We start from the raw sequence: 209,999 nt of genomic DNA on the forward strand, positions 1-209,999 counted from the left end.
AGGACACACTCTTGGGTCACAATGATAAAACAAATACAATGTCCATGACGGCCTTCTTATGCTGAAGGTGTTCAGAGGAGAAATAAAAAATACTTTAAGGATGATGCGGAAGAGAAGGGAAATATGGTAGTGGGAATTTTGTGAAATAGTGACAACTGTGCAGAAGTAGATGAAAGACCATAGTCTCATAGCCATGCTTGGAAAACGCCTGAGAGATCAACTTCAGATTGCACTAATATTTAATCCTGTGTCCTGGGTCAAGCCTTGGGGTAGAGGGTTTCACATACCTTAGTTGATTCAATCACCATTGATTAAATATCAGGTTTCTATTTTAGGCAGGTGTTTCCCCTTTCTTTATCAAACTTTTATCAGTTATCAATGCATGTCAACAGTTTACCTTTTTTTATCACCACTCTTCTCTCGAAGTGTGAATAAAAAGTGAAGGTAGTCTGAAGCAAATCCAGAGAAGCCTGGCTGTGTTAGGCAGAATAATGGAACTCCAAACATAGCTATATTCTCACCCTGAAACCTCTTAGTTTACGTGGCAAAGGGAAATTAAAGTAGCAGATGGAATTAAGGTTGCTAATCAGCTGACTTTAAGAGAGGTAGATTAGCCCCTCCAGGTGGACCCAGTATAATCACAAATCCTTAAATGTGGAAGAGTGATACAATGAGGTAAATACTCAGCCGGATGCTGTTAGCTTTGAAGATAGAATGGGACCCGTTCCAAGGGATGTGGGTGGCCTCTGGGAGCTGGAAAGAGCGGGGAAAACAGGCTTTCCCCTCCATCCCCCAGGAGGGAGTGCAGCCCTGGCAACATCTTGACCCACTTCAGACTCCTGGCCCCCAGAACTGTAAGATAATAAATGTGAGTTGTTTTAGGCCACCAAGTTTGCACTAAAATATTATAGCAACGATAGCAATACATCTGTTTATGGCCACAAATTGAAAAAAATCACTCTACAGATGATCCTCCCAATTGGGTGCCTCAAGTATGTGATGACAGTGGAGTTCAGAGCAGTCAGCTTGATGGTTGCTTTGTTGTCACTGAACCTAAAATGTTTTGAAGATGGAACGGTTCACTGGCTGACAACGGCATTCATTGGCAGGGGGCCATTCTTTGCATAGACCCGCCACATGACCCTGCAATTCCACTTCTGGGTGTACACCTGAGAGGATTGGAAGCATATGTCTCCATAAATGTTTGTAGCGTTATTCATAATAGCCAACAGGTGGGAACAACTCAAATATCTATCAATGGATGAGTGGACAAAATGTGATTAATTCATACAATGGACTATTATCCAGCCTTAAAAGAAATGAAGTACTTAAATGTGCTACAATGTTTACTAATCTTGAAATCATTATACTAAGTGAAATAGGATGGTCGCAAAAAAATCAAATATTGTATGATCCCACTTAGATGAAATATTTAGCAGACACACCCATAGAGAGAAATTCAGAATGATTAATGGTTGCCAGAGTCTTGGGAGGAAAGGAGAAAGGAGAGGGAATATTAATGGGTATAGGTTTCCTTTGGAGTAGAAAATATTCCAATGTTGCGTGGTCATAATGGTTTCATAACTATGAATATACTAAAAATTTGAATTGTACACTGTAAAGGGGTGAATTATATCTCAATAAAGCTGTTATTAAAAATAATTTTGTCCTTGTTTTTGAGATGTCAGTATTTCATTTAACTGTCCTACTTAATAGAAAACTAGTAATTAGCAAGAATCAGCAAACTAGCATAATAACCAGCAGCAACAACATTTACCTCCTAGTGGAGAATGTGGCAGATGAAAGGCTGAAAGTGTAAAAAGGAACCTTACAAAACAAAACGAAGCAACTGTAGAAGGTGCGGGGGACTGTCAGATGTCTCTGCCTGGCGTGGCCTGGCTCAGGAAGGAGGCTCCCCACACCAGGGCCTGCTCCAGCGCCTCTGCACCTATTTCACTGCCCGAGGACACCAGGGTGCTACCACAGGGAATAAGGGCCAAGATTAATCTGTTCTCTGTCCCCAAAGCCATGTGCCTTGGTTCACCTTATGGTGCATCTCCCCAGAAACGGCCCTTTTTCTAATTGGCACTAAGGTGGCACATAGCCTAGTGATAGCCCTTATCATAAAATAAATCATCATAAGAGAGCAAGAAGTAAGTGGTGACAAATATCAAAGAAATATTGTCACTAAGGGGTGGGGCCATTAAGTCTTCCTGAAAAAAAATTTAAGACTGGAATTGAGCCTTGAAGAAAGGGTTCAATCTGGACACGTAAGTAGATACAGGGGAAGTGAGGGGTACATTTGAGATACTGAGAGGTCAGGACACTGGAATGCATGGGGGTGTATTTAGGGGAAAGCAGGTGGCCCAGTTCTTCCATTTAGCAAGTGTTCATCCTGAGCAACTATTGGGGGCCAGGCCCTGAGCTAAGCCCTGGGGCTAAAACCTCACCATGATACAGACTCCAGCCAAAGGGGCCAAAAATCTAACAGGAGAAAGAAACCAGTGGTCACACCACAGTGAGATAAACGCTGGTGGTGGAGTGTTTAAAAGCCTCTAGGTTCTCTCTAAGAGAAAAAGGCACCATTTTTCACTCTCCAGAGGGTTAAGAGGTAGTCCTGGCTGGTGAGCACAGCAGGGAAAAAATGTGACTGGAAGTATTTTCCTATATAAATAAAACAGATTTGGGAATTCTGTGCTGGGGAAACTTTGGGCATTAGACCTGGAAAACTCTCTGAAGCTCATTTATTTTATGGCTACTCGTCTCCAAGCTATTGTCTCAAATCAATCTGAATATGAAAACCCTATACATGGCATAACTTGTATTTTATTTTTGCTTTAATTTTGTATCCTTGAAGTAAAATATCAGGGAATTTCTTCTCGCTATTTCAATGAAAGACTAGAGAGGGCAACTGATTTCACAATTACTTGGTATAGAGCAGCTGAACAGGACTTAAATTCACTCTGGGAGACTCATTGGTTAGTAGAAATGAGGAGAAATGAATGGAACTTTCATACAATTTAACTGTGGAGATGTGTGGAGACGTGGCTGCTCAGACACCAATATAATTGAAGTATCACATACATTGCCAACCTGGACCAACGCTAAATATTTTTCAGAAATAGTAGCTTTATAACATCGAGTAATAATTTAATGGCTCCAAGAAACAAATCAACCCAGTAATTATGGGATCCATTTCAAAATCATGAATCCCGCCCGCACTAGATGATCAGATGAAGTATATTTGAGGTCAAAATTTAATCTCTAAATCAACTTCATCCAACTCTAGGTTATATCTTACATCTCAAATCCAGCTTGAAATACCAACTTCATATTACTATAAGGGAGTTAATATCACAGGGTAGTGTAAACAAACAAACAAACAAAGGCTCTCCAATAAAGCTGACAAGTTCAATGTTGGACTATAACCTTACAGGGTGATCTGAGCATAAATTCCTCACTGGGCAGGTCATATCACAGTGAGCAGTCACATCCCAGGCCTATACAAAGTTTATCTTTGCTTTAAGCAAGCTCTGTCGATTGTTCTTGTGCATTTGGTTAACACACCTTTTTTTCAGACCTTTCAGAGGGGCTGCCACATAATCCTGACTCTCCTGTAATCCAGGCATAGAGACTTCCCTGCCTTGCTTTATCCCACCTTCCTGTAGACTTCCTTAGTTTCAAATGTGTAAAAAGTGTTCCCAGAGCATCGGAGGTCTTGCTTCCTGACAAGTCAGTTTGGCTCAAATAAACTCTTACGACAATTCTCTACATGTTTAGATGCTTCTGATGACAACAGAGGCCTCTCTAGGTGGCATTCTCAACTAGTTTGTAGAATTCTGGAAGCTCTAGTATTACCTGGTTCTCACCTTATGGGAAATGAGAGAGCCTGAAATGAAAGGACCCGAAATTGCCAGAACCATGTTGTAATTACAAGAAGGGAAGACTTCAGTGCACTGAAGCAGGAGGGCTTGCCCTAACCCTGCTTTACCCCATCAGCCCCACTAAAACCAGAGTGTTTGCCCTGGACCCCTGATACCCCCATGGCCTAGACAAAGCCATGGGCATTTTCAGGCCACAGGGGGATGCCCCTTGAGTGCCTGGCTTTGATGGGGTGGCGGGGGCGGGGGTTGAATGTGTTGCTGGACCCAATGGGACTGAAACAATCTGAGAGGCAGTTCTGGGTAGGCTACCACCCCCAAGGCATACTTCAGACAGCAGACTGAAACATACCCCCAGTCTTCCTGGGAAAAAAAGGGCCTATTTACTTGCCAGGGAACATCAGCCTAAGGGGCAGGTTTCAGGTTTACCTCACATCTTGGGGCTCCTCTGTAGAGGAGCTCTCAGGGAATGTAAGCAGGGGGGGCACCATCTCTGCACCCTCCCTTGGCCTCACTACAGCTTGTTGGCTCCTCCCAGAAGGAATTGTAAACACTCATCTGGACCCCCGATTTTTCAAACCTTCACCAAGGGGACATTACCACATTGCCAGGTTAGGAGTCCAGCACAGTCATGACTGTGGTTCCACAGGGATGTATATGCAGGGTGCGGCACAAATATTGCCACTTTTTTATTACAAAATCTTTTATTACAAATTCATAAGCACATAATTCTGTAACATAGCAATATCACACTCAAGCACACCATATTCCATTTTAGGGGAAGTGTTTAAATTACAACGATAAACTCTTACACCCATGTTATTACCTACCATCTGCGCTCAAGTGGGCCTTCTGCAGGACCTTGTATTTGCGTAACTGAAAAGCAGCTGCCCGCGGGTCTGGCTTCCAATCAGCTTGAAACTAGGTGTTGACTGAGAGTCCACTCTTTGGAACACTGGCAGGGCTTGGCACAACCTCAACTATTGGGACCTATCAGAATTAGCAGCAGTCACAAAGGTTCCATTAACAACAAAGGACTAAGGCAAGTTTGAAGGATAAGGCCACTCCTTCAAGACTGGGAGAGGTAGCTGTTTGGCCTAATATAAAAAAGTAAACACAGAGAGATGAGCAAAATGAGGAAATAGAGGAATATGTTCCAAAGGAAAGAACAAGATAAAATCCTAGGAAAAGAACTTTAATGAAATAGAGATGAGTAATTTACCTGACAAAGAGTTCAATGTAATGGTCACCCCCACACTCACCAAACTCGTGAAAAGAATGGAGGAACACAGTTCTTTTTTTCTTTTAACATGTTCCCAGATGTGTTTAGGTTCACCTGGCCTGTTAGGCAGCCCCTTGGATGGCACCAGCTCCCTCAATCACTCTTCAGTAATGAAGAGGCTTGTTGGAGTGCACCCTGGGTAACTCCTGGTTTCCAGGCCTCTGAGTAATTAGCTCCCCTTAAGTGTGCACCTAGACCTAGTGACATGCCTCTCAAAAGAAGATGGCAGAAATAATGAGATGTCCCTTCTGAGATTATGTTATAAAAAGACGGCGTCCTCAGTGTCTCTCTCCCCTCCCGTCCTCTCCCCTCCCCTCCCCTCCTCCTCTCCTCTCCTCTTCGCTCCTCTTCCTCCTCCTCCTCCTCCTTCTTCTCTCCTCTCTCTCTCTCCCTCAGATTTCTCACTCTGGGGAAAGCCAGCTGCTGTATTTTGTGCAGCCCTGTGAACAGGCCCACATGGAAAGAACTAGTATCTCCAGCCAGCAGCCAATAAGAACCTGAGGCTCGCCATCAAGCACATGAGTGAGCTTAGAAATAGAGCTCGCCACAGTTGAGCATTGAGATAACTGCAGCTATAGCAGACGCCTGTGAGAGAACCTAAGCCAAAAGCATGCAGATTCCTGACCCACAGAAGTAGTGAGAAAACAAAAGGTCTTTAAGTTACTAAGGTTTGGAATCAAGCGTTATGTGGAATAGATATCTAACACAGCTAGCAAAAAGGTGAACGGATCCATAAGAAGTCCTGACAGTCAAAGAGGTTGTAGGGTACTGAGGGTTCTGCAAGAACCACATCCTTCTATAGACATAAATCTAAGGTTCACAGATGTTAAACAGCTTGTGAAACCAAAGCTCACAGATGTTAAGCCCCAAGACTTCTCACATTGACACCATGTGTGACTCTGGTAGAAAACAGTGTCAAAAAAACTCAAATTGCATGGATTTCTATTGGAAGCAATGGATTCATTTTGCGATTTGTTTTTTCCAAGAAGTATCTGGTGGCCCAGACACTGAGCTGGAAAATGAGTAGCATCTCTGTGCAGTGCTAGGGAATGCTAAAGTCAGGATGTTGAAAAGTCAGGGGAGTGATGGATCTAGCAAGGCAGCGAATGCTTGTTTTTTGTTGTCATTATTTATATCCTGGAAGTTTTCAAAAATAGATTTTAACACATTATATAAATATGTGAGCATTTAATTCAGCATGGAAATGAAGAGAAGTGATGTAAAAATATGGGTGATGAATAGGAAAGCTGAATTGGTTCCATGTGGTAAAAACTCATCAAATCTAACTTTAGCCAAAAGGGTGATTTATTGCCTAAAGTAAAGAAGAAGTCCCGAAATGCACCTGGCTTCAGGCAAGGCTGAATACAGGGGCTCAGACGATGTCATCATCGTGGCTAAGTCTTTTCTTCTTTTGGCTCTTCCCCCCCTTTCTTCTCATCTTATCCTGCCTTGTATTATATCGACTGCATTTTCTCTTTTTCCACATTTTCCTCCTCTGCTGTTTTATGAGTATGTGTATAAGTGGTTAATTTTGAATACTTAAACACATAATTATATTTAGACTTTCTTGAAAGTTTAAATTTAATTAGTCTCTATGTTTTCCAAATAAAAAGGTAAGACACTTAGCTTACTACTTCAACTTCTTTCTGCCCTCTTTCTTCCAACTCCCATGTAATTACTCTCTGAAATTTTGGTTCCAGCTTGTTTTTAAACACATAATTTTTTTAAATTATTCATTTTGATTGACTACTATATTTTTAAATGTTTTATTGATTAGGCTATTACAGTTGTCACTATTTCCCCCCTTTGCCCCCCTCCACTGGTACCCCCATTCCCTCCAGCAGTCCCCTTCCTTGGTTCATTTCCATGGGTCATGCATATAAGTTCTTTGGCTTCCATTTTCTATACTGTTCTTAACATCCCCATGTCTATTTTGTACCTACAAATTTGTGCTTCTTAATCCCTGAACATTTTCCCTCATTCTTCCTCTTTCCCCTCCCTCTGATAACCCTCCAAATGATCTCCATATCTATGATTCTGTTCCTGTTCTGGTTGTTTGCTTAGTTTGTTTTTTAGATTCAGTTGTTGATAATTGTATATCTGTTGCCATTTTAATGTTCATAGTTTTGATCTTCTTTTTCTCATATATTTCCCCTTAATACTTCATATAATAATAGTTTGATGATGAACTCCTTTAGCTTTACCTGGTCTGGGAAGTACTTTATCTGCCCTTCATTTCTAAATAATAGCTTTGCTGGAGAGAGTAATCTAAGTTGCAGGACCTTGCTTTTTATCACTTTGCATATGTCTTGCCAGTCTCTTCTAGCCCGCAAAGTTTCTTTTGAGAAATCACCTGACAATCTTATGGGAGCTCTTTTGTAGGTAACTCTCCGCTTTTTTCTTGCTGCTTTTAAGATTCCCTCTTTATCTTTAACCTTTGGCATTTTAATTATGATGTGTCTTGGTGTGGTCCTCTTTGTGTCCATCTTGTTTGGGATTCTCTGTGCTTCCTAGACTTGCATGTCTATTTCCTTCACCAAAGTAGGTAAGTTTTCTTTCATTATTTTTTTCAAATAAGTTTTCAATTTCTTGCTCTACCTCTTTTCCTTCTGGCATCTCTATGATTCAGATGTTGGTACATTTGGAGATGTCCCAGACGCTCTTTATTCTATTCTCATTTTTTCGAATTCTTTTTTCTTCTTGCTGTCCTGAATGCTTTTTTTCTTCCTTATGTTTCAAATCATTGATTTGAATCTCAGTGTCATCCCCTCCACTGCTGGTTCTCTGTGAAGTTTTTTTTTTAATTTCACTTAATGCAACCTTCATTTTTGCCTGGGATTTTTTATGCTGTTTGCAGTACCCAGTGAGTTCCTTGAGCATTCTAATAACTAGTGTTTTGAACTGTGCATCCGATAGGTTGCTGATCTCCATTTCATTTAGTTCTTTTCCTGGAGTTTTGTTCTATTCTTTTATTTGGGCCATATTTCTTGATCTCCTCAATTTGGCAACCGCCCTGTGTTTGTTTCTGTGTATTAGGTACAGCTGTTTTGACTCTCTGTCTTAGTAGTGTGGCCTAGTATAGAAAAGGCACCCATCTGGATGAAGGTGGCTTCTTTAAATCCTTGGTTTTTGGACATCCATACATCTTAGTTTTCTGACCAATCTGGGTATTATCTGTTTTATAGTCTAGTTGTAATTTTTGTTATACTTGTGCACAGAGGCAAAGTGTGTTTACCTATGCTTCCATCTAGGCCAAAAGGCTTTACTACTGCATTTTTAATGATTTATTTGCTCATTGTGACTCTTTGTACCCTTTCTTTGGATTCACTTTTTTTTCTACTAGAGTATATGTTAGTGTAGTTCTTTCAGAGTAACTGGCTAGTAAACTTTCAAAATACTTGTATGTCTGAAAATATCTTTATTTTACCTTTATACTAGGATGATAATGTGGCTAGATATAGAATTCTGAGTCCAAAACTACTATCCTTTATTTGTTTATTTATTTATCAAAATTACTTTCCTTTAGCACATTGACTCAGGCCTTTGGTAATCTGATCATAACCTCAGTATCATGCCTCGTAGATATTTTGTTTTTTCCCCTCTGACAGCTTTTAGAATATTCGCTTCTTCTCTGATGTTCTACAATTTTACATGATCTATCTAAGAGTGTGTTCTCAATTTATTCTGCTATAGACTTAATGGAACTTTCCATTTTAAGACTCATTTTTCCCCTTCAGTTTTGGGACATTCTTGCTTGTACCACTTCAGTATCACTTCTCCACTATTCCTTCGATCCTCTGCTCCTGACACTCTAGTAAAAATATATTGAGGGGTCTGGGTAAGTCCTCCTTAAACTTTACCTTAATATTTCCATTCTCTTTATCTCTATAAGCTGCATTCTCATACATAAACTTTGTTGAATATTCCAAGTGACTCATTCACTCTTTAGCAGTAAAAAAAGTTGCTACAAAGCTCATCAATTAGATTCTTTGAAAATTTAACATCTGTGTTTTTCATTTTAACATTTCTAGTAGCTTCTAGTTTTAACACATTCTAGTTTGAAACTTTATTTTGTTTCATGGCTTTTATTCCTACCTAAATTTATTTCTTTGAGGATTTTGAGAATATCGCCACTGGGGAGCTCACCTGCCACCCCAGTATTCCCAGGTGCTGAACAATAAAAGTTTGTTTATAAATGGATTAAATTGAAATCAATGTCCCAAGAATTAGAAGATTGTAAGGGAAGCAGAATCAGGAATACCCTCCTCCTCTCTTTCTATTTTCTGTCTTCTGAAAGGATAACACAAGAGGATGAAATAAGGAGGTTTCTAAACATTCGACCCACTTAGAAGTAGTTACAAGAAATTTTATTTCTCCAGAGAAGAACTAGATAGTTATTTTCCTTTTTCTCCCTATCAAACCTTGAGACAAAGGCCAAAGACAAATAAAACAAGGACTGCTTGTTATGATAAAATAGATGGAATATTACGACAAGGCAAACGAAGACAACAAACATACAAAATCCCAAGAGCCAGGACTCTTGGCATCCACAAATTTATGATCTGAAGCTTAAACAGCTGCACAAAACCAGTCACAAGAAGTGAGAGTAAACTGTGTCTTTAACATTTGAAATCTGAGACTGATAATCAGGTAAAGTTGTAATTTGGATTTGGAAGAGATTTCACTTTTTCCTCCTTCAATAATTCTTTGAAACCTGAGCTCTGCTGGGAGGCTAAAGAATTTGAGTTTCTTAAGGCAACTTTGAGAAGCCTCTAGTTTTGCTCATTGTTGCTCAGTATGGAACAAAAAACATGAGCGAACTGGTTTTGATCAGGAGCAGTGGTCCTCTAGCCCGGCTAACATAGAAGCATCCTATTACTGGGCGACTTCACAGAAGTAAAATGAACTGTTGCTTTGATAAGTTCATCATTGCTCATTATATTTCCCTTTTGTTTTGTTTTTTCCCTTTTGTTTCTTATTCTCCCAAATGGTATTTTACTCTGTAAAGTTTGTTTTTCTTATCATTTGATATGTTCCTTCTGTCAGAGATAGGACATTTTGAAATAATCATTGACAAATTAGAATTTTGTCTGACAAATTGGAAATACTGTGGAGCAAGATGGAAACCACTGAACTGTTTATTTTCCTATGAGTGTTTTAGATTATATGCTGTCTGAGTAACTTATCTCCTGCATCATTTAAAAAAAAAAGAGTAATGCATTTTGCTAACAATAAATTGGCGGTGTTAAATGACAGCTTTAAGTAGTTTTGGTTTTCCTATGTGCCTTTCAGAAGAATGGTTCCGTCAAGACATCGTAACAGAAAAAATAAATTTATTAGGAATCTCGGAGCTTGCTTTACATTATAACCAGAGCCACCAGAGTCAAAATGTGTTTGTTCACTGGAAAACCTGTTTTACAAGTGGATTTTCACTGTATGTTAGAGAAACATTTTGTGCCAAATGAATCAGCAAAAACATCTTATAGATTCTTTTGGAACCAAAAATTAAAGTTACTAATGGTATTTCAGGATTACATTTTGTTAGAGAAATTTTGTGCAGTAAATATGATGGATATGTATTTTAAAATATGCTTATAAAAAGGGAACCACTATTTAAGGGAACCACTATGCTATACAAACCCCTGGCCTTATGCACCAGGTTAAAATACAGCTTTTCAAAAGTTTATTTTGAAGTCTGAGAAAATTAAACATACCCGTTACCCAAATCTCTCTTGCCAGTCTGTGAAATGAATTGCTTCATTGAAACTCAGTCACTTGTAACAAGTTCCCTTTTCTGTACGTTGGCTCTAAATGGTTTGCCTGTTTCCAAATTTTCCGAAAGTGACCATAGAACTGACTCAAGCTTTTTGAGCCCATTGGGTTCGGGCGTTTTGTGGTTTGGCTCACAAACATGAGGTTACTCCAGTTTTGACTAGAACCAACAGGTTTGCCCTGGCAGATTTAAATACTCAATGGGAATATTCAGACCTATGCCCAGCACTGTGCCAGAGGGAAATGGGGGGTAGAGGTTGTGCAAATGGTCCCTGCTCAGAGTCCATAATAGCTTGTCACCACACCTTGCTTAAAAAAGTGTCCTCTTGATTGTGGCAATGTGATGGACCAGGCTAATGCCAGTAAAAAGGAAATATTCTGGTACAAAATAAAATGTGCAATTACCATTTACACAGTATAGTCATATGAAGCTTCACCTTAAATATGCAGGTGGAGAGGGGCCACATTTTCAAAACAAATACACAAATAAATAACCTGTGGGATGGCCATAAGAATCTCAATAAGCAGTCATGTATGAGTATTGTGGGAGGCATTCATTAAGCACAGAACAATAATTTGTTGAAAACCTGCCCAGTGCCTTGTGCTTTACAGCACAGGTGGCAAACACCAGACCTGCAGTCCAAATCCGGCCTCCAGCTTGTTTTGTCTGGCCTGGCACCTGTTTCTACCAGCAGCAGCGCCAAGCTCTCACTTAACTGTTAAGGAGAAGTTACGTTTATACAGTCCTAAAATTATATTCAACCCTTGGAAGGCAACCACAAGACTGATGTGGCCCCTGGTCAAAATGAGTTTGACACCCCTGCTTTATGGGCTATGTCAATTAACTATGGCTGGAAAACAAGTATCCAAAAACTCAGTGGGTTAAAACAATGACCATTAAATTCTTGTTCACAAGTCTATTAATCATCTGAATGGTTCTTCTGGTTGTGGCTGAACTCACTCCTACATTTGTAGGCAGCTATGCTACCTTTGTAGGCAGCTCTTCTGAGTTTTGGCTGGGCTCCCTCTTAGGATCAGGGATCAGCAGTGTGCTGGCCTAGGATGGTACTGGCTGGACTGAATTCAGCTCTGCTTCGTGTGGTCCATCCTTCAGCAGGTTAGCTTGGGCTTGTTCATATGGAAGTCACAGGATTCCAGGAAATAGACTAGAAGCAGGCAGACCCTCTTGAGGCCTAGACTTCAAAAAGATGCATCAGTGCTTTTATCACTTTCTGTTGTCCAGAGCACATCACAAGGCCAGCCCACATTTAAGAGATTGGTGGGAAATAAACTTCAACTCTTGTTGTGAGGACCTATGATGTAAAGTTACATTGCAAAGGGCATGGATAGGTGGAAGAAAGAATAATTGAGTTTTACAATCAAGTTACTACATAGGCCCTCAGTTAGTGGGAGAGAATACATGAAGTAAAGAATTTTGTTTACAAGCAGCTGAATAATGATGTGTGTTTTGGGGGTGTCCATTTCCTTTCAGTTTTAGGTTTGAAGTGTGGGTTCATTGATTCATGCAGTAGAAATAGTGGCTTATAGGCTGTGTGTGTGTGTGTGTGTGCGCATATCAAAGTTCTGTCTAGGAAGTACCCAGACATGTACTACGAAAAATAGAGACACATATTAAAGAAGATACAACATACAAGAAGCATTGTACATGGGACAATGACACCTCAGTCCCCTTCCAAGTAGGCACATTGGGACCTTGCACAATCCTCCCAGTTGCTATCAGCTGCCCCATCGTATTTTCCTGAATATCATTAATGGTCTGAAATCTTTTCCCTTTCAAAGATGATTTTAGTTTGGGAGAAAGCCAGACGTCACAGGGCACCCAATCTGGGCTGTGGGGGGTTGGGGCGCTGAGTCACCTGGATGATTTGATGTTTCCCAAAAAAACCCTACACAAGACGTGATGCACGTGTTGTGAGCGTGTTGTCATGATGAAGCTGCCAAGCACCAGTCACCCATAGCTGTGGTCTTCTGAATCATCCAAATAATTTCTTTGGAGGAATGTTCAAGCTCAACGCAAAATTTGATGCAGATTTTTTGCTCTACTCACTCAGTCATTTTGAATGCCACAGCCACACAGCACACATGCTCACTCAATGGCATCTAGGTCTCCCACTGACTAGTGCAGTGAAGTCTTCATTGTTCACGCATGTGCATTCCAGTCCACTCTCCTTGGCTGCCAGGTTACACCAATATCGGGTGAAATGTCCTCGCTATAATAACAATGGCTGGACTTTTTCCGGACAGACCATGTATACTTGCTTTAATGCTATTCTCTTGCTGTCTTGAAATTCTTAATAATTTCTTTAAAACAGAGAACCCTATCCTTTTATTTTTCATTAGGTCCTGAAAATTAACTAGCTGGGGTAGGCAGTTTCACATAGACCTTTTTCTTAAAGGCTTAATTCACTTTATTTTTCTTGTATAAAATTATGTGGTGGCCACAGCTGGAGCCTGGGTCCTCTGCACAGAAACCCTGGGGCGGGTCTTCACGAGATGGTCCGTGAACCTCTGACAGAGAGACTTGGTGCACACGGTCTCTTTCCGGAGGTGGAGATGAGATAGCTGTAGGTCTCAGAGACGGCATCGAAGGTGGCCTTGGTGAGGTTGCCAGGATGGCAGGGCAGCCCCTGGCCTAGGTGTGGCAGTCACTGATACCAGCCATTATCAGCAGCTTCTTGGGCACCGGGGCAGGGATGAGGCATACCAGCACAGAATTACAGTGCCCAGTCACCCCACAAGGGAGAATATGGGGTTTGCTGATCTTGTTCTCCCAGTACCCTCGCCACACAGGGACAAGAGAGAGCTTGGCCAGCATGATGGCCCCATGGATGGCAGTGACTACTTCATTTGAGCACTTAACACCCAAACCACCATGTCCCTTGTAGTCCCCAGTGGTGACAAATGGGTTAAGCTGTGTCCTCTGGCCAGTGTTTGTCTGCTTTTACACGGGCATAATCTTCAAAACCTCGTCCTTCAGGGAAACCACCAGGAAAAAGTCAATGATCTCAGATGCCCTGATGGGCTGGGAGAAAGATAGACCTCCTCCAGGGCCTTGATCTCCATGTCCTTTACCAGGCAGCCCAGCTTGGCAGCAGCTATTCACTCCTTGTCCTGGGCCTTGCCTCTGTGAGCTCCATGACCCTGGCTGCAACTTTGGCCAGGGATTCCACTGCCAAATCCTCCACAGAAGGTGCCATGGCCTCCTATTCCATGGGCCCCAGGCCGCGGAAGTGTCTAGGCCCTCTCGCAGCACCGGAGTCATCCACCATTTGGCATTCCCCCAGAAAAGTCTGTATAGACCTTGACTCAGTTCTTCCTGAGAGCTTCTTGCTTCAAGTATACAATCTTGCTTTCTCCCCTGGGCTGCTCCAAAACTGCAGGTAATGATCATGGGTTCAGTTAGCTGGTGGACTTGGATAGCTTGAAAGTGTAGGGGGTTAACACCCCCAGTCTTTAACGAGTGCAGGATGGAACTTGGTCTCTGACCTTTGTTAATTGTGTCCCATCAATAGTGGGGAAATGCTCCTGCATCTTGTCCTTTGAGGGGCATTCTGCATGCTTCTCAGAAGGTCCTGATGGAATCAACTCCACTGTTCACAGCAGTGTCCTTTCAATGGGATATTTTTCCTTCTCTGCCCTACTTCCCAAGACCCTCATGACCAATCCCCTGGAAGACCTGCACACCAGTCTTGTCTCAGGCTCTGTCCTCAGGAGAAGCCAAACTCAAATATCATGCAAATAAAATCAGTGTTTCCTACCAAGAGGAAGGGTGTATGGCTATTTGCTGGGTTAGCAACACCAACGGTGTCAGCCAGAGTACTTTTGGGATCATAAAGAGGGGCCACCCTAGATCCTGTACCCCTGACTCAAAGAAAGAAATCTAATAGTCGCCAAGTGCCTGTTTTTAGATCTTTTCTGAAGATCTATTGTTGTGAGGCTTGCACAAAGCCTCACAACAGCCATGTGCAATACTTACTAACTCCATTTGGCAGAAGAGAACACTGAGGATCAGACAAGTCGAGAGACTCCCCCAAGGCCAGCAATTGGAAGACCAGGAAATCAGTCACAGTAATCCAGGTGTCACCCTACGGTAAGGACGAATGTTTGGTCAATAGGCTCACTAGCTGGCACTCTGGGGAGGTGGCTGCACCCTCGGGGCTTTGTGACCACTTGTTAAATATAAAGCACTTCCTGAAGAACAGCTAGTGGGCGGTACGCCAGCCAAGGGGTTGGCTGTTCTCTTAGTTTTTGCTTCTTTTATAGAAGTGTTCGCAGCAGGGTTTCAGGAACAGGGGGTTGTGGCCAGCACATTGCTCATGTGTTTTCATTAAACCAATAGCAACCTGGCAACTGTATAATCCTGGCCTGGCTAGACAGAGCATTCAATGTTGCTTTGTCACTTCTAAGGGAGTCTCCGGCTCCTTCACAAACTCAGTGCTGTGAAGGAGTGTTTTTGGAGTATTCTGGATAATGAGGTCAGGCAAGCATCTGAAGAGACAGATGACAGACTACAGAAACACCACTGTCTTTTTCCAGGGCAAGCTGGGAAAAGAAATTGGATGCTGGACCAGACGTCGTCTGTGGTACGAGCTACATTGGTAAAGTGTGCCGACGCCAGGCTAGCAGACAAGGACGTGACTGAAGGAAGAACTGTAATGTTCCTGTTTTCAAAGAATGTATTTTTAGTACAGTGTGTATAAAGTGGGACCCTCTTCTGTGAAGCAACACAGAATGAAAATTTGCTTAGCACCAAATTGCCATCACATCATGAAGACTTTAAGTTAGCTAAAATTAATAAATTATGTATATAACTTCAGAGAATTTGCCAGTAGAGACCCTCAGATCTGAGGTAATCATATATAGAAATTACCTCAGTATTCTTAATATAAACAAAAATTTCCTATGTCAGTACCTCTTGCTGATTTTCTTATGTCAGTTTTCCTGAGTTTTTTTTCCTAACTGTCTTCTCACAAGATACCAAAGCAACATTCTCTAACTTATGTTGATTGTGTCCCATCAGTGAAAACTCTTATGCATTAATCCCCAGTGTACGTATAGGAGGTCTGTCTGGAAAAAGCCAAATCATTGTTAATATAATGAGAATGGTTTGCACAACATCAGTGTAACCTGGCAGCCAAGGAACATGGACTGAAATGCACGTGTGTGAACAATGATGACTTCACTGTACTAGTCATTGGGGGTGGTAGATGCCATTCAGTGAGCTTGTGTATTGTGTGGCCGTGGCATTCAAAATGACTAAGCAAGTAGAGCACTATATCTGCATCAAATTGTGCATTAAGCTTAAACATTCCTCCACAGAAATTATTTGGATAATTCAGGAGGCCGCAGCTATGGGTGACTGATGATTGGCAGCTTCATCACATCAACGTGCCCATTGATGCATCACATCTGGTGCAGAGTTTTTAGGTGAAACATCAAATCACCCAGGTGACTCAGCCCCACTAAAGCCCGGATTTGGTGCCCTGCGACTTCTGGCTTTTCCCAACACTAAAATCACCTTTGAAAGGGAACAGATTTCAGGGCATTGATAAGATTCAGGAAACTCTCAGGGGGCAGCTGATGGCATTTTCAGAAAAGGATTTTGCAGGGTTTTGAACAGTGGAAGAGACGCTGGGAGAACTGTGTGAGGTCCCAAGGTGCCTACATTGAAGGGGACTGAGGCGTCATTGTTCTATGTAAATGTTTCTTGTCTCTTGTACCTACTTCAATAAATGTCTCTATTTTTCCTATTACATGCCTGGATACATTCTAGACAGACCTGCCATATTTATTCAGCTAGAAAAAATATAGACTAATTTAAACTTAGTTTCTATTCTACATAAGGGGACCTTAAGTTCTATTATGTTTGTTAGAATATATTTGTCATATATTGTAATCACTTCTTCTATATTAAAGGATAATTATTTTTTAGTCTTTTAGGTATTTAGAAGGTACTGATCAAATACTCCACGCCTAACTACATATTCAGTTTGAGACATTATTGCTAACACATTTGATTCTTAAATATGTGCAAAAGCAATAGCATACGGTTTCACTCTCACACAGCGCTGCCTAAAGAGAGTTCAGTGCGCATGCTGCCACGTAGGTAGAAAAACTCCCAGGGAGAACTTCTGTCATGTAAGTGTCTGACATTAAGGTTTTCATTGCCAGGGCATTCATTTCAAAGATATCTATCTTGAATAATCATGTTGCAAGTGTTACGACACAGTTACTAGAAAAACAGCTAGGTGAGGAACCAACCAGGTCACCCCCACCCCCCCACCCCCGCCGCGAGGTATGAAGCTCCCCTTTTAGAAAGTTCTGGATAACTGATGCTTGAGTGACTCTGCTTCCCTAGTTTCACGCCCTAATTTCCACTCTTATGCTTTAAATTTGCCAATAAAAAGCACATTCATGATACCTTAGCACCCCACACTCAAACCCTAACAAAGGCAGAGCCCCGAGGGCACACTTCCTCCCCTCGTCTCTCTCTACCACAACCTTACTGTGCGGTACCTGGGCGCGCCATGCCTCATACACATTCCCGTACTTATGAGTAATAAATCTTGTTCTTCAAGTTTCCCTGATGGTTTTGTGCCGGGCCAGTCCAGGTACAACATTGGCCCTGGTGGAGGGAGGGGTATTGTCTGTGGGGTTCAGTAAGAGTCAGTCTCTCCTGGGTGAATGCCTCAGGCATTCCTGAGCAGAAGAACATCACTATCTGGCTGAGAAGGACACAACTTCAATGACTCTGGACTTTCCCAGGTGCCCAGAGGAAGCAAATAAAAATGTTTTCCTAGAGAATGTGACCACAGGTCAAGCCTCAGGCAACTCACAGAAAACACAACACATTTAGGCTCATAATAATAAAAAATAAATCAGCCCTGGCTGGTGTAGCTCAGTGGATTGAGCGCGGAGCTGCGAACCACACGATCACGGTTCGATTCCCAGTCAGGGCACATGTCTGGGTTGCAGGCCAGTCCCCAGCGGGGGACTCACGAGAGGCAACCATACATTGATGTTTCTCTCCTTCCCTTCCCCTCTAAAGATAAATAAATAAAATATTAAAAAAAATAAATCAAGGAACATTCTAGAAAATAAGATACCATGAGTGAGAGACGACAGAAGCAACCGATGATACAAGTAGCCTCTTAATGACTTCACATACTGGAATCATTGGGTAAATGATTTAATGATTAATATGCTAACAGAAAAAAGCAGAGAGACAGACAGACAGATAGCGAAAGAACAAGAAGATATAAAAATGACCAGGCAGTTTTGAAAAAGAATTAAAGGGAATTTCTAAAACCCAAAATTATAAAAACTGCAATTAAAAAAAAAAGTGGGTAGCCTTATTTGGTAGCCAAAGGAAAACCTGCTTTTTCTTCAGAATTTGCTCATAGCCGGGGAGTCAGTCACCATTGCTTGAGTTTGGCAGGGACTCAAAGGCAGGCAGGAATGGATAAGCTTTATAGTGACAGAAAGGAACGGATTCAGGTGTCTTCTGATGAGAGGCTATTGGCTGGCGCAGGGAACCTGGAGGCAGGCTAACTAGAAGTGGTCGGTTCATATGACTGGTTTGGAGAGGCTGCTTTGGCAATGTAGCCTGGTCTGTGTGTGGTGGGCAAGGCCTGCCTGCGTTCAGAATCGGGAATACCAAGTTCTCCCTTCAGCTCTGCGGCCATCTGCCCCTGGACAAGTGACGTAACCTGTCGTTAGGGAATTGAACAAGGGCCTGGGTGTGCTGCGTCCAGCGTGGGCTGGCATAGGAAGCAACTGATAAATGGAGCCATCTCTGTTATCGTGATTCCTATGCAGTGCATGAGGGGCGGGCAAAAGTAGGTCTACAGTGGTAGTGCAAATAAATAATGCAATAATGAGTAAATAAAAATACCAGAGTAAACTCTGTCTTTTGACTACTCACAACTGTAAACCTACTTATGCCCACCCTGGTATATGCTCCAAACTGATAGGGCAGAAAAATGGAATGAGAAAAACTTTAATTAATCCAAAATAAGCAAGAAAATAGAAGGCAAACATGAAAAAAAGCAAGGCAAACAGCCTATAACATGTGAAAATAATTTGAGGGAAAGCATAAATCAGTAATCACAAAAGTCAGTGGCATGAGCTTTTTAGTTACACTCTTGGACTCGTAGTCTTTAAGATATGAGAAAACAACATATGTTGTTTTCAAAGATATAACAAAACCAGCAGAACAGAGAAAGGTAGAAAGTAAAAGAACGGATGAAAAACAAGCAGACAAATACTCACAAGAAGCAGGTGTAGCTTTGTAAATGGCAGTCAAAATGGGGTCAAATTTTTAAACATTCCTTAGCATCTTATGTCATCATTTTATAATAAAAAGTTTATTTGCCAAATAAAGGCTGCTTCAGTCTTCGTAATGTTAATAATTTAGCCACTTGGTTAAGATGATTTCATTTTATATTGTCTGTATCTTCACTCTTTCTCAGATCTAATTATCTTTTGGGTTTATCTCTTCAGCTGTGACAGATATTAAAAACCAAGTATGGACAGGCGTAGGACAATGGAGTAGAACTGAGAATCAAAAAACATAAATGAAAACAACACCTTTTCGGCCAGGTGATTTTTGCAAGGATGCCGTGACAATTCAACAGGGGCAGGAATAGTATTTTCAGTAAAGGTGGCACAACTGGCTATCCACATTCAAAGAAAGAAGTTGACTCCTACCGCCTAGCATACACAAAATTAAATAAAAATGGATGAAAGACCTCAAGGAAAGAGCTAGAATTATTAAATATAAAGCTTCCTGACCATGGGTTAGGCGATGGTTTTTTAGATATGACACCAAGAGTGTTGCACAAGCAACCCAGGCAAGGGCTTTGGAATCAGATCCAACTTTGAATCCTGTGCCGCTGTTGGACTCACAACCTTAAACATGTTGCCTTCTCTCTTCAACTCAGTTTTGCCCTCTGTAAAATGAAGATAATGACTTCCTGGCAGCGTATTATGAGAATTAATTGAAGTAGTGTTTTAAAACTTGGTGTATGTACTGCCTGCTTAGCAGTCACTCAGTTATAATCGTCATCATCATTCCTTGGAGATATTATGTTCTTTTCCCTCTGACAGCTTTTAGAATGTTCACTTTTTCTCTGATGCTTTGCAGTTTTACATAATCTATCCAAGAGTGTGTTCTCAATTTCTCCTGCTGTAGACTTAATGGAACTTTCCATTTGAAGACTGGTTTTTTTTCCCCATCAGTGTTGGGACATTTTTGCTTGTACCGTTTCAATATCACATCTCCACTATTACTTCTATCCCCTGCTCCTGGCACTCTAGTAAAAATATACTGAAGTTTTACCGACTTTAATTTGTAGATAACTGATTGCAGGACACCATAATTCTTGCCTCTATTTGTACATTCATTTCAATATGATCTATAGGCAAGAATCCTTCTGAAATATGTCAGGCAAATACTTTTTGGGTAAACTGTTATACACTTTAAGTGGGTGAACTATATTGTGTGTGAATTACATCTTAATAAAACCATTAAAAAAATTTTTAGCCACCCACATCTGTTTGGGTGGTCATAGGTCCTGTCCAGGGTGATCCCATGAAAGACCCCACATTGGAACAATTTGGATCATCCTCCTGGAACCAGAGCCAGGCCACACAGGCCCCTGGGAGGATCCTGGAGACTTTAGTTCCAGACCTCCTATGGGGCATCTGGTTGTCATCGAAGGCGTGAGGCAGACGGTCAGAGAACACTACACAGAGGAAAAGACAGAATTAGAACCAAGTGGGTCCCCGTCCAGTTTCTAGACCAAAAAAGATAGAAAATTTCAAGGAAGGTGATTCAAAATGTGAGGCCCTGAAGGTCAGGGCCGAGGTAGAGGCCTTCCTTTGCCCCAGCCTAAGAGCAAGTACTACTACCAAGAAAACGTTTCCTCTAAAAACACCTTTACTGTTCTTTGAGCACATTCCTTCCCCTTGGATCTCTGAGCTATAAAATCCTCATCATCTCTAACCTTTTGAGCTGTTAACCCATACACAGCTTTCAGACTTTCAGTTGTATGCTCTCGGGCTTTTCACATCTGCAAATCCACTTTCCAGATTCTTTTACACATTAAGCAGATCAAATTTTTCTAGAAGGTAGCCTTCCTTGCCTACGTTCTTTCTATTTCTAGGCTGTTTTTTACAACTGTGTTGTAAAAAAGCAGTCATGCCTCCTTTTTAATTATCAGCCTGGGGCAAATGTTATTTTCCTGACAAGCAGTTTTGTTGCCTTCTAAACTTTTTTTTTACAACCCCCAAAGCTCTGTGCATCAGTGTCTGAGCAAATATTTTTTCTGCCAGACAAAAGCTTTTTTCAGCCCAAGTGGATTTTGCGCTCCTTTTGCACTAACTCACACCGCCTCCCCGCACTACTCCCTCTCTCCAACTCTTTGAGCAAGGAGGTTGAGTAAATTCATTTCTGCCCTGCCACACTCACCTTCTCCCCCACCCATGCTGGATTCATATTTCTCCCCTCTCCCCGTTTCCATGCCTTTGATCATGCTCTTGCCTGTACCTGGAATTTCCTCTTCATCACTCCCTTTCCCCTCATGTCACCTCAAAGAAAGAGGGGCATCCGTTTAATCACAAGGCAGAGTTAAAAATACCACCTTTTGAAAGTGTGATTGTAACCATTTGCCCTTCCGAAGCTGCTCAGAAAAAAAATAGCAAGTTACTCCCAGACTCTTTTGTTTTCTGTAACCCAAAGCAGGTATCCATTTTTCTCATCCATGCTCTGAGTGTTCCAGCTTCAGTCAGTGCCAGTGGCTCAGGCTGTCAGGTCGAAGTGGATGGAACACAGCTTTTGTAACCAGTCACCAGTTGAATTTGGTGGCAGGTCATTATTAGAAGTCAGAAATTATACATGGAAGGATGTGGGGAAAACAGGGGGGAAATGCTCCCTTTTTAAAGAAATGCATTTTGAAAATTTGGAACAGGTGGAACTGGCAGGACTACCTACTGATGTTCATGGGACTTCTCCCACCAAAATGGGGGGAAACATTTCTTCAACCCTACATTCATCTTTTCTTCTTCTGATTTTGAAAGAAATTAAACGTTTGGTGGACCTCTGAAGGTATCCTTGGGATTTGGGAATTGTGCCTAATAGGTAGTCAGCCCTGAGCCTATATCTTATAATGTGGCGTAAAGAGGTAGTGTGGAAGAATGGCTAAGAGGAGCAACCCTGGAAACAGGCTGTCTGGCTGTGAGTCCTGGCTCTGCCCTTTGCTAGCTGTGTGACCTCAGGGAGGCACATGATGTCTTCGTGACTCAGTTTCCTCCTCTAAAAAGTAGGGGCAATGCCATCACAGAGTTACTGGGTTGTGGCTAAGGTTAAAAGAGCTAATCTGTGCTAAAATCAATGACTCATAGCACAGTTCTGTATGTGTTAGCTATTATCTTTATTCAATATTTTAATAATAGGTGCATAATTAAGATATTGACTAAAATTATGCATACTCTTCTTATGACAAAATGTTATTTTTAGCAGCGTCAAACCACCGGAAAAGAAGGATGTAAAATCTGGACACAATTATTCCATTCTTGAGAGTCAACAAAAACTAAATCTTTGGAGAGATGAAGCAAACTTATGATAATATATGAATGCATCTTTGTCAATATGAATGCATATTGTCAAAATCACGAACCCTTTTCAGGCAAAGCGTGTCACCTAGCCCAGCCTTCCACACGATGAACAGAACCCTCTCTGTGACACCGCTCCTTGGATACTTGGAGGAACACGGAGCTAATCTTCCATCAGGCCTCTCATTCCACTGTTAACCAGATCAAGTCTGAGAACATTCCGTGTATGCTAAAATATCTCCCCCCCCCAACTTTCCATCCATTGATCCTCCTTCTGCCTCTTTGAAGCTACTTAGAACAAGGTCCTTCCTCTTTCAGACAAGCTCCCAAGTACCTTTAGATGGAGGTCAAATATTCTTTGTCTTCTGTAACCCAAGGCAGTATCCATTTTTTCCATCCATGCTCTATGGGCTGTTCCTTACAAACTCTTTGCCAGCCTGATCTTTCTCCACAGGGCACAATCAATGCCACCCTTAACGCTCAGCTCCCCAGTGTGAACAGGGCCTCCTTGCTCTGCTCTGTCCAGGCAGGGAAACTGCAGCTGTAACCTTTATTCTCTGTGCCTTTCTCTATGAGTAGAAATAGAGATTTAAATGGCTTATGAAATGTTTTGATAGTTGCATTGTATTGTTGGTTTATATTAAATTAGTGATGAGCTAAAACTTCTAGGTTCTTTGTATATAAAAAATTATCAAGACAGGCTTTATCCACCCTTTATAATCCATTGTATAAACCTGATTGTAGGACTTAATCTTACTATTCTTTGAGCTCACTGTCTTAGCCTAGTAAATCTTGATTTTCTTTTAGTAATCACACTAGTTCTCCCGCCCAGCCTTTTACCACCTAGAACAGGTAAGTATACTTTTCCTGATTTTTTGTAAGTCACTTAAATGTATCTTGCCTAGGGCAAGCTCAGTCCACTCAACCTCTGGGTTGATATATTTTTTGGATATAGTTACGTAACCATTTTCAGTGTTCTAATCACCAGCCTTTAACTCAAATGTCTGGATCTTAGCTACGATGAGATCAGGGATTGTAACAGGCCAACTCACATCAACAAGCAGTTTGTCTAGACCAGTAATTTGCAAATTGGGATACCCTTCAGAATCACCTCCCTTAAAATACAGATTCTGAAGCCCCACTCTAGAAACTCTGAGTCAACAGGTGCTAAGTGCGTGCTGAGTGTCAGTAATTTTAAAAAGTACCCCACGTCACTCCGCTATGGCTGGGACCTGGGAACCAACCAACCCCTTGGTTCCCCCATCGAGGGAACCAAGTGCTCTCTGTGTTGCGGTCTGTACTCCTCAGCAGCAGGAGCGCCCAGGAGCTGGTCGGAAGGGCAGAATCACCTCTCCTTCCTTAGACCATTGAATCCAGCATCTACATGTGCACAAGATCATCAGGTGGTCTGTAGGCATATTACAGTTTGGGAGTGCTATCTAAGCCATTCCCACAATTAGCTCTCCCATTACTCAAGGGAAAGTTGAAGGAAAGAGAGAGAGAGGGATGGGGAAAAGGGAAAGGAAAAGGAAAAGGCTTGTCTCCTGAATTTATTTGAAATTTGGACTGGGGCAAATTATTTTACCTCTCTCTACCTCAATTCCTTTGTCTATCCAGTAAGTATGGTTATCATGCCCACCTCACAAGTGTGTGTAAGGATTAAATGAGTTAATACATGTGAAACACTGAGAGCAGTCCTGCACACAATAAACTCTCAGTGCATCTGTTTTGGGTTAAATTGGGTCCCCCAAAAAGCTGTATTGAAGTCCTGATCTTTGGTACCTGAGAACGTGACCTTGTTTATAAACAGGTTCTTTGCAGTTGTGAACCAGCTAAGATGAGGTCTTTAAGGGTGGGCCCTAACCCCATATGACTGGTGTCCTTCTAAGAGCAGGAAAATGCCATATGAAGACACATGTGAAGACACTGGAAAATGTTAGGTGACTGGAGAGGCAGAGACTGCAGTTACACAGCTGCAAGCCGAGGAGCACCAGGAATGGACAGTCACCACCAAAACCTATGAAGAGACCATGAAGGACTCCCCTGCAGGTTTCAGAGGGGACATGGCTACCCTGACACCTTGATTTCAGACTTTTAACCTCCAGAACTGTGAGGATAAATTTACGTTGTTTTAAGCCACCAGTTTGTGGGACTTCATTACAACAGCCTTAGGAAACTAATACAGTACAGGCATACCTTACAGATATTGTGGTTTTGGTTCTAGACCACCACAGGAAAGCGAGTATCCCAATAAAGCAATTATAATCATTTTCTGATAGAAACTTGCCTTGTCATTTGTAAAAAAAAAATTGCAACATCTGTGAAGTGCAGTCAAGTGAAGAGTGATGAAATGAGGTGTGCCTGTGTATTAGGTATAATTATCATGGTTGGTACTGTTATTTCTACCATGTGCTAGCACTGGGCTGAGCACTAGGGAGAGTGACAAACAAGACCTTGTCTCTGCCCTCAGGAAGATTATAGCCTGAACTCAGCTGTGCCTGGAGGGCCCTGATGAATGGCATTGTAATAGTGGGGAACTGTAACCCACCTCACTGTTCTTTTGACATTGTTTCTATAAATGCTGTCTCTGACTAATATGGAGCTTGTAGATAAACTGCATGTTTGTATAAGAATCCTAGGAACTAACTTCAAAGGATACAGACGCTAACTTTCAGTCATCACAGCTTTGGGAGATTTGCTGACCTTCAACCATAAAACCGGGATGATGTAAAACCAGGATGACACACACCAGGCCAGCTTTGAGGTCCTCACTAGAACTGACCCTGCCAGCCTGTACGTAGAGAACTTCCCACCCTCCTCTCCTTGTTGCTCCCCCTCTCCTTCCTTATGACAACCTCAGCCTACCTGAGTCGTTAAGATGGTTTTTGAGGCATGAGCCTGCCATCTTCTCAGGTTGCCAGCACCTGAAATGAAACCACTTTTGTTTTCACCTGCACCTGTCTCATGAATTGGGCTTTTGTGGAGACAGGCAGTGGAGCCTGCAGGGCTGTTTTCCCAGGTTTCAGCATGATTCCCCTTAGGAGGCCATTCAGAGAAGGACCACATGGGAGAGCAGGTGGGAAGGCATTAAGCAGCCTTGAGGACTCAGAAAGACTTCCCAGGAGAGGTCTGATCCTGCTGAGGGCCTGGTAAGGTCAGGGGGGCAGCAAGGCCCATTTGCTGTTCCAGGCAGAGAGGCAGTGTTTGAAGACCCCTGAGGTGAAATAGGTGACCAGTAACGTCTCGGAAATCCCATCTGCCACTTCTTTGAGCCTTGGTCTGGAGGTTCTCTGGAGATGAGAGAATGAGTTTCTTTAACCACTTTAGCCAGTGGCCTCTGTTTTTCTGCCCACCCGGAGCATCATTCATCTCTTTATAGTGAGTACCCTGCAGGTGCCACTTGAAGACTTGTTCAAAAGAGAACTGCAAATGGCGCTTGGGTGATTTTGTCACCACCACCCCAGCCTTTGCCCTCCTTGTTCCCTCTCTTGTTCCAGTGTTGTGCTGACAGGGTCCTTCTGTCCGTGTTAGTGTTTCCACGCAGTCTGGGTTGTATAGCCTGCCTGGTACATTTCACAGAAGGGGATGTCGGTCTGGGATTTGTCCTTAACTAAGCAACACATCTTGCTTCTTCTAGGTTTCTGTTGTTTGTGTTCTCTCAAATATGTTTCTTCATTCAGAAAGCTACCTATGTAGCTACATTTTTTCCTTCAGACCTATCAAGAAAGTTGCTTTTATTCTTATTAAATTCATTTGCGGTTTTATTTTCTAAATTTTCATTTTTAGAACACACTATCCCTGTTAAACATATTATTCTCCTTAGGGGCTTCTAGCCAAGGATTCACATATGTCTTCTCTATGAACTTCTAAGGATTGTTTTCCTAAAGTTGAAGATCTATTTGTTCATTCATTCAATAAATATTTACTGAGCATCTACTATGTAACAGACACATAGATCACTGAACAAAACAATGATTCACACCCTGTAGGGCTTACAGTCCACTGAAGATTTGTGTCTGATTGGCTCATGCATTGTTTTCTTTTCTTTTTTTTAGATTATGAACCCTCTGATGACAAGAGTCACTGTCAGAATCCTGACAGCAAAGAAATAGGATAATGAAGTGGTATCGTTGAGGAGACTCTAATGAAGGGACTATTTACAAAGTTGTGGACAGGCTTAAGAGAATTGAGGGTTGGCTGTGACAGGATGCTGGTACTACTTTTGTGTCTAAAGGTCAAGGAGACAACTGTAGCTGCAGGTCAGTGCCAGCCAACAGGAAGGATGGTGGCCAGGACCAACTCACAGCCTGGCAGTGAGGGAGTGAAGTCAGTAAGTACCTGTAACGGTCAATTTTATACATCAACTTGTCTAGGCCATAGTGCCCAGTTTTTGGTCAAACAGCAATCTCAATGTTGCTATGGAGGTATTTTTTAGATGTCACGAACTTCAGTACACTTCAAGTGAAGCAGGTTACCCTCCATAATGCGGGAAGGCCTTATCCAATCAGCTGAAGGCATTAATAGGAAAAAAGACTGAGGGATCCTGAGGAGGAAGGAATTCTGCCTCGGGACTGCCTTTGGTCTCAAGATCGCAACCAGTCTCCCTTGGTCTCCAGCCCCCCTGCCTGTCCTGCAGATTTTGAATTTGTCAGCCCCATAGTTAAATACTGCTATTCCTTAAAATTTCTCTCTTTCTCATACATATATACATATATGTACATATGTAGAACTATATACATATATAATTAGATACATGCGTTCACATATGTGTATATAACCACATAAATGCACTCTCCCATTGGTGCTGTCTCCCTGGAGAACCCCGAATAATACAGCACCTAACTGCTCCTCCTGCCCTTTGGTTTCCTGCCAGAGTCTGCCAAGTACAAGCTAGCTGGGGGGAAGGAAGTCCATGGATGCTGTCGGCCGAGGTCAGCCTCCTGGGCACAGAGCAAGGAGTAAGTGGATCTGCAAGATGAACTCAAAACTATCCAATAGCAATGGTTACTTTCTCACACAGAAGCATTTTAAAGTTCAAGTCTGGCTGGGCTGCTAATGGCTCCAGACCTTGCACTGGCTCCCCATCACAGCTGGAGCAGAGCTGAAGCTTCTGGCCTTCACCTCGAGCCACATTTTTTGTAACCTCAGTCCTTCCTTTCCCACTAGCCTCACCCCGCCTCTCCCCTGCCACCCACTTTATGTTTCCGTGGTGATCCCTGAAGCACTTGTAATTCCCTACACCCAGCATGTTTTTTCATGCTGCTGTGCCTCTGCACATACCTCTCCATCTGCCTGGGCTGCCATTTGTCCCCTGTCCACTTTCAAGGTCCTGTTTATCCTCCCAAATCCAGCTCACATGTCACATGCCTTGTGAAGTCTGTGAAGTCTATTCTATTTGCTCAGCCCCAGCATCCCTGCAGCCTTCTTTTCTGTTTTCTCCATGTGATACGCAGAATTCACTGATTACACAGAATTAAGGTGTTTATTTTAGAGGTGTGTCTTTTCCACAGCACTGTCAGCGCTGCTAGGACAGTGACAGGTGTAGTCCTTCTCTGTATCCCAGCGTCCAGCTCAAAGTCTGACCAGCAGAAGGTGGTGAGCACAGTGACCCATGAAAGAGGTTCTTGGGCTTGTCTTTGAGATGCAGATGGACACTCCTTAGAACGATTTTAAATGACAGCTCTCATTTCTTAAAAAAACCCATACGGTCTAAATATTCCTGTATTTCTTCACATTAAACATGGTGAGACAGGCTGGGAAATATAGTGGAGTTTTTTTATTTTTGTTTTTGTTATTTTGTAGTGGAGGTTTATTTATTGGCAAGTATTGGATGTTGACCTCATACCAAGTACCCACGGTGTGTAAAGAAACACACTGAGAGACATGCTTCAGCTGTCTCCGGCAGAGTGAAGGGCATAAAAAGCAGTTTAACAGTTGGACAAGGCTCTCTTGGTTCATCTCGCCCTGAGGTTTCAGCACCAAGTCAAGCTGCTCTAAAGCTCCTTTCAAAATTGTTTTGCCAATTGTACACTAGAGACTCATTTCATGGAGTTTGGGTAAGGAAAGGATCGCACTCGACACACAGATTTCTGTGTGTGCTGAGGGAGCATGAGGGGAAACCATAAACACATGTACATAGTCCAGTTTTTTTTTAGGATAACCCTTATTCATGTTTCCGTGAAATAAACTATAATGTTCGATTTCAAATCAGTTTGCAGAATTTCTCTAAACATAGTGTGGAATTCCGCACCAACAAAAAAATACTGAAAGGCTGTATTTCAAACTGAAGTTGACTGCAGATGCCATCCGACTCCCCAAGACCCTCTTTGTGATTGCCGAGGAAGGCTGGGATCAAGGACAGAATGGCTAATGCAGTAGTCCCCCCCTTTTCCACAGCCCCCCCAGGGGATGCCTGAAATCTGGAATAGTACCAAACCCATCATTCAATACTATGGTTTTCCCTATACACACACACCTATGTTAATGTTCACCTCATGAATTACACAGTAAGAGGTTAACAACAATAACTATTAACAAAAAAGATCAGATGGTACATTGTGTGTGTGATGAGATGAATGAGATAAATGAGACATTATTAAGAAAAATAAAAGTCATTTGAACACAAGCACTGCCACACCATGATAGTCCGTGCAGCGATGGAGACGGCAGCTAGGCGACGGTCAGGCAGGTAGCGTGTGCCGCATGGATACGCTGGGCAAAGGGATGACTCACATCCCAGGCAAGATGCAGCAGGATGGTTTGAGATTTCATCATACTCCTCCAAACAGTGTGTAATTTAAAACATATGAATTGTTTATTTCTGGAATTTTCCACTTAATATCTTTGCACTGCTGCTGACCATGGGTAATGGGAACTGCAGAAAGTGAGATTACAAATAAGGGAGGACTTCTGTATAGTAACATAATGAGGGACGCTGACTCAGTTAAACACAGTCCAGCTAGATGAGTAAACTATAAGTTTAATGCATGAAAAATGCTATCACACAAATATTTAATTGGTGACGTACATGTGCGAGGCCCAGCGGGGCTGATGAGAGGACGCTCGGTGACACATGCCTCTGCTTCAGGGATTGTGTGTTACCCTTGCACAGAGCCCATGCTCATTTTCTCCGTGTTGTTCCAGTTTTAGTGTGTGTGCTGCTGAAGTGAGCACGAGACGTGTTTCTGTCTTCAAGGAGCCCACAGGGGCATCTGACACCTCACAGCCAACTACAACCTAAACCAGAGAGATTCGCTGGGATAAGCTTGGAAGGTTTTGTGGAGGGACTGGGAGTTGAGCCTTAAGAAGTGGTGTCAACGGGTAGAGATGGGGAAGAATGTCATTCTTGAAAATGGGAACAGTATAGTGAAGGCATAGAATGACTCAGGAGAGGGTCCCCTCAGTGAAGGGTAGCCAGATCTACAGCATTAGATGCATTGGAACTGATGAGTAGGAGGAGATAGCTTTTGAAATATGGCTTAGGAGTCATATCTTAAGGTATGTGAATACCTGCCTGAAGAACTGTAGTCAGGAAGCAGTCGGGAGCCATGAAAAAGTTTGCGCAAGGACATGGCATGATCTGATTAGTGTTTTGATGAGTGAACATTATGGAGGACTCTTATTTTATTCTTTGACCTTTCTTCTACAAGCAGAGACCTCCCAAAACAAAATTATCTACTGGAGGTGGGCTCCTTATAGTACAGGCTTTCCTCACTCGATGAGTGTTCTAGAAGCCCATCTGTGTCTAGATGGTGTTGTGAGAGGCTGAGTGTGGCTTAAGTGAATTTTCTTTGACCATTTCATGATGGGTGATTTATGAGCGCCTCTGTCGACACTGCTGAGTGTTCAGCAGTTTTTGGCAGAACAACATGATCCTCGTGCCCTACAAAACAACAACATGATCCTCGTGCCCTACCCTCCCTGCTCACCCGAGCAACACTTTTTTGTTTGTTTCCCTGGATGAAAAAAAGTCCTCAAAGGGAAATGTTTTTGCTGATGTAGAAGAGGTGAAACAAAAAAAATGGCAGAAGCACTAAAAGGCATCAAAATCAACAAATTCAAAAACAGTTTTGAGCAGTGGGAAAAAATGTTGCATCAAATGGAGAGTACTTTGAAGGTGACTCAAGTTTAAACATATAGAAATAAATACACAATTTTTTATAAATAAATTCCATTTGGGGCATCCCCTCTCTTTTCTAAATTTGGCCTTTCTTATATTTTCTAAATTTTCTATAATTAATATGTATCATCTTTGTTAGAAGAAAAGAATTTTAAAATGCTTTCACACTAGAAGGGTAGTCCAGAAGCATTCTTAGTCACTTTGCATCTCTTGGATAAGTCTGGGATTTGGATCGAGGGGATTAGTTCAGATAAACTAAAATTCTTTACAACTCTAAGATGTCTCAGCACATTATCTGCACCTTTCTTATTCCCACCACACCAGGTACACACCTTGTCATAGCACCCATGGTAAGGTCACTAATTCTCAGTTCTGTGTCTGCCTCTCCCCAAAGGACTGCAGGGCCTTAGAGGAAAGAATAATCTTTTATCTCATCTATTTGTCAGGAGCATCCTGGTTTCAAGTGACAAACACATTACTCAAACTGACTTAAGCTAAAAAAGAAAAAGAAATTATTATTAGTTCCCAGCACTTAAAGAGTCCAAGGGTAGGTCTAGGTCCAATTAGCTGGATCTAGCATTCAAATAATGGCACCCGGAATCTGTCCCTCTTGACCCTGCTTTGTTTCTGTGTGTTTCTGTGGGCCTCCTTGTCAGATCACTGATGGTCTCACATTCTGACAGCTTCAGCCTCCATTTAGGGAGATGTTCATCTTCTTGATGTTTCCACGGAAGTCCCAGGTGGCTTTCCTTTTCCTCCCATGTGCCACACTGTGACCAGGAGCTTAGGATATTCCAAGTATGCCTCCAGTACCTGTGCTTGGTGGTGGCCCTGGGTGACAGGGTGCAAGGTTAGTCTCTCCTGAAGGAACCGAATGAACTCAGAATAGAGAGTGTGTGCCTTCCCAAAGGAGAATCGGGATGTCACCGGCAAAGGGGGAAATGGCCCCAGGCCCCTTTGCACCTCTGAACCTTGCACTGCGCCTACCGTCACCTGAGTAGGGCTCACTAAAGCTGGTAGAGTGAATGAGGACCTGCCCACAATAAACTTTTTTCCTCCACAGTAGAACTTAAATCTCACCCAATTCTGATCACCCAGGTATAATCCTGACTCCTGTTTTCTCTGACTACAAATTTAGGATCCCACAGTTTTTCAAATAATTGGCTTAACCTTAGCTACTCATAGAAATCTCACACTGTTTTTGTAAAGTTATTTTCCTCTTTGGTCTTTATTACACATTCATTTTCTTAGAGTCAAGTGGAAATTTCTATTGGATTACTATAAAATGAGCACGGTCACTGTAACTCTAAGTTCCAGTCTAGGCACTGTCATGAACTGATTTATACTCTGTCTTTGAAAGACTGTTGAAAAAACATTTCTTTCACTAGTATGTGGGAAATAGTACAACTCAAATATGGACTACTTTACCTAATGACTGCAAAACTCTGGCCAGAAAAGAGGGGAGGGAAGGGGAAGGGAGGGAAGGGGAGGGGAGGACAGACAAATAGCAAGGAATTCTATTACTGTTTTGCTTTAATACAGGTAAGATTCTTGTGAGGGGTTTTTGTTTCTTCATTTTTTAGTTTCCTAGTGATTGGAATTTCATATTCTTTTTAAGTTTAACACAAACGTGTAAAAAATTCAAACTACAAAGGAACATGGAGTGAAAAGCAAGTGTTCCTTCTATTCCTAATCCCCCTTCACAGAGGCAACCACTGCTAATAGATACACAACACAAATACAAACACAAGCCTGTCTATATGTACTTATCTCCATGGCTCCTTTTCCCCCCTTTTACATATGGTAAGATTCATGTTCTTGTTCTGCTCCTTGATTGTTTCTTTTTCACTTAATATGCTACAGGAGTTTTGTATTAGGACCAATACTGCCCCTGCTCATTTTATTGGCTGTGTGGTATTATAATATAGGGATATACCATAATTTTCTTAGCCACTCCATTACTGATGGGTTTTATAGTTTTTTGCTACTGCACCATTAAGGGATTTCTGCTTCAGCTGATGCAAAGTTTCTGCCTTTTATTAAGAAGCATCACTGGGAAACATTTTAAAGAGTAAATAAAAATAAAAATAACAAAAAAAACCCAAAGTCATGGCATTGGCAATGTACCATGGCATTTGCAAAGTTCTGAATACCTTACGTTTTCCCAGCATATGGTACCTCTGTCCTCACACTCTATTCCTAGCTATTTCTGTTAAAGGATAAGGGGAGGGGTATAAGGTTCTTGCCTTAAGTCATTAAAAACCTTAATTTCTGGAACCCTGCTGTTCCCCAGAGCAGACCTTACACTTCACATCCAATCAGATTGAACTGAAGTGCTCTCTCAGCCACGCCGCTGACCTCTGGCATGCAGATTGTGATTCATGCATGAAATGATAGGCCTGGTGAGGCAGACCTGGGCAGTGTTCCGGAACAGTGGCTGTGGATGTTTGTAAAAGAGTCACCAAAATGAAATCACTTCTGAGTTCTGAACCAGGCTCCACACTCTCAACTCACTGTCGTTCTCTTGGGAGGGGAAACTTGGGAGCTGCCTCCTCAAACACAAAAGGATTTTGGGGGCTTTGACATCTTCACAGTGGAGTCACATCATGCACATGTTTACCTTGCAAGAATTCTATCATGTATCCTTAGAAAAAGAGAATTCAAATAATGCAAAGAATGGCCCACTAGTCTACTGGATAAGCATGCCCCCAGAAGTGCCTGAAGGCACAGTAGCACCTGAAACCAGCAGCCCATGCCAGTTGAAAACTTTGGAAAAACTATGAGTGACTGTAAGGGTTTGATTCAAAGAGTGAAATCATTATTTCTGGTGGAGTGTATAAGAGAGGTAATAGAAGAAAGTGAGCAATTCAATAAGAATAACTGATGAAGAATTAAAGAACATGATAAAATTACTTTCAATGCAAATCATGATGAATCATGTGCTGGAATTGTACTTGTTTTTTTTAATTTTATTTAATCTTCAGAGGGGAAGGGAAGGAGAGAGGGAGAGAAATATCAATGTATGGTTGCCTCTTGTGCATCCCCTGCTGGGAACTGGCCTGCAACCCAGGCATGTGCCCTGACTGGGAATCGAACCGCGATCGTGTGGTTCACAGGTCCGCACTCAATCCACTGAGCTACACCAGCCAGGCCTTGGTTTTGTATTTGAAGGATTTTCAAGGTTACTGTTGACTAGATATGAACTACACCCTTAATGTGGTTGAATTTAAACCATGTTGGATATGACCCCTCTGTATCTCATTTGAACTTCCCAGAGGCTCACAGAGGTAAAAGAGTATGCCAAAACTCCCAAGCCAATCAATAAGTGGCAAGGCCAGAATTCAAAACTATGTGGCCAGCAAGGCCTAAAGATGTCAGCTCTGCTCTTTAGTGTGTCCTCATTTAAAATTCCATTGCCTACATAACTGGGGGAATGAGAATGGCTTCAGGGTGACTAACCTACTGGACTTATCCAGAACTAAAGAGTTTCCCTGGACTTCCACTTTTAGAATTAGGACTTCCTCTGATATTCTCTGACTGGACTTTGTTTTGAGCAATAGGCTCAAAAATAATCCCTTGAAGGTTATAATGGAGACTTTGGCTAAGATAAGTGTATTAGACCTAAGAGAAGTGCATTGGTGATGGATTTTGAGCTCTCTACTTAGTACTGAAGTCTTGAGCTCTATTAAAATCAATACTTTGAGAGGGATTGGAGGTGAGGATCAGTCCTGGGGATGCCTGGGGATGCTGGCTTGTGCACTGTCTTTGCCTCCCCTCCTTTTACCACCACCACCGCCCCGGGCATGTCATCCAACTGCACCAGGACCATGGTGGTGGCAGTGGTGCCGCTCAGCACCAGCAAGACCAACACCAAGAAGAAGCATTTCGTGCACCAGAAAGTGAAACTATTCCAGGCCAGTGAGCCGATCCTCAGTGTCTTGATGTGGGGGGTGAACCACACGATCAATAAGTTGAGCAATGTCCCTGTCTCCAACACGCTAATGCCAGATGACTTCAAAGCATACAGCAAGATCAAGGTGGACTATCACCTCTTCAACAAGGAGAACCTCTCCAGATGCTTTAAGGTTAAGCAATTCTGCCCCATGGTGTTTCAAAATCTCAGGAAAGGTTTAGGGTTGATGATCCGGACTCCCAGAATTCAGTGACACACAGCACCCCTATCAATAGTGACAGCCAGGGCTGATGTGGCCCATGTTTCCTCACCACCTCTGACTGGCGCTTTGTCATCAAGGCTGTGTCAAGCGAGGATGTGGCTGAGATGCACAACATCTTAAAGAAATACCACCAGGTATGTTCACTGTGGGGTACCACAGCAACACCCTTCTGCCACAGTTTCTAGGCATGTACCGTCTGAGCGTGGATGGTGTGGAAACCTACATGGTGGTCACCAGGAACATGTTCAGCCATCGGCTCCCTGTACACCCAAATATGACCGCAAGGGTTCTACTGTTGCCAGAGAAGTGAGTGACAAGGAAAAGGCCAAGGACTTACCGACATTTAAAGACAATGACTTCCTCAACGAAGGGCAGAAGTCACTCATGGGAGAGAAGAGTAAAAGGAGCTTTCTGGGAAAACTGAAATGGGATGTAGAGTTTCTGGCCCAGCTGAAGGTCATGGACTGCAGGCTGTTGGTGGGCAGCCACAGTGTAGACCTGGCCGAGCAGGAGGACACAGAGGTGGAGGAGCACACAGAGGACGAGTGGGAGTATGATGGGGTGGGTGGCAGCCTGCCCTGCTCCCAGGGCACACCGCCGATGGCCCTGTAACCCCCCTGTGGCTTTCCTCGGCTCTTTGTTCCCGTGAATTTGATCCTTCTGTTGATGTTTACGCCATGAAAAGCCATGAAAGTGCCGCCAAAAAGGAGGTCTACTGCATGAACATCATTGGTGTCCTTATACCGCATAATACGAAGAAGAAAGCCACACGTACTGCCAAAACAGTGAAACACAGGCAGAGGCTGAGATCTTTCCTGTGAACCCTGAGCAGTACTCCAAATGCTTCAATGAATTCATGTCCAACATCCTGGTGTAGTGACCTTCAGCCAGAGCCAGAGAATGAGATACAGGGTCGGGGACTAGAATGAGGCAAGGGTGTATTGGGGCTAGATGGGAGGGGTGGGAGCAGAGTGAGGCAGGGAGGGCGTTAGCAGTGTGACTGCACCCATGACCCTGGGAGAGGCTCTGAGGGAGGGGATGTGCTGAGTGTGCATGCGCTCACAGGATGTAGCCTCACCTCTTGCTACCTCTGATTTTTCCTCCATTTGACCAAGGGCTTCCTTTTTGGTTCCTTGTAGCCTTTTAAAATACCTTGGGGCTAGAGGTGACTGTGGGTTTATCTGGGTTTTTCCAAGTTGCTCCAGGTCTGCTATTTATAATGGTGTATGTCATACCCTACCCACCTTTCCATCCCTGCCCCGAGTTCCCTTGGTCACAGAGACACCCTGCAAACCCAACCAAGTGTCCTCTCAGAGCCGAGTGCTCTGACACCAGGAGAGAGGAGGTCAGACACCTCAGTCCTGTTGGGTTAACTTTTTAATTTCATGAAGCATTGTGCACAACTCCCTTCACCTTTCCTCCTCAGGTCCCAGGGATTCCTTCCTCTGAATGCTGCCCTCCTGCGGGGACACTCCAGTTCAACATCAGTCATCTCAGAGCAGAGTCACAGAGCTCAGAGGGGAGCATGCTCCTCCTCACCAGATGGTGAGGGGTGGAAGTTGCTGCCGGGCTCTGGGTGGTGGGTTCTCAGAGAACACCCCCACCCCCCACCCGTGATCACTGCTCAAGCCCCTGCACTCTCTTGGCCCCTGAAGTTCCAATGTCTTCTCTTTAAGGCCTGCCTCCCGCTTTGTCAAGAAGAACTAGAAAGGACTCTTGTGCTTGGATGGTTTTGTTCCCTTGGAGAGACCCCAGAAGTTGAAGCTGATGAGTATCGAATGAGGGCTTGTGCCCTCCATCCATTTACTTCCTTCTGACCTTCTCCCAGGCACCCTCACTTGTAGGTGCACTTTCAGCTGGGGGCACATCTCCAGGCACCTGGGGTGCTCCTTGCAGAGATTCCTCTTCAAGCCACCATGGCCACCATCACCCAGGTGACAAAGGGCAGGGCGTTATAGCCAGTAGGGAGTGATGCCTCCTGCCTTGGAGTATGGTGCCCAAGCCTGAGATTATTTCTGAATCATATGAGGGTGTGACCCAGGAAGTCCACTTTGGGGGTCTGGGGTGGGATTGGACCTGAGCCCAGCCTTGGGGCTGTTTTTCCTTGATGCCCCTCCTAGACTTTTAGCACATCCGCCACCCACAGGCTTCCTCAGGAGTGGCTTCCTGCAGCTTCCTTCAGGAGCTCCACCCACCTTCTGAGCCTGGCTGTCCCTGCCTCAGAATTGAACCGAGTGTCACTCTGCGGTGACGTCTGAGCAGTCTGGTCTGGGTAGGAGAGAAAACAGCCTTGTGTTGGGGGAGATACATTCCTGTATCTCCTCAACCCCTCACCAGGGACTGGGGATTTAGGATGAGATGCAATAAAACCCCACAGGTGCAAAGAGAGTTTGTGGGAGCATTTTGAATGAACAGATTGGTTTCCTATGGCTCCCTCCAAACCCAGCCAAGCTCAGCTTCTGGAGCAAGAACCAGCATGGGTGTCTGTGCCTGACTTGTAGCCTTTTGGTCCAGAAGGAAAGGAGGCACTATTTGCAAACTGGTGGGGTTGCTAGGACCCTTCTGGAAGAGGCAGATGGTTCAGAAAACTGCCCTTGCCCCAAGAAGGGGCCATAGGTAGCCCAGAACATCAGCAGTAAGACCATGAGGTGACTTGGGGAAGGACCTGAAACTGAGTGGCTCATGGAGAAAACAAAATTCACCTAGGAAGGGATTACATAGGAATAATGTTTGGACTTGATTTCCCCACCGTCTAATCAAGAATGACAGCTTGGATCTTCTCATAGGCCCAGCATCTTCAAAGGTTGGCAGGTGTCCTCTGGCAATACATGGCCCCCCTGGCCCTGTGGCTCCCACCAGCTTCCTGCATTTGGTCTGCTGATCATGTTGTCATAACATGTATGAGTAACCCAGCCCTGTCAGCTAAAGACGAGCTACCCGGTATCTGACTTCTTTAACACTGAGTTTTGTGTTTCTGTGGGTTTTTTTTTTTACATTGTTTGCATTTTTGAGAGGTAGCATCTTGTTTCAAACGCTGTTTTGTGTTTCTGATGGAGTTGTTGATTGGGTCAGAATGTTTGAGCTGAGGTTTGGTGAATTTTCAATTTTTTTTAAAGGTCTTTCTTTGTGCTATTTTCAAAACCTGGGGTTTGGCCCTCTAACCCCAGTTTTGGCATTCAGATGTTTAAAAGCTATTTACCTTGGCTTATACATGTTTTCTTTCTCTTTTTATTATTTTTGGTTTGCAGTCTGAATGTAGAGAAAATGAACTAACCCCCAAGCTTTTGTCTGCCTCCACCTTTTTTCCGAATCTCACCGTTCCCTTTCTGAGCAGTAGAAGGCACCTGAGGGGAAGGTACTACCCTCCACCTCACTCTTTGCAGCCATGAAACCCAACAGCCTTACGGTATGCTGGCATAATTCTGGGTCTCCCAAAAACAAAGGTATAAGAACAGGACATGGCTGCCTGGGTGAGGTCTGGAAGGGGATGAAGGTAAGATTTGCCTCCCAGTCCCTCTGCTACTACCTGACCAGTCACAGCTTCTCCTGTCCTGCCCTTGTTCTGAGTCTACAGCTAGGAAACTGGCTTCCCAGCCAAAGCAAAGGGTTGTCTGGAAACACCACTGAGGCCACTAGATGAAGGCCTCTGGCCCTTGCTCCTGCTCACGAGCCACTGGTCTCATCCTCCCAGTCTGAGCTCCTTCCCTGAGCCCCCACAGTGGGGGGTTCGGGTGGAGCTGGGAAGCCAGTAGCTCCAGGAGCAGGGACTGAAGTTCTCCATCTCTCCTTATCTTGCTCAGGGGTTACTGGTCTGTGGCAGGTGCCACAAGTTGCCCTGTGGCTCTTCTCAGTGGTACTCCCTAAATTCCCACCACAGGCAGGTCATCCTACTTCACTTGTTTCTCTTGCCTGTGCTCTAGGTGGTACTCAGGGCCTGGGACTGCAGGCCTCTGCCCTAGAGACTTACCCCTCTTCGCAGTCTGCCAGCGCCTGCCCTGGGGAGGTGGACCAAAAACCCAGGACTTTGCTCAATAGCCAGTCCCACCCCCACAACTCTCTTTATCAGTTCAAGCTGGGAGAAAAAACTTCAGCACTCCACAGCATTTGAGCTACTCGTGTGTTAAGGGGCAAAGTGTTTAAACAACCCTTAGGGCCCTGGCCTTAGTCCAGTGGCTCCAAGTCCAGAAATTTTACCTCCTTCTGGCAGAAATATGTGGAGGAAGTATCCACTCTGAGCACAGGAATCAGAGGGAAAACATTCAAATACGTGCCCCCAAATGTACCAGCCTTCTGCAGGAGGCAGTGACAGGGCCCCAGCCCTCCTCTGAGATGTGCCACTTGTGAAGCCCGCCTCTGAAGGCTGCGGAGATCCTTCAGGGCAGAAGAGGAATCTTCCAGAGGAGCCCCTTCCCCTTACTCAGAGCCATTTTGTGAAGAGGTAGGAACCAGCCACCTTTGGGGGGTGGCCCGGTGCCACTCTGCACCCCCAAGCGCCAGGTCAGGGCATGATGATCAAAAAATGTCAATGAAGTACAGATTCCATTTGGAGGGGGCAGGATAAACTATCACCCCGCCATACGTGTGTGACCTCCCCACTTCCCACTGCGATTTCCATGTTTTAAAATAGGAATTTTCAGCCCCCTACCCCGTGCTTGTCTAAAGCCTCCTCAGAACAGTGTGAGACCCTGTTACTGTTTTAAAATGCACGTGTGCTAAGATGAATCTTCAACCCGAGGAAAATAAAACTCAAAAATCTTTGTGTGCAATACATAAATACATACATACATACAATCAATACTTTGATAGTGCAAATAATCACTGGCTGACGTTTCCATGATTTGCTAGGGGTTGTGTATGGTAAGAAGGTGAGCGCAGTCAGAGATAGAGTGTCTTGTTGCAATACCATACCTTTCCCCCATGAAAGGGGAAACTGAAGCAGATAAGAAATGTGATGGATAAGAAATTCTCTGAAGGAGTTACACAAATGGCCAATAAGCACATAAAAAGTTGTTCGACATCATCGGCCATCAGGGAAATGCAAAGCAGAACCATAATGAGAGACCACTTCATACCCACTAGGATGACTGTAATTAAAAACCTGGATAATAACAAGTGTTGACAAGGATGTGGACAAATTGGAACCTTCATACATTGCTGATGGGAATGTAAAACAAGGCAGCCACTTCAGGAAATAGTCAGACAATCCTCAAATTGTCAAACATAGAGTTAGCATAGGAACCAGCACTTCTCCTTCTAGTATACACCGAAGAAGAGAAGTGGAAACTTGTCTATCCCAAAACTCGCACGTGAATGTTCTGAGCAACACTATGTGCATCAGCCAAAAGGTGGAGACAACCCAAATGTCCACCAAAACTGGATAAAGAAAATGTGATCTATCCATACAACAGAATATCATTGTCCATAAAAAGAAATAAAGTACTGATGCATGGTACAACTTGGATAAACCTTGAAATATTAAGCTAATTGAAAGAAGCCAGGCACAAAAGACCCATATTACAATAGTCCATTCATATGAAATATCCAGAATAGGCAAGTCTGTAGAAGCAGGAAGTAGATTAGTGGTTGCTAGGGGCTGAAGGATGGGGGTGGTGGCCAAGGAGTGTGGGCTTTTGGGGGGGTAATGAAAATATTCTAAATTTGATTTTGGTGCAAGATATACAGCACAACTTTGTGAATACAGTAAAACCCATTGAACTGTATATGTTGAATGGGTGAACTTTATGATATGTGAATTATACTTCAATAAAGACTTTTATTTTAAAAAAATACATAAAGAAAGGAGAGATTGTGCTAAGCCTTGTTTCTGTCTCGCAGCACTGTCAAAACCACATTGCAAACCTCCTGACTCCACAAGGTTGCATCAGACTGGGGCTCAGCAAATCCCCATCTCATCTGCCCCTCCCTCCACGTCAGCTAGGGAAGTCACCAAGGTTCGATGTTCTTTTTACCGTGGAGCAAAAGTAAGTGACAGGGTCACTTCTCCTAGCCCAGGCAATGGCAAGCCAAAAAAAAACTTGGGTTGCTGAGGCTTTACCATTTTTCAGAATTTGGGCTGGATATAAGAATCTATTTAAAGAACTCTGTCCCATTCAGTAAGAAGGAGAGTTTATTTATCATTTTAAAATAATGTTTATTCCATTTCCTATGCCCTGGAAGCTAGCAAGGAAAGAAGTCTGGTCAATAAAATGCTCTGATGCCTGTTTGTCGTTTGTTTTTAATAGAATTCAAGCTCCTTCCTCTGGACTCAACTGACAGGAAATTTCAGGCAGGACTCCAAATACACCTGCAAAAACACTATGTCCAATAAAGGGTCTGCTAAGCACCTTGACATTATGAACACATCTTCATGGATTCATTAAACCTACTTAAGAGAAAAAGTTGATTTTAGAGTTCACCAGACACACGAGTATGAACAGAGCTAGTAAACACAACTGCCCTTTCATGGCAAGGTCTTGTCTGGACACATAGTTCATAGCTGGAAGTTAGTTCTTGTTGTTGGAAGTATTGGAAAAAATATAAAACGATTTGGTTAAAAGGATTAAAATTTTAAACATTGATATAGTCTCTAAGACCACTTAAGCTCCTCTTTTCACTTATGGAGAATGACTTTTCTATTAAAAACTCCAGGTGAATGAACATTGTTCTGTTTACTACATTTTTCTAAACAAATATTGCACCCACAGGCATGGGAAGGGTTACATGCATAGCTGTTAGAAGCATGGGCCGTGGAACAGACTTACTGGGTTTGAATCCTGGCTTTGCCATTTACTTAGACCTTAAACTGTTTAATGCCTCATTTCCTCCTCTATGTAATGAGTGTGCAATAGTAACTGCTTTATAAGTTATTGTGAAGGTTAAGTTGATATATGTAAGGCAGTTAGAACAGTGTTAAGTGTGACGTGCATTAGCTTTATTGTCATGACTTAGCCAACTAGGCATTGGGCCTAAAACAACAAATTAATCTTAACAACTCAACCTCACTTTGTTGCACTACTGGAAATTTGTATTTGTAAAAGAACACAATTGTTAAGCCATGGATGGATTAAGCTTAATGCTTTCTCAGCCGAATTCTAATATGGAGGAAGTTGTCCGTCGCCATGTGGATTGAAGAATGGAATAGGTAGTCAGGACTGAGTTTTAGAATAGTTTTTTTAGGCAGGGAAATGTTTACAGAATCCCACAGATGATTTTTCCCCAAACTTACTTTAAAAAAGTACCTAGTATCAGCTTTGAGAGACCCTCATGTCTCCACCATTTTTGAGGAAGTTTGTATCATGTGTGAATCTACTACGTATGCATAAGTCAAAATTGCCAGGCACGTAACGTGACACATGGATTAAAATAATTGCTTCCTGTTAGAAGAGCTTTTTAAGGTTTTACATATTGTATAATTTCACAATTCCTATTAGACCCAAGTGCTCTTTTTATGATGCAAGTACAAACAGGTTCAACTTATTAGGATTTTATTTTCAGTTTTCCTGAACCATTCCCAACTTGGCTGACTCATTTTAATAGAAGCAAAAATTTCACACACCAGCATGAACAGAGAAGTGAGTAGTGAGTCTAGAAGGAAAGCATTTAGTAATTGATTGAGCCAGGAGTTCCGGGATCACACTTTGTTAAAGCCCTCTTCGCACTTCATAGTACAGTCATGTTTCAGGATGGAAGGAATGTTGTCAATCTCACGGCTCCTACACGTGCTCACTCTCCTGCTTATTCTGTAAGGTTTGCTCAGACTGAATATGGGGTGAGCCAGTAGTTCATGCTGTGAGTTTGAAATACTCCCATTGAAAAAAAAGAGGTTGGTTACCTGATTGAGAGCAACTGTTACCTAAAAAATTAGAAATTTGTTGTGCGAATTTGGCAGTGCTATTCTGTGTCTGTATCTGCAATAAATTACTATAATTGTCTGAGAAAAAATAAATAAAAATATGAAAATATCTTTGGTTCATAATAACCCTGGCTGGGTTCCTTCAAAATTCTGTTTATGCATACCAAAATTTGACTTTCATATTTCATATAGCATATGAGATATACTATTATTCTTCTTTTGAATATTTTTAACCATTTGAAAATGTAAAAACCATTCTTAGCCCTAGCCAGTGTAGCTCAGTTGGTTGGAGCATTGTCCCATAAACAGAAGGGTTGAGGGTTCAATTCCCGGTCAGGGCATGTACCTGGGTTGGGGGTTTGGTCCCCTGTCAGGGCACATTCGAGAAACAATCGATGTTTCCCTCTCACAGTGATGTTTCTCTCCCTCTCTCTCTCCCTCCCTTCCTCTCTCTCTCTCTAAAATCAATAAGCATGTCCTTGGGTGAGGATAAAAAAATTAAATAAACAAGCCATTCCCAGATTGGGCTAGGCCATATTTTGTCGACCTTTGGTCTAGATTTAAGATAGTAAATGTTAATAATGAAGATTAAACTTTGAAATGAGTCGTGTCTGTAGTTGCTACATTGTGAATAGCACTGAGAGAGGCAGAGAGAGAGAGAGAGAGGAAATATTCTTCTGCTCAGCAAAGAAGCCGCTCACGTTATTGATAAACAAGTGAAGTTCCAGCACCTGTGGTGCCGAAGCTGAAAGGGTTTTACTTTATATGTCTAATTTGAATAATTCCACATGTCAGATCTAATGATAATAAATTTATTGGGAAAAAATGAACAGATTAAAATGTGATCCCAGTTGGCCATGAATCCAAGAATTTGGCAAAAATCAAGCAAACATTCTGTGAGAATCAATTGCCTCTATGGAATTTACCAGAGAAAGTGTGGGTATTTGATATTGCTTATAAATTGTGACCTCCTGCTTGAAGGCATAGGCCTCAGTTTACCCCCATTTGTTCTCAAGTCTATCCAGGACACGGTAGGAAGCTAAAGGCAACAATAATTGGTGAAAACGCCTAAGCGCTAGTGAGGAAAGTACTGAAGTCTTAGTGGTGCTGAAAGCCTGGGCAGAGAGGTTCTGGGACGCTCAGTCCACTGCTGACAAGCACCAGCCCTCAGAGAGATGAGCTACTGCACAAACTTCTTCACGTCTCCAAGCGGAATTTGGTGAGTTCCACAGTCAAAGGTTTATTTCCCATGCTGCCCCCACCGAGAGCCTAAGGGAAACCTGAACCAAGCCGTCTCCCTGTGCAGTGCCACAGAAACGACAATGACATTGGGCAGACAGCTCCCCAAGGTGTTTGTTGTGTTTTGCAGGGCTGACGTGAAAGGGCGTCTTCCTGGCAAACCAGAGTTTCTGATCTGAGGGGCGTCCTCTCTAATCCAATGGGAACATTCTTGGATTCCTTTGAGGGGCACACTGGTAGCACTTTGTGTCCCAGCAGCTCTACTGGTCCAGCACCAGGGGCCCTTTGCTCCCTGCTCCCACAAATCTAACTTAACCCTGACTCAGCTTTTGCAGGTCTCTCTGCTTCTGCAGCGCCTCTGCGTCTCCTCTCTCCCTCGAAGCTCTGCTTACTTACTCCTGGATGCCATTGCCTCATGGCAGCTGACAAATAGCGTTTCTGGATTCGTCACTTTTCAGCTTCTGCTGCCAATACCGAGTTCCTTTCTGCCTCGCATTTAAATTGCTGCCTTCTCCAGATGTGGAGCAGTTGCCCGGCCCTCTTCACAGCAATCTGTGCTGAGCTGGGGAAAAGATCTGGTTCTGGATGTGCAGGCACAGCAGCCCTGAAGCTTCCAAGTTCTTTGCCGCTGCCCTCAGGTGTGGGCAGACAAAGCTCAGGGTGGTCCTTAGGCTCTCTCATGGCTCACAGCACAATTAACTCCGACTTGTAATATCTTCTTGTCAAAAAATGGACACATGCTTTTTAGTCATCCCCTTTCCCCTTCTTTTGTCTCTTTCTACGTCTTATTTTCCTCTCAGACTCCAACTAAAATAAAATGGGGCACTTCCGAAGACTATGATAGCATGGAATATTGCTAGTGACACAGTTTATTATTTTTTTATTTTGAAATAAATGTAGAGTTACAGAAAAATTAAAGAACTAGTACAGGGAGTTCCTGCATTCTTCGTACCCACCCTCCCTTAGGTTACTATCTTATGTAACTATGATACATCTATCAGAACTAAGAAACTATTGACTTCATTAGGATTCCATTCGTTTTTAGACCGATGTCTTTTTTGTGTCACATGCTCCAATCAAAGATCCCACAATTCATTCAGTTGACATGGCTGTATTCGTGTCCTGTGCTGCATACAAATAACCACACACTTAGAGGCTCAAAACAACACAGGTTTATTGTCTCACTGGAGTCTCGTCAGAGTCACGAAGCTGGGTCCTCTGCTTCGGGTCTCACAGGCTGCAATGAAGGTGGCCCCTGGGTCCCCATCTGGAGGTTCAGCTGGGAAAGGATCTTCTTCTAAGCTCCCTCAGGTTGTTAGCAGAATTAATTGATCTCTTTGAGGTTGTGGTATTCACGACATCTTACATCTTCAAAGCCAAAAAAGGAGAGAGACTCTATTGCAAGACAGAGACTACATTCTTATGTCATCACATGGACACAGTCAGAATCCCAGGCCTCCCACCATTTTGACCACATATTGTTGGTTAGAACCAAGTCACAGGCCCACACTCCTGTGGAGGGGATTACACAAAGGCGTGTATATCAGAAGGAGGAACCATGAGGGCCACCTTAAAGTCTGTCTTTCTCCTTAGTCACCTTCAGTCTGTGACAATTCCTCAGATGGTCCTTGTCTTTCATGACCTTGACTCTTTCAAAAAGTACTGATCAGTTATTTTGTAGAATAGTCTCAATTGTGTATATCAGATGTTTCCTCATTTTTAGAGTAAGGTATGCATTTTGGGGGATTGGAATAAAGAACGACCAACTTTGAAAATCCTTCAAAATGCATGAGAAGTCCTCCAGACTTATTGCAGCTCACCAACTACTTCGTCTTCTCTAGTTAATCCTCTTTTCTGCAAACCTCAGCATTTGAATTAAGAAAAAATAGTGGTTTCTAAGTTGAAGGGTATTTTTAATACTTATGCATTTTATACAAATATTTTATTGTTTTAAAATTGTATATATACCAAATTAGGTATAATTGTACCTAATTGTACCTAGTACCTAGGCCTAATTAAAAACCCTCCACCATTTCTGGTGTTTTATTGATGGAATAGATTTTCTCTTGAGGGGTAATGAGAGAAGGCCTAGCCTGTGGACCCTGACACAATATATAACACTGTGTTTGTTCCAAACTATTCAAAGTTCTAAACACCTGAATAATAAATAAAACATGGCATGGAATATGTTAGTAGATTGGAAACCTTCTAAGGCGAGTCTTTGAGTGGGAAAACAACCCTGAGGATTATTCCTGAAAGCACCACAGCAGATGCTGTGCCTTTGACCATGAAAATAAAGAATTACTTAGGTGAAGTGATACTTCGAGCCCACTACTCCACTATTGATCTCATTTTGGTGGCACAGTGGGGGAGCCAATCCTTGACTTCCCATTGGGCCGCACCCCTGAACTTTACAAACCAGAGTTGGAGCTTGGAGCTAAAAGGGGACGTTGAACATACGTCCCTCAGACTGGAGTTAATTAAAGGTCAGGCCTATATTAACTTTAGAGTTATGGCTGTAGATTAAATACACATGATACCCCTGTTTGCTAGATCTATTTTGGGGGAAGGCATGATGACTAAAAATCAGAATTTCATTAGCAATTAATATTGACTCTGTTGGCTGAATGAACAAATTTTGGATATTATGCAGAACCAAGAGCTCTATGTTCAGTGTTTTTTGTAGATAAAGAAAACACGTTCTTTTTGAAGGCTAAAATAAAACAAAAACAAAATAATCTGATGTATTGACATTATTTTGCAGAATAAACAACTCTATAGAAGTCATCATTAGCAATCCCTTGACAACCTAATTAAATAATTGGATGCAAATTATCATGATGACAGGTGGAGCATGAGTAAAATAAGCAGATGTTATTTGTCATAAAATAACGTAAAAAAATAAAATAAGCAAAATTGAAACACAGTTGGAAGAAGCAGAAACATTTCACATGGAAAATTATTAAAACCATATATTAAGGGAAACATAGCTCTACAATAAACTGCTGTTTAATATAAACTGCAGTAAATAATACAGGCTACAACAACTGGTAACCCTGAAGCTAGCTAAAAGTTACTTTCATGATAAACTGGAAATTTCACCCATTTTCATACCTTGGAGCATCTTTAAATTTGGAGGAATTCAAGTTAGTTCTGTTTTATACCTTTAAAAGTGCGAAATAAAGCTAGAGGTTATAACAAAAATTTCCATCACTCTTAAAGTCCTGAATTATAATAAATGTAAAAGTAATTCTAAATTATCACACTCAATTCAACTGAGTTCGGTAGATCCATTGATCATTGCTTGGTACCATGTGGGAATTTCATACATATTCCTTCATGCAATTTTCACAGTGGTCCAAAAGAGTGATTATTCAATAAGTCACGCCCATTTTGGTCCCAACAGAGGCTACTCAACTCAAATTATCTTAATCAAAATAAGCAGGTATATTTGTTGGAAGGCTGTTGGAATAACTCACAGAAACACAAGACAAGCCTTAAGAAGCAGGGTAGTTCTGGGAAATTTGACGCAGAGACTAAGAATTTGACAACACTAGGTCTCCTCCCCAACTCTTTGTCACTCTCTAAATCTTCTCCACATGGGAGAAGTGGTCTCTAGTATCTCTGGGTTTATATACAGTGCTGGCACTTCCTAACTGAGAAGGGAAAGGTCCTGGGGCTGCTCTGGGGCTGTGCTCAGCCCAGGTCCCCTGCCTACCCTTAAGGTACAGAAGAAGGGAACTGCTAGACAAATAAAGAGATATAAGCCTATGTCTTCTGACCCCAAGCCCAGGATTTTTTTGGTGTGTCCTGTACACAGCTCTTTCATGGAGTTGGCCTACCATTGTATCATAGCCCAGAAAGCTGGTAAAAGGCTATTTCAAGTAAAATCCCCGTGCTGGCTGACACTCTTGGAAGCAGCTTGGCCCCCCTCAGAAGGACCACTCAACCAGCCTCTGGTTCCACAGCCTCTCCAGGTCACTGTCCTCATGGTGTCATCTGAATTGCATCTGGGGCTAGGGAGAAGAGATGTGATTTTATTACCTTGAATAAATACCTAAGTTTTTTAAACTAAATACATTAATCCATAGCATTCTTCTAAAACAAGAATGACATAAGGGAAGAAGGGTAGGAAATTTGATTTATATTTTCATAGGAGTTACTTTACTGCTGAAAGGGTAGTAAAGATAACATTCTAGAGAAGAAACTTAATAGTTATATCCACTATTCTCCAATTAATGTATAATTTATTTCTTAGCAATTTAATAGAAAACTTACACAATTTTATGGGGCAAGGCAGGGCTTAATAAAGTAATTCAGTAATTAGTCTGGAAGAGCAAATGGGCATGAAAGTTCCAAGTTATAATCTGTAATTAAACTGCTTCTTATAGGAGCTCATTGGTGGGAGTCGTCACAAGGATTTATTATGATTTATTTACTAATAATTACTAGGGGAGACCCCAGGCAGCTAAGATTGTGCACACGGAGGAAGCATCACAAACCAATAGAAAAATGGATCAATTATTCAATAAATAATGTTAGAAAAATGGTATGTACAACAATATTTTTAAAGTATTGACTGTTTTTCATAACTAGTATTTTCCCCTCCTGGCCCTCTACTATTCAAGCAAGACCATTCTGGGCACAGGATACAAAGTAGAAAATATAACTAGAGTCTTCTGGATTTAAAGCCTAAAGCCCATATAAAAAAGAAAGAACTCTGAATAAACGAAACATTGGAGAAGAAAAGTACCTAGGCCTAATTAAAAACCCTCCACCAGAGTTAGAACTAAGTTGGTCTCACAGAATTTCAAGGGTGGGATTCAGGAACGTGTGTTTTAACCAGCAACCCCCGCCTCCCCCCCCCCCCCCTGGGGAATTTGTGCACAGAGAAATGGGAGAAACCGTGGGCTAGAACAGGATCCCTGCCTGGCTGCAAAGTAGAATCACTCCCAGCTTGAGAGGCAGGGTGGGAAGGTGGGAAGCCCAGGCAGCTGAATTTTCTTTTCAGGGTTCCAATTGTGATTTTAATGATTAGTCAGAGTTGGGAACTTCTGATGAAATCTATTTCCTTGCCCATTAACCATGTAAAACATTTTATTCATGATGTGGGCGATTTTAAAAATATTTTATTTATTTACTTTTAGAGAGAGGGGAAGGGAAGGAGAAAGAGAGGGAGAGAAACATCAATGTGTGGTTGCCTCTTGTGAGCCCCGCATTGGGGTCCTGGCCCACAACCCAGGCACGTGCTATGACTGGGAACCAAATGGGAAACCCTTTGGTTCACAGGCTTGCGCTCAATCCACTGAGCTACACCAGCCAGGGCATGATTTTTAAGAATACGATCCAGAGGTGATTGCCTCCCCAGTACACCTAATTTCCTATAAAAAATTAAAAGGTTGGGTGAGTTTGAAGGTCTGTACCTAAGGCAGTGATTGGCAGAATGTGGTCCCTGGACTAGCAGCCTCAACATCACCTGGGAACTTGTTAGAAATGTGAATTCAGCGTCCTACCCTCTGTCTGCATGAGGAATTCCGGGTGTGGAGGACGGTTAGCCATTTGCGTTTAACAGGTCGTCTTGATGATAATGAATCTCTTCAACAGAAACTTTAAAAACTACTGATACCTGGGACACATCCCCAGATTTTGACTTAACTAGCCAGGTGTGTGGTTCTTAAGTTGTTAATATCATGTACAGCAAAGTCTGAGACCTTTGAGAACCTCCCATCCGGAGCAGGATTGTCTTTCTTAACTAAAAGTGAAGAAGAGAAAAACAAGTGTGGAGGGTTTTAAATATAGAAAAGATGGTATTCTAAAAATAGGTGGATTTCAAGGTTCAAATGCAAGTTTGTTTTAGCAGTGCGAATAACAATTTTGGACAATATTATGATTTTTATTATAATGGGACTATTTTCTCATTTATCTTTAGGACACTAAGATTACCCCTTTGATTGCCATTGTATTTCTAGTATTTGATGGTTGAAAAAGTAATATAAGATTAGAAAATTAATTTGATTAACATTTTAAATGCGTATACATTTCATTCTTAACTGATGGATCTAAATACATTTGAAAAATAGTAATATGCATGTAGAAATATTACTTTTCCAGAAAATGCTTAGTTTCCATGAAAACTCTCTTACAATACTTTCAGGATGCCTCAGGCCCATTAAGGATTTTACACTTTTATCTAAAAGAGATGGAGAGAGAGAGAGAGCAAGATTACACTGATTTTTTTTAGTGCTTATCATTTTATGATGTGACTGCCCAAATTTATTTATAAAGTGCTTTCAGAAGGTTTGGGACCCACTAATAAATTAAATTATGCCCAACATATTATATTTAACTTTTTTGCTAATTTGCCGTCAATTTATGGTACTATGATATTCTCTAATAATTATAATATTAATTTATTATGTCACCAGATATCTCAGTCATGCTGAAAAGCAGGCACCAACATTTCAACCTCATATAAATTATTCCTAGATGGAATATTTTTGTCCTGCATTAAAGACAAATTTCCCCAATTGTAACTCTAGTTTCTCTGAAAATATCATGTCTTGTGTTCTTTTCCCAGCTTTAGGCCAGATAGCACAATGTCTCCTTCCTTCTTTTCTTCTTTATTCCTTTTCTTCTTCCTTCTTTACTTCCTATAAAATGTCTTAAAATCTACCTTAGTTTAGTTCGGTATTTTTCTAATAATTTAAAGCCCCTCGGTGACTTGGTTTAAATTATCTTCCACTTTACTAGACATCTGTTAAAAGAACCTGTTGAAGGCTGAAAACTCAGGCAACTAATTGACTGAAGTAAATGATTTGCCTGACACTAAGCAAATGTAACTTGTTTTCACTGAAGTTTGTTGAATTTTGGAGTGAATTTCCCTAAATATCCTAATTGCTTCTACTTTGAAAAATGTGATGTATACTAATAATTGCACTTCTTTTTAAACTAATACAAAGAGTAGACCAAAACTTTGGGCTGGCTTCACCCAAGAAGAGGGAAGCGAGCATCATTCACTTTTGCCTGGAGTGTGGGCTTTTCCTCTGGCTGCCTGAGCTCCGAGGCAGCCTCGTGCTGATCAGCCCGTGTTGCTATGCAGTCTGGCGGTCAGCAGCTTTTCTCTGTTCTGCTTGAGTCTCTCCAGACAGGCCGGGGCAATTCTGGAAGGTGGCACGAGGAATGGCAGGGTAGGAAATGAATGCTTCATAAACCAAGAACAACAGCCCAGACAGCCTGAGCCATCAGTGTGGTGATGGTCACCCTCTTATCTTTTATCATTGAAATTCAGGTTCAGTTATCACCACCCACTGGAATCTCTTCATAGTCCAGCAGCCATTGCCTTGGTGAGTATGTGCTTTCCCTATTACTTCAAGTATCTCTTTACTCAGGCACTTACCACATTCACCTTGGCATTATTTGTGCGCATGTTTACCTGTCTCAGCAGACATGGACCCCTTGGACATGGGAGGTGTCCTGTAATGACTAATGAACAAATGGAAGGTCAGTCACAATGGCGGATGCACTCTGATGAGCACGAGGAAAAGAGCATACAAAATCACATAGCTTCCTGATTGTAGACAACACGTCCTGTATTACAACCTCCCCCGCTTCTGTTCTATCTCCTAAACTCAGCGATACAGACACTTATAATTTTCTGAACATACCAGCTTATTTCATGCAGTTCTCTGTCTTTACATTTTCAGATTCACATATACCCCACTTAAGGGAGGGTAGGGCTGGCAAAACATATCCTTTCAAGTCTCAGTCCATGTATCATCCTCTTCCCCAAGAAAGACTGACATCCTGTTACAGAACAGAGGTCCACGGGAGGGGGGCAATGTTTGGCCCACCCAGTGGTGCCAAAAACTGTTACTGAACAGAGGGGGCCAAGGACAGTATACTAATACTGAAAGGACCCCCCAGGTTCGTTACATCCGCCGCCCTATAGGAAAGACACATTTCAATGCCAGAGATTTGTGAAAAGGAAAGGAAATGTTTATTTAATGCTCTACAGACTTAAAATAGTGACCCAACATCCTAATCAAAATATCAAAGTCCTTTAGGATACCCATAGATGCCCACAGTGCTTCCTTCTCCCCCTGCCCCTCATTCAGGGTACCGTAACTCAGGAAAAGAAGCACACATCTGTGTTTCAGGCCGCTGGAGAAACCAAGTTGTGTCGCCGTCCAGGCAGGATTTCTAATTAATCTAAAGCCATACAGCACCTTCTCATGGCCTACTGGCAAGAGTTCTTTGTACCCACTTTCCAGGCAAAGTCTTTCCTGCTCCCGAGGCCATGTGGCCAAAGGGAGCACCCCAAAGCAGCATGGTCCTCTTTTACCAAAGCTGTAAGGCTCTGCACTCTGGCCAAACTGTGTGGATCTCTCCTCTCCTCCAGAGCTTCGGGGATGGGGGTCACCACTCTGCCAAAGCCGAGTGGCGGTTCTCTGCTAAAGCCACATGGTGATTCTCGCTACCCCCAGCTGTGGGGGTCCCCACTCTGCCAGAAGCAAGGCTCTCTCTCTTCTTACATGGCTGTGAGGGTCCCCACTCTGACAAAGCCACATGGCTCTCCCCAGTGGCTGCCAAGTCTCTGTTTAAATCCCCACACCAATCTTCCTCTGCAGCCCCATTTCTGACTCCTCCCACAATCGGCTACATTTGCCAGCACTCCCATATCCTTCGAGCTTTACTGGACTGCCATAGTGAGTCTGGGCAGGTGTGGCCCAATGTTGTGGAGCCAATCATCTCCAAGCTCTCATGCAGGCACTGTAACTCAGGGGACCTGTCCCCAGTTACATCTTGGGTGGAAGTCATTTTCATCCCCCTGGCTCAGAGCATGGCCATAGCTATTTAACATATCTATGCAACCAGTTAAAGTTTATAGATATGTTGTTAAATGACCATGCCAGGGGTTGGCTGCACAAAATAGCTCTCAATGGCCCTGCTCCATTTTTCCCTTCCCCAACTCACAACTGTCGGAGGAAGGGGTGAAGACATCTTAATATTTCCTGGGCACCTTGAGTTCTGGACCCCATTCCAAATCCCTTTTTTGGGGCTGCCCTCTTGGCCGTACCCTGTTACGATCCCTCTCCATTCTCCCTCCTTCCAAAGTTCAAGTGATTACACTGGTTGACTAAATATGCCTCCACTGTGCTCCCACAATACCATTTCTTTGAACTGACCAGTTTAACCTATGCTCTCTATTTCTTCTGGAAAATGTAATGACCAATGCTCATATCAAACTGAATGTTCTTTGACATTAGGACACACTGGAATGCCCACATACTTCTGCAACCCTCACTCCCCAAACTGGATGGTTACCCAGACTCATTGTGTTTGTTCCCAAACCTGTGTATGCCAGTTGTACCTGTTAGTGGTACTAAGTCATTCAGTAGATGTGACTTAAGTAAACAGCACATGAGTGGGGGGTGGAAATAAGAGTTGTGTTTTCTATGGAGACAGATGGATCTTCTGGAACTATTAGCTCCTAAAAACTGTGCTGTTGAATAAGGTATAGGCAAGAGAATGGATGGAGATGGGGCAGGGGTGTGTAAAAATCTTGAATCTTCTCTCAGATTATTTAAGTGCTCTTAATCTTTAACTCCACTTTATAAAATCCCAAACTGGAAATCATTTAAAATGCCTTACCAAGGTGGTTTTGGGAACTCCCACCAGCATATCCGTACTACAATAGAAGCCCTTAGCCCTACATCAAAGATTAGTGATGTGCACGTGTTTTACATCAAAATAAAATGGCATTTTTCCCTGTCCAAGTCATGTACTGTATTCAAGTAATTGGGGTGAGGGTAGGGAGACAGTCTGTCTCCGTTACTAGATCATGAGTTCCTCAAAAACAGGGACCACATCTTGCTAATGTTGGTAGTCCTGTGCCTGGAAAGAGTGTTTGGATCCTAGCAGACTTTCTTTAAGGGGTCCCTGACCCAAGAGAACTGAATGAACTTGTTTTCATACAGGGGGTTTCAACCATTAAGTAAGTCTCTATGCATCATAGCCACTAGAGGGTAATATAGCTTTCATTTCTTTGAAATGGTCATCCAGGGGCAGTGCTTCTAAGTGAGGTCCCCTAAAATGGGATGACCTCCCCCAACCCAAATGGGTGGGAGAACCTGTGGCATAAACATCACACCAACACTCTCATTCTTTGCATATTAATTTCCCTTGTTTATTTGAGTAAGGTGACTGATTCCATCTTTTCTAAACAGTAAAAGGACCACATTATAATCACTACCTCATTAAGTTCATTATTAAAGCCCAGTCAGTTTCTGGAAATAAGAAAGCAAAAATTAAAAAGAGAAAACCTCGTGCAAATGTTGTCAGTAGTCTCAAGGATTATGAGTTGATACAATTAGTGCAGGCCACAGGGTTTTACAGGGGAGTCTTGGAGGGAACACTAGTGCGGAAAACACAGAGAGTGTGTCCCTGTGAAAGGCCGATCAGTCCTCAGCCCTCCCTCCTTTCCCCCAGTTGAGTTTTCCCCCACTTCTGTTGGGCTGGAATGGTAAACTCCAGAAATCAAACTGCTAGTTGCTCATATCTTTTCAGAAGGAATGCTCTCTCTTAGGGTCGTGAGATGAAAAAGAATGTGAAACATTCCCTTTAAGAGAAAAACCCTGGGTGAGTAAAAAAGAATGATTGTTTTACTTTTCAGCGAGTTGCCACGCTGCATTACAACTAGACTGATGATGTGTGACGCTAAGGGATCTTAAACAACCCGCAGCGTGGGTCCCAGGGAGCGCAGGCCTTTTATTTCACAAGCCTTTGGAAGGAGTAAAAGAAGATCTGTTCCAAAGTACTATTTGAGCATTAATCAGATCTAAAACAAGATAAACAGTCTAATTTACAATTATGATGGGGTCTTGAAACAGTTGACCTAGCGGCTGAGTGATGCCAGGCCCAGAGCATTTGAGGGGTCCGAGGGCCTGGGCCTGAGTCTCAGCTTTGCTCAACCAGTGATGAGGTTCCGATTACCTCCCTCTCTCAGCACCCATGTCCCACAGCCCACCTAGAACATTCAGGGAAGCAGCCCTAGGGGTTTGCCTCTGACTTCCTTCTGTTTCAAGAACATGACGTTTTTTTAAAGGCAATATGAAAAAAATACAATTATGCAAATTGCTCTTTCTCCATCTGCACTTTTCTCTTAGGCAGGATCTGGCAGGGTCCAAGATATGGTTGAAACTGATACAAAAGAGTTTTTTATTTCCGATGAAATTAGAATGGGATATTACTGTTTGAACCACATAGATTCAAAATGTACTAGTTCCTGTGCAGTACAGAAATTCAAACCCAGTATTTGCCCTCTAGCTGCTCATTGTTGATAGGAGCAGCGGCAGCTTATTCAAAATGAGTAAGAAAAATAAATATACCGACATTTCAACACTGCAAAAACATGTAGGCTCCCTTTTAAGATTTTGCCTCCTGATTTCTTTTTCTTTCCCATCTTTCCATGGAGAAGAGCAGTCAATGAATACTCAGATCTCCTTGTGTCTATCTCTAAAGCTGGCAGTCGTCCAGAAACACAATTAGGGAAGAAAGAAAAGTTCCATCCCTCACCCCTTCGGAGTACAACTGCTCAGCCCTTTCACAGAAGACTGAAGTTGGAACGAGCAATGTGGTAGCTCTCGTGCACCTTCACGGTGCTTTTCCTCCCCCTGCCCTATTGCTCTCCTATGTTGTGGCATCATGCGAGGCATGAAGCTACCAGAGCGGTGTGAGATTGTTATTGCTCTCAGAGTGCCTGTCACTAATCTCTGTTTCTCTCTTCCAAACTAATCACAGCTTGTCCCTGACCTCTGGGTTTTTTAAGAGAGTTGTCTCAAGCTGTACTCTGAGCCCTGGGTCTAGCCTTAAGACTTCTCACCTCGGGCCTTTTTTTTACTTTCCCACAGATCCCCTTCTGTTGCCAATTGCCCACCACAGAGAAACACTGCAGGACTACTTTGGGGGATGGACAGACACAAGTCGCCGGGCTAGCACTGGCCACCTTCTGGGCCTGGCCTTGCTTACTTGACTTCATGAAAAGGAGCAGTGCCTCAGCTGGCCCATCTGTAACACAGGAAAATACTGTGAGCTCCAAACGAGTGAATACATATAAACCCCTTAGCACCATGCCTGGCCCACACATAATACACGGGCAAGCAACGAGACTACCGATTTTATCATCATCCTCTGTGATGCTGCTGCCATATGAAACCTGGACTGTTCAGGCCGGCAGCTTGGCTTCGACTCCCCTCACTTGGAATGTCGCCTTGAGAAAGTCTGAAAGCCTCGATTGCTTCATTTGTAAAATGAGAATGTAGGACTTGGTGCCTGGAGCGCCAGCACAAGAGACTTAAAGCAAAGCTCAGGAGAGTGCAGCGTGAGGATCAGTTAAGGTTGACCGTAGCACTGCAAATGAAGGCAAGCCGGGCACTGGTGCCCGCTGGGGACCATGCCAACAAGTTTGGCGGTTTCGAGCTTCCTTGTCCTTAACCAAATAACTTCTCAGGTCCCAGAGTCAGGAGTCTTCCTTGATGAGACTCGGGGGGTGCAGTGGGAGGTGGGGGATGCTCTGGGAACAGCTGGAAGTCCGCCAGGAGAGGCCGAATTTGACCCCGGGCTGCGCGCGGGGGCTGCGGGTGTGCCCCGGGGGCTTGCGGGGTCCTGCCTCCGACCCCAGCGGGCCGAGCCGCTCCCACGAACAAGAGCCCCGCCGGACCCCGCCCAGGCCGCGGCAGGGTCCCCTGGGCTGGGCGCCGCTGGCGGAGCGGACTGGGCGGAGAGGAGCGCTGCGGGAGGAGGCGTAGGAGGAGGGGGTTGGTCAAGGGAAGTGCGACGTGTCTGCGGAGCCCTTTTATACCTCCTCCCCGGGAGTCCGGCAGCCGTCGCCGCCACCGCGCGCCCCAGCGTCCGACTCCGGGAGCCGCTCCGAGTTCCAGCGCGCCGGGCGCCGCCGCCAGCATGTCGGGCGTCAAGAAGCAGAAGACGGTAGGCTTCTAGTCGCCTGCCCTCCTCCTCCCCGCCAACCGGGTGGCGCCGAACGTCCCGGGGCACGGGGATCCCGCCGGTCCCGGGCGGAGGCGAGCAGCCGCGGCTCCGAGGCTCGGGCGCCGGGGGAGGAGGAGGGCGAGCGGGGGGCGCAGCTCCGCGGGGGGGATTCCTCCTCCACCTCGCGCTTCTAGGAACCTGCCCTCTTTGCCGTGGTCATCCGAGGCTAGACCTCCAGAGCTCTCGGAGTAGTTCCCAAGAGAAAGAAAGGACCACAAAGAGGAAATTTCCTTTCTTCCCCGAGAGCTTTTCCAGACCCGCCTTTTCTTCTGTTCGATACCCGAGTGGGTGGTGGGCTCAGCTGACTCTGGTTCTGCCAGGTCTGGTCGCCGGGTACACGTCAGCGACAGTCATTGGAATTTTGTCTGTTGAACCTCCTCATAGTGGACTTTAATGACAGACTTTCATAGAGGAAACTGCAATTATCAGGACTTACTGGAGGAAATTGCTTTTCTACCCTGGCAGGATTTAACCCTTAGCTCAATTCAGTTCCCTCTTGGCATCTGGTGGCCCCTCAACTTCAGTCTTGGGAGACTCCTCGCTGGGGAGTAAGATGAGGGGATTGTTTTTGAGGAGGTTTGGTTTTATGCAGAATTAATCTAAGACATCCCCTTTATGGGAAATCTAAGACTCCCCTTTACATCCCCTTTAAAAGTGGGCTTTTCTTTTTTAAGATTTTATTTATTTATGTATCTTTAGAAGGGAAGGAGAGAGGGAGAGAAACATCAATGTATGGTTGCCTTTCCTTCGTCCCCTGCTGGGAGTTGGCCTGCAGGGAACCGGCCTGCAACCCAGGCATGTGCCCTGACTGGGAATTGAACCTCGATCCACTGGTTCACAGGCCTATGCTCAATCCACTGAGCTACACCAGCCAGGGCTAAAATTGGGCTTTTCAAAGACAAAAGTTCCTTATCCACTTAGCAATAGAGGCTTCTGTAAATTTCACATCCTTAAATATGCTAGCACTGATCAGAGAGTCTTAACAGTTGGAAGGAGCCTTGTAGACGGCATCTGGACCACAGAGCAAGCCTTGTTACCGCCCAACCAGCAGACCTGACTGCTCAGCACTCACCTTTACTGCACTGCAAGTCTCAGGTGTTTATAGTGTTTAATCAATGCATGCACCTCTCTTAAATAGCTAAACTTGGGCTTGGCGCATAGTAGGTGATCAGTACATGTTTATTAGTATACGTAGTAGTAATGTGTTATTAATGCAATATATTAGTAATGTAATCATTATTATTATTATATAATGCTTATTACTGAAATATCTCTAAGGTGTATTTGTGGTGGGCCGGGGAGAGATGAAAAGCAAGAACTGGAGGAGAGTGAAGGGGCCATGCAGGGGCTAGAAGCGTGGGCTTCAGCAGCAAGGGAAAGGGCGTGGGGGCTCTGGTTTCCCGGGACCACACGGGACCAACAAGGGAAAGTGGGGGGAGGAGCTAGTATCAGTTTGCAAAGGGAGCTTGGTCAGGATTTACCTGCCTTTTGTAGGAATGATTTTAAAGTGGGGAGACTCTCAGTATTGCAATATATTGTCAAGTGAAAATCACTTGCACTTTATGTGTATTTAATTTGATTAATTTCTGTAAAATTCTAAAGAGTATCTTCTAAATAAAAACCTCTTATGGCATTTAGTGGATTTTTATGTCAGCGGAGTTTTAATACTTCCTCACGGCTTGCGTCAAGAATTCCTTCCTAGGCCTAGTTAAAGAACAAGTATAAATGGCCCATGAACATCAACCAGAGGATGCGAATAGACTGTGGGAGCAGGGCGTGGGGTGGGGGCAGGGGAGAACAATGGGGGGAAATTGGGACAACTCTAATAGAACAACAATGTTTAAAAATTTAAAAGAAATGAATTCTTTCCCGGTTTGGGGGGCGGGGGGTGCTTTTTACAAGCATCAGTATTGAAAGGGCAGGTGGCCTTTCCCCTTTGTGCCCTTAGTTAACAAGAACTGGGAAGAGGATGGTTTGTGAAAGGGCTTTAAGAGCTGATCGTGGGACCTGCACAGTCAGTTCTCCGAGAGGGAGAAATTTGAGGGCCAGAGGCTTTGGGTTTTGTATTTACACATTTTAAACCTTCTAGGTTTTTGCGGGGGGGGGGGGAGTGTTTGGGGATATGTTTGTTATAGGACTAAATTAACACATTCTTTGTAGGAATAAATTAACACCTGATATAGCTAACAGGACTTCTGAACTTTTGTTTAGCCTGCACAGTTATAATCCAGGCATCAGTACAAGTTCCCAAAAGGGCCAGAGAGATACTAGTGGATAGAGCAAGCCAGCCATGAATGTGTATGAAATATCTGGAGCTTTAAATGTTCATTCAAAATGAACCAGGTATTTTAAAACCTTGTAGGACAAAACAAAAGCTATCCACCTGCAGGGCCTCTCAACTATTTGACGAGTATATCTTGCTGAGCTAGGAAACTACCCCAGAAGGGAGGACAATGCACTAGTCTTTTCCTGCATGGGCAAGAGAGGACACACCACAGTCACTGCAATAGCTTCGAATATTTGTTGAGTCCCTACTGTGTGCCAGGGGGTATACTGGGGCTAATACATCTTTCCCAGGATTTTTTGCCACACGGATGAATCCTTTTAATCCAGACCATGGTAAGAAGAGTAAGTATGGTAGTTTGGGTTTGGTTTTGGTTTAAAGAGAAAGAAGGATGATTATCTCAAAAGCCTGAGGGAGAATAAATGAAATGTCCTTTTGTGAAAGAAGGTAGTACATTCCTTCTATGTTAGGCATCTTTATCACGGAAAACCAGGACACCTAGGTGTCACATCCTTCCCTTGAGTTACCTCCAACACTAGCCACGCCCCACACCCCTGACACACACACAGAGACACCTAGGAGAAGGGAGGCATTGCCTTAAGAGGACTGGAAAGAAAGGCAAAGCCCTGGTCCTTTTTCTTGCGTAACTTCCTGGATTAGCATTTTTCAAGGCTGACGGTTATATTATGTCCTGAAGACAACAAATCTAAAACGTCAACTAAGGTATTAAAGTCTTTTCCAGAGGATCAAACAGCCAATGGTTGCGAAGGAGAGAAGGGGTATTGAAAGCGTTAAACTTCATAAATTAAGAGATTGTCTACCTATTTGGAGATGCTGCCTGCAGCAAGACGTGAATTTCATGATGAGTAACCGTTTCAAGAAAGAAGAAACAAGTACTTCCCAGAGGCCAGCTCCCTGCCACACTGCATTTCATTTCATCCACAGCAGCCTCCACCCAGAACGCTGAGCCCGTCTCTGAGGGAGAAGGAACAAAAGCAGGGCAGGATTTGAGTCCAGGTCTGTCCAACTTCAAGCACAAAGTCGAGTTAACAATGATCAGTACATGCACTGATTACCCCTTACAGCTGTGAGGTGTAAAGTGTTTTTGCACAGTTCCAGGCCCAGAGTAAGGAGCTATTGTTAGCATTAGTGCACTGGACTGCTGTGGTTTGGCAAACATGGAGAAGAAAGACCAAGTCATACCGTTCTGCAGGCTCAGTAAGTGACAACCACCATAATATTTACATAACATACCGTAACAGCAACAAAGGCAGATGTGGATAGGTTGACTATTTGAATCCTTATTCTGAACAGTTAGAGAATAAAGGTTGATCATTAGTGTAAATGCACCAGAGTAACCCAAATTTCAGCAAGGGTTTGCCAAACACCTTGGCCATGAAAGGGGATTGACATGTCAGTAAATTTCGGACTAAACTCTTTCCACTCTTCCTGTGGCTTCAGGTGTTTCCGTATCTGCCTTCAAATTAATGCTCAATTCATGCAATTCTTCTAAGATCATCTGTTTGGACTTTTACAGTTCAAGATAAATGTATTTAACTCTGAGTTTTATGTTTCTGATGCAGTTCTCTTTACCTGTCATCACTGTTCTGTTAATGCACGTGGCTCTGCAGTTTGCTTAGGGGATAATTAGGCTTAAATGTGGAACCTTTAAGTCTGGTAAAGGAATCAATGGTGTCAACCTCTGTCCTTGGAGATTATTGTTTATTTCAAAATCTGTCACTAAATAGTAATGGACAGTCATCGGTCCTTGTGTTTGAAAGTCTTAGGAAACACACAGAAACTAAAGGTAAATAAGCATAAATATAATGGCAGTTCAACGAACCTTTCTTTCATCCCTGGGTGATTTGTTCACGTGACAGCTGACATGGCACATGTGCCCACAACCTGGCATAGAGCCTGGCACAGGGTAGATGCTCAATAAATATTTGCCGCATAAATAGCTACAGAATTCATTAGCAATCAAATTTGCTTTTAGGATCTAGAATTTTCTTTGATTCCTCCCTCTCCCCTCTTATCTGTCTATTCTTGTGGGCTTACTTATTTTTGCCGGGGTCTTTGTCATCACCCCTGAAAAATTACTCTCAGGGATTCTTTGAAGCTTAGGTTGAATGGCCTTCCCCCCACTAAAGATTTGCTTTTGTTTCTGCCAGGTGCCTGGCGGCATTACCAGTCTAGGACCACTTTAACCTAAATGTACCACTCGAAGTTTTTTTGGACCACCCAGGTGATGTAAATTTGAGTTGCAATTTTGCACACAAGGGTCGGCCTGTGAGTACAACATCTCAGGGGCCCCAACTCCCTACGTATACTTTCGATGCCAAGGCAACTGTCCTTGAAGCCTCTCAGAGTGGGAGGTGGGGTCATTCTGGCTCACTCTTGTTTTTCAGGTGTGACTCTTCAGAGCCTCAGCTTAGTGTAAGGAAGGCCTTTTTATTCACCCCACTTGAATGGGTTCTGGGCCCTAATTTGTTTCCCCTCCCTGGTAAGGCCGTTAAAAATTAGTTCAGATCTGCCCCTATTAGGATAGAAGCGACTCTCTGTTTGCTTGCCTCTTAGGGTCTAGCTTTCCTGTAGATTTTGGTCTGGCAGTTTCTTGTTTACCGTCTTGTCAGCTTTTTGACTTTTGAATGAGATGGTACTATATTATAACTAGCCATTTTTTTGTTGTTTTCATGGAAGGGTGGGCTTGTATAACCTAGACCTTCATTGCTGGAAACAAAAATTCCTGCCTCCTCTCGATTCCTATGTGCCATTAATATTTCGTATCACATCTATATCATTCTTATTAAGGGAGTGCTTTAAGAACAAGTAACGTTAAGTCACATATATTTAATTATGTAATTTAGTCCTTTCCCGCACCCAAAGTTGCTGAGGCCTAGAGTGAAGGATGCTCACCTTGTCCCGGTGGCCTCTGCAGGCACCCTCAGAGATGTTTCCTGTCCTGTCTTGTCTTTAGTGTTGGTCCAGGATGAGCACAATCCTGTCTGAAAGTCCCCTCCAGTTTCAGCACCTCTTCTTGCTTCTTCCATGCTTTCCTTGAAGTTCCCAAGGTCATTGTGCTGCTCCAGTATGACACTTGGGAGGAACCCAGTGAGGCTTGACACTTCCTCCACACTCCCAGCATACTGCTGACCTCTGAAACCGTGCTGGGACTTTTAGGGGCTGTTTGGGCCGTGGGGGATCTAATGCCTCCTCTCCTCTGGGGTTTATTTGAGATCAAAAACACACCCAGTGCCCCCAGCTTTCAGAGTCTCTGAAGCTCTTAGCCCCTCTCTCCACAAGCCCAGCAGCAGATGCAGGCGCAGTCCCTTTCTCAGATTCATACTGGCATCTAAGCTCCCTTTGCTTCTCTTCTGATAAAGGTTAAATAAAGCTTTTCATGGAGGTTAATTGGCTGATCATAAAACATGGTGTTCGTTAAAATTTTGGTCTTTATTTTCTTCTCTTCTGCCTTTTTGATCACCAAGGATTATTTTAAATTTAGAATAAATTGGTGCACAAGATGGAAATTTTTTCTCTCTGCAAAAGAGCCACTATATTAAAACTTGAAATGTAACTTGCCTCTGATAGCACATGGTGTATAAAATGACTTCCATCAGTTGGCTGGTGTGACTTCCTTTAAAATCTTGTCAGCAACTCATTCTGCATTTGAGATTTACTCCTCCAGTTGATTTTGCTACAACTGGCACCATGGAAGCATGACTGTAACATACACACTACAAGCTCAGTCTTTTGAGCACCAAATATTAAATTTTTGGCAATAAAAAAGTGTAGATAGCCTATGCCTATTATAAAGCTTTACTAAGGTATTTGCATATCAAAACCTGCATTATTAAAGATTATTTCTATGCTAGGTTAATATTTGCTTTAATGTCTGGTTAATATTTGCTTTATATGTCTTGTTATAAAAACAGTTTTTGATCTGTTAAGCTTCTACATCCACTCTAATATTACTACATTAATATTACTACAATTACTTTTTTCTTTTTAGTTTATGCCCCATGTGTGCTTTACAAATCATTTGCAGACTTTGTAGCAAGTTAAACTGCCTCAGTGAAGTCTGAAATGTATCCCCATTACCTCATTCATCTACACCTTTCCCCAGTCCCTGTTAATGTATGGGTGATTCATGCCTTCCTCACTTCTAGCAAAATCAGCCATGCAAGACATTGGTGATGATTTTTATTTGCATGTTTTTTCTTCTGCTAAAATCCTGTGTAAACCTTTTGGTCCCCTGCTGGTGTTCCCACTGCATATTACTTTGTTTTCCTAAAGTCTCTAAAATCCTTTCCCTTTTTAGTTCCTGTCACATCTCACTCCTCTGTTTGTTCGCTGCACCTACTCATGTCTATTTACTGTATGACCCAATCAGGAACTCTGCTTGCCATCATCAACTATAGCTACTGAAGCCTTATAATTTTTAATTATAGTTTTTTAGTTCTTTCAAACTCTGCCTTTAAGTCTATTCTAAACAAAGCATTTACTTTTTCTAATTGTAACACCCCACCCAAAACCTTGATATTCTTTGAATCTTCTGCCCAGTCAGTCTTACAGTGCCCTTGGGCCCAGCAATAAAATTTCCAACTGACTTATGCATTTTTAATCCACTAAGTTTAAATTTTTAAATTACTTACTTGGTATTCAGGCTGTTCCCACTTTAAAGATGTATTTTTAGCATTTAATATGTGAAAGGAAAATTAAGAGCTCATTTTCAACCTCTTCATATTACAATTGATACCCATCATTTAAGAGCTTTGCTAAAGTTCATGGCCACCTTTGTGGCCACGAGTTGGTGATACAACCACTGAGCTAGAACTCCCATCAGCTAACTGCTCTCTCAGCACTTTCCTCTTTATCACACTTTCCTCTTTATCACATGCCCTCGGAAAGAGGCCCTGTCTGTTTTACTATATCTGCTACGGCTTTGTTTCCTCTTTTTCTTTTCTTTTTTTTTTAACTGGGAAATATTTCCAATACCAAAAAAAAAGCCTCCCTAAAAACACCCACTTCCAGGTTGGTTGGCAGTGAGTCACGATTACACCCTGACTCAGCTTTAGCATTTGTTTCGATGTCCTGGAGATAGAATATACAGGTCAAAGAACAGTGTTTGGAAAATGTAGCCTATTTCTCTTTAGAAAGTTCAAATCCTGTCCCCAATTTCATTCCTTCTTCCTTAAGCCTTCTGGAAGTGTTTAATCATTTTATCCAAAAAAAAAAAAAAGATGCCAGTGATTACAGAATGTGCAGTACAGATAGCACAGATAAAACTGTATTAGGTGAATGTTAGACCAAGTCCAGTTACACACCAAAGCCTCTCAGTCCTGCCCTGCCTGATGTGGCTTTAGTGGGTTGGGTGTTGTCACGCAAACTGAAAGGTGGCCAGTTCCCTTCCTCCCCAGGGCACGTGCCTGGGCTGTGGGCCGGGCCCCTGCTTGGGAGCAACTGGTCGTTGTCACTTTCCCACATCAGTTTCTCTTTTTCTCCCTCCCATCGCCTCTTTCTAAAAATTAATACATACAATTTAAAAACTTTATTTAAATACCTTATTTTAAAAATAAAAATAAAATAAGAAAATAAATAAATAAAGCCTCTCAATCTTTGTTGTAGGTCTCAGAATTCTCAGTTTTATCTCTAAATTCATCCATTTCCATTGTTTCCTAAGTTCATGAAGTACCATAAAGTCAATGACAGTAACCATGTGATCTTGCCAGGTAAATCTGCTGAAATCACTGAGTCCCAATAGACAGTGTTTTCCTAAATTATATGAGTAATTACTGTTCTTGGCCCATCAGGTCACTAATATAATGTTTTGGGTAGTTATTAAAAAATTTTAAAATGTGCATTCTTCCATTGTGTTTAAGTTAGCCATATGAGTAAGAAGAGAACTAATAAAACCTGTACACTAATATTGCAACTATGGAGACTTCCAGCTGAGATGGAGGCATAGGTAGATACACTGTGCCTCCTTGCCCAACCAAAATGAAGGACAACAAAAATTTAGGAACAAAAAAAACAACCAGAACTGATAGAAAATTGAACTGTACAGAAGTCCGGCAAGCATTCGTTCAGACTGGTAAGAGGGGAGGAGTCGGCGGCTGGCAGAGTGGGGTCGTGGCAGGAAAAAGCTGTGGCTGGCGGATCTGGGCGCGCAGCCAGCAGTTGGCAGACCCCAGGTGCGGGGTGGTAACAAGCAGACCCAGTGAGGGCGCAAGGCCACTGGCTGACCTCAGACACACATTTGAGTGCAGATAAATCAGGTGAAAACAGGCAACAAGACAGACTGTGCAACCCAGGGCCCCGGTACCAGGAAACATTCCAACATCTGAATTATAGGGGTACCAGAAGGGGAAGGGGAATAGCAACAAGTGGAAAACGTATTTGAACAAATAATAAAGGAGAACTTCCCCAGTCTGGCAAAGGAAATAGACTTCCAGGAAGTCCAGGAAGCTCAGAGAGTCCCAAAGAAGTTGGACCCAAGAGGGAACACACCAAGGCACATCATAATTACATTAGCCAAGACTAAAATGAAGGAGAGAATCCTAGAAGCATCAAGGGATAAGGACGCAGTTACCTACAAAGGAATTCCCATAAGACTGTCAGCTGATTTATCAAAAGAGACCTTACAGGCAAGAAGGGGCTGGAAAGTCATGAAATGACTTTCCAAGTCATGGAATCCAAAGACCTACATTCAACATTGGTCTATCCAGCAAAGCTTCATTTAGAATGGAAGGGCAGTTAAAGTGCTTCTCAGATAAAGTCAAGTTCAAGGAGTTCATCATCACCAGAACTTTATTATATGAAATGTTAAAGGGACTTATCTAAAAAAAGAAGATAAAAAAATTTGAACAGTAAAAAGACAGCAAACTCACAGTTATTAACCACACCTAAAACATAAGCAAACTAAGCAAACAACTAGAACAGGAACAGGACCACAGAAATAGAGATCATATGGAGGGTTAGCAACAGGGAAATGGGAGGAGGAGAAGTGGGGAGAAGGTACAGAGAATAAGTAGCATAGACGGTGGGGAGAAAATAGACAGGGGGAGGGCAAGAGTACTGTGGGAAATATAGAAGCTTATGATGCATGGACATGAACTAAAGTGCGGGAATGTACAGGGAAGGGGTATGCAGGATGGAGGGGGATGGAGGGGGGAAATGGGACAACTATAATGGCATAATCAATAAAATATATTTTTAAATATTGCAACTATGGAATTTGTGTATTTCTACGAGTTTTGGTTTTGAGAGTATGTGGAGTTAGAAAATTCCTACTCTGTTGTGACTTGTTTATCACCAGCACTGAGTGCTTATGATGCGGCAGGTGTGTTCCAGGGATCCCGCGCATTCTCTCATTTAGTCCTCACCCTCTCATGAAGCAGTTTATGAGCTGCAAGGAAACTCATTTAACTGAAATGTCTTTAGAGAGTTACTCACAGGAGAAGCTAAAATCTTATCAGCTCCTCTGTAGTTAATAAGTTGTTTATTTCATAGAGGGAGTGAGATTTAATGCCAAGTAGCAAACAGCTGGATTAGGTAACTAGTAAAGTATTACTGCTTCATTTGTAAAATATTTTGGCAGCTGCCTACTGGTAATATATCTCGAGATAATAATAATGAATTCTATTTAGAGACATTCCCCAGCACTTTTTTAAAAGAGTGAATGGTATACACTGGGAAACGCATATTACCCTCATCATCACACACATTTCATTCCTTATGGTGACATAAAGCATGTAATTGGAAAATAAATACTTTTTGTTCTCAGACTCAAAAAGTATGAGTAATAGTTTTTATTGCTTAGCCTTACAACCGTGTCAGTGATTGCAATAATTCGTTTCCACCAAAGCTGCTAATACTAGAGCCAAGTGTAACTGTGATTTGTCGGTGATAAAAGGAAACTGGGCCACCCATGTATGTTTCATATAATAAAAATTTGACCCAATTGGAAGGCAAGACTTAAGGATGTTGGCCACCAAATAATGCTTCTCTTTCATTAGCGACCAATGAGGCGTTCCTAGAAAATGTGCGATTTCAAGAGGCACCTTCCGTGCAGTTTGGAAGAAACATCGTGGTGAATCATCTGCTGCTGCCATCGTAGATCAGACCCTCTGCCTAGTCAGCCTCCCTGGGCCACGGCCTCGGTGTGCGGCACCCGGAAGGCCTGGATTCCCGTTCTGAGGAGACCACGGTGTAAGAGGCAGGAGCACAGGCTGGGTGTAAATGTAGGGCAGGAGATTGAAGTCCTCTCCTGGAGAGGGGGTTACATTATTTAAATGAAGAGAGGACTGGTGTCAACATAGAGATCAAATCACAGATTCCATGTGCACAGGTGTGTTCACAGTGCAAGATACCTTGGAAACAAAATCATGTCAAAAGGAAATGTTGTCTCGGCAGTCGGCCACATTTATTGAATGGAAAAAATCTGGGTCGTCCTAAATACCTCGTTTCTTCTGTTTTCTTTTCAGTGTTGAGGCTGTTATTTAATAAACCTTTTAAACATCTCACTGTGATATTCTTGTGGTTCACAGGCCCGCGCTCAATCCACTGAGCTACACCAGCCAGGGCTTCACTGTGTGATATTCTTGATGACATTATAAGTCTGCGTTGGCACTCAGGAAGGTACCTTGCTGATCCAGCTGGGTTCCCTAAACAGGGGAAAGGAACAAGCATTTATTCAGGGACTTCCCATACATTATCTAATCTCATCCTCATAATAACCTACAAAGTAGTTGATGTTCTTATCCCCATTTTATATTTGGGGACTGTAAGGTTTATGAGGATTAGATAACTTGCCTTAGGATGCAAAACCATTAGTGGCAGATTTGGAAGTAACTACCTCTTAAGTATGAATGCCATGTTTTCAGTCCTTCTTTTTCTCCTCCTAATGTAAGGGCATATATACTAATATGAAGATTGCCAGGATGAATGAAGATTATTCTGATCATTTAAATATACATTTAAACTTTTTTTGTGGATGCAGATTAATGCCGTGAAGAATCTAAAAAGATGATGTGGTTTGTTTGCCAGTAATTTTCTTCAGGGATGTTTTGGAATGTTGTATAATCTTTAGAAGATGTGGGTTTTAGCAAATGCTGTTAAAAGGCAGTAAATGTTAGTTTGGATGAGGCTCTGTGGCCAGTTTTAGGAACAGTAGTGTTTGGAATAGAACCCAACGGTTCACCTTAGTAATACAAAGCTTCAGTGTTCTTGTGGGTGAATGCATACACTCAAGAATAAGTGTCCTTAGAAATAATTGCAGTGACTTACATGTAACTCTAGACCTTGCCTTGTTCATTATGCAAGCACTGCACAGTCGAGCATTCATGAGTTACAAGTTTCCAAAGCCACACAAGCTCCAGGCCTGTTCTCTTTGGATATACTTACTAGAGGTTTCATTGGCATTTCCACAGCTCGGCACAGAATTTTAATCTTTCTGGGTTTCAGAAGCCTGTGTCATATATAGCTTCGTTTGTGGAACCAATTGCAAAAGTGTAAGAAAATACACAGAGGTAACAAAATACAGCCTCCACTGGACCGCTTACAGGGCTAGCATTCAGAAGGCTGCCTAAGACCTGCGCTGGTGCTAGAATTATGAGGTCTGGAGCATCTTCTGAAGATAGTTACATGTTTCTAGGAAACTCAATTTGATATGTATGTGTTTGTTTGAGGGTAATTGCCACCTCTCTGAATTATAGCACAGTTCCCCTGGGTGTGCACAATAACTTTCTTTCATCATGCTCATCCAAGCTTATCCATAAACTCTTCTTAATTATCCTAGCAGCTCCCCAATATGGGTAGTTATAAGTATCACAAATCATAGATAAGAACGGTAAAGAAATGAGGTAAATTTTCTAGGGCCTTCTTGTGAACTAACGTGATAGCAGAGGCAACCCAAGTTTGCTGATTTCAGTGACTTAGTGCTGTGTTTTGTCTTAGAACAGACAGAAACTCAGGGACATCTGAATGATGTTTGGAATGAAGAGTTTCTCATCGGGATTATACCACGTTAACTGTGAGCGGCAAAACACAACATGGCTTCATTGATGGTGGGAGATCTAGTCCTGCAAATGCTGTACCACATGAATTAAGTGATTCAGCTAATTACACACATTTTCATATGCTTCCAAAAACAAACTCTGGGGCTTTGAAATAGAAAAAGCTCTACATTCAAATTTTTCTCTTCTTTTGGTGAGTGTACATGTATTTTAACAAGGAAACTGGGTACTAAACCATTTCTTTGCTGCTCATTCGTCCTGATCACCTCTTTATTTCCACGGAACAAAACACTCTGAAGCCGTGTCTGCCTTCATGATCTCATCCTGGTTTCCTTGTGTATAGTTGCATATGAAATGTAGAAACAGTAATTACCCTCAAAAGTTGGGATAGAGAGAGCTTGAGGCAAGAGAATGACACCAGAGTCGAGGAGATGTCTGAGTGGAACTTGATCCTGTAGACCAGCAGTTGGATAGTGTGCTAGGAGCCCAATTCAGCCCCCTGCCAGATTCGGTATGGCCAGTAGACTAAATACGGTTTTTACATTTTTTAAACAGTTGGGCTTAAAAAAATCAAAGGAAGAATATTTCATGACTTGTGAAAAGTATATAAAATTCAAATTTCAGTAACTATAAATAAAACTTATTGGAACACAGCAGTGTCCTTCCTTTCATTTCCACATGTCTGTGGCTGCTTTCACAGCTGAGTGTCTGTGATAGAGCTGATGGCCTAGAAAGCCTAAAATATTTACTATCTGGCCCTTTATGAAAACTTTGCCACCTCCTGCTGTTTACAGCGGGGGGGCCCAGTTGTCATTTCTGAGTTACTTGGGTGACTGTCCAGTTCGCATGTCCCTCACATTTGAATTCAGAGAGCGGAGTACCTAGTTTTACCTCATGAGTCCCCATTGAATTCTATTTGGTGTTTGGCCATTGTTTTGTTTATAAAATGCATTTTTTAAAAGTTCTGTGGAACTCATTGTTATGCCTCCTGTAATGATATTATTGAGGTTATTTTCACTGATTATAAAACATGATATTCTCTTTATAAAGATCCATGGAAGTCCTGGCTGCTGTGTCTCAGTAGATTGAGCACTGGCCTGTGAACCAAAGGGTCCCAGGTTCGATTCTCAGTCAGGGCACATGCCTGGGTTTCAGGCCAGTTCCTAGCAGGGGACCCACGAGAGGCAACCATACATTGATATTTCTCTCCCTTTCTCCTTCCCTTTCCCTCTAAAGATAAATAAATAGATTTTTTTTTTTTAAACCCATGGGAGAAATTTCTATCTGGGCTTTGAGCCAGAGGGTTGTACTTTCTGAGTTTTGTTTTTGTTTTTATTTGCTGCCTAGGTTTTATTTTATTTTATTTTTTTAAAGATTTTATTTATTTATTTATCTTTAGAGGGGAAGGAGATAGGGAGAGAAACATCAATGTATGGTTGCCTTTTGTGCGTCCCCTGCTGGGAAATGGCCTGCAGGGAACCTGGCCTGCAACCCAGGCAAGTGCCCTGACTGGGAATCGAACCACAATCCTATGGTTCGCAGGCTTGTGCTCAATCCACTGAGCTACACCAGCCAGGGCTATTTTATTTTTATTTTAGACTGCCCAGGTTTTCTCCTCCAAGAAGTCTGCCAGAATGCTCAAAAGCAAATTTTGTAGCTTACTTTCCATTTATCACACCAGCTTCATGCTCAATGCCATTTCACTCTATGTCCTGTATTGTTTTCTTTTTTCTCTACTTCTAATTCATGAACTTTTGCTATAGTGTATGACTCTTGTAAGTCACTGTACATTTTTCAGGAATGGTGCAGAAATTAAGAAACATTAAATTATTTTGTGACTGTCCAAGGGCCTGTGTCCACAAGGCCTTACAGAAACCAGTCCACGAAAAGCCCGCTGAGTGCTTTCCTGGAGGCTTATAAACAAATGCTTTCATGATGGATAAAGACACAGGTCAGAGGTTTTTCATCCAGAGTTCAGAGAACTCAATAGGGTTCTGAACATGGGTGAGGAAAATATTTTTATAACTTATAACAGAAATGTATCACTTTCTTTCATGATGAACCTAGACAACAAACCACAGTAGTATTAGCAATCATTGTGACTATGTCACCAATAGAAATCACAGATGTTTTTATAACACTTTGTTGTGGACATCACATTTGTCTGTGCTCTTTATTACTACAAAATTATCGCAATTATTATAGCTGTCTGCCGAAGTTGCTAGACCCTGTTATTTAATATATTGGTAAAGAAGCATATTTATTACTGTGCTATAATTTTTTAAAACTATGTTGATAACTGTAATTTGGTTGTTTTTCTTTACAGTCCCTTGTGCTTTATTTTATGCATTAAAATTTTTTTTCTGAGAAGGGGTCCACAGGCTCCCAAAGAGATTTTTGACTCAAAAAGGGTCAGAAACCTCTGTGCATGGGCACATCCACGCATGCACACACAGTGTTTACATGCACTTGCAGAGGATTCACACACTCCTCCCAACCCACACAAGGCCCGTGTCTAACATCTGCAGTTTAAGAACTCATGCCCCAATGGCTAAAATTCAAGACAGCAGGCCACACGAGGGAGGATTTTTGTTTTGTTTTATTTTATTCTTTTAAATCCCTATTCAAATCAGTCGCTTATAGGAATTGACCTACAATTCCTTCTCAAGTTGTACTATTGGTTCTGGCCATCATAAATTCGTATTTATCTCCTTCTTCCATAAATAAGGAGTGTATATATCCTCATAAAGCAATTCTCTTGGCTTTTGCCATAGTCACTCTTGATATTTTTAAGTGGGAAAGACCCCACCCAGCTTTTACCCTCTTTGATTTGTAGTTTATGTTAGAGATTCGCATCTTTAAATTTTCAGAGGTTGATACATATATATTTCATAAATTTGGAATTGAATAACAAGTAAAAATGCCACCAGAGATTAATGACATAATACCTTTCATGTTACTCTGTTCCATGTGTCGTTTTATTGTTGTTTTCATTAGTCAAGTATATTCATTATTCGCATGCAGGGAAACCAAGGTTCATTTGAGAGTATCATTCACTGTTAATATCTAGGTGATGTGAGTCTCTAGTTAGGATTTGCTTTACATTTGTCTGGGTTTTACACTCTCTTGTATCCCATACATCACATAAGTTCTGAATGCTTCCCTTAATTTACTGAGGTCTTAGTGGGACCCTAGAGATTATCGAGCCTAGTTTTTCTCAGCATTGCTAAGTTTCACAGAATGTTGATGCCTACTTCCCATTCCCAGAGAATCTTATTGAATTGGCATGCGTTGTGTTCTTTAAAAGCTGTCTAGAAGTGCCTCAGATCAGTGTGGCTTGAGAACCATGGCCTAGCCTAATTCCTCCCTGAACAAAATGTGTGCACTGTGATGTGCCCAGGGTCTTCCAGCTGGCTAGTGACAGTCAGGGCTTCTGTTCTTCAGGATGCTATTTGCTCTTTTCAGGTCCCCCCCCCAAAAAAAATGTTTGGCCATTTACCAGTTAATGCAGACTTCAGTAATTGCTACATTCCTCATGGAATATTTAAAATTAAATATTCCAGCTGGAATATTTTAAAGCTTGCCGTTCTTGTCTGGTTTTACCATTACCCAATGAACAGACAGCTTTCTGGAAAAGTCTGGAGATCATTCTTGCTTAGTCATCTGTTCTTGGCTGTGGTGACTATTTATTGCTGGAAATTTGCCCCATTCCCAATCTCAATCGAGAGAGTAGCTTTAAAGTAGTTTTTTAAAAGTAGCTTTTTTAAAGTAGCTTATGATTCTTGATAATGTAAGTCTCCAGATGTCACTACTGAACCTGGCATGTTCCATGGGAATAAATCTAAAGGGATTCCCTTGTCCCATTGATGGAGTTGTGTGTTAAGAGCCCACATTGGAGGAGCCCTCCAGAAATGGGCCTTTCTTTTCCTTGTAAGTTGTCAATGTAGTGCTAGCATTTCTGAGGAAAATATGCAAGTACCTCACAAGCAGAAATGCTGTCCATTTATATATTTCATACCTATCATCTAAAATGACTTGCAATGAATCAGCCCTGGCTGGTGTAGCTCAGTGGATTGAGCGCAGGCCTGTGAACCACACGATTGCAGTTTGATTCCCAGTCAGGGCACATGCCTGGGTTGCAGGCCAGTTCCCAGCAGGGAACTCACGAGAGGCAACCACACATTGATATTTCTCTCCTTCTCTCCTTCCTTTCCCCTCTAGAGATAAATAAATAAAATATTTTAAAAATGAAAATAAAATAAAATTACTTACAATGAATCAAATTAAGTAATTATATCTTTTCTACCCAAGCTAATAGGTTTCTGATTATATATAATAGATGATCTGATTATAGGTTTTGATTAACTTTATCTCATTAGGTTATAAAATAATATGTTGTCTTATATTCATAGAGATTATTTATTAGTAATGTAGTAAAAGCAAAAGACAGACATTTAGTGATTATATTTAGTCTTGAAAAGATTATATGACTCAAGCCAATGACAGTTCTTGAACTAACAGCACATTTTCTGATTTACCATTGGTTTCTTTGGGACAGCAACTTTCTTTTTCCTTTTATCTTATTTTAAAGTGAATTTGGTTGCAGCTATTTTGAAAACTATGTGACTATATACATTAAATCTAAAATAAATGAAATTTTTTCCCTTTTCTGTAATTCTCCTACACACCTATTAGGACGGGAAATAAAATTTCCCCTACAGAAGGTCGGTATAAGTAGAGAGCAAAAATGTCCGAGAGAAAATGGCTTGGCGTCTAGTAACCAGCGTAGGTAAGAAAAAGGAATCCCTGCCAAGCCCTCTCACCAACCCTGTGCAGAACCATACAGAGAACCGTCAAGTGAATTGCCTTCCCGAAGAAGCAATGTGGGCCTCTTCTGGACCAGCTCCATCTTCCTAGGCAATTGAATTTCAAAATTTTGTGTAGCGAAATTTCTTTATCAAGTTACTACTGAAAAGCGATCCATTATTTCCATAGGATAACAACGCTAACTATATAAGGTTCGTCTTATCTGCTCACATGTGGACTGTACTTTGAACCCCTCTATGTGTAAAGCCATATCTAGGTGTGTACCTGCCAAACGTTGGACATGAAAAAAATTATGTGATTACAGAGTTAAGAAAATCATCTTTTAAAAAAAGCTATGCTCAGCCTTATGAATAAAGATAACCATGGTTTTTTATTCTTACCCAAGGACATGCTTATTGACTTTAAAAAGAGAGGAAGGGAGGGAGGGAGAGAAACATTGATGCGAGAGAGAAACGTGGTTCAGTTGCCTCTCATACACATCCCAGCCTAGAAGGTGAACACACAACCCAGGTATGTGCCCTGACTGGGAATCAAACCTGAGACCTTTTGGTTTATGGGATGATGCTCCAACCAACGGAGCCATTCCGGCCAGGGCAAAGATAAACATCTTAATGTGTATTTTAATAATTGATTTTGAAAAGAAAAGATTTGATGGAATGAATAGTTAAGCTGTAAAAAACAAACTATAAAACTACAAGAAGAAAACAAGAATCATGTATAATCTCAGAATTGGGAAGACCTTTTGAAGTATCTCACACACTCAGATACCACAAAAAAATACAGTTGAATATAAAAACACTTCTTAAATTACATGTCAAAATATCATTTAAAAAAAATTAATACCAAGTCAAAAGACAAACAACCACCACCACCTGGGGGACATTTTGCAACTTACAGAAGACACAGGGCTGCTTTCCAAATTATACAGAGCTCCCAAACTCAGTGTTAAAAAAGTCAGCAATCTGACAAGAAAAAAAATGGGGGAGGAATATAAAATTCACAGAAAAGGAAATACAAAGGGCACTTCAACATAAGAAAAATGCTCAACCTCGTTCATTTTAAGAAATCCAGTGTGTGAGACGTAACCTTTTACCTCTCCGATTGGCACAGGTGAAAACTCAGGCCAGCCCGCTGTGCTCAGCGTGGAGACCACGCACTCTCGTACGTTGCCAGTGGAGATGCGCTTTAGTACAATCTCCATAGAGATTTTTTAAAATATCAAAATTAAAATGAATATATTCGAATTCTAAAACTTTTTTCTGTGCAAATCTTGCAAATGGTAAGACGATCTATGTATAAGGATACTCTTGGCAGTGTTTTGTTACAAAAAAAGGATTGAAAACAACCTAAATATCAATCAACAGGAGGATTGTTTAAGTACATATTCTGTACTATTTTGTCATTCTAATGTTTCCATTGTAAGGACTAATTTGCAACTGTTAAAAAAGCATGAGGTATTTCCTAAGTATACCAACATGGAAAGAACTCCAAGAATTTTGTTAATTAAAAAAAAGACAAAGTACAAAAAATTAAAATTAAAAAGACAAAGTGAAAAACAGTATCTATAGCCTGGTAACTTTTGGGAGAAAAAAAGAAAAAATACATATATTTATTAATGCATAGACTATCTCTGGAAGTATACATGGTAAACTAAGAAAACTATGTGGCTGGGTAGGAGATTTGCTTCTATCTATCTATCTATCTATCAATTATAGATAAATAACTATCATCTATCCATCAATTATATAGTCAAGAACTGTGAAGGGTCTGTGATTTCATTCCACCTGCAATCTAGTAAATTAGCTTGCTGTAGTTTCGTGGGTGCTGGCAGAAAACACAAAGCTCCTGAGTCAGAGGCAAGGGACTCTATCACTCACAGCACAGCAAGCAGTGAGAACGTAGCATGGGTGTTTGCTTCTCTTGTGCCCGATCTCCCCTGGGGGGTGACATGCGTGTGTTTAGATTACAATCACACAAGCAGTAAGTTGCACTACAGGAAAGGACTCTAAGCTGAGGGAATCTGAAACTTTTTTAAAGATTTTATGTACGTATTTTTAGAGAGAGGAGGAGGGAAGAAGAAAGAGAGGGAGAGAAACATCCATGTGAGAGAGAAACATAGACCAGTTGCCTCTCGTATCTGCCCGACTGGGGAACCAACCCTGCAACCCAGGCATGTGGCCTGACCAGGAAGCAGACCAGCAATCTTTCACTCTGCCAGCTGACACTCAACCAACTTAGCCACACCAATCAGCGCGGGCACCTGAATCTTTTATAAAGGTCAGTAGGAAGGCTGACCCTGTACTCTGGAAGGAGACATTATCTCTTTCGTCCAATGCTGTTCACAATACAAAAATCCTTGAAAGTTAGTCTGGAATGAATGGCAGTTAGTACCCACCTCACAAGATGTGCACAACACAAAGGACTCATGGGAAATGTCTCATTTCTTTATCCATAAATACACACACGGTTTGATGGCTAACAGTAACTCCTCCTGGTACATAGAAGCGTTCAGCTAAGTTGTTTGGAGCATGAACTCAGTCATTGGGTGATTGGGCCTAGGTCTGCAGTCTCCCAACTCCACCTAGATCAAAGGTCATTATGGCAAGTACTACATCCCTAAGCCCAGTCCACTGTCTGCAAGGGCACCTTACTGGTCACAAGGAGCCCCGTGAGACTGAGAACATGGCTGAGTCGGCACGAGTCATTCTCCTCTACTGAACCTGACGGCAGCAGTTGGCACCTTGGGCGCTGCTAGTGCTCCCAGGTTTGGGAGCGAGACCCGTATTTTCCTTAGCACTGGTGTGAGCCTTACTTCGTCTGGCTTCATTTCAGTCAGTTTTATACTGACATCAATTTTTGGCCTACGTTTGGCAAGTGTGAATTGAAAATGGGCTGGGGTAGGCTTGGCATGGGGGTTTCTCGGCTTTGGCACGGGGGTGACAAAGTTCCTCAGGAACAGGCTTTCATTCATCACTGGAACACACTGGAGTTCTGTCCCACACTCCAGGGTGGGCCTGTGGAGGGATGAATGAGCATCTTGTGAAAAAGGTGCTGGGCCGCTCCTGAATCACCTTGAATGTCCTCTTGTTGCAATTGCAGCAACGGTCCATGTTTTGAAACTTTTTATTGAAGTATAATGTATACCTATAAAATTATATAAATCTTAAATGTGCTGCCTAATGAATTTTCATAAAGTGAACGCACTTGTGGAACCACTACCTCACTGAAGAAACAGAATAGTCCCTGAACCCCAGAAGCCCCTTCCAGTCACTAAGACTGTCTCCCAATGTAACTGCCCAATCAGCTTCGCCTGGTTTGGAGCTTCATGTAAATGGTATTGTACATTATACACTCTTCTTTTGCTCCAAGTCATATTAACGAGAGCCATCCGTGCTGTCCATAGTGTTTGTGTTTGGTTACAACTTGTTCATTCTCAATGCTGCCCAGCAGTGATTGTCAAGCAGGGGTCATTTTGCCCCTCTGAGGGCATTTGGTAATGTCTAGAGACATTTTCTGGTTGTCACAAGGAAAGGGGGGAAAGTTGCTGCTAACCGTCTTGCAATGCACAGGACAGCCCCCACAGCAAGGCCCAATACGTCAGTCATGCCAAGGTCCAGAAACTCTGCTATATAGTAGCCTTCCACTGTGTGCATGTATAATTTATTTACTCACCCATTTCTAAGAGCCTCAACTTCAGCCTTTATTGGTCTTACCCAACTCAGCCCTAGCTTTGAAATTCTTGAAGCCATGCTTACCACAGTCTTACTGCAAATAAAGAAACTACCAACCAGGGACTGTTTTCACATGTAAGATAAATAGTAGAATTAAAATAATCATTATGTATAGTTTTGGTCATAGACAAAATTCACGTATTTTAGAACTTCTACAAGTATTTGAAGGGATTCTGAATGAGAGAATGAAATGGGCTAATTCAAGTTTTTCATCAAAGAATAAAAACGTGAAGGACCATACTTAAAACACAGCTTTATTGAAGTACACTTTGCATATTGTAAAATTTACCTAATTTAAGCGTGCCATTTAAAGATTCCTAGTAAATTTAGAACTGTGCAACCATCACCAAAATTTAACTGTAGAACATTTCCCTTCCACCAAAAAAATTACTTGTACATTCACTCCTGTTCCTACCCTGAGTCCCCCCCCCAAAACTGGCAGTTTACTTTCTGTCTCTATTTTCCTTTTGTGGATGTTTTCTACAAATGGAATCACAAAACATGTGATCCTTTGTGTCTGGCTTCTTTGAGTTAGCATAATGCTTTCACAGTTCAGCCATGTTGCAGCAGGTTTCATTACCTCATTCCTTTTGATAGCTGAATACTTTTCCGTTGTATGGGTATTTCGCAGTTGGTTCATCCATTCACAAGCTGATAGATCTCTGAGTTGTTTCCAGTTTAGGGCTGTTATGGAAATGGTTATGGAGGATTCTGAAGCATGACTGGGTAAATGGCTAACTCAAGTAGGCTTTTGAAGGAGGAATATGATCCTGGACCAATGATCTATATCATTTTCAAGGACAATTTGAGTGATTAAAAAAAGAATAGGAAAGGGAAAGACTAGAGAATGACATAAGGAACATTGGACTTACAGGGAAAGGAGATGTCTGATATTCACCCATCCAGACCCTCGCGATTTTGAAGGTATTTTATAACCATGAAGGCTAAGCTATAGGGCGGTAAAGCTCTGCCTTTAAGGGAAGGATGATACGTAATTGTTTGGTTGCACTAAGAGAAGTCATTAAACGTGCCGCATGTTAGTAATTTATGATAAAATAAATAATAACACAAAAGGACAGGTTGCTGCAAGAACAGACACATGTGGGGCCACTATGCCCATCGCTGAAGGATGAGGTAGAGGAAGCACCACCAGGGCTTGTTCCTCACAGGACTGTGGAGATCAAGGACAACAGTGGCGTGAAAGTACAACCTCTTTAAGTCATAAGGCCTTCTCTCCAGTTGGAAGGGCGCGCTGTTACTGAACGAAGTCAGGTCCTGAGGCCCCTTCTGTGGAAAGTGAACGCTGAGAATCAAAGGCGTTACCTAGCGGCAGAATTGCCTCCACAGGAGGTGAGTTGGGGTCAAACACCTGTGGAATGGGCTGCTCCAACAGTAGTGAGCCCCAGACCCCACCTTCGCCACCTTCACAGTGAGGATGTTCTAACAGTGGGTTCCCTGTTCTTTAGCCTCGTGGGATCGGGGAGCTTCATGGGATTAAAGTTTCTCATTTTATTAGACCAGAATAATGACATTATAGTTGTGGGTATGAGGCGCTGGGGGAGAATGAAGAGGGTCAAAACACTTTATACTGACTACTTTCTCCTTTGCTCCTCTTTTCCTTCCAAGGGAAAGCTTTATATAACTAAACAAAAATCTTAACATACTAACTAAATCTCTCTCTTCTTTTGCAATAGAATAACAAAATAGAGGACTTTTCACATTGCAAAATGATATCATTTTCAAGGATTTGTTTACATAGTATTACACATATAACATTCTCAATAGGGCAAGTTGAAGTCAAACTATTTGAAAAATTAAGATAAAGCAAATCTTCTGTTATAAGATTTTTTTTTTCATTTTGCTGGAAAGGAAACTTATCTATACCAGAAGGTCAAGTTCACATTCTTGGCAACCCTCTTAGAGTTTCCCAAGCTTATTTAGCCATTGCCCCTGCTTTTTTTTTTTTTTCACAAAAAACCATATTATATCAAGGGACAGTCTGAGGACAGCTTTTAAAATGTTGATGCAGCTAAATTTCATCATGTATGGTTAGTTCCTTATAGGCATTATAGATTGACCTCTCAGATGAATCAGACTGGTTAGTTTAGAAGAGAAATGGAGTAGCATTTCCTTCCCAGTCAGTGGACTGTCGGATCTCTACAGGGCCTCCAGTGCGGTGGGTCCCCCCTGCTATTAGACAGCATAACGAACATGGCATCTGGCACAATTCAACAGCCAACAGTACTGCACCAGAATGCATTCTGTGTCATAAAGTCTTACCTTCAACATTCAAATTGCTAGATTTAGTTGAATAAACATTTTTTTGTATTTAGCATGTCTGTATTCAGACTTCATCTGGCACTCTGGCTGCCGTAAAAAGTGAAGTCCATGTAAGTAACAGAGAAAAGATTAAAGTGTAATATTGGAAAATGTAAATGACATCCATGGTTTTTAAATCTCATTTTTATTGTGTCAATTCAAAGAAATTCAAGTTTACATTTCTATACGACTTCAACAAATGCCGTATACAAGAAAGAAAGAAAGAAAGAAAGAAAGAAAGAAAGAAAGAAAGAAAGAAAGAGAAAGAAAAGAAAAGAAGGAAGGAAATGAAGGAAGGAAGAGAGGAAGGGAGGAAAGAAGGAAAGAAGGAAGGAGAAAGAAAGAAAAAAGAAAAGAAAAAGAGAAAAAAGGAAACAAAAGGAAGGAAGGGGAAAAGGAAGGGAGGAGAGGAGTGGGGAGAGGAAATCTGACCTGGTTTCCATTCTGATAGTCATGTCCATAACTGATCTCTGTGTAAGGTGTGCTAGGTTAGCTCTCCCTGCAGGTCTGCAGACCTCCACCTCCCTCCCCTAGTCTTGCTGGCACGAGCCAACAAAGACACAGCTGTTAGGTAGGTGCAAAGGATCCAGCTGGCATGGCCTCGAGGCTTGTCTTTCCAGTTGAACCAAGGAGACTCTTTATTTTATTTTATTTTTTGGCAGATTTAATAACCAAACTCAAACAAGACACTTTTACAGTGTATGCTCTGACAGGATGCCCTAGGGCCATAAAACAGCCTTAACTCAATGGGATTTGTTCTCCGTTCTTGAGTTGGAGCTTTAAGATTGACTCCTTAATATGGAAAGCACATGTGTGATAGTCACACAGAATAGTTGTGTTTGAGAAAAGTTATGAAATTTAAAAGATGTTAGAAAAAGAAATTTCACTATGAACAGATAGGGGATGATAAAGAATAGTCCCACCATCAATGTCAAGCCATCTGCACCCAGTGGAGCTATTACTGACAGTGTAGGTACCGGAAGATATGCAGGACACTACAGTGGGGTGGCGGCCATGCCCCCTGTTTAGGGAACTGGGTACTATCAGGAAGAGGAGCACGGAGGAACATATGGTCAGGTGGAGAGGTTCAGAGGTGGAACCGACTGTGCTAGGAGTAAAGGGGAGGCATGTGGAAGCCCCTCTTCTCCATCCTAGGAATGGGGATAGAAGGGAGGGAGGGTTTTAAGCCCTGAGATGCAGTAGTGCTTTCCTCATAGATTCTTAGGGCAGTGGGGAGTGTTTCAAATTGCATAGCTTCTCACATGCAGACTAGGCTCAGAACCTTGTTGGAGCAACGGTGGAGGCCCTTGCGGGTGGCTGAGGGGAGACGCCTGCATTCACCCTGCTTCTGTGGCCGGACAGGAACAGAGCTCTGTGGTGTAAATTCGCGTTAGTATGCCAGGCTGTTTCGTGACCGTCCTGCATAATCCTGTTCAGAAATATTTTGTCTTTGGGTGGATGCATGAAGGTTTAAACACATGGTCTGAGAATCAGCCACACTACTACCTATTTTAAACTTCTTCCATTTAATCAGAGGAAGAAGTATGTATGTACTATGTAGTATTTAAAAAGATAGGCCTGTCGGGTGGTTCAGTTGGTCGAAAAATTGTCCCATAAACCAAAAGGTTGCAGGTTCCATTTTCAGTCAGGGCACATACCTGCATGGCAGGCTTGTCCCCTATCAGGGAGCATAGGAGAGGCAACTAATTGATATTTCTCTCTTAGATCAGTGTCTCTCTCTCTCTCTCTCTCTCTCTCTCTCCTGTCCTCTTCCCAAAGTCAATAAACAGGTGAGGATAAAAAAAATGTGCCTTGGCTGGTGTGACTCAGTGGACTGAGTGCCTGCCTGGGAACGGGAAGGTCACTTATTCAATTCCCAGTCAGTGCACATGCCTGGGTTGTGGGCCAGGTCCCCAGCTGCAGCACGTGAGAGGCAACCTATCAATCTATCTGTCTCACATTGATGGTTTTCCCCCTGTTCCTCCCTCCCTTTGGAAGGAAGGAAGGAAGGAAGGAAGGAAGGAAGGAAGAAGGAAGGAAGGAAGGAAGGAAGGAAAAGAATATGCTTCCTACACAGCCATTTTGTATCTATTTACAGTCACTTTGTGCCAATTCATGTTAAGAACAAAATACAGCAAAATACGGAGTTGCACAGTAACGTTACTGCGTGATCAATAAAGTCAGACCATCAGGCTAATTCTGTTTTAAAAAAGGTACAGAGAATAAGTAGCATAAATGGTAGGTAGAAAATAGACACAGGGAGGTTAAGAATGGTATAGCACATGAAGAAGCCAAAGAACTTACATGTATGACCCATGGACATGAACTAAAGTGGGGAATGTGGGTAGGAGAGGGTGTTCGGGGCAGAGGCGAGTAAAGTGGGGGGAAAGGGACAACTGTAATAGCATAGTCAATAAAATATATTTTTAAAATACCCCAAAGAAATCCTACCCTTTCCCAGCAGAACCTAGGGTTTTTACTTGACTAGATGAATAATTGTTGCAGGAATCTCCTTGTGCTTATGGGAGAGTCGTTATGGGCATGTGATTAAATGTAGACCATATTGTCATTCCAGTTGTAGTTCAAAGGTAAGCCGTGTTTGTCATACTCTTCTCCCAGCCTTCGGAAGCTTAGTTTAAGTCCTCAGGAAGTAGCTCACATGTGCTCATGACAGGTGCAGTTCATGGTGTGAGATATCAGATGTTTGCCCTGCCTTTGAACACTATAGATTTTCTGCTTGCCTGTGTTTGAGTTTTCAATAAATGGGAACATACAGCATGTTCTCCTTTCAGGCCTGGCCTCTTTCTGTCACCAAAAGCAGGTCCAGCTGCCTGCCGCTACAAAAGACAACACTTGAGAGGCAGGTGCTGGTGTAAAGGAAGGTGGTTTATTTTCAGGTGCCGGCCATCTGAAAGATGGGGGGTGGACTCACGTCTCAAAGCCCATCCCCAGATCTCAGTGGAGGCAGAGGTTTTGAGGAGGGAGAGGGGAACAGAACAAAGAGATCAAGGGAGGGGGTTGGAAAGTTCTCTCTGTGCAGATGAGCACAGTCCATTCTGATAAGGACAGCGATGGTCCAATGTGTGTCATTCGGATTTAGTCACCCTGCTTCTAAGTCGTCCTGAGTACACCTCATCCTGGATCCACAGCTGGAGGTCAGCAAATCTCCTGGAGTTGGGATGGCTGACAGTTGCAGTCTGTATCTTTTGAAGTTAGTTCCTAGGACTCCTATACAAACATGCTGTTCATCTACAAGCTACATATTAGTCAGAGTCCCCACTTTCAGAAACAATGTCAAAAGAATGGTGGGGTGGGTTACAATCCCTGTTACAATTTTCCAATGTTAGATTTTGACATTGTGTCTGTAAGACCTGTTCTTGTTGTGTGTTGTAGTAATTTGTTCATTCTCATTGTCATGTAGTATTCCTTTGTGTAAAGGCACTATGATTTATTTACCAGGCTGCTATTGAGTGGCAGTTTGGTTGGGTGTCTTTCAACATTTGTAACAACCCCATGAGGTAGGTGGTGTTATTTTGTCCATTGGGGGGATGGGTAATAAGTAGCTTTAAAATTCATTTACCTCAGGTCACGCAGGTCATTGTGGTCTAGCCAGGCCTTGAGCCCAAGTGACCTGACTAAAGGGCACGTGCTCTCCGCCTTACTCTAATATTATGCCTCAGTGCCTGACTGGGCTCTGTAGTGAGGCGGGTCTTTGATCTGTTTCCGTCTTTCTTCTATCCCTTTAAAAGATTCAATAGTTGAGGCTGCGGGAGCTGGACCAGCAGCCAAGCATCACTGTTACCAGGCTATGTATGGATTCATCCCTCCCCAGAGATTTGTTTCTAGGTCAAGTTTACTGTGCTAGGGTGCGGGCTCTGCTAGGGGGTCCCATTAGCTCACCTGACTTGTCTAAATCCTGTGTAGGCCTAAGTGCTCCCCACACTCCATTTCAGAAACATGTTTAGAAGCTAAATTGACTCTCGAGAAGAGCATTTAACATGTTATTTTGTTAGTATATCTTTGGCTTTAACTGGTTAGGTGCCACTTTTGTCACATCGAATGTGAAGAAAGCTGAAGACTATTTTGAGTGTTTTATTTTATTCTACTTTTGTTTTTCCTATACTAGACATTCTTTTTTTTCCTGTATTTGAGCCTTAGTGGGCCGTCTATAAGAAATGAAATATCAATTTACTTTCTGTTTTTTAGAAAATATTCACACATTCATTTTTCTGTCATTTGCTTCCTGAAAGCCATTCAAGTAGAGGCAACTGATTAACAGGAAAAAGAGAAATCAATTTCCTAGCCTTGAGTCAGCAACCCAATTCCAGGAAGCTGATAGGAGCCCAGTGCTGGGCCTCTCCCTGCGTGGAAGTGGAGGGCCGTAAGTAGGGCCGCCCACTCCCAAACTCCGTTATCAGTGACAGGAGGCGTTCTGCTCCTGCCTGCTTCCCTGACCTTCTTAGGTCAGTGCAGAAGTTGGTGGGGTCTCGGCTGTGATGCCAAGGGAGACCGTCCTGAGGAAGCCTGCGTCTCCTCTCAGCAGCCAGGGGGTTCCTCCCCAGCAGGGCGCATCTTACACTGTGTTTCCTGCTCTGGAAAATGACTAATTTTAAGAGTCTCCAAATCTGAGTGGAAGATTTCTTTCCTTTTCTTTTTAAGTGACAGAGTTGGTTGTGTACATATGGGCAGAGAAGTTAAAAGTTGTTTTCTAAAGGCATTTTAGAAAAGTTAAATGTGCAGACTGTCCTCTTCGTCCTTTTTTTCCAGACACTCCTTTCCAGTGTGGAATCTGTGAGACTTGCCAGCCACAAGAGTGGCAGTTTTCCAACAAAAAGGCTCTTTTGCTCCTGGGTTGATGGAGGGGGGAGGGTGCAGCCAGCTATTTAGGAATGTCTGAGTTTAGTCTTCTTTGATTCAGAAGCTGACTTCTCTTCCCCCTGTCCCCCGCCGTGTCTTTATATCGCCCCCATGCCGTGCCCCACGGCACCACCCCCACACCCTGATTCTGTGTCCCACCCCCTATCCAGGGAACCAGCTCAAGGTAATTTCAAGGTAATGTGTGAAAGCAGCATGTGCTTAATACAGGGTAGTTGGTCTTGCTGGAAGAATTACGTAAACTTTGCCAAGTGATTATGTCTGAACATTCAGAACTCGTAAAACATTCGTCTTTTGAGATGACTCCTACTATTCTCCTCTAATGTAGCCATTTTTAGCAGCTCATAGACCAAGACTTTCAAGCCATGACAGTCTTTTCCCCTCTGATTGAGACCAGAGAAGAACAGCATTTCTTTGGAAAGAATTTCTAAAGAGAGAATTTTATTAATGGAGTATAAGAAACAATGAGTTGCAGAGACGAACATCAGTGTTCAAATGGCTTATGTATGTATACAGTGCAAGGCTGCGCCTTATTTTCTGAGAAATAAACACCTAGTAGGGTGCCAGATAAAATAAGATATCCAGTTAAGTTTAAATTTCAGATAAACAGCCAATAAGTAACTATATGTATATCCTAAATAGTGCATGGATATACTACTATATTTTTTGTTGGTTGAACCTGGCAGCTTTAACAAGCTTTTCTTTAGGGCTTCAGATAATTTAAATCAGTTACTATTTTCTGAGTGTGTTCTGGTGATAAAGAGTCCTGGACCTGGTGTTGGGAGCCCCAGAGCTGGTCTGTGTGTGTCTCCTTCCGCATGGTACCCAGAGCTCCTAGCACAGTATTTGGCAATGAATATTTTTTGAAAAACTTAAGAAAATAAAAGAAGTATAGAAAATAGTGAATTTGTGGTACTTATATCCTAGGTGGGAAGATAAACTCACACTAATAAAAAGATAATGTAAGTAATGCTCTTATTTTGGACGTTAATTAGTTAATTTACTTACTGGACTAACCCACTTAAGTAAAGGATCCAAATTCTGAATATGTGAAAGCTTCTTCCCACTTAACAAAGTGATCATTGAACAGGAAATGGAACATTAGTCTTATCAGAATTTTTTAAAAGTTTACTTATTTAGTTTCATCGGAATTTGATGTCATCTTTCTAACTACCTGATTTAAAATGGATCCGAGTGACCATCTGTGTGACCTTGGACAAAACACTTGACATCTCTGAACCTCAGTTTTGCCATCTGTGAAATGGATGTGATGAGACATGCCATGCCTGGCCGAGCTTTGTGAGGCCCAAGCATAGCTTTAGTTGCTGTGACAAGTAAGGAACCGACCACTGCAGCTACCTTTGCGCGTGCTTTAGTCAATAGACGCAGATGCCCGCTCTGCACGTGGGCAGAGGCCCTAAGCTGTTTGCTCTGTGTGGAGCAAGACATTGCCAGGCATGAGCAGCTTTTACAGCTGCGTGATAAAAAAGAATGCCCCTGAGTTTTGAGGGAAATCATGAGATTTCTTTCGATACTACACATTGCATGCCAGAGGGAGGCTGAGCAGAGGGAAGCACTGAGGGTGTCAATAACTGTAACTGTTACCTTCACGTAATTATTGGTATTATAATTCTTTTATTAGTAATACCAAATATTTTAATGAGCATTAATAACCACTTTTTTTTACTCTAGCTAACATTCAGTGATGGCTGTAGTGACGGTGCTGTTTTATGTGCATTTTTTAATGTAATCTCCCTGAGAGTTCAGTAAGGCAGCAACTCTCATAAAAACCATTTTACAGTTGAAGGAGCTAAGAGGTTAAATGCTTTGCTCAAGGGCACGCTGCAGGCAGCTGGAATAACCGGGATGCGCAACCAGTCACTCTCACCGTGTAGCTCACGCCTTTTCCTTTGCTCTTCCTCACAGAGGGAGAAGCTTCTCAGGGTCCGCTCTTGCTGATTGAATGGGAGACTGTGTCTGCTAATCTCATTTTCATTTCCTGAGTTCTCCTAACCGAACAATCAAAATATTTTGCATAAAAGGAGGTCTTTGAACTGGGCAGGAATGTCCACATTAAAGTTCTAAGATTCTGTTTACTCCAGAGCACGATGGCTTTTAGTGACCTTTCTTACTTTAGGAATCTGCCTCACAGTTCATGGAGTCCGGACTGCATAGCTGATAAGTTTTTAATTTAGTTGTACTTGAACAGGGAGTAAGCAATGTTTGTCAGCATTTTGATGGAAACTTTTCAGACTGGTGATTTCAGACTATTTCAAGCTGCAGGACTCTCTTGGTTCACAATAACACACCGTTTCAGTTGGCTGTCTTTGGATTCTTTATGCCATATTTGTGGAGGAAAAAGCAATGGAATAATCCACGTAAGGATGTGCACTGAGAGTATATGACTCATTTAACTCATGCAAGCAGGGTATTATATGTGTCCAGTTCAATATATGTGATGACTTGAACTTCAGCACTAACTGAAATGCATTGGGTCACATCATTTTAATTAACTCTCAACAAATATGGGAAACATCAGAAACTATAACCACAAATTATTATACATGGTTCCTTGATGCAGATTTCAAAGAATATTTTACAAATGCATTTGTGAATGGGAGCTGTGTTTATTTTAACGTTTGGACTGCTTCGGCTGTGTCCTGTGGTGGCGTCTGTGAGAAGACTTAGGACACAGCAGGTCTTGCTCTAAGAAGACTTTAGCACCTAACACAAAGGTGCCTGTAACCAAAGTTGGGAAGATGCTATTCTGCCGAGTACTGATACTAAAGCATATGTGCTGATGAGAACCAGAGGTTGTTTAAGGATATCCTAAGAATCAGGACTTTATTCTGTAGTTAAAGGAAGCCATTAAATGGTTTTTTATATTTAATCTTTATTGTATGTTTTCCATCACCATTTAGTCCCCTTGTCCCCCCTCCCCCAACAATCACCACACTGTTGTCCATGCCCATGAGTCCTTTATCCTGTTTGCTCAGTCCCTCCACCCCCCAACTCCCGCCCCCACTAGCTGTCATCCTGTACTCCCTCTGTGAGTCTGCCCTTATTTTCCTTGTTAGTTAGGTGTGTTCATCAGATTCCACATATGAGTGAAATCATATGGTACTTGTCTTTGTCAGACTGGCTTATTTCACTGTGCCTCATGTTCTCCATGTCCATCCACACCGTTGGGAAGGGTAAAATTTTCTTCTTTTTATGGCTGAGTAGTATTCCATTGTGTAAATGCCGCATAGTTATCTCACCCCTCATCTGCCGATGGGCATTTGGGCAGCTGCCGTAGCTTGGCAATTGTAAATAATGCTGCAATGAACATAGGGATGCTTATAGTCTTTCCATTTGATGTTTTGGGTTCTTTTGGATATATTCCCAAAAGTGGGATCTCTGAGTCAAAAAGCAGATCCATTTTTAACTTTTGGAGGTACCTCCATACTGCTTTCCGCAGCGGCTGCCCCCGTCTGCATTCCCACCCACAGTACAAAAGGTCTCCCCTTTCTCCACATCCTATCTAGCACTTGTTGATTTCTTGATGATAGTTGTTCTGCCAGGTGAGAGATGATATCTCATTTTGGTTTTAATTTGTGTTTGTCTGATGATTAGTGACATTGAGCATCTTTTCATATGTCTATTGGCCATCTGTAGGTCCTCTTTGGAGAAGTGTCATTCAGGTCCTTTGCCCATGTTTTAATTGGGTTGTTTGTTTTTTTGGTGTTGCGTTTGGTAAGTTCTTCACAAATTTTGGATATTAATCCTGTATTAGATGTATCAGCAAATATTTTCTCCCATTCGTTGGGTGGTCTTTTTATTTTGTTGATGTGCTGTGCAAAAACTTTTTTAGTTTGGTGTAGTCCCATTTGTTTATTTTTTTCTTTTGTGTACCTTTCCTGGGGGGAGATATATCCAATACAATATTGCTATGAGCAATGTCTGAGATTTTGAATATAAAAGTAACCTAATTACAGTGTTTTGGAAAGTTAATCTGATTGTCAGCTGGAGGAGGAAGTAAAAGAACTGGAGATCACTCACAGTTCTGAGCTAAGGGAGTTCTGAGCTATTTGGTGGGTGCTTTACCACCTACAGCAAGCTCAGGACGGGGGGTCATGGGGGCTGTGCTCAGGAATAAGGTCCAAAAAGCCAGGCCAGGCCAAGGGGGATATTTACCCACAGCAGCAAAGGGCAGTGCAGCCACAAGGAGCCTCCAAATCATGGCCAAGAAGACAAAGTATCAGGAGGGTCTGAGTGGTGAGACGTGGCTCTAAGTGAAAAATGAACCGGGAAGACTCAAAACAAGCTCTGTTGGAGAGCGCAGCACAGATGAGGCACCTGGTTCTGGACCAAGACTGAGACCACTGGAGGCCTGCTCTCCATGTGAAGTGGGCATAGGCCTGAATACGCAAGTGGAAATCATAGGAATCAAAACAGTGTCCAGGTCAGGGTGTTAACAATGGGAACTAGGGGAAAGATCTTTATGTGAGAGCCACTATGAGGCAAAACAAGGCTTGTGGATCAATGATACATAATCAGAGCAGAATGAGGTCGGTGGGTTCCATAAGCCCTCACAGCCATTTTAAGAGCAAATCATGTTCTAAAAGTTGATTTGGAAATTAGTTATTGGGCCTTGGTAAAATTTAATTGTTGACAACTTTTATTTATAAGGGAACGTTTATAAAATATCAGTCTAATACAACCCCAGTGTAACCATGAAATCTAGATTTCCCTTGTTGTCACTGTCTCTCCACCCATTTCTCAGTGTGAGTGTGAGCTTTTCCCACCCCGTCACCACAGGAGGCTTCTGGGTCCGGAGCTGAGGTGGAGGAGCACTCGTGGGCGTGTACACACGCTCTCCTGAAGATCCTGAGAAGTGACTCCACACGCGCACACCCTCAACTTTTCCAGCCATGGAATTTTCCATCCTGGGTGCACTGTAGGGCAGTATGCAATTTTAGGATTATTGGATCCAGAAATATTTCCTCCTTTACCCTTCAACAAACTTCATCCAGTAGCTTCTCTTCTACTTTCCTGTTTTTGAAACACAAAACAGCCCTGTTGAGGGGTTTTTTTTTCCCCCTAAAGAGTTTCAGATCTCATTTTTTGGTCCTCCTCCTTTTTCCCTCTGAACTGAAATTTAAGAACCCTTCTCCGACTCCCGGTGATGAAGTCCCGGCTGGGCCACACACGGACCCCTGACCAGCAGGGTGCCCAGGAGCAGCAGTGTGCCTATGCTTTGGAACCTTTGGGAGAGGCTGGGGTCTGGGTGTGTCGCCAACAGTGTGGTGGAGACTTGAGCCAGAGGAAGAGCCTGGTGGGGTTTCGAGTGAGTTCACCCAGAGGCTGCAGTCCAAGAAAAACCTGGCAGATCCTGAGGTACATAAACAGAAGCAAGACTGAAAGAACAGAACTATTTCAATTGTCCCCGCTTGTATCTGTGGCTTTTGCATTGCGCGGTTTCAACTACCGCAGTCTGAAAATGTTAAATGAAAATTTCTAGAAATAAGTAATTCCTGCATTTGAAAATTGCACACAGTTCTGAGTAGCATGTGGAAATCTCCCACCGTCCTGCTCCATGGGCACGGAATCTAGAGGACCTGCAACACCACGGACGATGCCCGGAGGAGGGGGCTTCTCCCCTTACCTTGGCAAACATCGAACGATGCATGCACACTCTCTGAATGTGCCATCCCAGGTTTCCTGACAATTTTCATGGTTTTAAGATGCTTCCAAAAAAGGCAAATACTGCAAATATTTAATAAGCAAAGCCTTGTGGAATTTTTTAAAGGATGCCTTAACTATGCCCTCCCCTTGGACTCTTTGTTGTCATTGTCATTTTCTTTCACAGCATTCAAATTCTTGTCCATGTGACATCTGTCTGTGGTTTATTTCATGGTGGTGACTTCCAAAAGTCAAGTCAAATTAGTTATTGGGTGTGTTTTCCCCTTAAATTGTTTTTTTACTTATAGTTTTAGCCTGTTCATTAAATCTTTCTCTGGTAGGAATTGGTGGGAAAATGATCAGTTTTGGTCTTAAAGAAATTTTACACCCATCCTAAAACTGTTTTCATGAAGTCACACTTTTAATTTATAAATTCCAGATTTGGGTCATTTCTGTATTGTCCAATAACTGTTTTTGACAAATGATTTAATCTGTTCTTTTCGGAAATGTGTCAACTCATTTGTGTCAATTTTCACAGCTGGTATTTTGTCACTGGCTACGGGCTATGGTTCCTTCCTTTTTAACCCCAGAGTAGTTTAACACAAAGTGTGTCCCCATGAAGCTGGTGGTTTTCGGGAAGGCGTGGTTGGCATGACAAGAAGTATATACAGCTTATAATGAAAGCTGTATTTGTGATATTTGACCTAGCTCTCTCAAATAATCTATAATCTCCCTTTATGCAGAATGCCTTAGGACCTTATTTTCCTCAGCGGAAACCCTTTTTTAAAAGTTTTCACTTCAGTGACACTTCTTCAGTCAAAACTTCCATATCTACCAATAACCACAGGGTTGGAGTTGAACCTCAAATGTCCAGTGGACAGTGATTGCATCAAAGTTGAGTCAGATGCCCTTCCTGCTGTTCAGCTGCTTACATATTTTACTAAGATTGATAGGATATGTTTCTCCCAGAGGTTCGTTCCTGTGAGGCGCCTCCAGCTGACTCAGGCTCCAGCTTCCTAAACCAGAATGTTGGTATAGTAGAGTGAACAGAGGTTCTCATCTGTGGCGTCTGCTTCCAAAAGCCACCAAAGCTTCTCCACGGGCACTTCTTCTCTGCATGAAATGACTAAGCACCCAAAACCACAACCACTGTGATCGAGCGGCACAGACTGTACTTTAAAGGTCATCTGCCAGAGTTTATTGTACTCCATTATGTATTATCAGGGGACTAGCTGCCTCAAAGGTTTATTTCAAGATAACAGAGTGATCGGTTTTTTAATTTGTTGGTGACATCTGGTTGTTCTCTCGGTGGTATTGTGCCTCACAACTCACTTTTGTTCACGTATCTGTGACCCTTTGAGCATCAGACCGCTCGGCTCCTCATTTTCTGGTTGAGAAATTCTTCATATTTAAAAATATATTTATTTTCAAGTTTAATATAGAAAAATCAGAATATAGAGACAGAAGAAAAATAATTACCTAGAATTACCTAACCCTCAAGATAATTACTATTAGCATTCTGTTCTTTATTTTTCAGCTTTTTTCTTTTTAGCCTCATACATACAAATACACATATTTGTACATAAAAAAACATATACTGAAAAATGGAATTAACTTTAATTTACTCTGTAACCTATTTTCTCATCATGATATATTCATTATATATTTTTACATCAATAAATATAGGCATACATATTCATAATATGGATGTGCCATAATCTATTTAATCGATGGACATTTTGATTGTTTCTGGTTTCACTATTTTGAATAATGTCACCACGAACATTTTTGGTTAATGATTCCTTTTTTCTGCGTTATAATGCTGAGGTTCTTTGAGAATTGGCAGGACTAGCAGGGAGAAATCATAGTGAGGCATCACATGTTCTCAACAAAACTTGAATAATTTTATTTCCATGGGAGAATGAGTTTAAGAATAAACTAGAATTATAAAAGAGCTTTTTATGTTCAGAATTTTAAAACATACTACAGAATAGTAACTATCAGAACCATATATAAGAATTCAAGCCCTGACTGGTGTGGCTCAGTGGGTCGAGTGTAGTCCTGCAAATCAAAGGGTCACAGGTGGGTTTCCATGTACGGGCCAGGTCCCCAGCTGCAGGCCTGTGAGGGGCAACCGGCCAGTGTTTCTCTCGCATATCGATGTTTCCGTCCTTCTCATTCTCTCTTTTTTCCCCTCTCTCTAAAAGAAGGAATAAATAAATAAAATCTAAAAAAATAATTCCAGAAGTAGATCCAAGCTATTAAAAATTTTAAATAGGAAAATTAATTATAATATAACACATTATAGTATATGTTATATTATAATTACATTATAATCACAATATGTTATATTATAATTGTTATGTTATATTATAACGAATTATAATATAACATATTATAATAGAACACATTGAAGTCACTGGATATAATGATGGAAAAGAAATAAAGTTGACCGATATAACCACATGATTCATTATAAAAAGGTCAGATGTATTGCAAAGTTAATAAAGTTTAATTATATCAAAACAGAAAGTTTGGGGAGCATATTTGGACCAGCTATACTGAATGATCAAATGGAGAGACATCAAAGACAAGAGTAATATTTTATATATTCTTAAAATAACCTTTAATATGATATATATATTATGTGGTATTATGATATATATTTTATATATTTATATATATATATATAAGCAAGTGAACAAATATAATGAATTAAAATTTTGCTATACAAAATACAGAAAAAGAACAAAAAAATATTTTAAATAGTAAATGAAGTAAAAAGAAAACAAACAAAAAAGAAAAAAGTGGCTGAGGTCATTGTCCAGACTGCAGTTAATTAATATAAAAAGAGACAAACACAAATTCATAAGTAACTTATTACATGGAAAAATGCATATTCTTACTAGTAATTAGTAAGTACAAAGTAATCTAAGGGGAAAACAGTAAAATTACAAATATAACAAATTCGTTGGAATATTTAGAAACAGGTATATTATGGTAGCCTGGTAAGTTGGCTTTGTCCTTTGGAAAATGAACTGGTGATACATAGTGAGATCTCTTAAATAGTTTATAACTTTTAATACTTAATTATTTCACTTTAGGTTATACACCCCAAGGAAATACTCTGAAAGGAAAGAAAAATAAATAAAGATTGGTAACTGTAAAGATTTGAAGCTACTCATGTTAATGAAAATGGAGAATGGTTTTTTGTTTACATTTTCACATAGTATCAAAAGCCTTAATGATCTCCTTTAGTCCATGAGAGGAAGCTGTGACACAGAGGTCACACAGCAGGGACTGGAAACTAGGAATTGTGCCTAGGCAGGAGTCAGACCTGCACTTAAGAGCCAGGAAGCCTGGCACACATCCTCCACGTTCCAGGTGTGGGACTTCAGCCAGCACTGTTTGATCTGTAAACAGGTCACCATGCCCAGCCTCCTCAGCTCCCAGGTTTTGAGCAATAAGCAAGATAATGCATCTGAAGGTGGAGCTTCTACTAGGAGCCCGAGAGAGCAATTATTGAAGTTGCTTCTTTCTGAAAATGAATCTGTAAATGAATTTTCAACCTGTACACTGAAGACATGGAGCTTTGGAACACTTTTAATCAGTAGCATCAGGGCCAAGTTCAAAGGAGACAGAGTGTTCCTGCATATGAGCCAGGAGACTATAAACTCAAGTCAGCTTACTCAATTTTTATTGATGAAATTATGCACATATTTAAAAAATGTTTGAGCATTGGGAAAGCCATAACCTGACACGTGGTTTTCAGCATCCACGTTTCTCCAGCATCCTCCTTTTCACACTACTACTCCCTGTGACATGTGCTTAAATTTGGCTCCAAGGATGCCCCATCTGAAGTTTTTTCCCCATCAAGGCTGAGGATGTATGCCCTGACCTAGTCTACCCCATCCCGAGATCCAGAAGTTCCCTTTCCCCTTCTGCATCAATGGGGGAAGAGCGGATCTGGCAGAGGGACAACACTGCAATCCTGTGCTGTGTGTGAAGGTCCCAACTCTAATAGCTCTCGAGCAAAGGACATCCCCAAACTGAAAACTAAGGGTTATAACTGAGAAAGCAAGAGAGCAGGAAGTTTGGGGTAGAATGAGAAGGCTTCAAACTTGTTCATCTCAGATGGGTGTACATAGCAGCTGGGCTTTGGGCCAAAGATAATGACAATTGGAGCAGCAACAATGACTGTGTGTGTGTGACTCTTCACCCCAAACCAACTGCTGTCCTATCCACTGTCTGATTTGATTGGGAGCTCCACCTCCGCAGACTTGCCTTAGAGTGGACCCAAATCCCTAGAACACGTCAAAGTCTGGGTGGCTTAGAGCTCAAACTGTCATGATTCCTCTAGGGCAGATTAAATGCCACCTGGGCCTCATCGGATTCAACCTCTTACTGTGTGTTACATTTTCTTTGATACTTCACACAGAACATCATTTTATTTCATCCTTACAGCAACCCTGTGAGGAAACTATTCTTAGCCCACTTGACATAAGAAATGTCCAAACTTATAAAAAAATTATGAGTTTATTTGTGTTAAACTGACAATAACTGCCAGGAAACATAATCTCAATGGAATGAGAAAATGATGTGGAACATGGTGATTTTGCAGCTTATTTTATATATTGAAATCAAAGGAGGAGACTAAAGGGGGTTGCATGGAATTCATTGGTGATAGATTAGGGAGGCAGAAGAAGGCAAAGCAGGGAAATCTCTGAGACTGGATAAAGAGTAGAATGGAGAGACAAATACTTCTTTTGCATTGGTGGATATAAGGTAGTTAACAATGAACATTTATAGCACAGAGAGGTGGCATTCAGGAAATGAGATAACAATGAGAGGTTGCTTTGATGCAGTGGGTATATCCTGAGCAGTCTGAAAAAAAAAATGAATTACTCTGACGTTCCAAAGATATGGCTTACTTAAGGTAAGGATTGACCTTTTTTGAGCTCCTGCCCTTTGAGACAACATGGATGGAACTGGAGAGCATTACGCTAAACGAAATAAGCCAGGTGGTGAAAGACAAATATCATATGATCTCACCTTTAACAGGAATCTAATCATCAAAACAAACAAACAAGCAAAATATAACCAAAGACACTGAAATAGAGAACAGGCTGACAGTGTCCGGAGGGGAGACAGAAGGGAATTTCAGGGGAAAAGGGAAAGGGTTTGCAGGAACAAGTATAAAGGACACATGGACAATAACAAGATGGAAATGGGAGGGAGGTGGGGAGGGCTGAGGGGGGTGAGCTGGAATGAGGGAAAAGGCAGAAAACTGTACTTGAACAATAATTTAAAATTTTTTTAAAATTAAAATTTTTTTAAAAGATTGACCTTTTTAAAAATTTTTATTTTTTAAAGATTTTATTTATTTTTTGGTGAGGTGAAGAAAGGGAGAGAAATATCAGTGTATGGTTGCCTCTCATGCACCCTTCACTGGGCACCTGGCCCACAACCCAGGCATGTGCCCTGACTGGGAATCAAACCAGCAACCCTTTGTTTTGCAGGCCAGCACTCAACTACTGAGCCATACCAGCCAGGGCTAAAAATGTTTTTATTGTGTTTTTTCATTTATCCCCCATATACCCTCCTCCCCCCAGCAATAACCACACTCTTGTCAGTGTCCATGAGTCCTTCTTCCTTTTTGCTCCATCCCTCCAGCCCTTAACTCCCACCCCCACAGAGCTGTCATCCTGCTCTCTATCTATGAGTCTGTCTCTATTTTGCTTGTTTAGTTGGTTCATTAGATTGCACAAATGAGTGAAATCATATGGTAATTTTCTTCCTCTGACTGGCTTATTTTACTTAACATAGTGTTCTCCAGGTCCATCCATGCTGTTGCAAAGGGTAAAATTATCTTTTTTATGGTCAAGTAGTATTCCATTGTGCCAATGTCCCATAGTTGTTTTATCCACTCATCTACTGATGGACACTTGGGCTGCTTCCAAATCTTGGCAATCATTAAAAATGCTGCAAATAACATAGGGGTGCTTATTGCTTATATTCTTAGTTTTTGAACAGTAAAGGAAACCAACAAAATAAAAAGACAACCCACTGAATGGGGTGCATATTCACCAATACATCTGAAAAAGGGATAATATGCAAAATTTATAAAGAACTTATAAAACTCAACATCAAAACAAGCAATCCAATTAAAAATAGGCAAAGGACCTGAATAGACACTTCTTCAAACAGGACTTACAGATGGCCAATAGACATATGAAAAGATGCTCAACATCACTATTCATCTAAGAAATGCAAGTTAAAACCACAATGTGATATCAGAACTATCAACAACTAAATCTAAAAAACAAGCAATAACAAACTAAGCAAACAACCAGAACAGGAACAGAATCATAGATATGGAGATCATTTGAAGGGTTATCAACTGTGAGTGGGAAAGGGGAGAATGGGGGAAAAGGTATAAGGATTTAGAAGCATAATTGGTTAGGTACAAAATAGACAGGGGGATGTTAAGAACAGTATTGGCAATGGAGAAACCAAAGAACTTATATGCATGACCCATGGACATGAACTAAAGTGGGGATCATAGGAGGGAAAGGGGGAACCCAATAAAGGAGGACAAAAGGAGAAAATTTTCCAACTGTTCCAGAAAGAGAGGGAGGGAACCATCAATCGTTTGCCTTTGTACACGTCCCTGACCAGGGACCAAACCCCCAGCCTAGGCATGGGCCCTGACCTGAAATTGAACTGGTGACCTCTGGCTTCTGTGGGATGATGCCCAGCCCACTGAGCCATAAGGTCAGGGCTACTGTTAAATACCTTTAGAGTAATTCCTTCTGGTCATTTCTGAACTGCTTTTGGAAAACCAAGCACTTGTTGGGGAGGTGATTAACAAGATCATAACGAAGTTTCCTCCAATTAGAAGACTAACGAAGCCTGGAATTTATTCTAGATCTCTCCCTCTAGGGAGAAGAAACACCCAAAGGAGAGGAAAATTAAGCTCTGGAACACATCTCTGTGCACAGGCAGGCAGTGGCCCCTTAAGTACATATGCTGTGACTCGGACCACAGCCCTTCTCCATAAAAGCAACAACAGCAACCAGTAGAGTTCCACCATCTGAATCTTATGTTTTCTGGTTTGCTTACTTTCTTAAGCGGCTCTTTTCTTTTTAGCATGTGGTAAAATTTACCCACCAGGAAGCGTACCTCCAGTGAGCTGCAGCAGGAGCACCAACACTGTGTCCTTTAAGCCTAGCATTGTCACCCCAAAGCAACTGCTGTTCTGACTTAGTAAATTAGTTTTCCCTATTTGGAGACTTCACATACATGGAATTATATGTAGGTTTTTTTAAATGTAAGACTTCTTTGACTCAACAAAATGTTTTTATTTATTAGCCATGTTGCATGTATCAGGAGTCCATTCCTTTATATTGCTGAGTACATTCCACTATATAAGGATTCTACAGTTTTGGGTTTTGTAAGGTGTTTTTGGTGTAGGTTTTATTCGTTTGTTTATTGATGGACACTTGGTTATTTTCAGTTTTTGTCCAAATACAGTTGCTAAGAATATTTTTGTACAAGTCTTTTTGTGGACATGTTTTCACTTCTCTTGAGTAAACATCTATGAATGCAATTGCTGAGTCATAGAGCTGGTAAATGTTTACTTTTATGAGAAACTGCTAGGCTTTTTTCCAAGATGGTTGCACCATCTTACACCTCCACTGCCAACATGTGAGAACATTTAATGCCATTGGATGTTACCCGTCACATCTCATTTGGTCTTAATTTGCATTTCTCTCATGGCTGAGAACATTGAGTGCTTCTTCATGTGCTTACCGACCCATGGGTATCTTCCTTTGTCAAGTGATTGTTGAAACCTTTTGCCCATTTTTAAAGATTGAATTGTCTTGGTTTTAAATAATTGATAATTAATTGTTTGAGGACAACCAGTAAATTCCTTCAAATGGAAGCTTATATGTAATAGAATCAGACATACCATGTAAAGGGTTTGTTGAGCATCTGCTTGCCAGAAAAAGGACCAGGTCCTGGGACATGTGGTCTACAGCACCAGTAGCAGGGCTGGATGGAGATTATGAGCATGTCCTTGGTCCCAGAGTGGATGGGCTCTTTTGTACAGTGGGTTTGGGGAAGAAAGATGTAAGTTGTTTTGAAAGAATTTACATTGGCTGTGGGATGGCAGGTAAAGGTGAGGTAGGGGCAGTCCTAGGATATGGTCCCTAAGGGAGAAATAGTTCCTACTTCTGATGGACTGTGGCAACAGTCTGGAAAGTTCATACATAAGCAGGATGTGGTGGCATCTGGTGGTTGGCTTTTTTTTTTTTTTTTAAAGAAAGCAGCCTGGAAGTTGATTCAAAATTTCAACACGTATTCAGGAATGTGAGCAGCCTTTTGTTGATTTTGGCCTGTGGCTCTTACCTGATTAACTCCCATCCTCTGGCCTGCTGTGATTTAATTTAGGACGTCTCAGAATTATTTTCTTGTTAAAGATCATTTACGTAAACAACCCCTGAAGCAGAGAATGAATGAGCTGATGAGCTGACTTTTTCACCTGATAGCCAGATTCAAAGTTCTTGAATCTAGTGGCAGTGATTAACAAGGAAATAGAGAAAAAGAAAGGAATGCTTCCCTTGAGCTATAAAGTACACTTGGCACAAAAGACTGAGATACCTTCAGGGGATTTGTTCACCAGGGGAAATACTGCTAGGATATCTCAAGAAATAGCCTCTTTTGCCCCACTTGTGAACCCATAAGCGAAAGCCAGTGACTATATCCCACCTCTTCCTAGTCTTGGGATCTCACCTAGCTTGCCTGATGGATGATCAATCAGAGAGCATCTAGCTTTGGAAGGTTTCAGAGGATCCAGCTGATCCCAGCTTTCAATGACTTCCTATTGGCTCCCTCTGATGCTGCGCATTCCGGACCTGCCTGGCTCCTTTGCAGGGCACAGGGCGCTCTGTGCCTCACCAGCAGGTCTGCCCCACTGGTGTGCACTGCCTTTCCCAGCACCTAGGGCCAATAGGGGGCTTCCTCCCTCGTGGTCTGCAAGTGATTTTCCTAGTCCTGATCCAGCTGGCTCCAGCCTCTCCTGTTGGGCGTGTACACTCAATAATCATTGTCAGCATCCACATTTGTAGAGAACTTTACAGAGCGTGTTCACACCCTTTATTCACATAGCCTCCAAATAGTCCTACTTGTATCCCCCTTTGTTCATTTGCTTGTTTATTTTTCCCAAATGAGGTGGCATGAAGAGGTGATTTCATTTGCTCCAAGCATGTAAAAGTCGCCATTGCGTAGCCCAGAGGTTCCTAAGACTCTCTGGGGCTTGCTCAAAGAATATTGGTGCTTTCTTGTCTCTGATGGGTGAATGTGTGTGACGTTTAAAGGGCTTTGTAGATTTTTATAGTTCAGCAGCTTGAATTACTTCTGTCATGCGAAATTCAATTACCACACCAGAAACATATGTGGGTAGCTCCCAACCTTTTTTTCCTTTTTTAAAAAAATGTATTTTATTGATTATGCCATTACAGTTGTCCCATTCCCCCCTTCATTCCCCTCCACCCTGCATACCTCCCCCCACATTCCCCCCTTTAGTTCATGTCTTTAGCTTCTACATTTCCCATACTATTTTTGCCCTCCCCCTCTCTATTTTCTACCTACTGTCTATGCTACTTATTCTCTGTACCTTTTCCCCCTCTCTCCTCCTCCCACACCCCTGTTGCTAACCCTCCATGTGATCTCCATTTCTGGGGTTCTGTTCCTGTTCTAGTTGTTTGCTTAGTTTGCTTTTGTTTTAGGTGTGGTTAATAACTGTGAGTTTGTTGTCCTTTCACTGTTCATATTTTTTATCTTCTTTTTCTTAGATAAGTCCCTTTAACCTTCATATAATAAGGGCTTGGTGATGATGAACTCCTTGAACCTGACCTTATCTGAGAAGCACTTTATCTGCCCTTCTATTCTAAATGAAAGCTTTGCTGGATAGAACAATCTTGGATGTAGGTCCTTGCCTTTCATGACTTGGAATACTTCTTTCCAGTCCTTTCTTGCCTGTAAGGTCTCTTTTGAGAATCTGCTGACAGTCTGATGGGAACTCCTTTGTAGGTGACTGTCCCCTTATTTCTTGCTGCTTCTAGGATTCTCTCCTTCATTTTCATCTTGGGTAATGTAATTATGATGTGCCTTGGTGTGTTCCTCTTTGGGTCCAACTTCTTTGAGACTCTCTGAGCTTCCTGGATTTCCTGGAAGTCTATTTTCTTTGCCAGATTGGGGATGTGCTTCTTTATTATTTGTTCAAATAAGTTTTCCACTTGCTGCTTTCCTCTTTCCCTTGTGGTACCCCTATAATTCAGGTGTTGGGACGTTTAAAGATGTCCTGGAGGTTCCTAAGCCTCTTCTCATTTTTTTGAATGCTTGTTTCTTCATTCTTTTCTATTTGGTTGTTTCTTTCTTCCTTCTAGTCCACTCCATTGATCTGAGTCCCAGTTTTCTTCCCATCACTATTGGTTCCTTGTGCATTTTGCTTCATTTCATTTAGTGTAGCCTTCATTTTTTCATCTAATTTGCAGCCAAAATCAACCAATTCTGTGAACATCCTGATCACCAGTGCTTTGAACTGTGCATCCAATAGGTTGGCTATCTCTTGGTCGCTTAAAAGTATTGACTCTGGGGCTTTGATTTATTCTTCTGTTTGAGCCATAATTGTTTGGTCCAGTCACACCTGTTATATATGAGGGGCAAAGCCTTAGATGTTCACCAGGGTGGGTCAACCCAGTTGCTGAGTTGTGATGCTGTTTGTGGGGGTGGGGTCAGAGAGGGAATAATGGAGCTTGCTCTGCTCTCTCTTGGATTTTGGTTCCCTCTGCCGCTTCTCACAAGCAAATTGGGCCCTTCTGGTGCTGGTTCCCAGGTGGGTGGGCTGGTGTGCGTTCTAGGACCCCCTGGGTCTCTACAATGAACTCTCCTGTGAGCCTGGGAGTCTCTCCCGGCACCTCAACCCCCACAAGTGTTTTTGGTCGGTGCTTTTAGGCTTTACTTCTGTCACTGAGGCCCCGGGTTGCTCAGTCTGTCTCACTGCCTGTTTTTTGCCTGGTTTATCTGCGAGCGAATGTGTCCGCAGTCAGCCAACCGCCTTGTGTGTCTCACTGGATTTGCTCAATTCCTCCCCACACCCAGTTCTGCTAACCACAGCCTTTTCCTGCTGGGATCCCTTTCTGCTGGCCGCCGACTCTGCCCCTCTTACTGGTCTGGATGAATGGTTCGTTGTTGTCGGACTTCAGTACAGTTCAATTTTTCTGTCTGTTCTGGTTGTACTTTTGTTTCTGAATCTTTGTTGTCCTTAAATTTGGTTGTGCGAAGAGGTACAGTGTTCCCACCTATGCCTCCATTTTGGCCAGAAGTCCCGACCTTTTTCTTTAACCACCTTTATGGGTTCCGTATACCCCACCCTCCTTGGATCACACATCACCCCCCCAAAATTTCACCAAAAGCTGCACATTTTAAAATGTCATGGAACCAGAGCTTTTAGAGTGTATCAATAACAGTCTCATTCAAATTATGCTTTCAACCAGTCATGATGGGTATTCTAGTAGAATTAATGATACTCCATATGCCAATTATACATATTATGTTTATTATCTTATTAACTATTATACTTGATCTTGTGGTTTTTTGTAGGAGATCCAGCAGAAATCCACCAATGTCATCTATCAGGCCCACCATGTGAGCAGGAATAAGAGAGGGCAGGTTGTTGGAACAAGGGGTGGATTCCGAGGATGTACCGTGTGGCTGACAGGTATGCCATTTTGAGAGATTTTTTCAAAATCAAAAATTGATGTGTGGCCCTGGCTAATATGGCTCAGTGGATTGAGTGCCAGCCTGCCAAGCAAAGTGTAGCTGGTTTGATTCCCAGTCAGGGCACATGCCTGGGTTGCAGGCCAGGTCCCCAGTAGAGGGTGCATGAGAGGCAACCACACATGGATGTTTCTCTCTCTCTCCCTCCTTTCCCCTCTCTCTAAAAATAAATAAATAAACTCTTTTAGAAAATTGCTGTGTGACACAAAATTTTAAGGGAAAATGGATGTAACATTATTATGTGTTTAACATTAGAAGGAGGCTGAAGGAGGTGTTACTCCTCACTTGACCGTTGGTGAAAACTAGGACTTTGGTCAAGCCACGAAAGGTCTCTAGTTCTCAGTTTTCTCCTCTTCATCAGGAGATGGGACAAGCTGACGACAACATTCCCTTTTGGACTAAGAAATTCCACACTACTCAACCTCATGCCTAAGCACAGCTACCGGAAGTTTTGCACGGGGCTTTCCTCACTTGACATCAAGCACTTGGCATCAAGCATGAAGTTTTGGGCGTTTAGAGATACTCTTTATTGTTTTCTGATATTTCAGCATCCTGGGAAACTCTTGTCCTTAGTGTTAAAAAGTTAAACTCTCAGCCCTGGCTGGTATAGCTCAGTGGATTGAGCGCGGGCCTGCGAACCAGAGGATCGTGGTTCGATTCCCAGTCAGGGCACATGTCTGGGTTGCAGGCCGGTTCCCTGCAGGTCAACTCCCAGCAGGGGACGCACGAAAGGCAAACATACATTGATGTTTCTCTCCCTCTCTCCTTCCCCTCTAAAGATGAATAAATAAATAAAATCTTTAAAAAAACATATTAAAAAAAAAAGTTAAACTCTCTGTAAGAAGGAAAATGAGTGATTTCTATTTAGCTGAGGATTGCCCCTTGCGTATAGAAGTAACTCCCTCCCACTGAGGTAACCAAATGAATCTCCCTTTTCCTGTGTTTTTATAGCCACAGAACGACAAAGCTGAGGGTCAGTGACAGGACTGGAATAAGTCCTGGGCTGTGACCTTATCCTTTATGTACAAGGCAGAAGTAGTTGATTCCTGGGAAAATTCTGAGATAGCCTGGATTCAAAAGAAAAAATGAGATTCATGTTATAGTCATAATATTTCAAATAGAGATGACCCCAGATACAAAGATATGTTTACAGAGGTTATGAAATCAACTTATGCATTGGTCTCTATGCACAAACGCTGAAGTATTCTTACCTGAGGATAATTTTAACGAATACGCCAGGCAGGGGCCTGCCTTGCCTCTTTTCTTAATATCCTCTGTGTTTCCCATTTTTGTCTAAATCAGCTTCATTCTTCTTTTTCAAGTTTTTTTTTTCTAGTGACTTTAGCACTTACTTTTGGTCTTCTGGTTTCATTCATTCCTGGTCCATCAACTTTTTTCCAGCTTCCAGGGGGAGGATAGACAGTGGGCAAGGGGCCTGCCCTATTCCAAAAGGCAGCATTCACCTATCATGATTCCTGAAATGTTTTCCCCAGCTCCCTCTTGTAGACATAATGGGCAGCAGTAGATGAAACGCAGCTGTGTTCCAGATGTTTCTCTCTTGTTATGTGCTTGTCTTCATGAAGTGTTTGCCTTCATGTATTTGCCTACTTTCGTATTGGGACATCCACACAGTGCCCACTTTCTAAAATGTGGAACACCCTTGAAAAATGAAAAAGAACTGGTGGAAGAGAGGGAAAATTTTAAAGAGTATACTTCCTTTGGCTTTTCTTACTTTTAAAAAATAATCTTTTCCTATTTTATTTTTTATTCTAAAATTGCAGAGGTAAGATATTGACCAGGCCATCTAGAAGAAACTAAATACTTCTAATCCAGAGACCTGCTTGTGGGCCCTCGCTTCTCCTACACTAACTGTGTGACTTTGGCCAAGCCAGTTAATCTCTCTCTGAGGAATAAACACAGTGCCTTTCTCGTGGGCGTGTGGGTAGAACTGGGTGAAATAAGAGTAAACACACACTGGGCACAGTGCCTAGTCTGTGATAAATCTCTTGACAAATGTAATTATTATTACACCAGTTTTTTTTTTAAGTATGGTGACAATATAGCTTTATACAGTTACTGCTATTTAGTTCTTAGTTTCCTGAGTGCTGAAACAAAAGCGAAGGAAATTTCCATTATTTCTGTCATTTTCTTTATTTCACTCAGCATAATGTTTTTTAAAATATATTTTATTGATTATACTATTACAGTTGTTCTATTCCCCCCCTTCATTCCCCTCCACCCTGCACACCCCCGCCCCCCCAATTCCCCCCTTTAGTCAATGACCATGTGTCTCAAGTTCTTTAGATTCTCTATTTCCCCTATTATTCTTGCCCTCCCCCCTATCTATTTTCTACCTACTGTCTATGCTATTTTCTGTCATTTTCTGATGGGAGAGAATATCCAAGAGACTCAGGAGTCACATTTCTTCTACGCCACAACCAGACGGAACTGCTAACAGACACTGAGTGACATAATAGACAACGTTACATAACAGACTGAGTTTTCAACAAAGATTTATAGAGATGGCCAAACATTCTTCATGTAAACACTTCTTCTAACGACCCTGTGTTAAGGCCAGGGGCATGACTTTAAAGCCTGAAACATGGAAAATATTTGTTTGCCTTTCATATGTCACCTTTCTTCACAAGTCTCCTGGTCCCTCTGTCCTCGTCCCTGCTTTTCTGGTATTTTTTCTTTTTTCCCTTTTCGCCTGCTGTCTTCACCGTAGAAACCTCTCAACCTTCTTTTCTTTGCCCCTAACTTTTCCTCTTCTGTACGCGGATGCTGTCTGACAGTGGCTTGGCCCGACGGCATATTCTTCAGGTTCTGAGATCTTTAGGACAACCGAATTTTTAGAGTGCTACTCTTCCAGGGTAGTTTAGATTTTGAGCTCTTGAGTAATTTTGGAAGGTAGTATTTCTTTCTTTTTCTCCTTATAGTCTCCTTCATAGAGAAATTATAAAGTGTGTTCCCAGCCATTGCTCTTCGAAACCACAGTAAAAGGTCCTTAGTAACTCTGCTCTATGTAGGGACGTGAACACCTGAGAGTGCATGGTGGTTCTGCAGACACCCACAGCCCAGCTCAGGATGCTTCTCTGCCTTTATGTTTTGAGAGTCATTTTGGAAAAAGTTCGAAAACACAGGATAGTATCTGACTCTGTTGTAGGTGGTTGTGACGTGAGCCACCCAGCCTGGCTGTCCTCTCCACTCAAGCTGATTGTTGTCACAGAGGATATGGGAACACTCTTACCAGACCTTCTGTGTTGTTGTTGTTGTTGTTTTAGTTTCAAGAGAACCGAAATTTGGATTTCTGGGTGCAACTTTCTGATGTCTCAAACACTCTGCAGGCAAAATAGCACATAGCAGGGACCGAATGCAGCCCACACGGTTTCCCCGTGTATGAACCTCCCTCACTTTGAAAGGCTATAGTCCTAAGCAGGCACAAATAGTTATTTCAGGATTTGAAAGCAATGCAAGTGCTTGACTTGTAGTCAACCATGGTTTTTCTAGATTTTAAGGGTTTAGATTTGAGATCAATCAAATGATTGTAAGAAGGTGTAGTAAAAACTAGGATCAGGCCACAGATAAGATTAGGTTCCAATTTACATCTTAAACAGTCAGAGACAATTTCTGTCTTGTCCTGCCTGTCCTGAACAGGTCTCTCCGGTGCCGGGAAGACCACGATCAGCTTTGCTCTGGAAGAGTACCTGGTCTCCCACTCCATCCCTTGCTACTCCATGGACGGGGACAACGTCCGTCATGGCCTTAACAGAAACCTTGGATTCTCTCCTGGAGACAGAGAAGAAAACATCCGCCGGGTTGCTGAGGTGGCCAAGCTGTTTGCGGACGCTGGTCTGGTCTGCATTACCAGCTTCATCTCTCCTTTCACGAGGGTAAACTGACTCGGTCCTGCACACTCGGTTCTCACCCGCATACACCGCCTGTGTTCTCAGACTGCCAGGGACAGGGCTGGGGAGGGGTACAGAGCAACTTTCTACCTCCCCCACCGTTTCTTCCTCCCCTCCCTTGCCCCCTCATTTCCTCTATTTAATGTTAGTTATGTAAAGAGACTTCCTTCATTTCCAGCTGCCAGGGCACCAGATGACATAACCCCTTCCACGTTCACAATTGTGAGGTACACTTGGCCAGAGCTGAAAGGAAGAACATGTTAAACAAGAAAAACTCCAAAGCTCTGTAATTTCATTTCTCCAAGAACTCAGAATGCTTGGCTCGCTTAAAGGAAACAGCAGTTCACTCCCAAAGCCCCAGGTTCTGTGTGTTTAATACAGAAATCACTGAGGTGGAGTGTCACTCCGCTTGTTTTACAACAGGGAATTTTGGGGAGCTTCAAATAAGATACCTGTACTCTGAACATGTCTTCTGAATGAAGTGCTCCCAGGTTGCTGACCCTGAACTTTAGCAGAGAGCCCCTGCCATGGTTTTCTCTGAAAGTCCTTGAGAGAGCTGTGTTTAAACACTGGGACAAGGTTTCTGGAGTTTCTCTGAAGGAGAAGTTTCCTACCGCCTCTGAAGAGCACAGACCCACCACTGTTATCTGCAGCCTGTGCGATAGATATCAGAGGACACAGTGTTTTCTGATGAAGAATTTAATTGTGAAACCTCTTCTTATGTTCTTTATTTTTATTTTAATTTTACTTATTGAGTCTTAGAGAGTGAGAGGAAGGGAGAGAGAGAGAAACAACAATTTGTTGTTCCACTCATTTATCCATTCGTTGGGTGATTCTTGTATGTGCCCTGACTGGGGATCAAACCCACAACCTGGGCATGTAGGGAGGAGGGCCTAATCGACTGAGTGACCTACCAGGGCCACTTCTTCCATTCTTAAGAATAACTTTTTTTTCCAGGATCGTGAGAATGCCCGAAAAATCCATGAATCAGCTGGACTGCGGTTCTTTGAAATATTTGTAGACGCGCCTCTAAACGTTTGCGAAAGCAGGGACGTAAAAGGCCTGTACAAACGAGCCCGAGCAGGGGAGATCAAAGGTAGGAGAGACAGCTCAGCAGCACCGTTGCCACTTATGTCGGCCCCTAGTCCTTCCTGTCTGTCCCCATAAACCTGCTGGGAGTTTCAAAAGCTGTCTTCCAAAATTGCATAGAGCGTACACAAGTTTCTATCCCACCATAATACCTTCAGTATGTCCATGGGCTTAATAAAATGTGGGCTCATATTTTTCAAGAATAAGCGATAAAGTTCAGGAAACTAATATGGATGAGTGTATGTGAGCATGTGAGAAGGAGGAGTGTGTCTGAGTCTTTCCATAGTCTTGTCTTCTTTTTTGATTCTAATCAGCCGCAGGGAGTTTGGACTTTGCCAGCCAGATTTTGTGGATAATTCGGGGCTTTCTGTATTGAAAATACAGCTGTATATGTTCTCATGCACGGCTAGAGGTCAAGGATGGCTGGTTGGCCTTTTCTGTTATAATCCGAATTCTCAGTTTAACACATTATTCCAACATCTGTTTTGCCTTATTGATTTAAAAAGATGCGTCTGTCGGCACAGATGCGATTTTCACCCATCTGCCTCGCAGGGTTTACAGGCATCGATTCTGATTATGAGAAACCTGAAATGCCCGAGCTTGTGCTTAAAACCAACTTGTCCTCAGTGAGTGACTGTGTCCAGCAGGTAGTGGAGCTTCTGCAAGAGCAGGTGAGTACACTGGTCATCTTTTCATCTTCTTTTTTTTTAATTTATGAAAATTTAATTCATAATAAGATTATGAAAGAACATATATTTGCTGAAACATTCTTTCTTAAGTTTTTATTCAAATTGTTGCCAATCCTGCCTCATTGCAGAACATTGTACCCCATACTGTAATCAATGGTATCCATGAGCTCTTTGTGCCGGAAAACAAACTGGACCAAGTCCGAGCCGAGGCTGAAACTCTCCCTTCACTGTCAATCACCAAGGTAATGGGGTGCAGACTGGCTAAGGGGTATTAGGCTTAATATTAGTTGCTATAATCCATTTATAACCGCTCTTAATAATATGGGTGGTATGAATAAAGGAAATCTAATGTTCATAAAGAAAAATGCTTCATTTTGTCAATTTTTAAAAACCTCTTCTCTAATCAAATCTGTCACCAAGAGTTGCCGCAGGGCAGGTGATCACTGCTGGGTACAGAGGCAGACCGGGAAGGTGATGTCTATATTTCCATAGGACAGTTTTACAGGACTGCTTTCAGCCCTTTGGGTATGCCAAGCTGTAGGCAAGAGATGTTGGCAGCTGCTGGCAGACTGCTTCTCCAGATTTTAAGAGCTTCTTGGGCCTTTGAGAAAGAATTTAGAGACAACAACAAGCAACCTTGAACTAAAGTGGCATGAATGCCTCAATCTTTTTCCACTCTGCAAATCCTATTCTCCTGTCATCAGGGAGTGTCCAGTCTGACGAGAGAGGGAGAGAGCTTTAGTCTGAGGGAGTTACATTTATTTTACTGCCTGGGAAATCCAGGCCCAACCCCAGTGGACTGTTCTGAGTATGCCTTGGCCTTGTATGTTAGTTGGTCCATACAAGTGGACCATGTTTTCATTGATATCTTCATTATCTATTAAAGCCGTGGACATTTTTATAAGAGACAGAATGAATTGAGAACCTGCCTCAGCTCATGAAGCCCCTGCACTCTAATCAGTCATCACAAATTGATATACAGAACCCCTGACTATGAAATAAAATCTGAGTGTTCCAATGTTCCAGGCAGATTAGAAACATCATTATAATTACACTATGAAATCATAGTTCCATGAATAAAATAGGCTTTAAGTTTAAAAAAACCCTTCAAATAATCTAATAAATATTTTTTAGTCCTAAGGATGATAGGAAAGGTTTCAGAGCAGTGACCCAGGAGCTGGGTTTTAAAGGATGAATAGGAGTTTTCAGGTGGGAAGGAGGATAGGCCTGAAACCATCTGTGTGTTTAGACTACCCGTTGGCTGGCATTGCTGGTGAATAGGCTCCCAAGTGGGGAATGGGAAGAGGTGGAAATCCCTAGCTAAGCTCCTTGGCCCAGAGCTTGAAGGGCTTTCAGTATCATGCTAAGAATTTTGGAATTTTATGTTAGAGTCAATGGTTTGCCCAATCCAGTCAACTAAAGACAAGGGGGGACCCCCCCAAAACCAGATTTATATTCTAGAGTACAGGCTGCCCCTGATAGGTGAGTGTTATAAGAACCCATCTGTATCAGTGTACCAGCAGGCGTTATTGTGAGAGGCTGTGAGAGGCTTCAATGAATGTTTTTTAAAATTCTTTCAAAGCATGTGCCCATTTCGCGATGGGCAGTTTACGAGCACACCTGTCTACACTGCAACACTGAGTGTTCAGCAGTTTTTGAGCAAAAACAACATGACACCCTCCCTATTCACCCCATCTGGCCCCGAGGACCATTTTTTGTTTGTCTGTTTCCCTGGATGAAAAAAGTCCTTAATGGGAAACATTTTGCCAAGGCGGAAGAGGTGAAACAAAAATGGCAGAAGCACTAAAAGGCATCAAAATCACTGAGTTCAAAAACTGTTCTGAGCAGTGGAAAAACGTCTCAATAGGTGTATTGCATCCGATGGAGAAGATTTTGAAGGTGACTGAAGTTTAAACATGTAAGCATAAATACATAATTTTTAAAAAGTAAATTCCATTTTGGGGGGGTCCCCCTGTTGTAATACCTTTGGTGAGAAAATGTCACCAACCCAGAATTTGGTGGGGGCTGAGAATGAACAGTGAATGTTCAATACAATTGCACACCATAAGGATAGATGTTGCCTAAAGTGTTCAAATAAATTGTCTCAATTTGAAATCTTTTCACCACTGCCCTGTAGAAAAGTTCTAGACTCCAATTTATATGGCCCCCACATACGGGAACACTAAAAACGTGAAAGGTTCTGCTTTCATGCTCCCGTCAACTGAATCAGAACGGGCTGCCCTGGAGCCAGATGGCTGAACAACGGAGCTCCTGGAAATGTTCACCTGCTTTTCCTGTTTTGCAGCTGGATCTTCAGTGGGTCCAAGTCTTGAGTGAAGGCTGGGCCACTCCCCTCAAAGGTTTTATGCGAGAAAAGGAGTACTTGCAGGTTACGCACTTCAGCACCCTGCTAGACGGTATGGGTTCCTCTTTGTTTCTTTGTCTTTATTGTTGTTTTGTAGTTGTTGTTATTTGGCCGATTCAATGAAGTTTCCCAAGTCATGACAGTTTCTGTTTCCTTCTCCATCGGCGCATTCATGACAACTGCTGAAGGACTGCTACCGTGGTGTCAGGAGAAGGGGACTTGCTTTGGACTCAGATGTCCTAGTGTTCCTGACCTACTTTTGCCACACACTCTTCTGGCTTTGGAAAAGTCACTTCACTTGTTAGAACTTTAGTTCTTTTATTTAGTTATTATTTAGTTATTACCTTGTGTAAGTAAACATTGATTCACCCAATGGATTTCTAGACACTGCAATTCTGACCATTGATTTTGCTAATTTCCTCTCTTTTCTGTCAACTTTCCATCTCCAAATGGTTCAGAGCTTGTTCAAGAACACATTACCCACCTTGGAAGAACTTCCCTTTCTTGCTACCTTTATTATTAAAGAGAAAAATCTTTCTCAGAGTCTTCAGAGGAGCAAAAAAATGCCAATCTTTGGTTTGTAAATCTTATTGTGAAAACAGTTAGATTGCTCATGGTATGTCTGATTCCATGACATATAAGCTTCTATTGGAAGGAATTTACTGGTTATCCTCAAACAATTAATGATCAATTATTTAAAACCAAGGAACTGAAGGTTTTCCTTGCACACAAGGCCAAGAGATGGTTAGGCCTATTTCACTTGCTCCAGCCCTTTGTTGGCTGTGGATGCTTAGAAGGCAGCTGCAGACAGTGCTTAGAAGGCAACTGCAGCTGCAGACAATGCTTAGAAGGCAACTGCAGACAGTGCTTAGAAGGCAACTGCAGCTGCAGACAATGCTTAGAAGGCAACTGCAGACAGTGCTTAGAAGAACTGCTTAGAAGGCAGCTGCAGACAGTCAGAAGCATTGTTGCCAGATGCTGGGACCCTCTGGACAACGCGGTTGACTCCACACATGGGGCTGACCTGCAGGGCACCACTCACCTTCCAGGCCGCTCAGTAAGCCATCACTGCAGCAGCCAAATCTCTTGGTGGATGCTACAGTGTCAACATTCATGCCCATACATGCAACACAGGGTCCGGTAGAAGTAACACCTGCTTGAATGTGGTTGGTAGGGTAATACCATGGGTGTAATAATTTATAGTTTCACTTTGAACATTTCACCTAAGATGTCAGACAGTGTGCTTGAGTGTGGTATTATTATGTTATAGAATTGCATGCTTGTGATTTTGTAATAAAAGGTTTTATAATGAAACGGGTGTTATTTGTGCCAGACCCTGTATATTAGATTGTCTTCATCCATCAAACTCAAACAAGGGAGCATTAAGGCAGCTTTCTGGACACAAACTGAATTGGCTTTTAGAGGACTGATCTGGTCAAGGTCAGAAACATGTGTTATTCAGAAAGCTTCCGGACCCTTCTATGATCATTTCCTTCCTCAAACTGCCTGAGCTTATCAAGTGGAACTTGTCTGTTCCAAGACGGTGGAGAACGGCTGATATGCGAGAGAGGTGGTGGCAGAGTCACCCTGAATGTGTAATGCTGAGCAGGGCTCGAAGCTTTTAGGGAGAAAAAAATCAAATCAGATGTTCTTTCTTGGGAAGGATGTTCACATTCTGGGCCTGTGTCTCTGCCTGGGGAATGGGGCCTCCAGCCAGAATCAGAGCTCAAGAAAAGGCCCTGGTCAAATGGGCCCTCTCCCCTCATGCCTTTGATCAGCTGTTCCATTCATAGCTATGGCTGATAATGCCCCCAAACCTGAGACCTTCACCTCTCAGATTAAATCACATTCCCCAAACACTTGATTTTTCTTATAGGTTACCTTAATAATTATAATGCATATCTGTACAACACTTCACTGTTTGCAAAGCATTTTCTCAGATATTATTTTATTTGATCCTCATAGAAGCCCTGGAAGACAGGCAACTATTTTATCCCACTTTACAGATGAGGAAACTCTCCTCAGGTTAAGCACTTTGCTGAAAAGTTCATGCCACTGGTAGGTGAGGGACTCAAGACTAGAGACAGAGTCTCCTGACTGCTGGCCCAGGAGTCTCCTGACTGCTGGCCCAGGGCTCTTTCCACATCCGGCTGCCCTCCAGATATCCTTTCCAATAGCAGTTAGTAGGTAGGGATGTTAGTACAACGGAAATTTATAGGCTGACCTTTACCTCAATGTCTTACTTGCAACATATGCTGAACACAAGCTGCATCACTCAGCAGCCAGCGTTGAACTAGAGGTTGACCATGAGCATACAAACCAGAGCTCTGGCCACAAGAAACATGAGCCACCTTGAAAGTGAGAACCGAATTACAGACACAGGACTGTACCCTTTGACTAGTATTTGTTCCTGAAAGAAAAATACCAGGGAGGTGGGTGTGGTTGCAGAGGTCAGTGATAATAGAAACCAGGGATTCTTAACTTGGGATCTAGGACCTCAGCCTGTGGGGACAACTAAATCCTGCTGTAGGCAAACTGTTTGTGTTTTAGGGGGATAAGAGGGAGTTTTTTAAGTCATCCTAGATTTTGATGGATTCTAAAAGGGGTTTATGATGCAAAAAGATGAAGAACAGCTAATACACATAATCCATCTAGACAATTGAAGCAAAATCTCTGGCCCTCCCTCTCACACCATTTCAACTTCATTTTATGGTGTTCTTCAATTTGCGAAATATGTTGCTTTGCTTTTTCTCATTTGGTTCTTAACTACCATGAGGTAGTTGAAGCACTTATTACTGCTCTCCCTTCCCATGTAATCCTGGTATTTATCACGCCCCTCCGCCAAGCCCCCTGTCTGAGGATACAAATGAGGTTACTTTCCCATTAGCACCGAATTCACGAGTTCCCAACCCCTCCCTGCTCACATAGAAATGCCAGTTCTTTCCAAAGCCCACCCCCAAGGGTTTGTGGGAATTCTCAAGAGGTATTCCCTGTGTTCCAGAGTTAGGCCCACAGTCATATGCCACTTATCACGTGGATCTCAGTGTCTCCTTGCACCCACAGAGGTGCAGATCTTGCCCATTCACTCCAGTCACTACCGTCCTTGTACCCAGAGGGCTGTGACAGTTCACGTACTTTTTTCTCAAGTGGGAAGGACTCTCTTACTAGGTTGCTTGAGCCCCACAGTGTTAGAGAATTGAGGGAAACAACTTCTGCAATCTGTACTCTCGCCTCTTTGTATATGCCAATAGGGCTATGTGGGGGGTGGGGCAAGACCAGATGTCATGCTGTTTTCATAATCTCTACCCACTTCCAACAGACAGGGCCTATTTCTGGGGCTTTGTGCAAGACCCTTTTCAGCCCCTTGGGAATTCTCTGCTGGTTCCACCACTGACTGCTGCAGCCAGAGTCCTCTGGATATGCCTATGTGACCCCAGGTGTAGTCAGGATTTAAAATTCCTCACTCCCTTCGGAAGCCTCCTCAACTCCTATGAAATCAGTTAATAAAAAGATACCAGAGGCAATAACAGATACCAGAGATAATATACCATCTGTGCTCTAGATTGGAAGCCCATGGTGGGGGGTCATATCATAGCAGTTTTCTGAGACTTGATCATTTAACGCTAAGTCTTCCGTGGCTCTGAGTTTTCGGTGCAAGGCTTGAGGACTTTCCTTCTATACTGTAGCCAGCATTTATTCCGCACTTAATGTGGTCTGACTGTAGCTTGTGACATTGAACATCACACTTGGTCTGTGCAACACCACTGTGAAGATGTGCGTATGAGGAAAGGAGAGTTAGATAACTCGTGTGACGTCTCGATTCCAACACAGGTTACCTGGGCCCCAGCATTTGTGCTTATTCTACTGAGCATATTCTCACGTCTTCTAAACAGCTAGGGTTCTAAGATGTTCTAGAGAAGTTTGTTTCTGAATCTTCCCCCAAAGCCTGGTTTGGGACTGTTTGTAATACTTATACCATCACAGAGGTGCAAGAGACGACTTCATTCCAAAGTTGGAGGAGCCATTGACGTATATGAAAATTATTTTTAAAACATATAATCATCTGAAATAATGCTTTTGGATTGTATTGAATAATGTTCAGTACAAATCTGCGTTCACCAGGTTTTTGCTCTTGTATATTCTGTTTTCTAAAATAAGAATAGCAAAGAGCTCAGAATGTTTGTTGTGTGTGTGAACTTTTCAAGTAGGAATCTGTTCCTTGACATTGCTTTAAGATTATTTTGTTAGAGTGCTAAAACATGTTTCTTAATTGTGTCTGCATTTTTCTAGACATGGACCTTTCTGGTATGTACTTTAACTTTCCAAGTACCCCTTGGAAAGGGGTACTTCAGTTATTATAAGTAGATATTTTATATTAAGTAAAAAACGGTTGAAACCTAACTAAAACAAATCGAAAGGAACTAGTCAGACTTGCTAACAGTTTATGATCCAACCAGTTATAATAGAATAATACTGCATTCTTCAGTTGACTGGAGTCCAAATAACAGGAAATTTCTGGATCAGATGCAGCTGTTGTTTATAATGTTGTATTTGGCTAACAAAAGTAAACTTGTTTCTACATTGTTGCACATTTTGTTCCTGAGATTTTAAAAAGCTTATGATGTTCTCCACCACTTACTTCTCCTGGGTGTTGGTCTTTGGGTATTTTCACAAATCTGGAATTTTTTTTCCATAGCATTTATTAAACACTTTCAATTGCAGGAAGACAAATCGATTTTAGGTGCAGTTTAAAGTGGATGCACCTGGGTGGGTTGTGCGTCATGTACTTGTTTGTGGTGTGCGGTGATGCATGAATTTAATGCAGAGCTGTGATGACTGACAGTTACAGAACTGAGAGAATAAACACGTACTCGCCGTGACTGTGAACTTCTGCGCTGCCCCAGGATGAAAAGCTTAAATTCTGAAGAGATCATTTATCTTTGGTATTGATTTCTCCATTGTTGGTCTTTTCCTTAAAAAGCCAAGATAAGTAATAAAAAGTACTTTAGTTTCTTTTCTACAAACAGCTAGTAAGTGTATCTAAGAGGTTAAAACAAAAGACTTGGAAATTATTTAAAGCAAAAGCAAAATTTTTCACTTGAACATGAAGTGATGTGTTGGACTAACTGTGGCTAAAAAACCACAATACTCTTTTCTAAAATGAGATACATTGCAATAAAACAACCTAGGCAGTTCCCACCTGAAGTACAAGGTGGGAAAAGGCTAAAAGCCCGAGTCAGTGTGTAAAGCTATGGAAAATGTTTCCACAGAGAGTTAAGTTGTTGGATATGTTTTGTATCAGAAAAGTAATAAAGATAAAAATAAGGATACTGCAGGAAATCTGTGTATACCTGTGCAGAGATGTAGCTACAGGTGGCAATATTATTCTGTAGAACTTCTTTCCTCCACACCCCACAGCTTAGCTCTCCTGCCCTAACCCTCTCATCAGGAAGTGCTGGCTCCTTGGCTTGGATTTCCATCGAAGGCCAAGACAAAGGTGGGTCACAGGCTGCACTGGGCAGGAACCCGGTGGCACTGAAGGAAGTGGCTACAACAAGAAAGCAGAATATTCCTTGGATCTCAGCCCAGAATAATTGAGGGAAGACACCACCACGAGTGTGCTGCAGGCAGAGCTAGGCTTCCTCCAGCATCCTGCCCTCCTCTTGCTTTGCATTTTGCTTAACTTTATTTTGGTCGGGTCGCTCTTAACAAGCAGTGTGGTCAGTAATCCACAATCGACAGATAATATGGTTTCTTTTTTTCTTAAGATTTTATTTATTTATCTTAAGAGGGTAAGGGAAGGAGAGAGGGAGAGAAATATCAATGTATGGTTGCCTCTTGTGTGTCCCCTGTTGGGAACTGGCCTGCAACCCAGGCCTGTGCCCTGACTGGGAATCGAACCGCGATCCTTTGGTTCACAGGCCTGTGCTCAATCCACTGAGGGCAGGGCAGAAAATATGGTTTCTAACTAGATCATCAGTAGCCTTGAAGATGTTGTTAACCTCTCTCTCTTTTTTTCTCGAGGAGCCTATACAATTGGTTTAATTACCTTTCAACATAAACCTGAAACAAGGCTTTACAGTGTGCTTCCTGCCAGCAACCCAGGGAAATACATATTATTTATTGTACCAGTTTTCAAATGAGGAAATTGAGCAGAGAAAGTGAGGGACACAGGTAGCCAAAGAAGAACACCTGAGTTTCGTGTTCTCTGCACAGGACTTGGCCTGCTCTGTTGCCTATGAACTTTGAAACAAAGGAGTCATTTGAATGACGAAACCCATTACTTTCGGTGCACAATGTCTCTTCTTGGCTTATAAGGGCTCCCAGAGCAGGTTCCAGGGTTTTATGATAGGGTTTCTTTACTTCTGGCAGTTGCTGTCTCTATGTGGTGACATTCTTTGTGTCCTAGGAACTGCTAAAGAGAACTTCAAAGGTGTAAGTGAGAAGCCTGGAGACTTCGGCTTTATAGCTAGTGGAGAGGGTGTTTTGCCCCCAAAACAGAACTCAGGTCTCAGATCTTTCATTCTATTGGAGGCATTCCAAATGTTGGATTCTGAAAATTAGGTTGAAAATATTTCATTAATTTGTGGTACATTCCTCAAATCCAGAAGTAACTGCATTTCTTCTCTCCGGAGTTCAATATTTTCTCTATTCATCTTCCTTTCATTTCCTTCTGAGTCTTAAACTTGGAAACTCCCCAGAAACCTCCCTAATGTTCTTTAGTAACTCCATTTTCTTACCTGTAAGTACACCTGAGGTATTGTTAGATGGTTAGGGTGTCGTTACAGAAGGGGAAGGCAGTTGTGTGATTTTTTTACATTAATTATCTGGCTCCATTAAAAAAACTAGATGTCCCAGGGTGCCAAACTGCATCCTTTTAAGCCCAAAACTAAAAAACAACTACACCATTTACCCATTTTATCTAGAAACAGCTTAAAAATGTTCTCTAAAAAAACCAAATAACTTGCTATTCACTTATTTTTAAGAAAAGGAAACTTTAAAAGCTGACCCCACCCTCGTTTGTTATTCCTTATTCCTGTCACGGAGCTGAGCTCCGATGTCGCTGCTGCCGGGGCCCTGAGGACTGGGGAGCGGGTGGGGCTGTGGGCCCAGCACTGAAGGAGCCCTCACGAGTCTGTGTTTTCAGTTACCATATTAACGTGTTTTTTGTTTTTTTTTAGAAAAACAGGACAGAGAGAGAGGAAGGGAAGGATAAAAGAACAGAGAGAGAAAAAGAGATTTCTTTCTTTCCTTCTTTCTTTCAAGGAATTGATTCAGGCAATTGCAGAGGCTTAACAAGTCCGAAATCTTCAGAGTAGGCTGACGGGCAATAGACCCAGGGAAGAGTCACAGTTCAAGTCCAAAGGCAGTCTGTGTAACCAAATTGTACACCTGAAACCTATATAATTTTATTAACCAATGTCACCCCAATAAAGCCAATAAAAAAATAAAAAAGGCAGTCTGCTGGCAGAATTCCCTCTGCTTCCTGGGAAGTCAGACATTTTCTATGAAAGCCTTCAGCTGAGTGGATGAAGGCCACCACGTCGTGGAAGATAATATGCTCTACTCAGAGTTGACTGACTTAACTGTTAATCTCATCTTAAAATGCCTTCAGAGAAATGTTTGAAATCCAGAATAATGTTTGACCAAACACCTGGTTACTGTGACACGTAATTTTATGTTGACACATAAAATTAATGATCACAGTTTCTGTCTGTTTTTAAATAGTTTTCCAGTGTTTTCCTCTATGGTCAAGCTATCATTTAACACTTCTTGCCCTCGAAAATGAACTTCCCGAACACCACATTCCACACCTTCCAGTTTGCTGTGTGGTGTGCTAAGAAGCCAGAACATCGGTTTCCTCAGATACCTTTCAAAGTAAGAGATTCAGCGTAAAGGTGAAAGATGCTCCCTCTCCAGGGAAAGTGCCTGAGCCGGAGCCACTCAATGTTTTGTCGGCTTTTACTCCGCCCTGTTTTCCTGACGGATGCTTCTCGCTGTGGTTGAGCTAATAAGACTCAGGATCCCCAGCTTACGTCTTTCCAAAAACATTTCAAGGTGATGCTATACCTGCACCACAGTAAACAAACAACAACAAGAGGGCTGCTTGGTTATATTGCCTGGGTTTTTTTCTTTTTCAATTCAATTTGTTAGCAGTGCAACTAGAGACTTGCAGATCATAAGAGACTTGCCAACGGTGTCCCAAGGGTCGTTTCCAAGAAGGACTGGAGGTTTTTGGATTGGTTTGGTTTAATAACCTTTACTTTGTTTAATTGGGATCTTAAAGACTGAGCTTCCTAGTACATTGAAGTCAGGACCAAACTTTAAGAAGGGAGCCCAGCCCTGGCTGGTGTAGCTCAGTGGATTGAGCACGGGCCTGTGAAGCAAAGGGTCATCAGTTCGATTCCCAGTCAGGGCACATGCCTGGCTTGCAGGCCAAGTCCCAGTAGGGGATACACGAGAAGCAATGACACACTGATGTTTCTCTCCTACTCTTTCTCCTTCCCTTCCCCTCTCTCTAAAAATAAATAAATAAAATATTTTTAAAAACAAGAAGGAAGCCCGGAAGGGCGATGCCCCTGGCTGGCCACCTGACTTACGGAGGAAACCCCCATGACTTGAATGAAACTCAGCCGGTTTTTCACAAACACCCCATCCCCTTCAAGCACTTCTCATCACAGACTCTCAGGAAACTGGTGCAGGCTACCCAAACGTGCTACATTTAGGTCTCGGTGCCTACTGCAGGGACTGTTTGGAAGGGACACTGTGCACATCTGCGTCACCCCTACAGGACAGCACACTCTGTATCCCATATTTACCCACCATGTGGCTCTTTCTACAGACGGAGTGATCAACCTGAGTGTTCCCATTGTGCTGCCAGTCTCTGCAGATGATAAAACGCGGCTGGAAGGGTGCAGCAAGGTTGTCCTCACGCACAGTGGACGGCGGGTGGCTATCTTGCGGGACCCTGAATTCTATGAACATAGGAAAGAGGAGCGGTGCTCCCGTGTGTGGGGGACCACGTGCGCCAAACATCCCCACATCAAAGTAAGTTGCCAACCCTTTGGAAAGGTTTCCTTGATCTCTTCCAAGTTGGGACAAAAATAGTTCTTTTCGATTCTTTCATGAAGGACTTAGAAAAACTGGGGTTAGATGGAAGAATACATTTCTAAGGGAGGTTTTGCAGGCTTTGCTTTGGAGATCTTTTTAGAAAGGGGCAAAGAAATGTCTTTATTTTGAGGGTCTAAATGATCTAAATGGTCTAAATGATCTCTTGTGTCCTTGGACCCAGTGATGTCTGGGTCTCTGAGCTAAATGGGAAACAACTGTGCCAGGTGGATAATTTAGTTTAGCACCATGAGTAACCGTAGCTACGCACAAAACCACAGCCAGACCTTGCAGTCCTGTCCATCTTGAAAATTTACAAGGGAAATCAATTTCTTAATTCAGAAGGGATCCAACCAACCTTTGGAAAGAGACTCAGAGTTCATGTTTTGTGGCCAGGGCAGAGGTCAGTGACATCCTTTCAGGGGACAAAAATCAGTACAGATATTGGCAGAGTTTCCAGAGGGAAGCATACCACATTTTCATCAGTGGATATTTTTTAGATTGATAAATGTATTCATCTGATTAGGATCATTTCAAGTCTCTCCTGCCTAAATGCAAAATAAACTAAAACTCCTCAGATTCCGTTACAATTTCTGATTGTTTTGGGTGGTGGGGTGGGAATGGAGGGTATTATGGAATTGGTGGAGGTGATTCATTTCCCATAAAGAAAATATGGGAAATTAATTCCAAAAATCATTTCTCATCTGAGATGAAAGCATTGGGGTTGAAATTTAAAGAGACATACACTGCTAAGTTGACTTGTCAAAGTCCCTAGCTGGGGTAACTAATTTTCGGAAAGTTGACAGGAGGAGGCCAGTCTGAGGTCCAGGAGACCCTTAAAAGCGCATCTTCTCTCTAAGCTTCAGTTTCTTCATTTATAAAAGTTGGGGTCCAGACTCAAAATAACTCCAAGATCTCTTTCAGCCCTGAGACCCTGTAAAATGGATGTTTAAATAAACCTGTCTGAATCTGTTGGGAAAACTTATGTCTTATTTTTTTCCCCAGTTGTAAAATGTGGCAAGATAGGAAGGGCCTTTTCAAGGCTGCTGGAGGCAGCCTCTGATGCCAGAGGTCAGTTGGCCACGAAGCAGCTTGTTGGACTCAACTCTCCGCCCTGCAGATAAGCATCTTTCATCTTAATGCACGTCCAGCTCAAAACCCTCCGAACAGTTTCTCTCCCAGAGGCTGGCCCGCTGTCCTGGAAATGGCTGGACATTGAGTGCTGTTTGAGGCACTGTGTTCTGGGCCTTCGTCTGTGCCTGCTCCTTTTTTTCCCCCGATAGTGATCCTATAGGTTTGTGATTTCATCTTCGCTCAGTGACCTAAGGAATGGTTGTCTGTCGTCATGCCTGCTGACGTAGTTCCACTCATTGGGCCTGACGTCCACCAACCAAACAGAACCTAAGGGAGCTTTTAAACAATTATTTCTCTTTATCTTATCTTGCCATATGTGTTGGCAGTTGAGGCTCAGACTTTCTTAGAAGCCTGGGAGAGTGGTGATGTGACTGTGACCTTGACAATACAGTCAGTGACTCTCTACCACAAGGTTATTAGAGGGACTCTGGAAACATTCCCAGCGAGCCATGTGGTGCTGAGAAATGGGCCATGGGAAACCAGAGGGAGAAAGCCACTCACCGTGTACACGCTGCACTTGGATGCTGACGGTGTGTTTACCAGACTCACAACACTTGGGTTTTATTGGGAAGGAAACTCTGCATTTTTTTTTTGGTACCTTGAAATTCACATAATACTTAAATACCTCTCTTTTTAAAAAACCCCCAAACTTCCAAAAGTAATTTCCATGTGGCACTGGGAGTGATTTTGCATGGAAAAATGGTCGGAGTCATTAGGATCCACCCCTGTTGCATTGCTCCTCACTAGTGTCACCTCGGCCTTCCATGCGAGTCATGCCAACCCTCTCTCTCGTCTCTCATATGGAACCATGTGACATGATCGCAGATGAAAGTATGAGGAGGAGCCGGTGAAACTTATTAAACTAATGTTGGAGGAGCCCTGTTGCCCTTCATCCATGGCTTTCAAGGCTTTTCCAAACGGTAATTATTTCTCACAACGCTCTTGTGAAGTAGCTAAGAATCATCACTCTAGTTTACTGATGCAGAAACCAGGAGAGCAGGGTGTGACTTCCCTGGAGCTCTGCAGTGAAGACCACAGGTCACTTCCATCCTCAGAGCCACCCCGGGAGCTTTAACCATTAACCAGGACTGGATCCCATCCTCGCAGAGTTTAATTGCCTTGGGGTCCGTTCTGGGTGTCGGGGGTGAAGTTCCCTGTGATTCTGCAGCACTGAGCAGGCAGAGAACCAGTGCCTTCGACATTATCCAGAGTGCTCTCCTGTATGCTCCCCCCGCCCCGCCCGACAGGTCCTGCAAGGGCCTCACACTCCACAGGGGCAACCTCGCCCCCGACCTGACTCCTTTCTGGTGGCCCCCAGATCAGTGAGTGGCCCCCCCACCCCAGCACTGGCCATGTCCCAAACCTGAAGGTCATTGTTACTTCTGTCTGCTCCCTTGTTCAGTTAGCCCCCAGTCCTGATGTTTCCACCCCCTGCACTGCGTGAATCTGTCCACTTCTCTTCTGTTCCTGCTTGTGCCAGGATGTTTCGTTTCTTCCCTGTCTCTTGCCTTTCTCCTCTCTGATCCTTTCTCTATCCTTTCGCTAGAGGGAACTAGTGAAGCTTTATTTGGGAATTCTTTGTGAAGTTATGACTCCATACCACCTCTTACCGCCGCGTCTCAACATATTCTCTCTTCCCCCACTCTCCCCACTCATCATCCTCTCTTACTTTGCCCATGCTAGTCCCTCAACCTAGGACTCTGGTCCTTCACCCCTGCCTCCTCACCTCATTTGTTACTCCTTTCCCATTTAAGAAGTTGGTCTTACTCCCATGACCTATGAACCTGACTGGGTGTCCCTTCCTTGTCCTCCCAGAGTACTCTGCCTTTGTCCTGTCCACACCTGTCCCAGAGTATTGTTACCCATTTACTCCTCTGTCAGCCCACACAAACTGCAAAATCATCGAGGACCACATCTTGCTCTGTCTTGATCACCATCAAATCTCCAGCAGCAGGGCCATGGCAAAGCACATAGTAAGTGCTGCCTGGACAGAGCAGGAATGGAAGATGCCTCTGAAGGTAACGCTGAAACTTCAGCGTGGGGACCACTGATGAGGGGCAGTGAGTGCAATGTGAAGAGAGCGTTGTTTGGTGGAGTCAGCTATTAGCGCTTGAGTTTTGCCACCTCCCCTCTGTAAAGCTGCCTTCTCATCTGAAAATGAGGGTATTCGGTCCACAAGTTCCTTACAGCTCCGAATCCCATCACTAGGAGAGAGATCACAGAAATGAATATCCTCCACTTATATAATGGTAGTTTTTCTTCTCAACTCTGTTCTCTGAACACTTTCATCATGACCTTCTTTCCTGAAGTCACCATTTCTCCCTTCCTTTTGCTTTTTTCTTTCTTCTCTCCCCTCTCCTTCCCATTTGACCTCTGTGCCTTCTGTCCTCAGCTGCTGCCCTCCTAATTGGCGTGTTCCCTCTTCCTCTCCAGGTTGTCTCAAGTCTTCTTCTCCTTGACCTTTGTGAGCTGATTCACCTCTTCTCAGCCTTCTTCCTAGTGTTTGAAGCCATCCTCTCCTCCTTGCATTCCTGCTGTCTGTGATCCTGAGCCCAGTTCCCCTGTTGCTCATTGCACTGTGAGTGTGTTCAGTTCTGCAGACTCTCTAGCTGTGTGTAGTCTCTTGCCTATCTTTGGCAGGAGGTGGGAATTTCTAGGAAATTAGGCAAAGTCAGTTTGGGGACCATTTGATCACCTTGGTGAAAGAAATGCTCTTTACCCCTCTCTATCCTAGTAAAACCAAAAACATCATTTTGGCATTACCCTTCAGGCAGGCACATTTTAGGCTAGTAGTGTAGGAAATCGGTTCAATGTTGCCTTGCAGCTAGAACCGGTGTAGGGTGGACCTCTAGTGTCTAGAATGAGTTACTACACTCCTAGGGATTTGGAATCTTAAATCCTTTAAAAGTTTATCTGTAGTCTAACTTAAGCAATGAGGAAAAAGTAAATGTACGGGTATAGGTATTTGAAAATATTCTTGTTACGTGATTTTTTTCTGAGCACAGAGTTTTGAAAGGGGGCCATGAAAACATAACCAAACATTGCGCAATCACCCTCTCTCCACCCAGGGCTTCTCAGCCACAGCACTACTGACGGTTGGGCTGGATAACTCCTTGGGGGAGGGGCTGTCCTGTGCAATGGCCTCTCCACACTAGATGCCAACAGCATACCCTCCCCACCCGTCATGACAGTCAAGATTGTCTTCAGATATTGTTAGATGTCACCAGGAGAGGCAGACTCGGACACTTGAGAACCACATTCCCCGTACCCCTGTGGAATGCAAGTCACTGTGAACCTAGCATCTGGCCATGACAGGAAATGTGAACCAGAGCTATGTCATCACCACTTTGGTGTCTTCTGACCAGCTGTTGGCGGTCAGTCAACTCTCCTTCCACTCTTGCCTCCCTCTCCTCCGTGACATTTCAGATGGTCACACTGTCCTGGGGCAGGACAAAGGGCAGTTGTGGAATCCAACCAGATTAAGGGTCAGAAGACCACTGTTTGACTGAGGAATAAGATTTCTGTTTGTCCTGATGCTTGAGAACAGGCATTTGCTCTGAGTCATAGTTGATTGCACTGAGCCGTAGTCTTAAGTTTAAAGAAAAAAACAAGGGTTGTCATATTTTTCTTTTTTGTGAGTTTATTGAGATACAATGGACATAATACATTATGCAAGTTTAAGGTGTAGATGTAAAAACCACGGTCTGGTGCCACTGAGTGGGTGGCAGTGACCGAAGTGTGTGCTGTCAGGCCCCAGGGCATGCTTCCGCCCTGCGAGGGGAGGGCTGACCCTCACTCCCCCACCCAGGGTTTCTTTTTCATGACTTTGACCATTCCTCACACCTGTGTGTGGGTCCCACAGTAGAAATCCAAACAGAAGCCCACATACTACCTTTAAAAGTTACATATCTAACAAACTTAAATTTTTTTCTACTTTGACAACTATGCTTTGATGACAATCTGGAAGGCCAGGTTCAAATGTAGGCATTTTGGATCTGCACTAGAATATAGGCATGTGCAGAGTCGGCTCTTGGTCTGCAGTGAACCTGTCCCTCCCTTTCTGCACTTGGCCTTGACCCATTTCTTGAAGGCCCTCTGGGTCTATTTCATTTTTGTTTTAATTTATAACATGGAAAATGAGAGATATAACCAGCACGAACAAAAGCTCTTTGATGGTTCTCAATAAATTTTAAGAGTATAAAGGGGTCGAGGGACCACAAAGTTTGGTAACTACCAGGCTTGAAATGCCGAAGGGCTCCAGGCAGTCTTTCAACAGTCACCCAGGACTGGTCCAGAAGGAGGAAAATTTTCAGATAAATAGAAATCAATATTATTTACTAATTTTAATCATTGTTTTTCTAGATGGTGATGGAAAGTGGGGATTGGCTGGTCGGCGGGGACCTTCAGGTGCTGGAGAGAATCAGGTGGAATGATGGGCTGGACCAGTACCGCCTGACCCCTCTGGAGCTTAAACAGAAATTTAAGGAAATGAAAGCTGGTATGCAGGCTGGTCTGGCACCTTTGTTACTACCCCTTCCCAACCTCTGATTACAGAAGTAAGAATGTCAGGAACAGCATTTGTATAGTATTAAAAAGACGGAAACATCTTCTATTGATGTGTCTGTTGAACGATACATATAGCTGTGTCTTTCCTTTCTGCTCCTGAAGATGAGTGATGCTGCCCTTCTTTGACCTTGGCTTTTGTGTTTCCTGTGTCCAGATGTGGTGTTTGCCTTCCAGTTGCGCAACCCTGTGCACAATGGCCACGCTCTGTTGATGCAGGACACCCGCCGCCGGCTTCTGGAGCGGGGCTACAAGAACCCGGTCCTCCTGCTCCACCCTCTGGGGGGCTGGACCAAGGATGATGATGTGCCCCTGGCCTGGCGGATGAAGCAGCACGCAGCTGTGCTTGAGGAAGAGGTCCTGGATCCCAAGTCAACCATCGTTGCCATCTTCCCATCTCCTATGTTGTATGCTGGCCCCACAGAGGTGAGCAGTTCCCTGAGCTGGGCCATGGGCCTCAGAAGCACAGGCTCCAACTTTACGTACAGGAGCCAGTAAGTCTCTGGGCTCCTTCTTCATCATGAGCAGATTCTGAAACCTTCTGGACTCTTCTTTATCCAAGTTCATTATGTTTCTATTTAGTGCTTAACAAAGTGCTGGAAACATCCAGTCCAGCCTGTTATACACTGCCTTTGAGAATACAGAAGGTGGCGTGTGAATGATGCAAGTTAACTGGTTTACAAGGCACGTGGTATCTCACCTAGTACTCCATGTCCAAACTTCCAGTTACTCCGATTCTCCATGCTCTGTAAGCTGCATTAGTAGCTCGTGGAGATTACGTCTTTAAAAACTGGGTGTCTCCCTTTCAATCACGCAGTGAGCCTATCCAACAGAGACCTCCTTCGTCCCACCACGCCACCGGCGAAGTGGGTCTGAACAAGTTTGCGGGAAGTATGATGAATAGGAAGGGTCTCAATCCTTTGGAATGCCCCAAACTCAGTTTAACAAATTAATTCTCTTCACCCAGATCAAAGCCTTAGGCCTCCCAGTCTCCGCTCCATCCTCTATATTTCCATCTGAGCTATAAAGAGGGCAGTTCATTTTGAAATTCCATTGCTGTGTTGAACTAGAGTCACCGTCTGCCTATGAAAGGCAATTAGCTCATTCTTGGCAGTCAGATAAGAGATAGCGAAGTTTGTCATTTCCTTTAAACTGTGATTTATTCTGAATAGGGAAGTAAAATTCACAGTTCTGTAAAACAGTAAGATCTGAGTGTTCCTGGTCTGTAGGCCTGTTTGGGGAGATTAGGAAATAGAACCTCGGATTCTAAGAGCGGGTATTCTGACCTTTAAAGCTCCTGTCCTCCCCAGCATAACCAAGCAGGTGAAGAAAAGAGCTTGGAACCTTTAAGACACCTCACTGAGTTTCTTGCATTCGTTGACCCAAATTACTGAATTACTTTTAAAGCAGAATGAAGGTGTAAAAGGGGACCCCCAGAACTGGCCAGTGAGGACCAGCATGTCCCTTATGTGCTGTTTCCCAGGTCCAGTGGCACTGCAGGTCCCGGATGATTGCGGGAGCCAATTTCTACATTGTGGGCCGGGACCCTGCAGGAATGCCCCACCCTGAGACCAAGAAAGACCTGTATGAACCCACTCACGGGGGCAAGGTCCTGAGCATGGCGCCTGGCCTCACCTCTGTGGAAATCATTCCATTCCGAGTGGCTGCCTACAACAAAGCCAAAAAAGCCATGGACTTCTATGACCCAGAAAGGTAGGTGTTCAAAGGAAACTGCTGTGTGATCAACATCTGTACAACTGGAATGTCAAAGCAAAATTCTGGCCCTTTGGAAAACTCCAGTGCATATCTCCACATGCTGCCAACTGGAATGGGTATGCCTCGAAGGCCAAGACCTGGTCTTACACATTTTGTGTTCCCTAAAATTATAGCACAGCCCCATGAATAGATGGTCCGTAAATCTTTTTTTAACATACATTCCTTGAGCATCAGGACTGCGTGCCTGGCACATTAAGTTAAAAGGAAGTCCACACAGAAACACATTTGAATGAGTGTTATGGCACACTCACCATGCTCAGCGCCCAGAGAAGGCTGAGCAACAGGAGACACTTTCCATGAGCAGCGCGGACCCAGAGTAAATAGTGAGAACACAGCTGCCATTACTTCTGCTTCTTCTGCAAGTCCCCTTGGTGAGGTGAGGATTTAGCAATTTCCATTGTAGAAGCTGCAGCATTTTACAGACAGAAAAAATGCGGCCTCAGAACCCATAACATAGTCCAAGGAAGACATCATTTACCTAAGCAGAGTTCTTTGTTCCCACCCTGTGACAGGCACAGCGACTTTGACTTCATCTCAGGAACCAGGATGAGGAAGCTGGCCCGGGAAGGAGAGAATCCCCCAGATGGCTTCATGGCCCCCAAAGCATGGAAAGTCCTGACAGATTACTACAGGTCCCTGGAGAAGAACAGCTGAACAGCCTGCAGTTTCTCTCTCAAGTGCTCTTTGGTTGCCTTTTCTATTTTTGTGATCAGATGCTTTGTATCCAATTGTTTCTCAATGCCCGATTTTAGAGTTTTATAATGAGGTAAAAATTGTGTCTAAACTTTAAGGTCGACTTCAATACATATACAAAAAAGTCAAACCAAATCTTAGCAGATGAAAGCAATATTGTTATCACTTTAGAATGAAATTGTATTGTCTACTGTATCTGAGCAGGTAGGCCCCACATTTCTTAAAGCTCTGACCACGTGTCTTGTTTACTTGCCAAGAAGTAAAGCTTATTTTCCAGCTTAAGTTTTGCCAGCCTACACTCTCCCAATGCCACACACCAGCAATACAATAATCAGAAGAGCAGCAGTCTCTTCTACACAACTGACAAAATTTCTTCCCTAGAAGAGGTGTGCTCATGTTACGATTCTTCCTAATATTTCACCTCATGCTGTAACAGTCTTACTGCTTAATCTCTTATACACTGAAGGATGACCTGACTGGAGAAACCAAATGTGTGAAAATGTGAATTTAATCTCAGAGATCTATGCAACCTACTTATGGCACTGAAGTTATATTATCTAATAAGAGAAGTCTTACAGCACTTCTGTGAATAATGTAACTTCAATTAAATAGTGCCTTGTTCATTAAATGGCGTAGAGTGCTTTGATGAAAGATTTTCACCCAGGGCTCAGTCTGGCAATATTGTGGAAAGTTAATTTTTCTCCTCTTTGCTGTGGGCATTGTGTCCTGGGAAGAGGCCGTGCCTATAGACTGCAGCAGCACCAGCTATAACCGAAAACCATTCCCACCTCCAGACTAGTGAGCTGCAAGAACTGGAAAAGATCCGAATCCAACCCTTTCACCTGACAGGTGACCAGACTAAGACAATGTACAAGCACGTGCTTTGTGAGCTACTGGGCACTGCAGCAAAACATAAAACTGGCATTACTGGGAAATGCTGGTGGCACTGAACAGGCCACGTGACTCCAGTCTGGGACTCTGTCCACACAGAACAATGCAGGAGCCGGGTCTGACTTGCCTCAACTGCTTATCGAAGCTCCTCGAACAGAGGGCGCTTACACAGCAGCCTTCTGGGATGCTGAAAGGTCCAGGGCTTTTAAATCCAGCTGATTTTATTGCAGTTGGGGAAAAAATCTTTTCAAAGACTTATTGCTGTTCTGAGACACCGATCCTCTGGTGGCTTTGCCTCCTGGGAGGCAGTCTTTTGTACTTTATGCACAATCCCTGGAGCTAAGGGATACATGAAGAAGCAGAACCTTTTATTCATAAGTCTCTCTGGAAGGGACTTAAACAGGGAAAACTGTGATTTTTAAAATATTCCGTTTTTAAAGACTGCTAATCTTAGCTAATGAAAGTTCTTTTGAGCATAATATACAATGGCCACAGTAAAAGTGTAACTTTAATAATAAAGTGCCTATATTCATTTCATCAGAGGTACTCACAACTGCCTTTTAAAAAATAGCATATTTATTCAAAACGCAAACCAGGTAGTGCCTTAACCCATGTATTTTGTGATTTTTAAATATATTTAAAACTGTCCTCCTGCTCTGGTGCCACACTGTACGAATGACTAGTTGTATGCACAACTGATGCTTCCTCTTAGTTTAATAAATGTCTCAGAAGGAAAGCTGAGCCCCTTCTGCCTCTAGAGTGTGGGTTGGCCACATGCCCACTGAGGGCTCTGTGACTCCTGGTCACTGGAAACAGCAGCAGCTCTGTTCCAGACCATAACGCCGGGGCTCTTGGACCTCACCCACGTCACTTCAAGAACTGCTCTGAGAGTGACACAGCACCGCAGTGATATTTTCAGAGATGTCTGGGTTCCTCGGGGACCTCTCCCCAGGATTTCATTGCATGAAGATCCAAATTGAATTTTTTTTTTCGAACTTGCTCCCTTTTGCTCAAAGTGCCCCCCCCGCCCCCGAGTAGTACCAGTGGGGTGGGAAGCAGTTGTGGTTTTTTTTCACAGTAACTCCCACATCTTCAATGACCTCAGCAGTTGAGGCCGGGTGCCACCCATACTTTCAGTGGCCTTCAGGAGGGCCTGCGTTTTGGTTTTCTTCCTTCTTGAGTCCCCTCCTCCTTTCTGTCCTGAAGGCTTAACGAAAATGACTGCTGCCACCCTCACTCCAAGTAAGACGGGTGTAACAGCCAACTCAAGCTACCACTTGTTGCCCCTCCCTTCTTCTCCCCAGACCCTCACTTGCTGCTGCTAGTGACAACCAGACAGAGTAGGGCAGGGAATGTGTAAGTCCACGAAGACGTGAGTTGTACTGAGGGGGGCACCAAACTGCACAGGGCGGTGTGAGAAGATCCTGGAAAGGCACATATATAAATCCTTCAGTCAGACAACGGTGGACTTACAAATACATCAACACTGCATCAGGACACAAGATTTCTTTCCACCCCATAGTCCCTGCAAAAAGAAACAATTTTGGCAACTTGAGAACAGCAAAATTTGCTTTTTCCTCATCTCCCTCCTTTCTGTTATCATCTGACTTCAAGGTCAAGCACTGGTAGGTAATCGATAATCAGATATCAGTAGATCAAGCAACTCTTCCTATATCTACAGCAGTGATTTCCAACTTTTCATCTCATGCACATGCACACTAATTACTAAAATTATGCAGCACACTAAAAAGTGTATTTTTGACAATCTGACAAAAATATAGGTATAATTTTGATTCATTCACACCAGATGGCTATTATGTTGGCTGTTGTCATTTTTCACTGGACAAGCTAAGGGGACAGAGGTCAGTGCCCCTAACTAAACCTTCTGCAAATGCATATTTTAAAAATTATTGCAGCAAAATAAAAGTAAATTTTTATTTTTTCTTCCCCCTAACATTCATTTAATTCCTTGGTCCGTATTAACTGTTACGTATTGAACCACTCATAATACACATTGACCAAATAATGAAAGGGACAGACAATTCTCCAAAGAACTACCTACTTTTTTGGTTTATATTGTATTGAAATTATTACTAAAAATAAATGGGTCAATGGCTAGAGTTTGGACATTTTAGTTTGACACAGAAAAACCAAGACAAAATAAAAATAATGCTTTTCCATGGGGCTAGGAAAGAATAATGGATGGAAGTCTTGAACTAATAAACAAGCCTTCCACAGGTGACCCTTGGTAGTTGTTCAACGGCTCATCCCTGTACCTGAGGTGGCCTTCCCTACCTACGCCCCACCCCGCCCCGCCCCACGCAGCCTGTTACCCTTTCCACAGACCTCCTAATTGGGATTAACTTGCAGGAAAAGCCTGTCTCAATTAGTGAGACATCTAAATTATAAAATGCTTTTTAGAAAAAATAAGTTTTATTACCTTCAAAAATACAAGCAACTGATGGGAATGGCTCTTTCAATGTCATAATATGCATTTGTAATCGCTGGCATCAATACTACACACTTTATTCGGTGAACTTCTGAAATACGGGTGGTTTGTTTCAGAAGTTTCAGCCTGCTCTGCACCTATTTTACTAAAACGACATGTGAAAGTTCTTATAAATGGCAATACATTATAAGGATTTTTGGGTAAAGAAAGATCTTGATTTATACTTATGGCATAAATAGTTGAAAGGTAAAGTTCAGCACAGGTTGAAATAATGGTACTATCTTCATGTAAACAACTCCAATATCAACCTGATATTTTAAACTAGTTAAAAGATTGGCCTCTATAAGTGTATTCACCAAGAACCTACACTTATGGAAGGAATGAATTCCATCTACAAAGGTATGTTATATCCCCCATCCTATCCTCAAATCATAAAAATAATTATGGAAGTACCAGATCTTTGGATATTCAAAGTTAGTAACCAAGGAAAACTTACAGCTCCAATGGAGCCAAGGAAATAAATGAGTTTAATAAACAGAAACCCCAGGAACATGGAATGTCTATGACTTACCTACCTAATGGCATGTTTCCTAATTTGCACCTGTTAAACAAGTCCACTTACCACAGCTGACAACCACCAGTGACTAAGAAAGCTATCCAGTTTAGAAGTCCTGACAATCAGGTCAGAATTGCCAAGAGCCCCCTGTCTGTCTACCAATATGGCCGGTGCGCTGTTTAGTGAAAAGCCCATCTATTTCAGCACTTCCATTATCACATAGGTAAAGCAATGGAGCCCAGAATCAAAGATTACTTGTGTAAGGGCACAATAACCTACAGCCTTACTCACTTCCTAGCTTCTAAAACCTTTTCATATGACTTTTAAAACAATCCCAGAAGGTACATATTATAAGCCTATTTACAGATAAGGGAAAAGGTGTCCAACAGAAGAGGTTTTGCCTAAGGCCATGTCGCCGTATATAATAACAATTCCACAGCTGGGAGTGAAACCTAGAGAGCTGAAAATGAACTTTACATAACATAATAAACCTGAACAATTTCTTCTGCTAGAATGTAGAAGGGCACAAAAAACTCATCCCATAATAACAAGAAAAATTGAGAAAAAAATAAAAATAATACTTTCTATGAGGCTAGCAAAGAAGTGGACGCAAAGAATTTTTCACCAACTTCCTTCCATAAAAATATAAGCCCTTCAGAGGCGAGCAGAGAACCTTGGTCTTTGTTTATATCAGGGTAGACCCCTAAGCCTGGAGGTAGCCCTTGGAAGAACAGGCCTGACTAGATGGAGAGCCTTTGCAGGGATGAGAATTCAGCCAACACTCAGACAAGAGTGACTGAAACCTGGAAACATTCAGAAACAAACTGCCAGGCTAGACAATCCCCCTTCCCTGGATTTTGCAGAGAAAATGACAGAAGAGGGGCTGGAAGTCTTGTGCATTCTTATGGTGACTGGATGCCAGAAACCTGTCAGAACCAAACAAAACATACAAACCTGCAACCCAAATTCCTCCCAGCTCACCCTGTGAAGATCAAAAGGCAGCTGCATGGGAGGATAAGGGCTGGATAAGCCCAGTCAACTCAACCTCATTAAAGCTACTACAGCCCAGAGCCAGCCTAAACAGAGTAAAAGGAAGGGGAATGGCCATCTCTTCCCTCCAACTGCTATCAGAGGAAAGGAGTTACATTGCCTGGACATAAAACAAAAACCAGTGTTATGCTTCAGTCTCTACTGTTCTTTTTGATACCCACTACCTGGAAACATATACAAGTTAAAAACTGATCACCTAGTGAGAGTTGGGCACACCAAATAGCAAGCACTCCATCATTAAGAGCTCATGGGATGGGGACAAACTGTCCCTGAAGTTGTCCACACAAACTGTGCATTGCTTTCTTCCAGCAGGTGCACTTGAGTTACAACACTGTCCTTCATTTAGCATATGCTTAGGGCTCCATGTGACCAGCTGGTCATTTGTCATTTTTGTGTGCAGCCATTTTCCTCACAATATTCAAGTTTCCTCTGGATGAAAATATGGCTCCTGTTTTGCATATAGTCTTGGTGAGTCACTAAATCCAGATTATTTGCTCTCAAACCCTTTAGCCAAAGTTCATGCAGGGTTGTTCTCCCAAAGCTCCAGGACTGGGGGGGGGGTGACTTCTGACCGGTGTTTATACACTCACTTCCCAGATTTTCATCTTGAATGGATAATTTAAAGATAAACAGTTGGGAGTTCATTTAATCCAACGCAGGAATAAAAGCAACATTCTTACACAATTCCTGACTAAAAAACAAAAAACAACCTCTCTGGAACTTTTGGAGTTTCTAGCCTACACCCGGTTCTTTAGCTTCCCTTTGATCTTGAGCTCCAATATCCTTCAAAGAAATTCCTTATTGCTTAGGTCAGCTGCTCGCAACAGAACCTCCCTGGTACTCTTTGCAACACTCTGGCCCAGTAGACAACACTCACCTCCCTCAGACATGTCTGTGTGTAAAGGACTCTATTATACTGGGTGATGTAGTATCATCCTCTATTTAAGTACCTTGGTTTTTCTTAGAATTTCTGGAAGCTAGAGGCACACTCATATTTCAAAGCACAAAAGCTTACATCTAAAAGTGTTCTCAAACAGATTTATAACTATAAATATTAGACAATCACAAAAATATACTCCCAGTTCAGCATCTGAGTCATAAGCGCTTTATGAGCTGTTAAAATAGTGTAAATTTTACACCAGTGTTACCAAGAATATTTTGTTTTCATTCTCATTGCTAAATGGTTTCTTTTATGTTGGATCTCATTTGCATCTGGCATACACACTATGTATCTTTCTCAATACAATTTCATGAACATGTTTTAGAATTTTCACTTGTACATGTAAGGAGAGCTTTAACTTTTGAGACAATAAGGAAATTCTATGTTTGATGACTAAATCAACAAAATTAATAAGGAAGGCACTCTAAATATTTCTGTCATCTCTGAATGGAATGATTCAATGGCTTTATTTGAGGCTTCTAGATAGTGCTGAAGGTTGTAGTCATGCAGGATATATGCTCAGTGTATCAGAATATTCAATATTCTGATACTGACCTTAAAAGAAGCTAAAAAGAGAATTCTAAAATATACATTACCCAACTTATTTTCTTTATGCCAAAGAAAGTTGTTAACATTTGTCCACAAACAACACAAATGCAGTGAAACAAAACAAAAACAAAAAGCCCTTACCAATGAGGGACACTGCCATATTTACACAGGTACACTTAAGGCCTGAGACAGCCTCACCTAAAACCAAACCTAGGAGTGCTTATAGCTGCTAATGTTAGGCTATTATAGTCCATACAGAGTATTTATATGATCTCAACCTAGCTCTTGAAAACATGGTGAATGCTGGGTCACTCTGCATGTGTGTGTGTGTGTGTGTGTGAAGGGGTTTGAATGAGATAGAAAGGAATCATAAAGGAGACACTAAATTGATTCAAATATTGAGGTACTAAACTCTGTTTCTAAAAAAGATCTGGGAAAACTTTGAGACACATCAGAAGTCTTCCAACAACGAGGCTTTTAGAGGACATTACCCAGGTGTTCCATTTCAATCCTCAGTGTAGACTTCAGGATCATAGAACTGATTTAAGCATGGACAACACTCAACATGTGAGCCTGGGTACCAGATATGAACATCAGTGTGTAAAAGTAATGATGTGATAGCCAACATCTGGGCGGTTTAACTGTGCCAGGCCTGTGCGGAGTGCCTTCTATGCCTCGTTTCACTACACAGCCTGGCAGGATGGGTGCCACTGTCACTACAGTTTATAATGAGAAGCTGAGGCTCAAAGTTAGATAGCCAGTCCAAGGACACACAGTTAATGGGGAGCTTGGATTTACACTTAGTCCAATCCCAGATCTGGTGTTCCCCCCCATACCCAAAAGGAGAGAACCTAGATTCCAACGACATATGCCACGTGCATGCCCTACATCAGAGTGACGGGTCATAGAACACTAATTGTTCTTTAAAAGTAATGAGTTTCCTCAATCCCACTTCTAGCTATCTAAGGAAAACCAAAACACTAATTTGAAAAGATATTTGCATCCCTAACTGTATTCACGGCAGCACTAGTCACAGCAGCCAAGACACAGAAGCGACCTAAAGAATCCGCTGACTGATGAGTGGGATAAAGATGTGGTGCGCGCACACACACACACAACACACACACACACACACACAACATGGACCATTACTCAGCCATAAAAAAGAATGAAATCTTGCTGTTTATGACAACAGGGATAGGCTACAAGGGTACTATGCTAAGTTGAAATGAGGCAAGGTAAAAACTCTACTATTTCACTTACATGCAGGATCTAAAAAACAAAACAGACACAGATTCATAGAGACAGAAAACAAAATGATGATTGCGGGGTGGGAAGGGAGATGAAAGGGAGTAAGAGTACAAACTTCCAGTTATAAAATAAGTGAGTTACAGGATGTGAACTACAACAGGAGGGAATACAGCCTCCTTTCATTGTACAGTGAAAGATGGTTACTAGATTTATCGTGGTGATCAATCATATGATATATAAATACTGAATAACTATGTTGTGCATCTGAAACTCATATAATAATGCAACGAAAAATATTTTAGTAAAAATAAATACATAAATAAGAAGGCCTTTCCCAACGTCGATCACCTAGGGAAGGCGCACATTCTCACCCAGAAACTGTCAGCAAAATAATAATAATAAAGTTTCCTCAATTACTTTAAGGCATTAAGTTGCCTAGATGAATCATAATTGCTGGGATTAGTAGTGTTATTTCTCTAACTTCACTTGATTAAAACCATGATAAATTTAATAACTACTATTATCGGATATTCTGAATTTAAGAGAAACTAAAAAGAAGGAATATGGGAAGGACTATATCACCTCTTATTTTTGATTAATATGTCATCAGATTAAAATTAATAATTACTAAAATTCATACTAAAACAAAAACAATGATTAAATACTAGTGTATGTGTTATAAAGTGTGAAAGCTTCACAGCACGATACAAACAGTCTGAGGGCAGGTTCTGTAAACCAAAGTCACCCCAGAACACTCTCTATAACTGACAAAGACAAGGCGTAAGTAGAGAAAAATCAATGAACAGGGATCTCTTTATTACACATTTATAAAATAATAGTATAACTATTCAAAGTGGAGACTATATTTTTGGTACCTTGTGTTTTGCATTCAATTTATCAGTCATCTTCACAATTTTTCAAAACTTGATTTTTGTTATCCAGAGCGTTTTCCCACAACCTCTACCCCACCCACCATTCCAAGCACAACTGAAGAGCGAACCATTCAATGGGATTCTAGTGAGAGACTTACTACCAAAGACATTAATCCCATAACTCACAAATAGAGATTGAGAGTTTTCAAAGAAATACATTAAAAACACAAATACATAAAGCATCGTTTAACCTTTCTGACGATTCAGAACGTGCCTGAACACCACAGCATGCCAGGCTGCTCACGCGGCGTGTGGAAGAGGCTGTGGCGGAGTTCTAACGTGCACAGCCCCGGCGACTACAGGCCCAACGTGGGGCTCTTGCTGTGTGACTGCACTGACTGGGGCGCAACTTATAACAGGCTAAGAAAACTTTTAAAATTTCAGTTACAAAGTGAGTATTTTTTAGCACGTTTAATAAAAACTACTTGTTTTAAATTACCATTTTATTTTTGATGACCAAATTATATTTGACCATAAATAAAGAACATATAACTTTAAAATAACATTAAAAAAATCATGGTTACAACAGAACTATGTTACAGTAAATGAAGAACGGAAAAGTCACTTACATGTACTGTATGGCACTGAGGAGTTTCGAAGCCATTCTTCTGAATGACTTTCAATCACCTTTATGTCTATCAATTTAAAAATGTCTCTACTCAGCGCGCTCGCTGACAGGTGAAATCAGTGTTGCTCGTGCAACTGCCTGAAAACCATCCCATATTATTACTCTGACAACCAAAACAACTGAGCCACATCTAAATACTCAGATGTGGCGGACTCCAACTATTCAACAGCAGGGACACACCCAATTAAAAAAAAAAAGCTGAAACAAGTGACAACTGAAAATGGCTGAATCACTGTACCTTTTAGATACAACATTCAATCTTATTTTTGCTATATAGTATTTGGTACTTTTTGATTCAGTAGTTGGGGTAAAAAAAAGTTTCTGTATTCAAACATATCTACAGAATGTCAATATAAAATGTGTGAATATATACATTTAATACACACACAGACACACACTCTCTCTCATATACCTAGAAAGCAGCACTTAACCACATCCCCATCTCTCACTAATGACAAAATATATGAACTGTTCCTTAAGACCAGCTTAGATGCTGTAAGGCTGCAACGTATGGCTAAAAAGGTCAAACACAAGCACCTACACTCAGGCTGGATTAAATTGTTCCTCCTCATGATTTCTGACAAGTGGTAATACCGTTTATATAACAGCTATGTCTCAATAACTTAGAATTCAGAGTATAAAACCAGTGTCATTCCACTCCCTCACTGTTCAAAGCATACTCCCGCCTCCATTCCGTTTCCACTAATGATAACAGGGAACACCGACCGCTGACCTGTACAAATGACCTTTACTCTTAATCTAAACAAACATGTGTTAAAACGTTCTGAAATGCCGCATCCTTTGATTTCTTCATCTTTTCAATTGCCCGATGCAGGTCCTGCTGTTGCACAGGCCGAATTTCATCTTCATCGTGGCTAAAATGCAAACAAAACCACCAAACGTTCAAATAACTTTAGAACACACCTCCCTAAAATATCTTACCATGATTAAAAACCAACCTTCCTTTCCCGTTTCAGACCCCAAAGACCACCACAATTAAAAGCTTCACGTGGACTCAGGAGTTACCTATGCACACACAAGTCCTAGGTTTTTAAAAAGCTCGGACTGCAGAGGCAGGAAGCTGTGGTGGCTGCTGTAAACACGACAGCTGCGGTAACGAAAGTCGCCCACTTCCCACTAAGACTCTGAGGGCGGTGCAGAACCATGTGATGAAAATGTTACACAAAGGTGCGTTGGTCTGCCCAAGTGGAGACATTAACTCCAATCAAGGAGTCAAAGGTTATTCCCATGAAAACTGGAATTAAAAAGTAGCTTTCCTACTTGTAGATTAATGTATATGTCTAGCTTTTGATGAACTGAAAATTCTTTACTGTTAATAAAAACCAACTAATCTAAGTCCTCCCCCCATTCAATAATAATACTAAGAAAAACAAAACACAGTATATAATGTCTCCTTTGTAATTTATAGACACTAAGGAAAAAACATTTAGGGAAATAGTTATGATAATCCAAATCTATTTGCTAGAATTTTCACAAAGAAATAAAGGGTCCGGAAGTAAGGCCTGCTTGAGTGTGGTTGGTACAGTAATAGCACAGGTGTAATAGGTTATAGTTCTAATTTGAACATTCCACCTAAAATGTCATACGGTGTGCTCAAGTGTGATATTGTTATGCTACAGACATACTTATGATTTTGTAATGAAAGATTTTGTAATAAAAAGCGGCATTATTTGTGGACTCTATAAAATTTTCAGGGTTTTGGTGACAGCAAGAAAAACAGAACTCTCAGTATTAACATAGTTTTATTTAAGCATGAAAATTACACAGAAGTTGTTCTGCTGTTCGCCTATTAATCTTATATACAAGAATAAAGACCTTCAGCAGATGGGCTGGCTACAGAGGTCAAAAGTATTCCCAACTTAGTGCCAGAGTAGTTGGATCAATCTGGCGATAAATACATAAATGAAGTTGCCCTCTGCATGACAGGGCTCAAGGGAACACTAAAGAAAGGTCTAGAACTAGCGCATACCTCGCTGCAGTTAAAAGGGTAGTTTTCATGCAAACCTTTCTATATCAAGAGAAGCGTTTTTTCTATGGCAATATACTGTAATTAAACACAAGAATATAACAGGTAAATCCAAGTCACTTGGAGTGAAAGCCTCAGGAGGATGAGGGAGAATGAGAAACAAAAGGGCAACAGATGGAGAACTCATTCAACACACGCTCCCAAAGTACTAGCTTGCCAGCGTCATGGAAATTCTTCATTAAGGTCGATGCTTTGAACAGGGGTTTAGAACTGCAATGTTAGACTGGCTAAGGACAAGCAGCCTTTTGGAAAACTTCCTTACGGGACATGGTTCATCAGGGCTGAGTTATTCCAGTTCAGCAGTATCTTTGCTGGAATAAGGCTGGTACAAATTGGTTTCTCAAGCTCATCATACTCTGAAAATGGTTTCAAGTGAAATTTGCTGCACTGACAAATGGCTTCTTTGTTTAATAAACACATCATTAGTAACAAGTTGTAGTCCGTAACCAGGCCCACCCACTTACACATAACATTTCTGGAAAACAAGACACTCATTTCCATAGGAAATGAAACAGGAATTTAATATGCAAAGCAATCCAGAAGGACTAGAGGACCCTGTTTTCCCAGTAGAGATGGACAAACCCAAGTTTCTGCCAGCTTTCTGTGACTGAGTCCATACATTTTCAGTAGCAATTTAGCTTTCATTTCTACCTCTTCATTCTAGATGCCCCTCAAGACTCCCTCCCCCAAAGTCATTTTCAGAACTCACCTTTAAAAAAGGACAATAAAGTTGGGGAGACTTACCTTTGATTCCATAAGCAGAGTTGGTATTGTAAAGCAAAATAAAAGAAACTAACCGAAAAGCTCTAAAAGGATCTGATAACAATTAGCGATCAACTGTACACACACACCTTTCTTCTGATGCAGAATTGACATACTCCCTGACGCAGAGGAGGGCGGCATCTCGACACATCTCTTTAAGGTCGCTTCCTGAAAACCCATCAGTTTCCTGGGCAACTTCTAGCAGGTCCACATGCCTATCCACCTTAAACAAACATGTGGAAAAACACACTTAAAACACAAACATAAAGTACACCGCAAAGGATATATCCAAACACTCTTCTTAGAATAAAAGAATGGTAAGCACACTGGAACAGCATGGAAGAACAACCATTAAAGAGTATTTTCAGTTTCTAGAAGTTTTTATAACCATAAAAGCTTAAAATTTGAAATCTCATTTTTATTAATTGTTATTATGACCAAAGAGTGAAGTAATCTCAGTATATATATATACATGGAGTGATAATGAAGAAATATTCCAACAATGCTAGATTCATTTCAGTAACTCTAGGAAGAACCCATGTTAACACTTTCTGTAATATATGTAAGCAACACACTTGGCAAATAGCCTACCTCATTTAAGTCTGAAACCCATTACAAAAAACATATTCCATTGAAATACTCGAACATCCATTTTAACTGTACTGCTTTGGTATTCTATTACCTCAATATTAATTCAGCACTTATAGTCTTGCTCTCTAACCTAAGCTTTATATAAATAGTCAAGCCAATTAAGTGATTGTACTAGGAACATAATAGACTTGGGATAATATAATCATATGAAACTTATATGTAGATGAAGAGAAAAATGCAAGAAAAGAAAGTACTTGTAATAATTACCATCTATTAAATTATTGTGTCATTCACTTTGCATGTATTATGCTCATTTAATCCTGTCAGTTAAGTATTCTCATTTTCATTTTCAGAGAACAGTGAGATCTGAAAAGGTTAAATAAAGTATCCAAGGTCACACCATTGCCAGATCTAGGACTGGAACACAATGTAGTAGAGGTACGGCTACACCCCCCCATATAGCTAACCATTTGCCCTAACGTTTACTTCCCCCCGATTTGAAATGGCACCTTTATTAGTTACTAAATTCCCATCTGTTTTTGTGGAAGACCCACTGTCTCGGAAAGAAGGGCAACTTTACACAAGGATAGGGACTCGGAGGTGAGAGGGCATGGGTTCTATTGTCAACTCTGCAACTGTGACCTCACACGAGAATATTCTGATTCCTAAAGTTGGGGATTCAATAAAGAGAAATCACAGCCTTCGATAAAAAAGAAAAGTGAACTCAGAAGGGAGATGTGAGAGGCAAACAGTAGTGATAAGCAAAGAAAACAGTAAACATACAGATAAATCTAAATAAGCTATACTATATAAACAGTATTAAGAATAATTTGGGGTAGAGAAACCATGTAGAACTAAAATGCTAGACAATAAGAAAATGTAATAAATAGGGGACATGTACATCAAGGCATTCTGAAGTCTTAAGATTATTGGAAAGAGGGCAGCTCTATTATCGACTTGGACTTTAAGTATATATGTCAAAACAATTTAAGGGTACCAATCAAAGAGAATGTGCAACTTCCAAAGCAGTGGAGGAACACAGAATATAAAAGCAACACTAAAGAATACGGGGTAGGGGAGCATTATGTGGAGAGAAAGCAAAGCGAAGCATAATACATGGAAAGCACTAAAATAAGAAGGAATGAATCTAAATTTATGAGCAGTCACAAATGCAAACAGAGTAAACCAGGCTGGTGAAAGAGAAGATCACACTGTATAAAAAACAAAAGGCAGCTCTTTGAGATTTGTAACAGCCACATCTTGTCAAAAGGTAAAAGAACAGGCTTAGCCCCGGCTGGTGTAGCTCAGTGGATTGAGCGCGGGCCTGTGAACCAGAGGATCACAGCTTGATTCCCAGTCAGGGCACATGCCTGGGTTGCAGGCCAGTTCCCAGCAGGGGACACATGAGAGGCAACCATACATTGTATTTCTCTCCCTCTCTCCTTCCCTTCCCCTCTAAAGATAACTAAATAAAATCTTATACAAAAAAAAAGAGAAGAGGCTTAGTGTTACATTTAAAAGAAAAAAGGCCAAAATTGAAAGTAGAAGATGGAAAATGACATGCAAGGCAAATATCAACAAAAAGAAAGCTAATGTAGTTCTGTGTCCATCAGCTCAACAGATTTTTTTTACTCAAAGTGCATAATTTGGAAATCATTACATAATGATAAAAAATAATTCATCAGCAAAGTATAACAATTCTGCACTGGTAAATATCTAATAACATGGTCTCGAAACACACATGGCAAAATTAACATAATTCCATAGAGAAATGAACAAGTCCACAGAAGCACTGGGAGATTTTAAACTGTTGTTTCATACACTGACAGTAGACACTAAGTTCCCAGGGACAGTTACAGTTAGCGCCTATACTCCAATAATGTACAAATAAAACTTGACAAACTGATTACAGTAACTTTGTATAATTTTGATATTGTCCTTTGTTAGTTATAATGTTGCACGTTTTCCCAGTACCCCGTCCTTTCACATTTTTCTTTCTCTTTCAATTATAATTTATACTTTTTTGTATCTGAGGAATTCTCCTTACAAGCATACATTTGAAAGCAGACACGTACACTGATCTAAGTTCCCTACTGTTTGTAATAATGAGTAAGTAAAAATAATCTACACCTGAATTAATGTATCTACCCACACCCCTCACTGGAACTAATGCACACCACCAACTTCAGGACAGTGGACCACCAATGATGGTGATTAGGGGGATGCAAAGCAAAATGTTACGATTACCTGTTAAATCTGGGTGTTAGATATAAGGTTATTTGTGTATATGTTTCAAATCTTTCATAAATTAAAAAAACTACTTAGAAAGACCTTCCAAATTATGCCCTAAGATGTTACAAATCAGCACTCCTCCCTACAACAATCACTACCTCCACCCTATGCCGTGAAGCCTCTTCTGGGGCCACACTAGGTTCTAACCATTCGCAAATGGTGTGCACGACAGGGATAAGTTACAAAGATGAACAAAACAAGGATGAGAAAAGAACAAAAAGGAGAAGACTCCAGTCACTGGGGAAGCAAGATTAACTAGAAGGTAGTATACTGTAATGGTTAAAAAAAAGGCTCCATCACTGCTTTGCTTTGTGAGCCTGGGCAACTTACATTCTATTGTACCTTATCTGGGTTTCACTTTCCTCAACTGTAAAATAGTACTAGTATGGACTCCTTCTATGAATTGAGCATTAAATAAAACAATGTACAGTTGACCACTGAACAACATGGGGGTTTAAGGGGCAACAGCCTCCATGTAGTCAAAAATCCACACGGAACTTCTGACTCCCCACAAACTTAACTATTAATAGCCTACTGTTGACCAGAAGCCTTACCACTAACATAAACAGTTCAGTGACATATATTTTGTATGTTATCTGTATTACATACATAAGAATAATAAAGCCAGCCAGAGAAAAGAAAATGTTATTAGGAAAATCATAAGGAAGACAAAATACATTTATAGCATATGTAATTATTTTTTTAAAATTCCACATGTAAGTGGACGCACACTGTTCAAACTACTGTTGCTCAAGGGTCACTATCTCACCACAATGCTTGGCACATAGCAAAGACTCTAAGAGAATCCCTTAACAGAACAGCTATTAGCCCTGGCCAGCTGCTCAGATGGCTGGAGCATCATCCTGTGCACCAAAAAGTTGCAGGTTCAATACCCGATCAGGGCACACACGTAGGTTGGGGGTTCTGTCCCCAGTCAAAGGCATGTAGGAAGCAAATGATCAATGTTTCTCTCTCAAATTGACGTCTCCCTCTCAAATCAATAAGCATACCCTTGGGTGAAAATTTTAAAAAAATTTTAAAGATAACAGCTATTAGATAAACCATGAAGTAATGAAAATTGTTTTCTAAAGGCAACTATGAAGGCAATCCCCAAATTAAAAAAGGCTTTGAATACTGGGAGCAATGCTGGAATAAGCTAACAAACTTCTAAAATAGCTCGAAAGAACTACACTTGTGTGCAGTTACTTGTATTACCTACCACCTGCTGCACACTTACATGGTCCTGTAAGCATTTTACATAGAGCATTTAATTTACATTCTCAAAATTATTATATCCCATTGTTGGCATCATCTTTAATTTCCAAGTGAGAAAAGGTTTTAAATCTGATTAAAAACCTAAAACACAAACTACTGAAGATTTTGATTACCATATCTTTTAAAATCTAAATTCCAACCTCAAAAATACTGTAATTAAATAAAAACAAAACCCTCACACTTCTGTACAAAAATAAACATCTTATATAACTGGAAAACAGTCTGGAAAATGTCAAAGAGGATTTTAATCTGTAGATATAAAAACACATGGCTTTTTAAAGAGATTATCTTTATTTTATTTATTTATTTATTTATTTATTTTTTGAGAAACCCAGTTGTAATTTTCAGTGTTACTGCAGACAAATTATTTATGCTTCAGTTAGCTGTCCTTTCACCTCTATATGCTTCTCACTCCATAATGTAGGTCTAACCTTTTAAAGAGATTATCTTTAATTAGTTCAAGTATACCATAATTATTAAGTTACAATGGCCAGTCAAGAGTTTTATGATTTAGGTTCAAAGTTCCATTATTCTCAACTTTCTTTTTCATTTCTCTCTAAACTAATTTAATGAACATAAACATGATATTTATAGGATGGGGAAAAAATTGTAATTTTCTACTCACATTTTCATTTTTCAAGATGAGTTTTAGGATTGCTTCTCTTTGTTTTAGAGCCTAAAACCAAAATAATTTCCAGTTAGTTTCAAATAAATAGACAGATAAATAAATAAATAAATAAATAAATAAAATAAGGGTCAACTAGGTTTCCTAATGTTTTTTCCTTCCCTGTGAATTACCTGACAATTGCTATAGGAAATGACAGAAACTCTTGACAGAGGTTATGAAAACTAGTGACTACCATAATTATGTGTGGTTGTTCTACTCAACTGTATCTTCTTATTCTGACTCCCCAACACCTAGAACATGGGAGCTCCCATGCCCTTCAGCGTTTTTTAGTGAGTTGACGAATACCCATGACCCCCAACGTCACGCCTCTACTGCCCTGCAAACCCCTTCCCTTCACTTAGAAAACTTGAGAACACCAGAGCCGTAAAATTTCTACTAGTAATTGAAGAGATGGCAACAGTGCCCCTTCAGCTCCTCCACTTTAACATATAACTTCCATGATCACTAATTTACATGAGTGAATTTTTACTTAGTGTTGATGTACATTTGTTCATGTGCTTGTGGGTGCTCCCCAATGATGCTTTGTATTATGCCAGAGAATAAAAGCTGTTACAGAATATGTTACACACAGTTGGTATAAATGCTTTCAAGAATCATTATGACTGAAGTCATCCCTGTTCCCACAATCACTGGAAAAACAGAGCCAATTACAATGAATACCAAATCAAATGACCTAGAAAACAAAATCAAATTCCACTGTTTCTGTAACTTAAGTGTGTAAGTATGAAGGTGAACTTGGTATATTAGGTGATCACCAAAAACTACTTATTTAAAAATAAACATTTAAATTGGAGAGGAGTTTTGAGGTAAGGTTAATCATACAGTTTAACACTGTATAATTATGCAATTAAAAAAATACCATCTTCTCTAAAAACAAAATGAAGATTACAAAATCCCAGTTTCTACTTCAATGATACTGACGTATAACATATCTGTTAAATCTTTTACAACTCATTTTGACAACTACCAATACTAAACCTGAAACTTTACTAAAGTGTACTTTCCGGGCTGTGTGTCCTGTGTTCTACACTAGTGTATTCTACTTTGTTCTCTATTGGACTGCAGGCAAAGATTCTATCAATGTACTCTTTGTCTGTAAACAACTGAGGGAAACTAATTTTCCGTGAAAATGTTCTGATGTCTAATTAACAAAATAAAATCAAAATTTCTGTGTGAAGCATAACAAGCTCATCTAAATCTGGCAGAAGTCTACGTACGTGTTCAGTCTTATCATCTATTTCCTTGATGTCCTAACTGAACTACCCCAGAATCACAGCTAAACATGAGCTTCCACACCTTGCCTTTGCTCATTTTGGCAGGAAAGCCTTTCCTTGCCTGACTTCCTATTAATTTCCTACCGTCCTTCAAAACCCAGCTGGATTCTGTAAATTTGATAAACTCCTCAGACAGAACTATTAGTTTTCATCATCTCAGGTTCTCACAGTTCTTTAAACATACTTTTGTAAAATACATTTTATGTTACTTATTTACATGTCTGACTACACTGCAACACGGAGTTTTTTGAGGACAGGGCCATCTTCCAGTCATCAGAACCTCACTGGTGTCTGGTAAATATTAATGCTCAGTAAGTGTTAGCCATAAAAAATAAATTGTAATAGTCTCCTAGATCGAGTTAAAAAAATTTCTCTTCATTGATTCTCCAGATTAAATTTCTAATATGGTGGTTAGGTATGTGCGTCCTCTCAGAGGAACCAGAAGCTGCAGCTACAGCAAACAGCAGACTGGAGTCATTTTATAGAGGCTGCAACCACCCATCTTTAGGGAACAGGTTTGCTTCCACGAACCGATCTGATAAAAGCTGCAGAATATAAAGTGGGACAAAGAATTTTTAGCCGGAAGTTGTAAATGAATTATAATATTTGTACTTCAAAATCTGAAGCAAATATTTTTAATTCAAAATTTGACAAGAATAATCCTAGAAGTTCGTCTACATAGCTATACATGTAACATTGATTATACAGTGCATCTCTTCTACTACTAACCATGTTTTCTTTCTTCTATCTAAAGGCAGAGAAAGTTCAAGTTCTGAGTATTCTGTGCAAAAATCAGAGCATTAATAAATTATAACCATCTACTTGAGGGTAGTTCTTAAGTAATAAAGCACCGCTTGAAAGAAGATAGTATTAGTTCAGCACCACCCTCACATTCCCAGTAAGTTGAAGTGCAATGATTAGCTACTAGCTGATCATTAATCCTGTCACAGGAAAGCACTGATTACAACTGTCAATAATTAATCAAATAAATCCCAACTGTTTATTCTGTCCCACCCCAAAGCCTTTCATCCTATGCTAAACCTAAACTATAATTTAGACTTTTGTATGTATCTTCCATAGATAATCTGCTAACTTTCTATGGTCTAAAGAAAGCCACTGAAGTGATCCTGGCAATCTTAACACAATTATATACTTTGAGGAGAAGCAAACAATACTGATCTTGGGGAAAAAAAGAAATAAGAAAAAGCAAGAAAGAACGAACAAAGAAGCAATTATGTGGATTCTTGCCCTATTCCTTCCCTGCCCATCATAAACAAGAAGTATTTTTTAAAAAATGATTCCCTTCTTGAAATCACAGGTAAAGACCGTGAAAAAGTGAGTATTTCACTGCTCACAACATGCATCAAAACCACCTACAGGCTGGTTGATATGAAATCTTGTAGGCATCCTTCTCATGATGGCCGAGTCCAGATCCTGAGGACGATTAGTAGCTCCCATCACTATGACCTAAATAGATAAAGAAAACGAAGGTGTTCGGTCCAACAACAATATTTCTTTTAAGTTGTTATTAAAAGGGCTTAGAAAATATAGAAAATTAACTGGCATTTAATCTTCTATAAGAAATCTGATATTAATCCAGTATGTATTACTCAAATACTTAAAGATACAAATCAAAGTTAATCCTAAATAGGTCAGAGGATAGCAAAGCTTTTAAGATTTTTCTTTTTTAAACTATTGTAGTTTGCAAAATATGGTTACTCAATGGCTACACACTGAATAACTGAAAGCCACTTATGTTATGGCTTAGGAATATATACACGGGAATATTTCAAGTCCCTTGGTAATAATATTAAAGAGAGAATCATTTCCCCTAAGTCTGAGGATGCTGGTAACAGTAACAGGTAGGCACTTTTCCTCTACATTTCACATCATCATCTTATAACATATATCAGCACTACAGATGGGATCTTCTCAATGCTAATAAAACCTCAAGCAATCCAATTTCAAACAAGGGCAACAGAATAAAAGTAATAATCAAAATTCTGGGCAGAATTTAAAATAAAATGCTGGTGACCCAGCCAACCTCTGGGTCAATGTCACTTATTTACAAAGGATGTAGAGATGAAAAATCAATACAAAGACAAAGATATATAAAACAAGTTTATTTCTGAAGGGCTTCAATATTATCATTACTGTTGATATTTCTACAGAACCCAGTAATAGCACACATTAGCTATCTAAAATGAAACTTTCTATTAAATCTTATATTCTACTTCTACACTTAATAATATTAAAGAGCCAAATTACTTTCAATTAACTGTAAGAGGTTGCCACCTAGGGGGGGAAAATATAATTACAAATACATATTTGAGAAATGTTACACAATTTTGTGTTTGGGTTAAGTGTTCCTAAAAAAAATCAACATATTAATGCTCTTACCTGTTTTCTTTATTGACTACCTGAAACTCCATAAAATTAATAAGGAAACGATCTACTAAATGTAAAACCAAAAAAGTCTTAAAGTGATCAAATGAACTGAGTGAGATAAAGAATAAATAAAGTAAATTTTGCGATGGACTGTAAGAGTTAGAAGAGATACTCAGAGTGACAGGAGGCACATTGAAGGCTGACCATGTCAGGTAGTAGAGACTCACAAAAGGCACTGTATACGAGGCAGTACCTGACAAAAACTGGAACCAGGCTGTATTTTGAGAAACATTCTAAGTAAACAAACAGCCTAAAACAAACCAAAAAAGCCTCAGGGTGGAAGATGGAATGCTTAAAATTAAGATAAAGAAATCCAAATAAATCCAGCATAACAAGGTCTAATGAATACACAGAGGGTAATAACAGATATTCATTATGAAAAATCAAGAGTGAAACTACTCACAGTTTCACTTGAAGCAATTTTTTAAAGATTTTATTTATTTACTTTGAGAGAGAAGGGAAGGAAGGCAGAGAGGGAGAAAAACATCAATGCGAGAGAGATGTATCAATCAGTCTCCTTTTGCACGCCCCCAACTGGGGACCTCATGCCTGGGGACAAGCCAGGCATGTGCCCTGACTGGAAATCAAAACAGCCACTTTTGGGTTTGCAGGCCAGCGCTTAAGCTACTGAACCAGACCAGGCAGGGCAAGAAGCAAATTTTAAGGAGTAATTTTAAGGGGCAAAAAAAGAATTACCTTTACATATATATTATCTTTATCTACTGTCAATGAGCTGAAGTTCAAAATGGGAAGCAGCAGTAACTTTTTAGTATTTATGCAACAAAATTAATGTACCTTTTAGGTATTAGTTGAGACTTCTAAAAATCTTTACAATAAAATATCAGGATAAATAGTTTATTATTTCACATTTAAAATAATTGGATCTAAATTTATGCCTTAAAACTTTATGTCGATGACTATGTTAAAACATGATTATCTTTTATGTCTCATGTCTGTCAAGGTGAAGAATATGTTATCTGCTAACTTAGGCTTCCAGTAGCGGTGACAAGTGTAATTGAACCCTTCGACTATTTTTGTTTCCTTTGTGGCCTTAGCAGACATACAAGAAAGCTTTCTGGGGTTCCAGGTTCCATCCATAGTAACAGAACAGACAATTTTAGAGTAAAACTAACTGGTTCATATCAAAGAAGAATATGTCTAAAACTGTTATTCAAATTAATAATGTCAATTCTAACTCCCTCAACACAAAAAAGGTAATAAAAATTATTGCTGGAGTTTAATGAAAAAGTAACATCTTTATTTCCTCTCTTCCATAAAAACCGGTCATAATGAAAACAGTGCTGTTAGTGTGATGAGGACGTATGGTTCTGAAACTCAGTTTCAGGTTCTTTTGTATCAGAACCACGCCATGGGGCTCTGAATAAAGCGGCTCTGGAATATGGACTTCATCCAACTGTCACTTTTCCCTTGGCTTTTAAAACTATCATCTGCCCAGATTCATGTGGCTTCATGGGCTGGGGGTCATCCCACAAGGGCAAGGGTTACCCGTTGGAGTCCTGGTCAGGGAACATGCTTGGTTGGGTTGCAGGCCAGATCCCCGGTTGGGGTCATACGAGAGGCAACTGATTGACGCTTCTCTCATCCATTAATGTTTCTCTCCCTCCTCTTCTTCCTCCCTTTCCCTCTCTCTAAAAATAAATAAAATCTAAAAAATAAAAATAAAACTGTAATAGGATAGGATATAAAATTAAGCTATTCTCTCTTACATAGCCTAAACTATTTAATTTTCTAAGTACTTCAATTCTGTTGCTTAGGAGAAAAATCATTTTAGGAAACCTATAAACTACTCCCAATGAAGAGACTTACTAAAACCAATTATTAATACAAATTATTTCTATTAATGTTGCATAAGTTTATGTTATGCTTTCTTCTCTAATCACCCAATAAACACTAAAAGCAAATTTCCCTTAATGCAATTATATTTTCATAAAGCTGATATAAAAGGAGGGCATGTGGCTTAATTTTCCTCCTGAAAATAATATGTTTACTACTTTTGATTTACAGTAATGTGGTGGATATGGAAGATGCTTTACCCCTGTCCACAAAACACACATAAATAATAAAGTATTTTATTTATTTACTTACTTATTTATTTAGAGACAAAGGGGAAGAGACCCGGCTAGCAACCCAGGCATGTGTCCTGACTGGGAATTGAACCAGTGACCTTTAGGTTCACGAGCCAGTGCTCAATACACTGAGCCATACCAGCCAGGGCAAATAATAAAGTATTTTAAAAACTCGTAAATTAATCAACAAATCTGCAAAAAACTAAAAGAATTAAGCTGAGGCCAGTAATGAAGCCTCTGTATAAGGGGGAGAAGCAAGGGTAGAAGCTGACCACATTATGAAAATGTGTAAATCTTGGACAGCTGGGTGTGCACAGCCTGATAAGAGGGCACCCTACATACAGGTTACTCATGAAGTACACCAGCCTGAGAAAAGAGGCAAAATATTAGAAAACCCACTCAGCAGAGTCAAGCCTTGATTACTAGAAAGATATATAAAGACATACACCCACATGAAATCCCAGAGATTTCATGGTTCTTGGTCAGCTCACACAGATCTTGGGCCTAAATTTACCTACTTGCGTTGGAGAAAAAAATCTGGCAAAAGACAAATACAAAACCCTCTTACAGCTACCAATCTTCAACGTAGTTCCAAAAATTCACACACAAAGTCCTACCAAATATGATTTTCTCCCCCATGAAATCACAAAACACTCCAGGACATAACCACCATAAACTCAAACAAATGACAGAAACAGTTACACACAAAGTCATGTTAGAATGACTGAATATTGCCCTGGATGGTGTGGCTCAGTAGATTGAGTGCCGGACTGTGAACCAGAAGATCGCTGGCTTGATTCCCAGTCGGGGCACATGCCTGGGTTGTAGTCGGGGTCCCCAGTACAGGCAACCACACATTGATGTTTCTCTCCCTCTCATTCCCCCTCCCTTCCCTTCTCTCTAAAAATAAATAAAATCTTAAAAAAAAAGAATTACCAAATATAGATTATAAAGTATATTAACATGTGTAAAGGAATAAAGGAGTAGTAAAAAATCACATTAAAATATTTCTATAGTAAATATATACAAGGCATTGTTATAAGCACCTTACTTCTATTTAATTCCTTAAAAGCCTACAATAATCCCGAGGTTAATATTTCCCCCTTTTTACAGATATTAACACCTTCTATTGATACAGTGATAATATAATTTGGCCAAAGTCACACAGCTAGTTGATGCCCGGGCTCTAGATTTCTAAACCAATAGGAAACATGAGTTGATGGGCAGGAGCTCATGAAAAAGAATATGACAATCTTGAAAAAAACCGAAGGAAGTTTTTAGAACTAAAAAAGTTAATGACTGAAATAACATACACAATGAAAGGGTTAAACAGAAGGGATCCAAATGAATTTAGAATTATCAGACTAGAAGAGGTAAAGAAATTACCTAGACTGTAATACAACAAAGGAAAGGAAACATGAAAAAGAAGTTAAAACACATGGATCATAAATAAGGTGCCTCCGACTGCCACTCCACAAGGAGAACACACAGGGAATGGAAAAGAAACAACATTCGAAACAATAATTTTTTAGAAGTAAGACGAATGTGGTTCTAAATATAGTTTTTAGAAAATGGCAAAAACAGATTACAAAGTAGAAAATATCTAATAAAGAAACAAAACAATATTGTTAACTTTTTCAAAACTTTTCCAAGAGATATAAATAGAAACAGAAAAAAATGTTCTAGAACTTCCATTTTTGGCAATATGGCAAAAAAACAAACATGCCAGATAGTTTTTTTTTTAATTTTAATTTTCTTTTAAAATGAATCATTGATCTGGCAAGAAAGTATGCAATATTCATGGGTGAAGAATAAAGCGAAAACGGGAACCCGAAGAGTAAACTGAGTAACAATAGCTGGCTTTCTCCGTGGGGGAACACCAAGGCGCCTTAACTTTGGTTTTCACGGCTCTGGAGCAAAGAGAGGCAAAGCCTAGAACAGAAGACTGTCATAACACAAAATTGGAAATCTAAAGGAAGGCGCACATAACAGGAAGTGAGAAAGTATGTATGTTTCAGGTAATTAATGAAGATGGTAAAATAAAAACAAGTAACTTAGGAGCTGAGAGTAAAACTGTAAGGACTTATGGCGAGAGTCAAAAGAAGCATCCCCGAGCCACTGTCACTGCCTCTTTCTGGGCATAATGGTCCTAGAAATTCCAAGCCCAGACTTCATCCTGGGTTTTTCTCTTCTGCTACATTTAAGGCACTGAGGCAGTCTCTTCACATTTATTAAACATGAAGCCCTCAAAACAGATGAAAATGTATATAAACCATGTTCTTTCAGGTCAGTTTAATTATGAAGAAGACTTCTGTGGAAAAAGCCATTTCCTATTACCACCACCACCACCACAGAACAAGGATAAGGCCCGTTGCTCTCAAATACCTGGCAGCTGTGATCAGTGTCCAAACCATCCCAGAGACTCATAAACTGAGCTTTCATCATGGCTGTAGCTTCATGGTCCGAGCTTGAACGGCTTCGTAGAAAGGAGTCTTAGAAGAAAAGAGGTTTTAATATTAAAAATAAATTATTTACTCTTTATATAATTTGAAATCATTTAACCTAAAGCTGACAACTTCATGAACAATTACAAGGAAAAGGATTCAACTATGCTTTTTCACACATTATTCTGATATAACAATTCTGGCAAATTATTGGGCACATTGAAAAAAACCTCAGTTCACAATCTTCATTTCTTTCCTAAAAATACATTTATGCCAATATATGTAATAGAAGTAAAGAATCTGGTACTGAGAGGTTAGAGAAGGACCAAGTAACATCTCGGAGGAAAATCCATGTGCTCTGGCCCTAACTTTCCAGATTCTCTGCATTCTTTGTGCTCTTAATTATGGGGTCAGATTATTTTCCTCACACTTTCCCCGGTAATAAATAAAATGACATTAGAGTATGTCAAAACACTATTAAGTGGGAAAATGTAGGACAGAAAATGGCTTAAAACATACAAGATAGCATGCATGTATATAATGTTACACATGGTAAAAAAGATGATAATTAATTTTTATTATTGCTCAGTGATAGACTTAAGAACAACTTTAATGTCCTGTTTTCGATTATTTTGCCTTCAAAATTATCTACAATAAACATGAAATGCTTTTAAGAAGTATGGAAACACTTTCCTCCTACAATGAAAAAACTCAAAAGTGGTACATACTAAGAATAAAAGGATGGTAGAAATAGATACTAGATTTTCTAATACAATCCCTATTTCAAATGTTTTGTCTTATATCCCTTGAAATTACTGGTGTTTCTAAGTAACTTTCACATTTCAGCCAATGAGAACTAGAACTTGAAGTGGCACCCAATCCTTTGTAAGGTTCTAGGTCCAAGCATTAAAAAAAATAAATAACACATTACCATGACATGATAGTCTTGTGATGGCAAACATATAATCTGGATGTTCTTATATAGTTCTGATTTTGTAAAATCTGTCCATTGTTGGACTATGTATCAAACCACCTCATCAAAAAAATGTAATCATTTTTAAATTGTTTAATTTCTAAAGATAAATTATTTAAGTTCAACTGCTTACTTAACAACCTTTGTGTGCTGCTTCCAAGAGACATACTTAAATATAAGGACTCAGAATGTTGAAAAAGATGGAAAGAGACATATGTAAACACTATTTTAAAAGTTGAGTAAAATATTTTTGTAGAAACATAATGCATATCTAATGAATGGTGCTGGAACAGCTGGACATCCATCCATATGCAAACAAAAAAGTTCTAGACATACACCTTCACTCAAAAGGGACCCCAGAGCTCAATGTAAAACACAAAACTATAAAGACGGAGTTTTAGACAAAACTATAAAGAAAGAGTTTTAGGCAAAACTATAAATAGGAAAAAATCTAGATGACCTAGGGTATGATGATGAGTTTTTACATACAACACCAAAAGCACAATCCGTCCAAGACAAATTGGTTAAAGTTAGAATCTATTAAAATTAAAAATGCTTCCCTGGGAAAGATATTGTTTAGAGAAAAAGCAAGGCAAGACTGGGAAAAGCTATTTAACAAAAACACACATTTGATAAAGGACTTGTAACCAAAACATACAAAAAACTCTTACAATTCAACCATAGAAAAAACACCCCCCAGAAGACCTGATCTCACCAAAGGAGATACTGATGGCAAATAAGGGCATGAAAAGGTGTTCAACACACATCGCCATGGAACTACAAATTAAAATAACAGTAAGACACCACTACGAACTTATTCGGACAGCTGAAGTCCGAAAACCTGATAATAAAACCCAACAAAACACTAAAGAGATACAGAGCAACCCTACCTCTCATTTTTTGTGGGTGGAACTGCGAAGTGGCACAGCCACATGGGAAGGTGGTTCTGGCAGTTTGTTACAAAGCTAAATACAGTTTTACCACAAAATCCAGCAATTGTGCTAGGTATTTATTCAACCGAGCTGAAAACTTACGTCCACACAAAACCTGCATGTTGTTGTATTCATAATCACCCCAAATGGAAGCAACGAAGATGTCCTTCAACAGGTGAATGGATAAATTGTGGCACAACCATATAATGGAATATTATTCAGCCATAAAATGAGCCACCAAGCCATGAAAAGACATGGATGAGCCTGAAGTGCATATTGTTAAGTAAAAGAGGCCAGTCAGAAATGACTGTATGATTTCGACTATGTAACATTCTGTAAAAGGCAAAACATAGACAGTAAAAAGATCGGTGGCCACCAGGAGTTTAGGAGGAAGTGAAGGAAGAATAAATAGGTGGAGCACAGAATTTTTAGGGTGGTGAAACTATTCTGTATGATAGTATGTTGATAGACACATAACATAATGCATTTGTCAAAGACCACTGAACTGTACAGCACAAATAATAACACTTAATGTAAACTACGGACTTTAGTCATTAATAACGAATCAGTACTGATTCATTAATGGCAAAAAAATATCTCACACTAATGCAGCGTATTAATAGTAGGGCAAAAACTGTGGGGGGTGGTATATTGGAACTCTCTAGACATTCTGCTCAATTTTTCTGTAAATTTAAAACTGTTCTAAAAAATAAAGTCTAAGAACTGAAACAAGCTACAGAATATTACAAAATGTGAAACTGCAAGAAAGCAAAGAAAAAATTCAGAGTTCAGGGGAAAAGGGAAGTGAAATAAGAGTCATAAGATCTCAAAAAAATTATGGCATTCTCTGTGTGTGTGTGTTTGTGTAGACAACAGATATGCACATGTAGCACCAAACACTACAAGGTTCTGCTTTGGAGTTAATACCCATGCTAAAGCCAAGATGTCAGTCACAGGAAGTACAGTCAAGAAAAAAAAATTCTGGCCCTGACTGATGTGGTTCAGTTGGTTGGGCACTGTCCCATAAAGCAAAAGGTCACTGGTTCGATTCCTGATCAAGGCACATGTGGGTTCAGCACCCCATGACACGGTACTTATGAGAGGCAACCAATCTCTATCTCTTGTATCGATGCTTCTCTCAATTTCTCTCTCCCACTCTACCCCTCTCTCTAAAAATTGGTAATTCTTTTAAAAGAAAAAGAAAAAAATTCTGCTCACCACAGAGAGTTAAAAAGACTTGGCTTATCTTCCTGAACTAGGCCCTGGGGAGGTGTAGGGTTCTCTAACAAACTTGAAATCTAAGTCGGCAGTGCCGTGCCATTCAGTCTAGGAATACCCAAATTCAGAAGTTATTATAGAAATTAGTCCTGAGTAATCAGACCCCAGAGGGTCTATGTGGATGGCAGAAAAACCATTCTGGGTCTTCTTAGGCAATACAGAATTCTCAAATAAAAACAGACCATAAGCCATCTAATGTTAGAAATGACACAAGAAAACAAATTACTATAAAAAATAGCTAACAATATAAAGGAGAATTAGAATTTCTGACAAAAGAATAATCCAAAAAAACTATACAAAATAGTACGGTATGTTTAAAATTTTGAAGATAGCCCTCGTTGGTGTGGCTCAGGGGACAGGGTGCCAGCCTATGAATCAAAGGGTCGCAGGTTTGATTCACGGTTGGGCACAAGCCTGGGTTGTGGGCTGGGTACCCCGTGGGGGATATGTGAGAGGCAACCACATGTTGAGGTTTCTCTCCCTCTCTTCTCCTCTCTCTAAAAATAAATAAATAAAATCATTACAGTTTTGAAGACATAAAAGGGAATGAAATTCTAACAAAAGAGCAAGCTATAGTGCAAAAGATACATTTTAAAAAGAACCATATCTGAAGTTCAGATATAATCAACAGTATACAAAGCTAATGGTTGTGATATTAAACACAACCAAGCAAAGATTTGCTTTTTATAACTCACTCAAAAATTGATTTTTAAGTTATTTTATGTACCAACAAAAAATTCAAATGCTGCCAACTAAATTATGATGCAAAAGAAAAAACTCGGACTATTAAATTTTAACATGCTATCCCAATTTCAGGGGTATTAAATGTAGAAAACAGTATGTTTTAGAACTGATGAGATATGTAGCTTACTAGATGATAAAACTGAAAATGACTCAAAATTAAGTAGAGTTGAAGAATATAGTTTATATAAAACAAAAGCCTTGCAACATACAAAGATATGGATAGTGGTTGAGAATTTTCCAGAACTAACTAAAGTCACACATTCTCAAATTAAAAACAACAGTAAATCTTAAAAGAGTAACAATAAATATAGACCTACATAAACCACAAAGCACAGAACAAGAGCAAAACCTAATAGCAATGAAGAGAAAAGACAGATTACTTACAAAGAAATACTAGACTATAAACAGAATTCTCAAAAGCAACCAGAAAGATTGGAAGATCATGAACTTAGAGCTGCAAAATGCAAAAAGAAAATAATTCTCTATCATTAAATAGTGACAGCAGAATTGACAGACTGTTGACAGACAGGATTCACGATCTTTGCTGAAGAACTTTAACAGACTTCTGTAAGAAGAAAAATAAACCCACAGAAAAGGCAGGTGCAAGAAGCAATAGTGAGCAAAAACCTGGCAAAATGGGTCTCTAAACAAGCAATGCCAATACAAAAATAATAATAAATATGGAGAATATAAGAAAAATGTTAGTTAACAACAACATGTAAGAAATGAGAAATGTAAGAGGGGTGGAGTCGGCAGCTGGCAAAGAGGGGTCACGGCAGGAAAAAGCAGTGGCTGGCTGGCGGACCCAGGTGCACAGGTGACGGTTAGAGGACCCCAGGTGTGGGGTGGCAGTGAGCAAACCCAGTGAGGGTGCAAGGTGATGACTGTCTGTGGTCACACATTTGTGCGCAGATAAACTAGGTGGAAATGGGTAACGAGACAGATTGTGCAACCCAGGGCCCCAGCACTGGGAAATAAAGCCTAAAAACACCGGCTAAAAACACTTGTGGGGTTTGAGGTGCCGAGAGAAACTCCCAGCCTCACGGGAGAGTTTGTTGGAGAGACCCACAGGGTCCTAGAATGTACACAAGCCCACCTACTCGGGAACCAGCACCAAAAGGGCCCAATTTGCTTGTGGGAAGTGGCAGAGGGGACCAAAATCCAAGAGAGAGTGAAGCAAGCACCATTATTCCCTCTCTGACCCCACCCCCACATAGTGTCACAACCCAGCCACAGTGGGTAGGGGGGAGGGTTCCCCGCCCTGGTGAACACCTAAGGCTCTGACCCTCACTACATAACAGTTATGGCCAGGACTCACCGCCCCCCACCACCAAAAAAATGGCTCAAATGGAAGAACAGATCAAAGCCTCAGAGCCAATGCTTTTAAGTGACCAAGAGATAGCCAACCTATCAGATGCACAGTTCAAAGCACTGGTGATCAGAATGCTCACAGAACTGGTTGACTGTGGTCACTAATTAGATGAAAAAATGAAGGCTACACTAAGTGAAATGAAGGAAAATGCACAGGGAACCAATAATGATGTAAAGAAAACTGGGATTCAAATCAAGGGAGTGGACCAGAAGGAAGGAAAAAATGACCAAACAGAAAAATATGAAGAAACGAGAATTCAAAAAAATGAGAGAGGCTTAGGAACCTCCAGGACATCTTTAAACATCCCAACACCTGAATTATAGGGGTACCAGAAGGGGAAGAGGAAAGCAGCAAGTGGAAAACTTATTTGAGCAAATAATAAAGGAGAACTTCCCCAATCTAGAAAAGGAAATAGACTCCCAGGAAATCCAGGAAGCTCAGAGAGTCGCAAAAAAGGTGGACCCAAGGAGGAACACACCAAGGCACATCATTATTACATTAGCCAAGATTCAAATGAAGGAGAGAATCCTAGAAGCAGCAAGAGATAAGGGGACAGTCACCTACAAAGGAGTTCCCATCAAACTGTCAGCTGATTTATCAAAAGAGACCTTACAGGCAAGAAGAGGCTGGAAAGAGGTATTCCAAGTCATGAAATCCAAAGACCTACAGCCAAGATTGCTCTGTCCAGCAAAGCTTTCATTTAGAATGGAAGGGCAGATAAAGTGCTTCTCAGATATGGTCAAATTCAAGGAGTTCATGATCACCAAGCCCTTATAATATGAAATGCTAAAGGGACTTATCTAAGAAAAGAAGATAAAAAATATGAACAGTGAAAGGACAGCAAACTCACAGTTATCAACAACCACACCTAAAACAAAAGCAAACCAAGAGGACAGCTAGATCAGGAGTGGAACCATAGAAATGAAGATCACATGGAGGTTTAGCAACAAGGGAGTGGGAGGAGGAGAGGGGAGGAAAAGGTACAGAGAATACATAGCATTGATGGTAGGTAGAAAACAGAGAGGGGGGAGGCAAGAGTAGTATGGGAAATGTAGAAGCTAAAGAACTTATGATGCATGGACATGAACTAAGGGGGGAATGTGGGTGGGAGGGGGTGTGCAGGGTGGAGGGGAATGAAGGGGGGAAATGGGACAACTGTAATAGCATAATCAATAAAATATATTTAAAAAAAGAAAAGATGGTCTATATTGTAAGTCCATACAGAATAGAATGAAATTAGATTCCTACTTCAGGCTATATATTTTTTAAAGGAGAACATTTATGGGGATAGTGAAAGAATTTGGAAACCAGACACAAGTATAAATTATAAAGAAAAAAAGACTTATAAATGTAACAACATTCATTTTTTAAAATCCCCACCTGAGCACATTTTTTCATTCCTTTTATTTATTTACTTTTTAAAGATTTCATTTTTATTTATTTTTAGAGAGAGGGGAAAGGAGAGAAAGAGAGGGAGAGAGACATGGATTGGCCGTGTCTTGCAGGCACCCCAATGGGGACTTGGCCTGTAAGTGAACCAAGGTTATTACTTTTTGGTTGTGTAGGGCGATCCCACAAAAGTCAGGGCTTCTCATTGCTTTGGCAGACGAGAGAGAGAGAGAGAGAGAGAGAGAGAGAGGGAGGCAGAGAGAGAGAGGCAGAGAGAGAGAAATATAAACTGGTTGCCTTCTCATACAGCACCTTGATCCAGGAACCCAATCGACAACCTGGTTATGTGCCCTGACCTGGAACTGAACCTGTGAACTTTTAGTCCGTTGGATGGCATTCCAACCAACTGAGCCACACCAGGGCCTATTTTAAAATTTAAATCTCTGTAAAAGAAGTTATCATAAAAGTGAAAAAACAAGGCATTCTAGAAAATACTGGCAATCATAATGAACATCAACAAAGAATTTCCAAGAAAAATCATCCTCCCCAAAACAACAATTTACAGGCAAAGAAACACAAATGACTAATCAACCTGTTAAAAGACACCCAAATTTAACAGCAAGCAGTAAAACACAGATTAAAACAATGCAATAATTCATGCTATTTAAATTGACAAATAATAATGTCTGAAAAAGACAATTTTAGGGAGTATCTAGGGATACAAACTACAGAGTAATCAAAGTGAAAACAAGTATTACCACATGAAGAACTGGTCGTCCCAGTGAGGTTGAAGATGAACCCAACAAACTAATGGTTCAACTCCCAGGTGTCTACCCTGGACATACATGTGCATGAGGAAACATGTACATGGATGTCTTGTGCTTTCTGTTTGTAAGAAGGAAAGCAGAGAACCAACTATCAAGTAGGATCATGAACAGACTCATTCAGCAACACAGCAATTACACATAGCATATCAGGATGTAATTTATCTCTTTTATTAATTTGGGAAAAAAATTTTAAAACTCCATCCAGTCATCTAAATGTCACCCCTAAAAATGGTGTTTTAAAATATTCCCATAGAAAACACAGCATACCTATTTCATCTATAAAGATGATGGAAGGCTGTAGCTTGATAGCAAGGGAAAAAACAGCAGCGGCTAATTTCTGGGATTCTCCATACCACTTATCTGTCAGTGTTGAAGGCTGAAGGTTAATAAATCGACAGCCTGCTTCTTTGGCTGTAGCCTTGGCAATCAACGTTTTACCACAGCCTGGAGGCCCATAGAGAAGAACACCTGGAAATTAACATGTTATTTTATTATTTCCTTCAAAAGAACAAAATTTTGCTTTAGTTTATGTGATAATCAACATAACATTAATCTCCCCACATTAAACTTCTTCCCAATATTCACTTGTTTTCATTAAATCTTTTTTAATAGTAGAAAAAAAAACGAGACATATTCTACATTCAGTGTCCGTGATGACAAGTATTTGGGATTACAGCACCTTATGAAAAGGTCCTATTTAGGATGTTAAAGGCAATCATCTTGACATCCAAACTCACAACACTCGATCAACAGTTGACAAATAAAAGTATCTAACACTCTATCTTCACAAGCTATAGAGCACTCGTGCACTAACAACAGCCCAGAGAAAATCAACTTCAAAACAGATTGTAGAAAGCACTGTTTTGCTACTGTTCAAAGTTTTATCCAAAAGGCCATGTGCCTTTTTCCAAATAGATAATGACCTCTTCTTAAAGAAATAGAAATGACCAGTCACTCCTGTTTTAATTCCCAAGGAATAAAACTATATTATGAATCTAGTCTCCACTGATATCAATTTGCTCTAAGTATAATTTAAGATACTTACAAACAGGTTGGTGTCTTGAGCGTTTTGGGAATCATCATCAACTGTTTTTCAAATAAAATGAGGTAGCATTTTCTAAGCTAATAAAACAATAAAATTATGGCCTTGTCTACAGATCAGCTATTGACAGGCTTAACACAAATTGTAAACTGCAGACTTCTTTAAATATTTGCTTAATTCAGCTTCTTACTTTTCCCATCTAATAGCACTTAAAAAATGATAATATATTTACAACATGCTAGGCTAAGATGAAGAGGACCTGAAGGTATCCAAATATTCCTATGTAATATAAATACATACAAAATATGATAGAAGGAAAATAAATATTATATAAAATCCCACCTTAAATTTTCATTTCTTAAAAAAATGATAAACTTGAGCTTGTATCCATGAATCTAACAATTTTTTTTCACATTAAGCCCTTCGAGATGTTCAAACTTTTCCTCAGACACACACAATTTTCTAGTGTTCTTCATAAGAAGTCCTTAAGTTTCAACTAAGTTTAATATTTTAAAGCAAACTTTTAAAAGCTTATTTTAAAATTTAAAACCATAACCTTTACCAATACATGTTAATATTTTCAAGCAGTCTGCAATTTTTAATTAAATTCATCTAGCTAAGTGCTAAAAAATTCATTCATTAAGGTAGTTATAATCTGAAGCATCTATCGATAACTCTTCTTTTGGATGTCTCACTCTAACAACACAGATTAGCAGTCTAATGCCATTCAAAGCTGAAAACAGAGTGACTGCAGAAGCTTGGAATTATTATCACATTTACCATTTTGATCACAACAATTTAATACAAAATGCAATTCTACTAGCAAACTTTTAGTTACATATTACTTGAATCTCAGGGTTTTAGAACTAAGTATTGATGCAACACTCCTCATATTTTGATTGTGCAGCTACACCATCACTTCATTAATTTATGCAGTACTCTTACAATGTCATATTTGTTCCAAAGTATTCATTTATTACTCTAAATGTTTATTCCTAATAGTTTAGCTTTGGTACTTCTTAGCAGGATTAAGTGTTTCCAATTATTTCTCTTCAGGGATTATAATCAGTGTTATTAATCAAATAGTTATTTATTAATTCAATATGCAGTGACAGCCTTTGAATTTCATAACCTAGCTGAGACAGATAAGGCGCACAGGAGGAGCAGTCAATGTTACCCTTTCAACTGGGTTGTGGTCACATGAGCATTAGCTTTATCCTCATTTCTCTCTATATGTTACATTTCACTAAGATTCATGTTCTCTCATCTGAAATGTTATCAGTGAGTCTAGCAGTATTATTATTGGAAAGTGGCACCTTTTCTGTATCTTTTGTGGAAGTGGACTCCAGTGTTTATATTTATGAAGGGCAATACATGAGTGGCTCTGCAAATGAATATGAGGCATTTAGCAGTAACTTTGCAACCTTTTAACTAGTTTTTTGAGTTTAGTCTGATTCTTTTAGACCCATTCTCAACAAAATAAAAATGTGTCTATTACTTTGTGCTGTAGAGACACTTAAAAATTCAAATCCATTTTTAAGATGGATGGTTTTAGTTAAGGGCTTTATTTCATAAGTACCCAAATGAACAATTTAGGATGAGAAAGTAAAGACATATTGGGACAAATGAATCCAAATTTGAGGTAATCCTTAATAGCAATAAATATATTACCTTTCTTTTCTGGACTACTTTATTGACTTTCAAGTTTTAAATTAAAAATTTGTCAAATGGTAGAAAAATAACTTGTAAAAATTAAACTTACTTTAAGGTACTTGAGAAGGGGGACATTACTGTAGACATTTATGATCTCAGAAAATCAATTTTTCAAAAAATTCTTCTAGGTTTTCTAAATTTTAAGAATGTATTAAAACATGAAATATGATGAGATTCACAAACATAAAATTTATGTGCCAAAATAATAATTACTGAATTCAGAGTGTATAATGCCATCAAGTATTCGAATGGAATTTTAACTGCTGTAAAATTTTAAATGTTTGGATAGGATTACGTTTTTTATGCAACCATTAATATATGCTCTTATAACCAATTAGTGCGGTGATTGGTCTTCTCCAACTTTGCCTTTTTGTGATCTTTTATCATGATAAAAGATCATAATAAGATCTCATAATATGATCTTTTATCAATCAAGATCATAGGAAGATCACAAAAAGGCAAAGTTGGAGTGGAGCGATCAATTTTACAATTCAACTCTAAAATTATTATTTTGTAGTCTGTGAGGCAGCGATCACTTTCAGCAGAGTTAGCAATGAATTGTCCAAGGATAACATAAACTTGGCAATAGAGCAAAGACTCTAAACTAATGCAGGTAACCTGTTTCTCGTCCAGAAACAGGTGTGGTACAAGTGTGGTACCCAAGTAATTTTATACTCTGCTTTAGTATACCAATATTCTATTTATATTATGGGTCAGAACAATCAATAATTTTTCAAACTCTTGTTTGTGATAAAAAAAATTTATTTTCCAAAAATGCAAAGCTGAAAAAGGTCAAACAGTAAAACTTTAGATTATATAATCCAGAGATACTCATGTAAACTTTAAAAAATTTATAATACACATAGGAACCATCTCTAATTTTGGATAACGCTTTCAAATAAGCAGCAGATTTACACAAAACTGTTGAAGTATCTTTTCATAATTTTGAAATTTTGCTGTGCTTGATTGGGGCTTTAAACCAAGTCCAACTGGTGAAATCACCCAATTACCTAGATTAAAACATTGCTGATAAGAAAAGAAGCTTTCTCTAACAACATATAAAAAAGCACTTGTCTGTCCTAAATTTGCTAATATTGTGAAACTGAGTAAGTAATTACCTTAGCCTTTTAATCTAGGCTCAGATAAACCACTAGACATTTTTTCGGGAGAAAAAAAATCACATAAACTAAATGCTTTTTGTTAGGGGAATAAAAGCAGCTTTGTTGCTTCAGAAAATAAAAATACCTAATAAACAACTTCGTTGTTTTAGTTAATGAAAAGAACATTATATTTTTGGTGATAATTTGTCATCCTCTATTTACTGGAAACAAAAATTATTTACTTCATTAAAATGTATAGGTATCAGCTTCAATTACCACTGAAATATAAATTAATGCACTTTTTGATATAGCTGCAAAATAAGATTATAAGCAACCACAACTTATACAAAGTGCTATTTTGATACTACTAAAAGCTCTACTTTTTGAAAAGTGCACTTGCCTAATAATTTGAGTTCAGTCTTGATTATCAATATAAATCAAACTTGTATAGTTTTGGCACCCAATAAAGAGAAGCTTCAACTAGGTGAAAATAAATAAGCTACACAATCACACTGGTATATGAAAACCATGGTTACACACCTCCATCTCACTGTCAAGTACTATTTGAGCTTCATTTAAGATACTTTTAACAAGTGTCTTTACGCCTTTTAACAAGGTTTAAACATGATTACTATTTGAGTGAACAAGAATCAAAACACTACATTTAAGGGTGCAGTTATAAGCCCTTTCAATTTTTGAGTTCCAAGGTTTTCAAAGTAATTACTAACTAGGAACAAGAAAAAAATTCTCTTGGGAATACAAGAAAGAAAACTGTACTTGAACAAAAGTTAAATAAAAAAAAAAGAAAAAAAATTATCCAAATTAAAATCTCACACAGATATTTCAAAAAAAATTCTCTTAAAAATAGGTGTATTTAATTTCTAGTTCATTTGTAGTTCAGTATTTTCTGTTAAAATAAATCACTGCACTAAAAATAATTAAGTGGAAATCGTTAAGAGGGGGGAAAATCACTAAAATTGTAAAACAACAAAAAGTCTTATGGTACACTTGAAACTTCTTCCATAATCTTATCAACCAATGTCACTCCAATCAACTTAAATTTTAAAAAAGTCTTATCTTGAAACCGAAACGGAAAAAAAATCCCATATTGTGACTTTGAATTTTTTTTAATCTTGACTTCCCCAATTTGCATTTACTTGGAAGTAATAAAAGAGTTTAAAAGAATGGGATTATTTTACAATATAACTGTAGGAGAAAAAATCTAAATTTGGGGAGCTGAAGCATGAGCTTCAAAACTATTACTATTTATAAAAATTTACTGGATCTTGGCATTCTCTTGAAAAGTTAACTTCAAAACCACCAGTTAGATAATGACAGGAAGTTTCAATGTTTCCAAGATTTTTAATGCTGTAGCAAATATAAACTTTCACGTTACCTTTTGGAGGCTGCAGAAGCCTGGAATTTTCAAATAAATGCTTCTTTTTGATAGGTAAGATGACTGTGTCCTTCAGATCTGTAATGACATCATCTAAGCCTGCTATATCACTCCAAGTAACCTGGTAAAAGGGCAACATGAATTTTACAGGTGATGTACACTCACTAAAGTTAAAAAAATCCCCCTAAATTAGGCAAAATTTAATCTAATTAGATATAAATAATAAAAGATTAAAGTTATATTAATGTGAGTAAAAACTTTTAATAGCAATAACGAAATTAAACTACCATGATACGGAAAAAAAATTTAATAGTCAACTATCTAGTATTAAAAAAAAAAGGCCTGGCTGATGTAGCTCAGTGGATTGAGCGTGGGCCTGCAAACCAAAGGATTGTTGCTCGACTCCCAGTCAGAGCATTGATATTCTCTCCCTCTCCTCTTCCCTTGCCCTCTAAAGATAAAAAATAAAATCTTAAAAAAAAAAAAAAGAAAGAAAGAAAGGAAACCTATTTAAAAAAAGCACTAGGTCTGACATTCAAAACTCTGCAGGGACTTACTGAATTCACTCCATCTAAGAGGAGGCAGTACGGTACCCTGCCAAGAAGACAGAAAACCGGCTCAGTTAATTCAGCACTGGTGATTGGGAAGAGATCACCAGAAGTATGCCTAATTCCTAAATGAGGCTGTCAAACATAACAAGTGAATTTTAGGAAAAAAGTCTATACCTACCAAACCAGATTTCTGAATCAAAAGTAAACTTGTTTTTATAAATAATAAATAGGGGATGAATACTTTCAAAATAGACCCAGCATGTGTATTTTAAAGCCTTCTGATTCCACCTTATAAAAATTCTTTTGGAAAAATAACTGAAAAGACCTTAAAAAAAATCAACATAACTCTAACATGGCTAATCAATGGGCTGAATTTGGAGCCAGGCAGAAATAGTATTTACAACAAATTTACTTTCTTTACAACTGAAAAAAAAAGTGAAAAACTACAGCCAAATCCAAAAAAGTTATCACCTACTTTCACTGTAGCTCTTACAAAAAACTGAATTTCAGTACACTTTATTCAAAAGTGAACATCAGTAAGGCCTCAAAAAGGTACCACTGTAAATTTATAAATCAAATTAAAATGGAAGATTAATTCTGGGGATATTTATCTCTGTCCGTACAGATAACAGACATTGTAGATTTTTTAAAAATATATTTATTGATTATGCCATTACAGTTGTCCTATTCCCCCTCTTCAACCCCTCCCCCACCATTCCCCCCCTTTAATTTATATCGTGTCACAAATTCTTTAGATTCTATATTTCCCATACTATTCTTGCCCTTCCCCCTGTCTATTTTCTACCTACTGTCTATGCTACTTATTCTCTGTACCTTCTCCCCCTTCTCCTTCTCCCACTCCCCTGTTGAGCCCTGTTGCTAACCCTCCATGTGATCTCCATTTCTATGGTTCTACTCCGGATCTAGCTGTTCTAGCTGTTCTCTTAGTTTGCTTTTGTTTTACGTGTGGTTGTTAATAACTGTGAGCTTGCTGTCCTTTCACTGTTCATATTTTTTATCTTCTTTTTCTTAGATAAGTCCCTTTAACATTTCATATACTAAGGGCTTGGTGATCTTGAACTCCTTGAACTTGACCTTATCTGAGAAGCACTTTATCTGACCTCCCATTCTAAATGAAAGTTTTGCTGAATAGAGCACTCTTAGATGTACGTCCTTGATTTTCATGACTTGGAATACTTCTTTCCAGCCCCTTCTTGCCTGTAAGGTCTCTTTTGAGAAATCAGCTGACAGTCTGATGGGAACTCCTTTGTAGGTGACTGTCCCCTTATCTCTTGCTGCTTCTAGGATTCTCTCCTTCATTTTAATCTTAGCTAATGTAATTATGATGTGCCTTGGTGTGTTCCTTCTTGGGTCCAACTTCTTTGGGACTCTCTGAGCTTCCTGGATTTCCTGGAAGTCTATTTCCTTTGCCAGACTGGGGAAGTTCTCCTTTATTATTTGTTCAAATATGTTTTCCACTTGTGGTTGTTTCTTTTCCCCTTCTGGTACCCCTATAATTCGGATGTTGGAACGTTTAAAGATGTCCTGGAGGTCCCTAAGCCTCTCCTTATTTTTTTGAATTCTTGTTTCTTCTTTTCTGTTTGGTTGTTTCTTTCTTCTTTCTGGTCAAACATCACTGGGACTCCCTTGATTTGAGTCCCAGTTTCCTTTCCATCACTATTGTTTTCCTGTGCATTTCCCTTCATTTCAATCAGTTTAGCCTTCACATGTTCCTCTAATTTGTGGCTAAAATCAACCAATTCTGTGAGCATCCTGGTCACCAGTATTTTGAACTGTGCATCTGAAAGGCTGGCTATTTCTTGGTCACTCAGAATTATAGGCTCTGGGTCTTTGAGCTAGTCTTGAGCCATAATGTTTTGGTCTGTTCGCACCTGTTACGTTTGAGGGGCAGAGCCTTAGGTGTTCACCAGGGCGGGGCAACCCGGTCCTTGGGTTGTGATGCTGTATGTGGGGGCAGGGTCAGAGAGGGGCAATGGCGTTTGTTCCGCTCTCTCTGATTTCTGTCCCCTCTGCCACTTCCCACAAGCAAATTGGGCCCTTCCGGTGCTGGTTCCCGGGTGTGTGGGCTTGTGTACCCTCCAGGACCCTGTGGGTCTCTACAAGGAACTCTCTGTGAGCCTGGGAATCCTCTCCCAGCACCTGACCCTGAAAGTCTTTCTAATCGGTGCTTTCAGGGTCTAATCCCCATCGCTGGGGTCCTAGCCTGAGCGGTCTGTTTCACTGTTCACTCCTCCGCTTGGTTTATCTGCATGAGAATGTGTGACCGCAGTCAGCCAGCCGCCTTGCACCCCCACTGGGTCTGCTCGTTGCCACCCCACACCTGGGATCCGCCAACCACCGCTTGTGCTCCTGGGTCGGTCCAGCTGATCTTTCCAGCCCAACCCTGCTCCGCCACTGACTCCTGACTCCGCCCCTCTTACAGGTCTGGCTGAATGGTTTGTTGTTGTTGGACTTCAATACAGTTCAATTTTCTGTGTTTTGGCTGCATTTTTGTCACTATAACTTTGTTGTCTTTAAACTTGGTTGTGTGAGGAGGCAGTGTTTCCACCTATACCTCCATCTTGGCCGGAAGTCTAGACATTGTAGATTTTTATTTTCTAGTTTGGGGAATAGGATATTACTGTATTTCGTTTATACTTCTTGTTACAAAATTTATTTATTCCTCTTCTCATAAAATATTCAAATAGGATTTTAAAGTTTATAAATTATACTAGTCTGATCCTCGGAATAACCCCTTTTAAGAAGACACAACAGATATTCTACTGGATTATACATGAGAGAACTGAGACTCAAAGAGGAAATTATTTGCCAAGGCCATGAATGGAAAACCAGGATTTAGAATCTTGTGTTGCCTACCATGCCTCATTATGAAAATCTAGAATTAAACTCCAAATCAAATATCCATTATGACTCAAAGCAATACATTTTATATGTCACAAAGGTAAATAAAGAAAAGCACAAGTTCAACTAAACAAACGTGCACAGAATTAAGTTAACATAACAGGACTGAGATTATCATCCTCAGAAAGCCCTGCTGACAAGGCAGGCCCTTAGCTGGATTGTGGGAACTTAGGTTTTAGAAGGGCTCTCATCTTCCCTGATAAGAATGGCTCACTGTGTGTGCCTCAACTGTGCAAACTACATGGTTTGTGGCGGATACTTGTTTCCTGTCAGAATTTTGGTAGATGTTAGATAAACAAAGTCTACATGACCAATACCAACAAAAACCCTGGGAATAAATTCTCTAATGAGCTTCCCCGATGGAGAACATTTTACATGCATTCTTAAAACTTGTTGCTAGAGGAATCAAGTGCACCCCGTGTGACTTCACTGGAAAAAGATTCCTGGAAGTTTGTGCCTGATTTCCTTCAGACTTTATCACTTTATCCCATCACCCTCTTTCCTCGCTGATTTTGCCTGGTATCCTTTTGCTATCATGAATCACATCTGGGGTGGGGGAAGTGGAGGTGGAAGAGGGTATACAGAAATTAAATGGCAATGAAAAAAATACAATAAAAATAAACTATTAAAAATCAATCAATCAACAATCAATCAATCATATCCATGAGTACCATTATGCTGAGTCCTGTGATTCCTAGAGAATAATCAAACCTGGTTATGGCCTGCAAGACCACTGGCACAAAATTCTAGGAAGAAAACCTTAAATGAGATTAAAAATACATACGTGCATGTTAAGAGGGTCTACGAGATGAGCAGCAATACTCATTTCATATTCTGAAAGTTTCACATTTTTCACACCAATTTGCTTCATTAATTTCTCCGCCTAGAAAGAAAAAACAACCTTGTTTAGTTTGATACTGAGATATTGGCATTTCAAAACAGGTATCTGTGAAACCTAAAAAGCAATGAACAAACATACAAGAATTTTCCAAGAATATCCTAGGCCTTTTGATCTCCTTCTTTCCCATTCTAAATCCTTAGGTAAAGAAAAATTTGAGGGCCTACTCCACAGAACGAGGGCAGTTTAAACCAGCTCCTGGGAAATGAGGGGAAATGAGAAAACAGGAATGTGACTGAAGATATATACAGGGCCTCGCATTGCTCCAATGAGATTCTAAGGTCCAAATTGATTTCTCTTTAACAGTATCTCTTTCTCTATACTTAAAGAATCATACTTTAAGTATAGATTAAATCTCAAGATATAAGACTACGGATTAAGGATATCAAGAAATGGACAGGTGTTCCTACCTATCTACTCTCAAGTTGTTCTGAGATACTGTCATTTTCAGTTAAAGTCAATTCTTTCAGATATAATTAAAATGATTCTGAATTAGAAGTATACTTAGATATATTTTCAAAGCTGAGCAAAAGTACTCTGAAACCTATGAGTTTTATCAATGCAGCAAAGCTTTCAATTAAAATAAGAATCATTAAATAATAAATATTTACTGGGTATGCCAAATATTATGTCAAAATACTAAAAATAGGTTAACTCATTGAATTCTCAGAATTCAATGGGCCTATGAGATAGGCACATATTTCCCCATGATGGAAAAAGAAACCGAAGTTTAGCCCAGATTAAGTAATGCATTAGTTTAAACGCATTAAAGTGAGCCAATGAAAGAGGCAATAAGCAAACTCAGGCAATCCAATACTCAAGCCCATACTCTAACCACCACAGGTTACCCTGGTTTCCCCAGTTACATGAAGGAAGTTTATGACCACAAGAGTCTTTATTGATCTATAAGTAACATTCAAATTTCAAATAAGTGAATATTTTTAGAACTGAAAGTGCTCTGCTAAATCATATATTAACTTAAATTTTTGTGACCTTTTCCTAAAATACTTGCGATTATATAAGATCTTGCCATTTGTCAGAAGAATGTATTGTTGCTCCAAAAGGAAATTCAAATCACACAGCATTATAGTTACAGACTGGTTAGAAGACTAGGATAAATGTATGGACCATATCCTAGTAATAACAACATTTTTTAAAAATGCTATGTCCTGCATCATTACTCCTATCTAGCCATGCCCCTATAAAATTACTCAATGGATAAAGTTGCCTCACCCAGGTCCTTTTATCTCTTTCTTGTAAATATCTTCTCTTTCACTGCCTTTAAATCTTTTATGTGTCAGCTATGAAAGGTGTCCTATTTTAGTATCGGTAATAACATTAACTCTTCTTTTGCATTATGACTCTATAAATGTGAAGCCATCCCACATGTGTTCCTTTTTAGGCTCTCAAATGGGTGTGATTCTGCACCCAAGGGGACATTTGGCCAAGTCTGGAAACACTTTTGGTTGTGACAATCTGGGCCAGGGGAAGAGTGCTATTGGTATCTTAGCAGAGACAGGGGTGCTGCTAAACATTCTAGAAGGCACAGGATAGCCTGTCCCCAACCCACCCTACCCAGTTATCTGGCCCCAAATGTCATTAGTGCCAAGTCGAGAAAACTTGACTCTTTCCCCATTAGGTAGTTGGCCTCAAAAGTTTACTCCAGGCCAAAGTTACCTCTTGCTTTAAATAGTAACAGCCCTTACCTGGGGTTTCCTTAAAAAAAAAATCAACTATGCTTTTTACCCAACAGTAATAGAAATTGTCCTAGTCAAGTTTACTCAGTACCTTTTTCCCACAACAGCAGTCCCATTTAACAATGCCTTCAGGTTGCATTAGTAACATTGAGAGAAAAAATTAATGTTTATTGAGCATCTCCCACATGCCTGATACTGGGCTGGGTATTTTATAATTAATCCATTAAACCACTCTGAGAATAGCTATTATTATTCTCACTTCTCAGATGAGGAGCTCAAGGGCTAAAGAAATTAAAACTCCAAGACTCCACAGCTAGAAACTGGCATTACCAGAGCTCGAACCCTAATTTGTCTAACTTCAAAGCTGACAGCTACAACGCTAATAACATTCCTCACTTGGGAGAAAAGAACACGGTTTAAAAAAATAAATGAAAAGCACCCCAAAGCACCATACAGTACTACCAAACTCTTTTCCAAGAATAAGTTATCCAATTGTCTAGCTTCAACACATTTAACTGAGCCTCTATTTCTAAAGTGTTTTAACTGGAAAAACAAAATTATGATCAGATTATTCTAAAAATGGCTTATGCTCATGTGCTGGTTTATCACCTACAGCTTAATGACAATTGCATTTTCTAGTCACCAGCATTTGCTTAGTTTTTAAGTAGCTCTCCCCAAGTAGGTGTCTTACAGAGGAAAAATGAACTGGCTTGTGAGGGGAGTCAGAGGTAGGAGGGAAACTTACATTTTACTGCATATACATCTTTTAACTGTTTCGTAGTATTTTTTATCCTTCCATGCTATTTCTTTTTTCCTCCACAGGAAGTATAATTTAAAAAATTAAGAAGGGGGAGAAAACAGTAAACTAATATTTTTGCCTAAACTGGGGAAAGAGGAAGTGGAGAAAAGGCACAAAATAAAACAAACACTCATTTCATTCAGGTTCTAAAAGATTACTAAAATTAGTTGTTCTTTTCGAAGAATAATTTTAGAAAGTTAGAGATGGCATTAATGGACGAAGAATTAAGGGAGAGAGATAAACTAGTTAAATGTAGGTCAAAAACCTTTTTACTGAGGTCACAGGTACAGTACTCCAATGTAAGTGTAGACAGAAAATCACTGACACAAAGCTTTTAAAAATGCACATATAAGAATCAACCAATAAATGTACCGATGTCTCTCTCTCTCTTCCAATCTCTAAAATCAATACACACACACACACACACACACACACACCTCTTATCAATAGTTTGACCTCAGACTTCAACTGACCTTCACGATTTAGGTTGGGGTAGAGGGGAAGCTGTACTTATACTGACATGTGGATATACTCAAAATCTTTTTTTAAAAAACCTACACTGGTCAGACTCCTAGAGAATTATAAATTGACTGATATGACAGACCCCAAGTTTATTATTTTATAATTGAATTCAGGGAATAAACTCACCACTGTCCAAATTGGTTTTCAGACATACATACAGTAAGCAGTATTTATGAGACTACAGTTTTCACTGATTTAAGAGCTATGCATAGAATGGTAAAGCGTTCATTTCTTTATATCCCAATTTCTCACACCAGCCTATAGCTTTTTATTTATTTTTAGAGAGGGGGAAGGGAGGGAGAAAAGGCAGGAAACATCAGTGTGTGGTTGCCTCTCACGCAGCTCCTACTGGGAACCTGGCCTGCCACCCAGGCATGTGCCCTGGCTGGGAATCCAACTGGCAACGCTTTGATTCGCAGACTGGCACTCAATCCACTGTGCCACACCAGCCAGGACAGCCTACAGCTTTTGAAAGAGCAAGACTTATTCATCTTCTATTCTGGCACCAAGTACTTGTAGGAGCTTAATAAAGGTTTTTTGAATGCATCAGTCAGAAGTCACAGCTAAAAAATCCATGAATAAAACATCTTGCCTTCAAATAGCAAGAGAAATTTGAAAAACTCCTTGAAGGCTTTGGTTTTTCAAAGAAAAATAAAACCCAAAACAAATGAATCATCCTAATGAGGAAAACATCACAAGATGCAGTAGCTGAAAAATAAAATTACAATTTATATTAACAATAACATTTTTTTAGCAATTCCTTAATTGGATATTAGTATAATTTCTGAGTCTAAGACTGATAGCCTGTATTGTGCACATTTTATATGTCATACAAAGCAAAATGTACACTTACTAAATATAAACTTAGTTTAAGTTGTTCAAAATTTTACCTAGATTCCTTTAGGTAACAAATAGCTGACAAAAATAATCTAATAAAAGTGTTCACAACCCAATACTCTAGTATTTTCATTCTTCATAATTATCTCTTCCAAGTTGCTGATACGCCAAAAAGGACTTGAGAAATGAAATTAAATATGACATAACATTTTAATGTGAATCTTACAGAACTTCTCATTAACTTATAATTCTACTATATCCTTAGCTTTATGGAAAAATATTTGCTAGCTACAAGAAAAATGATCCTCAAATACTTTAATCATACCTGTTTCTGAGCTTCTACTTTTTGCTTTCTGGTTGGATCAATTGCATCTACCATCCATTTGATTGTAAAGTATGTTACAGCACCAAATATTGTCAAACGGAAAATTAACCCAACAACTTCATTCCGACTCAATGGACGAGAAAAGGCTTCAGCATGTACCATCTTGACAATACCCTTAAAAAACAAACAGAAATGTCACTGGGTAATATCTAGTCATTAAAATTGGGAGGCTGATAAGTACCTTAAATTAAGCAACAAAAACTACTAGTCAAATTCAGTATCACCTACCTTAAAAAAGTACTTTATTTTTAGGAAAAATTGATTTTTAAATGTTAGGTAAACAAGCACATTTTAAGCTCCCCTTAGAGACTGAAGAAACAGATTAGAAACTGAATTTATTAGAGTTTTTGATGAACTTTCCTAAAAGCTAATATAATTTAAGTAGAGAATAATTCTATTTGAAAAAGATCTTTGAACAGCTTTAAAATAACTATTTTAGAATTTAGAAAAATACTGACTATAACACTAACCTAAGTGAGGAAAGGTAGCCCAACAATTAAATCTGTTACTAATGTGAAGGTAAAAATTTCTTTTATTAAATATAATGTAAACCAGATAATTTTTAAGTGAAATTCAAATTGTGAACTATTTCCTCATACTTACTTTTAAAGATGTTCAAAGCCTGCTTAAATGTAAACATTCGTTTCCTTAATAAGTGACATCCATTTTTTTGAGCCATACTTGTTTCCAAAAATCCAGCTACATCTGTACAGAATCTTCACACATTTTTTTGAACCACAAAAATATAGCACACATCCAACGTAGAAAGGACAAAGAAGGCAATGTGCCTACTTTTTACATTTACCTCTGAGCAGCTACATTAGTCACAGCTAGGCTTACAGCAGGCATGCATAACCCTATCAAAAGCCATGACTATCCAAAAGAATAAGCTTGTTGGAGACAATGTAACTACTATATTTTGGGAAATGAGACCTCAGCTTCAAATAATGCTTTATACTCTCCTAGCACAGGCAAGTGCTCAGTGTTATATGACAAGGGAAAAAAAACCCACAGAGAGTATATATTTTGCACTCACGAGAAAAGGAATAAATCAGAATTTATACAAATAGCTCAGCAACAGGTAAAAACTAGGTACTGTGCAGGTTAATAACTATCGTTTTTCTAGCTCTGAATTTATTTCCCTTCTCACTACCACTATCCAATTAAAGATCCTCTTCATGTGCTTCCCTCTAAAATAGTGCCAACAAATTTGAAATTCCTTTTAGACACCTTCCCTCCATTCAAGGATACAAACTCCTCCCTACCCCCCAAAAGACCCCAAATCTTTCCTTTTATTTACAGGAACCCCAACCATTCAAGACTATTCTAATCCAGCCTAGAAGAGTAACTTAAGCATTTTACTTCTCATCACTTCTCAATAGGAATTCTGAATAGCTGATGTCACTAGGACCTGAAAATGCCCCATGTGTTTTCCCTCTAGCATATTTGCCTGGAACCCTGGACAGGCCATTTCTCCCCATTTATCTGGTGATTAGTCAAATTTTACCCAAACTTCAAAACTTAACATGCTCTATGAAGGCTTTCAGATCACATTAATCTTCTATATTATTCACTTGGTCTTATTTTTGAACTTATGTGATATTGATTCTACTCAACTAGAGTTTAAATCCTTATAAATAGGTTTTATATCTTACCCATTTTTATAATTGTCACATATAAAAAAGAAGTTATTTAATAATTATTTGTTCAAAAGATAAATTGAAACTGCAGAAAAACCTCACATTCAATCATACCAAAACAATTACTACCAGACTTTCAAAGATTTTCCAAAGACAAGTCTTTGACTTTACTTCTTCGTTACTAGAAACCATTCGCGTTACAATAGAACATTATTTAATTTTTTTACTGGAAAGGTATACCATTTTGGAGTCTTAAATTTTTAAATCATTTTTTATTTTTCAATTACAGTTGACTAATTTAAACTTAACTAAATAACTGAAAGCCTTCATTTTGGGGGGAAAACATTGGTCTTAAGTGATTTAGCTCATACAATAAAACACTTATCAAACCTGTGTGTGTATTGCCTACTATATACTGGATATACAATAATGGCTAAGATACAATTACTTTACTCAAGGAATGCACAATCTGGTTATTATATTAATTGTACTTTTAATGGAGCTAGAGAAGAGAAGCCATTCAATTAAAATCTCTCATCTAACAAATCTAAGTGTGCTTTCTTTCATCAGTAGAATTCCTAAAAATAGGTTAACAATATTCTACTTACAGGATGTGAAAAGTTGACTTCCCTAGCCTCTACCCCAAGTATAAATTTGAAAATGCAGTTGGAATAAGTGGTATCATTATGTGGGGCCGTTATTCATTGATGAACATAAACCAATAGGGAAAAATAAGGATTTTAACCTAACAATGTGCGAAAAAGAGACAATCTGAATTTCAAAAAAAGGTTTTCATTTAAAGTTTGATTTAGTAGTGGCAAAACTGCCATCTACTGGATGTTCGAATGAACTACATGAATAACTTGGGTTGTCATCCAGATAGTACCAATTTTAATACTGTAAAAATATCAAAATACAAAACCTCGGTTAACTATGTATATCCAATAATTAAATTTTAAATGTAATACAGTAGTCTAGACTTATGGCCATTTCTAAAATAGTCCATCTTTTAAAATGACCTAAAAATCCTGAAATGAAACTGAAACTACTTGTAGGTTGTAACTACATATTTTATTGTACACTCATCTATCATTCATATGACACTGATATGCCTCCATGTAAGGTCGTTACAGTAACAATACCATTTCAGCAGAATATACAATAAAAGCTGCATGTGCACACAGTAGGGAATGTATTTCAACTTTGTATAAACATTAGGATCAACAAAATGCACACATTTACGTACATAAACACAGATGGTGCTATACACAACTAAGAAATATCACAGAACACTGAAACTCAGTTATTTGTTAGGAAAACATAACACCAGGTAGATTCATTTTAAAGAGTTCTCCATTTCAGGGTAGAAAACTTTGAAATTGAAATAGTTTGTCAATGAGCAACTTCCTGACACGTTAAGGGCTGAGAGTATAGTGTTCACACTATAGTATTTCTTTCCTGTTTCACTGCAGTGTTTTACAAAGTTTTTCTCAACCCCATAGTCCCAGTTCGCAGATATCAAGGTCCTATGAACACAGACTATGTCTATGAAAGACTGCCAACCTTCAGATAAAGGACACGTCGTAATTAACATCATCCTCTGCGAAAGTGTGCCCAGGCCTTAAAAACCACCTCTGCTTTTGCACTAGGTGATAGCGGTGCCAGTGCAACAATCAGACCCGGTTCATTCCGGCCGCCTTTGCCTAGGACCCCGGTTCTGGGGTCGCCCTGGACGACCCCAAGCTCAAGCAGTGACCCCGCTGCCTACAGAAATTCCCTGTAGGAAATAGTATAACTCTTGAAAACATCGCCAACAGAGACCTAAGGGCCTAGGCCGGGCGGGAAGCCAAGGGGAGGCCTGGGACGCCCTTGGAGGTTAATCCCCTAAATACCAAGGGTTGGGGGAAGTTGGGGGCGGCACTGAAATGGCACATCGGAGGAAGGAAAGGTGACCTTTCCTGCTGGGCTCCTCAGTTCAGAGCCGGTGCCTAAAGAATCTCAGCAAGACCCCGCGTCCCTCCCACGAGGCCCCGCGGGAACCCGCTACTCACCTCCGTGCTAATGCAGCGGCAGCAGGAGCCCTTAACTAGTACCACACAGGAAGGAAACGCCGCCTGGGAGAGAACGCTTCCGGCCCGGGCCGCGGCCCGCCCCCTCGCACCGAGCATGCGCAACCCGCTCTGTGGGCAAGTTAAGCTTATGCCCCGTGTTTCAGAACTGGTTCCAGAATTGGGCCGGAGCGAGGCCCGGAACCAACTGCAAAACCTGCTATCTCCTGGGCTGAGGCTTTCCGCGAAGCCGGTGCCTCTGTCTGCCCGCAGCATTCGCCGAGGCTCTCAGTTTAGCTATTGAGTTTCAGGTACGGAATTGGGGAAGGCGCTTGTCGCACAAAGTCCCTGCCCTGCTTATGGGCTAGCAGCGCAACACTGACAAGTAGGGGAACCTTCTTGAGAGTGCAGAGAAATGCTGTGTGCCCCCCGCAAAGAAGTTCTCTGACTCCTGGTTCAGCTTTGCTCCCGCTGTTCCTTCTCCTACCCCTCATGCAAACCGTCACGCTGCTGTTCTGTCCCTCGGCCAAAGCACTGACACGCATGGCCAACCCTCACCACCTGCCTTTCAATATCGAGAGTGAGCTTACTTATCCTCCACCCCCGAATCGGCGCTGACAAACACCTGGGAGTGGAGCCTGACAATCTCGTAGAGAAACGTTTGTGCAGCCCACCCAAGCAGGCCTGGTAGTTGGAACCGAATAAGGCATCTGGTGATAGGTTTTGCATTTCGGTGACTTCCCTTTTTCTTTACCCCTTCCCCTTTCTAGAATGAGACGTGACACAAGAAGTCCCAAGGGAGCAAACTTGAAAGCCAGTGCCTCCTGAACACACTGCCAGGGGGCGAAACGACATTAGACACAGATAAAAGAATCATCACTTCTTCAGATAGAGGCCGTGAAACAGAAGTGATGAGCGTTCCCCTTTTATCTTAATTAGAAAAGGCAGCTTTCGCCTTTCTGCTTTAGGCATCAACTTTGTTGCCTAAAATTCGGCAACCTGATCGTTGGGTACAGTGAATTCTGCTGTTGCAAGCTTGTGATACTGTCGTGAGAGTAATAGCTACAGTTTATTGAATGTCAGTATTAGATGTTAGGCAATATGCTTCGAATCTGTAATCTCCGTTCCTTAAAAAAAAAAAAAACCAATCTTCTAAAATTGCTTTTATTTTCTGCTTTTTTATTGATGGGCAAATTTTAAAACTTAGGTAAACTTTCTTAAATTTATACACCTAGTAAGGGGCAAAATTTCATTTTGGCACCTAGATCTAATTGAAACCCCACACTTTACATATTCTCTTTGAGATAGTAATTTAATACCAGTTAAATATAAAAATCTAGGTGAAAGAGGTAAAACCATGAAATAACAAAAGCATAAGGTTTTAAAGGGTAAGGATGGAATGAAAGGGATATGTGAATGTTTAAAAACTGATTGGGGTCATTGACAAGAATCAGAATGGAATTTACTATTAAGCGGTTAATGTTTTACAAGCAGGCCTTTTTGTCTATATGTGTGTCTATATTCATAGTATAATATTTCAGACTGATTACTTAGAGATGAAGATACAACTTTGAGAAAAACAGGGTGGTTATGAGACCGGCACAATGTTTACAAAAAAACACAAGCCGCCTGTAAGGCCATTTTAGAAGTCTTGGAAGCTACTCTCTCCTGGATCCCTGAGATTATCCTCAATCTGAGTCATTGCATTGGATACTCAGGGCAATATGTCTTGACAGAGCTAAAAGGTAGAAATCACTGAAGGAAAAAAACATTATGTTTTGTGCCCTTTAGGGTAAGCTAGTAAGGAAACTGAGCCGAGAAATTCAAGGTGGTAGTGGATTTTCATCCTTCACTGAGTGAAACTGGGTCAACTAAGAACCTCACCTGATTTGCTCTAAGGACCACAGTGACCAAACTTCCCAGTTTGTCGACATTACAGGGGTTTCTGGAACATAGGACTTTCAATGCTAAAACAGAGAAGATCTCAGGCAAGCCTACTGGGGACATCCTAAATGGGGTGTGGAGTGAGGTGGAACTCCCAGTATGGTTGCAGCTCGTCTCAATTCATCTGCTCAGTACTGGGGTGTGATTGCATAGGAAAGGCGATTGTTGGATAAAGTAATCAACACTGACCATAAAGAATCCAAATAAATGCTGCTGCTCATTCCTTTCCCAGTGGCTTGTCTATAAACCAAACACCTATCTATACCTTTTGGACCTAATTTTCATTTAGCAAATCCTTAGGAGACCTCCTATGTCTGAGCCCTAAAACATCAAATTACTGCCTTTCCATATACCATTCATATTCATTTCTAGCAATCACTAAATCAAGTAGGTTCTTTTAGAATAGAGCAGAGTGAACATATGCTTTTCATCCCAGGATAGCTTTACATAATCCCTGGCAGCACAAAACACCATATTTGGCTCACAGTAGGGGCTTAATAAATAATTCATTATGTGTAATATTAATCAGGAAATTTTAACAATAGGTATTTTGTAGACTTTTGGGCCTTTCCTCTGTGATAGAATCAAGATATTAAAAATAATTATTCTATTTTTAACCAATGCCACTTAAAACAGTGGCATTGGTTAAATGCCATTTGTGGTAGGTTTCCCCCTCCCCCCAGCCCGTAGAACTAAATTCTCCTTTGTTTGTGCTAGTTTACTCTGCAGCCAATGTCATTCAGTGCACTGGACCCTGAAGGGGAAAGGATTCCTTAAATTTAGGAGTTTTCAAATACCACAGTGGGTCTATACAGACTTGGACAACTTGGCCAAATGCAGATTCCAAGTCCCCACCTAGAGGTTCCCATTTAACCGCTCTAGGTTTTGACCCAGGGACTTGCATTTTGAATAAACATCTGAAGTGATTTAGACAAAGACAGTTTTGGACCGCGCTTTGACAAATCCTACTCTAATCAGCTATCATTTCAGATGTATTTTTACAGAAATCTCTGTTGATTCAGGCCCCAAAGCCTATCTGGTCAATGCAACCATCAAGCCAGCTGGGGTACATCTGGAAATGAAAGCAAGGAAGCCTCATGATGAGATTTGAAATAAAATCTACTTAGAAGGAAAAGCAAATCTGAAGTTTGGGGACCCTGTTCATTACTCATTAGAAATTATTCGCTTGACAGTGATTTACAAAGAGCAGAACTTCAACAAATAGGTAAAATTCTATAGCAGTAATTATGCCAGTATAATACGCACTTGGTAACCTTGGTTCTTTTAAAAATATTTCATCAGAAAAGAATAATCTTAATTAGTATTTCAACAAGTTAAATAGAACGGGAAGAAGAAGAAAGTAAAGCAAGAATATGAAGCTGTATCTGAAGCCATGAAAGCACTGAGAAAGAGCAAGATTAAATGCTGGAAGCTCCAATTGAAAGAATAAAATGAAATTAAGTCCAAAATAATGGAAAATTAAAATTTCAACAGAGTAAAATGATTGGAAAGATGAATTATAGCTCCATTCTATAAAAAGCACAGAGAACTAAAAGATATAGTAGCACAGTTAAAAGAACATATTGTTGTAAATCTACTTTTCAAGCTTTTGTCTTTAAACTTTACATGTAACTTAAAGTGAGTGTAAAAATGAACATATATGTAACTTTCTTGTGTTATCAGCATAGCACTAATTCATATCTTACATTGCTGCATAATTTTTTCAAGCCCTACTGCCAGCCGTATGTTTTTTACAGTTTATGCTATCAATAAACATTTTCTGGAACTTAGATATTTATTTTAAGTCCGCAATATTTTGTTGTTTTGCTTTAATACAGTACTGAAAATATACTGTTCAAATGATACCATCTGTGGAAAGTCAGGATTGATCACAACAGGGAATTGCTTGGGAAGCTGTCTAACCTTATTATAGTATAGCCTTATTAGCAAAAGTTTTAAGGAGCAGATGAAAGAATAGTCGCTTCAAAAATAAATATTTTAATGGGAAAGGAGATGGGAGGGAGTGGGTAAGAACAACAAAGATATAAATTCATCAGCCAAAATAGAAGAAACACTACTGTAGTTGAAACATTAATTCTGAATTCCTGTAACAGCAGATTGATAGATGAAGCATAAAACAAGACCAGATGCTATGGTTTCCAGGATGCACTTGGCTTCCCATCCTTATAACCTGCAGCATTTTTGCTGTAAGTAGGTCACTTGCTTGCTCTCATTTACCTGATTCTAGAAAAATGCCCTTGAAAGTATTTGGAAAATAATGTGTGCTTGTGCTTCACATTTAAAAAATTAAGATGCACAAAACCTTTTTCCCCGTTTCTTAATTAGCCAGAATAACTTGTAACCTTGAAGCATAAGTAAAACTAAAATGGGCAAGATAAATTTGAGATCTCTTATTTTCAAAGCCTACTAAAGTACTTTAAAAGCTGTGTCTATTCTGTTAGCCCCCATAATTCACTGTACTTAGCAATGGCATAGGAGTCATCTCACAGAATTATAATTGGGGTTTAAGTTTCTCTGTTCTTCTGTTGGATGTGAACTGTTTGAGAAAGGAGGATGCATAGGACATAGGAAGGGCTTAACAAACGTTATAATTAAATGATTTCCTCCCAGATCTGACATATCTAACAGGGTCTTTCAGGACCCATTCCCAATGTGAATAGGGAGGAAGGAAACATGTGACTATCATAACAACAGAATTGCTGTTTGTCATATAAAATTTAATTCATTTGAGCACATGTTTTTGAAAATATTTACTATGTGCAACTCATGGAAATGCTCCCAAAATTGGGGGAGTTCTGCTAAGCGAAAGAAATGATATATCTGATTCAAATGGTGAGCATGTAACTTCCAAAGGCACAGGCAAGGGCAAAACTTTCTGTTCTTAGACATTTAAGGATGAAATATCTACTAGACTTCTCTCACCTTTAGAGAGGCCCAGCAGTAGTGCATTAACAAGCTAACACTAAAATCACTCTCCCTACCTTTTCATTGTTAGCGTTTCTGGAACCAGAAAAACAAAAGGGTTAAAAAAAAGAAAGAATGAATGAACAAATGAAAGAAAAGAGAAAAACAAAGCCTGTAACTTGAGTTATAGAAGTGCAGGAAACACATCAAGAATACTAAGTTGGCAGTACTCAAAGTCCCATTGAACTTCACAATGGTATGTGTGATAGAATTTCACAAACCTTTCCACTTTCTAGTCTGCTGCTTATTACTTTAAATAGCAGAACCATTCTGAGAGCTTTCAATGCCAAGTAAGGCCCAGTGACAGAGGCATGCCCCACACCCATTTCTTTATGTCTTCTGAGTTCTCAAGTGAAGGAGAGATCAGAAAAGGGGATGGTAAAGGAAAGGAGACAAAGAGGTTGACTGTCTAAGGGTGTTTTCTTTCCCTATGATATTTTGCAAAAAGCTAAAGAGATGCTAATTATTCTTAAGGAGCTAAAAGCGATGTTGGAATTCTCTCAGGATATTCTTGAACTTCTGGCTGGACAGCGTTTCACCTTCCACATTTCAATCTATCTATCATTCAATCCTACTTATGCTAGTAGCTTTCTATAGTTCATTATCACGTTGTTCTCATAGGTTAAAGGAGACTTCCTTGGAAATTTTAGAAGTAAAAGGGAAACAGTCTAAAGTCATGAAATACAGTGATTGTTTTGGGGTTGTTTTTTTTGAGGGGGCTAGGGAAAGAGAGTGAATAAGCATATATCTTCAGTTGTGTGAATCATGAAGATTTCCAGCATATGAGCTCACACTCATAGGCCAACAAATGAAAAATATTTGCAGGGGGCCAGCATCTCCTCCTCATTCCATAGGAGGGTGGGGTCTCTGATACTCTATTTTAATGATTATCCTCAAATTCTGATTCAATACCCAACATAGAAAAGTGTTGCCAAGTACAGAATGTCAGGTAAGTGAAGAACAAACACGGAATCTCTCAAAATAGTTTGAAGCATGCAAGATTCAGATTATTGAGGACAGCATTTGAGAAATTCTAGATTTCTACAGCCCTCTAAATGAGAGGGCCCACTCTGTGACCTGTCACATGTTAGGTGGCCTCTAGGTTTCCTCCTCTAAAACTGGCATAGTTCTGCCAACTTCATAATTCATGATTCTTTGGTTTGTTCCTTCTGACCTGAGCATGGGAGAACTTTGATTTGTTTCCCCCTTCTGGAATCCAACAAACGAATGCTAAATTCAAACTCTAGGTTTGGAAGTATACAGTATTAATAAGTGGAGATTTCTAACAAGATAGATGTCACAGGTGGCAAACACAAGGCCCTCGGGCTGAATCAGGCTCTCCACCTAGTTTTATCCCGCCTGGCACCTTATTTCTACCTGTTGGCAGCGCAGAGCTCTCGCTTAACTGTTAAGGGTAGTTAGTTACCTTTATACAGTCCTAGAATTACATTTGGCCCTTTGAGGCAACCTCAAGGCCTAGGTGGCCCCCCTTGAAAATGACTTTGGCACCCCTGATATACATAGTAATTCCTTGTCAACTATCATTTTGCCATTTATTGTTTTGTCACAATGTGGTTTCATTTTTCTATGCCTAAGATTTAAAAGTTGTCATTTCAAAGAATTTAACTACAGTTATCTCTGCTCTCGTCCCCACTCCTACCCAGATCTATGGTTAGATGGTGGAGAGAGGAGGCCTGCTACTCTCTGCCCGAGTAGAGTAACAGCAGGAGGTCAGGCCTAGAAAAACCATGCCCTTCTTTTCTGGAAAGACCAGATGGCTACTAAGAATGATGCCAAGGCTTGCAAAAATGATACAAATGAGAAAGCAAATGCAAGAAAGCATTAAATATCAACACAGAAAGGGTTGCATCAAGAACTTTACAAAAAGAAGTGTGGTTAATATAAAATAAACCCTGTCTTCTACAGCAGATCACGGCTTTCAAAACATGATCTCATGAACAACTGAGGGAAATGATTCTTTTCTGCTTAATTGGCACTTCTTATTGTCGTACGCTCTTGTAAATTACATATTTTCCATGAAACCTTGAACTTGCCAATGAAGGTTTTATCTAACATTGCACTTTTCTGGAATGTAACACTCACCATTCCCAGTTGGTGAGAAATTACTGTAACAAATTCTGAAGACACCCACATGGATTCTCATGAATCATGTTTTAACTGTGAGTTAGCCAAAGAACAATGGAGGGAGGTAAGGACATAGATTTATCTCTACTATTTGCATGTTCATTTGCTACTTTTATTAAGAGAGAAAAAAACCATTTTGCCTCTTTTTTAAAAAAAACTCACTCTCCAGGAAGTAAATTCAAGAGTAAGAAGCTCCTTATCTGTTCTGCATGGTTCAATTTATTGTTAATTCAATTGTCTATTGACATCCTAGGTGGTGTGTTAGTTTGGAACGCATCCCTCTCTCACAGAAGTAACAAACCAACATTAATACAGGAGAGACACATGCATTTTCCCCTTGACATAGACGGCTGCTCCAGTATTACATAGACGGCTGCTCCAGTGTTATAGAAATGGTTAGGGAAGATCTAGATATGTTTATGAAGAGATAATTTCATAAAGCCACACTCTTTAGGGATTGAAAGGAATATTAAATGTCATGGAATCTTCAACCAGAGGCAGTGTGCAATTGTAGAAAGAATATATGCACATTATGGAGTTAGAGAATGTAGATCAAATTCCAGCTTTGCCATTTAGTAGCTGTGGATTTGGGGGCAATATATTTAACCTTTCTGAGCCTTAGTTTCCTCACCTATAAAGAGGGTGGTAGAGGCTACATTGTAGGATTGGTAAGAGGATTGAAAATAATGTATATATAGAACCCGGGACAAACATAATAAGCATTTAGTAAATGATCATGGCTGCTATGATCATAATTGTCCCACTATCTAACCAGTCAGTAAGTGTGTTTGAACATTCCTGTTCATTTGAACAATGTCATTGATGACACTGAATTTACTGACTGCTCGGGTAGCCTATGTCATGTTTGGAGAGCTCTTCAGTGTTAGTTCTTCCTTTTCCTGAGCCTAAATCTTTCCTCTAGAACTGTTACCTACTGTTCTCATTCTTGCCAATGGGGCTGCACAGATTAAGTCTATATAACTCAATTAACTATGTAACCTAGAATGAAATATGTGCTTTAAGACTGATGTGATCAGCGTGGGTACCATAGGTTAGCAACACAAGTTAGGGTCTAGCTGGCTTCCTTTTCCTGGCACCCACTCTTTTGATACCTATTAAATTTGCTAAATTAATTAAAGCCTGTTTATCTTTACTGGAGCTATAGCTGAAGTCCTGTGCACAGTTTTCAGGGAGAGACTCAAGTGCAGAAACTTGCCATTATATCTTTATCGTATTAATTAGTAAACTAGTGAAATTCCACTGGAGTTGTGCAAATATAATTTGATTATTTAATCAGTTATCGTGTCACATGGCGTACCTGTAAGGTAACATAACTGAAGATGGACAAGGACTCAGTGCAGTTCCATTTAACATTTGCATAGTGTTTAATATGTGCCACTCACTGTTCTAAGTACTTTACATATATTACCTCATTCAATTCTCTGATATTAAACTTATGTAGTAAGTACCATTATTATCCTCAGATAAGAAAACTGAGGCACAGAGAAGCTAAGTAACTTGTTCAAAGTCTAATAAATAGTAAATGGGAGAGCTAGGATTTGAACCAGGCTGCCTGTTCCAGAGCCTGTGACTCATTGTGCCCGGTTTCCAAACTGTTCCCATCTGTTACATGGACCACTGGGGATCCTTAAAGTGAGAAAAGCGTGATTAACTAGTTTAGAGGATATACAACCTCTAAACCTTATGAAATCACCATTGGAGAGTATCCTCTGAGTTGCTATGCATTTGATGTATGAGAACACAGAATGTGGACTGGAAGCAATAGGTAACTCCATTCTAAGCAAGGCTAGTCTTCTAATAATGTTTCATTTTATATTTTGACTCTACAGTTGAGAAGGAATTGGCGAATGCCTCTGAAATTTGATTTTCTGATATATACTTATTCTGATAAAAGTTGTTTTTAAATATTGAAACATATACATCATATTTTAGTTTTACTTTTAAATTAACATATGGTAAAATCATATGTGCATATGTGCATGTGTGAATTTTAAGACAAAACATTCACATCACCACCACCACAATCAAAGTATATAACAGTTACATTACTCTAAATAATTCCCTTGTGTTACTTCTTTGTAGTTACCTCCTCAGCCCCTGACAACCTTAAACCTGTTCTCCATCACCATAGTTTTGTCTTTATTAGAACCTCATACAAATTAAATCATACAGTATGTAAACTTCTCAGACTGGCTCCTTTTACTTAGCGTGACTTTGAGATTCATCTAAGATGTTATATATGTCAACAGTTCATTAATTTTGTTGCTAAATAGTATTTCATTGTACAAATATACCACAATTAGTCTATTCACAGACATTTAGGTTGTTTCCAGTTTTTGATAATTATGAATAGAGCTGCTATAAGCATTTGTGTGTGGGTTTTTGTGTTAATAGAAGTTTTTATTTCCTTAGAATAAATGCCTGGGGGCTGAGATTGCTAGGTCATACTATAAGAGCATTTTTTAACTTTATGAGAAACTGCCCAACAGTTTCCCACAATGGCTGTAACATTTTGCATTTCCATGAGAATATACAAGCATTCTATTTGTTCTGTGTGCTCACCAGAACTTGATTATTAACAGGATTTTTTATTTTAGGTATTTTAATAGGTATTTTATTGTGGTTTTAATTGGCACTTCCCTAATAACTAATGATATTAATATCTCTTCAGGAGCTTATTTGCCATCCACTTATCTACTTTGGTGAAATGTCTGTTAAGTCTTTAGCTCATTTTAAAACTGGGTTTATAGTATGGTCATTACCAGAGGGAAAGAGAGGGAAAGGGGCTGGGAGGACATAGAAGAGTGGAAAGATGGGAGAAACGGTGAGGGAAGGAGATGACTTAGGGAGGTGAACACAATGGTACAATAAACAGATGCTGTATTACAGAATTGTGCACTAGAAACCTATATCATTTTATTAACCAATGTCGCCCCAATAACTTCAATTAAAAATAGAACAAACAAAAAAACTTAGATGCTGAGTTTATAATGAGCTTTTCTGGCAGATGGCACTTCATAAGTGTTGTTACAACTTGTTGCTGGAGAAATTAAGTTTGTCCCATGTGACTCCTCCAGGAAAGAACTCGTGGACACCTGTGGTTAGTTTCCTCTGGACTTTTTCCTGTGCACCTTTTCCCTTTGTTGATTTTGCTCTGCATCCTTTGCTGTAATAAATCATAGCCATGAGTGCAGCCATGGCAAGCCAAAACTAAAACCAAAACTGGGTTGTTTGTTTTCTTTTTTTTAAAGTTTTTTTATTTAACTTTTGTTCAAGTACTGTTTGTTTTCTTAATATTGACTTTTGAGAATTCTTTATATATTTTAGATATGAGGTGTTTGTCAGGGTACAATTTGCAAATATATTCTTAGAGTCTATAACTTATCTTTTTATTCTCTTGCCAGTTTCTTTGGTATAGTTTTAAATTATGATCAAGTCCAATTTTTCAATTTTTTCTTTTATGGATCACGTCTTTGGTGTCATGTGTAAGAACTTTTTGCCTAACCCCAGGTCATGAAGATTTTCTCTAAAGGTTCCTTCTGAAAATTTTATAGTTTCCTATCTTAGATTTAGATCTATGACATATTTTGAATTAATTGTGGAAGGCGTGAGATTTAGGTTGAGTTTTGTTTTGAAGTGTGTAAATGCTCAATGTGTCTAACATCATTTGTTGAAAAGACTATTCTTTGGGCCTTTCTTTTTTTTAAAATTTGTTACTAAGTTAATTGGGGTAACATTTGTTAATTAAACTACATAGGTTTCAAGTGTACAATTCTCTAACACATAATAGGTATATTGCATTTTGAGTTCACCACTCCAAGTCCAATCTCCTTCCACCACCATTTATATTTTATTCCCTTTACCTATTACCACCTCCCTCTAATCTTCCACTCTCTCTGGTAACCACCATACAGTTGTATCTATGAGTTTTTGTTTATCTTGTTTGTTCATATGCTGATTTCCATTTTATATCCTATATATGAATGACATCATATGGTTCTTGACATTTTCCATCTGACGTATTTGGCTTAGCATGATATTCTCAAAATCCATCCATGCTGGACTGGATGCAAGAAGACAAAGGGTTTAGTCAAAGAACATATATGCTTAACTCATAGAGACAACAGTGTGGTGATGGCCAAAGGGAAAATGGATGGGGGTGGGGGATGGATAGAGGCGGGCAAAGGGAAAGGGAGACATCTGTAATAGTGTCAAGAAAAAAGATCCATCCACGTTGCCGCAAATGGCAGCATTTCATCTTTTCTTATGGCTGAATAGGATGCCATTGCATATATATACCACAGCTTCTTTATCCAATTATCTATCCAAGGACACTGTTTTTTTTCCATGTCTTGGACACTATGAATAGTGCTGCAATGAATACAAGGATATGTATGTGCATTTATATATTTCTATGAACAAACGTCTTCAAAATTTTCAGGTGGATACCCAGAAGAGGGTTTGTTGGGTCATATAGTAATTCTATTCTGAATCTTTTGAGGAACTTCTATATTATTTCCTTTTTTTTTTAAAGATTTTATTTATTTATTTATCTTTAGAGGGGAAGGAGAGAGGGAGAGAAACATCAATGTATGGTTGCCTTTTGTGCATCCCCTGCTGGTAGTTAGCCTGCAAGGAACCGGCCTGCAACCCAGGCATGTGCCCTGACCGGGAATTGAACCGCGATTGTCTGGTTTGCAGGCTCGTGCTCAATCCACTGAGCTACACCAGCCAGGGCTCTATATTATTTTCTATATTGATTGAACCAGTTTTCATTCCCATCAGCAATGAAAAGGGTTCCTTCTTCAGTACTTGTTATTACTTGTCTTGTTGATAATAGCCATCTTGACAGGTATGTCGTGGCATGGCACCTCATTGTAGTTTTGATTTGTATTTCCGTGATAACTAGTAAAGTTAATCATCCTTTCATATATCTGTTGCACATTTGTTAAGTCTTATTGGAAGAAGTGTCCAGTGTTTGGACCTTTCTTAAAAATCAATTGGCCATATTTGTATGGATCTGTTTGTGGGCTGTCTGTTCAATTCTACTGATCTACGTGACTATCCCTTCACCAATGCCACATAGTTTTGGTTAATCCAGCTTGTATAGTACAACTGAAAAATCTACTTCTGGTCAAGATGGAGGCATAGTTAAACATGGCTCACCTCCTCACACAACCACAGAAAAATTACAACTAAACTACAAAACAAATATCACCCAGAACCATCAGAAAATTGAGCTATATGGAGTCTGACTACCAAGGAATTAAAGAATTCACATTCATTCAGTCAGGTGGGAGAGGCAGAGAAGCAGAATGGGCTGGTCCTACACCAATGTGTGGTGGATAAAATTCAGGAGGTTTATCTTGGGAATGAGGGATCCCAGCCCCACACAGACTACCTAGCCCAGGGTTCCAGTGCCAGGAAGATAAGCCCACATATCTTCTACCTATAAAACCAGTGGGGGTTGGGGCAACAGAAGAAACTGTGGGATTCTTAGCCACTTTCTCTTAAAGGGACCACAACAGACTCAGGAATTAATCAGACTCACTCCCTCTGGGATGCAGCACTGGGGCAGTAGCTTGAAGGGCACCAGTGGCACACGGGGAGAAACTGAAGTATCTGGCATCAGGGTGAGCACCAGGAGACAATTTCCCTTGGGACAAAACTCTAGAAGCCAGGCACAGTGGTCATTGTTTCTTTTCCGAGCCCTCTGCCACACAGAGGTACAAAGAGGCAACACCATATTTAATACTTCATCAACCTGGTTCACACAGAGTTGCCTCACCCTGGCAATTACCTAAGGCTCCGCCCCATCCAATTTATGGGTGTGCTTTTCTACATTTGGACACACTACTCAGACAGATAGTCAAAGCAGCTCCACCTAATACATAGAAACGAACATAGAGAGGCTGCCAAAATGAGGAGACAAAGAAATATGGCCCAAATGAAAGAACAGGACAAAACTCCAGAAAAATAACTAAATGAAATGGAGAAAAGCAATCTATCAGAGGCAAAGTTCAAAACACTGGTTTCTAGGGTGCTCAAGGAACTCTTTGGGTATTCCAAAAGCATAAAAATGATCCAATCACATGAAAGATATTCTAACTGAAGTAAAGAACAACTTATAGGGGGCAACAACAGAGCAGAAGAAGCTGAGAATCAAGTCAATGATTTGGAACATAAGAAAGCACAAAACAACCAATCAGAATAACAAGAAAAGATAATCCAAAAAAAATGAGGATAGGATAGGGAGCCTCTGGGACAACTTCAAATGTACCAACATTCAAATCATAGGGGTGCCAGAAGGAGAAGAGAAAGAGCAAGAAATTGGAAACTTATTTGAAAACAATAATGAAAGTAAACTTCCCTAATTTGGCAAAGGAAATAGACATATGAGTTCAGGAAGCACAGAAAGTCCCAAATAAGATGGATACAAAGAGGACTGCACCAAGACATATCATAATTAAAATGTCAAAGGTTAAAGACAGAAAATCTTAAAAGCAGAAAGAGAAAAGCAGATAGTTACTTACAAAGGAGTTTCCATAAAACTGTCAGCTGATTTCTAAAACAAAGTTTTGCAGGCAAGAAGGGACTGGTAAAAAGTATTTAAAGCAATGAAAAGCAGGGACCTACAACCAAGATTACTTTACCCATCAAAGCTATCATTTAGAATCAAAGTGCAGATAAAGCACTTCCCAGACAAGGGAGTGCTCTAGGAGACTCCTTCCCAGCTAAAGGAGTCATCATCACCAGGCCATTATTATGTGAAATGTAAAAAGGAATTATTTAAGAAAAAGAAGATTAAAACTATGAATAATAAAATGGCAATAAATCTACAACTATCAACAACGGAATCTAAAAGAAAACTAACAGATCAGAAACAGAATCATAGATGTGGAGATCATTTTGATCTTTACCAGTTGAGAGGGGGAAGGGAGAGAATGAGGGAAAAGGTGCAGGGATTAAGAAGCATGAATTAGTAGGTATGGAATATACAGGGGGGATGTTAAAAATAGTATAGGAAATGAAGTAGCCAAAGAGCATATATGCATGACCCATGGATATGAACTGAGGGGGATGGGGATTACCAGAGGGAATGTAGGGCGCTGGGTAAAGGTGAGGAAAGAAGGAAAATATGGGACAACTGTAAAACCGTAATCAATAAAATATATTTTAAAAATAAAAACCTGGTAGTGTGAATCCTCCAATTTTAATCTATTTTTTAAATATTTTGGCTCTTCTAGTTCCTTTGAATTTCTATATTAATTTTAGAATTAGCTTGCTTATATCTACAAAAATTCTGCTGGGATATTTAAGGGAACTGAGTTAAATCTATATATCAGTTTGGAAAATTGAGTCCATTCCTGAACACATTTATTTGGGTTTCTTTGATTTTTTCATTAGTGTTTTCATCATATACATCTTGTATGTTTTGTTAAATTTATTCCTAAAAACTTCAGTATTTTTGTAACTATTGTAAATGGTAATATTTTTAAAATGTCAGTTTTGGTTGTTCATTACTAGTATACAGATATAAAATTATTTTTGTGTTTTTACCTTATGTCCTATGACTTAACTCAGTTTGAGGTTGAGGTTTTTCCAGTCTTTTCTTTTGGTTTCAAACATTCCATCTGCAAATATGGGTATCTTTATTTCTTCCTTTCCAATCTGTGTAACTTTCATCTCATTCTTGGTTTATTGTACTGGCTAGAAATTCTAGTACAATATCAAGAAACAGTGAAAGAGGTTATCCTTGCCTTGTTCCTAATCTGAAGGGGAAAGCTTTTAGTCATTCACGACTCAGTATGATACTAGATTTTGGCTTTTTGTTCATGACCTTTCTGAGATTGAGGACGTTCCCTCAATAACTAGCTATCTTAGTTATCTAATAATTTTTTAAGATTTTATTTATTTGTTCATGGAGAGAGGGGAAGGGAAGGAGAAAAAGAGGGAAAAAGAAATCAATGTGTGAGAAATGGAACGGTTGCCTCTCACACACACCCCAACCGGGGACTGACCTGCAACCCAGGTATCATGCCTTGACAGGGAATTGACCTGGAGACCTTTTGCTTCAGGGGCCAACGCTCAACTGAAATACACTGGCCAGGGCTTTTTTTAAATAAAGATTTTATCTTAGTTATTTGAGAATTTTAAAATTTTTTTTTAAAGATTTTATTTATTTATCTTTAGAGGGGAAGGGAAGGAGAGAGGGAGAGAAACAACAATGTGTGGTTGCCTTTCGTGCGTCCCCTGCTGGGAACTGGCCTGCAGGGAACTGGCCTGCAACCCAGGCATGTGCCCTGACTGAGAATCGAACCACGATCGTCTGAGTGAGAATTTTAAAATTTTGAATGTAGAATTTTTCAAACACTATTTCTGTATTAATTGATATGATTATGTTGTTTTTCTTCTTTAGTCTATTAGTATAGTGGATTACACTGACTAATTTTTCAAATATTGAAGCAGCCTTGCTTTTTCATGATAAGCCCCACCTGGTTATAATGGATAATGTTTTTCAAATACATTTGGATTCAATTTGCTAAGATTTTGTTTGATTTAAAAATATTTTACTTTTATGGACTGATTTTGGAGACAGAGCAAAGGAGAGAGAGAGAGATCTGTTTTTTACTTATTTACGCATTGACTGGTTCATTGTTATCTGTGCCCTCACCCATGATCAAACCCAAAACCTTGGCATATCAGGATGGTGCTGCAACCAACTGAACTACCCAGCCAGGATATTGATTTTTATATCAATGTTTATGACAAATATTAAACTATAGTTTTCTTTTCTTATGCTGTCTTTTAATGGCTTTGGTATCAGGGTTTTATAAAAGTAAGTTGGCAAATGTTACGGTCTCTTTTATTTTCTGAAAGAGTTTGTGTACTGGCTAGAAAGACATCTACCAAGACAATTCCCTCGCTGGGCTCCTGCATGAACTAGTTTACCCAATCCTCAGGCTGTTTTGCAGAGTTCTCCAGCACCAAGGCCACTTCCATTTCATCTTTAAATGTTTACTACAGTGTAACTATACAGGCCTTTAAAAAATTAAAAAATTAACTAGAAGTTAATTAACTATGAATTCAATCTCCTTATAGTTATAGGATTCTTCAGGCCATTCACTTTCTTTTTAATGAGCTTTGGTATTTTATTCTCAAGGAATTAGTTCATGTCACCTAGGTTATCATATTTATTCATGTAGAGTTGTTCATAGTGTGTAAATAAGTTCATATATGAAAGCAATAAAAATCATGCTAGTAATTCTTGACCATCAAAAATGAAAAACAGCCCTGGTTGGTGTGGCTCAGGGGATTGAGTGCTGGCCTGAGAACCAAAGGGCTGCTGGTTGATTCCCAGTCAGGGCATGTGCCTGGGTGCGGGCTAGGGGTGTGCGAGAAGCAACCACACATTGATGTTTCTCTCCCTTTCTTTATACTTCTCCTCTCTCTAATAATAAATAAATAAAATCATTTAAAAATGGAAAACAGATTCTCATGATTGGAGTGGAACTAGGCTAGAACTTGGCTATTGTCTCAAGGGGGCTGAAGGCTCGAGTAGATCAGCGAGCTTTGGTACCCAAGGCAACTTCACATTCTGCATTATTGCTCTCCTCCAAATAAACTTCTAATTCTCCTTTTCACCCAATATTCTTTTTCATCTCATCCTTTCCTTTTTCACTTTTTTTTTTTACATCTATGAACTTGGGTTCATCAGTAGAGCAGGATTTAAAGAAGCAGCTGATCTTTGAGGGGAATCCCTGCCCTTCATCTACCTCTGTCTCCCATCTTTTCCTGGTGTGCTTGCTCCATTCCTTTCTCTATTCCACCGTCTGCAACGTCCTCCTGAGAGCCATGCTTTCCCTTTGTCACTGTAGACCAGAAGACATGGCTTAATGCTGCCTGGCTCACTTAAGAATAATAAGGTTATTACTAATTCCAAAATGAATAATTCCCCCCACACTAGAGTTCTATTAAAGCATCACATTGTTCCAGAGTGAATAAGGATAATTTGTAAAATTAAAACTCACTCGTGATTTGGCTACTTCCATGTTAGAGAAAATTCAAAGAGAAATATTACAAAATGATAATTCTATCAAGACTTCTTTGAAAAACAAAAGTTCATCTCAACTAAAATAAGAGTTCACATTCTGGGGACTTCTGGTTATTTATGCTGTTACTGAGGAAAAGGTGCATTACTCTGTTTACTTTGTAATTAAAGGGGCCTCAGAGATCTTTTTCTCTCCCCTTCGGGGCACAGGGTACTAACTAAGCCTGACATTTCATCTGTAAATGTTTTGTTTGGCAAACAAAAGATGGAAATTGTGATTAAAGTCTTTCCAGATAATATCCTAGAACAAAGTATAGAAAGAAAAGGATTATATAACATGACATGTTAATGTAATGTAATATATGTGTGATATTATCTAAGGATCACATTATATCCAGCCGGTAGGTTATCTTTGTATATTTAAGAATGTATTTTAAAAAGCACGTAGCCCTGGCTGGTGTAGCTCAGTGGATTGAGCACGGGCCTGCGAACCACACGATTGCGGTTCGATTCCCCGTTAGGGCACGCACCTGGGTTGCAGGCCAGTTCCCAGCAGGGGACCCACGAGAAGCAAACATACATTGACATTTCTCTCTCCCTCTCTCCTTCCCTTCCCCTCTATAAATAAATAAAATCTTTTTAAAAAAATAAATAAATAAAAATAAAAAGCATGTAGCCCTTTAGTCATTGACTTTATAAGTACTTGACTGTCTATCTGATATGTGAAAAAACTGCTAGGCGTTGTGAGAAGAACAAAGGTTTTTTTTTTGTTGTTGTTTTACCTCCAAGACTTCAGTGGGAAGTGAGAGTGGCTTCACTGCATCGAAGAATGAGATATAGTTAGGAGTTGTTCTGGGCTTCAACTAGACAGTCTAGATGAAGTTTTGGTTCCAAGTGTTACCATACCTTCTGACAACTGTGAATGAGGCTGGTTCTTGGGAAGCCGACAGGTTCCCTATTTGCAGAGTTCAGCTGGGACTAGCATCCTTCTAATGTGTAAGTGGCATTATCCAGGAAGCTATCTAGTCCATGGGGAAGGTGACATCTCCTGAACCTGACCCCCACAGAGAACTTTGAATAGGTGGAAAGAGAAGGTTGTGTGCATTCTTGCTCATGTCACAATGTTGGACATGTGACTTAAGAGAAGCGTGTGGCAGGTCAATGTGATTGGACTGACTCACTACCAAGCTTTGACTCTAGAGGGACTCAGAGGCTAATGCAGCTTACTTAACCTCTTAAGCATTGGTATGAATGAGATTATATCCATGAAAGACATATTATTATTCAAAAAGTACTGTTTATTGGGGACATCTAAAAGGACTAGGAGAATACTTACCATCCTATCATCGCCTATCTTGTACTTGATGACACTTGTACTCTGACACTTGATGACACTTCTTCAGCATTCACAGCACTTACTAAAAGCTTCCCATATGTCAAAAATATGCAAAGTGTCAGAGATGGCCACGAGGAAAGTACAATGGAATAAGATTTAGTAACTATACTCAAAAACTGCCAACAGCTAGCACTTGTAGTGTTTACTGTGTGCCAGGTTTGTTCTAAGTGATATAATCCTCACTTAATCCTCATAACAACTCCATGAGGTAGGTACTAATAGTGTCCCCATTCTACAGATGGGGACACTGGAATACAAAGATGAAATAACTTGCTAAAGATTTCACAACTGGTAAGTGGCAGAGCAAAGTTTGAAAGCAGACAATCTGGCTCCAGAAATGGTGTTTTTAGCCTTCATGCTAAATAGGCTCTCTAGGAACTTATGATGTGAATACACATAGTTAAGTACCTTTCTTTCATAGTTAAGTACCTTTCTATTCCCCTAGGGGGGGAATAGTGTGTAAGGAAGCAAAAGTGACTCAGATGAAGTGTCTTGTACAAACTACCTCAAGAAATGCTTTAGTCTGTGCTCCAAAGAGAAGAATGAAGTAACAGGAAAGTATTAAATGAAGCAAAAAGTTGGAAATATTTACCAACAGATAGCAACCCAGTTTCATTTGATGTCCAGGGTTATCACCTTGCATCTTCCTTTGATATACACATTATGAAGAACAATGAATAAAATCAATTTGATAACATTTCCTTTCCCTTTTTGGTAGAGGTACTTGTGTGAGATGAGGTCAGAGAATTCAGGGCAATATGGCCTTAGGCTGGTAGAGGCTACTTCACTGGGGAGCTTTGGATGTGCGTGGGCATGTCTGGTAGACAGACAGGAAGGATCTGCTGGGAGAGTATTTGCAGAATACTGGGAACCTTAGGGAGAAATTCCTAAAGGTAGAAAACTGCAGAAATGACAATGCTTCCAATGTTATAGGAGAGGGATGTTTTCAGTTCCCGTGGTAGAGAAGCCATCTCGGGTCAAATTGTGAGCAATACATGAGATGTATTTCTGTAGTACATTTAGCAGTATGTATGTAATCAATAATTATTCATTATCACGTGAATCACAATGCTCACCCAGGCTGTCCTTATAGAAACATATTTGCAGAGACCAAGGAGAGAAAGTATAAACATGTCAGGGGTCCTCATAAGATTTCAGATATGCCCTTTAATGACCCTATACACTTTTAAGTGTTATCAACAAATGTTAGTGATAATAGGCATCACCAGTTATCACTATTGCTCTTACTATCTCCCCATTTTATGTTATCACTAATTTTAAATTGGGCTCAGTGAGAAAACAGACTTTAATTTTCAAAGTTTTCAAATATTTAAGTAGATTTCTCTAAACAGAAAGAGAAAACTGAAATTCATACATATGGGCTACAACTTCTTGTCGCCCCTGAGCATTATGGATTTTGCTCTCCTATAGAAACAAGCTCCTGAGTGCTGATTTTATTATATACTTAATTTCTTGCTAAGAGTTCACTTTCTGCTTATCTCAGCATTGGATATTTGCTAGATTACTATTTCCTCTATCCATTCTTCTTATAAAAGTAAATAAACACTTTACTTCCTCTTTCTAGACAAGTAGGAATTTCAAATAAATAAGGAAATCTTTTTCCTTCTCGTTGGATCTTGACCTTTTTAATCTCCTCCCACTCCCAGCTGGGGTAGTTATTAAAATGCCCCAGACAGCCATGGAGTGTTTGTGATCATAACTGTGTGTGATATGGTGGGATCACACACCCATTCAAAGTTCTCTGCTTCAGGGCCAAAGTTTGGGTGATGTCACACAGCCTATGGACTTCCTGCTTCCTGGACTGGTTTCCTTGTTGTGAGAGGGTAGGATATGAGAGGAAGATGAACCCTGTAATTGTGAGGATCAGATTTAATTAGGGTCTGGTAAATCTTGAGATATTTCTGTGTTGATAAATTGATCTAATTTATTCCTTCCAAACTGGTATATAATATTCCATCTCATGAAAATATTACATTTTCTTTATCTATATGGATGGACAATAAGTTCTTTGTAACTTTTTGCTGTTTCAAATAGTGTTGCCATGAACATTTGTGTGTATGTTTTTGTATGCACATGTATGAAAGTTCCACTAGAGTAGGATATTTAAAGATTTCATTAGCAAATAATTTAGAAAAACATTTTCTTCTTGTATATTCTATAATTAGAATTAAATGTTTTCAGCATAAATTTATGTAGTTATCAAGGAAATAATTTCCTTGCAATGTAAACATGAACATTTAAGAGTAGAATTCTTAAATGTGTCCAATAGACTATAAAGACCATAGGGATTTGAACTCTCCATTACCCATCAGAACATTGACAACATGAACAAGCTCTTGTCTTGCAGTGGGAAATTAATTCTATGTCACTCCTTTTTTTTTGGACCTGAATTTTCTTTCCATTTCTGCCACAGATTATCTAAATGTAATTAGAGTACATTATGTGGGAATATCTTTTGTCAGCCACTCTATCATATTTCCCTGCAACAAATTTTATTTAGAAATTTAAATTATGTAAAATTTCTTAGACCACATTCCTTCTAACTCGATTTTTCTCAATTGAGTTATCATTAATTATTCCTAGTTCATAATTGATCAATTAAATACTTTTAAATATTGACAAATATTTAACATGAAAGGAAATCAATATACAAACCAAGAAATTGGTTTGTATATCACAAAGGAATTCCCTTATTTCTTGGAGAGAGGCCCAGCATCAGTTTATCTCTACTTTTTACTTTGCACTGTAAACACTGAGAAATATTGTTTACATACGTAAGTAGGTATCAATTGGAGGGAACTGCTTTAGTGATGTCACTTATTTATTTGAAAACTTTCCAAATTATATGCTATACATTACTCAGTGATCTTATTTTTAATGATTTATCAGTGGACCATTTAAACAGATCTCTCAGTTTACTAAAAAGCTAGTAATGTTAAAGTTATTTTTAATGATTTGTCAGTGGATCATTTGAATGAGCTTTCCTTTAATTTATTAGAAAACTAGTAATGTTAAACTTATTTTTAAGGATATAGCATGGACCATTTGATTAGGTTTTCCTTCAATTTACAAGAAGGCTAGTAATATCAGACATAGTAACTTTCAAAAGAGTTTGTTACTCAGTAGCATCACTCAGCTTTTCAATACCAACCTCATTATTTCAGACTGTGTCTTTAGCTCCTTGCAGGTTTTTACACTTTGGGGCAGTACATCATCTTAGCATTCAGATGGAGAGAGGCACACCTCTGACTTTTAAAGGGGGAGATGTGGACTAGGAACTACAGGGGCCACTCAACTACACTGCTTCTCGGGTAAATCAGATTTAGGAGGGAGAAGGAATAAACGTGAAATGGTTTCCTTAACAGTCTCTGAGTGACTCAGTTCTCGAGTTTGAAGACGACTGCTCTGAGGTCTATACTCAAGTAGAAGAGCTGTTACTGTTGAGTCTCCTGAGCTGGTTGACTCACTGAGCGGCACCACTGATCTCTCAAGGGCTCGGGAGAAACTCCTCTGAATCTCTGTCTGTGTAAGTCATTGCAGTTTTCTAACTTTGGGAAAAGACCATGGTCACTTCATTTAAATAACTGGTGACCAATGAGTAGTAACCCACCTGAGTTCTATGAGATGCTTGATTTCTTTCTATAATTTGCTTTGTGACAACCTCTGGAAATATATTTATTTATCGCTTTCTTTAGTGGGCATGCTTAGTCTACATCAACAGGTGATTTAGAAAAAGGGTAGTCTTATGAGCTGTAATAGCTAATGAAGTCTGGGGTGCACTCTGGGAAGCAGCCAGGACAAAGGTGCTATGCCCAGAAAAGAAATTTTAGATAAAACTGCTTGTGGCTCAGAGCTGGGTAGATGAGGTGGGTTTCTCCTCTTAGAAAGTACACTGTATATATCCATTAGCTTCCTCCCAGTTCCCTGGCTTCATGAAATTTATGTTAAAGATTTGATATTTTCCCAAATTAATTTTTAAGTTCCATGATCTTTGTTTACAGACATCCTTTTTCTCTAGGGTTTCCTGAAATATAAAACTTGTATGTCTTGTAAGAAATGAGCCTGGCTGGTATAGCTCAGTGGATTGAGCACAGGCCTACAAACCAAAGGGTTGCAAGTTTGATTCCCAGTCAGGGCACATGCCTGGGCTGCAGGCCAGGTCAGTCCCCAGTGGGGGCCATGTGAGAGGCAACCACACATTGATGATTCTCTCCTTCCCTTCCCCTCTCTATAAATAAATAAAAATCGAAAAAAAAAAGAAATGAAAAACACTGAAGTATAATTAAGTAGCAAAAACCCACAAAAGAGAACTCTTCATCTATTGTATTCAGAAAAGATAAAATTCTCTTCTGAGCTAGGTCTGACAATGTTAGGTTTATCTGTGGTGTTCTTTCTGATGTTCCTAAATGACAGAAAACCTAAATCACAATGACAGTATCTTTTGAACCTATTTTATTAATGCTAAGACATTGTTAATAAGAAACATAAGTGGGCAGGGTCTAGAACTGCTTTATTGTATTATTAAGCGGAACCATAGAATTAAATATTGGCCCACCACTCAGCCACTAAGGATAGGCTTTTAAAAATTAAATATAAATTAAAGATACTACATTCATGTAGTTGAAAAATAAAAGAAGCATGAAAGAGCATCCCATGTGATGTGAATTGTGGCCCTTGAAGCTTCACACAATTTGTGCGAAACACAAGTTACATACAATTTGTGTAACTTGGCTATCTTTTAAATGTCAGCTTCCCACCTGGGTTCCTAGCTATATCAGTTTCTTGTATATTAATAAGGAGATTCTTGAAACGCAGAGGTGAGGAAGAGGAAAATGAGGACAGGAAGAAAGAGAACAGCAAGAAAAGACAGGGAAAACATGACTAGAAAGATGGATGGAAGAAAAATGTCTTAGTGCGTTCCGTGGTTGCTATCACAAAATACCACGTACCGAGTGGCATATAAACAACTGAAACTTATTTCTCACAGTTTTCGAGGGTGAAAATGTGAGATCAGGGTGCCTATATCACCAGTTCCTATGTCTAGTGAGGGCCACCTATGGTGTCGGGGAAGGGAAAACAAGCTTCACCAGCCTTTTATAGGAATGCTAATCTCATTCCGGAAGGTTCTTCCCTGTTGACCTAATCACCTCCTAAAGGCCCCATCTCCTAATACCATCACCCTGGGGGTTAAGTTTCAACATAAGAATTGGGGGAGGAGGGAAACACAAACATTCAGACCAGAGCAGAGGGGAAAGACTGAGGTTTTGTACAAAGAATCAGCAACACTCTCCCAGCTCTCCTTTGCAATTGTTTTTTGTTTGTATGTATGTATATTTGTGTATGAATAGAAGAGGAGGAAATGGGAAAAGGAAAAAAGATTTTAATCTGGGAAAAAGTTGTTTTAGACCACTGGGCATTTTAGACCATGTGTATATATTACATAAATAAACTTATTTGTATTGCTTTTTCTTCTCATATCACTTTTATCTTATCCAGGTATATTTTATCGTTTTGAGATTTAGGTTTAGAGAAAACAGTTCAGAGCCCATAGGCACAACTACACATGGAAGAAGGGAAGCAGGGTGCAGACCTCTATCCCCTCACACCAGAGACACACCAACTTTTCTCCAGCACAGACTGGCCTGTTGGATTCTAGAACTAAACTTTCTGCACTGGCCTGCTCAGAATGCAAATAGATTAACTGATTTTGAACCCTGATGGAGATGCTGTATCTAGGCACAGCACCATTTTTATTGACTTCTACTCTTCAGCAGGTGGCAGTGTTCCTCTCTATCCCAGTGGCTTCGGCGTTTCCTCCTTTTCAAAAGAGTAATGGCCCCTTTTCTTTTATCCAGGACTGGCTGCCTCCCTGCTGTCCTCGCTTAGAAGATAATCTCCAAATGATTGTAGGAACTGAAGAAGAGAAGCCAATTTGCAACACGCAGCAATACATGTTTTCATTTTTCAGCTTTGAGGCCCTAATCTTCATGGTCTAATTTCCAGACAGTTAAGGACAGTGTGTGCACCAGTAAACGTATTGCCTACTTGTTCCCATCTTTCCTTATTCCAAATTCTATTCATTTTCTCTGCTTACGCAGTCTTCTTGTTCCCTTCAATCGCCTCTGTCCAAGTCTTGAAAATACCATTAAAAGCCATTTCTAGTCAGTTTTTTTCTCTAATTAATTTGTTTAGGTACTATAAAACTAATGCTTTCTTCCCATCTTTATTCACCACAGGAATATCAGGAAATTTCCCAGGTTCTAATCAGGACCCTTACTGGGTAGCTGCGTAGTCTGAGAACCCTTCAGCCTTCAGTTTCTTCACCTGTAAAATGGAATTGATGAACTCAGGGATCTTTGAAGTTTCTTGGATTGTAAAGTAATCTGCCACTGACTTGAATGGTGGTGGTACTGTGTGGTTCTATATGATTATTTTTGGAAAAAATTTTCTTTAGGCAACAAAAGTCATTAAGCAGTCCAAAGAGTGAAGAGTAGACTAGTGGAGATAGTTGATTTAGGGAGAGAGGGTACTCAGGGGAAGATACAACCTGCCTACTATACAGCATCTATATCCGCTATCATTTAGGCTAGATATTCTGATGTGTTTCTATGGTGAAGCAGACACCAAACAGACCTTTAGTCTTAAGTGCTGGAAGTTCCTTAGTGTGCTCATTTATTTAAAAATAATATTAGAGTTGACTCTTGCCCTGGTTTCCTTACTATTATTTTGATCATTTTTATCATTAGTTAATTTTGTCATTTGTTAATTTTTATCATTAGTTCTACTGGAAAAAGTCAGTTTTTTACCTTAAGAAAATAAGAAATGATCATAAACTTTCAAACCATACAAAGAGCAATACATAAAAGAGAAATTTCTCTTTCTGAAGTGCCCCCTCCCCACTCTGAGGTAATCAGTGATATCTTCTCTCTCATTTATTCTTCCAGATATTTCCCATGTATTTGTGCAAACAAATACACAAATATATAGGTCTGTCCAGAAAGTATCCAGCCACATACTATGAAAAATAGAGACATTCATTGAAGAAGATACAAGAAACAAGAAACATTGTGCATAGGACAGTGATGCCTCAGTCCCCTTCAAAGTAGGCACCTTCTGATCTCCCAGTTCTCCCAAATTGTCATCAGCAGCTCCATCATATTTTCCTGAATCTCATCAATGGTCTGAAATCTTTTCCCTTCCATAGGCAATTTTAGTTTCGGGAAAACCCTGAAGTCACAGGGCACCAAATCTGGGCTGCACAGGGTCTAAGTCACCTGGGTGATTTGATGTTTTGGCCAAATAACTGCACAAGATGTGATACATGAGCAGGTGTGTTGCTGTGATGAAGCTGCCAGTCAACAGTTACCCATAGTTGTGGCTTTCTGAATCATCTGAATAGTTTCTGTGAAGGAACGTTCAAACTTAATGCAAAATTTGATGCTGATTTGTTGTTCTACTCAGTCATTTTGAATGCGATGGCCACACAATACACATGCTCACTCAACAGGGTCTCTTGCCCCCACTGACTAGTACAGTAAAGTCATCATTATTCATGCACGTGCATTCTAGTCCATTATCTTTAGCTGCCAGATTACAGTGATGTCATGCAAACCATTCGTGTTATATTAACAAGATGGACTTTTTTCCAGACAGAACTCAGTATACATATTATCACTTTTAACTTTTTTTTCTCAATTTTGGAGACAGTGAGGAAGAGGGGGGAGAGAGAGAGAGAGCAAGCACACATCAATTTGTTGTCCCACTTTCTTACACATTCATTGGTTACTTCTCATATGTGCCGTGACCAGGGATAGAACCCACAACCTTGGCATATGGGGATGATACTCTAACCATTTGAGCTACCCAGCCAAATCTCACTTTTGTTTTATTTCACTATTTTTACGAACCCTTTTGTGACATATACTAGTCCTAGAATATAATTATACATACAAAATAGTTGAGTAAGCAAATGAATAAATTACAGGATGAGGAACAAAATAAATAATAAACTGAAAACATTCTGTTGGTAATCAAGTTGTTAGGTCAGCTGATAGTGATGATTCTTAAATTATAGAGAGTCTAGGCAGAATTGACCATAGAAAATTATGTTTTGATTAGTCATTGATGGGGGAGGGTTAGTCATTGTTGGAGATGACCACCATGTAATAGGTGGCACCCAGTATATAAGAGAAATTGATGTCTGAAAGTTGGGCGCTGTTGTAACAAAAATGTAACACGTGTGACAATGGCTTTGGGACTGGGCTTTGGTTGGAAAGGTGAGGAGAGAACTCTAACTTCTTTTCTTAAAAAAATTAACTTTAAAAAATTTATTTTGAGACAATGTCAGACTTACAGAAAAGATGCAAAATTGATTGAGTTGATGTATGTTCTTCACCCAGCTGATCTAATCTTAATAAATTACATATCCATGGACTCATTATCAAGTGCAGGAAATTTACATAAGGTACAAACCTTATATGAAACTCACCAGTTTTGCTAGTGCTATTCTCTTCCTGTTCCAGGGACCAAATGGGAGTCCACAGCATGTGGTTTTAGTTGATATGTCCTCTTAGTCTGGGGAGGAGGCTCTTAATGGAGGCTGTAAGAAGTGGGGCGATTGCTATTGGGCCACTGGAGGAAGTGAGGCTGGAAGACGTGGTATCATGTAGTGGCAAAATGGCTGCCAACACTTGCATGCAGTAAAACACAGAAGGTAGAAAAGGTGCCTAATTCAAGATGAATTGCCAAATTTTCAGTTGGCTTCTTTTACTGATGTTAGATGGTATCACAAGAGAGATGTCATAAGAAAGGACCTATTTAGTTTTCCAAAAGATTATAGAAGAAATACACAGGGCCTTTGAGGGCCCTATTTTTTAGGGCCAGTCTCTTTAGCCAGCAAGAGCCTCAAAGTAAGAAATGGCCTCAGGGGCCTGCTTGTAAAATGTGGCCTCAGTGTGAAAATCTAGTCAGAATTCTATGTTAAGACCTTTTAAAAAGTTAAGATATTGCATTATAGACCCTCTTATCTAGAACAAAGAACTTCTAGGAATCTTCGGGGACCAACAGGGTTCAAAGTGAAAGAATTAAAGATGTTGCTTTGGTGGGCAAGGAGTGGACTCCAATAAGAATGGTAGAAAACCCACAAAATTTTAAATAGAATTGTATTGAGAAGACCACCAGCATCTCGGACTAAAGGAGGAGGAGATAGTTCAAACTGGGAAAATAAAAGCCTCTAGGCCCCCAGAGTTCTATGGGTAGGAAGGAACCAGAAGGGGATATTGAACTGTAAAGGGCAGGCAGTTTCTTAGGGAAAAGGAAGATTAACTCAGAGATGACAGCTTGCACCCCAGAGCAGGAGCCAAGAACACTGGGTTAGGGAACTACTCTGAGGGAGAAGAAGCAGGATCTATTGGAGAACTAGATCCTCAGAATCAGGATGACAGTGTTTGGCTGTCTTTCAGAATGCTACAGACTAGTGACTGCTATGTGCCTTCCACCACCCCTCTCCCTTGAACAGGAGCGTCTATGGTACAAGAGTGTCTATCGTAGGGATTCTATCCCTGTACGTTGTGTATGGAACTTGTCTTTTTAGTGCACAAGTCTCAAGATGAAGAGGAGCAGCATCTGAAATGCCTCATCCACATCTGGGCCTACTGTCAATAACCAGACCCTAGACCTTAGAGCCAATGCCATACAGAATCATCATTTGGGGGGAGAAAGGAAGTACATTTTGCATGTCTTTGTGGGTGTGTATGTCTGAATTTTTGTGGCCACAAGGTGGATAATGATGGAATGTTTCCAAATAAGACTGTTAATTATTCCTCTCATCACAGTCACTGCTTCCATTAAGAAGGAGAGTCTCTTTCCTCTGGCTGGCCTTCTGACTCGCTTTGGCCAAAAGAATACAATGAATGTGATGTTCTGGGACTTCTAAACTTCAGCTTCAAGAGACTTTGTAGTTTTTGTTTTTTTCTTTCTTGGATCCAGTCACTGTGCAAAAGAAGCTTGGGCTGGACCTCAAAATGATGAGCAACTACAGGATGAGAGGGAAGGCTGTAGCCGTTACAGCTCCTTATGTCAAGCCGAGGTGCTGGACATGTGGGCGAAGCCATCTTGGGCATTCCAGCCCCAGACAAACTCACAGCTGAATGCAACCACATGTCTGACCCCAGCTGACATCCTAGAGAAGACGAATCGTTCTCCTTCTCTAAACTGCTGAAGTCTGAAAAAATAAATGATTTTTTAAGCCATCAAGTTTATGATGGTTTGTTATATAGCAATAAATAATTGAAACAGTTATCAAACTTCAGGGTATTTTCTATTGTTTTAACTTTCCTCCAAGAAGACTAAATTTCATAACAGAGGGACCATATGTCCCATATCATTACTCTATCTACAGAGCTTAGCACAGTACTGGCACATAATAGACACCCAAATATTTGTTGGTGCAATCATTAAATGAATGAATGAAGACCACAAACCAAGAACACAGACAAAAAAGGATACTTTGAATTGAGTTTAGATTTCCGCCAAGATGGAGGCATAGGTAGAAACACTGTGCCTTCTCCCACAACCAAGTTTGAATACAACAAAAGTTTTGGAGAACTAGGACACACCCAAAGACCAAAAAATGAAATTATACGGAAGTCCGACTGCTACGAACTGTTCATCGGGGACGGTAAGAGAGGCAGAGCCAGCAGCAGAGCAGGGTCGGGCAGGACAGATTCCCCCGACCTAGGTGCGCAGGCAGAGCCCGGAACCAGTCAGGGGCAGACTGACCAAGGTCGCACATTCGAGCACAGTGACACGGAGCATGCAGGCCCCAGGGGGCGAACCCAGTGGTGGAGGGCTGATGGCGGTGGCACACTCGTGTGCAGTGGAATGAAACGCGTGGGCCTGGTGACGGTCGCTGCGGTGCCGGTGGGGGTCGCGGCGGCAGGTGGCGGAGGGAAGCCATTGTCCCTCTTTGACCCCACCCCCACATACAACGTCACAACCCAGCGACTGAGTTGCCCTGCTCTGGTGAAAACTTAGGGCTCCAATCCTGCTATGGAACAGGCACAAACAGCCCAAAAGATGGCGCAAGAAGAACTCAAAGTCCCAGAACCAATAACTCTAAGCGACCAACAGATTGCCAGCCTCTCAGAAGCCCAATTTAAGACACTATTTATCAGGATGCTCACAGAATTGGTAGAGTACAGTCACAAATTAGAGGACCATATGAAGGCTAAACTAATTGAAATGAAGGGAGATGCACAGGAAACCAATAGCGATGGAAAGGAAACTGGGACTCAAATCAATGGAATGGACCAGAAGGAAGAACGAAACATCGACCAGAAAGGAATGAAGAAACGAGAATTCAAAACAATGAGGAGAGGCTTAGGAACCTCCAGGACATCTTTAAACGTTCCAACATCCGGATTATAGGGGTACCAGAAGGGGGAAAGAAACAGCCACAAGTGGAAAACGTATTTGAACAAATAATAAAGGAGAACTTCCCCAGTCTGGCAAAGGAAATAGACTTCCAGGAAATCCAGGAAGCTCAGAGAGTGCCAAAGAAGTTGGACCCAAGAAGGAACACACCAAGGCACATCATAATTACATTAGCTAAGATTAAAATGAAGGAGAGAATCCTAGAAGCAGCAAGAGATAAGGGGACAGTCACCTACAAAGTAGTTCCCATCAGTCTGTCAGTGGATTTCTCAAAAGAGACCTTACAGGCAAGAAGAGGCTGGAAAGAAGTATTCCAAGTCATGAAATCCAAAGACCTACAGCCAAGATTGCTTTATCCAGCAAAACTTTCATTTAGAATGGAAGGACAGATAAAGTGCTTCTCAGATAAGGTCAGGTTCAAGGAGTTCATCATCACCAAGCCCTTATTATATGAAATGCTAAAGGGACTTATATAAGAAAAAGATGATGAAAAATATGAACAGTGAAAGAACAGCAAACACACAGTTATTAACAACCACACCTAAAACAAAAGCAAACCAAGAGGACAGCTAGATCAGGAGTGGAACCATAGAAATGAAGAACACATGGAGGGTTAGAAACAGGGGGGTGGGAGGGGGAGAAGGGGGGAGAAGGCACAGAAAATAGCATAGAGGGTAGGTAGAAAATAGATAGGGGGGAGGGCGAGAATAGTGGGGGAAATATAGAATCTAAAGAAATTGAGACACGTGGTTATAAACTAAGGGGGGGGGGATAGTGGGGGAGGGAGTGTGCAGGTGGAGGGGAATGAAGGGGGGAATAGAACAACTGTAATGGTATAATCAATAAAATATATTTAAAAAAAATAAAAAAAATAAATTGAGTTTATCCCATGCATTTACTCGTTGAAAAAGGTATTCTTTGTTATCAGAAAAAGTGATGTCTCAGAAGCCAGCAGGAAGTTCTGAAGGAAAAGATAGGAGTGAGGAAAAGGTGAAACTTGACTCTTCTCAATGTGCCTCCTATACCTAGACAAATGAGGGCTACCTCTAAGGTGGCTAGTTAAATGCCCCAATACCTGCTGGTATATAAAAATTATTTTATTTTCTATATTAGAAGAGCTAAAAAGCAGAATGTGTGTTCCATAGGACTAGAGTTAGAATTAATATTAAGGGGACCAAATTAGAATATCCAACGGCCAATGTCAGACTAGAGATGAAAACAGTCAACGCTGTCATGCCATGTTGGTTTTTTTTCCCCCCCCATCACGCTGTAGTCCAGATCACAATTTCTGAATGCCACTTGGGCAGAGCGAACCCCTGATCTACTCTGTGGTTCTCCCAGGAGTATCCGGACCAGTCTTTATTTCTCAGAGTGATAATTTCATACAGCATACCTATCCACTGAGACGTGAAAGAAAAATGAGGGCCATCTGAAATAGCTGCAGGACCGATCTAGCACATGGCGTTCACAGACAATCACAGAAACTTCTTTTAGGACATGGCTACTTGTATCATCCATAGCAGCGCTTTCTGCTGAAATGCCCTGGGAAAATATCTTTATTTAAAAGACCAGCAATATCTGTAATCAAGATAAATGAAATAAAGGGAAAGCCTTTGGACTATTGGAAGAATGGGATGGTTCAGATTCAAACCTCTAACTATTGTATTTATCCTGCATCACATCGAAAACAGTGGTTGAACAATACAAACAGAGAAAATGGCTTTAAAATGAAAGCCATTGATTTACATCTCTATTCAAAAGGTCAGTGTGTGCGAGGTGAGAAAGGCACTACAGCATGCAGTGTTCAACGAGACATGCTTGTAGCAGGACTTGCAGAGATCAGCCATTTATACCATCCACATCAAGTTGCTGGTCCTTTCATTTATCAAGATATTTTC

The 209,999-nt window shown here is 40.6% G+C and overlaps 2 protein-coding genes, 2 long non-coding RNA genes, 1 other non-coding gene and 3 pseudogenes across 5 annotated transcripts; 3 read left to right on the forward strand and 5 right to left on the reverse strand.

Annotated features, from left to right (window-relative positions):
* Positions 1-13,383: 13,383 nt before the first annotated feature.
* LOC118988019 (40S ribosomal protein S2-like) lies at positions 13,384-14,225 on the reverse strand (annotated as a pseudogene).
* A 15,410-nt stretch (positions 14,226-29,635) lies between these two features.
* LOC118988041 (U6 spliceosomal RNA) lies at positions 29,636-29,742 on the reverse strand. Its single transcript, XR_005066703.1, has one exon. It is a non-coding gene; the product is annotated as a U6 spliceosomal RNA (small nuclear RNA).
* Positions 29,743-34,491: 4,749 nt separating this feature from the next.
* On the forward strand, positions 34,492-35,740 carry LOC118988010 (phosphatidylinositol 5-phosphate 4-kinase type-2 beta-like; annotated as a pseudogene).
* Positions 35,741-50,924: 15,184 nt separating this feature from the next.
* Positions 50,925-56,897, reverse strand: LOC118987939 (uncharacterized). The gene is made up of 2 exons (XR_005066685.1): positions 56,814-56,897; positions 50,925-51,114 (listed from the first exon to the last, which is right to left on the reverse strand). It is a non-coding gene; the product is annotated as an uncharacterized LOC118987939 (long non-coding RNA).
* PAPSS2 (3'-phosphoadenosine 5'-phosphosulfate synthase 2) lies at positions 56,501-129,513 on the forward strand. The gene is made up of 12 exons (XM_037047279.1): positions 56,501-56,941; positions 102,385-102,502; positions 106,219-106,454; positions 107,427-107,565; positions 108,111-108,229; positions 108,376-108,489; positions 110,553-110,664; positions 119,455-119,660; positions 125,217-125,352; positions 125,575-125,843; positions 126,901-127,130; positions 127,706-129,513. Exons 1-12 carry the CDS (start codon positions 56,915-56,917, stop codon positions 127,845-127,847), a joined length of 1,848 nt encoding a protein of 615 aa, XP_036903174.1. The 5' UTR covers positions 56,501-56,914; the 3' UTR covers positions 127,848-129,513.
* On the reverse strand, positions 124,546-124,660 carry LOC118988043 (uncharacterized; annotated as a pseudogene).
* Positions 129,514-136,367: 6,854 nt separating the features above from the next.
* On the reverse strand, positions 136,368-178,209 carry ATAD1 (ATPase family AAA domain containing 1). Its single transcript, XM_037047280.1, has 10 exons — positions 178,109-178,209; positions 174,358-174,531; positions 170,064-170,162; positions 165,807-165,927; positions 160,823-161,023; positions 152,982-153,088; positions 147,439-147,528; positions 144,725-144,775; positions 140,031-140,164; positions 136,368-138,007 (listed from the first exon to the last, which is right to left on the reverse strand). The coding sequence occupies exons 2-10, from the start codon at positions 174,517-174,519 to the stop codon at positions 137,887-137,889; spliced, it is 1,086 nt and encodes a 361-aa protein (XP_036903175.1). The 5' UTR covers positions 174,520-174,531; positions 178,109-178,209; the 3' UTR covers positions 136,368-137,886.
* Positions 178,210-178,284: 75 nt separating this feature from the next.
* On the forward strand, positions 178,285-203,691 carry LOC118987938 (uncharacterized). Its single transcript, XR_005066684.1, has 3 exons — positions 178,285-178,416; positions 178,876-179,120; positions 202,524-203,691. It is a non-coding gene; the product is annotated as an uncharacterized LOC118987938 (long non-coding RNA).
* The last annotated feature ends 6,308 nt before the right edge of the window (positions 203,692-209,999 follow it).

This window comes from Sturnira hondurensis, unplaced genomic scaffold, assembly GCF_014824575.4.
Source record: "Sturnira hondurensis isolate 20B ecotype Veracruz unplaced genomic scaffold, ASM1482457v3 Scaffold0005563, whole genome shotgun sequence".
Taxonomy (NCBI): domain Eukaryota; kingdom Metazoa; phylum Chordata; class Mammalia; order Chiroptera; family Phyllostomidae; genus Sturnira; species Sturnira hondurensis.

Bases quoted from the DNA above. Each gene is read 5' to 3' on its own strand.
- PAPSS2 (XM_037047279.1), top strand. From the start codon at position 56,915: ATGTCGGGCGTCAAGAAGCAGAAGACG. The intron at 107,566-108,110 runs GTAGGAGAGACA...TCTGCCTCGCAG, and splicing joins CCGAGCAGGGGAGATCAAAG to GGTTTACAGGCATCGATTCT. The intron at 125,844-126,900 runs GTGAGCAGTTCC...GCTGTTTCCCAG, and splicing joins TGTATGCTGGCCCCACAGAG to GTCCAGTGGCACTGCAGGTC.
- ATAD1 (XM_037047280.1), bottom strand. From the start codon at position 174,519: ATGGTACATGCTGAAGCCTTTTCTCGTCCATTGAGTCGGAATGAAGTT. The intron at 161,024-165,806 runs GTAACGTGAAAG...GTTAATTTCCAG, and splicing joins GCTTCTGCAGCCTCCAAAAG to GTGTTCTTCTCTATGGGCCT. The intron at 138,008-140,030 runs GTGTGTGTGTAC...TTTGCATTTTAG, and splicing joins AATTCTGCATCAGAAGAAAG to CCACGATGAAGATGAAATTC.